Here is a 288,358-nt window from a genome sequence, read left to right on the forward strand (position 1 = left end):
AGAAAGGAATAAGAGTAATTGTGGTGGGCATCTGGATGGCTGGAAAGGTGGGAGAAGGGACTTTCACAGTATGTCCCACTCTTCCTCCTTCTCTCCCCTCACCCATCCCTGTTGTTCTCATTGCCAGTAATAGCTATTTTAAGAGGTACCATTCTTCTCCTTGACTATCAGTCCGTATCTCAGCACTGTGAATTCTACTTCACAGAAAATGTAGAGATCCTCTCCAGACACGTTCCTCAGTTATATGACCATCTTCTTATATATCACCTGCCTTGGCATTAGATTTTACTTTCCACCATTTTAAATAATAAGATCCCATTCTCTCTCTCTCTTTGGTAGTATTAAAATACCCTTATGTTTTCCTATCCTTAAAAAACCTGTCTGTACCCTAGAATTCTTTGCTGCCATTTCCCCCCTTTTCCCCTTTATAGCTAAGTTTCTTCATAGCTAAGTTTCTTCATAGCTAAGTTTCTTCAAGAGTTTTCCATATTTTCTCTCTCTATTTCATCATTAACAATTTACTCCCTACGTCACTGGATTTTCTTCCCTCCACTCCTCTGAAATAGCGTTCCCTCAGCTCACTGAAGACCTCCTTTGTAAATAAGCCTGATGAACATATTTTCTGTCTTTATCTTATTTGACCTCGGCCCAACATATTGTCACTGATTACTTCTCCCTTTCCAAATGTTTTCTTTTATGGCTTCCATAAAGCCTTCTTCCTTTCCCTCCCCCTTGCCTGAGTAGGGAGCTTAGCCTAGTTGTTCTCATAGAAAGCTATACCTGCTTCTGTTATGTGATCACCTGTGAACACGAACAGGAATATCTTCTCCATTAAACTGTGGTATCCTGAAGGCAGGAAGTGTGTCATTTTGGTCTTTGATCTCAGTGCCTAGGTCAGCGTATTAATCAATAAATATTTGCTTACTGAATTTTGAATGAGTGAGAAATTTTTCTTCTATAACATCAGTTTTAATATTAACTATGGCAGGAACTGTTCGTTGCCTCTAATATCTGTTTCCCCGTGTTCAGCTGAAAAACTGCATTTCCCAGCCTCCTTGGCATGACCATGTGGCCATATTCAGGGTAATGAGATGGAGGTAGAAATCTCTAGAGTACTTACAGAAGGCTCTTTAGAAGGGACGTGCACCCCTTCTCTGCTTATTGTTTCCTCTAATGTGAAGTGAATGGCTGTAACTTTATCAGCCCTCTTATGACCCTGAGAATGGAGGGCAAAGCAGCAGAAGAAAAGGAGCCTGGCGCCCTGATATATTTTATAGGGTAACCCCGCCAGCCTTGTACCAAATACCGCTGGACTTTTTTTTTTTTTTTTTTTGTACGCGGGCCTCTCACCATTGTGGCCTCTCCCGTTGTGGAGCGCAGGCTCAGCGGCCATGGCTCACTGGCCCAGCCGCTCCGCGGCATGTGGGATCTTCCCGGACCGGGGCACGAACCCATGTCCCCTGCATCGGCAGGCGGACTCTCAACCGCTGCGCCCCCAGGGAAGCCCTGGACTTTTAAAATGTAAATTAATGGACCCTTAAGCTGTTCAGTCCATTCTAGACGGCTCTCTGGTATTAGCAGCAGAACTTAATCCTAACCTACACACATCCTAGAATAAAAATTCTTAACAAAGTTTAGCACACCTCAGTGATGGAGAGTTGGAGCCTTTGGTTCCTTAATTCACTCACTGCACAGGGAAATGGGGGACAGATGGCAGTTTGAATTTGGGTAATACACAGAGACCAGACGATCACTGTCATGTTTGATGCCCATCGATTAATGGATTTATCTAGAGCAATGGGCTCCTGTAGGGAAAAAAGTGAGAGTTTATCAGACTAAGATACGTGATTATTCAGTAGACAGTTTTTGAGGGGGTAAGTGACTGGATTAAATCGACACTAGATTATTCAAAAGTGTGATTGGATTAAATAAGCCAGTTAATTCAGCCCAAGCAGTTATCTTCTTTTAAATAACTTTAAAATTGCAAGTTGATCATTCTAAGACAAAATGGAAATTTGGTCACAAAACAGGACATTTCAACACCATAGGATCATGTCACCCAGGAGCAGTCCAGGAATTGCCTTCATTCTAAGTATGGGAGCTAAAAGTAACATTTGGAAGAAGGACTGTGGATCTAAAAGGCATGGACCACAACAGGTAGAGATGCAGGCTGGGTGGTAACTAATATTTTAGTGTCTTAGAAAGGCATGCAGTTGATTTATTCTTAGCAGGGCTCAAAAGATTTAGTGGACATAATCTTAAAATACATTTTCAAATAATTTGAATACCTGAAGTATGTGAGAGAGTCCAGACTCCTGCATTTACACTGGAAAGTTTGATAAGCCGGAGTTTTTCCCATATAGGCACGCAATTGATTTAACTATAGGCTTGACCCATGGAATTCCCTTGTCAACTGACAGCCATGAGAAAACCCACTCTTGCCGTGGAGTCCTCCTGAAAATAGAGCAGACGCTTCTTGCCCTTTCTCACAGGCCTCTTGGCTGCAGGGAAACAAGAATGCCCTTTGTCAAGGCATACCCAGGAGGAGCATTTTGGAGCTTAGTTTTCTCATGGTGTATTCAAATAAAAGGAATGATGATAATTCAATTTGAAATATGTCCAAGTGTTTCTAGTATCATCCCTGTGCTGTGGTATGTTTCTGAAGCAAATAAGATAATAAGGGATCAAATATGGAGAGTCAGCTAAATGTCTAATATTCTAAAAATAAGACAGATTGTAGATATTTGCCATGGCTTTCTTTTACCCCTCCTTTTCTGAAATAAAATGTTTGATAACCTGATCTCCTGAATCAAAGAAACATACAAACAGAAATGATTACCAGACCATGTCTGTGACCACATCGTGTCTGTGACCACAACGTACCTCAATATATAAAGGAACCATTTCTTCAGTAGTCCTGCAGCTTAACTAACTTCCTTCTGAACACAGTGAATGAGTCATGAGTCCAAGAAGACTTAGCTGGAGAAAGGGTACCCGGGTGCCATCCACACAGACTAAGCCTACAGGGCCCTGCATTGCCGCCTATAAAGGATACTTGGTGCCCTGAAATTATCCCATCCAGGAGCCTCAGTGGGAGGCAGCACCTCTTCAGAATATGACCTAGCAATTTGCTGCTGCGCTTGGCCTTGATCCAACGTGTTACTGTAGTTGCAGGCAGCACCTACTAGGCACTCAGTTAAGATGAAATATTGAGGAGTATGTGAAGCTGTTTTCACTTTTTCCAACTTATATACACTTTACCCACCAACTAATGTCTCCATAACCATTATAGGTTTAAGGCTAACGGCTGAAAACTATCTTTAAACGAACACATGCAGTGTTTTAAATTTTGCTGAATGTGATTTTCACGCTATTCACATAACCAAGAAGGTTAAGTCAGACGCCTAGGATCAAATCCTAGATCTGCCATTTACTAGCTGTGTGATCAGGGAAAGTTACTTCACCTAGCTGTGCTTATTTGTCTTATGTAATAAAGGGGGATGATAGCAGCAAGTACTCAATAAAGCTGATTATATATAGTGGAAGGCATCAAATATATAGGATGGAAATTCAGTTGCTATATACATGGAAAGAATTCCAATGTTACAATTAACGTCTGTGTGTGAATGAATCTGGAGATTTGGAATTAGTCTAATTCAGTCTTGCACAACCATATAGAACTCTCTAGGTAAAATGTCTTTAACTGGATCACATCAAATAGTCTGATAATTCATTTGGCCTGCTGCAATGACATTATAGATGTGATTATAAAATTGCAGGATGAACTGAAAAAAAAAAAAGCACAAACTGCTATGCTAAATTTACATATCAAAAGAACTGTTGACTTTCAAAGCTGTCCCCTTGTGAGACATTTCTAAAACTTATTCTAATGCTACTCTGAGATTGCTGAAAATATTCTTGGTTCTTCTGTTTGGGAAGACAGTTTATAGGCTACAGGCAAGAAGTAATCAAACCTATTTTAATTTTCCATCACATCTGACACTGATTGTAACTATCCCCCAAAATCCTATTTAGTCTAAAAGAATTGTTAACACTAATAGAAATCCAAAGAATAACTGGCCCTGAAAGCAATAAATGAATGTATTCCCCATTCATCCATAAATATTTACTTCAATGCACTACAAAAGATGCTTTTACAATATCAATCACACTGGCTTTAGTAAAATATTTTAAGTGATTGCTTTGATAGGAATGTGTGTAAATTCCTGCCTACATTTGATTAAATAAAAGCTATTCAAATTAGTTTATAGACACACGCCAAACTTGAAAGGATCCACAAGGATGCCTGCTGAGGAGACCACGAGAAAATCATGGTAAATGTACTACTTTTTTAATAGAAGTGAAGTTTTAAATGTTGGTGATGTAGACATTATTTAAATTTATTATGATTTAGTGTTATGTTTAAGATTCTCTGCTTAGTTTCCTTGGGCTGCCATAAAAAATACCACAAACTGGCTTAAAACAACAGAAATTCATTGTCTCACAGTTCTGGAGGTTAGAAGATCAAAATCAGGGTGTTGGCAGGGCCACGCTCTTGCTGAAGGTGTCAGTGAAGGATCCTTCTTTGCTTCTTCCTAACTTCTGGTTTCCAGTAATCCTTGACATTCCTTGGCTTGTAAATACATCACTGCAATCTCTGACTCCATTGCCATATGGCATTCTTCCTGTGTGTCTGTGTCCAACTTCCATCCCCCTCTTATAAGGACACCAGTCATATCCAATTAAAGGTCACCCTACTCCAGTATGACCTCATCTTAACTTGATCACATCTGCAAAGATGCTGTTTCCAAGTAAGGTCACTTTCACAGATACCATGGGTTAGAACTTCAACATTACTTATGGGCGGAACACAATTCAAGTCTTAATACCTTATGTGTCAGTTTAGCTAGGCCATAGTCCCCAGTTATTCAAACACATAGACATTGCTGTGAAGATTTTTTTTTGGTGTGATTAAAGTCTATAATCAGTTTGCTTTACGTAAGGAAGATTATCCTAGATAATCTGAGCGCTTCTGATCCAACCATTTGCAAGGCCTTAAAAGAAGAACTGATGTTTCCCTGAAGAAGACAGTCTACCTGTGGACTACAGTCTCAGCTCCTGCCCCAGAGTTTCTAGCCTGCCCTTCCTGATGACCTGCCCTGCAGATTTCTGACTTGCCTATCCAGCCCTCACAATCACGTAAGCCAATTCACTGCAAGAAATCTCTTAACATATGTATATACATATATAGTACTGGTTCTTTCTCTGGTGGAACTCTGACTGATACAATACCTAAAGGAGTATACACTTCTTGAAATCAATATTTCATCATTCAGAAATCATTTACTGAACACCCACACGACAGCCTGCAGAATGGTACAGGGGTTAAGTGTGTGGACTCCGGTGTTAGGCTGCCTGGGCTCAAAGCCTGGCTCCACTGCTTACTGGTTTTGTCACTTTTGGCAAAGGAACATAACTTCCCCATGCCTCAGTTTCCTTATCGGTATGAGAGTGTGTGATAATAGTATCACTCGATAGAGTAACTAACGCTTGTTAATACTCAAAGCAGTTGGTACCAGTTAATACTTAGTACCATCGGTATCCTGGAGCTGACTTGTACTGGCTCAGGAAAGCCAATTGTGATCATTTCTCTATTCCATATTCACTTTCAAGAACTTTGGCAGCTTGAACTATGCTGTGGAGGGAATATTTACACTATGGAAATCGACAAACACTGCAGTTCAGGGCTTTTTTTTTTTCTTTCCAGAGCTAGATTACCAGCATAATACATGCTTAAACTAATGTCTGCTAGTCCTTGGTAAATAGTAATGATTATAATAGGTAAAGTGCAATATGAAAAAAAGAGGATACTGCTGGTCCATTATGGTCCCTTTGTACAAAACAAACAGACCAACAAAAAACATCCCTCTTCCACAAATTTCACTGACACTTGCTAGGAAGTCATGATATTAAATTAAATCTATAGTGTGAATGGTGACACCTAGAGTTACATCATGCATAGCTTAGATAACTAACTACACTCAGTATTCCTGCAAGAAACTACACCCAGTGACAATTTCATTTTTCTATTATTTTTTTTTAATAAATTTATTTATTTATTTTTGGCTGTGTTGCATCTTTGTTGCTGTGCACGGGCTCTCTAGTTGCGGCAAGTGGAGGCTATTCTTTGTTGCGGTGCGCGGGTTTCTCATTGCGGTGGCCTCTCGTTGCGGAGCACAGGCTCTAGGTGCGTGGGCTTCAGTAGTTGTGGCACGTGGGCTCAGTAGTTGTGCCTCGTGGGCTCTAGAGCACAGGCTCAGTAGTTGTGGTGCACGGGCTTAGTTGCTCCGCGGCATGTAGGATCTTCCTGGACCGGAGCTCGAACCCATGTACCCTGCATCGGCAGGCGGATTCTCAACCACTGCGCCACCAGGGAAGCCCCCTCTGTTATTGTTTTAAAGGTAATTTTTCTCAGTAAATATGTGAGTGGTCCCCCTATTTTCATTTTAACCTCAAATGAGCTTTAATTCTTGTGAAGAAATTACTTGAAAATAAAGATATTTCTCAAATAAAAGAAAATATTTTCTATTCCAGGACATTTTGAAACATTTTTTTCAGAGGAGAAAAGAACCTCAGCAAGAGCATCAGAAAGAGAAATAACCAGTTACTGGGAAGAGCAATGCTGAAGGGAAGGGATGGGGGCACATATTTACAGAATATCTTGACTAAAGCTGGATAATACACAAGGACAGCCAAACAAAACACAACGACAACAAGGACTTCCACATGAAAGGGCCCTTAGAAACTTGTGAGAGCTAAATCTTTCTTGCTAGCGCCCAAGTTTGCATTAAGATGCCCTGCAGTTCAGCCCTTGGCCCGAGCTGGCCGATCCACGCAGCCAGCAATTCTTCACAGGCCCAGGGTGGCCGTCCTTGCGAGGCACCGTGAAGATAGCCTCCCTGGCACATTCTTGGTGCATCCAAAGGGTCTGCTGCTTCCCAAGTCTTGAAGATGTGAAATGAAACCCCAAGGGCTACATTAACAAGGGCCCAAAACACAAGCAACCCCAGCCAGCAAAGCATCCTGGATTCCCATGAGAAACTCTCGGGATCTAGTTCATGTGAGTCACATGAGTCTGCAAACAGGAGGCCACAAGAGTTTAAAAATACTGTGACTGAAAAAAATAAAATAAAAATAAAAATACTGCGACGGTTGGAGATTTCCGTGGCCATATTTAGTTCATAGGTCTCGCAGTGGTAGGAAAGAACTGGAAAGAGACAAAGGCAGATGGAGGGAGAGAAAGAAGGCAAGGGGTGCTGCCCGCATTAGGAATCAGGATGCAATACTGCACCACCTTCCTGCCCCCCTCTTCCCTTCACCCCTCACCCCTCACGCCCCACCCGCAAGTCTCCGTTGAGCGCTTGTTTTCTCTCCAAGGAAGCTGCCCCCCAGCGTACTCCTCCGCCATCCCTGGACATCTGCTAGGCTTGTCTATTTTCTGCTACAGAAAATAGAGGACAGGAAGGAAGAGTTTGTTTCCTGTAAATAGAGGGAGAGAAAATTACAGCTATTATTGTTTTGACAACGGAAGCCCTCCCTGAAGCTTGTACCACGGTTCATTCTTGACAGGCATCGGGTCTGAGTTGCCGGCTCTCGGCAGAAATTCCTCTCAAGGGGTCCCCGGGGAAAGCTGAAAGCCTTGATGGCTTTGCATGAGATGTCTAATGGCCTAAAGATGTAATTCTGGGCAATCTTGATATCGGGCTGTGGCAATGGAATGCAGCCTGTGTTTTGATGCATGTTTTGAGGCAAACCTCTGCTACCCCAAATGAGCGTGCTGGAGCTTGACACACACACACCAGTTCGTGCAAAACACATACCCCAGGGTTGAAAACACCTTGATAACACAAATTATTTATCTTTTAATTATCTCCCCTTGCTCCCTGCTCTCCCAAACTTCATTTCTTTTGAAGATTCCTGGGCTTTTTAAACTACAGACACATACATATTCAGTGGAAAGGTATAAAATTATCAACTACATACCGGGTGTCCCAGCTTCTACTTTCCACGTTTGATGTGTCCACATGTTCTTGTGAATATATTTGACCGTGATCCTCAGACATAAATTTGTTATTTTCAGATGTTTTAAAGTCACCTTTTACCTGATCAGTGTTTGAAATCTAAAAAGAAAAGAGGAAGGAATTAACCAGAACTCAGGCTGGGAGCCAGGGGAAAATCTAATACTATGTGCATTTACTAAGAAGAATGAGATTTGTTACTCAAAGGGAGAGATTTCTCCTCTTGGTAGGAGAAATAAACTTAATTTTGATAGCTGAAGCAGGATTCATATTTTTGTCAAATATATTAAAGAAGGGTTGTTTAGAATTTTTTTTTTTTTTTGGTGAACGTGTAACAGTAACAGAACACCCTATGCAGAATTAAATTGATGGGATCATTTTTACTCTTGGCCGTCTTGACAGTACACCCTTTGTTTGTCCTCTTTCACTGGCTGCTCCTTTTAGCATTCTTTCCTAGTCCCTTGTCCTCAACTCCACCCTGAATGTCCCAAGGCTCAATCTTGGTCTCTCTTCACTGTTCTTTCTAGGCTTATGGCTTTCATAGTATCTATATGCTGATGGTTTTCCAATTTGTGACTCCAGACGTCACCTGTCACTGGGATTCCAGATTCTTAGAAGCCACAGCCTACCTGATACATCCAGTTGACCATCTAACATATATCTCAAATTTGACATGCTTAAAACAGAGCTCTTGCTTTCCCCATCTCCAAACCTGCTCTTACTCAGCATCCCCTATCTCAATAATTGCTACCACCATTCACCTCGTTGCTCAATAAATCATCCCTGAGTCTTCTTTTCCCTTTATCTCCTATATCCAATCTGACAGTAATTTTTCTTATTTCTGCTTCCAGCTGACATCCTCTATTTGTCTGTCTTCCTCCAACCCCATGGCTGCTCTCCCAGTCCAAGCCACCTGGCATACTGCAGTAGCCCCTGTCTGATAGCTGTACTTAGACACTTGGACACCTAAAATCCTTCACACACAGCAGCCAGAGTGATCTTTTGGATATGTAATAAGGGCAAATCCTTTCTCTGCTTAAAGCACTTTAGTACCTTCTCATTGTACTTTGAATATCATTCAAACACCTTACCCTGACCTGCAGAATCCTGCCCCTGGAGATCTCTTCTACAGAACCTTATCCCCTTCACTTTTGCATTCTACCATCTTTCTACTCTCTAGAGCCTTCCTTCCACCACTAGAACCTCTGCTGGAAATGTTCTTCCCTTGGACTTTCATACGATGGGCTCCTTCTTGACACTCAGATCTAAGTCTAGATGTCACCTTCTCAGAGAGGTCTAATGCCTCACCCACTATTTCTATCATTGAGCTTATCACCTCCTGGTGGCTCCTTGTTCATTTATTTGTGCATTATTTCCTCCTCCAACTATATCGTAAGCTCATGTGAGCAGAGGTCTTGTCTTCATGTCCAGTGATATAGCTCACTTACCAAGAAGAGTGCCTGGCATACCCTGATGCTCGATAACTGTTGAATGAATGAGAGAATCAATAAACATACTCTCAGGGGCCCTGATCTGTTCTATGATATCAGGAAAGACTTGCCTGAAAGAGTGTTGTTTGAGCAGAATCCTGAATGATGAGTGGTAATTAACAGGAAGAATTTGGGGAGGAGACAGAAGAAATAACAGGTGTAGAGACCTGGAGTTGGGAGGAACACGGAGCATTTGTTACAGCATAAGAAGGGACCCTGTTCAGCGTGCAAGGACAGAGGAGAGCAGTGTGAACTCAGACTGAGAGAGGTATGCAGAGCTTCTAGACCAAGTTAAGGATTCCCAGCTTTACTATGAAAGCTTTGGGAACCACTGTGCATTTTAGCAGGTAGATGCCATCTTAAGATTTGCCTTCTAAAAAGATCCCTTTGCCTGCAGTGTAAAGAAGAGGCTGAGGTGTGGGCAGTGTGGCTCTTATCCTTCCTGCCATTAGGATGTTGCTGCAGTAATCTAGAGGAAAGATCATGGGAGCATGGTCTAAACAAGTGGTGGAGGATAATGAGAAATTGGGACGATTCCAGAGACAATAAGGAGGTAACATAAATGGTGGTGTTCAATTCAGTAAAGGTAGAGTGATGGAAGGTGGGGAAAGATTGTGACATTAGGCCTGAAGCTCAGGTTTTTGACTTGCGTGCCTACTTGTATGGATGGTGGCACTGCTTATGGAGAAAGAGAGTATGAAAGAGAATTAAAGTGGCAAAAAATATCAAAAGTTTGGTTTTCTGTATGTTGAGTCTGAATGCCTTTAAGATATCTAAGAGGAGATGTGGAAGTAGACAGTTGGAATTAGGAGTAGGAAGCTCAGGGACTCCCCTGGCAGTCCAGAAGTTAAGACTTGACGCTTCCACTACAAGGGACGTGGGTTCAGTCCCAGGTCTAGGACTAAGATCCCAGGTTGGGGAACTAAGATTCCCACATACCGGACTTCCCTGGTAGCACAGTGGTTGGCAATCGCCTGCCAATGCAGGGGAATGGGTTCAAGCCCTGATCCAGGAAGATCCCACATGCCACGGAGCAGCTAAGCCTGTGCGCCATAACTACTGAGCCTGCGCTCTAGAGCCCGTGAGCCACAACTACTGAAGCCCACGTGCCTAGAGCCCGTGCTCTGCAACAAGGGAAGCCACCGAAATGAGAATCCCTCACACCACAATGCAGAGTAGCCTCCTCTTATTGCAACTAGAGAAAGCCCACGCAGCAACGAAGACCCAATGCAGCCAAAAATAAATAAATTAATTAATTAAATAAATACATTTATTTTATTTATTTTTAACAATGCAGAGTAGCCTCCGCTCATTGCAACTAGAGAAAGCCCACGCAGCAATGAAGACCCAATGCAGCCAAAAATAAATAAATAAAATACATTTATTTTATTTATTTTTTTATTTATTTGCGGTACGTGGGCCTCTCACTGTTGTGGCCTCTCCCATTGCGGGGCACAGGCTCCGGACGCGCAGGCTTAGCGGCCATGGCTCATGGGACTAGCCGCTCCGCGGCATGTGGGATCTTCCCAGACCAGGACACTAACCCGTGTCCCCTGTATCGGCAGGCGGACTCTCAACCACTGCGCCACCAGGGAAGCCGTACAAGGTGGTTCTTGACATCAAAGTGTTCATAGGCTATAACCAGTGTTCTGCAATTTACACCTCCTGCTCACCATATTTCTTTTGGCTCCTTACTCCTTTATTTTACTTTTTGGCCGCACCTCACAGCATGTCAGATCTTTCTCTTTTTTTTAATAAATGTATTTAAGGGCTTCCCTGGTGGCGCAGTGGTTGAGAGTCCGCCTGCCGATGCGGGGGACACGGGTTCGTGCCCCGGTCTGGGAGGATCCCACATGCCACGGAGCGGCTGGGCCCGTGAGCCGCGGCCGCTGAGCCTGCGCGTCCGGAGCCCGTGCTCCGCAACGGGAGAGGCCACAACAGTGAGAGGCCCGCGTACCGCAAAAAAAAAAACAAAAAAAACCCACCTTGTATTATTTATACTTGCCATAGAATCTAACACACAAATATAAGCTAACGTGACCATTGCAAGTAGTAAGTAGGTATGAAGGCAAATTGTACAGATTATGTTAAAGAAGCAAAATAAATGTCCATTTGGAAAGCTTTTTTATTTAAGCCTTAGTAAAAAAAAAAAAAAAAACAGGAAAGAGGAAAATCGTGGATTTTAAATTTACTGTGAACATTCACAACACTTTTCTGTCAGAATTTCAAACTGGTTAAAAGTTACCCCGTTAAAAACTCCTCAAATGACTTCTTCCTTTATGGGCAAGTTTATTGGGATTCCAAAACTAGATTAGTCATGGAATAAATATATCCTAAAGAAAGATTTTTATTATAATTATATCACAACTGTTTTCTGAGTTGAAGAATGATAAAGCAGTATGTTTTCCTTACTTCCAAAGCAGAGCACAAAGTAGCAGTTGCCCACCTTGCAATTCTGACTCATCTTTCATTTTATTCCAGACAGGACGGCCTGACATGAATTGATTGGAGTAGGAATGGCTGAGTTTATTGTGTTTAAGTTTGAATTGTTTTAAGTGAGACATAACACGAGTATGAAAATGTGTCAGAAGATGCATAACATGAAGTGCCATAAGTGTGAGGATGTCCATTTCCTAGAAGTAAACTATACTAGTTTCCTAGGGTTTTCATAACAAAATACCACGAACTGGCGATTTAAAACAACAGAAATTTGTCTCACAATTCTGGACACTAGAAGTCTGAAATTAAGGTGTTGGCAGGGCCATGATTCCTCCAAATCCTCTAGGGCAGGATCTTTCCTTGCCTCTTGTAGCCCCAGGCATTCCTTGGCTTGTGGCAACCTAACTCCATTGTCTGCCTCTGTGTCTGTATGTCTCTGTGTCTTCATGATATTTTCCTCCCTAGGTCTCTGTTTTCTCTTTTTATAAGGACACTAGTCATATTGGATTAGGGCCCACTCAATTCGAGTATGACCTCATCTTAACTCTACATCTGCAAAGACCCTACAGTATTTCCAAATAAGTGCCCATTCACAAACATTGAGAGTTAAGACTTCAACATATCTTTTTTTTTGGTGGAGACACAATTCAACCCACAGCCTGAACTATCAGAGCTAATGAAAATGCACACGTGAATGTGCAAGTGAGGGCTCAGTGTAAGAGTGTGTGTGTTTTTGTGTGAGTGTGCATTCATGTCGTAAAGAACTATGACCAAGTAACCAGTTCGTCGATCTCTATCCTGATTCCTAGTTCTTGCTTTCAGTGGTTACTTGGAGGGCTTTTATGCTGTGCCAGGACTCCATTCTCAATGAGTAATGGATCATTTCCGGGCTCTCACTCCCACTTTTAATGAATACCCACACTAATTAACTGACAGTAACATGTAGCTGCTCTTGGGTGCATGAATCTCTCACTGAGGTCATAACGGCTGTTGGTAACGTAAGTTATTACTTCGTAAGGCACACTCTGGGACTCGGCGTGAAGACCATTTTTGCAAGTGCCAAGGCAGCGTAAGGCAGGCCTTTAAGGTAATATGTTCCATAGCTCCTGGGCCTTGGTATAATGATGCATCCAAGACACAGTGGTTCCTCTGGAATGCTGTAAAGATTTCCAACCACAGTACCATCTGTGGGGAGGGACAGAGGACTATTGTTTGAACGAGGATTCCTGCTTATATCCTGAAATCAGAGACAGCAAGAGAACCCCCTAAATTATCAGAACACAGTGTATTATTCGTGTTATTTGTATTATCAGCCTTAGAATTGTTCTGGGAGTGAGAAAATTGCATCTCAGGAAGAAACAACACCAGACAAGCAATATCAAGGATGTCTGATTAGGAGAACGGCAGGCACCCCAACCCTTGTGTGCCCTGCAGTGAGGTCACTCGGGCAGCCTGCTTCAGGACCCAACTCTGTACTCCCCGTGAACTCTACCAAATTAGCTTTACACGAGGAAGCGGCCTTGCTTCTCTAGAGGATCAAAGTAGCTGGACCCAGTCCCAATGTTCTGTAGATAACCAGGTCACAGGATACGTTTGTGCCCTGTTCTGCTCCTAGCACACCATGCTGCAGATTCCTCTGTATTTTCCAGTTTACACCCACAGAGTGAACTTGGGTTCACACGCTTCCTTCTATTATCTGCACTAACCTGGTGCCCTGAGACCATTTACGTACCCTCCACCCTTGTTACGGTGCCTCTGGAACCGTGTAACATTTTTTTCTCATGTATGGGGCTACTGTTCCCACCAAGTCCTTTTATCCTCTGTAACAGTAACAGCACCTCCTTGTAACACTTAAAATGCTTGTCTCCCAAGGGCAGCCTGACAAGGGAAAATATGTAAATATGATTTTCAAAATGACATCTGAATAGTGAAAAATCATAAGACTATGCAACCAAAGTAATAAAAACGACTGTGAAAAGATGTATTAACAAAATGAACAAAGAATGGAAGAGAATAAGTTAGAGCAAATTTTAGCTGTTAAGCCTGTGGCTTTTACTGGTCCATATTCCATGTTTAGATTCATTCTCCTTTTTCTGATGCTCAATTCTCATATACCAAGATCACTCTCTACATCCATCCTTATATGCAAATACACAGTAAATGTGACCATAAAGTTTTTTTGTTTTTTTTTTTTTGCGGTACGCAAGCATGTGGGATCTTCCTGGACCGGGACACGAACCCGTGTCCCCTGCATCGGCAGGCGGACGCTCAATCACTGCGCCACCAGGGAAGCCCCATAAAGTTTTGAGACTGACTTTTTTTTAAATGTCAGAACTTAAATAGCCAAATTATTATTTTCCTTAATCCTGGGAAACATGGTTATTCCAATGCAACTGTATTTACCTAAAAGCCTGTGAAACTGTCCTTTTAGAAACAACTTTGAATTTAGTTTCTGAAAACTAAAAACAGAAAGCATACTCATTACTTTGCGTTCACATCTGAAATATGTCCTCAAACTGTTTAATTATCTTGAATACTTATCATATTCAGAGAGTTAGTTCCAAACATCTTGTCTTTAACCTAGCCTCTTTGAATGAACATTTGCTATGATATTTTTAACTTTGTTAGATACTTTTAATAACAATACATTCATTATAATAAGTCAAAGATATGTATAAGGAAAAATAATAATCTCCATCCTCTCCCACTAATATCACCCTCATGAATGAATAGAATATGGTACATCCATATTAAAGAAAATAAACAGCTATATGCATTAATCTGAAGGGATTCCAAAGATATATCTTAAATAAAAAAGAAAGAGAAGGATACAGTATACAATATGTTTTTATTTTAAATTTTGTCTATAAATGTATAGATCTATAGCATGGATGCACCATATTTTACTCAAACTTTGCCCTATAGATGGGCAGTCAGGATATTTGCAGTTTGCCTCCACTACAAGCAATGTTCCAGAGGACTTTCTTAATCATAAGCCTTTATGCATAGGTACCTTTATATAGGCAGAAGAGATCCCCTAAGGTGGAATTTCTGGGTCAAAATGCATACATCACTTTTTTTGTTACTCCTAGGAAGAGGAAAAAAATACATAGAACTGGTAAAGTATAACTACATTTAATTAATAGAAAAATTAAAAGTCCAATCTGTGTTTCTCTATACTCATGAACAGAGAAAACTATCTAGATTATTGTTCAGTGTTTGGGGAGCACACGTTCATATGACACAACAAATACATCACAGTCACGGGCAGCTGTGCTTATTAAGGTGGTCACTTCAATTATGTCTCACTCTTCAAGTGTCTAAAGCCAAGTTTCAAAATGAAAATGCCAGTAATACAAGCATAAAAGAAAAAAATCTCCAGCTATACTATTAGATATAACCTAACAAAAAGTACCCAGATATGAATTTGGTCATCCTGTTTTATGACCACAAAGTATACAATAATCCAAGTCTAACATATTATTAAATCATTGTAAACTCTGCCTGAAAAAAGCAACCATTTCACCCATTTGTGACTTTCTCTAGTTAATAAATACGCACTATAGCAATGTCTGTGTTTCATCGCTGAGTCATTCTTCTAGCCCTATCACCTTCCTAATGTCATCACAGTGACTTGTCGGTACATAAGATGCACACTGATGAAAAATGCTGCTTGCCAGTTTGCAAAGAGTAACTGGTACAAAGACCATCAAATAGTGTGTCTACTAATAGCCATGAAGTGTTTTCTTCCATCTGTAATTATAATTTAGTGCCTTCAACTGTTCAGGAGAGAGGGAATACTCTTCATACTTTATAAAATAATGAGAACTGAGGTCACTGAGAACAGGAGAAAAGTTCTAGTATGTCCCATAAAGTATATATATTTCATTTGATATATACTTATTGAGTGCCTCCTCTATGCCAGCAATAGTCTAAGGTATAAGGGATATAGAAATGGAGAAACTAGTCACTGGCTCCAAAGAGGCAAGAGACAAACCGGTAGCCACAGTTCTAGCACAGTCTGAGAGGAGCTATGATGGAGATGTGTACAAGTTGCACTGGAAACCCAGAGATGGGTCACCTACAGTACCAAAGATTCTCTAAAATACTGTAGAGTCACCACATTTGGCAAAGAAGCCCATAGAGCTGAATGTTTAGTTTGCTAAATAGTACTGTGATCGAGTCAAGTGGCAAGAGAATCGGGCAATAAATGATATAATAGCAAGTCAAAAATCTGCAAGGTTACATTTAAACCCTTCATTTTGAAAAATCTAAATACAGACTCACATATATTTATGGTGGAACCCTACAAGATGCTCATGTTGGGGAGAGGAACAAACAAACTTTCTAAATTGTGAAATCAATTTATCAAATAAAATTCTTATTTGGCCACATCCACGTAATAATACACCACGGTATCCTGAGGTTTGACTCTATTTCTACAAGCTTAATAAACAAAAGTCATTGCAAATAAAAATCTTATCTTTTTATTGAAATTTTACTGACAGGGATAGACTTCCATGTGCCACAGCAATTACAGCTTAATTCAGCTTCATAGATGAGCTATAAAACAAATTTTTTTTTAAATCCTAAAGAATCTATAAAATAAAAGAATCCCAAGAAATGTTTTAAAAATTGATGATGTGTTAGCTTTAAGAACACCTGCATAGTCCACTTAAATGGAAATAGTAAATGATGTGAGTGTAAAGAAGCACTCATAAAAAAAGTTTCCATCAGCGTTTACTTTTAATCTAAACACAATAATCCATAAAAGCACAATTTTAACCCTTGAGCTTTTCTTTTGAAAAAAATCCAGTTTTCTCTGTTCCTCCCTACTCCCCAGAGCAGAGGGGTATTTTCTGATATATATATCATTTGTTTGTATAACATAAAATATTCGTAAGTAGTTTGTGTAAGTGAAATATTGTGTATCTTCACTTAGTGTTTTCCTGCAAAGGAATAACAAATAAGGTCTTAATTGTTTTTTAATGTACTTTTGCAAGGACTTCAAGATACCTTCACTTAGTACTCATCTACATATGAGTAAATGGCCCCTTCCTTCCTTCCCTCCTTCCTTCCTTCCTCTCTTCCTTCAACAGTATTGAGCAATAACAATTACATGTTTATCATGGTGCTATCTATACAGATTCCAAAAGTAGACTTAACAATTACATCACAACTGTTTTATTAAAGGGTTTCACAGAGCAGTGTGGTGTTAGATTGCAAATATACATGATTAAATTTAGAAAATTGAACACCTCTGATTCAGTATCATTTCGTAACTTCATTAGTAGGATGAATGATTGAATACAAGCCTAGTTATCAATACCTAGGGGCCAAAACTTTTCTACTGTGCCTTGGGAAATATGTTCTAAATTCTGAGTGATCATGGAAAATTGGAAATGTGGTCAGATGGAAACCGATCAAAATCAATGAGAAAAATCGCATGCTAATTTAAAAGTAGGAAAATACACAAATAAAATTATTGAGAATGACTTTTTATGTGAAGAACAATAGAAAAATATTCGCCAGTCTTGGACTCAGAGTGACTGCAATATGACTGTTGCAACAATTTGCAAAAATCATTTCTCAGAGCAAGCATAATAGCCTGTAGGAGCCCAAAGGTTAATTCTTGCCCAACATGCACATGTAGAATTACCAAAGTATACTACTCAGTTGGGATACACCTATTGAAAGAAACACTGGTGCTTATAGAAAATTCACAGATAAGTCTTATTTGTGATATTAAGATTATTAGATCTCTTGGGAAAGACTGTCCAGTGGCCCCTGAGGATATTTACAGCATGATCCCAAACCACCATTCCCCACTTCCATTGAAGATGGACACAAGGGACACACAGGTGAGGAAAGCACACGGGTGAAGGAAACACAAGAAATGAAAGCTGTCTCCCTGCCTTGGGATCATATCAGATTCTCATCTTTCTGAAATGTTTGAGGTGTGGACCTCCCTAGAAATAGGGAGGAGCAAAATCCAAAACCCCGACTTTAAAGAGCTAATTAATATGCAGGTAGCTTCTCAGGAGCTGCAAAAACAGCTATATTTCTCTTTCGACTAGAATATACCTGTATATATGAATTATTTACATGCAACATAAAGGCTTATAAAGTATGTGAAGGAGAACTTTAAATTTTATTTAATCACTTGTTTTATAGCCTACATCACATCAGAAAGGATTGTAAATAGCTTACAAGGATTCTGGGAAGATGGCAGTGGTGAAGGCATGGTATTTAAATATCCTTGAATCCCCTTATAAAGAACAGAGCAACTATGATACCAGAACCCAAAAACCCATGGGCAACATGTGAAGCAAACTAAGTGACAAAGTATCCTCCACAAACCTCAAAATATGAGAAGCCAGAGCACCCACAGCTACAAGATCTGTGTGTGGTCATCCTTAGCACAGGAGGAAGCAGAGGGAAGCCAGCAGGCATCTGGCAGCCCTGAGAATAGAAGAGGCCCAGCAAGCTCAAACTGGGGCCCCACAGCCAACTGGGAGAGTGGTTAGGCTGGAGGGTTTCATCAAAGCTCCCTCCCGAGACAAAGCCCTGCAATGAGAAGAAATTGCTGGGATAGAATTCAATTTGGCCAGTCAGGAGCAACAGGAGCAAAGGAAAGGGAAGGTCCAGATAAATGCCATGACAGCAACAGAAGCAGTGAGCGTGAGAGTCATCAAACTAGAAAAGATATCCAAAACTACCACCAGCACTCTAAATAATAGAAAACTCATTTCCCTCGAGAATTAGCAACAGGGAAACATTAGAGAATCCCATACAAAGTGGTGAAATGAGAGAGAGAGAGAAAGACAGGGGAGCAAAACAACATCTCTACAAGCAATAAATATGTGTCAAAAAGATATGACCACAAAAACATGTATAACCTAATATTTAGAAAACACCTACATGAAGAAAATGATAGAAGATATAAAGAATAACAAATTGGAATTGGGAAAAACTCAAAAACGAAATGATCGGAGGAAAGAAAATTTGAAAAGAAAGGTGACAGGACTTATGAAAGAATTAGAAGTAAAAGAAAAATGATATGATTTAAAGACTAAACTAGAAGGGATGCAAGAGCAAGTAAACATAACAGATACCTTTCAGGAGTTAGGTGACTCAACAAACTAGAAATAGAAGGGAATTTCCTCAGCCCAATCTGGGCATCTATGAAAAACTCACAGCTAATACCATATTTAATGGTGAAAGGCTGAATGGTTTTCCTCTAAAATGAGAAACAAGACAAGGATATCTGCTCTCACCACTTCCATTCAACATTGTAGTAGAGGGGCTAGCCAGGACACTCAGACAAGAAAATGAACTAAAAGGCATCCAGATTGTAAATAAAGTAAAACTATCTTTATTGCTGCTGACATGATCAGCAGCGTGATACAGAAAATCTTAAGGAATCCACTTAAAAACCATTAGAACTAATAAACAATTAGAGCAAGTTTGCAAGATACAAATCAATATGCAAAAATCAATTATATTTCTATACACTTGCAATGGACTATTTGAAAATGAGATTAAGAAAACAACTCCATTTACAATAACATTAAAAGAATAATATTCTCGGGAAAAATTTAACAAAAAAGTCCAAATTGTATACTCTGAGAACTACAAAACACTGATCAAAGAAATGAAGAACATGTAAATCAAAACCCCGGCTGGCTTCTTTGCAGGTTGACAAGCTGATTCAAAAATCCTTAAGGGGGAATTCCTGGCAGTTCAATGATTAGTGCGCTTCCACAGCAGGGGGCACAAGTTCCCTCCCTGGAAGATACTGTAAGCTGCATGGGGCAAACAAAAAACAAAACAAAACAAAAAAATCCATAAGGAAATTCAATGAGCCCAAAGTGGACTAAATAAATAAATAAATATTGAATAAAGAACAAATATGGGGGGCTACCCTGGTGGTACAGTAATTAAGAATCCGCCTGCCAGTGCAGGGGATATGGGTTCGGTCCCTGGTCCGGGAAGATCCCACATGCCGCGGAGCAACTAAGCCCGTGAGCCACAAATACTGAGCCCGCATGCCACAATTACTGAAGCCCATGCGCCTAAAGCCCATGCTCCGCAACAAGAGAAGCCACCGCAACGAGAAGCCCACGCACGGCAACAAAAAGTAGCCCCCGCTCACCGCAATGAGAGAAAGCTCACAGGCAGCAACGAAGACCCAACACAGCCAAAAATAAATAAATTTATTTTAAAAAAACAGCTGGAATATAAAAGAACAAATATGGGAGCCTTCCTGCTTTCAAAGCTTAATAGAAAATTACATTAAACCTGACAGTGTGGTGATGGCATAAGAATAGATATAGAATCATAATAATATCAGTCAATAAAATAGAATAAAGAATCCAGAAATAAACACACTCAGAGTCAATTTAAGATCTTCACTCAAGATCTTCAATAAGGTACCAAGTCAATTCAATGGGGGAAAGAATAGGCTTTTCAAAAAATGATGCTGGGACAACTGGATATTTACATTATAAAAAAATGAAGTTGGACTGCTACCTTTCCTAATATACAAAATCTATAATTCAAGAAAGCTTTCCTGAGAAAAAGAAATTTGAAAATATATTGAATCACCAACGCTGATAATTACTATTGATTTAAAGAAAAATGTTTGAATGGAGTTTACCGATAATGAAGAGGATGAAAGTGGATGAGATTTGGAAGGAATACTCAAGGGCCTCCCTGGAAATTAGTACTATTCTATATGCAAAGCTTGGTCATGGAGATACAGATGTTGGTATCATTGTTCATCTTTATACCCCTCACATACACTGGAGGTATTCTATTCCGAGTATGTTCACTATTTACTGAAAGCAATTAAATTGACTACTACCAAAAGAGAGCATCTAATGAGTGCCTAATAAAGAACATAGACAAAGTAGGGGAGAATTATCCTACAATGAGGGTATGAGCTTTTAAGTTGAATAATATACAACGATGTTATCTAAAGTACTTTACATTCATTAATTAATTTGATCCCCTGAACAATCCTATGAGATGCACACTATTATTTTCCCCATTTGGCAGATAAGAATAGTGAAGTACAAAGTAACTTATCTAAAGTTTACAAAGTGAGATGGTAAATAAGAGGGAATTTGAATCCAGGCAGCCTAGCATGAGAGTTCATGCCCTTCATTTGCAATGCTTCACTCTCTGGGTAGTGGTGATGGTGGTGAAGCTGGTGGTGGTGGTGGTGGAGGTGGTGGAAGTGGTGGAGGTGAAGGTGGTGGTGGAGGTGGTGGTGGTGGTGGAGGTGAAGGTGGAGGTGGTGGTGGTGATGAGGTGGTGGAGGAGGAGGTGGTGGAGGTGGAGGTGGTGGAGAGAGGTGGTGGAGGAGGTGGTCGTTGTGGAAGCAGCGGTGGTGTTGGTGTTAGAAAGTTTGGCGTCATGCCAGCTATTCACAAGGACAGTCGGGAGAAGTGCAGACAATTTTTGTTATTAGTCTTATTGTTAATTTGTGGCCAGATTTGGAAATGCCTTGAATGCCATGCAGAAGTGGGGGTCTTTATCCTTTAATCAGTGGCAGGTATTGATCATTTTTCAGCAAGCCATTTATAAGCTGAAAGTCATATTTAAAAAATGATAATAATAAACTGGGCTGGAAAGTTGATGAAAGAACTAAATGAAGGCAGAAAATCTATTTGCAGACTTTGGGGGAGGGAGGAATACCTGAATTTAAAAGAGATGACTTTGAGCCAGGAGCCAGAATCCTCAAATACTTTTTATTTTTTTACTTTTTGGCCATGCCCTGAGGCATGTGGGATCTTAATTCCCCAACCAGGAACCGAACCTGCAGCCCCTGTATTGGAAGCGCAGAGTCTTAACCACTCGACCGCCAAGGAAATTCCTCAAATACTATTTTTGACCACAATGCTGAGCAGTTCCTGAGGGAAACTGTGTACAGAGGACCAGGCCCAGCAAAAGCATTTCTTTAATACTACGGAGTCTTGACTCCTAACGAATGACATCTCTTGCTTGAAGCCAGATGGACGGATTGTGTGGAGAACTCTGTCTAATTGGAGGCAGGACTAGAACGTAGACCAAAAGATGCCAAGAAGTCTCAGAATTCTTAAGCCTCCTCAGCCTACCCTTGTCATGATGATTGCAGTGAGAGGAGTCTAAGAGGGGCAGCTCAGAGAGGTGAGAGCAAGCATCTGCAAGTGCAAGAGGGCCCAGAGCATCTCTTGAAACAGGCTTAACACATGCCCTCCTGCTACAATTTCATCCCTGGCAACCAGGTCATGCTACCCATTATAGACAGAAGTTAGGGAGAGAAGGGCTTCCAGCCGCACCTGCAATAGTCAAAGCATAGGTGATCTAAATGCTGATTATGGTGGTGGATATGGGAGCAGAAAAGGACTTGATAAGAGATCACACTGACTGAAAGAATGGAACCATCAAAAATAACAGTTTTGAGCCAAAATAATGTGACAAGAGAACTATGGGGACCAGAAAGAGATGCTTGCTCTGAGTAGACAATTATTCCTCCCTTTTTTTTAATGCATCACAGTATAGCAAAGCTCACCAAACTTAAATGAAATTTCAAATTCCTGCTGCACCATCTTGAAGTCTTCAACAAAGGCTAGTAATTCAATATGCAAGTTTCTCTAAAGGTTTATGTCTTTTTTAATTTGGAGAGATTTTTTAAAGGGAGTGTACATATAAGATACTCATACTTATTATGAGGTAGGACAGAAAGTGATTTCTTAATAAAAAATAATAGTTTCTATTTCTTGAGTACTGATTTTGTTCCAAGCATTATGCTAAGTGCTTTATACACACTACAGCAATAATGCTCACAATAGCACTGCAAAGGCTATTGTTCTCATTTTGCTGATGAGGAAATTTAGGCACTGAGAAGTTAAAAATGTTAAGAAATTCGTCCCAAGACACGTGGCTAGGAAATGGCCAATTCATGCTGCAAACCTAGATCTGACTTCAACATGTCTTATCTAGAGTTACAAAATGGTGTTCATATTGCCTCTGATTTCATTTTTCTAGTATCTATCAAACCTACAAGTTTTGCTCAGGTGGTCACTACAAAATTAAAAGGTGTTCTTTTAACTAGCTCGCAACTCACTGGTTATTTAACTAAATTACTGATCAGTCAGTTTAGTCAATACTCTTAATTCTTTCTTTATTAAAGCATGAAATCGACCATGTGCCAAGCTCATCAATCTGCTGGAGAAACTGAAAATAGAGACTTTCCTTCCATGTCCTCTGTTTATCATCCATGGAGAGACACACTTTGAGAAATAAGGTACAGCATTCCAAAACGATGCAGAACATCACTACACAGCATACCAATTAGACCCTTATTGTAGTACAGAATTCTATTCTGGAGTCACCAATTTGAGTCCAGTTTGGAGAAAGGCTACACCTAGTATGCAAAATGACAGCAATGATTGGGATGATAATCTAATGTAAACCCTACCACCAATTCTTGCGAAGAGACTAAGGCAGTAACTTTTTTTTCTCATCTATATTTAAAATTTGTTTCTTTTTACCTTTTGACCCCCTTCATCCATTTCTCTCATCCTCCACCCCCCAACCTCTTGACAACCACCAATCTGTTCTTTGTATCTATGAGTAATAACTTTTAAAAAAAATTAAAACTATAGTAAGTCAACAATACTTCAATTAAAAAATAAACGTTTTAAAGGATGAATAAAAGAATACATGTAAAAAATTAAACTTCAATTGATACAAACCAAAGACAATAACTGAAATAACTTTTGAGAATCAATCCAACAGAATAGCTATTTTTCATTGCATTATTCAGGTACTTCCTTTCCCAAATAGTTATTTGGTCCTGAAAAACCCAAGTAATTAATTATCTCCTTTGCTTTAGCAGCAAAGATCTAGAATGATAAAAATATTTCAGACTGAAATTTTAGAAAGTAAAGTTAGAAGGGAAAAGTCACACATCTGAGTTACCTCAGCCTGCACGGGAACATTAATTCAGTAAATCCTCAAGTACAGGAGAGGTTGCTGACCGCCTTCTCCACTGCCGCGAGCACAGAGGGGCAAGGCAGCACCGTGCCTGGCATTGTAGCAGCTGCACAAACAATTCATAACAACAAGGTCCCTCCCAAACAGGAACAATGCAGGAAAAGGTAACCCTCTTGGTGAGAGTTGTCTCTTGCTCAAAGTCGTTAAAAACCAAGTATAGTTTAGATCTAGGGATGACATTTCTTGGAATATTCCTCAAAGGGAGCCGGTTGTGCTCCCAGCCATGCTTTGGGCCCAAAGCTACTATTTCCTCATGAAAATTTGCCACTTTTATTGGTCGCTGCCACCCACGCCATGCTCTATGATCTCAAGAAATGAAACTCACTTCCCTAAATCAATCACCAAAAGGGATTTTAGACCTAAGTGATGCTAAACTTAGAGAAAGGGAGAAAAAAAGGATAGTGACTCCTTAACAACCTTCAATATTTTTCTCTCCAGTTTTATCTTAAAATCACATCTTTTCTATATTGGGGATGAATGTAGAACCCTTGGTAAGCCGTTTCATGAACGCTCAGGCTTCTGGCATTGAAAACAGAGTTAAAGTGATGAGGTAAAGGCCTTGCTTGGGAATGCAATGACTTAGAGGTAAGCTCAACAGCTCACATCTGCTGAATCTCAACCCAAATAATACTTTAAAATTTTGTCTCATCTTAAGTCACCAGGAGAATGTTTCTTGTGATATTGCTCCATTTAATAGGGGATCTATCATTATTCAGAAGCATCAGGGACTTAAGCTCACATCTCACTGTAATAAGTTCCAATGCAGCCCTCAAATCAGTCACACAGAGAAATACACTGTGTATTGAAATACAACCATTTTCTGCATGTTCAGTAGAACACAGAAGCTATTTTGTTTCACAAGTATAACATGATGATTTTTATGGGGGAAGTGAAGAATAATTTATCCAGTGGGGGAGGAATGTAATTAGCTTGAATAGAGAGGATTGGAATTGGGCCAGAACAATAGCCAAGTTACTGAAAAAAATATCCCAGTTCGGACACCAAAAATTAAACCGGTGTCCCCCTGTAGAAGCTTGCATTCTCGTGGTTGTATTATCTCTCTCTCAAAGTAGAAAATACGTAATAAGGTACTAAAGGACTACATCAGAAATAACATTTGCAGGGGATCCACTGCATGCTAGACACGGTGCTAAACGTTCTTAGTCTTCATGATTCCTCTGTGCCAGTCTGCACAGGCAAGCTCCCTCCACACCCCCAAAAATGGCTGTCCCTTGGCCCCCTCTTCAGCCTACAAGTGACCCCCAGTGGCGCAATGCTCTTTCAGAAAAACAGACCTGGAAAGAAAGAGGCCTGAGCAGATTGAAAATAGGCTGCGGCTGTGAAGCAGGAAATTCCAAGGTCCCTGGCACCCGGATGATGGCTTAATAGGCAGCATGGGTGCATAGAACACAAGCTCCAGGGGAATGTGTCGCTTGAACTGCACACTCCTCAATGTGACGCCCAGAGGCAAGAACAGGGATTTCCAAAATGTGGAACCTGGTGCGGATCCCCATGTCCCTTTCCACCTCCTGCCTTGGTCTAAGGCTAGTGCTACCAACCTGGGTCTAACTCAAAGCTTATGCTCTGAACCACTAGGCAAACAGTTTCATAGAACACAACTGGGTTCAAAAGTTGCTACCTGAAGGAGTGATTACATGAGACCGGGGACCTGTCCTCTTGAAGTTTAGTAGAAAAAGACTTGTATTTTATCTATGGAACAAAATTGAAAAGATGTTGGGCTAAAGGAGCAAAAGAGCTCTGATCATCACCAGTTTTCATTCCTGTGACATTTGGTTAGACTTGCCTTGAGGTGCCCTGATGGCTTAGCTGTCAGGAAAGTCACTGGTTTCCCAGAGCATGGGCTCCAGCCTGGGGCCTCGCCACCACAGCTCAGGACTCAACGTTCTACCCGTCTCAAACAGCCCAGAGGCAGTACTGGGTTATGTTGCTTAACCTGTTGTCTACTTTTCGGGGTGGATCAAGAAGAAAATAAAGGAACTGAAAGTCTGTCTAATCAGCATCAAAAACTATCTCAGCAGGGCCTCCTGGTAACAGGTTAAGGTGTTGTTCATTTGTATTGTGTTCAAATAAAATAACCCCTAAGTGTAAGGGAAGTAGAAATTTAGATTCTTTATTAGCCTTTCTACAACACAAGAAAAGGGATTTTTTCTTTTTTGTTGAAGTATAGTTGATGTACAATGTTGTATTAGTTTCAGGTGTACAGCAAAGTGATTCAGATATATATATATATACATATATATATATGTATTCTTTTTCAGATTCCTTTCCCATACAGGTTATTACAAAATATTGAGGACAGTTCCCTGTGCCATACAGTAGGTCCTTGTTGTTTACCTATTTTATATATAGTAGTGTGTATATGTTACTCCCAAATTCCTAATTTATCCCTCCCCCACACTGAAAAAAGAATTTAAAAAAAATAATGTTTTCTTTTATGATTACAAAAAAATGACATGCTTTTGGGGAAGAATTTTAAAATGTGGAAATGTACAATGAAAAGTCAATCATAATCCCACCAAGACAATGACCATTAGTATTTTATTGTACTTTCACATTCTAAAATCATTACCAGTTACTTAATTACAGCTTATCTTTTCATCTAACATTTAAATAAGCATTCTCCCATATTACTAAGAGTCTTTGGATACATTAGTTTATTAGCTATGTTGTATCCCATTGTGTAGATTTACTTAGGGTTAACAATTTACTTAATTAACTCATTGTTCCCATGTTGTTTTAGGGCTTTGTTTTTCCTGTTGTTTGTTTTTGCTTTTATTTTCATTTTGATGAATACTATTGTATTTATTTCCTTATTTTGCCTTTAATATAATGTTATGTGTGAATCTATAGAATATATAAATACATAAAATATATTTGAGGAAGTAGGGTAACTGGGTCAAAGGGGCAGACTATTATTAAGGTTCTGCTAAATTGCTTTCTAAAACCAGGGATCCAGTTTAAACACCAGATTCTTATTCCACCTCTCCCATCAGCATGGAGCACAACAATTTGTTTGAATATCTGACGACTGATAAGTAAGCATGGCATCTCATTATTGTAATCTGTATTTATAAGGAAGACAATTTAAATGAATGGAATTATGCCACTTTTACCATTAAAATGTATTAAAAGATCATTTTATCTGATTATCAAAAATATTTCCTGACTTCCAATCAATGATAAAGTCATAAAAAAAATCTCTGAATTTACTTTGTTCTTAAACATTTTATTTTATTTATTGCTATTCTTAAAATCAGAGTTGTAAATGTCCTTGGCACCTGGTCTACAGAAAGGGCAGACTTTGGGGTGCATGTCAAAAAACTTAAATGAGTTAATATGATTCCATTTTATTCCTGAAAACTCTAGTCTATTCCCCCCAAATTCAACTTCTTAAGAATCATAGTGGCCTCTAGCACTAGATGGAATTATTGCTTCTTATCTTTGAAGCTTATTATGAACTTTCATTTTTATTATACTTCCCATTCTCCAAAGTATTGCATGCCATGTGATTATTTTTCAAAACTCAAACATAATTTTTTGGTGGCGTCAATGAGGATTATGCCTTACCATTCAAGCTAACTGTATTTAAAAACAAGCACACAAAAAAGCACAAGGAAACAGGTATGAGGATTACCAGCTTGAAGGGAGACTCACTTGCTAGAAAAGCATCCACACACTAACTTCAGCAGGATGTGGGACTTTTGCCACTGACTTTTTTCTATTCATGGTCTCACTTGTGAACAGCAGAAGCGAATGGAGCTGGTTGGTGGTCTGCACTTGTCCAGTCAATGCTGGGAAACTGTCAGGATTACAATGCTCCTTTGTTGGCTGGCTTGGCAGCGATGCCAAGAGCTGAATGGGCCACAGAGACTGAACTAGTTATGACGACTGCTGGGTCCTCCCAAATGACCAGAGGGCCTCCCCACCTCATTGCCCAGCCACCCTGAGATGACTGCATGGACGTGGAGATGCCCCAATTCCTCCTACCAATATGCTGCACCAAGTTGGCCAGTGGAGAATGCTGACTTCCTGATGACCAATCTAATTCAGTAGGGGTACCAAGCTCACTGGAAACTCGCAAAAAGAACGCAGATAAACGAGATAGAAAGTAAATCCTGAAACTGCTATGCTGTAATGATGTGCTAATCTCTCCCACTGAAATTGCACAGGGATTTTTGGAGATGGAGAGTAAAGGATTAAAAAATAAACTCAGAAGAAAACAGAAAAAGAAGCTCCCCTATGATGATATTCATGGGAAAAAATCTGATCTGACCAATTTAGGTCATAAGGATTTTTATGTTTGTTTTTGACAAATCACATGTCCCAGAGCCCCAGTTTTCAGATTTAGATGCAGCCCCCAATAACAGAGAGAAGGAAACTGAAGATTATGAAGCGGGTAGGACAAAAAGATTACTAAACAAAAGATGAGTTGTTTTCTAACAGCTTTGTGCTAACCCAGACACCCTGGTTTTGTTTAAGAAGTCCACTGCCTTTGAAAATACACAGGGTCTTTTCAATAGCAAAAGATCAAATGATGGGGGCTTCCCTGGTGGCGCAGTGGTTGAGAGTCCGCCTGTCGATGCAGGGGACGCGGGTTCGTGCCGCGGTCTGGGAGGATCCCACATGCAGCGGAGCGGCTGGGCCCGTGAGCCATGGCCACTGAGCCTGCGCGTCCGGAGCCTGTGCTCCGCAATGGGAGAGGCCACAACAGTGAGAGGCCAGCGTGCCGCAAAAAAAAAAAAAAAAATATAAAAAGATGTTAATCAGGCAGTGAGTCCTAACCCTTTAAGGCAGCTGTTGTCTCTTTACATTATAAACATCCCGGCTATACAAGCTGGAACAATTTTTATCTTAGCCTGTCTTTTCTTCTTCTTCCTCTCTCTTTAAATTTTAGGTTTCGCCAATCTTTCTTCTACCTCCTTTCTAACCCCCATCAAGGAACAGTTTGTTGTGCCTTAGAATGAAGGAAGACAAGAAGATGGGGCAGTGAGTACACCCATCTCCACATTTTCAACTCCATGTCCTCCACACTTCTGAGCTGGTCATTGTAGACTACGTTCTAGTAGAAAAGCCGCATCCACAGGGCACTGCATATAGCTCAGGGTTCTGTCTGCTTCTGCTCAGCTACTGGTTTGGCCTGATGGGTTCACTTCCACAGTTATGGATATATTTACAGATATGATCAGCAGCTTTTTTTTTTTTTTTTTGGATACAATCTTTGCTTCAGAAAGATAATAATCATATTTTGAATTCTGTAGCATGTTTAGCTGAAAGAAGAATTGATTGGGGTAGAGAGAAGGATGTATGACAGTTGTCTTCAGATATTTGACCTACCACCCTGTTGACATAGGATTGGACTTCTTTAGGAATACAGAACCATCACAGCAGTGATTCTTCAGGGGGAGTGGTGGTAGTGAATAGAGACAGTTAAGGTTGTCTTCAGTTTACATCTCTGCTGAGATGCTAATGCATCTGCAGTAGAATGCCATTGTTATCCTGAGAGTTGGACCTATTTCTTAGGAGGGTTAGGATGGAAAAAATTGAGATGGATCAAACTGGACTATAAATTTTGCCAAATCAGTTGAACTATATGTAATTCTCTTATCTTTTTACTCCTAAAGCCCAACAGGGCCTGACACGTGGCAGATGCTCAAAAATGCTTTTCAAAGTATTATTTTGTTGATGAATTAAAACAAAACTTCAGGGAAGCAAATTTCACCTTAATATAAGTGGAATGATCTAATAAGAAGCACTGTCCAAGGTGGGCTATGACAGACAGTGAGCTCTCCATCTTTGGAGGAATTCAGACATAAACTGTGGATACTGTTATGTAAGCTGGGGGGTTGACCCGGTTTATGAGGCGAAAACAGTGGCAGCCCATTAGCCCCTGGCCAAGGAAAAGCTCCAACACTTTCTACTTCATGACCATGAACAGATTCATCTTTCGAAGGGTATTAAAAGATGCATCCTGTAATATCATCAGTTTAAGACAGGAACCAAATCCTTGTGCTCTGCTTTCTGGGAGTTTTGTTCAGTTTGAGCCACAGTTTATTAAATCCTAGGTTTTTAATTTCTATTCATGATACTAAAGTTTTTTTTTTTTTTTTTACTAAGAATAATACTTGTACCTTTGAAACTCTCCGTGGACATGGTCTTCTTCACTAGAGCACCATTTGAATGCTGATACATATTAGTCTAGAGCTGTGGTTGATAGGTCCTAAAAACCCAGTTCCTTCTTCCTACAGAACCAAAGGCTTCTAAACCCATCTCTTTGTCACACTAATTTGGAACCCAAATTTCCAAATTAACTTAAGAATGGCCCACAAGAGAATTTCAACGCTTCTTGAAACATTGGATGTTTTTTAAGATTTTCCCTTCCCTTCTCCTATTCTTCCTTTTCCTCCTCCTTCCTCTTCTTTTTCTTCTCCTCCTTCTTCTTTTAATTGTGAATGAAGTTTATCATCTCAGGAAATGTGGTACCTTGATAATCTCTTTGATATCCATGCATCCCACATTGATTTACACTGAACAACTGTGGTCCATTAAAAAGACTTAATAAAGTGGAAGCCTCACGCCCAACCATAAGATTTGCTGTGATGATCTTTTGGTGAAGAGCGCCACCTCTCAAAGAGCAAACCAAGGTGGCCTTTCTGTGGGCCAGAGTCGGAGGAACCGTCCGCCAGAAGAGTGAATCAGGGATCGCTCGCATTTTCTCCTTGCACAGCATTCAATTACCTTTTGGGCCAACAATGGTAAAGTACCTGTGATTGTACCTCGTGACTGTTTTAGCAAGAGTGTCTCTGGGCTCTAAAATTATTATTCACCGTCTATGAATTCACTTTTAGAAGACAGTAATTCTTAATCTATTTCTCAGTCTGCACCATTCTTTAAAATCTTGGATTTTCTACTGAATAAAACAAGTCTCCAGACTTTATTCAGATTAAGAATTCTTTCTTAGCATTTTAGCTATCTCACAGGTCTTCTAGGCTTCTCTTGTTACAGGTGCAGAAGGTGAGGTCTGGAGTAGACCAGTGATGGCATATACCTCCCCTGTTGACCCCACACCTGTTGACTACTACCCTCAGGCCCTCCCCTTTGGGCCACATTCCCCTGTCTTGGGTTCCCAGAATTTTGCAGTTTAGAGGGTAACTGGAAAGACTGGGACTGTATCGAAACTAATTGTGATATCTTAGGTCATATGCATTTTATCTTTATAACTTTATCATGTTCTGTTTGTGCTAATAAAGTACAAATCTCTCTATTCACAGCACATAAAAAACCACAGATGTTGATTCTAAATTGAATTATATTAGTCACTGCCTATGCCTCTAAAATCATTCATGTAAAATTTTTGAAAAAAGCATTTTAGGTTCTTCTTCCTTTCTCAGGAGTTTTAAGTGATTTAAAATATATACCTGCATGTATTATTTGATGTTAATACAGCTTTTCCTAAATAGCATGCTTGACGTTTAACAGAGATTTTTGGAGCTAGCGTATTCTGAGTGCCAATGGAGGGAAATTTACCTTATAATATATGATTTACTATAGAGGGGTGTTGCTACTGCAGAAGAAAGGCAAGGAGCAAAGGATGAGAACTTTGGGTTCAAGTCCAGTGTCTGACACTTAGCAGCTCTGTGAATTAACCCCAAAAAAACTCTCCTGGTGGAGGCATGTGTGTTGCTCGCAGGGACGGGGGGTGGAGGGGAAGGAGTGGTAGGAAAATCTCTGCTGCCTTTCTCATTGAATTGTTGTTAGCATCAAGGTCAATAATATAGTTGAACGTTCTTTGAAACTTATAAATCAAAGTTAGGGGCTTCCCTGGTGGCGCAGTGGTTGAGAGTCCGCCTGCCGATGCAGGGGACACGGGTTCGTGCCCCGGTCCGGGAGGATCCCACATGCCGCGGAGCGGTTGGGCCCGTGAGCCATGGCCGCTGAGCCTGCGCGTCCGGAGCCTGTGCTCCGCAACGGGAGAGGCCACAACAGTGAGAGGCCCGCGTACCGCAAAAAAAAAAAAAAGTTAAGTTAGTATTATAATGGCCAGAGCATTTGCTTGCTGCCATGTAGCATGTGAAGTGGAAGTCATATGTTTAAAGGTTAAAATCTGGGCTCTGATCTGCCAATTTGGATGGAATCCTAACTTCACTACTTCCTAGCTGTGTGCCCTCTGGTGAGTTACTAAACCTGCCTAAGCCCGACATCCTGAGGGAATGTAAATTGGTGCTGCCACTATGGAGAACAGTATGGAGGTTCCTTAAAAAACTAAACATAGAGCTACCATATGATCCTGCAATCCCACTCCTAGGCTTATTATCTGGAGAAAATTTTAATTCGAAAAGGCAGGGAATTCCCTCGCAGTCCCGTGGTTAGGACCAGGCACTTTCACTGCGGAGGGCCCAGGTTCAATCCCTGAAAAGATACATGCACCATAATGTTCATAGCAGCACTACTTACAACAGCCAAGACATGCAAGCAACCTAGATGTCCACGGACAGAGGAATGGATAAAGAAGATGTGAGATATATATATATAATGGAATATTACTCAGCCATAAAAAAGAAGGAAATAATGCCATCTGCAGCAACATGGATGGACCTAGAGATTACCATACTAAGTGAAGTAAGTCAGAAAGAGAAAGACAAATATTATATGATATAATTTATATGTGAAATATAAAATATGCACAAAGGAACTTATTTACAAAACAGAAACAGACTCAGACATAGAAAACAAACTTATGGTTACTAAAGGGGAAAGGGGGTGGGGGAGGGATAAGTTAGGAGTTTGGGATTAGCAGATACACACACACTATATATAAAATAGATAAACAACAAGGTCCTACTGTATAGCACAGGGAACTACATTCAATATCCTGTAATAAAACATAATGGAAAAAAATATGAAAAAGAATATATATATATATATATATATATATAAAACTGAATCACTTTGCTGTACACCTGAAACTAACACACTTTATTGTAAATCAACTACACTTCAATAAAAAATAAATAAAAGATAGAGCACAGTGATGCATGCCAGGCACCAAGTGGGATGTCCAGCCCACAGCAAATAAACATTCGTTTGTTTTAGCACTATGAGATTCCTGGTTTTTTCTTTTCATACAGTTCTGTGGGATAAATAATCTGGGAGAGTTGAGCCTTTTAGCCCTTAAAATATTTTACTTAGGTCTCCCTCCCCTATGACTAGAGCTCTGAGACATCGCCTCAAAGGACACAGAGCAAATGAAAGTGTCATGAAACAAAATTATGAACAGAAGCATTCATAAGTCTGAGGGATAAATCCAAGAATATCTGCTTTTTATCCTGCCCCCCCTATTCTCGTCTTCAGAACTATGTCCCTTACAAAAAATTTCAACTCCAAGAGAAGAGTCGATTTCAGGATGTCTTCTTGACTCTGTTCCTAGTAAGCGTCCCCAGTAATCTTAGACCCTTTATAAACCTTATGAACTTATAAATAAGTCATTATTTTAAAAAATTACGTTATAAATAACTTGGTTCATTTACCCTATTTCTTCTTTTAGGTTATGAACTTCGTGAAGCCTAGCCTCTTCCTGTTTTTCTCACTGTACCCGATGTTTAAGTTCCATGAATGGTCCAAAGATCATTAATGCCTTAACGTTACAAGCACTTGGACTCACGTTGTGCTTCTATCACCTACTTGTTGGGTATCCTTGGGAAAGTTGCTTCAATTCTCTGAACCTTGGTTTCTTTGCTCATAAAATGAAGGCAACCTTGCAGAGTCCTCATGAATCTTGGTAGTAATACCTGGAAAGCCCTTAACACATAATAAGACTTCAATAAAAGGTCACAATCAATGTTTCTCTCCTTTAAGTTGTCTGATATGATTATTATCACCATGGTGGCCACCATTTCTATGCCTATCATTGGCCCAGATTCCCAAGAACTAAAGGAAAACTGAAGAAAGGATATAGAAAAAGCCAGAGAAGCATGATGAGAGCAGAAAGAGTTTGCTAAAACCAAATCAGCAAACACAGGACAATAGATGTATTCCACCATCCAAAGGTGATGGTGGCTTCATCATGCTGATAAAAGAGAACACTGGTGAGACAGTGCCACTTAGTGGTGGTCTCTTAATATTACATGCAGCGACCTCGTAAGCGGTGGGGAAATATTAATAATTGCCAAAGGGGCCTCCCGTTTATTCCTCTTGTCTCTTTTGAGAAGGTGGGGATGTACCGCTTGTGCATTCCTCTCTCTCACCCATCCTGAGTTGGGCTGTGCACAGCGCTGTGCTCACAGACCTGCTCAGCAGCACTTTGTTGTTTGCTTGTTACTTCTACATTAATAGTTAGAGCCTCTCTGGGCTTATAAATTAGCTCATTAGCAACAAGTCAACATATTAATCAATCACAAAGTAACAAAGGATGATGAGATTCTTGACATTTGCAAGTTAAGCTGTGGTCTTGATCACCATTTCCCCATCTGCAAGGAAGGAAGGAAATACTTTTTTTTTTATAAGTTTATCCAAATTAAGTTCATAAAATTATGAACGTTTAAGGAAGAATGTTTTCTCTATCATGATAGTGCGTCCTGCAGTTACTTACTCAAAATTATAATCTTTTAAACACAATGATGTTAAGTGAGGAGTTTTACAATGCTCTACAGACATTCAGTCCCAAGTCCCTGGGAAAGAGAAAATAAGCAGATTCGATTAACTTTATATTATTTATTCACTTGTTCATAGTAGGATCTATGAAGACAAACTAACTCCACCGATAAAAGAAAACTCCAATAGCCCAAGTATAAAGCAGCATACCCTTCAACTGTAAGGAAATCTTTTTTAAAGTTTAGAATTTTAGAATTAGCAGGCAATTTAAAAATTAGAAGGTTCAGCTCCTTCTTTTACAGATGACTCTGTTTATCTAACTCACATATTTTGTGATTTTGTCTTTTACCCTTGACTGCTGTGTTAGGATTTGTCACAGAGCAGTCTGGTTCTATTAACAAGTCAGGCTGTAAAACACCTTCTACAATGTGTCATTTATTTGGAGAGAGCGGGCCTGGGAGACAATTAGAAACAGCTGAAGGCATATACACGCCCATTGCTGCTCCGGTTTTAAAGGCAGTTTAAAAGCTCAGATGAAGAGAGAATAGGCAGAAACAGAAAGTTAGAGCAGGACAGATGTTGCTGCTGCTGTCTCTCTGGCCCTAGACGGGCCCTGGCCTCAGAGACAGGAAGGACCATCCCGGCAGTTTGATATGCCTCCTCCCCCAACACCCTGCCACCCAGCCTCACGTGGGCATGGAAGAAGAGGGGAACACATGTGTCCCAATCCTGAATGCCCTTGCTTTATAGAAATGCCATGGCTTTTGGACCAATGGCATCTCTTCTGGTAGAAGTTGGAAGACATCTCCCAGATTTTGTTCATTAAATTAACATTTTTGAGCTCCTGACTTGGGCTATTCTACAAATCTCACAACGATTTTCAGGCCTTCGGGCAAGGTGATTCCATCCCTGAAGGGCATCTCCTTTTTACACCTCCACCACCACCATCACCATCTTCTTGTCACCACATCTAGGGGAATGTCATGCTAGGTTCCGAGGATAAAAGATGGATCAGACAGAGTGTCTACCCCCCAGGAGCCTTTCTGTCTAGTATCACCATCAGGACAAAACTGCCTGGGAAATATTCCCTGAGCTCAGAAATGTACTTCCAAAAAGTTAAAGAATTCTTCTGTGGCTTCGTGGTTTGCCATTTGATTTTCGCACCTTCTGAGGTCAAGTCCTACTTTGAAATGGCAGGGGCAACCACCAGAAAAGAAACTTGACCTAATTTATAAGCTCAAAAATTACCATTTCAATTAAGTTGAACCAAAGACACATGCAGAACCTGATTTGTCCCTAGAGAAAGCTTGAGATGCACTTTACCTAGAAGAACCTTTCTGTTCCATATCCCCTTCCAAGCTCTGAAATATGATTCCTTGGCAATATAGCCACTTCAGTATTTACATAATGATGGCATATTCTGACACAGCCTCTCTCTCTGTGTGTGAAATGATCTCCCCACACAGGAGAACTTGATGGCTGCCAGGATTCCCCCACTGCCATTCTAGAAAGTCCTAGGAGGCTGTATGGATACTAGAAAATACATGAGCCATGGTGCTATAAAGCTTTAGTCCTGACACAGCAACTTAATAGGTGTACAATCTTGGGCAAATTATTTAACCTTTCTGAGCCTGTTTCCTCACCTACAGAAAGCAGATAACGATACTCTGAAGGATGGTACAAATTTGAATAATATGGCAGAACTCCTAGTGAAGTGTCTGGCACAAATGAGGTGTTCTTTAAAGAAAGGTATTACCACTGCCATCTAAATACTCCCTGTACTCACTTTCTGATACCCTCTCACAACGCCATGCAAGACCACCTGACTGTCCTGTGCTTTTAGTGAGGCCAAACCCTTCAGTTTTAGTATCTGTCCTTGTATCTAATTGCTTTCCTAGAGTCAATGTTCGTTGCCACCACTTGTAATATTCACCACTTGCTGCCTTTGTTGTTTGCTGTTCCCTCGCTTGTTTTCTTCCCTCTTCCATCAAACTTCCTCTATACTTCCTGGCCTGAGTGTTGCTGTGGTTTGCCTTTTATGACTCTTAAAAGGCACTGAAGTATCTCTATTCTTTCTGAACATTAAACCAAGAGACCATTAAGTGCCATCTTGGACCCAATCCAATCAGGTTTCGGTTCAATGGCTTAAAGCTGGATGCTCTGGTTGTTTTTCTTCTTTTTCCTGTTAGACACACTTTAAAAATTCCCCACGCCCCCCCTTTAATCCTCTGGGTTCCATGCCACTCCAGATGTATAAGATTACTAGAATTTTGGCCTCTGGGATAACTGAGGTGTTGCTACAAAACATATAGGTTTACTCTTTAACAGTTAGGAATGTGCTAGAACAATAGCATTTCTTTTAGTTAGAAGTTAAAAAAAAAATTCCAAATCGTTGAAAGCTGCATATTATCAGAATTGTTTTTCTGGCTTTCTTTTAATATAATTTATTCTCTATATTACTTAACTTGACTGCTGTTTTATAGGAGTAACTATTTTTCTTTATTTAACAGGAAAATGCTACTGCTGAGTACGTACGATAGTATCATTTCTTTTTCTGTGTGCGGAGAAGACACACCTGAAAGGTCTAAGACACCTGGTCTAAGACACCTGAAAGGTCACCGTGTAACAGCTCCCAAAACAGTGGCTGGCATCAAGGACCTCTGTGAAATTCACCTGGAACCCTGCTCTATTCCTGATGATGCATGCTGATGGACAGGGGCAAACTGTAACTTCAGTCACTCTAGAGGGATAATAGTTCCAGTCTGTTCCATCTGATAAGGATGGAGTGATAGAGCAGCTGAAGGTTCTTGTACAATTATGAAACCCTTTAGTCACTGAAGGTGGGCATCAGTGGAGATTTGGGGGCTTGCCACAAAACTGGTGTAAGGGATTATTAACTCAGATAATAATTTAAAACAAAAAACAAAACAGTAATGTTGTCTTTATACATGCAGAACCCCTCCACTCTGTAATCCAGATGTGTCCAGGGGTGACTCTAACACACCCATTAGTGGCAATTAGCTTGGAGCCAAACCGTTCTTGCTCAGCTTAAGGTTGCCTGTCAAGAAGGCACATCTTTCTTGGCAATGTCTCTGACACCCTCAGCCACCACAGACAGGGTGCACTCTACAGCTGCTCATCTGAGCAGAAAGCCCTCCCTTACCTCTGCCGTTAATGGCTGGTTTTATGGGGGACTGGTGCCCACTCTGACTTTTCTGCTGCACTGCAATACTGCACCACCGGCAAGAAAAGTGGCAAAAGAGAACAAAGCCCAATCTCTTTGAGCAAATATTCCTTTTGTAATATTCCCCCACTCCTAGACTTACCATCCTGCATTTTTCTTCGGGGAGCTGAATTGCTCTGCTTAACCTAGTAACATAACTGATCAAAGCCTTCCTCGAATTCCCCTCATCTTTCCAGAGTCTCTGTGGCCAACCTCCAGAGCCTTTCTACACTACTTTAAAAAGGGGTTACATGTGAAAATTGTGTCTATTTTATTTCCTCACTCATTTTAATATAAATGTAACATCCATTTTCACCAATTATAATTCATCAACAATACAAGGAGTTTAATTCTAAGCATTTTCATTTCGGACCTATAGACTACAGCTTCTTAACTGCAACATTAGTGATATTTGTGCCGGATAATTCTTTGTTGTGGCAGGTCGTCGTGTGCTTTGTGGGAATTTATTAGCAGCCCTGACATCTGCCTTTTAGATGCACACTGCCCTGCTTTGTGACAACCAGACATGTCTCCAAACATTGCCACATGTTCCTTTGGGGCAAAGTCACCCCAAGATTGAGGGTCGCTGATATAAACCAACTATTAACCTTTTTGTCAGTGAAGATATAGCAGGCAGAAGCATCATTTCTTCCTTGGGTGTCTAAAGGAAAAAAAAGAAAAGAAAGTAGGTTTTGGTCAGACATGGTCTCTGTTCTTTCATCAGTTCCTAAAAGCATTTTTATAAATGTTTTCTGGGCAAAGTTTCTCAGATCAATCCATTGCTATCTGTTCTCTTGCTCAATGCTTTACCTGAATGACAGTATACGAAATCTATTTTATACACAGGATCTCATTTAATTTCCACAGTGATAAGATGTGGTACTCACAGCCAGTTAGCTGGCAAGCAGCAGGGTGTCATGGAAAGGAAGATTTGGAGGAAGACAGGCCAGAGCTTCAATTCTGGCAGCCCTGTGCACTGGTTATGAAAACTTAGAATAGATACATGAATTATGTGTAACTGAATCACTTTGCTGTACACCTGAAACTATCACAACATTGTTAATCAACTATACTCCAATATAAAATAAAAAGTTAAAAAAAAAAAAAAGAAAGAAAAGTCAGGCCAGTTCTTCAGCTTCTGTGCCACTCAGTTTTCTCTTGGAAATGTGCGATTACTATCTTGGAGAAATGTTGGGTGAATTAAAATGAGGAGAGATGTGTGACAATATATCTCACTTAGAGGAGGCTTAAGCAGTGATAGCTTTTTGTGTTAGAACACCAAGACCAGAGCTTTGTGGACTACCCCACAGCTGCATACTGAAGCGGCTTTCTCAATAGCAGCAGATTTTGCCCCCATTCTGGTCACAGGCCTCCTTAGGGACCTGATAAATAGAAAAGCCCTCAAATGCAACACAATTTCAGGAGATTTCCATATTCCCCAGAAGTGTATATTAAACCCAAGGGATGAATCCCTCTAATGAGAGCCTTCTGATTTCACCTTTTCTTCTAGTTGACTCAGTAAGTGATCCAAATTGTTTTCCTTGCCCAATGCTTTAAATTGGCACCCGCTTCTAGGGAAACAAATGGGTTCCAAGTCCCCTGATGTTAGTGGTTGGCCAACAAGGCTTTGAAATAAGCCATTGGTCTGGTAGAGTGCAAACAGGCTTGCCAATTTCCGAGCAACAGACATTTAGCATCAGAGAGAAGTAAACCTTTGACGTGTTAAACCCCTCAGATACAGAGGTTGCGTATTACTACAACATAACCCAGTCTAGACTTCACTTCCTATTTCAGTGAGAAAATAGAGGCAATCAGAAGAGAGCTCCACAATCTCCCACAACCACAACTGCCGTTAATTAGTCACCATATATTCTCCCTTCCTCATGTTTTATGGATGAATGCTCCATATTCCTAAGACCAATCTTTCATCTTGTACCCTAGATTGTATCCTCTTCTATCTACTCAAGGCCGTCATTCCAGTATTTCTCTCCTTTGTCTCCTACAATACGTCATTAATTTTCCCTCTCTACTAGATCACCTCCATCAGTAAACAAAAATACTGTAACATCTCCTGTCTTAAAAAGAAATCTTTCCTCCAGTAGCCCCACTCATTTTAAATGAGTAGCATTTCTCACTCCTGTTCTCTCTGGAACATCTCCAGGTAGGGTTCTGCTTGCCCCAGCAGACCAAAGCTGCTCTTGTCAAGGTCAGTAGTGACAATGAATTTGCTAAATCCAGTAGTCAAATCTGTCTTTATCTGATATAATGTTGACTTAATTGATCACATTCCTTCCTTCTTTAAGTATTTTCTTCATCTGGCCTCCAGGACACAACCACCTCTTAATCCTCTACCTACTTCACTGGCCACTTCTTTCTGGTCTCCCAAACTCTAAACGTTGGTTTGCCTGAGAGCTGAGGCTTCAGACATCTTTTCTTCATCCACACTTTTCCACCAGGTGGTCTCATCCAGTTGCTTGGTTTTACAAACCATCTTATGTGCTGATGACACAAAGTTGTCACCCTTCCCCTGACCTCCCGATTTATCTCTCTACTAGGATCTCTAATAGGTATCTCAACATGTCCTAAACTAAACTTCTGATTCCTACCCTTCCCCACAACCTACTCTTCTTGCAGTTTCCTCTGGCTCAATACATAGCAACTCCATTCTTTCAGTTGGTCAGGCCAAGATTCGTGGAGTCATCATTGACTCCTCTCTTTCTCTCATACCCCATGTCCAATCTGTCACAAATCCTGTTAGTCCTACCTTTAAATTGTACCCCAAATTTAACATCTCACCACCTCCACTACTAGAATCCTGGATTAAACCAAAATCATCTCCCCAAAGAATTACTTCAATAGACTCCTAACTGGTTTTCCAACTTCCTTCCTCCCTATACAGTCTATTCTCCATGTTACCCTCTCTCATTGAGTCCTTCAGTATGCATGTCACTAAGTGCCTTTAAAAACTGGTACCATCGGTTTTTGATAGACTTAGGACAGATAGTTGAGACAGGCCTTGACCAACTTTTGGGGATTCTTCAGCACTTGAGGTGTCAGGGGGTTGTGATTTCAACATGGAATTGTATTCACTCCCTAGCCATTTATACTAACCTCTAAAGTTCTCTAGCTGTGGCTAGCCTCCAATCCTTGCAGTACTTTTGTCACTCCTAACTAATGTCTCCCTTCCAAAGCATCTTCCTTGTGCCTCTGTTAAAATGTTTATAGATTGCTCGCCTTCAAGTAGGGTTCCTTATCTCTCCCTCTAGTCAGAGGTTGAATTGCTAAAAGGCAAGATTTTGGTGCATTATGGCATAACCTTCCTCCACCTCCTCGGCACCCCAACCCCTCTGTCCCTCCCCAAGGAACGGCAATCCCTTTAAAAGTTTGATGGAGCTCAGTTGAGCGGAGTTTAGCAAACAAGTAACGCATACCTAGATGCTCCAAGTACAGTGCTCTTGGATGGTGCAATGCCCAGCTGCAGCCACTACGGCCAGGAAGGTGGAAGACTGGACAGACAGTCGGAGAAAACCAGGGTGAGGAAATGGAGGAGTAAGGAGAGGAGGAGAGGGAAGGAGGGGTAGGGAGGAAGAAGGGGAGGAGCTTCAGTGGGAGGGGCTTCGGGGGGAGGAGCTTCGAGCGGCGGCCGCGCTGCTGGCTCAGACCTGTCGGGATCGGTGGCCGCATGGCTGCGCCTATCTCGGGCCGCGGGGCCCGGGACCTGCTGCAGTTCCTGCGGCTGGTGGGGCAGCTCAAGGTGAGCGGGCGCCGGGAGGGCCGCCGGGGGCCGGGGTCGCGGCTGCGCGGAGAGAGGCCGGGGCCGGCCGCGGGGCGACGAGGCTCCTGCTCCCCACCTGGCCCGAGGCCAGCCCCCTTCCTCAGTTCTCCCGGCCTCTTGGGGTCGACAGAGGAAACCCCTCCGGATGGATGCGGTCGTGCGTCCGGACCGTGGTGGGAGGAAGCAAGTGGCGGAGACTGCGTGGCGGGGCTGCTAGGGCCGACCCCAGGCCGGGAGGAGTCCGAGACGCGCTGTTTCCTGTGTCGGCCTGGCGCTCCGATGGGGCCGGCCCAGGCGGCCTTTCGAGAGGTTTCTGGAGGGGATCCGGCGCGGTGATGTGCTGGTCCCTCTGCCCGCGTCTGCCCCGAGTACTTTTGGGGCTCACGACCCCACAACCGGCCAAGTGGGAAGATCAGAACCCATTGGTCCTGCAGGGTTTAAGTGGAGTGCTTAAAATCTGTCTCACAATTACTTATAGAAATAACAAGACTTTTTTTTTTTTTTTTAACGGAGGATTTTATGTAGCACACACTGGAGTTACATCCCAGGGGTCCTCCTCCTGCCGGTCCACCCCTGGCCACACGTTTTGCAGAATTTCTCCAAGTTCAAAGCAGATTATCTGTTTCATGCCATTGTTTCTACAGTTCATAAAATTCTTTAGAAATGTGAACTCCCGAGTCTCACAGGATCACATCATGATCTGAGTAAAAGGAAGAGTCATGACTGGTGGGTAGCATGAAGCAGTTAGAAATGCCTTATCCTTTCTGCTTCAGAATTTGGAAGTCTGTCGCTTGTTCACGACGCTCTCACCACAGTGTTTTCTACTTGTGTCTAATGAGTTGTTTGAAGTAAAACTTAACAACTCTTATAGTTAGGAAAGATACTTTACAGTTTTGTTCTTATGTTTTAAGGACTTGTATATGATCTGTACATCAGTAAATCGGTAACACGGAGTAACTTGACTTTTGGACTTATGTATTGTATACTTGTGAATTATTCCTCCCTCCCTCTCTCTTTCTCATTCTCTGCCCTCACTGGTTTATTTGATTCCAGAAGTTGATCATTTAGGTTAGTTAAGCGTTTTTTAATATGTACTGAAACCATGACCCAGCTTCTGTGCCCTGTTCCCTGGACTTCTCTTGAAGAGCACCGTAGATAAAATACTTATTTTTATCAATTGTTTTCTGTTCATTTTTATCAGAGAGTCCCGCGTACTGGCTGGGTATACAGAAATGTCCAGAAGCCAGAGAGCGTATCAGATCACATGTATAGGATGGCAATTATGGCTCTGGTGACCAAAGATGAACATCTTAACAAAGACCGGTAAGCTGTGAACTTTGGTGCCGGTTAGGGTCTGTGGGTATGCACGACTCTTCATGACTGAGGCCTGTGTCAAATTCTTGTAGCTTAGTGTATATGTCAAGAAAAATTACTTGAGGCAAACCATACAGATTCAGGATGTGGGAAGGGGCACTATATGCTGATCACTTCAGTTGTTGTAAACTGTACTCTGGGTTTTCTCCTGGCAAGTGAAAGAGGCTGCCTTGGTCTCAAGGAAACTTAAGTGTGATGTGAGGGTTTCCAGGGCCTTGAAGGTAAAGTGTCTTTTGTCTAAAATTGTATCCATACACTGTGTGTACCTTCATTTCACCCCTTTTCTGAATAGTAGCACTTATTTGTGAAGTGACTTTTTGAAATTGTATGTGCAGCAAAGAGCTGAGAAAGATATCCTCTCTCCCTTCAGTCAACCAACAAGTGTTTAAAATGCTTTTTGAGGGACTTCCCTGATGGTCCAGTGGGTAAGACTCCACGCCCAATGCAAGGGCCCTGAGTTTGATACCTGGGTGGGGAACTAGATCCGTCATGAATGCCGCAACTAAGACTTGACTCAGCCAAAATAAATAAATAAAATAAAAAATAAAATGCTTTTTGAGCGCAGGACAAACTTTCCTAGCAATACAGTATAAGATAGTAAATAAAACCCAGATGAATTACACAGGCCCAGAGTGGCTTCCATACAGAGCACAAAATAAATTAAGTTAGAAAATTTAACCGAAGAGATCACCTGTTCTTGGGCGGTCTTAATGGAGGATACAGAATCGGAGCTGACCTCTAAGGTGCTGATTAGGTGGAGAAGTAGAAGACAGCACATAAAGAGAAGGGCAGAGAAACCAAATCTCTGATGGTAGGAAAGTAAAGGTATATTTTGGAATTGATAAGTAAATCAAATTGATTGAAACAAAGGTCCATTAGGGAGTCTCCGGAGGCCTATTACTCTGTAGATGGTGTAGAATTTAGGAGATTTTTAGCAGATAGTATGAGATGAGCACGGTGTCAAATGGAGAGGCTCGTAAGGACAGTCTGAGATTTGAACTAGATGAGAGAGCAACTGCAGGCAGGGACACCTGTGAGGAGGCTGTGAGGCCTTCTGCCTTGGTGATGGTGGGAACATAAAACAGGCTGGCCCTCTGGGGCATTTATCTCATGAACTGCCTTTATTATTTTGATGATGATCATCATTATCACTAATAATTATAATCGTTTGTTGAATAATGAACATGTTTCAGGAACATAAATTATCTAATTTAGTTTTCATACCAAAGTTAGGAAGTATTATTACCCCTTTTTACGGATGTTAAAAATGAAGGCTGGGGCTTCCCTGGTGGCGCGGTGGTTGCGAGTCCGCCTGCCCATGCAGGGGACATGGGTTCGTGCCGCGGTCTGGGAAGATCCCACATGCCGCGGAGTGGCTGGGCCCGTGAGCCATGGCCGCTGAGCCTGCACCTGCGGAGCCTGTGCTCCGCAACGGGAGAGGCCGCGGCAGTGAGAGGCCCGCGTACCGCAAAAAAAAAAAAAAAAAAAAAAAAATGAAGGCTGCAAAACTCAGCATTTAAAGAAATTAAGTACCTTGGCAAAGGTCACACAGCTATTAGATGTTGATTGCTGGATGCAAACTCAGATCTGTCCAACTGTACTCATTTCTCTAGAAAGGGCATCATTTTGACATCTGACTAGTACATTGGGGAAATGATAGTTTTTGAATTTTGTATCGGTAAGTAAATGCTCTAACTAGATCACCTCCTGGCTTTTTAATCTAAAGTTAGCAAGCTTTTAAAGTGACATTTGAGAAACCAGCTATTTTTTTTTTAATTCATGCTAACAATTTCCCCTGTATTCTCATGTATTGTGCTGAATATTAACTAACTGTTTTGACTCAGAACTGTTGCAGGCTGGCAGAATATAATTACTTTAGGAAATACTGCATTAAAATAACATACTCTGTGAGGCTGGAGAAAGAAAACTATATTATGTAACTTCAAAGTAGTATAGAGAAGGAATCTGTAGTGAATATAATTCTGTGTAATTATTCACCATTTCTTGCCTGGTCAGATGTGTACGCCTAGCCCTGGTTCATGATATGGCAGAATGCATCGTTGGGGACATAGCACCAGCAGATAACATCCCCAAAGAAGAAAAACATAGGCGAGAAGAGGTCAGTGTTGACTGTTGACTCCACAAAAGACCCCCAGAAAAACCCACTGCTGAAACAAAGCTAAGTTTATTAGACCTATTGCAGTAAGGGAGAGTACCTCCTTGACGGAGTTTTAGTAGTGTCTCAGAAAGGAGGGTGAAGGGAGGGTATTTATAGAGTTTTAGGGCCTGGGCTGGAGGATGTTTGGATGCATCTTACAAGAGGAGCTGCTGTCTTACAAGATGGGATTGCATAGAGTTTAGGACATAATAACTTTGGGGTGGTAGGGCTGGTGAGCCAAGGTCTTAACAAGCGTCTTGAAGGGTCAGCTGTTAGTGCTTACTCTATTTTGGGTGGTTTACAATCTTACCTTCCAGAAGTAAGGATCTCTTGGAATAAGCAGTGAATTGGTTTTGCTTATTCTAAGCCTTGTTTAACACAGAGACAGGGCATTTTGTTGGTTTCAGTTCTCATGGAGGGGCATAGAGGGCACCTGAACACAGAGTACAGATAGTACGGCTTTCAGTAGGACAATGGAAATAGCTGGAACTTGAAGGAATTCTCCATGCTAGTTTAAGCTCTTTGGAGAGAAGTTCTATAAAGCCCAAGAATAATCATTATTATAATTAGTATTTAGTAAATTTTAACTTAGTCCTTTGATTTAGTGGTTAAAAGTAAAGAAAAAAATTTTGTATTAGTAAAAAATGAATAACATCAATAAAACATTGTCTGCTGATTTGGACTCTAAACCAGAGTCCAGGGACAAAGAGGAAGACATATTTGAAACAGAGACTGGAAAATCCAGGAAGGTTTTTTTTTTAAATGCTGAATGGCTGGTTTTTTTTAAAAATGCTGAATGGCTGGTTCCCAATTCAGGGTTTATTGCAAGCTGCTTTTATTGTAGGCCAGAGAGATTGAGTCAACAGATCCTTCATCAAGGTGGTTTAACAGGGAAAGTGGGCTTAAATAGCTGTTCTCGGAGCTGGCGGAGGCTAGAGCTCAGTAGCCAACAGCATTTTTGCCCCTCTAGAGGCAAGAAGATCTATGAGGAATCTCAGTTTAGGAGTTCCAACACACCCTAAATTATGGTAGTAAGGGGAATAGTGTAAGGAATGTGTTCTTAGTGTAAATACAGGTCCAGAACACACGAGCATCATGACAGTCTGTGAAAACGGAGGCGCTAAGGAACTGTTTCCCTGTAGGAGTCTAGACTGTCCTGAATAAAGAACTCCTAGGTTGACTGGCAGGATTAACACAAAAAGAAAACAATTAGCTCAAGATGCTGAGTTGTGGAGAGGAGTTAGCCCCAAACCAGAGGATGTTGGGTATTGACATATGACATAGAGAAAAAGGAGGAGGAAAAGACTCCTCAATTATATAGCACGTTTCAGGATGTACAATAGTTTCATTCAAGGGTAAATGTATATACCTTGTGGAGGAGAAATCACATACTGAAGTACCAGAGGGTGATCAGAGACCCTTAAAGTGACGCAAAGGAAGAAGAGAGTGTTCCCGTATAGGCACGCAAGGAATGTGAGGTTCATTCCACAGAGGAGCGAGTCAGAACCTTCTGAAGAAAAAACATTCAGTAGGAAGGATCTCCAACCACTGGGGACAGAGAAAACCCACCTCTGTCCTGACAGAAGCTGAGTCCTGGCTAGTGACACCCCCCGGAGCGGGGCATAGAGGGGACTTGACACTCAGTGCTGCTGCTTCCTGGACGCCGTATGCAGGCAATGATGAAAAGCCTGCCCAGCCTCATTAAACCTCCTGGCTGCTGCCCACTCCATCTGATTTACAGGAGAATAAATATCATCAGAAGGGACAGGGGAAACATCTTAAAGAACCCCAAGTTCTTGGACGGGAAACCAAAGGCTTGGGGGGTGCGCTGATACTCCATTGCCTCTTCCTCTGCTAGTTAGGATTTGGGACAGAGAAAAAGATCTGGGAGGTGAACAGTTCTTTATGCAGATGGTGTTCATGAATAAGATGTGGATGTCTGAGCCATAACTTAAGATAATTAAATGAGGGTTTCTTGGCTCCTTGAGGTGGAATGCACATACTGAAAACCAGGAAGTATCATTTGCCCAGAGGCTAGCCAACGGCATCAGAAAGGCTTTAAACCAAAGTAGGAATGGGAGGAAAAATACTTGATAAAATTGGAAGGCTGATTGTCTTGGAGGAGAGTAGGTATTAAGATGAAAGGGAGAATGAAGGTGTAGAAGAGAAAATTCAGGGGGGCCAAAAGTAATACTTGTAGTCTGACTCCCCTCCTAAACAGGATAAAATAAACTTCATATTATAACCCTAGTTGGTAAATGATGCCTGGTAGGGATCATTAAGAAGTAGTGGGATGAAGCTTGACTCTGGAATATAGCAATAGCAGGTTATATTCCTTTGCAAAGGGAAAACTTATTAAAACAGAAGGCAGAGTTATGATATATATGTACCTGAGAGTTAAAGTTGCTGAAGAACTAGAGGTTAAAAGGGGAAGAACAAAACTTTATTATGGGAGTAAACATGGCAAGATGGAGAAAGTGAAAAATACAGTGAACATTTTACAGAGTGCTTTTCCTGTGCCAGATAATGAGCACTTTATATATATATTAACTATTTAATCCTCGCAGCAATCCTTTCAGGTGGGTACCACTATTAACCCCATTTTACAGATGAGAAACCTGAAGGACAAAGAAGTAACTTGCACAGGGTTCCACGGCTAGTAAATGGCAAGCAGGGTTTCAAACCCCATCTGAATCTACAGTTTGTCATTAACTGTTGCACTCTTCAGCCCCACCAAAGATGTGTGAGTGATGAATACTGCTTTCTGGGTGCTTGTCACGAAACTGACAGACATTTGCTGAAAGCTTCACTCAGCTCAGAACTGTAGGCAGATTCTTGACATGCTTTGCTAACAGGAAGAAGCTAGGGAGATTATCACTCTAAATCTGTGTGAACAAGACAAAACTCAGTTTAGAAGTGGGAGTGGCAGGGCTCACCATCAGCCAGGGAAAGTCTGACATCTTCAGCCATTTGTCCTGGACTTTAATGAAGTCGATTTCAGTGGCTCATTTGAAAAGGTAGGCATGATTCTGTGGCATATGAGGCCAAACAAGGAATAACAACTAAGAGGTCTCAAAATGCAATTCTGATTGTATAATGACAGATGATATCAATGAGTTTAGGTCCAGAAAATCATTGCTTAATTTCAGGAAGAGAGCAAAAACATATTTGTTTGCTATGTATTGTTTTTTAAAAGACATGGTGATTTTAGTCACCAGGAAGCTTATTAATAAGTCAGTAATCATATGTGATTTTCAAAAAGCCAACTCAGCCTTGGGCTGCATTTATAGAAATAGAGCATTTGGCATGATGGAAGCTTTGGTTCCATTGTGTTTCGGGGTCAGACCACATATCAATCACCGTATTCAGTGCTGGGTGCATCGCTCTGAAGGAAATAAAGTTATCCCTTGTCACAGCAGGACTTTTATGTTTATATTCTAAAAGTTTAGATTTTGATATGTCTCTGTACCTATATGTTATTCAGTTCATTCTTTTCAAACAAAAGCAATGGGCAAACTTATGTTTCTAGAATGGTGTAGAGAAAAGCGATCTATTTATAAAGACACTATTAATTTTTGAAAGTGCAAAGTATTTTCTCAAATATTTTGCTGAGATTTATGCAAAAGAAACAAGGGAGAACGCAGGTGCAAAATACTCTAAATTTCATACCACTAAGCCTGCTGTAATGGTACAAACCATTCAAGATGGTGATGTTAGTTACAAGAGCAGATTGTTGACACTGGCCAATATGGTTTGCTCTGGAAGTGGTTGTATTCTATAACATTTTTTTCTCCCGGTAATAAATAATTATATATACAAATTTTTATTTTTATTGCTTTTTCCCATCTCACCATTTGATTTTATGTGAGACCTTTGCCAAAAGTGGTTCTTACAACCATATTCTTTTCAAAGAGCCTAAGCTCTAGTTAGAAGAACTGGACCAGATTAAGAGGCATAGGATGAGGATAGTGAAGGAATTGGAAGCCATTTGAGAGTAGATTGCAGACCTCATGCCCCCAAAATGTGATATTTTAGAATTTTGGAGCAACATAGAAATGAAGGAAGAGATGGGAATGAGAGGGGCTCCTGGGACTTGGAGACTAGAAATACATACTGAACACCCTCCATGCTCTCACTCCCTCATTTCTGCTTTTCTGTGGATTTTGGCTCTCCAGGCTCTACTCGGGGCTTCTGTCTCCCAGCCTGTGCTGGACAACTCATGCAGATGGCCCCTGAGTGGCTGGTTTGAGTTACATGGCCATCCCTTGGACCAATCACTGGTTGCAGAGATTCTGGCCCAGCCGGGCCACTGCCCACCTGTTTGACACTGTGTTTTTATGAGGGAGGGAGGAAGGCAGAAGAGCTGGGGCTATAGGCATGGTGGAAGGACTACAGGGACAATTTTCAGCTTGATGTAAGAAAGTACTTTCTACCAATGCTGCCTAAAGCCCATTTGGGTAACCTCTTGAGGTGCTAGGTTCCCACCACTGGACATGTTTATGGAGGGAGACTAAGAAGTGCCCAGTGATGCTGCTGGATGGTTTGGCTCATTACCCTTTAACATCTCTTTTCAGTCTGTGAGTCTGTGAGCCTATGAAATGCTGCTTGTAGTTTCATTTATGTTAATAACAATATCTGCCCATTTGTGTAGTGCTTTACATTTTGCAATAAAAACATTTTAACAATAAAAAATGAACATAATGTATACAAAAAATTTCTTTGAGATTTGTAATTCACTGATACTTTCCTATTCTCCCCACACTCAGGTTTGTTTTGAACTCTAGTATGCTTATGGTTGAAATTCATGTGGGCATCTTCAATTCATCCACAAGATGTAAAATCCATAAAACTCTTAGAGGAAAACACAGGCAGAACACTCTATGAAATAAATTACAGCAAGATCCTTTTTGACCCACCTCCTAGAGTAATGGAAATAAAAACAAAAATAAGCAAATGGGACCTAATGAAACTTAAAAGCTTTTGCACAGCAAAGGAAACCATAAACAAGACAAAAAGACAACCCTCAGAATGGGAGAAACTGTTTTCAGATGAAGCAACTGACAAAGGATTAATCTCCAAAATATACAAGCAGCTCATGGAGCTCGATATCATAAAAAACAACACAATCCAAAAATGGGTAGAAGACCTAAATAGACATTTCTCCAAAGAAGATATACAGATTGCCAACAAACACATGAAAGGATGCTCAACATCACTAATGATTAGAGAAATGCAAATCAAAACCACAATGAGGTATCACCTCACACTGGTCAGAATGACCATCATCACAAAATCTACAAACAATAAATGCTGGAGAGGGTGTGGAGAAAAGGGAACCCTCTTGCACTGTTGGTGGGAATGTAAATTGATACAGCCACTATGGAGAACAGTATGGAGATTCCTTAAAAAACTAAAAACAGAACTACCATATGACCCAGCAATCCCACTACTGGGCATATACCCTGAGAAAACCATAATTCAAAAGCAGTCATGTATCACAATGTTCACTGCAGCACTATTTACAATAGCCAGGACATGCAAGCAACCTAAGTGTCCATCGACAGATGAATGGATAAAGAAGATGTGGTACATATATACAATGGAATATTACTCAGCCATAAAAAGAAACGAATTTGAGTTATTTGTAGTAAGGTGGATGGACCTAGAGTCTGTCATACAGAGTAAAGTAAGTCAGAAAGAGAAAAATACCATATGGTAACACATATACATGGAATCTAAAAAACAAAAAATGTTCTGACGAACTTAGGAGCAGGACGGGAATAAAGATGCAGATGTAGAGAATGGACTTGAGGACACGGGGAGGGGGAAGGGTAAGCTGGGACGAAGTGAGAGAGTGGCATGGACATATATACACTACCAAATGTAAAATAGATACCTAGTGAGAAGCAGCCACATAGCACAGGGAGATCAGCTCGGTGCTTTATGACCACCTAGAGGAGTGGGATAGGGAGAGTGGGAGGGAGATGCAAGAGGGAGGAGATATGGGGATATATGTATATGTATAGCTGATTCACTTTGTTATACAGCAGAAACTAACACAACATTGTAAAGCAATTGTACTCCAATAAAGATGTTAAAAAAAAAAAAAAAGATGGAAGCTCCTTGGCCTTGCTACTGATATTTCTGTAATCATTTCACACCCTCCTCATTGTCCTTATTTGTGTCTGGTGTGCTGTAGGCCACAAAATAAGTGCTCGTGAATAAATACATATGAACAAATACATTTATTTAATGTACACAACTGCCCTCCTTGTAAGCCTAAATATTGTCCAATATTCTGCTGCCCCTTTGGGAGTTATTTGTAAGAGTTTGAGTCCATTATTTGGCATTTGTAGATGAGTTGTTAAATAAATGTGAATATGATTAAAGTAATGATTTGGTATTTCAGGAAGCTATGAAGCAGCTAACCCAGCTCCTCCCAGAGGATCTCAGAAAAGAGCTCTATGAACTTTGGGAAGTAAGTATATCTGATGGGTCGCTTTTTATTGTAACTGAATTTATATGGCTCATCAGTGTTTTATTTGACTTAGACTATCTCAATAAGCTGTCTCCAACTTGTTGCTTTTTCGGTCGTGTCAGTTTCTCACCTCCCAGCTGCTGCAGGAACTTCTCAGGACTAATAGTAGTTTTTCTTCCCATTTCCCTTGTCACCGTAAAGCCTGGTATGGATACTGACTCACAGCCCCTGGATTTCCTGATGCATGGCTCTCATCCTCCACCCTGTCAACCTCACACCCCCCCACCCCCGTCTCTGGTCCTTGAAAGGAATGTAGGCTTTGTGGTAGTTCAGAACTGGGTTCCCACCTCACTCACCACTTCCTGGCTCAGTGACCTTGGACTCCTTCCCCTCCCTGAGTCAGTTGTCCATCTCTGAAACCATTAAGGGGTGTTAGGGCTGTGTGAGGTCAAGGCCAGGTGCTGCCATGGAGCCCAGCGCAGAACGTGGGCTCTGTGGGTGCTCAGTCCCTCCCTGGTGCTGTTTTCCAGCAGTGAAGGGAAAACGACAAACAAACCCTGCCTACTGCAGTTTCTCACTCCCCTCCAGCCCCACTGACCCTCCCTTGCTTGAGCCTCTAGCCCCACCCCTTACGCTTGGGTAGCCCTGCCTCTCACTCTCACTTTTCACGTTTCCTTCAAAGCCCTGCTCCCTCCTCCTGTCTTCTGAACCTGACCTTCCACCTTTTCTTTCACCCCCTAAAACTCATACGTACCTCCAAATAAGACCTTATTTGGAACTAGGATTCTTACAGAGGTAATCAAGTTAAAATGAGGTCATTTGGGTGGGGCGCTTTTCCAATATGACTGGTGTCCTTATAGAAAGGGGAGTTTGGATGTAGAGACACACATATTGGAAGAATACCATGTGAGCATGAAGAAGGCCATCTGTAAGCCAAGGACAGAGGCCTGGAGCAGTTCCTTCCCTCACAGCCCTCAGAAGGAACCAACCCTGCAAATACCTTGATTTCCAATTCCCAGCCTCCAGAACTGGGAGTTAATAAATTTCTGTTGCTTAAGCCACCCGGTTTGTGGTACTTTTTACAGCAGCCTTAGAAAACTAATTCTCTCTCTCTTTCTTCCTCTTTCCCTGATTCTGTGCAGTGGCTACTTTATTATATTCTTCATTATTTTTTAATTATCTCTATATTCTCTCTGTTTGGCTCTTTACTGTATCTGTTAGAGTTTTGTACAGTTATAGCTGAAAGAAAGCCTGTTTCCAACTCCCTTATTTTATAGATAAGAAGACTGGAGACTAAAGAGTTTTGCCTTCCCCAAGGTCTCTTAGCCAGCTGGTGACAAAGCAAGGCCACAAGCCTGCCTCCTAACTCAGCATTTTCTTTATGTCATTACGCTGTATGTTAATTAATTGAACAAGCATTTATAGTTCTTATGTATTCATGATACTATGTCAGTTACTTACTATTAATTGTAAGAGACCCTGGGTTTCCAGGGGCTGCTGTAACAAATTACCACGAACTCGGATGGCTTAAAACAACAATGTATTGTCTCACAGTTTTGGAGGCCAGAAGTCCAAATCAAGGTGCTGGCAGGGCCATGCTCCCTGAAGGCTCTGGGAGAGGATCCTTCCTTGCCTCTCCCTAGCTTCTGGTGAATGCGTCTTCCAGCTTTGACATCCTTGCCTTCTGAATACTTTGTTCGAGTCTCTGCCTCCTTAGGTGATGTTCTTCCTGTGTCTGTATCTGTGCCCAGATTTCCCTCCCGTAAGGATGTCGGTCATTGGGTTGAGGTCCATCCTAATCCATTATGACTTTATCTTAATTTGATTACATCTGCAAAGACTCTATGTCCAAATAAGGTTACATTCGTGCATTACAGGTAGACATGATTTTGTGGGAACGCTATTCAACAGAGAACACAGACTCTCATATTAACTTATGCATGTTTTAGATTCATGTACATTGGCTTCAATACCAGATTTCCAAGGTTCAAGTTACTGGCTCCTCTGTTTACCAGCTATTTGATCTTGGGCAACTTACTGAACCTGTCTGTGTCTCAATTTCCTCATCTATAAAATGGTACTAATAGTAGTATACCTATTTTACAGGGTTGCGTGGCAATCAAATGAATATATGTAAAGCAGTTAGAATATTGCCTGACACATAGTACACTCTGTTTTTCTGTCTCCAGTCCATATGTTCTGATTTTGATTTAAGAAAACAGGGTCATTCTGTACCCAGGGAACTGAGTACTGGTTACATAGAAAATGGCAGTTGATCGATTTCTGAAACGTTAATCACTGCTATTCACAACTGTAAATAGCTATCAGCCCACAGGGTCGCATCTAGTTAAAGCAATTAGATATCCTCGATTATAATTTATCTTTTACCATAGAAGTGTGAAGTCAAATTTTAGTAAGTCAAGGGAAAACATTTTCATTTTTTTCCTCGAAGTATCACGGAAAGATATCCTCCCTACCACCTGCATTTTGCTTTAAGGAAATAACCCTTGGAATCCCGAGGCAAAGCAAGAGGTGCTCCCTGCCATATGCTGAATGCCTGGCACACTCACCTGCCCTTGGATTGTTTCCCAACATACAGCTGAAGATACTGTTGTTTTAACAAGTACCCCTTAAAAAAGCCTCTCTCTGTTCTATCCTTTGAAGTACAAGTGCAGTATTTTGGTGGGGAGTTTGATATACAGCAACATGAGGGTCCTGGGTCCCAGAGGGAGAGTCATGAGGAGGTGGGAAAGTGGAACACATAAAAGACAAACTTTATATATGTCAGTACTTCATGTAGTGCCAATCTTTCCCCAAGGGAGAGGGAGGTAACCTTTGATCTTCCTCTCCTTTCCTCTCTTTCTCTTTCCTTCGGTCCTCCATGTTGAGAACCTGGAACTTGTATCTCTTTCCTGCTTGAAATCCTCATCCTTCTGTTGTTCTGAAAACCCCAATCAGAGCTGCATCTAATAAAAACCAAGAAATCTTCAGTGATTCACATCACATCACCCTGCTGAGAAAGCATGACAGGTTCATTATCTGAACACATCTAGGGTGGAATTACAAATGAGAACTTGGCAGGGAAATCAGTTGGGAATACTTTGGTCTTAATAGAAGAATGGTTCTGTATAGTATTAATTGGGACGGTGGTTTTGTGACATGTGTCATGCACTATGAAGCAGACTGCCTCTTATTTCTGGTCTGCACTGAGGAGGGAGGGAACAAAGGGAAGAGGAGAGGTAAAAAGGCCACACCCCGTCCACTACCTTCACCGCCTCCCTGCCACCAACACATGCACATACCCATGGCATGAAGAGTTCTCAGACCCTGGCTGTATCCTCAAGAGTCATAACCCGGTGGGACTTGATTAACTCCTCCCTATTTGGAAAGCAGGGACAGAGATTTTCATTGTAGAGTGGTAACCGAAATTAAATGAGAAAGCTAGAAATTCATTTCAAAGGGAAAAGGAAACGCGACATTAAATGGAGAGGGAAATAATTTGAGAAGCATAAGATGAAATATTGGCTTGAAGTTGAAAAGACCTGCTCTACTCAGGTGGATTAAAGAATAATGATCTTGAAGATAAGTTACTAAACAGGAAGGAAAATGCTTGGAAGTGTCCATGTGAACACATGAGGCCTCGCAGGCATCGGGTGGAATAGATGGAGCTGTGAGCACCGCCTTCCCACATACAGCGCCTCTGTTAAGCTGTGGAATTGCAGGTGACTAGTCTCTGTGATGGGTTTGTATGCAGTGGAGAAATGTGGCCAGTGCAGAATGTGCGTTTAGCTGTGACTCTGATTTCAGGTACCAGAATGAGAATTTTCCTGGAATAACCTATCATGCAGCCCTAATCATGTGGCTTTAATTGTCCCTTTACTTAGGAATATGAGACCCAATCTAGTGCAGAAGCTAAATTTGTGAAGCAGCTGGACCAATGTGAAATGATTCTTCAGGCATCAGAATATGAAGACCTTGAGAACAAACCTGGGAGACTGCAGGACTTCTACAATTCCACAGCAGGTGCGCACTGCTGCTTTCAATAAGCATCACTTTGGTTCGGCTTAATTTACTCCTAGTGTATAAAATGTTAGTCGTAACATTATATTATATGTCCACTGTTGTCACCCTCCTCTGGCACTTGCGTACGGAGCATCTAAGAAGCAAATGGTGGGGTTTATGGTATGAGGTGACCTAGTACACAAGAGCATTGCCGCCCTGGAGTCTGAGCACCAGGTTCACGTCACACATACTAGCTGTGTGCTTCCAGGCAGTCTCCTGACCTCTCTGAAAAATGGAAATCATAATACCCTACTTAAGACATAGGCTGGTTTTGAGATTCAAGAGAGATAATGTATGTCAAATGCATTATAATATGTAAGTGCTTTACAGATGTCAGGTCATGTTAAGGTGGAGGTAGAAATAGAGACTTAAAAAGAGAAAACTCCAAACAGCTGAAGTCACCGTCGTCATTATAGCTCTTCAGAGCACAGGCCTAAAGTCAAACTGCATGGGTTTGAATCCTGGTTCTGCCACATACAATTTACGTAACTTCCAGTAAATTAATACTTAACCTAGCTCTGGGCCTTTGTTTCCTTATTGTTAACTTGAGGATAATTACAAAATCTACTTTATAGGGTTATTTGAGGATATATGTGAAGTGCTTAGAAAATGGCTGGCAATAAGCCTTAGCTATCTTCATTTTTTTTTTTTTTTTTTGCGGTACGCGGGCCTCTCACTGTTGTGGCCTCTCCCGTTGCGGAGCACAGGCTCCGTCCGGACGCGCAGGCTCAGTAGCCATGGCTCACGGGCCCAGCCGCTCCGCGGCATGTGGGATCTTCCCGGACCGGGGCACGAACCTGCGTCCCCTGCGTCGGCAGGCGGACTCCCAACCACTGCGCCACCAGGGAAGCCCGCTATCTTCATTTTGATTCAGCTTCTAGAGTGAGGCACCAGGTGCACTGACCGCTGGTGTTCATGTTGCTCCCTGGAGTAGAACTCCATCTGTCTTCCCTGGGAGTTCTTCAGGCTCAGCTCAGCCTCCATCTCCCCTGAGAATACTGTTAGCGATGATTTTGGGGGGACCTCTCTGGACCCTTTTGTGACCTCATCAAGTAGAGGAAAGTCCCAGCTCCAAAATATGCTCCAAACTATGATTTGCTTTGTAATGAAGTTGATGTGATTTTCCTTCTCTCTTTTCCAGCCCCACTACCTCTGCCCTAGACAAGGCCCTCATTATTTCTGTATTGAACTGTTGTTATAACCACCTAATTTAATCTGCTAGGCTCATGAGTTCATCCTGCATGTCTCAGTGCTTTCCTCCTTTGTAGATATAGGTATCATCACCTCTTTGTTTTTTAAACGTTTGTGGCTTTCCTCTTCCTTAAAAATAAAATCTTGACAATTTTTAAGTCATCTGAACAGCTCTGCAGGCTAAGGCCACTCAGCTGTCTGGTTTCCTCTCCTAATCTTCCCTGTCACAGCTGAGCGTTCCCTTCTTTTTGCTCAATCTCCCCTTGGCCTGCAGCTTGCCTTAGCGTTGTCACAGTCTGACTTGCATCCTCTGTAATGATGTTCCTCGTTGGGTTTCTTTCCAAAACCCCACTTGCCCACCCCACCCTATCGTAAGCTGTTTGAGGGCTGAGACCAACCAGCTTTGTCTTATCTGTCCTTGATATAGGTGATGCTCAAAATGTTTGACTTTGGTTCAGTGGAATAATGTTGTAAACCAGGTGTCAGCCAACTATAGCCCGTGGGCCAAACTGGCTGCTGCTTGTTTCTATCAATAAAGCTTTACTGAAACAGCCACGCTCTTTCTTTCTCTGTTGTCTATACTGTTTTCATGCTACAGCAGCAGAGATGAGTAGTTGGCAGCAAAGACCAAATAGTTCACAAAACCTAAAATATTTACTATCTGACTCTTTACACGAAAAAAGGTTTGACCAATGATTGGGTTACTAGATAGCATATTTCCCCAATAAGGTAATAAAATATGTCATGTTTATGTTGTTCTTTGCATTTTAATACTATTATCTTCTGTTTTGGTACATTCACAATGAAAAACAGAAAATGAAACATGAGAATACTAGTACAATCAAAAACTATGGGAGCTGGAAGGTCATCTGGTTTAAACTCCACATTATATTGTGGAAGAAACTTGAGCCTGGAAAGAGGGTGATGTGCGCACAGCTGATGAGATTACAATTCACTGCACTTTCCACTGTGGTGCACTATTTCTAGTAAAAAATTAGTAAACTTAAACAGTGTAAATGATGTAAGAAATGGTTTCTTCCTATTTCTTGCCCTGGTTTGGACCAGGGTAGTAATGGTAGAAAAAGTAAGAAGTCAGATTCTGGATATATTTTGAGTATAGAGTCGACAGGATTTGTGTATGGGGTGTTTATAAGAGGAGTCTGAGGATTTTGGACTTTCCACTAGACAGGAAAGATGGGGGGAAGAATAGGTTTGGAGGAAGAAAATCAGGGGTCCCAGAAGCCAAGGGAAGAAAGTGTTTCAAGAGGGCAGGAGTAGCCGTCGGATTTAGCAACATGGAGCTGATCGGTGTCCTTGGTAAAAGCAGTTTTGGTGGAATGACGTTAAGTCTGACAGCACGACTTTTACACCGTGGGGCAGAGGATGGCCTGGAAGCAACGAGGAGTGTGGAGGACAAGCCCTGGCCTGGTGGTAGGAGCTGCATGAGACGGAAGACAGCCACGGGTGGAGGGGCTGCAGAGAAAGCTGTATCCTCAGGACGAGTAGGTGTCAGTTAGGGCAAGAAAGTGAAGGGGACGTTCAGAGAAGAGATTGAGCATAGCGAATCAATGGAATAGAGTTAACTGTGGAATGAAGAGCAAGCAACAAAAGGCACTGGCAAGAGAAGACAGTCAGGGAAGAAGGGACGGTGGGTTTAACCACCCCCCAGCCCACCGCGTGCTAGCCACCACCCACCTAAGATAGCTCGGAGCTTGGTTGCTGCCCAGGGCAGAAACCCAGAGGGGCCAAGGAGCCAGGAAGATAGCACAGACTAGCTGGTTTCATTGTAGATGTTTGCACTCTTGTTTGCATCCTGGGACAGCCCAGACCCCCTGGTCTTCCTATCAGTCTTTTTATATGTAGGTGCATTGTTCCCCACAACTAATTGCAGATGCAGAATGGACAGCAATTGTTCTCAGTTCTCTGGACTCCATCCTCCCTGAGTTTCCCTGGAGTTCCTGGTCGGGGTACTCAGAGGCTGCCTGGTGAGGTTTTCCCCAGGTCTGCCTGAGCTGTAGTTCTTTGCCTGATTCTCATCCTTACGCTTGATAGCATCTGGGGTGACTAGCGTAAGCTCCGAGTGGTTGCCTTTGGCCTCTCTCCAGGACCTGGAATCTTACTCTGCGTTGGAGTCAAGTATGGGTCAGATCACAGAATCGGGCTCCTGACAAGCCCTAGGATCCAGCTGGAGAAACTGATGTATTCACTTGTCATTATCTTTTTCCCTATCTTCTTGCATTGCAGGAAAATTCAGTCACCCTGAGATAGCCCAGCTTGTTTCTGAACTTGAGGCAGAAAGAAACGCTAACATAGCTGCCGCCGCCAGTGAGCCACACTCGTGAGATGCACTCCTGTAACAAACATTTTATTTTTCTGTTTCATGGTATTGTGTTTTGCCACTGTTGGTCTGTTGATTCCCCAGATGTGAGTCTATTTTCAATTGCCTGGACTCCAGCAAGAAACGTGATAAAATTTGGACAGTAAAAGAAGCGACAGAACAGGGTGTGGTCCTGAAAATGCCATGGATGAAGACTTGGAGGGTGGGGGGCTTTTTATGAACTGAATAAATAAAATTTTAAAACCTTAAACTTTGGAATATTTATTACTGATTTTAAGTCATCTTATTCTGAGTTAATAACCTAACTCCCTGAAGGCCAGATTCGTTGAACAATAGAAAATTTAATTATGATTGCTTTTAAGAAGATTCTTCAGCTGGCTTAGTGATAAGGATCCAGGAAAGACAAAAGTATCATAATGCATTCTCCCATCAGATGAAATGTTGCTTTATTCAGATTCTGCAGCCAGATTTTTAATTCACTATGATCTGCTTTAGGCCCCTGATCATAGACTTGTAAACCTGGTAACTGGTTCTGCCCCCGCCCCCGTCAATCCTTTCTGTCATTTGGGGATATAAATCTGGGCATGCGATCTCAAATGGCATTTCTCCTCCTCTGTTTTCCCCTGGCTGATTTATATTCTTCAGACCTTGATTATAAGATATTTATCACCAGATGAGAAATATATGAGTTATTACTGGGTCACGGGACCTTATGGAGCGAACACATCAGACCCGACTTCTTCCCCTCATTTCCCTAGCATAGGGTAAGTAATCTGCCTGCTTGCCTTTACATGTTGCACAGCCACTGAATGGTGAGGAAAGGAAGGCTATCCATGCAAACCTGCTCAGTAGTTTGGTGGGAGCGTGATGCCTGTCCCTTTAATTCAAATGTCAGTTTCCATTTGAAGAAGGCCTAAAAAGGCTGGCATGGTGAGGCTCCTAGGCACCGTTTCTTTGGAAACTCTTGGCAGTATCCATGGATACCCAATCTGCCGGAAGCAAGGTGCGTGATCTCTTTAGGAGCAACACAAGCGTGTACACAGAGCTGATCTGCACTGAAAAGAGCAGTGCTGCTCTGCACTGAAATGCTGCTGCATCACAGCAACAGTATGTAAAAGGCAGTAAATAGTTGAAAGTCAGCGAAGTCTGGTTATTCATTGGAGATACGGTTTAGAAGAAAACAACTATATCTATCAGTGTTTTGGAGTTTTTTTCTCCTGGCATGAAAACGTGCACACAAAATAACCCTTGATAAAGTTCAAATATTTGTAACTGGAAGATTTTCTGTGGCCCTGGAGTTTTATTTGGGTCGTTTGCCTGTTGTAATTTTCATAAATCCACACAGAGACTCTCGAAGTCTTTACTGGGGTCAGACTTAATACTGGTCTCAGTCATTATCTCAGTTTTCCATTTACCTACCAAATGAGGGTTCACACTTAGTCCTAAACCTTCCTTATTGGGCTAATATATTTAAAAACAGAAAATGTAATGGTGTTATAAATAAAATATCCTTTAATAAGGACAAAATGAAGATCAGTAAAAGAAGATAGCTATTGCATTCACCAGCCGATGTCTACAAATAGTTAAGCATTATCAATCTAATGTTTTTTTCTTCTTAGGTACCTGTGCTACTTGTCTGGAATTGGTCTTCTGAATAACAAACCCTAGAACTATGTTGCCGAGTAAATAATTATTCTTGGGTTGAACTGTTGGTTGGCAGACCGGCTCCCCTACGCGGAGGGCAAGGAGAGACTGCAGAAGAGGCAGCCACTCCAGCTTAGTAGGTGGCCAGTTCATAAGCAAGGCAACTTACGTATGCAGCTTGTCTGGGGCGGCCTCAAGACAAGATCTCTGCACTCGCCTGTCAGAATCTTGAATTTATATAGAAGCTTTAACTGGCTTCAGTCAGTCATGTGTACCGTCCAGATGGTCTCAACCATTACCGTCACAAGGCAGCTTCCTGAAACAGCTCCTAGTGTGGGAATGGTAGGTGGAACACACATTACACGCACAGGGATGGGGGTGAGTAGCCTCCGATTGCCTGGGCCCAGCTCTCTGGTCAGCTGGTGGTCACATCCTCCTGATGACCTCCAACATGAACTCAACAAAAACAATTCCTTGTAACCTCTTGGTAATGAGGAAGAGACTACCCCGCACTCAAAAAGAGGAGCAGCTGGAAGGGTTGGTCTGCAGGGGGCACCTCAGGCTAGTTCTCCCTGCCTGGTCCCTGGGGCTGATCCGGGTCGGGTGGAGGTGGGGGTGGTTCTATCTCCAAAACAGTTCCTTGTTTTCCCATTGTCTGTGGGCTACCATTTCCCAAATTACAACAGACACGAGCAGCTCCTGAGTAAGTAAGCAGTGAGAAGATGAGACCTACCAACCAAAAACTGATTTAATTATTCTACTCACACATCTCATGACAAAATGAAAAAAGAGATGTCATGGCCATTATATCGCTCCCAGATGAGAGGGAATAATTTTAATTAAAAACAAACTTTTCAATTAATAGAGGTGATGGGAATATAGTTTTTAAAAAACTGATGAAATTAGAATTTTTGAAGAATGGTTTAAAATAAACAGCTAGGGACTTTCCTGGTGGTCTAGTGGTTAAGACTCCATGCTCCCAATGCAGGGGACCTGGGTTCGATCCCTGGTCAGGGAACTAGATTCTGCATGCTGCAACTAAGACCTGGTGCAGCCAAAAAAATTAAAATAAATAAAATAAACAGATAAAATATATTTTATTTTATTTTAGCTTTGAGGCATTAACACTAATTTTCTTGATTATTTTTCTACCTAATTTTAATACTGTGTTTTCAGATTGTAGGGTTGAGACTACTGTGTGCAGAAATGGGTTGGTGAATGAAAATACGTTTATAGCAACATAACTGCATTTTCTAATACAATGCAGGGTGCTGAATGCAATCAAAACAACGGCAGTGAGTTTACAAAAGGTGACCAGGCAACTGCAGATTGGTCACAGAGAGACCGAGGACACGCTGTAGCAGGGGGTGAGCAACACAGTCACAAGCCAGTTTGGCTTCAACCAGCAGGCTGGAAGGATAAATTAGGGAGAATGCCAACGCTCCTACTGGCAGGGCTCCTTTGTCCACTCTGCTTCAAGTTTATAGCCCCACACCTATTGCTCCTGAGATTTCAGGCCTCAGAGATTATGTGGCCCTGAACCAGTTCGATTTTCAGTTAGGTGTATGGATTGTCCTGCTGCATTAACTTCAATGGAAGTTTTTAGGTTGGTCTTACTTCACTGTTTACATATATCCACTTCTGTTTAATAATAAGTTAAAAAATGAACAATGGGGCTTCCCTGCTGGTGCAGTGGTTGAGAGTCCGCCTGCCGATGCAGGGGACGCGGGTTCGTGCCCCGGTCCGGGAAGATCCCACATGCCGCGGAGCGGCTGGGCCCGTGAGCCACGGCCGCTGAGCCTGCGCGTCCGGAGCCTGTGCTCCACAACGGGAGAGGCCACAGCAGTGAGAGGCCCGCACAACGCAAAAAAAACCAAACCAAACCAAAACACAATGAACATACTATCTCTCTATATTATGTATATTATATGTATTATATATTATTTATATATAATATAGTTATATATATTGCTATCTATATTATGTATATTATATGTATTATATATCATTTATATATAATATATAGTTATATATATTGCTTATTTAAATTGTGAATTTTTAGTTGGTAGGTCTATTCTACACTCTACAGTGTACATTTAAAAAACGTAGCTATAGGATGCTACTAACAACAAATGCTACCTTCTACCTAATAACAAATGTATGTTCCCATTTAGAAGAAAAAAGAAGCATATGATGTGGAAGGTAAACAGTACTGCAGAAATCTGATTGTACTGATTGATGCTTTTTTCATTCTTGTGAGCAATTTGCAAACTGGAAACCGTTGCAGAGCCCTGCTTCTCCCATTTTCTAGCAATTCCCTTTTCAGCTATCTCTTGCCTACTTAACTCAGTAGTTACCAAGTTAACTACTACTCTAGGTAGATTAGAGAGAATTTTATAATTGTAGATTGTTTCAGCATCCTAAGGTAGTTGAGGTTATAATTACTTACATATCCTCTCTCATATTTTCCAAATTAGCAGAAGTTGATTTAAAATAGCATCTGCAGAATTATACCTACCACCTTTCAAGGTCATCAGCAGAACTGAAACGTAAAGAAATTAAGAATTCAAAGTCGTCATTAAAATCAATTATTTTAATTGCTTAAATAAACATAAAGAATTAAAGTAGGCGAGGGAGATTGGAAGCAGTTTGATGAAATTCTCAGCGTCATCCCAATCACTGCTAGAGACGGTCAGAAAGAGCCCCATCCTGTGGACAGAACTGAAAGGCGGCACTGAGCCTTCAAAGACATGCACTTTGTACAGGAGTCCAAGCAAAAATCAAAGCAAATAATTAATAGCTACATGTTTGGAAAATATGTTGAATTACACAAAAAACAAGGGTCGTGACCAACTGTGTACCTGCTGCAGCCGACATTTTAAAAGATGACAATCTATGAATACTAAAGTGTGATGGTCACGTGGTCCATCATCAACACAAATTCAAGTGGAAATCATTTAATTAAACTTTCAGGAGAAGCCATTTGAAGAACAAGGTCAAGGCCTGGGTCTTCCAGTGGGATTCTGGTCTTCATATCCGGTTGCGCGCGGGCAGGGCAGGGTCCCTGGAGGCGGCTGCGGGCGCGGGCGGGGCCCTAGCACTGCAGCTCCTCCTCCTCGGCCCGCCGGGGGCCGCCGGCCGAGCTCTGCGCGCTGGCTTGGGCCGTGGAGCTCAGCACCTCCTCAAAGCTGCCTCCGCCGTGGTTCGTCCCGCCTACTTTCGTCTGAAACGGGTTGAGACGCGCACATGCAGTTATTTCGTTATTTCTGTAATTTTAAAAATAAGATCGATTGCTTTCAAGTTCATAAATATACTTGTCTTCTTGAAAGGGGATGCAAAGGATGTAGAGAAGTTAGTTTCCTTTAGCAGGGGGCTAGGATATCATTCATATTTGGGTCCTGCGACTGGACTCGAAACTGTAATTTGTACAGATTTAGCGACTCTCTCTTTGTCTCTTCTACATCTAAAATTCTCAGTCCCTTCAGGGGCATATGCAGATCTGTGGATTTGCACCATCTACTCACTCACCCAGAGAACCGAGTTAATCAAATGGAATGGGATATTAGATAAATTCCCCCAATTTCACAAATGTGTGAATGCCTTTTAGTGACTCCAGCTTGAGTTTTCCATTTGGGATTTAGCAAGGCAATCTGGATTTCCGAAAAATGTCTCTTGAAAAGCAGAGTGGCTCAATGGAACATGATTTCTGGTTTCTAATACTTTGAGAGTTGGAGATGAATCATGGCTTAAGCACTGCTCCTCTCATATCTTTCCAGGCAGTTGTCTTTATAGGAGGAATATACCTTAAAATGCAAAGTTATGATGCTTTACGAAGCTCTCTTTTTGTGTACTTGTTATTGGCTAATAAGAATATAGTCAGGGGCTTCCCTGGTGGCGCAGTGGTTGAGAATCTGCCTGCCAATGCAGGGAACACGGGTTCGAGCCCTGGTCTGGGAAGATCCCACATACCGCAGAGCAACTGGGCCTGTGAGCCGCAATTACTGAGCCTGCGCGTCTGGAGCCTGTGCTCCGCAGAGAACAAGAGAGGCAGCGATAGTGAGAGGCCCGCGCACCGCGATGAAGAGTGGCCCCTGCTTGCCACAACTAGAGAAAGCCCTCGCACAGAAATGAAGACCCAACACAGCCATAAATAAATAAATAAATATTTTTAAAAATTAAAAAAAAAAAAGAATATAGTCAGGAAGAAATCAATTTATAATAAAGAAATATGGTTAAGTATTTTGAAAAATTCCTTATTATAAGGTCTCTCAAAAGAATATTTAATGGTCCAAAATGCTTAATGCAAGTCTTGTTAATGGCCACATCGGCCTTCCTTTAACCATTAACAATATGGAAAAATACTTTGAGGAAAAGAAAGGTATAGAAGATGTTGCTCTTCCCAAAATGCTGTCTACACCTCACTGTCACGTATGATCACTCACAAGGACATAAACCACACTGGGAAATGTACCTGCCAATTGCCTGGCCTGCCCTTTTAAAACCTTAACCAGGATTTAAAAGCAGTTCAGTCATCGCAAATCACACACGAACTTTTCTCCCATTGTCACTAAAATCCCTCTGCCTCTGTAAATTCAGTTACTAAGTTGAATTTTTCCACTCTGCTTGGGATTGGAAAACTCATTCTGGAAAGTGACAGATTATAAATATTTTAGGCTTAGGAACCACATCGTCTCTGTCACAAATACTCAAATCAGCCATTGTAGAAAGCAGCCAAGATAATACATAAGTGAATGAGCATGGCTGTGTTCCATACAGGCTGTATGAATGGACACTGAAATGTGAATTCCGTGTAATTTAATTTTCAAATCACAAAATATTGTTCTTCCTTTGATTTTTTTTAACCATTAAAAAAAAAGTGAAAACCATTCTTAGCATACAGACGGCTCAAAAATAGGCAACCAGCTGAATCTGGCCCATAAACCTTAGTTTGCAGACCTCAGGGACAGAGCACTGATTCCTCCTCCACTCTGTGTTACCTTAGCACTGGAAAGAAGCAGGGGGTTGGTTTCAACTATCTGATTGTTCACTATGGTTATTTCTTTTCCGAGAGAGGCAAGGTTAATTCAATGTAATTAACTCTACTAATAGTTCCCGTCTTCCGCCTTCCTCTTTAGTCGCATTCTCTTTAGCAAGAGAAGTCACACACAGTGTTGAAATCAGGTGAATACCAATTACTGATGTTTTCTTCTGGACTTTGTTTTGTTCTTCCCTTCTAGTTCTTGATTTCTTAAATCAAAATAGAAAAATAAAGAGGGAGGAAACCACTTGGAAATAAAGCACTTTGGCCAAGAAAGGAGTGGACTAAAGGGGTTTCCTAACCATGCGGGTTTTAACTACACACTACAATACTTGAGCCAAGGACCTCCTTAAGCAGAGATGTGAACAATAAGCTTCTCCCGGACCCTTCCCTTCAAAATGTTTTTTCATCCAAGAAGTTGTCACTGTGTCCCCAACACTATAACTGCTCTTTGCAAAAAAATTTTATTTGAATTACTGAACTGGGCTTCCTGATCTTTCTTAATAAAAGTATCCGGTTGAAAGGACACAAAGAAACAGTAAGTATATCTTACCTTTTTTTATGGTTTTAATTCAGGCCATACAATGTGCTCACCAAAAAGTAGGGGCACTAAAAATATGTTCTGCTTGACATGGGTGCAGAACGGTCAGAGGGGATGTAGTTGCCCATGATTCACTGGAACATAGTAGAACATTCCAAATATGGTTTCATAGGAGCTGATTCTGGGTCTGTTTTCTGTTTGCTTGTTTTAGATGAAATAGAAATTGTGCTTATTGAGTGTACAGGTGACACCAGCCAAGATGTCAAGTAATACATTGATGTATTACAAGGATGTAGGCAGAAAGGACTAAATTTTATATGATTTTGATGAACTGGCAAGTTTTTCATGGGAAATCAAACTATCTACACAATTGGGTATAAAATAAGAACGATCCATTGCGTGCAAATGCCAGATGGTGTGATAGATTGTGTGCAAAGATGGCAGGAACGGACGTCGCTTCACAGCAGAACATTACTCCTAATAGAACACAAATATGAACACGATTCCCTCTAAGTGGTGTTTGAAAAATCAGGCTTAAAGCAAGATGTGTGAGTGGAAATACAGCATATAGACCTGCAAGGAATTTCACTCATCTGTACTGATTCATGAGTCATTCCCTCAGCAGGAAATAACCTCAGGATTGAAAAGTTACAGAAGTTTTGGAGAAGATTCAGAACACAAAAGAAAACTATGCAGAAAATAAACTATACACAGAAGGGTTAAATATCTATTGTTTAGTCTGGAGGGAAAAAAAGGAATGAGAAGTTTGTAATTATTGAGGAAGTGGGAGGTCTGACACACAGCATGACTATTAGCTATTCTCTTGTTGCCTGTGTGGGCAGAGAAAGAGAAACTAGGTGGTGGGTGGGCCGTGAGTCTTGTTAGACCCATGGACAATCATGCAGACATAGAATCTGCTTTCAGGAGGTCTTGACACAGGCTAGTATCCAGTTGGCTGAGTTAGTTTTGTGCATGTCTGAGGAAGGCGGCAGGCTCTGTACCTTCCATCCAGATGCGGTGAGAAAAGTGAGAGGCTGACAGTGTGGATCAGACACTTATCTCATATATGAACTGTGAGCTAACCAGAGTTTCCTGAAAGCAAATGAAAACAGGTTGTTCTTTATTCTTCTTTTGCTTCTTCATACCTCCTTCTTCTAAAGAAAACCTAAAAAGCACAACTTCTCCTATGTCAGAACCTGACAACAGAATCCATCCTTCTTGGATTGTCTTAAGGCTGAGAACCAAATGTTGAGAAATTAACTCCTGGGGTTTTTGGAATCTTTTGTTTTGAAACTAGATATTCTGGCATGAGAAACGTCTGTGACACTGCAGGTCTCTACCCATAAAAAGTTTTTCCTACAAACAGCGGCAATTTAATGGCTCCCCTGGGTCCCTAAATAAATGATAATGTTGACAGGCAGAGCAGTAAAACTGCACAACTAGAGACTGCTGGTAAATGAAATCAATGAAAGCATGGTAAATGTTGAGTAATAATTTCATTCTTGAGCCTTAAACACCTAATCACAGATCTGGAAAAGAGAAGACTATGTGAAAGCCTCTTCTAAGGGGAAAGACCCTCCAGGTCAAAATCAATAAGAGCATCTAAGACCTCGACTAAGGAATAACTTATACCCTCACAGACTCTCATCTGGCAGCACATGTGAGCGTCGTATGATTCAGAAGCAGCTGGGTAATCAGCACGAGCCTATATGTGCTTTTGATCTGATTAAAGATCACACATATTCTTAATTTTCCTAGTAATAGGGAAATATAGAAATGGATTGTATGTAAAATAGTGATAATGGTATCAAGATGTAATTAAGTTTAGGTGGTATCTTTAAAAAATCTTAGTAGTATCAATGACTTTTCGTGTTTTAAACGTTCTATACAGTTAGGACTAGACTGATTTTACTTTTGCTCTTTTATCCTCTGTACGTTAACTTATCTATGCTCAAACAATAAATTCAATGATTTTTTTTTTTTAGCACCTACTATAGAACAGGTATACTTTCAGTTTATACCCAGGGAACAAATGCACTATTACAAAATAATGCATTTTGTGATTCAGCTTTATTTTCCCTCCATGATAACCACACTGTGCTGTGCTCAGTACGTGAGTGGAGCAGGCAAGTGGTGTTGAGGGGCGGTGGATGGCAGGATAGCGCAAGGAACCAAGTTCATTTCTACTGGTCCGTGTCCAAACCAGAGGAGCTCTGAGCTGTTACTGAACTTTCACTTACACTCTAATTTCAGAGTTCACAGATCCTTTGTCCTATCCACAGTCACCTATCACATATCTGCTTCCTGGGGGATAGCATTAAGAGTTCTAACCAGTGAACAGATCAACACAAATCCCAGTTCGCTTTCATGAACAGTTCACTTCTGAATGATTTATTTATATAAACAACTTGGTATGGCTACAGTAACACTATTCAATATTGGTTTTCTTTATAGATTTATATGTGAAGAAAAGTGACTCTGTGCACTGCTGCCTTCAAATGCTGGTAGCCCCGCCTTTGGAGCCAATGGCAGCAATGCCTAAGCTGTCCTGATTCAACGAACCCAGCGACACAAAATTCACTTCATCTGTACCTTAAGGCTTGTGACAGTTGTCTCAACCCTCTCCTCAAATGATTTGAAAGTAGGAGAATTCCTAAAATAACAAAAAAAGAGAGGTCAGCTCCGAAGACCTAGCTGTCTTAGCAATCGTGCTGCGCTGCCTGTTTTCTGCTCTTACTTGCAAACATCACCTCTGCACCAGAGTCAGTTGCTGATTTGCCACCTACACCAACCATGTTTTCAAATTTATTTCACTTCTGCTAGGTTAGATCCAGAAACCATAACCCGACATGGAATTTTTCTAAGTAAAATAGATAACTATAGAATAAATAATATAGCATTTGGCAAGGATACAACTGTAATAATTCCATGGTGCACCGTACATCATTTCCAACGAGTCAAAGGAGTGATAGCTTAATTTTTCATTTACTAATTAATTGTTTCTATCGTAACACTCCTTTTCCCAGCTCAGTTATTTTATAACCAATAGAAAGTCTATCTGAAGAACGTCACATTCGAGTTTTCCCACTTGGAATTTTAAAAGTCATTTATTTTAGTGAATGTGACACAAGACAGAAATAGCTAAAGGGAAAAAAAGGTTCAGATGTTTTCAAACTTTAAAGTTTTAAAACTAAGCATTTTCTCAACATCCAGGAAGCAGTGTTTCTGAAAGTCAGTGCGCCCATTATTTTAGGCTGAAATATACTCACTACTTGTTTAATGCTTGATCAAAATCGTGCTATTGGCACGTGTTATATTTCCTCCCAAAGAAGATACACTTACTTGTTCTTACCAGACAGAACCTTTGCTGTCTATCGACAATTTATTTGTGACTCATTCACTGTGTTAAATTATCTACATACCATCTTGTAACTTTAAGATTTAGATCTTTATTTGGTGCTTTTTGGTTTCCTATACTGGATTTGGCCACATGACATTATGACTTAATGACATCATTACCATTAAAAATGATATCACCAAGTCCAACTAAGGAAACAGGAACTGAATTAAAAATGTGTCTTAAATCTTGTGTTCATGTTGGCTTTCAGCAACAACAACTGCCATCATTTTCAGGTAAAAAATTCAACTGAACGTTACTATACTTGATAAGCCACTTGCTATTCTCTCTTGAGTGCAGAAGAAATAAAATAAGAGGAATGGCCTAAAGAAACTTCATAAGGGCGGATGGTTATAAAATACGGGCTTCATTGTATGGTGTGGGCTGCAGCATGGCTCCAATATTATCAAGAGGAAACTAATGTAGAGGATATGTTTTCGAATGAATTTGGCTTCATTAGGGATTGTCTCCCAAGACTCTGATGCTCCGGATGGTCACAAATGCATTTGCATCCAGGCTGTATGAAGTAACAGTGGTGAGTTCAGAGGGCCCAAGCATGGCATCACACCTTGTATATGACTCAAACATGAGTTGAATTCCTGTGAGGAATCCTCCACCGTACCTGTCTCACGATGAAATATTAGTGAAATTACATAAGAAGGATTCAGAAGTGTACACTTATTAGCACTTTACTTCCAATGCATGTTTTATTTGGCCAAGCTGGTCACATGACTAACTACCTGTCATCCATCAGTCGCACAGGACCACAGTGGGCAGACAGTTCAGCCTAATGGTTCATGGTTTATGTTAGTTGAGCAAAACCTTTTTTTTTTTTTTTTTTTAAGTTAATTTCAGGCAAGCTCACAAGGAATACATTTGACCCATAAGTCACTAGATGGATTCCTGGTTTCATATTTTTATGAATTCCTGATTCATATTTTTTTTTCAAGGCTTTTTTGGACACCCAGACTTAAAATTTAACAAGTAAAGAAGCTCAGAGCTGCAGGCTGCACTGCTCAATTCTGGTGCTCTTATTCTAGGGGCAGCAAGTCATTCAAATATGAACTAAGCCATCTTGAATCTATGCTCTCTACTTACCACCAAATTAGGGAAATCAAATGCTGTGGTTAAACTTCCAAAGTAACCACATAACCCCAGTGTAGAAGAGACATCATCAGCTATATAAAACAGACATTCCTCTAATCAAATTACACTAGAGTGCATGCTGGGGAATATGGAGAAACTATTTATTCAGATTTAATCATGTCATATACAACTACAAACTTGTAGCACTGCAAATGACCCTGGAAAGAATTTGTCTTTAGTGGGCTCAAACTATTTAGAGTAACTGAACTCCCTCTAGAATGTATTCACACCACAGTATATAATATAAAGCAGGAAGAAGAGGCACAGTTCTGACTGAAGTGAGCGAGGGTCCCAGAGACTAGATCCCCTCCCATGGAGCCCCAACCAGGGCAGCGTAAGGAAGCACTAGGGCTCCTGGAAGCACCAAGGGAAGAGCAGTAAAGCTGGTTCTAGCCTCTTATTTTTAAACATGATGAAAATGCTGTCACTGAGGTGACCTTCCCAAGGCTGCCAAGTTCACCCCTCAGGTCACACAAATCAAGAGTGTCTGGACTTAACCCAGTGTGTCTGGTCAATAGCCCAAGCCCATGACACCTACAATACTTGTACAGGATTGTCAGCCTTTTTTCCTGAGGACCCTCAGAAAAGAGCATAAGATAGGTCATGGCATTTCCCTTTATATAAAGAAGGAAAAAACCCACAATGTATCAATAAAGTTAACACTTCATGCACATTATACACTGATATTATGTAAAATAATTTACACAGATTACCTCATAGCAGGCATACTTATGGAATGGCGAATGGAGTAGCTTCAGGGCAAAAGCAGATTAAAGGGAAAAAAAAAAGAAAGAAAAAAAGATAGCACAATATAAGTACATGAGAAACTCCCTATTCACAGTTTCAAAACAGCAATTTCAACTATCTGAAGTGTTCCCTGCACACCCCACCAAGATGAGATTTGTTTTTGTTGGGTAGGATGGGCCACAGTCACTTCCAAAGGAATAAGGAGACCAGGTGGTCCATGGCTACATATTATTTCACTTCCTGTAGGTTCCCTGTAGGCCAGGGAGGAGAGGAGGAGACTGTCTGGTTTGCCCTAGGTCAGCCCAACAGCTGGTGGACATGCTCACCTGGTCCAGCTCCCTTCTCCTGTTCAGGAAGACAGTAAGGGGCAAGGGGCAGTGCCTACCTAGCACATAGAGCCAGGCAGCTAAAAGCTAATCATTCCATTGTAGAGAAGCACTCCAGAGGACTGTGTGTAGTTAACATGAGTCAATCAAGGAAACACATGCCAGGTAAACGCAATTCACACAGTCCAACATGGTGGCAGGGCTTCTGCATCCATCCCAGGACATCTGGTACAAAGATCAACTTTTCTGAGAACTCTTAAGATCATCAACCTTCTCACCCTGTTGATCCTACAGCGGCTAACTCGTCTTCCCGCTGATCGACTGCCTGTTATTTCTATGTGAGTTCCACTCGGAAATCAGGCTGCAGGAAGGGAGCAAGCAAAATGGGGTCCATTTTCCTAGGCTAGCATGCCCTCATCCAATTTCCACCACAGTCCCGGCCTTCTCTTCTCCCAGGAAGCTAACAGGTAGGGGATCAGACTCATCACCTTCCCCAACAATATCCACTGAGGTCATCAGTAGGGGCGGCACTTTACTAGAACTCAGAAAGAAAAGGACAAAGAAGTGCAGGGGATACTTACGGTCTTACCCTAGACACTCCATTTAGAAATCATAGGCAAATATTTCCTCATAAGTTACATTAAAAAAAGAATTACTAAAAGAACTTCATCAGCGTTATAAATTATTCATCTCTTTAAATACAGGTAGTTTTCTTAATAAAAAAAATTTTTTTAAGGCATGTAATAAGATTCTACCTAAAAGGAGGCTTAATTCAGAGACGTGGGACTGACAGTTGCACACTTGCTAACATTTGAGCTCTTCCAGTGGCCTTTCTCCTCTTCACCTTCAGAAGGTACAGAGAGTTGAAGGTAAATCATCTGCCTAAGTAACAGTTACTAGGAATTCAGAAAAAGACAACAATCTAGAGGAAAAACTTCTGTTTCTCGACCTCACTTTCTGAAAGTTTCGTAAACATACGCAACTCGCAATTGCCACTTTCCTCTTCTTTGAATCTAAGGACCTCTGCCAGTGTAAGAAGGCATGATGCAGAAGGAGATTCCTGAGGGATGTCTCAGCAAGTGAAAGTCGTGTAAATGATTCAGAAGTGAGATACACAGGGGCTGAAATAGATTCAAATATATTAGGCGCCCTATACTCTGTAACTCTCCCTGGTTGTGAACACTCTCAGCAACAGAGACCTGGTCTTTGGCTGAAGCGCACCCACAGTGGGGCTCCGGGGAGGAAGGGAACTGCTAGGGAGCCGGCAGGGCCCTGGGGGCAGCGCTTACCCGATGGAGTGAGACCTGCAGCCGGAGCAGCACAGGAGAGAAGAGCAGGAGCAGGGTTAGCACATCAGGATGCAAGGAGCCGGCCTCACTGCCCACTGTCCCCTCTTTGAAGAGCCCCAAGGAAAAGACGAGGGGACCCCATTTGTTACTCTTTTAGAGTACACTGACTTTTTAATGTCTTCACAATTACTTTACCAACCTACCGTATGTGTGCTTCTCACTATTTTTCTCATGGACATATAGAGGTGGCTGGATTCTCTAATAAAGTCACACGCCTCCTCCAAAGATTTCCACTCCACTAGATCACACGCAGTTTGAACAAATTCACCGAGAAGTCCCAAGAAGATGGCAACATTATTAATATAAAAGTGATTCTAATAGCTTGCATTTCTTCAGAGTTACTTTCATAAATGTGACCTTATTTTAACTTCAGAGAAAACAGTCTAGTTAGGTAGCTATTAACCACGTTACCTGACAGGTGGAGAAGAAGCCAGAGCAATTCCGTGACCAGGCTCAGGGGCCTTCACTTAGTGGCCGTCAGGAGAAAATGAGAACCTTAGCTCAGGAAATCTTATTTATTTTTATAAAACATCTAAATTAAATCCTAACATAGCGCTTTTCATCCAGTTATTAAAAGGCCCAAATTCTAGGTTTTCAAAACCTGTAAGCATTAACTTTTAATTATTTTAAAGAAAAACTGAGAGGGGATTCCCTGGAGGTCCAGTGGTTAGGACTCTGAGCTCTTACTGCCAAGGGCCCGAGTTCGATCCCTGTTCGGGGAACTAGGATCCCGTAAGCCTCGCGGTACAGCCAACAACAACAGCAACAACCAAAAAAACCCACAAAACTGAGAGGTACTGTTTTTCTTCTCAGGTATCTGAATTCTTCTGTCAATCTTTTTGAAGAAGTTCAGAAATTTGTTCCCAGAATTCACAAAAGAATTTTATGGTATAACCAACAAAATATAAAATAATATGATACTTTCAAACTGAAAAGGGGTTCAAAGTCAAATGCCTGTGATAAAATTTTAAAATTTCCCCACTATCATTTTATAAATTGGCAAATTAATTTGAACGAAAAATTTAAAACTTACTAATTGTTCTCTTTTGAGAATCGTTATTATATTAAACTTAAATACTTTTCAAATATGACTTTTACGTATATTACTTGTTCTAGTATAAAAGTAACAATTCTTTGTAAAACTTTTTGCTTTCACAGAGTTATCCTCATTTATTTCAAATGTTAGATATTATAGTTTGAGAAAAATATAGGCCTGAAAATATAGGTCTACAAAATATTACAGGCCCATATCTGAATGTGGACTACATTTCCCAATATTTTTAGCCACAGTTTGTAATGGAAGTTTTGTATCCTCTACACAGAGCAATAATTAATGAAAAGTTTGGAACTCCTGGGAAACAGGTTATCCATTATGCTAAAACAAAGCCACATTGAAACAGGAGGAAAGGCAGTCAACACAACCTTGATATTATGTCCAGCTCTTGTAGGAACATGAGTATGTCAACATGCTGCACGTGTGAAACACAGTCCTCGTTCTCTACAACTTATGAAACACACTGCACTCCTGTTCATGGACTCTCCCAATTTCAATCCTGTGGGGTCACCTTGTAACTGAGAGAGTCACTTAGTAAAGGTAAAAACTGGCATTTATTGAGTGCTTAATACATGGCAGGCTCTCTTTTGCTACTTGTATAATAAACTGAAGATGTTGTTACTTATATCCCCATTTATAACTGGGAACAGCCACAGATTCCTAGACGCCACCCAAGACCTACTGAGGTGCAACCTTGGAGAGAGAGGTGGAATCTGGGAATATGCATTTGTCAAGCTTCAGAGGTGTCCCTAAGGTCTGCTACCGTTAGAGAAACACTATTCTAGTCGGCAGTATTATGCCACTGAATCCCAGTGTTCAAGTGAAAGGTTTCAACTAAGTATGTGGAGAACAAACTTTATAAACATGACAAAATATATTTTCTTGGATATAACTGGTGATAAGGTCTTTCCTGTTTTAAGGAGTTATTATTAGTTTAGATAAATGTTTTAATGCCACTGAAATGACTGCAAATTTTTATATAATAAAGTTAGGGTTAATTCATAATCCAGAGTATTTACCGTTCAACACACACTGCCTCTGAAGAATTTTAACTGCTTTTTGTTATTGCTTTATTAGCAAAAATGAAGATAAAGCAATGTACTCAGATTCATGCACATGTACTTACTTAACTCTAGCCTCATGAATGCCAAGTTGTTAAGATGATGCATGAATTTTGGGCACAATCCAGTAATTTTTGACGTCAAAAAATAACTTAAACACAAAGATATAAATATTTGCCTCTAGGTATCAAAGCTGCAGGGTAACAAAGAAAGCAATAGTTTAAGAATCCAGTAAAATAATACACACATATTTTTTAAAAAGAAGAAATATAAAATGTACTTGAGAAGTTTTTAAAAAGTGAATTTGATTTCTAGAGAGAAAAGTGACACTGATTTATACAGAAAAATCTCCTAAGCATATCAGCCAAATTCAAAATAAACTATGATAGGTATTTAAAGAAGCAAAAAAAATGAGAGTAACAACTCTATGTAAGATAACTTCCTAGTACATAATATGAAAAATAAAAATGGTCAATACTACATTGTTTTCCTGGTGCCTATAGTGAGGTCACTTGGTTCTCGGTTCAAAATCTCGATATTCACCCTAATTTTATATAACAAATACTGAAAATAACCAAAATGAGCAAAGGGACTGGTTTAAAAATTTTGCTACAGCTATGCACTGGAAGATAATACAGCCATTAAAAATGAAGATGTAAGGACTTCCCTGGTGGTGCACTGGTTTGGAGTCCACCTGCCAATGCAGGAGACATGGGTTCGATCCCTGCTCCGGGAGGATCCCATGTGCCGTGGAGCAACTGGGCCCATGAGCCACAACTACTGAGCCTTTGAGCCTCGGGCCCGTGCTCTGCAGCAGGAGAGGCCACCACAATGAGAAGCCTGCACACCGCAACGAGAAGTGGCCCTTGCTCTCCGCAACTAGAGAATGCCTGTGTGCAGTAACAAAGACCCGATGCAGACAAAAATAAATAAATAATTTTTAAAAAAATGAAGATGCAATAAACATTTATTAACATATTCACAATATATTGCTAAAGTAAAGAAAGAATACTACCAGGAGCATACACTATATGGTACCTTTTTAGAATAAAAGAATAAATATCTATGCATTTAGCATAGAAAAAATACATGTACTAGTTGGATATATACAAAAATGTAACCAAGAATAGTTTATCAGAGAATATTCCACTGAAGGCATATTTTAACTTATTGTTTAAATTACAGTGATTAAAATTCAGTGTGTGCTGCATTCTTTTGAAATCTCTCCTTATTACTGGTGATTAAAGGCACCCCCCTCTATCTTCTATTTCTACTAGGTCGGGTCCTAGTGGAAAGGGCATCTCTGGGACCAGGCCCACTAACCTGACCTTCAGGCAGAAAATGTCCCAATATAAAAATGTATCTCAGTCACCAATACTATCAGCCACATAAAATTTTAATCCAACTTAAAAAAAAAGAATGTGTTAGGAAGACCTGTTGGATATATATATATATAAAATGCTCCCCTTCTCTCAGAAAGCCAAAGGCTTAGCCCCATTCCCGTGGTTCTTTCCCACAGTACCTCATGTCTCCAAACTTCTTGCTGATGGCCGTCCCAACGTTGCTGAAAGCTGCAGTTGCCTTCTGCCCTGCGTGACTCAGAGTTTCATGTGTTTTCTTGTAGCTAGAAATAAAACAGAGAAAGATAATATCATGATTTCCCATAAAACATTCATCATACTTCTCTCTCCTGACTTTGAAAATTCTCTTTCCAAGCCAGATTTAGGAAGATGATCCACAGAAGTAATTGTTTCTATTCATTGTTTGGGGAGGATGGGTTGGTGGCCGCTCATCAGAGGGAAACTCAGACCATTAAATCTGAATTCAGGAAAAATATCCATATATAAGTCCAGATCTGAATGTGCAGATCTTTAATCACAAATAGTGGAACTGCTCTGAGAGTAGAGAATTATTCTTAAAGAGATGTATTAACTCTATGAAGTGACGATGAAAGCTCTAGCCATCAATGGTAACATGAATTAGAAAATGTATATTTCAAAGGGAAATTTAAGCTTTTACTGCTTATGTGGGTAAAAGTAACCATAAAATGGCAAAATAGAACTAGTTACTTAATTTTCAAATACTCAGAGCTGGGAATAAGAAGGGCGCATAATCTTAATATAGTTACTTTTTTAAAACAGTTTTAGGAATATAGTACTGCAATGATCTGTTCACAAACCTATGTCCCCACAAGGCTGACTCCCTGAGGGCAAGGAAGCCATTCATCTTTGTGTCCCCAGTATGTGGCAGAGGGATACAGGGGAAACTTAATAAATATTAGAGGAATGAATCAATGATCACAGAGGAAGCTCCTCTGTAGCTCTGAACTAGGAGTCATGACAGTAAGAACAATGCAGTGTGATGGATTATAGAGAGAGAATGGACGGACCTGACAGGAGGTTATAAGTGACAAATGGAACAAGACGAATAAATTGGTTTAAGGTTTTGAGCATAGTGACAGGAAAGGCGGTGGTGTATCCACTGGGCTAGGAAATTTCTAAGTGTTAACTAATAAAGTAGAAAACAAAAGGCACCTAACCTGAGGGGATAAAAAGAAATCAGCCGAAAGTTTTATACACCATTTCACAGTATATGTAAGTCAAGTCATTACGCTATACAGCTTAAACTTATACACTGCTGTATGTATTATATTTAATTTAATATATCTCAATAAAACGGAAACAAACCAAACCAAAAAGTGTTCAACTGACTTTTAAAAAATAAACGAGTTCTTTTTTTTTTAACATCTTTATTGGAGTATAATTGCTTTACAATGGTGTGTTAGTTTCTGCTTTATAACAAAGAGAATCAGCTCTACATATACATATATCCCCATATCTCCTCCCTCTTGTGTCTCCTTCCCACCCTCCCTATCCCACCCCTCTAGGTGGTCACAAAGCACCGAGCTGATCTCCCTGTGCTATGCGGCTGCTATGTGGCTGCTTCCCACTAAACTATAAACTAATTCTTATAATGCACATACCATCTTCTTCCCATATATGTTGCTCCCAGGTAAGTTCCCCCAAAGCTCCTTGCTTAGCCTAGAACACTTGCATGCATATGGTACATCTAAGAAGACTATGTCCTCTGACATTCATTGTGTAGGAACTTCCGTTATCCCTCCCACCCTTCCACTTCCCACAAATCATCCGGCCCTAAATATACTATCAGACTCTACACAAATGCTTTAAAACATGCTCCTTGGTCTTCCTTGGGACTGAAATCACTTTATTAACATGGTATTCTATTATTCTTTTTTTGTTAGCAGGAAGGAATGAGTCTGATATTATCAGCACCGTATGTTATTTATTTACACAATGCCTGTTTTTCAGGAAGTGTAAAAATCAAGTATTATCTAGATGATATAACCAAACCAAATATTCATTTACTAAACAGACATTTTCTAGGGAATAGGGAAAGACTGACAGGAAAAAGAGTCAAAGCAGAATTTGGTGAACGGGAGGTAATTTGTCTCTGGGGAGAGGTATGTGATTAGGGGAGGTGGACCCCGGACGGCTCTGGGTCAAGCAGCAAATGAGAAGTGGGAAAATGAAAGAAAGGAACAGCTTTTAGAACGTTTGCTTAATTTTGTTCGCTGCCAAGTTACAAAAATATCAGTTATTCAAATTACAACTTTCTTTTTACATTTTACTATAGGATGTTAGGTTTTAATTATGGCGGGAGAATATTTTTGATCATGTGAAATCATGGAATTGCAGGCAGATTACACATAAAATAAAATATTAATCTCTAACTTCTTATTAGTGATAAGGCAGTTAATATAGCACTAAATGTGGACCAGAAATAAAAACCTCAATCATTATTACAAGAATTCAGGAGATGTGATCTTGAAATGGCACATGCTGAGAATTCTTCAGAAGAAACATGCTACTAAACAGGTTCCCAAAGCAGTGTCCTGATGGTTGGATTAACTAGGCGTAGAGATAGACTTTAAAACAAAGATTTAAAGGTAGTAGTTTTAGCCTTAAAAACAAAAGGATTTATTTACAAATAAACAAAGAAAAATGTGGAATTGCTATTCCAGTTATATTTTTAGGATGCTGACAAAGTTTTCACAAAGTAGTAACCCGGCCATGAAATCAGATCTGTAGAGGGAACTCCCTGACGGTCCAGTGGCTACGATTCTGTGCTTTCACTGCCGAGGGCGCGGGTTCGATCCCTGGTTGGGGAACTAAGTTCCCACAAGCTGCACAGCATGGCCCAAAAAACCCCCAAAAATCAGATCTATGGAAAATGGGCTGTAAAACATGAAATCCATACATGATGGAAGTGAGGAAGACACTATATTATACACAGATGAAACACGGTCTTGCACCATGGACTGGAATTTAGAATTAGGCTCAGTTCTAATTAGCAAGGAAAATGTTTCCCTATGCAAAAGTTTCTCAGGCATATTGGTGAGGAAATAATCCATTAAATAACCCAAAGAGGAGACTTTGTATCTTCTCTTCCCTTCTATTCCTTTCACACTCCATAGTCAACCCATCAAGAGACCCTGCTAGTTCAGCCCTCCAAATAGATCTCGAATCTGTCTACTGTCTCACCACCTCTACTCGTCTCTGCCTTAGTTCAATTCACCATCATCACTCACCTGGGGTCTTGGCCAAGTGAGTGTCAGAGGAACAGACTTGGGTTCTGGGGGGAAATGGGCACAGAAGAGGGAATCAAGGAAGGCCAAGGGAAGACAGTCAATCGGGTATCCACTCAGTACTGCATCTGTAAGGCCTGAAAGGTGACTCAAGGGAAAAGTAAAAAAGTACTCTGTCACACTGTGGTCTTTGCATGAGGTTGGGACTGGGTACCAGTTAGAGAATTCCTTCTTGCGTTGGTCCTGCATTTCTTTCAGGAATTTCTTGCAATTAAAGCAAATATTTAATTTACTTGTAAACTTTCCACGTAGTTTAACTTTTATATATTTGAGAATGCTTTGAATTTTGAGGTAAGAAGTGACTTTTGAACACTTTGTGTGTGTGTGTGTGTGTGTGTGTGTGTGACATTCTAAATTTAATGGCTTCATTTAAAAATAGCTGGTCAGGGAGAAGTACAGTTAGCCCGCCGCGTCTGTGGGTTCTGCATCTGCGCCTTCAACCAACCACAGATGGAAAACGTTCAGGAAAAAAATTCCAGGAAGTTCTAAAAAGCAAAACTTGAATCTGCCATCAGTGGGTAACTATTTCCATAGCATTTACACTGTATTTACAACTATTTACACTGCATTAGGTAGTATAAGTAATCTAGAGATGATTTCATGTGTATGGGAGGATGCATATAGGTCATGCAAATACTACACCATTTTATATAAGGGACTCGAGCATGCATGGATTTTGGTATCTTCATGGGTCCTGGGACAAAACCCCCGCAGATACCTAGGGGTGACTCTACATATAGTAAGCAATAAGTGTTAGCACATTATGTTTTAAAAACGCTTCTGTATCAAAATGTGAGACAGGTGTTTACAGGCATCTGACTACTTTAGTGAGGTATTAGGGGCATTTAAGCCCTCACCATGAAAAATGCATCTCTATATCTATGTGAAATTTCAAAGTTAAAATTCAAACATATGGATAGCTCAATGGAGTGTCAAAGATTTTAGGGACTGTTAACTCTATTTCTGGGAATTATAAAATGTTAAATCTGAAAGGCACTAGAGCCCGATCCCTTAAGACTACTTGATGAAACTAGATGAAGACTAGGTGATGAAACTGAGGCCCAGAAGAACTGAGTGACTCTTTAATGACAGAGGTAGGGTTAGAGTAGGCAGTGTGCCTGCCTTCCATCAGAGTGTCTTGTTGCCTAGGAGATGACAAGGGTGAATTAGATCAACTCCAGTGTTTGTGGAGAGAAATAATAATACTATATTTCGAGAAATTTTAAAATGCACATTTTCTACCCACACTTTTAGGCCTCTTCCCCTAGGCTAACCACTACATTTCTTGAAAACAATTAGTAGTCCTTATATACATTACTTAGAGACCAATAATTGAGGACAAGAGATTTCTAGGGGTTAGGCAATGAGAGAGGGTTATACATGGGGAAGTGAGCTCCACGAACAAAATAACTAGGGAATCCATGAGAAATAGGTCAGCAGGCTCAGAGCATTTAAAAGCTCCAAGGAGTACCACACACATTACAGCCTAAGTGAAGGGTCCCTCTGGAGTTATGCACTGCACAGACCCTGTACCTTATGGTGCATCCCAATTGGGCTTGATCTTAAAACTGAATAAGTAATATACATCCTCATCCACAGGCTAGGAGCCTGTGTCTTGAAACAATGCTCTTCTGTCAGGCCACAGATAACCCCCAAGGAAGTCGGGGTATTTGCATTTTACTCCCTTTATTGTGCCATGAAATTCTGTACATAGTTTGTACTACTAATACTGAAAACTGTTTTTTCAACTCTATCACATAAAATTATGTTCAACAGTATTCAAATAATGAAAAACAATTTAAATACTAACATTCTGATTGACTTGACAACCTTATAATTTAAATGGAAGTGGTATTTAGCATTTTACATTACTAGCATCTCTTATTTTAAGCTAAAGATAAATTATACCATTGCTGAGTTCCATAATTGATAGAGCGGACAACTAACACATTTTCCTTAAATAAAAATCAAGTGTTAAGATATCCTCAGGGACTTCCCTGGTGGCACAGTGGTTAAGAATCCGCCTGACAATGCAGGGGACACGGGCTCGAGCCCTGGTCTGGGAAGATCCCACATGCCACAGAGCAACTAAGCACATGTGCCACAACTACTGGGCCTGCGCCCTAGAGCCTGCAAGCCACAACTACTGAGCCTGTGTGCCACAACTACTGAAGCCCGTGCTCCTAGAGCCCGTGCTCCGCAGCAAGAGAAGTCACTGCAATGAGAAGCCCGTGCACCGCAACGAAGAGTAGACCCCACTCGCCACAACTATAGAAAGCCTGCGCGCAACTACGGAGACCCAACGCAGCCATAAATAAACAAACAAACAAATAAATAAATAAATAAATTTACTGAAAAGAAAAAAGATATCCTCAGGTTGCTGTCAATTGTGCACTGGGAGGCAAGAAAATTGGGAGTATTTGCTTCAAGAAGTCTGTGTTGGGTGCCTCTCCTCAGGGTTCCCATAATCCCCTCTGCACAGCTCTTTGCAAACATCCTCCCAATGTGCTGCAGTCACGGTTTTTAAACCTCTCTCTGGGATTTGCCTGAACTTCCTGAGGGCAGAACCACGTCTTTTTCATCATCACTGTATCCCCAGTGCCTGAATCAAGTACAGCAAGAGTCAAGTGAGTCTCCTCTGGATTCTGGAGGCTGGGATGCCCCAGCCTCAGCTACAGATGCAGAGTCAGGACTTGGCAGTGCGAAGTTTCTAACTCTGGAGAAGAGCCACAGCGACCTTAAGGTGAGTGAGGGCAATTCTGCCTTGCGTGCTCTAAAGCAATCCAGCTAACAGTAGCTTTGGAGGAACCTGCACTTCCCAACAAGGCTCGAATATGGTCCAGTGTTGAACCTTTCTTTGGCACAAGTTTAACTGTGATACGCAAATGGCAGCTCACATTTATTAAGCACTTTGTATGCGTTAACCTATTGAAGATGCATTTTGTTTGCTTGTTTGGAGTACAAGTAATCTTCCTCTTTTCTAATGAAAGTCAACAGAAAAATAGGCTTTACTTTTCAGAGATTCAGTTTGGCTGGAATGGATAGCTTCCCCCTTCCCAGCTTTACTGAGGTATAACTGACGAAACAAAATTGTGAGATATTGGATTTGATATACATATACACTGTGAAAGGACTCTTTTCCTTCTAGTAAATTAACAAATCCATCACCTCACATACGTGTGTGTGTGTGTGTGTGTGTGTGTAGATGAGAACATTTAAGTTCTACTCTCTTAGCAATTTCAATTATACAATACAGTGTTACCAACTATAGTCATGATATTATACATTAGATCCTCAGACCTTATTCATCTTATAACTGAAAGTATGTATTCTTACCAACCTCTCCCTATTTCACCCATACGCCCACCTTTGGCAACCATCCTTGAACTCTGTTTCCAAGAGTTTGACGTTTATTTAGATTCCACATATAAGTAATACCATGCAGTATCTGTCCTTCTCTGACTTACTTCACTTAGCATAATGCCCTCAAGGTCCATCCATGTTGTCGCAAACAGCAGGATATCTTTCTTTCTCATGGCTGAATAATATTCCATTGCATTCGTGTGTGTGTGTGTGTGTGTGTGTGTGTGTGTGTGTGTGTGTGAGTGTGTGTGTGTGCGCGCGCACGCATATCTTTAAGGAATGGGTAGCATTTAACTGCTAGAACAGGTGAGCTGTTTGGCCAGCACACCAACAAGGGGCTCTTCAGTACTGTGGGGTAAGGTTCTCTGCAAGCCAAATAAAAGGCATTCTGTTGACTTTCCACGCAGATTCCTCTTCATGTCTTACAGATTTGAAAGTCAGTGTTAATAATCAAAAGGAGAAAGCGTGTCATCTTCTAACATGTTCTGACTTAAAGCATTTTTCTACACACGGGTCGAAGAAAAAAATTTAAATTCAATAGTCTTCTTACAAGAAGATATCTTATAGCCCAAATCTGTTTTCTATTATGGAATTTAAAAGAGAGCATTACTTGAACAGTTGCATATGTGGCATTTCACCAAAGACACAAAAACTAGGCTTCGTTTCTTCCAAAGCTTCCCTAAACACACTATCAAAACATAGATTTGCCACTTGAATCTAGAAAAGCAGAACCTACTTCCTGCCTTGTGTGATACGATGAAAGCCAAAAGGTAAGAAGAATGAACGACCATGTGAGAGATGCGCTACGTGGTCTTTTAAAATTAGGTCTTTAATCTTCACTGGCGCTTCTGAACCCAATGGTGGCACAACAGGCTCCTCATAAAAAGAGATGATAATCTTTACTGACCATAATAAGCTGGAAGTCTTAGAAGCACAAAGCAAAGAGTAAATAAATCATAAATTGAGCTTCAATTTTCAAGCACTGTGCTTTTTTTTTTTTTAATGCTGAATGTTAGTTTTACTCCTCTGTATATAGGATGAAGTTATTAAGTTTTCTGAAAAGATGGAATGGTTTAAATTCCATTCCACAACCTTCTCCCCTTTGTAGACCTGCCATTTGTTCTATGATACAACTCAGTGTTTATTGGTGGGCAATTTCACAGGTTAGCAAAGGCTGAACACTCACTAAAATGCAGCATATCAGTTTTAACAGCCCACCACGACATCAAGCTTACAAATTCCTTTTCCTTCTGTTTCCAGAAGAGATTCAATTTCTCCTCCAGTGGTCTCCCCACCTCTTCACCCCAAAGCCGCCCACCTCCCCCATGCTTCCTTGAAGTCTAAAAACATTAAAAAGCTTCAAAGGATGAGGGTGGGGGGAATTTTTTGTGAGTGTTCTTAGATTCTCCAAAATCAAGGCAAATAAAAAACTATGACAAAAACAGCAGCAAAGACAAACCCAGGGACACAGATAGCCTCTTGACCTACTACTGTATGGTTATCTTTCTATAAAGGAGATAACTTCAGTCTGCGGTGTAGTTATTCCTACTCATCTGGTCCTATTCCAATTTGAATCCTACCACAGACTAAAATATGCCAAGATCTTTCATTAACATATCACAGATTTTCTTTTCATTATAAATCAAACTAAATAGGTCATGATTGCTTAATCAGTATGCAAAGTATTGCCTCTGGGATACCTGCAATACTCTGACAGCTGAGATTCTTTTTGGTGCTTTGAAATCTAATTCTATCCAATCTAACCTTACCCCAGTTCATCATTCCCCCACATCAAAATTTCATTGTATGAGGTACAGATATTGTTCTAGAATGGGTATCATGGACACTAATAGCAGGGATTTAAATATTCAAGGGAAAAATAGATTCTGCTTTTCTGTCTGCCCCCCCTCCCCCCAACATATGATTAAGACTTTTCCCTTTCCCTCAGCAGCCAAGATGCTCTCCTGAAATTATGCTGCTGATAGACTCATGCCTCCCTCTTAAGAAAGAGATTTATTCTTCTTTACAAAGGAAAGTTCACATCATTCCTAAAGGTTAGTAAGTCCACGATCATCTGTATTTATTAACTAATCTCTGAGGAAATCTCATCTAGGTCTGCAGCTTTCAATGCATCAATATGTAGATGACTCTCAAATGTCCATTTCCATCCCTGACTTTTCCTCCGAGTTGCCCTCTCAATATATCAACTTGTTTATCTACTGGACATCTCAGACTGCGCACAGCCAAAGCAGAATTCTTGGGTGTCCTCACCAGACCTGTTTCCTAGAAGAGCAAACAGGCCTACAAAGTATCAGACACTGTTCTGCGCTCATTGAATCCTCACTACCTATGATAGGTACTAATACGATCTCATTTCGTGGAGGCAGGGGACCTAGATTTCAAACCAGGCAATTGGTTGGAGTCCGCAGCCCACCAGCTTAACCACAATGCTAAATCCCCACTGCTGTAACCAGTCTCGGTATTCACCCAGTAGCCCAAGTCAGAGACCTAATGTCACATTTGATCCCTCTATTTCCCTCAATCCCCCACATCCAAACCACTGGGAAGTCCCATTGGGTCGACCTCCAGATCCTGTCCCCTCTCTGCTCATGACTCTCCATCACGACAACCTGGGCCACTGCAACAGACTTATAAATGATTTTCTGGTTTCCATTCCTGCCTCTTCACAATCAATATTACACAAACCAACCAGAACGTTCTTTTTAAAAGGTGAATTAGAACAAGTCTCTTCCTGCTGCAAATTCTCCAACGGCATCCAAAGCTCTTGGAATAAAATCCTCACTCCTCGCCTTGGCCTGGGAGGCCCCAGAGGCTCTGACCTCAAGCTCCTCTCACTACACTCCAGACACAGCCCTTTCCTCTGCTTCCTGAAACCTGTAAAGCTAGGTCTTGCCTCAGTGTCCTTGTGGCAATTTTTTCCTCAGCCTAAAAGCTCTTCCCCAGATCCTCACAAGGTCATATCTTTCTGTCATTCAGGTCTCAGCTCAAAGAAACCTCCCAGGACAGGATTTCCCTGTCAGGGACCCATCAAAGCAGCTTCCGCCCTCTCCGGCAAGTCACTCTCTAGTACCTCAACCTATGCTGTCTTCATCATAGCGCCCCGACAGATCCTCATTTGTTTGCTGCTTGTTTCATGCCCTTTTCCCTTTCAACATTCATAGAGATTAGGAACTTTGTCCATCTTGTTGAATCCTGTATCCTGAGGGCTTAGATTAGCCCCTGGGTAATAATGCCTAATAGCAGACACTCACTAACACTTGTTGGGTAAACAAACTGTCAGGACCCCCCCTAACAGCTTTCTATTGCTTGTGGATAAAGAATAACTCTGTTATAAACAGATGCCACAAGCCCCGGCCCCTTCTCCCCACCATCTCAACAAGCCTAAGTAATTGGATGGATTTTCCTTAGGAGAAGGAGCCTTCTCTGCCAGCCTCAACCAGGCTGTGCCTGTGCGTCCCCCAGGACGTCCCTCCTGCCCGCCGTGGCCGGATTAAACTCCAAATCATCCTCCAGAGTTCTGCTTAAACATCTTACTCAAAAAAGCTTCCCTGAGACCCCAGGCAAGGTTCCATCCCCTGCTTTACGTCCCCTACAATACCCTGGATTTGCCGTTACAACCCTGTCACACTTAGCTTTTAACCGGTTACTTGTAAAAACTTGTAAAATAAACAAAAACAAAACTGTTTTCCTGACCACGACTTTAAACTCGATAACCCCAGGGAATAACTCTGTTCTACTCATTCAACAAAAAGCTTGATACTAAGTGTACTGCCTGACTATAAAACCAATTGGTTTTTTCAAACGTGGGAAAACAAGAAACTATATATTCTCCAGTGTGCAAAGAGGCTACAAGCCTTCCTTGAACTTGCCTGCTCTAATTCCATGTCTCAGGAAACCATGACCCATTCCCCTCACTCCCCCCGCCGCCTGCCCTGGCAGACCCAGAACAAACTGGCCACATCCTCTGCTCAGATATTCGCTGCTCCCTCCCTCCTCTCAGCAACAGAAGAGCCAGAATTGCCCTCCCTCCATTGGGTTCTCTTATCCTTGCAGTGTGGTCAGGGAGCCCAAGCAGAAAGATCCTGCCTGGTTCTGACACCCCAGAAGGAAGTTCAGATCAAGTGACAAGAAAGCCCAGACCTGGATTAAATACAGAGGCCACCAGACCCAGGGAATTAGAGATGGCTCGGCCTCACCCTATCAGGGCCATTAATTGGTATAGGCCACCAAAGTGCAAAGACAAAAAGCAAAACTACTGACAGATAAGCTCATTTAGTTTAGTGCCTAAAATCCAGCTATCCTGAATTTTCAAGAGATTGTTCATATGGTGTTGGCGAGAGATATATATATATATATTTTTTTTCTTTTGTGGTACGCGGGCCTCTCACTGCTGTGGTCTCTCCCGTTGCGGAGCACAGGCTCCGGACGCGCAGGCCCAGCGGCCACGGCTCACGGGCCCAGCCACTCCGCGGCATGTGGGATCTTCCCAGACCGGGGCACGAACCCGTGTCCCCTGCATCGGAAGGCGGACTCTCAACCACTGCGCCACCAGGGAAGCCCGATATATATTTTTTAAATTGATAAACATCAGTGTGTAGTTTCTTATCTTCTTCCAAATCATCAGGTTGGGGAAGGTTGGTTAACCTCTGGAGAGACACTGATGGGCTCCCTGGCTCCATCCTGCCCTACTCTGGACTGTGTCCTTACCCTTTCTGGATGAGCCCACGGGGTGCACATGCACAGATGCAGATAGAATTGCTAGGCTTTTAGAGCTGGAGAGAACATTCCCCTTTACATGGACACTAAGGGAACCACAGTGTGGAGACGTCAGGCTCCTCTTAGATCTAACTCCTCATGCAAAGGGTATCTTCGCTAAGGTCTTAGATCTTAGTTCTCAGTAACCAGCAGGCAAAGTTGGCCCCCAGCCAAACTGAAATAATTGCTCTCTATCATGGGTACCTTTTCTTACTACCAGGCCCCTCTACACCTGGGAGAAAAGTACCAGCAAAGAGAAAAATTGTTTCCCACTTAGATACTAGCAATGTAATATCTTTACCTTCCAAGGAGGAATACTAGGGAAGAAAATGCATAACACAAAGACAAAAATTTCTTGATGGTGGAATCTGGGGTCAAGGGATAGGAAGCTTCTGTGGTTTCTCCATCGGCCCCCAGCTCCCAACACACAAAAGGAAGCACAATCGCATTATGATGCGGGCACCTTCTTCGCTTTGGCACAAGACCCCCTGGCAAGCAAAATATTTTAAATCATTAGAGAAGTACCACAATAGTTAAATATTTCACATAATTTAAAAAGTAACGCCATGAAAGCATGATTGTAGAATACCCAAACCTATTCTGTACCTTGCCTAACATCAGACAGGAAGATAATGGCAAAGCTGAAAAACATTTCTGTTGGTCTAAGTAAGAAAAACTTGCTTCTCCTGTGTTTCTCCTTTACTCTCACATTACTATCAGACTCACAATACTTCTGACATCAGCTATGGGGGCGTTTTCACACACCAAGCAATTCTGTGACACCAGCTGGGCGTCCTACAATTTAACTCAATTCTGACACTATCTACCTGGAGATCGAGTCAGATCCCACAGGTTAAGGGCTCAGCCCCACAAGACTGCCCCCCACTCACCTCACTCCAGATGCCAATCGCAAGTCCAGATTATCACCAGTGCTTCTGACCAGTGGGCTATAAATCAGAGGTTCCCACAACCTCCTCCTTGAGTTCAATTAATTTGCTAGAGTGCCTCACAGAACTCAGGAAAACAGGTTTCTTACTGGGTTACCGATTTATTGTAAAAATGATATGATAAAAGATACAGATGTACAACCAGATGGAAGAGGCATGTGGGGATGGGTACCGAGCTTCCATTCTCTCTCCTGGCACGCCACCCTCCCGGCACCTCCATGTGTTCAGCAACCCTAAAGCTCTCCAAACCCCATATTTTTGAGATTTCTATGGAAGCTTCATCATGTAGGCATGATAGATCACTTCCAGCTCCTTTTCCCTCTCTAGAGAACGGGGGTGTGGGACTGACAGTTCCAAGCTTCTAATAATGGCTTGGTCTTTCTGGTGACCAGCCCTCATCCAGGAGTCCACCAAAAGTCACCTCATTAGAACCAAGGATACTGCTATCACCCAGGAAATTCCAAGGGATCTAGGAACTCTGTGTCAGGAACAAGGGTCAAAATGCAAATGTTAGAACAAAAGATGCTCCTGGTGTAGGAAATTATAAGGGTTTTGGGAGCTCTGTGCGAGAAACCAGGGGCAGAAACCAATATATTCTATTATTTCATGAGGCCTTAACCCAGTTCTAACATTCCCTAGAGTAGTGGGGATAAAAGCACACCCCCAAACATGAGAGGTACAAACTTTTCTTTTCATGTAAATGGACAAAAAGTCTGTACAGTTTTTAAAGCTGTCAACCATTTTTGATAGTAACTCAAAATATGCACTGAATGCCAAGTATTCTGAGGATTTAGAATTTTATGAAAAAACATAAGGAAAAAGTACATATTTAACAAATGTTAAAATATATATATATATATATATATAAAATGAAGAGAAAGAACTTTAAACTGTACAACTCCATAAAAGTAGTCTAAGTGAAAACAGAGTGTTGGTGAACAAAGTTTTATTTCATGAAGCTACTTTATAGAGTCTGCATCATGCAACATATTAATGATTGTTCATATTTCCTTATTTTACTTCTGGAGGAAATATTTTTCCCTAGCCACCAGTATGAAATCAGCCTCATGGGGAAAAAAACTGAAGAGGCAAGACAGCAGGCTGAGTGAATTTTTTTTAAGAAAAACATATACTTACGCCGTAGTGGTCTGCACGTCATGCCAGCTTCTGCTGAAGTTCTGTTTTAATTCATTCATCAAGTTCATGCCGAGTTTTTGTTTTATCTCAACCAGACGCCTTTCTTTCGCTGATAAAACTTGTCGTAATGTTGTAATTTCGTCTTCTAGCTACAGGTAGGAGGGAAAATGGTGGGGAAAGAGGTCAGACCAGCTGAAACACACACGGGTGCCCTCGGTGCTCCAAAGCAGCCTCTGCGCCCTCTTGTTTACATAGCCCGGTGCATGGCCTTAGCAAACACATCCTGTAGAGAAGACCGTCTAATATTTAAAAATGAAAGTAGATTTTTTTAGCTTTAATAATTCTAAAAGAAATCACTACTCCTTGTAAAAAATTCACTCATACAGGGGCTTCCCTGGTGGCGCAGTGGTTTAGAGTCCGCCTGCCGATGCAGGGGACACGGGTTCGTGCCCCGGTCCGGGAAGATCCCACATGCCACGGAGCACCTGGGCCCGTGAGCCGTGGCCACTGGGCCTGCGCGTCCAGAGCCTGTGCTCCGCAACGGGAGAGGCCGCAACAGTGAGAAGCCCACGTACTGCAAAAAAAAAAAAAAATTCACTCATACAGCAAAATGTAAAGAAAATAAAAATCATGTGTAATCTACTAGGAAACAGCCACTGCTTAATTTTTTTGGTTTCTCATCATCCAAACGTTTTTCTAAAATTATACATAGATATAATTTTTGAAAAGACTGTTTTTGTAGTCTATGCCTAACAAGTTCTTTTAAAGTGTTATTAGTCAGTGTTGTTTATTTTTTGCCATCCACACCTAGCATATGTTGTGGTTTGCCAAGGTGGTGCCTCAGGAGAGAATGAACAAGGGAGGAGAGGATGTATGCAAGGGAGTGATTTGTATTGATTTTTCTTTTTAACAATCTTAATTGACATGTAGTTAACATACAATAAACTGTACACACATAAAGCGTCCAATCTGTAAGTTTTGATATATGTATACTCCTTTGAAGTCATCGCCTTAATCAACATAGTAAAGAAATCATCACCTCCAAAAGTTTTCTGGTTCTTCTTTGTAATCCCTCCCTCCCTTTTCTCTTCCCTCACCCAGGCAGTCACTGATCTTTCACTGGAGTTTAGTTTGTGTTTTCTGGAATTTAATATAAATTGAACTACACAGTATGAACTCATTCTTGCCTGACTTTGTTCACTCAATATAATAATTTGAAATCATTTGATTCATCCATGTTGCTGCATCATCAATGGCTTTTCCTTTTTTCTGTAGAGTAGTACTCCATTGTATGGATATACCACAGTTTGTTTTCTATTCAACTACTGAAGGATATTTGGATTTGGCTAATGCAACTAAAGCTACTATTAACATTCATGTAGAAGTCTTTGTACTGATGTATCTCCTGTTTCCCCTGTGTTAGCAGAACAGTAAATCTCTCCAGCATCATAAAATTGCTCTTGGACACTATGGAAAAGAGTATGGAGATTCTTTTAAAAATTAAAAATAGAACTCTCATATGATCCAGGAATTCCACTTCTGAGGATTTATCCAAAGAAAATAAAAACACTAGCTCAGAAAAGATACATGTACCCCCCACATGTTCATTGCAGCATTATTAACAATAGCTAAGATATGGAAATAACCTAAGTGTCCATTGATAGATAAATGGATAAAGAAGATATTTTACATACACACACATACACACACACACACACACACATACAGAAATATTATTCAGCCATTTTAAAACGAAGGAAATCTTGCCATTTAAAACATGAATGGACCTTGAAGGCAATATGCTAAGTAAAAGAAGTCAGACAGAGAAAGACAAATACCATATGACTGTATGATCTCATTTATATGTGGAATCTTAAAAAAACCACCAACCCCACAGATAAAGAGAATAGACTGGTGGTTGCCAGAGGCAAGGGAGGGGGGTGGGTGAAATGGGTGAAGGGGATCAAAAGGTATAAACTTCCTGTTATAAAATAAATAAGTCATGAAAAACTTGCTCTTGCAAATCTAATTTCTAACAAAGGAGTTCTGTAAAATACCCAGATTTTAGAGAGCATTGCTATATTTTGTGAAAATAATTTTGAACCTCCTCAAAGTCTTTGATTCCAGTTATCATACTTTATTCTATTGTCACACTCTGTAACATATTGCCCTGGTAATATTGCTTAAATTTACATCTTGGTTTTCTGAAAAGTATAAATATTTGTGACTTTCTTTGTGAAGCCAGAAGAGAATCAATAGTACTCCCTTAGTATCCCACATGCACAGAGGTAAAAAAAAAAAAAGTGCCTGACACTTTACGAGATTATTTTTTTTTTAATGGAGATCTGTGTCTCATTTACATTCTAAGTGTCACTCTACTTCTGACCACAAGGAGCATCACTAACCCTGTCAGTCATCTTGCAAATGTGTTCCTTGGGTCACCAGAGACGTAGCTGCTAAAAAACACATCTCAACAATGACAGTTACCTTTGCAAAAATTTAGTCCTTTTTATTAGAGCAAGGAAGATTTTACCGCAATGGTGAACAGACAAAAACAGCATTGTAAACCTCCATATTCACAAAAAATCACTTAAGCAAAACAGGTAGAAATACTGAATCAAGCATCTTAAATAATCTAGTAGAAAAGAACAATATCTTGGAGCTTTTAATATCAGCAAAATGTCCTAGTAATCTAACATTATCCATTTTTTTTATGCTTATGGAACATTTCTTGTATGTTCTTGGAAATCTTTCTGAAATGAATTTCACCTTCCATAAACATGTTATAATCAATAGCACCCCGTCTTTTCTTGATGAGCAAGAGTCTTCAGTATGCAGACATATACTCATTACTGCAAAAGGAGTGTACGTAGGGACCACCAAGGGGGATTATGTTTTTAGTCTTTCCATTAAATGAGAACATACTGTCATTTATTTTAATTTTTTTTGGTCGTACGCGGGGCTCTCACTGTTGTGGCCTCTCCCGTTGCGGAGCACAGGCTCTGGACGCGCAGGTCCAGCGGCCATGGCTCATGGGCCCAGCCGCTCCGTGGCATATGGGATCTTCCCAGACCGGGGCACGAACCCATGTCCCCTGCATCGGCAGGCGGACTCTCAACCACTGCGCCACCAGGGAAGCCCAGACACTGTCATTTTAAAGTCAAACCCTTCTATCCTTTTGTTCTCATGTTATATTCCACTTTTTCATCTTTGTCAATGTGTTCTTCTGCATTTAGTTTGCTGCCTAGGATTTCTCAAGGTTGTATCTCTATCTCTCTTACCATAGAAAATACGTGGGCTTCATTTCAGCCTTTTATTCTGTATTAGAAAGACCTTTCTGGCTTTCTTTCAGTTTGGGTGACTGAAATGACTAGGAATCTGGTTTTGTACATATATCAGGTATTACTGTAGTTTCCAACTTGTAACAAAATTAATGGGAAGTTTTTTAACTTGCAAAAAGAAATTAAAGATGTAGAGAAGAAGAAAGAGGTTTAAACAACTTGGTATTCTCAATCTTATATCTATGGAACCCCAGAAATTTATTCAAAACTATGGGGGACAGTAAGATATTTTTAGTTATTTGGGGGTGGGAGGAGTGGGTAAAGTATTCACAATTTTCTAATGAAATCCACAATCCCAAAAAGTGATAGAAACATTGAAGTGACCAATTTACCAAACAACATCCTAAAGAAAGATAAAATTCCACACCTAATAATTTAAAAATCGAAGCATACATTAAAAGGCATTTGTAGAGAAAAAACTTCTAATGATGGAAACATGAACTCAGTTACTCTGTTGGGTCTATTGTCAGGTTCTATAATGAAAGTCTCACCATTTCAATAAAATGTAAGGCTCACACTTCTTAAAGCTTTCATTTATTTATCAGTGATCTAAATATATGCCAAAATATCTATGAAGCAAAACCCAGAGGGTGAAAAAACAGATAATCTTAAATTACATTAACATGCCAGACTGAAAATGGCCAATCTCATCTCTCTCAGCAGAGCAGAGAGCCCTGACACAGCAGAAAGGCCTTTAATCACAAATGGTTTAAATGACAATCCTGGTGAGATTCATTCACTTATTTGACTAATGAGAATTTTTGGCCTAGTTACACCAGTAGTTCTCAATTTCAGTTTATATAAAAGTCACTCAGAGAGCACATTTAAAATACAGATTCCAGAAGTAGGCCCCTTTTAATGCCCTAAGATTCTGATATCTCAAATTTGGTGAGGCCAGCCTACATATATTTTTTAACAAGCACCCCCAGTTATTCTGATGCAGGTAGTATGCAAATTCTACATTGTAAGTACCTCTGTAGCCATATCAAATTCGTTTTGGAATGAGCTGGAGTGCAGGTAAATCATCAATTAAAGTATTTAAGATATCCTTTCCCCTTTAATTTTAAATTAATCATATCTTCACTAGAAACTGATAGTCTGGTTCTTTGGTTTCTTGACCCCTTAGAAGATCTTTTTTTTTTTTTTTTTGCGGTACGCGGGCCTCTCACTGCTGTGGCCTCTCCCGTTGCGGAGCACATGCTCTGGATGCGCAGGCCCAGCGGCCATGGCTCACGGGCCCAGCCGCTCCGCGGCATGTGGGATCTTCCCGGACCGGGGCACGAACCCGCGTCCCCTGCATCGGCAGGCGGACTCCCAACCACCGTGCCACCAGGGAAGCCCAGAAGATCTTCTTATAGGATAAATATTTATGCACAAGATTAGATATTTCAACTTGATTACTCAGATATGAATGAATAGGAATGAAAGTGTTGGTGAGGATGTGGAGAAATTGAAACCCTTGTTCATTGCTGGTGGGAATGAAAAATGGTTCAGCCACTGTGGAAAACAGTCTCTCAGTTTCTCAAAAAGTTAAACATGGAATTACCACATGACACAGCACTCCTGCTCCTAGGCATATTCTCCAAAGAATTGAGAACAGGTACTCAAATAAATACATGTATATGCATGCTCAAAACAGCACTACTCACAATAGCCAAAAGGTGAAAACAACCCAAATATTCATCAAAGGACGAATGGATAAACAAATTGCAGTATATACATAAAATGGAATATTATTCAGTGGTAAAAATGAATGAAGTACTGATATAAGCTACAACACAGGTGAACCTCAAAAACACTAGGCTAAGTGAAATAAAGCCAGCCACTAAAGGTCACATACTGTATGATTCCATTTACATGAAATATCTAATCCATAGAGACAGAATGCAGGCTGATGGCTGCAGAGAAGAAAGAGAAATGGGAAGCAACTGCTTAGTGGGTATGGGGTTCCCTTTTGGGACAATTAAAATGTTTTGGGGCTGGACAGAGGTGGTAGTTACACAACACTGTAAGTTTCTAAATGCCATTGAATGGTTCAATTTAAAATAATTTTATGTTATGCCAATTTATTTCAATAAAAAAATGAAAAAAATTATAAATTAAGTAATGAGTTAGGTTCAATATGAAATTTATACTAGAAGATTGAAAACTTACTTTTCTATTTAATCTGCTATATTACATAAAATATCTAACTTAAATCCAGAAAAAGAAATACTTTTATAAACTATTAAGTATCAGTATGATGTTTAGGAGTAAGAGCATTTGGTCTCTTGTACGCACTGCTTCAAGTCCTGCCACTTCTCCTGGTTTACTCCTGCCTTGGCTAAGAACATGGAAGAATTCAAATTCAAATTCAAATAATATCTGGGAGGGTGTGACAGGCCATGGGGTGCCCAGACATTTGGTCAAACATTATTCTGGGTGTGTCTGTGAGGGTTAGTCTGCATGAGATTAACAATTGAATTGGCAGACTGAGTAAAGCAGGTTGCTCTCCCCAAGTGGGTGGGCCTCATCTAATCAGTTGAAGACCTATATAGAACAAAAAGGCTGACCCTCCCTTGAGTAAAAAGGAACTCTATCTGCCTGTCTGCTTTTGAGATGGGCCACTGTTTTGTCTTGTTGTTTTTTTGTTTTTTCCTGCCTTCAGATTCAAACTGTAACATTGCCTCTTCCTAGGCCTTCAGACTGGAGCTACACAATCAGCTAAGTCCTTATAATAAATCTCTTTCTATATACATATATATATATCCTATTGGTTCTGCTTCTCTGCAGAACCCTGATTAACACAGAGGGGTGTTACAATAAGACAGTATTGGTTGTGAAGACTTTAGTTGTTCACTAGCTCAGTCCAGAAAAAATGAAAGTCTTGAAGGAAAAAAACTGAGAGAGGAAGGAAGAGCTTAGGGCACTTCTTTGGAAAGGCTAAGAGACGGGTGGCTTGAGGGCACTGTGTGCTTTTCTTGGGGAACGACACACTGAGCAACAGCCACTGTCTATTTGATGATGCTGTCTGGTATTTTTCCTACTCCTATTAATGCCCATTTTTCTTGAGTCATTTTATCTAGGGGACACTGGCAGTACTTGATTGTTATATAATCATAAATTTATGGTTCTAACGCTAACACTTCATCCTTTTCAAAAGGCAAGCCACATTACAGAATACTGAGCATCAAATGCAGCTTAGCGAAATGAAAGTGGGAGTGGGATGTTAGTAGCACAGAAATATTGAGCAAGTTTATCTAAAAAGGGAGAATGGAAAAAACAACCCACAGAATAGATGCATAAAAACCTCAGAAAAGATGTTAGGAGCAGCTGGTAATAAGACTAATGAGAACAAATATCTGAAACAAAATAATATTTCTTTATATATTGACAAGATTTGTAAAAAAAAAAAAAAATTCTCCTTCCAGTATTGACAAATATAAATGTTTGTTGGTGCTATGATTCAAGTTAATTATAAATCTTAATTGTGCACCTTCTGCGCACAAACTACTGCACCAGATCAGAAGTGATATTGGCCCCGCATTGAAGGAACTTTTAAAAACACACTTATTGCGTTAACATAATAATAAACTCGAGACTGAACTGTGTTAACGACAGATTCCTCTTTTAAGATGCAGACCTCGGCTAAGATGTAGCCCCTTGGACAACACTGGCTTATTTTATGTCTCTCCCCACAAGGACAGGTCTTCTGCCAGCACTTGGTCAGCACAACAGTGCGCTGGCTGTGCGGCTGAATGGGGTTACAGGCTCGCCGGAAGTCTAAGGGCGCCCTCATGAGAATACAGACCACAAAACAGTGCAGGGTAAAGCCCTGGGGCGGGGATCCAGCACAGTCAGCAAACAGAAGGAGAATCTGAGGAAACGAGGGAGAGGAGTGTACAGAAGAGGAGAGCGGGTGCCTGGAACACCCCAAGACCCCTCTAAGCAAAGCAATCAGACATAAGAAGTCCTCCTACACGAAGCTCTTGCTTTGGATCACGGCCACAACTGACTGCCTGATGCAAAAGCAGTCTAACAGGCTGACGTGTGAGGTGTCCTGTTACCCAAGTGCCTAACAGACCCAGTAGGATCTTCCCTCAAACAGAGAGGGGTTGCTTATGACCAGGGGCCCCAGAGGAATATCTGTGGAGAATTGAGGCAGAGAAGCTGAGCTGTCTGCACGACGTCTCAGTTCCTCATAGGGCCAGCCGTGGGACTGCTGAGATGTCCTTGATGCAATTAAACCCTAGCATTTACGGTAATCTGAATGCATGTGTGATATGAAAGAACCTAATTTGTGGTGTGTGTGTGTGCGCACATATGCTGTGAAAGGGCAGAGAAAGTGGATTTAAGAGAATAATGAGCAGAAAGCAGAGGTGACATAGATGGAGGGAGAAGAAATGGAAATGTGAAGAGGAAAAATAGGAAAGATCCCCTCCTTTGCTTTTTGCTGGGCCTGAGGCAAACAGCTGTGCCCAGTGCCCCTGGAGGTTACACTGCTACCTTTGGCAAGACATGGTGCTTCTCCACCCGAGGAATCCAGAAATAAGAGACAGGAAGCATGGAGGCTAATGCATCCTAAAGGATGAAAACATCAATCCTGGTAACGTGAAAAAGTAACAGGGAGTCTGGTGTTATTTTCAGAAGTCAGGCTCAAAAAGTCTTAGGAATGAGACACACTGGAGGGTCATTAATGTGAACAAATGAGACAAGAATGTGTGAAAACACTGGTTTTTTTATATTCATGGGGGCATCCATTGAGAACCAAGGCTTACTGTTTCTTGATTATAAACAGAATACTTGCTCATTGTTGAAAGTTTAGAAAATACAGCATGCAGGCACACAAAAAACACAGATGTATGTACGTGTGTGTGTGTGTGTATATATATATCCCAGTAATCCCAGAACTGAGAAAAATCAAGTCATTTTATAAAAGTTGGTCTGTTACAGAGGTTGTGTATGAACTTAAACTTGGATGATAACAGTGAAGGAGTTAAATTTCAGTTTAGAATCAGTTAGCTGATGACAGTCTGCAGAATATAACTTTTGTCAACACAATTGACAGGAACAAGTCATAATCCAGGATTCCAGGCCCTAAGAAAACGTGGAGCTCAGATATTCTCTGTTTAGGTTGACTTTGGTCCGTGCACTCTGGCAGGTGTAGCCAATCTGAAATAAACGAGGTGGCTCTGGATCAGTGGCCACAGACAGGTCCAGCTAAAGAACGAGGATATTTGATCTGAGGCACTGTCCTTACTAACATAATTTCTGCTGTACTAGAAGAACAAGCTGCTCCTTCATTTTATCATGAGGTTATTCTAGGGTGTGTCTTACGAAAGTACCTGAAATGTCTTTAGTATTATTATGAGCTGTCATAAACACACACTATCAGAACCTTAGAGCTTGGAGAGTCTGGGGTGGACACAGCGGGGTGAAGCTTAATTTAAAGCTGTGTCTCCAGCCTGTAGAAGAGGCCAGAGGAAGAAGACAAGCCTTGATTCCAGCTGGACCAGGAGCTTCCTACTCTCTGGGCCAGGGATTCAAATGGGGAGGAATGCTGGCCTCTTCCCCTCTTGCCTTACTGCTTCTTCTACTTGAGAAGCTCCCTTCTCCTGCCCTTTCCTCCTACGATGTAAACGCTCCCTAGCAAAGTATTTAAGAGGTAGCAAAGTGTATGTAGTGGGTGCTACGAACAAATGGCTTGAACAAAGAGTTGTCTTCACGACAAGCCAGGCACCCTCCTCATCTCTAGGTCCAGATGCCCATGGCAACTACACAAGCTCTAATGAAGCCTAAAGCCATCATAGCTTCCCTCTCCACCACCGGAGCTTTATTCTTCTGAAAAAGAGCACATCAACTTAACAAATTCAGTTGTTTCTATGAATGAAGTTTTCATTATAAACATAAATCCTTTCACAGTATTTGTTGAGCTAAGCTGCTGACCTCAAACAACAACTGCTCTTCAAAGGCAGCTTGCGCCTGTACCAAGGTCTTGAAGGAATTCCATAAGGTTTGTAAGTGATTCATTGTCCCCATAGCATTGTGAGACTAAAAAGAGTAAGAGGTGCATATTTACAACTAATTATCGTTGCTCAAGCAGCATAACCGTTTGTTTTCCCATGGCCACCAATGGATAATGGACAATTAGCATCACAAAAATACCTCAGAAAAATGAATCATCTTACAATATATCACTTATTAAATCTTATTAAATGGAAGACAACATAATTGTAATATGCAACTTATATCAACTAACAATAATTCTCAGGATTTGGAGATAGACGTAGCAACAATAAGAAGATTACTAAACATACCTGAACTAGTTCTGCCTTTAATTCTTCTTTTTCCTCCTCAGAGAGCATGCTAGGGAAGTCAGCACTGGCTACTGTGTCTTCATCTCTTCCTTGCAGTGGTTCAGTCTCCAACAAACCTTTAGGCAAGATTGGCAAAACATAATGCAAGTTAAAAAATGAATTTAGGGCTTCCCTGGTGGCGCAGTGGTTGAGAGTCTGCCTGCCGATGCAGGAGACACGGGTTCGTGCCCCTGTCCGGGAAGATCCCACATGCCGCGGAGCGGCTGGGCCCGTGAGCCATGGCCGCTGAGCCTGTGCGTCCGGAGCCTGTGCTCCGCAATGGGAGAGGCCACAACAGTGAGAGGCCCGCGTACCGCAAAAAAAAAAAAAAAGAATTTAGCCAAATTCTACTTCCATGGTCTGAAGAACTAGATACTCTGACTGACCCTCCCACTGAAAAATAACTAAAAATTCCAGAAGAAAATAATCCTTCTAAATGTGTCATGAGCTGCCAAGAAAGTAAAGAATACTAAGAATCCCAAAAACTAAGTGAAAGTGGGAAGTTGAGATGTAAACAAAACAAGTCATCATTAATTCTACATTTACCACCCAGATGAATCCCAGCCTCAGTTTTTACTGTCCCATGGGATGCAGGGGGCAGAGGACAAAGCCCAGGGCCATGGAGGGAGAGAAGGTTATGGTGAGACCCTCCTGCCCACAGGGCTACACCCCGAGAGTAAGGTGACCGGGAAGTAAATACCTTCACTCCCCACAGGCATCTGCAAGGCAAATTGCCTGCCTTGACACTCAGCATGAAATGGACAGGACAAAAGGGCTTCCCCTGAGAATTCACAACCTCCCAGGTGGTCCAAAAGAACCTCGAGATAAGAGTATTAAAACTTTTTTCCACTTTGATGTGGAAATATGCAGATATGGAACCTGGAGCAGCTGCAGCCGTGAGGAAGTATTGTGGCCACACTGACTGTCAGAGGGAGGTGGGAAGTGCCTGGACAACGCAAATGCATGTGTCCTCTGTAAACAGGCGCACATATATATGGAAGTTTTATTTATGACATGAATTATGACAGAGCTGGCATTTATACAACTCTGGAAAAAGGGAGGTCTTTTAATAAATTGTCCTGGAACAAACAGTTTTCCGTATTGTAAAAATAAAATCGGACACCTTCACACCATTAACAGAGATTAAATTATAAATATTTTAGAAGACAATATGGGACTTTATATTTATGAACCTCTGGGTAGGAAGGGATTTCTTGAGACACAAAAAATGGGCAAATCATGAAAGAAAGGATGGATAAGATTAAGAATGAGCTATCACTTCACACCTGTCGGAATGGCTATTGTCAAAAAGACCACAAATAACAAATGCTGGTGAGGAGAAAAGGGAACACCTGTGCACTCTTGGTGGGAATGCAAATTGGTGCAGCCGTTATGGAAATAGTAAGGAGGTCCCTCAGAAAACCAAAAATAGAACTACTATATGATCCATCAAGTTCACTTCTGGGTGTTTATCCAAAGAAAACAAAAACACTGACTTGAAAGATATATACACCCCAATGTTCATGGAAGCATAATTTACAATAACAAAGATCTGGAAGCAACCTAAGTGTCCATCAACAGATGAATGGATAAAGAAGACACGGCACATATATATATATATATATATATATATACACACACACACACACACACACACGCAATGGAACATTAGTCATATAAAAGAATGAAATTCTGCTATTTGCAAAAATGTGGAGGGACCTAGAGGGTATTATGTTTAGTGAAATAAGTCAGACAGAGAAAGACAAATACTGTTTGTTATAACTTATATGTGGAACATAAAAAAATAAAACAAATAAAGCAGAAACAGCTCACAGATATAGAAAACAAACTAGTCATTACCAGTGGGAAGAAGGATGGAGGAGGGAGAAGGTAGGGGTAGAGGATTAAAAGAGACAAACTACTATATAAAATAAATGAGATACAAGGATATACTGTACAGCACAGGGAATATAGGCAATATTTTTAGAATAACTTTAAATGCAGTATAATCTATCAAAATACTGAATCACTATATTGTACATCTGAAACTAATATAATATTGTAAATCAATTCTTAATCAAAAAATAAGAATGGGTATTCCCTGGTGGTGCAGTGGTTGAGAGTCCGCCTGCCGATGCAGGGGACGCGGGTTCGTGTCCCGGTCCGGGAAGATCCCACGTGCCGCGGAGCGGCTGGGCCCGTGAGCCATGGCCGCTGAGCCTGCGCATCCGGAGCCTGTGCTCCGCAACGGGAGAGGCCACAACAGTGAGAGGCCCATGTACCGCAAAAAAAAAAAAAAAAAAAAAAGAATGTTTCTTCATCAAAAACACTAACTGTATGGAAAATAAAAAGACAAGCCACTAATGGAAGAAGATATCTCCCAGATGTAGAACTAGCAAAATTAGTTCCCAGAATAAACAGAATTCCTACCAACCCACATAAACAATGGAAACAACCCAATAGAAACATGGGCCAAAAAACCCAAACAGATTCATTACAGGGAGAAATCACAAGTGGTTAATAAATCCCGAATAACATGCTCAACTTCATTGATATTCCGGGAAATACAAATTAAAACATTTCATACCCACTGGATTAGCAAAAAGTTAAAAGTTTGATGATATTAATAAAAGTTGATGACTATGTAGAGGATGGAAACTCTGATACACTGCTTGCAAAAATATAAACAGATACAAATAACTTGAAAAAAATGTATCATTATCTAGTAAAGTTGAACATTCACACACCCTACAATCCAGCATTCCACACCTATGGATATACCCAAGACACTCATACATGAGTACCTGAGGGCATTAATAAGAACTTTCATGGTAGCAGAAAACTGTAAATCAGCAAATGTCTATCAACAGGAGAACATGAAAGCACACCGTGGTCATTTACACCAAGACAACTCGACCCTAGTGAAATGAGTCAACTACAGCCATGCACGCCACATGGGTGAAACTCAGAAACAAGATGCTGAGTGAAAAACACAAGTTGCAGAAGAATAATAAAGTATAATTGCACTTATATGAAGTCCCCAAACACACAAACTAAATAAAATACTGTTTAGGAATAAAAGTAAAAAGACAAGCAAGGCTATGGTAAAAAATTCAGGACCATGGCTTTCTCTGAGGAGTGGGAGAGACCAGTTTCAATGCTAAGTATTTCTTTTTCATAAGTAATACCTGTTCGTTGTAAAAGATAATAAAATAAAATGACCCATTAGTCATTAAAATTACTATTAATCACACTACCCAGAAATAATGATCATTTTGCCCATCCTTTCTGGTATTTCTTCTATGCATTTGTTTACATTTTCTTGTATATATTTATATGCATTTACTGTTGTGAATTTAATTTACTTTTTCAATAGGATAACATGATATCCTTCATGTCTAAAACCACATATCTACCTTGATTTATTTTTATGGTTGTACAGTATTTTGTCTCACGTATGACTGATAAATTATCCTGTTTATTGGGGAGCTGCAGTGAACATCTCCTTGCCAAGTCATTAGGCAAAATCTTGATGATTTCCTACACACTGGGTTACAGAGGCAAAGGCCATGGACATTTTTAAACCTTCTGCCTAGTTATCCCCCAGAAAGGTGGTGCCAGTTTTATGCAAACATCAGCTACCTAGGAGAGTATCTCTAGATTCTTGGTACAAGAATGTTAAGTAGGTCATTTAAAAGGTTTTAAACACTGTCATTTATTTTTGCTGGTAAATATTTATGTTTACATGTGGCCAATATATTTTTAGTCAGTGTTCTAGGATAACTGTCTAAATCAGGAATCAGCAGTAATTCCAAGCACAGTTTTAAGAGATGCGCCCAGAAGGTAAGCTGCCCGCCTGCACTGGGGGCTGGGGAAGAGCCATAGGAGGAACCTGTAAGACACTCTGGTCTTCTCCCCAACTCAGCCTGGCCCAGGAACTTAGCAGATACTGCTCAAACTTAGCCAGAACCTAAATTCTCCATCTTCTCCTTTCTTGACAGTATGAGAGGACATGTACCAGGGAACAGACAACAGTTCCAGGCACTTTGATGACTTTTCAAGACATCAAACGTCTTTAGTATATTCCTATATTCTAGGAAGATTCGAAATCCATTTTAATTGCTAATATGTGAATTGGGAAACCTCTAGCAAGTTTAGGGAAGGACAGACCTCCCCTTATCCAGCAGGTAGCTTCTACTCTTCAGGGGGAAGGTATATAAATCTTATAAAGTGAGATATTTCCTGCACTGGCTTCAGCTCTGATCTGTCACACATGCCTCTCCTCAGAGACATCATGAATCTCCAAGTTTCTCTCCCAGAAAGCAGCCATTCAGGAAATCTGCCTAGAGCCCAGAAGCTGCTAGTTAGGTCAGGTCTAATTAGATCAGCTACCTTCCTTACTCTTGTCTTTGAAATAAATGTCAGTTCCCCATCATTTTTTTGACTCACTGCGTTAGGGAAGCAGCAATCACTCATGAGGTCAAAGGATAATTCCAGAATCAAGGAGTAGGGGGAAAAAGGAGTTCGATTTTAAAAAGTGATTAAACAGTGAAAGAGTCAAAATCAGAAAGAAAAAAAAAGCAAATAGGAAGAGATACCAAGTGACAGATGATAATGTGAGAAGGGCAGTAAAATGAGTATAAAACAACCTAGTTACTATGGAAGAAGATATTAGAGAAGATTAAAAACATATTTTTAATAAAAGCAATAATTAGTGGGCAAAACTGTTCAAGAAGCAGAGTTTTTAGCAGGTACCAATACATTATGAATTTTGTTCTCTTTTCCAAATGTGCAGAACTACGCCGCCTTTATCTGGCATAGAAGAAAGAGCATTACAACAGGAGGTAGGACACTTGGAATTCTGCCTACCTGTGGGCTTGCCACTAACCAGCAGAGGACACTTGACCTCAATTATCTCATCTGTAAAATGAGTACCTTACAGGATTGTTGTTAAGATTAAATGATGTTAAATCAGATAAGATATGTGAAAATGTTTAAATTTCCATACAGACCTCAGCAACATATTGGTGAAATTTGGGGGTGACAGTTTTTAAAAGTATTAATGTGCTATGTTCTCTTTTGTGTTTTAGCCTCCCCAAGATATAGTATTTTCCTAGCTGGTCTAAGGCATCCATCTGTCTGAGGTAGAGAAAGGAGCAAAAGAAACACAAAGATTAATATTTAGATTTTTGGCATCTGAAATTGGATTTGCCAGGAAGACAACAGTTTTGCAAAATAGGCAATATTCTCAGGAGGGGATGTTCTCCACATCTTTATTTCCCTCTTTGTACATCAGAAGCCAAGGCCAGGACATCCAGGCCAGGAAGTTCCCCTTAGGTACACAGTGCATGAGGATTTACCAAGGATGTACGTACCTCCTGCTCTGTGCCCCGGAGCAGGCGGGAAGAGGGAAGGGAGAAAGAAGGAGAGGAGCTGTGAGGTGTGTATGTCCAATCTTTCCCTTTGGGCTTTGGCCCAGAAAGATTTATAGATGAACCTGCTGGAGGTTCTGTTTGCTTCTCCAGACCCACCCTCTATCCTCTTCCACTCTGCTCTGTGCCTGGGAGACTGGCCTAAGGGTTACATCAACATGGTTCCGTCACCCTTCTGCTTCCTTTCTGCATTAGCCATCAGAGCTCCAGCGGGACCCTGCAGGACAGAAAGGGGCAGGGACTGCCTCTCTCCCTGCCAGGCTGCACTGTGCAGTTTTATTTTTCCACCACCAAAGACCACAGCTTCTATTCAGTAGTTTTCTTCTACAGCTCAGCTCTCGTCAAGTTCCTAGAACCCCGCCCTGTCCTCCAGCCTAGGGATTGTAATGACTTCCTGCTGCTATCGCTCTGAGGAGCTTCAACATCCCCTGTTGGTTTCCCTTAATTCTTCCTATCTTTCTAATAGTCCCTTCATTAAACTCTTGAGTCAGACACCCCTTTGAGCACGTCATCCATTTACTTCTTTCCTGGTCCCTGACTGATATAGGAAGCCTGCCCCACTCTGATTTGGAGGGCAGTGGTCGCTCCAGAGAAAAATATCTTTCAGGCTGTCTTGCACCAACATGGACCACGTCCCTATCAACAGGTGCTGGGCAGTTGGGCATCTTGGCCCTTGGTGTTTAGTTCCCCAATTCACTCTTCTGCAGTCAGTTAACCACGCATGGGATCCAGAACTCCCCTTAGCACTTAGAGAGAAACTTGCTGCCTTGGCAAAGGGTTGGTGCCCCTGCAGCAGGAGCGGAGGTTACTGGCCCTGACCAGAGGTCTGGGTGGAGGGGGTGGAGAAATCAGCCATCAAGAGCCAAAGTGAAGCTGAATCAGCTTGGAAAGGTTACTGGGCCCAGACGCAGGTAAGGAAGACAGGATCATAAGTGATATCTGCAGAAAACGTCAGCACTGGAAGACTTCATGGTCCCAGTGGCCCAAAGAGCCAGAGAAGAAGCCAAGGCACTACATGGGCCCTTCCTGCTTACCTATATCAGACATCCCCTTAGCTGGGACAAGGAAAAGAGGAGCTGAAAAAGGAGAATTCTGAGCTAGAGGGTAATTTTACTAAGGAATTAAGTACTATTTAAAGGGGCTTTAAAAATGATTGTATTGGAATGGACTAAAGCAATTTTTTCTTCCCCACTATCCAAAGCACAAGGGTAGTAGAGGTACAGGTATAGGTCAGGTATGGAGCGCAAGTATGTGCACCAAGGTGTGGTGTGAATAAATCTTGCAAACCTGCTGTGGGGTATTTTGCACTTCAAGATGCCCATTTTACTTTCATTAGTACATGCAACAAAATATACAGACCTGTCTTAATAAAAGTAACAAATATTCACAGGAATGACTCTACCGCAGGAATTGTGCTTCTGCATTGGCCAGGTGACATCCTGGTCTTTAAATACTCGTCAAATGCTACCATCCGCCTGCTTTCACTATACCTACAATGACCCAGTGATGACTCATTTAAGTCCCACATATGGGACTGAATGACACAACAAACTGAACCAGATCCAACTGAGAAGTCACTGTGGGCCAGTCTCAGCCTTTGCTAATGGGGACCTTCACTCATGGGACCTGGGTTCAGAGTCTGGCTCAGCTACAAGTTGCTGTGTTCTAACTTAGGTTAGTCTGAGTCCTAAGCCTATGCCTTTACCTGGCTTACAACCATCTGAAGAATAGTAAACAAAATGCTGCTGAGTACAAGTCAAGAATGAACTTTGGATGAAAGTGCCTCCCCTCCAACCTTGAAATGAAATCACCTGTTGGCATCAGCATACTTGAATGCATCCGGTCAAGCGCTCCCCTGGGTTAGGCTGTGGCTTCACGCACATGACTGAAACAGTACAGATAGCTATGAGGTAAAATGATTATGAACTGTGATTTCAGATGAGTGACCATACCCTGAATTGTTGGCAAATATATAAAAGTTCCAGAATTTCTTTTAAATAACAAAAGAATCTTGCATGTTTGTGTGCATGCACCATATTCAGGAATTAAGAAATAAATCCAGCGAAGGAAGTGCATATTTTCAAAAAGAATACAAAGTTATCCTAGGACTTAATAAAAAAAAAAGATAGACCTGGATAGGCCTAGAGTCTGTCATACAGAGTGAAGTAAGTCAGAAAGAGAAAGACAAATACCGTATGCTAACACATATATATGGAATTTAAGAAAAAAAAATGTCATGAAGAACCTAGGGGTAAGACAGGAATAAAGACACAGACCTACTAGAGAATGGACCTGAGGATATGGGGAGGGGGAAGGGTAAGCTGTGACAAAGCAAGAGAGAGGCATGGACATACATACACTACCAAACGTAAGGTAGATAGCTAGTGGGAAGCAGCCGCATAGCACAGGGAGATCAGCTCCGTGCTTTGTGACTGCCTGGAGGGGTGGGATAGGGAGGGCAGGAGGAAGGGAGACGCAAGAGGGAAGAGATATGGGAACATATGTATATATATAACTGATTCATTTTGTTGTAAAGCAGAAGCTAACACACCATTGTAAAGCAATTATACTCTAATAAAGATGTTAAAAAATTTTTTAAAAGAATTCAATAAAATAGCTTAAATGAAAATTCACCATGCTTTAAACAATAAATTTACAACTGTAATATTTATTACTTAATTATATTTTCTTCATGATGTTTGGTAAAAATAGCTTCAGGCATTCTTTTAACATAAAACTTCAAAATATCTCCATTTATTCCCTAGGGAAAGGCTATTGAGCTAATCTCATTATTGTTGGATTTATGATTATCTCTGAGTATACACACAAAAAGCAAATACATGTTAATCTGAGTAGAAATTAAAGCTATAAAACAAATTAGTTTATTAGAATCCCTTCTGCACATTTACTAAATCTTCCACACAAAAAAACAAAATATTATTTCTTATGCACCTCCCTTCTGGAACTGCTGTTCATTCATTTACCAGAAACTCGTATCTAGCCTATTGTTGAATCACATGTAGAGCAGATAGGGCTTTGAATGCTTTTCCTTGTTTTGCCCTGTAGTTTTGGCAGAGGGCTCAAATGCTAAGAACAATATAATGAAAGCTTTAAACTCCCACATCCTAAAAGCAAGGCTGGAACCCTAATGTAGGACACGCCAGTGGGATAACCTATCACCAGCCTTTGAGAGAGGGGGTGACACATAAACCCCAGCTGCCACCTATGGCAGTCTGTAGCTTTAATATATGCAGGGTCTCCCACTGTTGAGCACCGGGAAGAGTCCACCGTGGGCTTTCATCTCCCAAACCCTCTCATATAGGAGTTGCTCAACTAATATTTGCTGAGTTAATCCCCTAGAATAGAAAATCAAGCTATCAACTCTTCTTTTTTTTTTTTTTTTTTTTTGCGGTACGCGGGCCTCTCACTGTTGTGGCCTCTCCCGTTGCGGAGCACAGGCTCCGGACGCGCAGGCTCAGCGGCCATGGCTCACGGGCCCAGCCGCTCCGCGGCATGTGGGATCTTCCCGGACCGGGGCACGAACCCCTGTCCCCTGCATCGGCAGGTGGACTCTCAACCACTGCGCCACCAGGGAAGCCCCAACTCTTCTTTTTTTAAAAACACTGAAGTATTGTTGATTTACAATGTTGTGTAAAGTGATTCAACTATACACATATATGTCTATATATTCTTTTCCATATTCTTTTCCATTATGGCTTATTATAGGGTATTGAATATAGTTCCCTGTGCAATACAGTAGGATCTTGCGGTTTATCTATTTTATATATAGTAGTTTGTATCTGCTAATCTCAAACTCCTAATTTATCCCTCCCCCAATCCCTTTCCCCTTTGGTAACCACAGGCTTGTTTTCTATGTCTTACCAAGTCTTCCTGATGCCCTTTGCATATCTTTTCATCATCTATCATATCTGTCTATCCTTCTGAATTTTCATTGCTATGACACAGTACTGCTTGCTGTGCATACTGCTTGCTGTGATTTAGGGCTTTTGTCACTACACACTCAAAATTATTTAAATCTCAGCTAAATTTTACCTCCTTGCTTGTAGTCTCTTTCTCCACCACCCAATCTACACAACACTCAAATTAATATTCTGAACACATAACCTTCATCATGTTAAAACCCAGCTGCAAAAACATTACATGGATGGAATGGAATTGCTTCTAGCCTGAATTTGAAAATTCTTACACTAGCATTCAAAACCTTCCACGGCTGGCTACAAGTGGTGATTCCAACTAGCCTGCCTATGATTCTCCCGCCAAGGCCTCAAAACCCACCAGGCTGTCATATGCAGTGTTCCTCACTCGTGTTCTATTCATTCTTATGTTTTTGTGCCACTCCATCTCTCTCGAAAGCCTCTCTCCCCTTCCTCTTCAGTTTCTCTTCTAAGAATCCTACCAAGTTGCCAACAACACTAGAATAACAAGTTAACATGTCGTGTGTCTTAAATTGATCTAAAATGGCTCTTTTGCTTTCTCTATGTATTACGATGTACATTACTCTATATATTATGATATACATTATTCTATATATTACTACTAACTATTATATAGAGTAAAAGCTACACTACAACTTGCATTTTATAAATTGCATTAATACACATAATACTATATATTACTATAATTATAGTTAAACAAGTTTATGAAGAAAATATTTCAGGCACTGTCCTGTAAAATTTTATTATCCTTCTTAAAATATGAAGAACACATGAGTCACCACTACTAATAGCATTATTTTCTAAAGCTTTGGTGTCATTTAATAATGTAGCTAAAAAAGACCATCTCTGTAATGCTCAGCCTGAGAGTGTACTTATCAGTTGAATAAGGACTTTATGCTTTTTACTAAGTATTTTATCTAAAGATGCTTCTGAGGTTGTAGACGACTAAATTAAATTCTTATACTCCATCTTTGCCCTTTTTTTAAAATATGTTGTTTAGGTAATAATCCACATAGTCAGATGCTGGTTAAAATAGACTCTACTCTCTAAAGAAAAATTTGTGACTGACCAAAGCCTAACGTTGGCTGAAGAGGGAAGTGACATGCTATCACAGATAGAGATAAACAAATATATGGAAATATTTCCTTCCATTTCTCATTTACCCATATGTACAAGGTAACTGTCTTCTGACTGTAAGAGGAAACATACCTTTGATATAAAATTTTTAGGTGCATTGTGTATTGATGAGGTTACCAAAATTCAATAGGATACTAAAGTTAGCAGAAAGTATATGGCACGCAAGAGTTAAATAAGTACTGCATAGCCCTGAAGGGCAGGCCATCTTCAAGGAGCTCAAATCAATCAGGGATGCACATAAACCTAAATTATCATTTCTGTGACTAAGGTCTGATCAGGACTCTTACCTACCGTCAGGGATAAGAATCCCAGACAGTCTGAACTGGCCCCATTTACCCAAGGCTTCCCTGGGCTCATGCCCAACCCACGCCTTTAGGGTGCTTCTGAAGGTACTGAGAGCTGTGGAAATTTGAGGGATGGAGAGGTCCTGCTCCCCTATGGCTACAGTGGTGCTGCCCAGGCCCATGGGAGTGGCTTGCTTTGTGGCATCATTTTACTGGGCTAACTACAGAAAATGTCCTTGCATTAAGACACGGCTTCAATTATTGTGAAAGATCAGCTGGCCATTCAGGCTGGGATCCCCAGGTTGGCTGCATCTTTGAGAGATGTCATATTCTGTAGTCTGTTAAGTCCAGATATTTTATTTCACATTGTGGTAATCAGCCTCTTAGATGATAGTTTCCACTAACAAATCTTCTGGGAGATTGATTTGCCAAGAAGACCAAATTTCTTTCGGGAAATTCTGTGCTCTCCACTTTCTCAGAACAAAATCTACTAGAGAAACCAAATGAACAGCAAAAGATTATCTGGTAAGCATTGGGAAGAATAAAAAGAGTTTGATGACTTCAAGATATTTATCACTTATGCTATATTTTAACCACACAATTCATTGTCTTTCTCCTCCTTCAGATTATGAGGTACTTTATACACTCTTAATACAAGGTTCTCCATAAATATCAATATTTGTGGACTAATTTAATTAGCTCTCATGACCTTACATATGTACTATTCAAATGTCTATAAATTAAACCTGATATTCAGTCAGGGGAGACTCTGTCTTTTTGCAGTGTTGAAGACAAAATGATCAAGACTTACAACCATTAAACTCTTAGAGGAAAACATAGGCAGAACACTCTATGACATAAATCACAGCAAGATCCGTTTTGACCCACCTCCTAGAGAAATGGAAATAAAAACAAAAATAAACAAATGGGACCTAATGAAACTTCAAAGCTTTTGCACAGCAAAGGAAACCATAAACAAGACCAAAAGACAACCCTCAGAATAGGAGAAAATATTTGCAAATGAAGCAACTGACAAAGGATTAATCTCCAAAATTTATAAGCAGCTCATGCAGCTCAATAACAAAAAAACAAATAACCCAATCCAAAACTTGGCAGAAGACCTAAATAGACATTTCTCTAAAGAAGATATACAGACTGCCAACAAACACATGAAAGAATGCTCAACTTCATTAATCATTAGAGAAATTCAAATCAAAACTACAATGAGATATCATCTCACACCAGTCAGAATGGCCATCATCAAAAAATCTAGAAACAATAATACTCCAATAAAGATGTAAGAAAAAAAAAAGACTTACAACCAACGCAGTGGCCATTGACAGAAGTATTAAATAACGCAGCAGAGAAGTAACAATCAGTACACATCAATGTATCAGCTGTCCTGGCACCATCACTACATTTTTGTTACTGCATCTAGTCCCTTCAAGAACTACATTAAGCCAGAGGCTAGCTTTCATTCTATCAATGTTCTGCCTGAGTTTATACCTTTATATTCCCCAATAAAACAATTCTGTTTCTACTTCCTTGAAAGAGATACAAGTAATTAAAGGGAGAAAGTTTAAGAGGAACTAGGATCCTCAAGACATGATGGGTGCCCCTAGAATATTAACTCCATTTGGTAACAGAAAACACCTACAGCAGGATCTTACCCAACATCCCGACAAGTTGAAAATTGACATATACCTATCTGTGGGACTATCTGTGGTAGAAAGGTGTCCCTTCATGTCACCCAGGACATGGTCGTGTTACACTGTCCAACTTCTGTGTTAATTTAGGTTGTTTAGAAAATATCAATAAAAGAAAACTTTAGTTAACTGTGAATACTGTAGAAAAAAATTTCTTTAAATGTTTAAAAGTGGGTCAAGGGAACAAGTGTAGAAAACACTGGGTTTTCTTTAATGAAAGTCAGAAACAGAGAAGCTTAAGTTCCTTACAGTTGATGTGGTAGATGTGTTCCTCCGGGGGCTGCTTCTGAAATTCACTCATGTGAGGCCAATGTGAATCACAACCAAAGAGTGAGCCACTCAGACCTGAGTTTTTATTCCTCACCTGAGGTCACATGGCCTTATCCACACCAATGGCTTCTGTTGGTTACAAGCATTTCAAGTGACCACACTCAAAGCCATGGGAAAAAACCACGAAGTCAATTTTCAATTAAAAGATGTGACACGAGGCAGGCCTGGATGGGGAGGCTGCAGGACGGGGAGAGGGGACAGAGCCTGGAGCCATGCCCCACGCTCCCAGCTGGGACATCAAGGCTGTCCACGGGGCCCGGTCCGCCGTGCAGGCTGTGCAGCGGGGCCGCAGTAGGCTGTCCAGGTGGGTGCGAGGGGCAGGAAAGCATCCCTGGCAGGTTTGTAGCAGCCCACCCAGACGGACCCCTTTTGAGGACGGCAGCTTAGCTTGCACTGAGGACTGTTAAAGCATTTCATTGAGTGCTTGCTATGTGCCGAGCCTGGTTCTTGGCACCAAACGGACTGTGCCAGCCATGCAGCAAGGGGAGCGGGGGAGCAAATGGACGGTTTCCTGAGCGACAGGGACCTTGATGACGGCCGCTACCTGCCCAGGCCCAGGCCGTCCACAGGTGGATATGGCTATCCCTTGTACGGCAACCCACAAGGCAACAGGATAGCAAAAATCCTGTCTCCTATGGTGTGCGGGGTGGTGGTGACCCTGGTGGGGGCAACGGCCAGCTATTTCCAGTACAACAGGAGGAGGAATTGTTTCAGGACAAATGAACCAGAAAACATCTGAGGCCTTGAAGATCCACCCATTGCTTTGAGAAAAGCTCCACCCAGACAAGATCCGCCTTCATCGATCCCGTGCAAAGTTCCTTTCCTTCTTGGCTTAAGCAGCTGCCCTGAAGGGTTTTCTCTTCTGTCTGCAATAGACATGCTACCTAACCAAGAATTCCTAATTCCTCAGACACCTCAATCATGATAAGGTAGACAGCTGGACCTTGGGTTGTAAAAAGATTGCTTGATCTGTTGGTTCCATCGTGAATCCGGACAGAGATTCCAGCTCTGGAATGAGCTCTGAAACTACCTCCGGGTGTGACCTCAGGCCATGGCCATGGTCACAAAGCACAGGGGCAGCAGAATGACACCGGGGTCTTGGGCGGGAATGCCATCGGCTTCTAAAAGATGGAGACAGACTGCTGTTTGGGTTTCCAAGAAGCTGGTAAGAAGCTCAACTGATGCTGCAAGTTCCCTACGTCAGGAATCCAGACCCGCTCATCACCGCCCGTGAATCGGGAATGAGTGATTTCTGACACTAACAGCAGAATTTGAACATTATTTCAGCTCACAAAAGTATTGTCATCTGCAGAGGATGAGGCTGGATTTGGGAAATTTAAGTGCAAGATTGTTGATGTGGAAACCGTCTCGGGGAAGTGATCATGGGGTGCTTTTTCCTGTGACACAGTAGTTTCTACATTTTTTTGTAGAACGTGGGGTAGAAATAGAGATTTGCAGATGTTGAGGCTTTTCGTATTATTTTTGGTCTTTGATCCTCTGTGGGTACCAGTTCTTAAGGCGACGGCAATGCTTTCCTTGGTTTATACTTTTCTTTTTACTGGACTAGATAATCTTCTATCTTCAAACATCTAAAAAGTATACTACATTTTAGTAAAACTTTAGGGGAGAGGAAAAAGGATGGTTTGGGCAGATGAGTATAGTTTGATTCAACTGAGATTAATGCTGATAGAATTTGAGAGTTTAAATATTAGAACCAAAGAGGAAACCAGTCACTAGAATCTGGATCTCATAAAGAGGACACATTAAAATTCCAAATATGCATGTTTTGTGCTCACCCTTAAGGATTGAGAGCTAGGTCTCCAAAGAGAAGTTGAAAGCACAAAGCATTTGAAAGAGCTTCCCCAAAATGGAAAAGAACTTAAAACTAAAGGTCCTGATTAGATGTGTCAGAATTGCATGACTTCTGTCCTGGATTTACAAAGATTTGAGCCATTTGAAGACAGCCTGCATTTCCTATTTTAATATGAATGTCCTAAGCCTCTTCCCAAATCTTGTTGAGCTTCCCCATAAGTGAGGATGCCCACTACACATTTCCCATATATGATTTTTAGTGGAGAGTTTAATTTAACTCTTGTTAAAAAGTGCGTGTATGTACACACACAGATGTACATAAATGGAACTTAAGCATTTTTAAGGTAACTCCATCCATTTTCCGTAACTGTCATGGGCAACTTTTCGTCATTTAAAATACATGTAAGAGAATAAATAAATAAAATACGTGACATATTTATCATGAATCTTCTTGGCTTCTCCAATTGCCTACGTTTCAAGTATAAGATTAAGGCACTTGGAATATTCTTCCCATTCCAAACCATCATTTGCTATTCTAGAAAGGCACAGTTTGACACACACAAAATAGATGCACAGTGGATAAATCTGCAACTCAGACCAAAACAATCCAAAAGCAGAGTGATAAAAACGCAGCAGCCGCGAAGTTGTGAATAAAAAACCAAACAAATAGTTATGGAAAAACAAAAAATAACTAATCTTCCTGATGGACAGACTCTAGGAACTTCCTTCTCTGAATAAACTCGTACATTGATGTGGAAAAATAAAACTATTGCAAGAATGTGTATAGACAAACCAAAAATAGGTAGATCATTTAACTTTTAAATAATCCTTTTTTTGTATCCCCATCCTCATTTCACACCCCCCAGCCCTATATATACATATTCAACTTTACCTCTCATGAAACTTGGAAAAGGAAACCAAACCTGACAAAAGATAAATCCGCGGAATTTAACACCCAGCCTTAGATTTTTGCCTTGAACAAGAAGGAAGACAGTCTCACTTATATTACAAGAAAAGCCCAAGGTAATAAACTATCCTGTATTCAAACTCATCAACAAAAATTAACACTCATTTAAAAAAAAGAAAGAATCCCTTCTCCTTTTCTCTCTACTTCTCCCCTCTTTCTTCTTACACCATCAGAAATAGACTCGAGAATTAGATTTTCCATTTATTTATTTGGTGAGTCATCTTGAGATAACTGAGCTACAGTCAAGGGACCTGGGACCAGTTTCTCATTTCCTCCAACCCCTGAGGGAGTGAGACAGACACAAGCTTACATATGGTCAGCTTCACTGGACAGGCTACACTCCCATCCTCGGTCATTCCTTGAATGCTCATGGGTCTTTGTAAAGGTCTGGGTCATTCTTCAGGGCAAGTTCAAGCAAAAAAAGTAAAACCATTCCCTTTACAATAGAAGACATCTTCTAGGGACTCAAGCAGAACAAAATATAACCCCCCCCCCCCGCCACCGCATATTTACAGAAAGGGGTAAATAGTAAGAAAGACCTCCATAGAACCAAGGTTTTTTTTTTTTAATAAGCTTTTAAGAGTTCTTTAGTCCTTATACAACATTATGGCTATGGTGAGAGCTAAAGAATAATGCCAGGATGCAGCCTATTGGTACCACAGCCAGACTTGAAGGCCTGATCATTTAAAAAGCATTGGCCAGAGTTATAGGCAGCCTTCCCTTTACTGTTAACAACCAGTTCAGTAGCATTCACATTTCCCCAGTTTTGCTTATCAAATCTTTAGCATTTCAAATTGCTGCTACTGACAATGTCCAGGAGAAAATCTTCTTCTCCTGAAATCTCAGTAGGAAAATAAATGCTAAAAGAGATGGAAAGATGTGTTTCTGCATCATGAAATGTTTAGCAGAAATAAAGTATGCAAGAACTAGGAAAGTTTAAGGCAAGTCATACACAAGAAAATACAATGGCTAAATAATATATGAAAAGACAACCTTACTAGTAGAAGGAAAATGCAAATTAAAATTGCAAAGTGGTATGATTTTTCGTCTAAGAGATTAGCAAAAATTCGAACGCTGGAGGACAGCCTGTGTTGGCAAGGTTGTAGAGAAACCGGTCCTCCACCACATCACTGGCTTCCGGACTCTGACAGCTGATTGGGAGAGCCTCTGACCCTGCCATCCCACTCTTGAGAATCAATCTTACAGAAAAAAACGAGAAGATGTAAGAAAATAGGTATAAGTATTTACTGCAGCATTGTTGGTAGCGGCAGAAAACTAAAAAAACCTGGCTACCCATCAGTAGGGGAACACCTGAAAGAAGTACAGGATACCCATACTGCGTTATTAAAAATAAGGAACCGGATTGACATTCCAGGAGGAATGTTCACTGTATGTTGTTAAATGTGTAAAGCAACCTGCTACATCATGTTCACCCATGACCCATTTGGGGACAGCAATAAAAACTGTTGGGGAAGGCAGTCTCAGGCATGCAGTCTTTGGACCCCCATTTGGCTGAATGAGAAATGGGCCTTGTGCCTGGAACACTTCCTTACTAAGAGATAAAGAGCCCACATAGCCTGTGCTGGGCTTATCACCTCGTGAGGGAATCTCTTTCCCTATCTCAGGCTCAGTGGGTGCTCTTTTGCTCTGCTTAAGCATGTGTGTCCATGGCCTTCAAGTGCACCCCACCTTTCAGTATTTCAGACTCCACAGGGGTGCAGTTGGGATCATTCCTCTCTATTGCTGATGGTGGTAGAAAGGAGAGGGGTGAGTAAGGTCAACTGCCCCAGCCAGCTGCTGGGTGAGGGAGGGGACCTGCTAGCCATGAAGGACCTAGGCACAATACTGAAGCTCACCTTGCTCTCTTTCCTATACAAGTAAAGCACTGCTCCATCTAGAGCCTGACCGCGTTGTTGTATTTTCCTTGGCAACTCCAATATCAAGATACAATGGACAGGAGTGTTTAGAGTCCTAGCATTGGTGCACAGTGTTCTGCTCCCGTGGGATTAATAACCAGCACACAGTACTCTGCCCAACAAAAGTACCTTTTACATGTGGACATGAATGTCTGTGTGTTTGGAAGAACACTGAGGAAGGTGAGAAAAGATACACACCAAATCATTAATGCTGTTCACTTCAAAAGGGTGAGATTGGATACGGAAAAGATTAACTCTGTTTTACATAGCTCTGTATTACCTGGCTGGTTACAGTAAGCGTGTGCAAGGGACAATGTTTGTGGTCCCCAAATTCACATGTTGAAATCATAATACCCAATGTTATGATATTAGGAGGTGGGGGGTCTTTGAGAAGTGATTAGGTCATGAGGGTTGAGCCCTCATGAATGGGATTAGTGCTCAGAGAGATCTCTCCCCACTTCCACCACGTGAGGACATAGCAAAAGATGGCCATCTATGAACCGGGAAGTGGGCTCCCACCAGACACAGGATCTGCTGGCACCTTGATCTTGGACTTCCTAGCCTCCAGAACTGTGATAAATAAATTTCTATTGTTTAAGCCACCCAGTCTATGGTATTTTTGTTATGGCATCCCGAACGGACCAACATAGCATGTAACTGTTAAAATTTTTCAAAATTTGTAATTTCAAATTTATGTATAAGTAAAACTTAAAAGGATTACAAAAGTATAAATATAGATATAAGATACTACCTATCCTAGTCAATTCAGGTAAGAAAGATAATACTTAAATCTTGGCTACTAATTTTTAAAATATCCAGAAAATGGGTTCAGGAGTCCCATGGTTGCAAATATGTCTCACAATTGTTATAGTAAGGAAGTCCTTTCTAATGTCTAACTCAAATTATTCTCACTACCATCAAAGCAAATGCCTCATTTCCATTCAGGTCAACCAACATTCATTTATTTACTATTTATTATCTTTTGTCAGTGGAATTTGTGAAAAAATACACAATATCACTGACGTGGTATTTTTAACAATATTAACTGGCATGCTCAGCAAACTCTCTTAAAGACAAATATCGAAGACTAACAACAATAAAAAGGGTGAAATATGTTAAATGCCAAAAGATGGAGGACTATTTATACGCTCTGGTAAATCCATAAAAAGGAACATTTTGCATCATAAAAAAATCATTTTCCAGAAAAACAATTAATAATAACATTAAAAGTTAAAAATACCATGTTAATTTTAAAACATATAAAACCATAGTTTTAAATTTTATATCAAATATTAAAGTGCATAGGGCTTCCCTGGTGGCGCAGTGGTTGAGAGTCCGCCTGCCGATGTAGGGGACACGGGTTCGTGCCCCGGTCCAGGAAGATCCCACATGCCGCGGAGTGGCTGGGCCCGTGAGCCGTGGCCGCTGAGCCTGTGCATCCAGAGCCTGTGCTCCGCAACGGGAGAGGCCACAACAGTGAGAGGCCCGTGTACCGCAAAAAAAAAAAAAAAACAAAAAAAACAAAAAAAACTGCATATATTTTCTATGCATAGAAAAAGACTATATGAAGGAAATCCACAAAAATCTTAAAAATGAATATTACTGGGAAGTGGATTTACAGGTGATTTTTTTTCATTTACTTCCACTTTCCTGTATTCTTCAAATTTTCTAAAATAAATATATATTAAGAAGAAAGTACAGATCTTTCTAGTTGGGTTCCTCAGGGTCCCTACATCATTCCTATCCTGGTCTGTAACATCACAGTAGAGCCTTTGATGTCTCTTTACCGGATTCAGAATAAAATATAACCCTCGAAGCAGAGCATCGAGACTGAGTAGAGCCCCTCTATGCTGGGCCCTTCAGCCTTTCTCCATCAGGCAGCCTACTTTACAGCTGTACCAGCTCACCAGTCATTCTCAGAGCCCTGGGCAATCTCTGCTCCCATTCCTCTACTCACGCTACTCTTTGGCAAGTCATGCCCTTCCCTACCATCTTCATGTGTCCAACACTGCTTCGTCCTCTAAGCCCAGGTCAAATGGTGCCTACACTGTGAAAGCTTTTCTCTGAATTAACTGCTTCCTCATGTATGTGTCTTATCTGTTCTCACTGGTTCCATTCCGGCACTCATCACATTGAATTTAGGGCTTATTAGTCCTTACCCATGAACTCTTCAAGAATAGAGACACTGTCATAATCATGTCTGAATCTCCAGCACTTAGCATCGTTGTGGCATATAACAGGAGAATTATTGGAACCTCCAGCCAAAAATCACCAGGAAAACAGAAAAAACAAGAAGGATCACTGGATCAAGGAGACCTTTCTGAGCAAGAGAGTCACAGAGTCTTACAAATTGCAATCAAAAATCAAAATCAAGGACCATTTTTAAAAAGCCATACGTGGGAAGATAGATTTTTTACATATGTAAGAACAAATACGTAGAACGAATAGATGAGTCTTTTCAATTGTGTCAATGTTATCATCAAAGAACAGTATATATACAGTATATGTATAAACCATTAAATAACTCATTCACTTTACAGTCTTGGTATCAGTGGGAGACAATGCACACTTCTAAATCATGAATGGTGGTTTTTATTTCAAATACAGAGTGGGCGAAGGAACATGCATGAAGAAATCCTAACTTACACAAACTGAGCGAAATGGACCCAGGCAAAGGAGGTCTGGCTTTTCGAAGGTGGCTGAGGAGACAGTGCCTTTGGAGACAGCCAGGGAGGTACAGGGAGAGCATACAGTTCCAGAGCCTCCGCCCTCCCTGTCTCTCAGACAGTGCTAACATGCCCACCGCAATCAGAAGTCTTCAGAAGCCGGTCGACTGTCCCACACTCGCAGACACACAAGCCTTTGCTCACTCTGGGGATAAATGACTATTGAGGAACATTTAAAAATTAGGTCACACTGAATTATTGAGAAACTGTGTTTATCATTTGTCTCTATTTTGTGAAAACATTTCTGATATTTTCAATGCACATTTTTTCAAAGAAAATACGTATTTAAATCTGTGGCTAGTACAATTCTGTACACATGTCATCAATTTTCAACACATTTTTAACAGATGACTAAATCTAGAACTATTTTTTTAAAAAAGATCAAAGAATTTATTAATGGAACTTATGGCATGCTAAACGTAGAAGCAGGAAGAATCCTGGTCCTCTTTTAAAATCCTTCCCAGTCGGTGGCAAACAAAACTTAAAAACCAGTCTTCAAGTAAGATAACTGAAAGAAGGTTTTAAATAATAATCATGGCTTTAAAATGTATGTTCTTTTAGAAAGGTGCCACCGCAGAAGTTCAACACAGACTACGAAACATGGCAGTGACTGCAGGCTCACCTACGTATCCCAGGCAACCCAACCCAGGCAGGCAGGTGGTAATCACCCAATAAGGAGACATCATCTAATGATGCAACAACGTGGAAACACAAGGCAACTGGAGCTTTACATAGTGCCCTATGATTCTAAAGCATTCTTGTGCAGTAAGTCATTTAAAAATTTTCATCAACATCTGATATTTTGTGATACAAGTGCTCAATTCTAGCACATTTTCTTGTATATTAAGGCAAGCTGAACTTGATATCCTTTTCCTTTAGAGTTTCATTTGAATTGAAGTGTCTAAACACAGAATTTAACACTTGACCTTTTCTTGGTTTTCTGTGTCATGCAAACATCAGTAATTATTTAGTAAATCATACAAATCTAGCAAAACATTTTTTAGGCTGTATGATTGTTAAAAATTAAAATCAATAAAATCCAGCCTTAGATCCTTCAATCCACAATCAAGAAACCAGCTGAATAGATAGGACTGCTTATTTAAATTAAAACAAACAAACAAACAAAATACCTTTACTTTTGTTTTCTTTCACCACAATCAGATTTAGTTTCATAGCATTGTCTAGATTTTATAGGCTGTTTCTTTAAGTGCCAGAAGAGGTCAGTATTGTTATGTTATCATGTATGTTCTTTTTCTTAAGGATGAAGGAAAATGAGCCAACCTTGCCCTTTTTTGCTATGACTTTTCAGTCAGATGTGTTTCTCTACCCCAGCACTATTTGACATTTGGGGCCAGAGGATTCTTTGTTGTGGAAGACCGTCCTGTGCATTGTAGGATGTTCAGTAATTTACAGGGTTCCTGCCAGACAGATACCAGTAGTACCCTTCCCCCAGCTGGGACTATCAAACTCTCTCCAGACATTGCCCCGTGTCTGCAGGGCAAAACCACACCCAGTTGAGAACCATTAAGGAAGCCCTCCTGGGGCACAGAGGCAGCCCCACATCCACAGTTACGGCTGCTGGGAAGGAGCTGACACTTGTGTTCTTCACGTGTCAGGCCCTGGGTCAAGGGGTTCGATGCTCATTAATTCATATGGTTAGGCATCCCTACCCCTAATTTATAGATGAGAAAATCGATGCTCACAGAGAGAAAACGGTCGAGCCAGGTTCCCCTGCTTTTTCTGTGTTCAGGCAACTTTTCATCTCAGCGTGTCCCTAGGCCTCCCAGCTCCGGAAGCTGCTCGCGTGTTTGCAAATAGATTTCCCTTACTCCATGCATCCAAACGTGTGTAGAGGGGTAGGATGGCGGCAGCCACTGCAAGTGAGTAGAAATGTAAAATAAAGAAGAATTTTGTGATTTTTTTTCCATCTCCAGTGAATAACTGAAAAATCGCTTGACCTGGCCACTACAGGTTTCAAACACTACACAAGATGCCTTCAAAGACAACAGACACAGAAGACTCAAATTGCCTTAAAGGGTTTAAAGTACTGTAAGAGCCTCCCAGTGGCTGAGAGCCTTTGCGGCTGCCTCTGCTGTAATTGGGATCCACTGGAAACTAACCGCAGATATTCTGTCCCTAAAGGTGGACAGACCTTGAGCTCCTCCATTCAGGGAGCAAAGCAGAGTTCAAGATCAAATGAAGATGGCGCTGAGGGCCAGGGTCTCAGCTTGAAGCCCTGGGCACAGTCCTACTTCCTGGTAGTGCTCTGACAGTGCTGACCTTCCCAGATCCTGACCCTTGCTTATTTAACTGGAGCCACGGGCTCACTCAGAGGGCCCTGGGCTACCTGATCCCTCGGCCAGCCTCACGCTGACCCAGAGCTGCAGAGGCGCTGGCCAGCCTCACCCATGTGGACACCAGCAGTGACTGTTACTAACCACACTTGGTTGTGACATCCCCTACCTCTCTCTTTTCTTTTTTTCTGGAGACACTAGTGCCTCTACTGTCTCAGGTAAATGACACCCAAATGCCTCTTTGAAAATTGGGTGGTGCAACCCCTCACCTCTGAGGTTTAGCGGGCTTCATTCAATTCCCTTTGGGTTCTTCCACGTCACCAATTACGTACACTTTCGTTTACTTAGTTTCTGCCACCCATCTGAATCCTGAGCACTAAGATGAAAGGAAAAGTAACTTGGCAAGTTTTTAATAATCTTTTGGGGTACAGCTTAGTTAAGAGTAATCACTGGAAAAGCAATCTTGTTTCTGAAGTGTGGTCTAACTTTAAGAAAGTGTTAAATTATATATTATTTTAGAAATAACTAGTTTGCACATCTGATTAGAACATCATATTTTACTTTGGGTAGAAAATAGCTTTTGCTTAAAAAAATTCATCCAACTATTCTGCCTCTTACAGGCCTGAATCGTACACTTGACCCTCAAAAAAGTCTTTACTTTAGGGTCTCGCAGGACGAAAGAGGGAAGTGCCTCCTGATTTGGGGGACAAACATTTCACTAAAATACTCTACGGTAGAAAAGGAACTCAAAAGAGACATGAAAATGAGAATGCAGAAAAATAAGAAAAGTTACATTTCCTGCATTTCTGAGCACGTGAGCTTGATTCATACCACTCAATACTGAACTGGATCAAGGGGCAGATATGTACTGTTTAGAACTATTTAATTAGAGATTATGAAGAGAACAGACCTACCAAGAAGGAAAAATAAAATGGTTCAAGGATTTAGAAGGTCAAAGTGATAGCATATAAACAGAGATTGTAGTCTAGAAAAGTGACATCTCTAGAGACTGTTCAAAAGGAAAAGGACAGCAGCTCTTCTTTTCAGCAAGCAATAAGAAAGATGAAATAAAATTTCAGCAAGCAAGATTATGAGTCTATGTTTGGAATATTTTCAGATTATAAATTAAATGTAGTTCCTCATGATCTAGAAAAGGTTGGGAAAATCCTTTCTGGAGCTCCTTAGTGGGAGATTCACCACACGAATGTTCTGATTAAAAGCACAGACATGCCCAGATATCTCTGAGGAACAGTTTCAAGGTTGTTGTTTTTATTTCCCTGCCTAATGATTTAGGAATATGACTACACTTTTGCTACTAAGGGGGAGGAATCCTGATGCTGGGTCTGCCACTCACTGGGTAAGTGGCTCCGGGCAGGAACCTTCCTCACTCTCGCCTCTGTGCCCCATGTGTAAAATGAGGGGCACAGCATGTCACAGTCATAAATCTGTTTAGATACCATGGTGATGAGGGAGGTGGAGAGTCTAAGAATAAAGTCTGATATCAAATACACAAATATGAGGAAAAAGAAAAAGTTCTATTTCCACTGAAACTTGTTTTACAATTTTAATGGAATCTGATAAATACCAAAGTACATATTATGGATAAAATAAACATTTATTTCAAATACGTTACTCAGTGTCATGTATTTTATATAAGCTAATAAAAAATAACCATTTAACATGTAGTATATTTCTTAAAAATAATTTGGTGATTGTTGGTCTTGCATTGAGACAGAAGGCCGGATGATAATTATATTTCCTTTATTTGTAGGGCGACATACCCAAACTCATTTCAACACTCAAACTATAATTAAGCTCTTAACATTACTGAAACGGTAATTAAAACTTTGGAACTGCCCCAGATGTTTCTTTGGCTAATGTAAGTTCGTGTTTAATCTTCTTATTATCTCTCTGTGACAGTCACGAGGATTAAGGATATGAGATGAGGTCTTAAAATAAAATGTAGAAAGTCTTATAAACAACCACAACTTTGGAAGCTGTGGAAAGCTTATCTTTCCTTGTTTTCCTGAGCTTTTGATGATTCATACATTTAGAGCTAAATTTAAGGGCATCACTCCAGGTCAACTGAATTGGAATCTTTGCAGTCAACTTGGCACATCTGTGTTTTTTTAAGCCCCACAGGTGACACTGGTGTGCAGCCAGTGTTGAGAACCACTGATTTTAAATAATATAATATGATGTAAGTGGTGCCACTGTGAAACCAGCCCTGGTCTAGTTCTTAGATAAAGCCTCTGCTCTCATGAAGCTTAAGAGACGCTTGATGAGCAGATAAGCAACAACTCTCGTGGCTGTGGCAGTGCTCTGGTACAACAGGGCACCGTGACAGAGCAACTGGAAGCAGGGTTTCTGTCTCAACACATGACCGACAATGATTTGAGAAGTCAAAGGAAGCCTCGCTAAGATGGGTCAGGTGTGCTGACCCCAAGAATGGGCTGAAGTTTAAAACTCCCAAAAGGAAAGAGAGCTCCAGGGAGAGATAACAGCTAGTTCAAAAGCCCTAAGGTTAAAATCTCTGCTTGGAACATCAAAGAATCAAAATATGCAAGTGATGATTAGAGCAACTGGAGATGACAATGCTGATTTGCCCAGTATTATCAGGGAATGTCACATCAGTTCCTTATCCACAGATCTAAAGTTTACTTAATGTTAAAGCATTTTAAACTACTCATTTTATATAAAATCTTTCTCTCATTAAAGTGTGATACAAAAAATGCATGACATGCTTCTTACCCTCAAAGAACAGAGTCTTAGTGTACTCAGCTAACTATAAATTAAGAATGTATTAAACACTTTAGCCAAGGTCTAAACAATGTATTATTAGCATAAATAAGAAATGTTTAATGCAAAAACTAATCCTGAAGGTCTTCACAGAGATAATGTTGTTTGATTTTGGTCTTACAAAATAGGAGAATTTTGACAGGTAGAGATGGGGAGGGAGATCTTGTAGGAAGAGCACTGGCAAAGTATAAGAACCAAAAAAGTTCAGGTATAGTACAAGAATGAAGAGTTGCTTAACTATCTGAAGTTAGGCTTTTAGGGGAAGGAGTTAAGGAATGTACCAAAAAGCATGTTTGGTCTAGATCACAGAGGATCCTGAATTGGAAAAAAGATGGAAAGGAGACTGGAGGCAGGAGAGGAAAAGAAAAGCACAGGTTGAGCAGAGGAGTGATAGGATGTGCTTAAGGAAGAAAACACGACTTTCCTGATGCTATGATGTGCTCATGGACGACCTCAGGGGCTGCTGAATTATGAATGGCCCTTTCATCCTTAAACAGAAAACCCAGAAATGCTGAGCTTCCAGATCTATCCCTGTTTCTTCCAGACTTTTCCCTGTTGTGAACTGCCACTTCTAATTGATTGCAAACTAGACGTTGCCAAGGGAAACAAAAAAGTCGCACTCAATATTAATCATTAATTGAGTAAATAAGCTTGAATTCCAAAGGTGGTCCTAGTCAGCTCTTAGGGACTAAAAGGCATGGAGCCTTAGTATTCGTTTTCTGGGTTTTTGGGGGCGGTTTTTTAGATTTTTTTTTTTTTTTTCACGTGGACCATCTTTAAAGCCTTTATTGAATTTGTTACAACATTGCTTCTGTTTTATGTTTTGGTTCCTTGGCCGTAGGCATGTGGGATATTAGCTCCCCGACCAGGGATCAAACCCGCACCCCCTGCGTTGGAAGGTGAAGTCTTAACCACTGGACCGCCAGGAAAGTCTCTGTATTCATTTTTTCATTCTTTTACTTTTCAGAAGACTTTTCCACAGAATTTTCTGGCTGTCTAAATCTTGACGATCTAAAAGAATGGATCTATAAATAGAACTGTCAGTATTATCCTCAAGAAAAAAAGCCCTTTGGGTTGTGAGATCCTTGAAGGCCTGGGCGTGGCCTTCAACCCCACCAACTCCCCAGCTCAGTCTTGCAAGTCTCCAAGGAGAACTGCCCCGCAATGAACATATCACAGCTTTGCACCCTTACTAAGGCTGATGCTGGAATTGGGAGAGGAGGAAGCGCAAACCTGGAGTCCAACACATACACATCAATATCTATACCTAGGTATATAGATTCATATATAAAATATATGTGCATATATATTTTCTCATATATGTATGTATTTTTCATGTATATGTTTTGCATATGTATGTTTTCCATGTGTATATGCACTTTATATACATGTTTCCTGCTTTTGATATCCATACAATTCTCATATCCAGAGAGGCTGTTTTCCAGCCTGCCTTAGCACTCTGCTGCTGTGTGCGCCCCCTGAAGCTATGCTGTCACAGAGAGAACGCCTCACACTGAAAGTCACAGAAAAATTGCTTGCGGATTTGTCAGCCCACTGGTTCTCAGCTATTTTCCATCACGGTGCCCCTAAGGGCTGTAGCACAGCCCTCAGGAACAGTACTCAGTGTGGCACTGAGTGGCAATGGTGAGGACAGGCACTCCCCTATTCTGTCTACCCAGGAAAGTACATCAGAATAGGAAAAAGGAGGGGAGCAGAGAGGAGGGAGGAGGGACATGGGAAGGGAGAATATAAACACAAGCAGCTTGAAAACAAATTCACTAAGTCCTTCTGCCCTACCTCACTGGGGACAGGTCGTAGCCCCCGTCTCCACCCTCTATACTGAGAATCGCAATATAATTTAAGAATGTCTCTTTTGGAATAAGATGGGCCTGAATCTAGTCTTGGCAACACAATTATTAGCTGAGCAATCCTGGCTATCTCACTTAGCCTCTCTAAGCTTCACTTTCCTCATCTGTAAAATACAGAAAATAATAGTAACTACCTCAAAAAGTTGTCTGGAAGATTAAATGAGATTAAGTTATGTAAACTCTTGGGTACAATGTTTAACACATAAGGGTAATGAATAGATGTTAGCAATGATTATTATAAACAATCAGCCAGGGAGAGCTGAACTGCTCCGTCAGTGCCCTTATAATTAAATGCTTGCCAGGGAAGACATGGATGCTAATAAAATCTTTCAAGAAGTCAGGTGGGACACTTGTGACAGAACCAGCTCTCACTGGAGTGGCCACACATGGGCATGACTTTATCAGTAAGGTATGTGTGCGGGTCCAGTGCAGAGCACGGGAGAGGCGAGCCCCACAGGGGTCAGTGCAGACTCGGGCCCACCACCAGAGCAGACCACTGTGGCAAAGCCCTTGGCTGGTGTTTGGAACCACGGCTAATATTCTCTTTTCTCTCCGAGTTCTTATTAACTCTAAGAAAAGTGGACTTAAACCTAGTTGGTAAGTTAACCAAGGGGAGAAAAATCAATGCTTACTTCCTTAGAACTGAAGATGGGCAGACAGCAGGAAGACTCCCTTATGAGGTGCTGCTGTACTAAAAAAACAAAACAAAACCAACCCAACCCCTTCTTCTTTCCCATGAGGTGCTAGCAGCACATCCCCTGGTGGCCAGGTGATGTCATAGCAGGTGTTTTTCCATTATGGGGATAAAGTCTGCATAAGTCACATCTGCATGTCTATTTCTCCTCCCCTTAGCAGATTACATTTCAAGTTACTAGCATGTACATTTTGGGATCCTGCTGAGGCACTTGCAGATAAGGAAAATAAGGATTTTCCTTTTTTCTCAAAATTTGTATTGCTATGGATTAACCCAAACGAACTTCATGATGCTGGTCCTGAAACCCTTGGCATTAAAGGCAGGTGTCAACATGGCCGGGTGATAGTCACATGCCTGGAGCTAAAATGTCTGGTGTCCTGAGTGCCACCCCAGTTCATCAGGAGAACACCAATTTCCACCTGGAGTCAAAGTCATCCTCAACCCCCCTACCCCCCACTATTCTGCAACAGAGGCCCTGAGGGAATAATGATGAGAGGACAGGTTTCTCCAACAACATGATCAGGAGAGCTTGATGGCTGTGTAGTAGCTATTTCAGGTCCTTCATTCATAATTCTGTTCAAATCTTTTATGATTCTAGTTTGTACCTTGAATAGCAAGTTCCATATGTTATTATACCGTGTGAATATTGGTTCTTTTTTATTTTTCTTGAACTTACCTTTTAAAAAATAGTAATAGTTCATAATGACAAGGTATGTAGGTGTCCAGTGAGCAGAAGGAGAGAGAAAAGTCAAGTAACAGAAGGCCAGTGAGGACTTCGATGTCCCACAGTTGTTCATTTCTTCCTTTGCTCTGAGCTCTCTCTCTCCTCAGACGTTAGGGAGACAGACACACTCAGAGAATGTTTGGCTTTATACTTAGGATATCTGCACCCTGTTTTTCTATTTTGACAAACTACATGTAAGAATAGCCAGCCAAATGGGAAACACTGCTGTTCTTGGGCATCTACAATGCTGCACCATGATATTTGATAGTGGGTAGGTTCCTCTACACTGTTTCAGTAAGAAGAAAGAATATTATTCACCCAGTTTTGAACGCATCACTATCCCTTCACCATTTCCTTCTGAAATTAAAGAAAAATAATTAAGTCCATATTTTGATGGAACCTGGAAGAGGACATTCAGTCTCTCTCTTCTTCATTTAGGAATGCTTCATTTAGGAATGGTTTGGAAATTCTTTTCTTTCCATTTGAGCATATAATTTTAAAGCCTAAGTGGAAAAGATAATCTAAGAATGTTTAGGGCAGAGGTGAAATCAACTGAGATGCCTTCTATTTACACCAGGACAACCCACCTTCTTATGACAGACCCAACCGCTGGAGAAAAATCATTACCTAAGGCATCTACCACAGCAGGAAAAAAAGTATTTGCTCCCATTTTAAGCTAATTCTCTAAAAGTATCACAATGCTTTGCCTAAGACTGAAAACTATCTTAGGGAACCTGCTCCCTGAATGTCTTCTACATAAGCTGGCCTTACTGGCATATACTCAATAAAGCAAAGCAAGCCTAGGTCTGGATTTGACCTCACTGAGTCACTGCCTTGACAGCCCAGTGGAAATCTTCTGACCGTGGAATGCCATGCACGCAGCTTGATAGGAATCTTCTAATGCAGTATTTTTTTCAAACTGTAGGTCACTACCCCATTTAGTGGATCACTAAGTCAACTTAATGGGCTGTGACTAGCATTTTTTAAATGAAATAAAACAAAGTAGCCTAGTAATATGACAGATGTATTAGTTTTATTCCTTTTATCTGTTTGATGATTTCTGTTTAAAGTCCTTTGTTTTCTATATATTTCTATATTTTTCTTCTTTGTTTTTATAATTTGTTCTTTTTAAAAAATCTATTTTACTTAAATATAGTTGATTTACAATGTTGTATTAGTTTCTGCCATACAGCAAAGTGAATCAGCTATACATATACATATATCTCCTCGTTTATGGACTTCCTTCCCATTTAGGTCACCACAGAGCACTGAGTAGAGTTCCCTGTGCTATACAGTAGGTTCCCATTAGTTATCTATTTTATACATAGTATCAATAGCGTATATATGTCAATCCCAATCTCCCAATTCATCCCACCCCTCCCCGCTTGGTACCCATAAGTTTTCTCTACATCTGTCTTTATTTCAGCTTTGCAAATAAGATCATCTATACCATTTTTTTAGATTCCACATATATGCATTAATATGTGATATTTGTTTTTCTCTTTCTCACTTACTTCACTCTGTTTGACAGTCTCTAGGTTCATTCACATCTCTACAAATGACCCAATTTTGTTCCTTTTTATGGCTGACTAATATTCCATTGTATATATGTACCACATCTTCTTTATCCATTCCCCTGTTATGGACATTTAGGTTGCTTCCGTGTCCTGGCTATTGTAAATAGTGCTGCAATGAACATTGGGGTGCATGTGTCTTTTTGAATTACGGTTTTCTCTGCATATATGCCCACTAGTGGAATTGCTGGGTCATATGGTAGTTCGATTATTTATTTTTTTTGAGGAAACTCCATACTGTTCTCCATAGTGGTTGTATCAATTTACATTCTCACCAACAGTGCAAAAGGGTTCCCTTTTCTCCACACCCTCTCCAGCATTTATTGTTTGTAGATTTTGTGATGATGGCCATTCTGACTGGTGTGAGGTGACACCTCACTGTAGTTTTGATTTACATTTCTCTAATAATCAGTGATGTTGAGCATCTTTTCATGTGCCTCTTGGCCATCTGTTTGTCTTCTTTGGAGAAAAGTCTATTTAGGTCTTCCACCCATTTTTTGATCGGTTTGTTTTTTTGATATTGAGCTGCATGAGCTGTTTGTATATTTTGGAGATTAATCCTTTGTCAGTTGCTTCATTTGCAAATATTTTCTCCTGTCTGTCATGTTAGTAAATAAAATGGGATAAATTTGCCTCAAGAGAAAAATTTCTCCAAAGAGATCATAAAGCACAACCCAACTACACCTGCTTAAAACTATCTAAAAACTATGTGAGTTGGAGGAGGTCAAAGATAAAAGTATGCGAAATGGTATACCAGATGGAGGTAAATAGTGAAAAGAAACAAAAACAAAATAAAAACAGACAGCTGAAAATAATAATAATAGAAGGCAAGATTATAGTCAAGGTAAAAACCACTCATGAGATAAAGAGGAGCATTTCATAAAGAAAACCATCACAGGTGGATGCCTAACCAAATCACCCCAAGATCAAATACTAAACATGCACAGTAGAGGTAATACCAGCATTTGCAGGGGATGGATCCAGGCCATTTCCTGGGGCTACTGGTTGTGACATCATGGAGCATATAGTCCCCCATTGTCCCCTTCCAGGAAATCTGTTGACACTCTATACCCAAGGCTCTTGTTGGAATATTTCAGTTGTCTTATATTTTCTGGCTGCTGTAGTGAAAGTGTGAGAAGAAATCACTTCACAGTGCCTTGGCTTCCAGGCTCTTGCTGTGAGGACCTGTGACATCTGAGATGGCCTAGAAATTACTGACAAACATCCATTGGCCTTCCTTGAGCAGAATATTTTGGACTTTCTTCCTTATGATTTTCCCATATTATTTCCTTTCTTTTTGAATGAATTGCTGTGTTTAATTCCGGTTTTTCCTCTATTACTTTGAGAGCTATGTCCTCTAGTTTTGTTCTATTATTGATTACTAGAGGATTTTGACACTCATACTTAAAAATATATACTTAAAAGTCCAAAGTTTAACAATATTTCTACACTCTCCTTAAAAATTATAAAATGCTGAACATAATCCCTCTTCCTTTTATGTATTTATAAAAGCTCCAATTTTTAGTTGTCTTTTTAAACCTAAATGTTCCATTTTTCTAAACAGTCAATTTTCATTTGGATTTCCTTATCTATACTGATTTATTTTTCAGAATGATTTCTTATATCTTCTCCTCCTCCTCCTTCTTCCTCTTCTTCTTCTCCTTCTTATACTTCCTTTAGAAGTAACTTTAATGATGACTTATTGGCACTAAAATCATTTTTTTCCACTAAAATATTTGCTGTGGGTACATTTCTGGGTTTTCAATATTCTCTGCTGCATTCTGGCCTCCGTTGCTTATAAGATGCCCGCCATCCAGTGGTTAAGAATCTGCCTGCCAATGCAGGGGACACGGGTTTGAGCCCTGGTCCAGGAAGATCCCACATGACACAGAGCAACTAAGCCCGCGTGCCACAACTACTGAAGCTCATGCGCCTAGAGCCCGTGCTCTGCAACAAGAGAAGCCACCGCAATGAGAAGCAGGCGCACCGCAATGAAGAGTAGCCCCTGCTCGCCACAACTAGAGAAAGCCCACACACAACAATTTAGACCCAATGCAGACCCAAAAACTAAATAAATAATTAAATAAATTAAAAAAAAAAAAAAGATGCCCGCCATCAATTTTTCTCTTTGTAGTTAATCTGTGTTCTCTTTATGGATACTTTTAAGATGTTTGCTTTACCTTTATTGTTCTCTGCGGTATACCTCGGAGAATTGTGGTTTAGTTCCAGACCACCTAAGTAAGGCGAGTGTCACAATAAAGTGAGTAATAAAAATTTTTTGGTTTCCCAGGGCATATAAAAGTTATGTTTATACTATAGTATAGTCTATTAAGTGTGCAATAATAGCATTATGTCTAAAAATATCACACTTACTACAGGAAGAAGATCCACTGAAGGATAAAAACCTGTCCTTCCACTTAGATAACAAGTTGACAGAGGAGAGAGTCACTGTAAAGTTTCCACTGGAGTCACTAGTGTTCTCTGCTATGGTAACTTGTCTGAAACCTACCCAGCTGTGAAGGCTTTGGCGGAATGTACAATACGCTTGGATAACTATGGGTATCTTATTCAGCAGGTGATGCCATAAAACCTGGCCACCTTCTCAACAGAAACTTCCCAAACAAGATCTCTATTAGTTATTCTTAAAGGTGAAATGCTCCCTTACTCCTCCTTCCGAATCCCAGCTAAAAACCTTTATGCCTTAACACCGTAAAAATCCTCAGTAGGGCTTCCCTGGTGGCGCAGTGGTTGAGAGTCCGCCTGCCGATGCAGGGGACACGGGTTCGTGCCCCGGTCCGGGAAGATCCAGAGGTATAAAAATAAAAGTTCATCTGACAGTTTCTGGATTTGAGATAACACAAGACTTTGTTTATTCCCTGGCAATGTGTGTATGCATGTGTGTGTGTACATGTACAAATATCTAATTACACATGCACATGCACTTTTTTTTGCCACTGTTTGAGAAAGACAGCATCATATTAATATACTCCTCTGTCTCTCGCTATTCTTATTTAACAATTCACAATGAATATACATGCTAAATGGTATAGCTATAGCTAATTGTTTTAAGGGACTGGTGACTATTCCATGGTAAGCAAATACTATATGTATTCAAGCATTGCCCCTTTGATGGACACTTATTTACTTCACTTTTTTCTGGATGGGGAAGGGCCTACTATAATCAGTGTGGCAATGAGTATCACTGCGTGTATTATTACACAAGGTAGTTTTAGTTCCAAAAAATTTCAAGAGAAGAATTTAAATTTTAATAGATGTTGCCTGATTGTTTTCCAAAAAGACTGAAGCAATTCACATTTCAACCAGCAGCATATGAAAGTATTCCTTTCCTCCATCCTTCTCAGTTACTGGAGTTATCACACTTTTAACTTTTTACCTATCCAAAGTATATAACACAATATCATATCATTACTCAAATCTGCATTTGTATATTTAAGCATCTTTTCATATGCTGTCAGCCAACTGCATTTGCTTTTTTGTAAACTGTCCATTCAAATAATTTGCCTATTTTCTACTGATATATCAAAGCATTAGATTTTTTTATACTTTATTGATATTAATCCATTAACTGCTATATGTGATGAAATTTTTTCTCCCACCTATTATTTGCTGATGGAATTTGATAATACTTTTTTGTGATGTAAATACTTTAAAATTTTATGTAGAATAAAATGTTTATTATTTTTCTTTTCTGTGTTTCCTTTCTTAGTAAAAACAATCTCCCCAGTCATTACATGGTACATAGCCATGTCACTTTTCTTTGAATATTTGCATTTTTTTACAGTAAAGATTTTAATCTATGTACAATTAATTTTTTAAGGCATAGAATAAGAGTCTGACTTTATTTTTTTCAAATAGTCAATTGTACTAGGACTTTGTTATTAAATATTTTCCACTAAATTGCATATATTAAATTCCAGAATATTCTAAGATCCATTCTGGACTCCATTTTGTGGTACTTATCTATGTTGGCAATTCCATGCTGTTTAGAGTGACTTTAGGGTATATATTAATAGTACATAAGGTGGGACTTCCCTGGTGGTGCAGTGGTTAAGAATCCACCTGCCATTGCAGGGGACATGGGTTCGATCCCTCGTCGGGGAAGATCCCACATGCCACGGAGCAACTAAGCCCATGCACCACAACTACTAAGCCTGCGCTCTAGATCCCGCAAGCCACAACTACCGAGCCCACACGCCACAACTACCGAAACCTTCACGCCTAGAGCCCGTGCTCCACAACAAGAGAAGCCACCGCAATGACAGTGTGCACCGTAACAGAGTAGCCCCCGCTCGCCGCGACGAGAGAAAGCCCGTGTGCAGCAACGACCCAACGCAGCCAAAAGAAAATAAATAAATAAATAAAATAAAGTAGTAATATTTTTTAAAAGTCCATAAGGCAACTCCCTCCCACACTTAGCTGTCATTATCATAATGCCTTGTCTAATCTCACATATTTTTTCTTTATAGCGACTCTTAAGAGCATTTGTCCAATTCCAAAATATCTTATCTATACTGGAACTTTAAATGGACTTATATGAAATACAGTTAGTAATTAATCTATTAAAGTTTTCAATTCTCCTTGGAGTAATTTTGGTAGTTCATATTTTGCTATACTTCCTCTGGTTCAGGGGTCAGCAAACTACGGCTTGCAGGCCAAATCTGGCCCATTGTCCATTTTTGTAAATAAAGTTGTATTGGATCACAGCCATGCCCATTTGTTTTTATAATGTTTGTAGCTCCTTTTGTGCTACTGTGAAAGAATAGAGTAGTTGTGACAGAGACCATATGACCTACAAAACCTAAAATATTTACTATATGTCCCTTTATAGAAAAAGTTCACAGGCAAAAACCAACATAAATGAACAAAGCAAAACAAACATGTAGATACAGAGTAGTGATTACCAGAAGGGAAGAGGGAGGGAGATGGTGAAATGGGTAAAGGGGGTCAACTGTATGGTGATGGATAGAAACTAAATTTTCGTGGTGAGCACACTGTAGTGTATACAGAAGTAGAAATACAATGTTGTACACGTGAAACTTATATAATGTTATAAACCAAGGTAACCTCAATAAAAGAAAAGGAAGAAAAAAGTTTGCAGATCCCTGCTCTAGGTTTAAAATTTAGTTTCCAAAAAGTTATATGTGGTATTCTTCAGCTTCTAAAATTTCTTCAATATTTTAGTTTTGTTTCTTTTTTTACTTCTAACTTTGCTCTCTTTTTCTCTGGAAATAGGCTCTCAAGGGGTGTGTATCTTTCCAAATATTAACTTTTGATTTACCCTTTCTACTATTTTTGTTGTTGCTGTTTTCATTCCTGTTTCCATCTTTTAAAATTCTCTCTTCTTTTAGTGTGTTTTTTCTAGTTTCTTAAGTATTAACTTTTATTATTTGTGGTTACTTTGTATCTCATAGATTTTGGAGTGTTTTCCTCTTCATTGTTTTCTAGACAGTTCAGAATTCATTTTGATTTTTTCTCTGGCCAAGTATGTTTATTTCCAAATTTAGGGTTATATTTTAATATTTATTTCTAATTTTGTTGGACAATAAAAAATGTGGTCTGTTATACACTAACAACAGAATGTCAGAAAGAGAAATTAAGGAAACAATCCCATTTACCATTGCATAAAAAGATTAAAATACCTAGGAATAAACCTACCTAAAGAGGCAAAAGACCTGTACTCTGAAAACTGTAAGCTGCTGATGAAAGAAACTGAGTATGACACAAACTGATAGAAAGATATACCGTGTTCTTGGATTGGAAGAATCAATATTGGTAAAATGACTTACTACCCAAGGCAATCTGCAGATTCAACACAATCTCTAACAAATTACCAATGGCATTTTTTACAGAACTAAAACAAAAACACTTTAAATCTGTATGGAAACACAAAAGACCCTGAATAGTCAAAACAATCTTGAGAAAGAAGAATGGAGCTGGAGGGATCATACTCCCTGACTTCACACTATACTACAAAGCTGCAGTAATCAAAACAGTATGGTACTGGCACAAAAACAGACATATAGATCAATGGAACAGGATAGAAAGCCCCAAATAAACCAATGAACCTATGGTCAATTAATCTATGACAAAGGGGGCAAGAGTATTCAGTGGAGAAAACACTGTCTCTTCAATAAGAGGTGCTGGGAAAACTGAACAGCTACATGTAAAAGAATGAAATCAGAACATTCTCTAACACCATATACAAAAATAAACTCAAAATGGATTAGAGACCTAAATGTAAGACCATATACTATAAAACTCTTAGAGGAAAACATAGGCAGAACACCCTTTGACATAAGTCGCAGCAATGTTTTATTGGATCCACCTCCTAGAGTAATGAAAATAAAAACATAAATAAACAAATGGGACCTAATTAAACTTAAAAGCTTTTGCACAGCAAAGGAAACCATAAACAAAAAGACAACCTTTGGAAAGGGAGAAAATATCTGCAAATGATGCTACAGACAAGGGATTAAGTTCCAAAATAAACAAACAGCTCATACGGCTTAATATCAAAAGAAACACAAACAACCCAATAAAAAATGGACAGAAGACCTAAACAGCCATTTCTCCAAAGAAGACATACAGATGACCAACAGGCACACTTTTCATGTGTACCTGTTTCAATTATTAGAGAAATGCAAATCAAAACTAAAATGAGGTATCACCTCACACCTGTCAGAATGGCCATCATTAAAAAGTCTACAAATAATAAATTCTGGAGAGGGTGTGGAGAAAAAGGAACCCTCCTACACTGTTGTGGAAATGTAAATTGGTGCAGCCACTATGGAGAACAGTATGGAGTTCCTTAAAAACTAAAAATAGAGTTACCATATGATCCTGCAATCCCAGTTCCTGGGTGTGTATCCACAGAAAACTCTAATTCGAAAAGATATATGCACCCCAATGTCCACAGCATTATTTACAATAGCCAAGACATGGAAGCAACCTAAATGTCCATTGACAGATGAATGGATAAAGAAGATGTAGTGTGTATATATACAGTGGAATATTACTCAGCCATCAAAAAGAATGAAATAATGCCATGTGCAGAAACATGGATGGACCTAGAAATTATCATAATAAGTGAAGTCAGACAAATATCATATGATATCACTTATATGTGGAATCTAAAAAAATGACATAAATGAACTTATTTACAAAACAGAAATAGACTCACAGACAGAAAATAAACTTATGGTTATGAAGGAGGATGGGGGGATAAATTAGGAGTTTGGGATTAACATATACACACAATGATATATAAAATAGATAAACGACAAGCACAGGGAACTATATTCAATATTTTATAATAATCTATAACGGAAAAAAATCTGAAATAGAATATATAACTGAATCACTTTGCTGTACACCTTCAACTAACACAACATTGTTAATTAACTAAACTTCAAAAAAGTAAAAAAAAAAAAAATCCCATTCCACATAAGCTAAAAAGGTAAGGTTACTGTCAGAGCATGTAATAAATTCCTCATTTTCAACATAAAAAAAGTATGTGGTCTGTAAAAGCTGTTCTGAAATTTTTAAGCTCTTTTTTGGGCCAAGTACTTCACTAACCTTCCCCAAGAGAGTTAGGGAAAGAACATGAAGTTCTATAGAAAGTTCCATAATATATCCTATTAAGTCAACTTAATTGAATCACCCAAGGCCCTTTTGTCTTTACCTATTATCTACTATCTCCTCATTAAAATACATCACTATAAAACTGAATTATTAAACAGTTATCCATGCAATTGTGATAGCTTTTGATTATGCATTTCTAGTTGCTATGCCATTATGAAGATTATGATATCACAAAGTGTGACTCTTTTTATTGTTTTGTGCTTTCCTTCCAATACAAATATTGTTCCTCATGCTTTTATTTTATTTGCTCTTTGCCTTGTATATTTTTGCCTATCCCCTTCCTCCCTCAACCTTAAAAAATATTGCTTAAGTATATTTCTTGTAGCAACTTTTCTCCATGTTTTTATTTTTATTGCAACAGTCTCTTCATTTAGATCTTTTACACTGTAATGTAACAATGGTATACTAGATTTTTTTAATTTTATAGTTACGATTTAGTTTGTTTTCTCCTCTTTTTTTCTTTGTTATTTTGCTGGCTTGGTAGACTTTCTGTTCATTCCTTTTTCTCTTGTTAATTTGAAATTTCCACTACTCTTCTCAATTCTATAAGTTGTTGCCTTTCCTTCACAAACAGTGGTACTAAAATCTTCTGAAAACGAAGTGCCTAATACTAGTAATCAGACAAAATCGAATGTTGGCTATCTTATACAAAGCCAACTATTGCTTCCTTGCAGATCCATTAATCCTACATCACTTCCTCCTTTGTCCCTGTAAGGCGAGAGCTTGCATTCTTCTCTCTGTGGATATGCCCGCCTCTACTGCAAAGTCCCAGAAGCTGGCCTCCTTGGATGACGCCGGAGGGCCTCATGTGACTTTGGTTTGGTCAGCCAGAGGTTTTCCCAGGAGATCTGTGACAGCAGAGAGGTAGAAGACTCACTTCAGCCACTTCTGCTGTTCCTGCAGCCAAGCACAGTCTTGGAAGCATCGGTTTTCTGTGGCTGAGGTCCCAGTGTTTGCCCCCCACCAGCTTCATGACGTGAGCCATCCATTTTGCCGGTGCAGACAGGAGCAGGTGTAGCTCAGTTCTGGAGCCAATGGCAGGAACGGCAGCTTGGTGGCAGCAGGTGCCGATGGCAGTGGCTTCCTGATTCCAAATGCTTCTTAATAGTAGCTGTGGCAGTAGCAATATGGGGCCCCAGTTCTGGGAGTAGCTTTAAGAGTTGTTCCTGAAAGCTGAGTCTGGAGTCTACTCCTTTGGCCACTATGATTCTGTGGCCTTTTAACAGGGCTCTGTAACAAATTCCTTCCTGTTTAAAATGGATGGGTGCATTCTGTCCTCTGCCGTTGGACTCTAAATGACATGCCCCCTTCCTCCACAAAGGACTCCCAGATTTTACTGAGATAATAATTGAGTACATTTGGTTTAAGACGAAGTTTCCCTTTCAGTATGTCTCTTCTATGTCAAGACTCCTTATTTAGCTCATATTACACATTCCCAATCACTATCATGATTTATTTACATTTAATCAACATTTGAGTGTCAACCAAGTTGCCAGGGATTGGGCTCTGCAGGAAAAACAACTGCTAAAACTTGATCCCTGGCTCATATAGTCACCTTCACAAGTTTCACAGGTTTTATAAATATTTTCCAGTTTCATTCTCATACAATCCAGTGATGCTTTGTTCATTGTTTTCATTAAATGTCCTTCCCTTACGATCTTCCAGTGGAGTCATACAAAGAAATAACAACAACATCAACCCTTCTTCTGTTCAAGGCCCTTCAGTAGGCACTCTTCATCCATCTATGCTTCTTTCAAATACTTATATCCTATCACTCCTAAATACAAAACCTAGCTCCAAGCTCACCCCTCCAAGAAGTTCTCCTATATAGTTCTGACCCAGGCTGGCCACCTTGAACCTTCTGGATGCTTCAGTGTTGCATATGTATCTTCAATGCTGCTTTCATTCCCATTTTTCATTCCCATTTTCTTTTCATTTTTCTTTACTGTATAAGGATTGGCTCTATTGGAAATTCCTCAAAGAAGGGGAAGTTGTCTCTTTGGCTGTCCTCAGAGTTTATAACACAGTGACTGGCATGAAGTACTCAAAATAACATGCCTTGCATTCTTAATCCCCACCGTGTGTGTGTGTGTGTCTGTGTGTGTGTGTGTGTGTGTGTATTCCAATGTGGTATATAAACACACACACACACACACACACATACACACAGTAATTGTTTGAGTACTTGGTGTGCAAATTACTTAAACTCTCCAGGCCTCCATTTATTAATCTGCAAAATGAAGACGCTGTCACCTACTGCTTAGCTATATTTTGATGAACATGAAATGGGATCTTATATGGCAATGCTCTGAGCAGTGGTCCAGGGTCCAGAGGTGAGGAAATGGTAGGGATGATGATGTCTGACAGCCAAGCCAATGCTCATAACATCCTGACTCCCTCAGCTGTTCTCAGCCAAGTTAATTTAATGTCTTCTTCTTTCCATGTACTCCAAAAGCAAAGGCTCCTTTAAGAAGCTGCACCCAGAGCCTGGAATGTCATCATCCATCCAAATGGCAGGTTCCCTCCCTTTCTACCTTCAACCACCTCTCAGAACCACCCCCTCGGCAGGCAATCCTCTCCTGACTGCCTATACAGAGGCAGCCACTGCTCTCCACCTCACAGATCTAAAAGCGTAACTCCTACACTTTGCTCACGACCTCAGTTCATGAATCCTGAAAAACAACTTGTGCTTAGATAGCTAATGGGAAGCAGCCACATAGCACAGGGAGATCAGCTCGGTGCTTTGTAACCACCTAGAGGGGTGGAATAGGGAGGGTGGGAGCGAGACACAAGAGGGAGGAGATATGGGGATATATGTATATGTATAGCTGATTCACTTTGCTATAAGGCAGAAACTAACACACCAGTATAAAGCAATTATACTCCAATAAAGATGTTAAAAAAAATAAAACTAGAAAAAAAAAATGACACAGCGCTGTGCGTTTGTTCAGGGTTTACACACTTCCCCTGTGCCTCTGTGTGCTTTGCACATCTGCCTTAGATGCTGTTTAAACTGCTTTGTACGAGGTCCAGCCAAGTAACACACATTTACAGCTATTGGCTTAATAAAGTCCTCCCAGCATTGACTCGGCACCTATGCCTATCTGCCTTCCTAGGGACTCTTGGTCATTATATGCTTAACTGGTTTCTAGAAAGTACAGGTGCAGAGGAGCATAGCAGTGCCTCCGTAAAGTCAGAAGTATCCTAGAGTTAGCCTTGCCCATAAGAACTGCCCCGAAGGGGTGATCTAGGCAAGAGCCACCAGGAGAGCGGCAGTCCAAACTCAACATTCCGAATGAAAGCCAACTGCCCCAGAATCTCTGTAATGTCCTAGAGACTCCTCAGACCCTGAAATCAGTGCACCACCTAATAACAACTCACTCCAGCTCTCCTTTGACAAACTGAGAGAAGAGAGAAATTGTTCAGAGATCTATGGCTCATACCACATCAACGGAAACAGATCAAGCCTGGAGGCTCACAGTTATCTGTGCTGACACATTTTAGCATCCCTCCTAGTTCATCACTGTATCCCAGAATCTATACATTACTCAGCGCCCAGAAGATGCTCAGGAAATGCTTGTCAGTAAACAAATGTTATCATATGCCTCTATCTAGTTCTGTCCTCAGTGCTAGTGGAAAACACCCAAATCCTATAACTATTCTTAGTCTGATATTTAAATCCCATGATGTGGTTAAATCTCAGTTTGGTTTCCTCTCTCTTTTTTTTTCTCTAGAAAATAGCATGTACATAATCAGGTAAAATAGCTGGTCTGCCTCGACACTATCGCTGAAGTCCCCAATGGTTAGCTCTTTTAGTACTGTGGCCAATATGTTTCTTGAGTCTCTTAGATAGGTCTGTTATGTAGTTCTCTTGTTTATTCCTAAGTCCTCCTGAAGGTCTTATATTACAGCCTCTTAGTCTTCCTGAATTTTGGTCTTGGCATTGCTACTTATGCTAATCATTTAGATCACGTATTATCAGGTTTGTTACCTCACTGCTACAAATTAATCACTCCAGTATATAAATCAATCAATTAATTTGACATCATATTCACTGCTTGGTTCACTGCCATCAGATTCTTTACCCTTTCTAAATCTTAAAGAGAATAACAAACAGTGGGCTTGAACCCAACTTCTAAGATTACTTTAAGCCATCATTGTTTCCCCTCTTCTGGTTCTACCTTTGTAACCTGCACAAGTGCAACACCAGGCAGCCTCCTTCGCACTACCAGAAAGTACTGTGAATGTCACAATTAGATGTACTGAATAGCATTCAGCAAGCATAAAGGGCTATGGTAATAGCAAGTCATTTGGCTGCCATTCTGTGGGCCACCAGAGCTGGAAACTGGTGGGATTCTGTTTCTTTATTTAAAAGAACTCTGAGCAAGTAAATAGAAAACATTTTTGATACCTGAATGTATCATTAGAAAAAACAGGAAACAGTGTTTTATATCGATGTTAAACAGTCCCACTCATGTTTTCAATTATAAGTTGAATTCTACAGAATAGGGTAATTCACACTCTCCTTTATATTCTCTGATAAAGAAAAGTTGAATACATAACACATACATATGCTGAATTTATTTATTTACTTAAAAATTATGTATCACATTTAATTTGAAAATTCCAATTTGTCGGTAATGTCACGACCTTCAAAGTTAAAGTGAAATTTTGCTCAATTTAGAAAAGTTCTAAACCATGCTTGGCACTAACTGGCCGATTAACCATAGCAGATGGTAGGCGACTCTGGGAAAAGACTCACTTTCAAATGTCTATCTTTGAAATCTTAATAATACAAGCCTGCTTTTCTTTTCCTTCCTTCCCTCCCTTTCACCTTCACTCCATAACAGAGTCGAATTGGCTTACGACATCATATATGATGAAATAATAATTACACAAAAATAAAACAGGACTTGTGCAGCAGTTATGAAAAGACAGAGAAGAAACTGAGACATCTGATGATTCACCAAGACTCAGCAGAATAATTATTCACACGATAGAGCGTCAACAGAAGAACAGCAATAACCAGAGCTATGGATTAGAGGTAATGAAAAGGTAGGATCAGGATGGTATCGGAGTTCTGCCTGGTGGTGGATTCAGGTGCATTCAGACACCAGGTAGAAAGTGACTTTCCTTGTTGAAATGGCTATCAAACACTCTCCCTTAACCAGATTGCCTCTAAGAAGCTGCTCCCCAGAGCAACACAGCCCTCTTAAAAACCATTTCCGAATTTTTCTTAGAATGCTCAAACAATGCTATCATGCACGAGAGCAGAAAAGACTCACTTCAAATAAGAGCTGCCTTCTCAGCATTTCTGTCCAAAAAAAGATCGCTGGCATTGAGTAAGTAAATTGAAGGACTAGAAAAAAGAAGTTAGGACCACTGAAAAGAAAGAAATGAAAGATCATTCTGCTACATTGAAGCTATCCTGTGGAAAAAAACTTGTGCCTTCGATATATACCAGACACAATAAAATTATCAGCATTGTGAAAACAAAACAATAGTACAACTTGCATTATCCTAAAGCCTAAATAGAAAGGGAAAAAGACGATCTGCTTGTGAAGTGCTTTGAGGGATTTACAGAATAAACATTCAACCACAAATACCACGGAAAATTAGCATTCCTGTAGTGGTTCTTAGTTAACAAAGGTCTTTGAGGCTTGTGGGGATTATTATAATTCTTATTCGCACTTCAGGGAGTCCAGCCGCTGAGCAATTGCCTTCAACCCAGAGGCTGAGTGGGACTACCCTGTCTTTCTTTGAGCAGCTCTATACTTACTGCCTTTAGCAACAGGGTCTACTTGGGTAATCCACTGTCTTCTAAGGGTCTACTTGGGTTCTACAGAACACAGTGATAAACGAGAAACGGAAGAGATCTAAGGCACAGCGTTTTTCCTCTTGAAGTTCACTGTTGCCTGGAGAGTTAAAGTTGATCAGGCAAGCGACTGGGGAAGTTATGTCCAAATTGCAGGAGAGAACCATGAAGGACGGCTGGAATGCAGTCAGGTACGTCTGTTAAGATTGAGCGGTCTGAAGAAGATGAAGGATTTCAGAGGGACATCAAAGGTCTTTAAGGTTGGGCGAAAAGAATGTTTGTATTTTGTAAGAGACAAAGAAATAACGAAATCCAATCAAGGGATGTGGGGGCTACAGGTTGCCCTTTAGAAGTCACGGAGTTGTGGACACAGCAATTATAAGTTCAGAATATTCACCAGGGTCACCAGTGGGAATGCAGGCAGCGTCCCAACCCAAATCTCTTCTCCTTGTGCAACTTCAAGTGTACTCAGGAAGCCACGTCTCTCTTCTGGAAAGTAAGCTCAGTTAAAGGCTCTGTGCACAGCATCAATCCCAGAGAGAGGCAGAATCATCTATAACCATCACTCCACCCACCGCCTTCAGCACTTTACTGTTCTCTTTAGCACTGACCAACAACTAGTGTACTACATCTTCAGTTAATTTATATTGTTTACTATTTGCCTCTTCCCTAGAATATGAACTTCCTGAGGGCAGAAATTTTCATTTTGTTTGCTTGTGTTTTTCTGGAGTCTAGAACAATGTCTTGGCACATAGATTTTTTTTTTATTTATTCACTTATTTTTTAGATTTCTTTTTTTATTGAGGTAAAATGGTTTATAACATTATATTAGTTTCAGGTGTAAATATTTTGGATAATTATTGCACAAAGAAATGAATGAATGAAAAAATGAATAAAACCAAAGCCACAGAACTGGGGTACTTGTGGGAAGACATCTGAGTATTTGGTATTTTATATTATGTTTGAGAGAATTTCATCTATTGAGAGACGATCAGGTTTATAATTACAATTTTAAGTGTTTAATTAGGAAATTGATTTAAATGTGATTTTTAAGTGGAAATCTTACTAAGTTTGTAAGTAATATTAGAACATTTAAGAGAATTTTAGATTTACTATATTTACATATTTAATTTTTAGATTTACAAGATTTAAGTAATTGGGAAGGATGTCAACTAGAAAACTGAAGTACTCAAATATGAAATTGACTATATGAGCTAAATTTGTATGTCATACTATTTGACTGTCATACTATTCAAAGTTCCTTTAAGAGTAATTATTAGCATTTGCTAATTTTATAAATAGAATAAGATCTGCAAGCTGAACTTAAGAGTGTAAGTTTTCTGAATCTGACTGTCATGAATAAAATGTTAATGTTTGAATGAAAAAAATAAACCTCCACATAGTCTTTTCAAAAAGACACAGGAACAAATCACCACAATGTGCTGCAGAAGGTGGAAGGCTGCACGTGACAGGATCACAGGGCTGCGAGGCAGGAAGGAAACCCGTGTTCTGTTCTAGTGTCTCCACTCATAAGAAACTAGCCTGGGTCAACGCCCCCATCCCCCCTCCAGATCTCTTGGAGTGTTTTCATCCACAAAACGAGGAGACTGTATGAGATCATTTATTAGTCCCTCCCAACTCTAAATTATGATGCTGTTCCTTAAGGACATAAAACAGATTCCAAATGCCATGGAAGTTGACAGAAGAGGGGGATTACCTCCAGGGAGAAGATCAGAAGTTCATTAGTAGCTGGATGGGATCTGACAAGTTGAAATGAGAGGAACCAGCATTCCAGGCGGACAAAACCACCTGAGCCAAGGGTCTAACATGGGGAAGTAGAAAGTGGGCTTGGAAAACGAAGGGACAGGAAAACGTCCAATGATGAGCAAGCCATCCAGTGCGGCCAAGAGAGCACTTCACCAGTGTGTTACATCTCATAGCTCAAAAAGCTAATGTGTTAGTAGCAGCCTTTACTGTATCTGCTAGGACGCCAGAGATATTTTCATAGCACAATGATAGTATTTACACAGGACCTAAACAAACACTTGATTATCAAAATTATTACATCTATTTGTATTAAGATTAGATTTGGGAAGGAGGATATGCTTTTACATTACACAGTTATTTCTTGGGAGCTTGTTTTAAAATGACCGTATACTGTACTACTTTATTAGGATAAAAGGCTCATCGTGATTCCAGTATTCATTTTACAGACTTCATCTTGAGTTCTATGAAACGGTTCTATGATCTGATATTTCTGTAAGAGATTTCCCCTTTAAATTCTCAGCAAAGCTAAAAGTACTCTCCAGTGAAAGGTCAGTGAAAATGGGAGAAAAATGGACTCATATTCATCAATATTTCAAACCCTCACAGGTTATCAGCAAAGACTTGGGGGAGGTGGCACATTCAGGGAAGGAAATGAGTGTTTTTCAAGTCCAGTAACTTCTTGCAACATGCAGAATAGTGGACATAAGGATATGGACATATTTTCTCATAAATCTCTACAAAATAGAAAGCAGAGCAGGTCACATGCACGTTACAGAAGAAAATGTTACCAAATTATTGTAGCTTTTATTTCTATAAATGAGACTTTCATTTGTCCAGTTAAAATAGTTTGAACAGGTTTGCTGATCCGAGGTTTTCAACTGCACTGAAAATCAGCTGCTCAGGTAAAGCATCCCCACGGGACTGGGCTGCAGTCTCTCCTTCTCGTCCCTCCTCTGCCCTGTTGGACCCTCCGCCCCAGGACAGTCAGAAAAACCTGGGCACCGAAAGCACACGGTTCATTTGCACATCTCATACTGAAGACTATTAAGTATTTGCTCAACATTTGCTTAATGGAGATTGGGAGAAACTGAATATCTATTTCTTTGTTTGGAAAATATACATCAGGTGTCCAATGACCTCTTCTCTTTTGAGCTGTTTCACGAACAAAACTCTATGAAAAAAATGTGAAATTCTATATGGAATAAAGATATCACAGGGGAAACTAAGAGGTGATGATAGCATTTCCTGGGAAAGCACCATTAGACGCATCTCTTGTCCTAAGTTTCTCTCCTCAGCCTCCAGGCATCTCTTCTTCTCTCCTGCTCTATTTCTTTTTCTCCTGCTAAGGCTCACTCTTTGTGGGTCCTTCCCTCCCTGCTTCCCATATTTCTCCCTTACCCTCTCCACAGCCCTCTCACCCTCGTTTTCTTAAGAGGAGCAACTTAGTTCTGCCCCAGCTTCTATTTTTATGTCGACATTCCCCAACACCTAAGCTTAATATCTTCTTCAACATTTCAATCTTGGAAACATTCTGTGACAATGAAAGAATACTGAGAATTCTTACTATCACTCTAGCACTTCTTTAATTTGGAGAGCTTTTATGAGAAGTTATAATAAAAAATTTTTAAAACTATTCACTTCTTATAAAAGTTGAAATGTTCATCCCCTATTACACCCTGCCGGGGTTATATAAGACATTATCCACTCAGTTCTTTTCATTCATTCATTCACCGTTTCCTCCACAAATATTTACAGAGTGCTTTCCACGGGCCAGACATTGTTCTGGACACTGGGGATATGGTAATAAAGGAGACAAAGCCCCTGCCCTCAAGGAGTTTAAATGATAGTTGGGAGAAAATGAAGACAAATAGTTATGCATAATATAACATGCCATAGTGCTGTGAAGAAAAAGAAGGTAAAGGGGATAGATGGTGATGGGGCTTTACGTATTTATATTTATACAAAAATAGTTTTCATTTGTGCATTATGTATTTTTTTGAAACATCTGAAATAGCAAGAGCAGAAATCTGCATTTGTCATTAGGAGCTTTACAGCATATTCAGAAATCTCAAGCATGCTGCTCAGCAACAGAAACCGGGATCTTCCAAGGCCCCGCCATCCAGAATACACACCTTGCTCCACAGGCTCCGCATTCCTTCAGCAAGGCTGCACTGTAGTAATCAACATCCAAGCCACGAGACCAGCAACAAGATCGGCTAACTGAAAAGACAAGCACTGCCAGCACTCCCCACCGCCCCGATGATCTATTAAATTATTAGGAGAGAAGCAATGGAAAGGAAGCAAGAAATTTAACCTGTTCGTCCTCAAAACACGTCCAAACGATGAACATTGCTTTGTTATGCCTGCATATCTCTAAGCTTTTACCCAAGTAAAGAAAGAAGGACCCAAAGAGCAATCATTTAAAATATCCTCTTGGGACTTCCCTGGGGGCGCAGTGGTTGACAGTCCGCCTGCCAATACGGGGGACACGAGTTCGAGCCCTGGTCCGGGAAGATCCCACAGGCTGCGGAGCAACTAAGCCCATGAGCCACAACTACTGAGCCCGTGAGCCACAACTGCTGAGCCCGTGTGCCACAACTACTGAAGCCCGCGCACCTAGAGCCCGTGCTCCACAAGAGAAGCCACCACGAGAAGCCCGCGCACCACAATGAAGAGTAGCCCCGGCTCACTGCAACTAGAGAAAGCCCGCACCAGCAACAAAGACCCAATGCAGCCAAAGATAAATAAATAAATTTATAAAAATAAAAATTAAATAAAACATCCTCTTGTTAGCAAAATTGCAGTGTGCTTTAGTAGGTAAAATTTATACTTCAGAAAAGAACTTTGCATGCTGGCCAGATGTCCAAATTCCATCAACTTATATACTTATTTCTATCTTCAACCTACTCATCTTTCCTTAGCTCCAGAGAGCTATATTTAATCGTGTGGTAGGTGGTGTACCACATCCAAAGAATTTTCTGATAAAAGAATGCATTAAACATAGTAACTTGACACCTAACTGCTTCAATAAAAATAGGGTGGTAAGCTCACAAAGAAATGACATTTATTTAATAAATAAATCTCACCTTTCCTTTAATTACCATAACAGTACCCAAGCACCATCCCAAGTGCTTCACGGGCATCATCTCCCTCAGTCATCACCAAACCCACTGGGTGGCCACAACTCTCACCGTTTTGCAGATGACCAAACTGAGACTTGCTTAAGTTAAAGGTCACACAACCAAAAAATGACTGAACTGGGACACGAATCCAAATCTCTGTGACAACATCTGTGCTCTCCACCACTAGGTTAGAGTTCCTTTATCTGACAGAACCTTTATCTTTCTTCTATTTCTTCCTCCTGACTTCTCCCCACATGACCGCACTCATCTTCTCAGCCTGGAGAAACAGCTTATGTGGGTGTACAGTCAATCTCTAAATGAGAAGTACCAGTATCCAGACTAAAATATTAGGAATTACGTTAGGAAATGAAAATACCTAACTTGATTGCAAACTTTCCATATAGAAATGCAAGCAAGCATAGTTCCATTATGGTTGTTTTATATATATAGGAACAGCAGCTTTATATATATAAACATACACACACATTTATTCGTGTACATAGATACATAGATACATACACAACTTTTTTATTTTTAGAAAGCAACACGGATAAAAGAACTTGAATGACCCTTTCAAGAACGAGCTAGTCAGTACCTCAAAGGACATCCGATCCAACCCCTCAGGTAAGAGGTGAGCAAACAGACCTGAGAGGTGAGTCATAATGATCTCAAAGCCGAGACCAGACACAAGTCTCCGGGCTCCCAGGCCAGTGCCCTCTCTCTACATCAGATTGCCTCCCAAAAGGGTTTGATCAAGAGACAGATGACAGAAACAACAGAAAGCATCTACCCAGGGAAAAATGTAGATTTATATTGGGGAAAGCAGCCAGGGCTCTCTATAGATATCCTTTGGACCATGTGCCTGACTCAAAGTGGAGAGTCCTTTGGGGCAAATGACTGAGCTGGCACAGCCTGGTAATTAGGGGAAGGGAGAGAGGAAAATGGGGCACAGACCAGTGGGGAAGCTGGACTCTCTCTGCCTCCTGGATTCCTTCTGTGAGCACGTGATCACACCTACAAACTGACCGCACAGTCACCAGTCTGCCACAGAAAAAGAAGAGGCCTGCTGATAGAAAGTAAGGGTTACATTTCATGGTGATACTGGTAGATGGACTCTGGTCTTGCAAGAATGGCAAACCCTGGGTCAGTTTGTTCTTTTTATGGGGGAAGTCGCAGGGAATGGAACACATTTTTTCATTTATTTAACTACTATGCTTCAAACTATTTTCTTCACATTTATTTTTTACCATTCATGCAATTATCCAATACTGAACTGAGTCAGTAGAAAGAGCCAGTTGATTTCAGTGGAGCACTAACAAGGAACCAGTAGACTCTCACAAAAGATTGTAGCTTGCTTCATTCATTTAACAAATATTGATTGAACCCCTATTATGTGTAAGCTCCAGGTACTGGAGATTGAGCACTGACGAACACAGTAAAATATTTTGGCCTCAGTGAACTTACTTTTAGGAGGCGTAGGAAAAGCCAAGGGAAAAAAAATACATTAGGTAAAATAGACAGTATGTGAGAGGGGAATAGCGGCTAAAAAGAGAAATGGAAAGCAGGTTAGGGAAATATCAGTAAGTGTCTCTGTGTGCCTGAGTGGTGAGGGTGTAGGGTGAAGTGTCATGTAAAGAGGCCACGACGACATGATCATCACTAACCTTTGCGGGGCCCACAGCAAGAGCGCAGAGGAGGCACACAGCCTGTCCTCTCTTCCCACAGACACCCTGCACCATGTTAGCTACCAACTGCCACATGGCATGTTACCATGAAGTTAGCTGCTTCAAATGACATACTTCTATTATCTCTGAGCTTCTGTGGGTCAGAAACCTGGGCACAGCTTGGCTGGGTCCTCTTTCAGGGTATCACAGGGCAGTAAGCTGTAACCCAGTGCACTCTCTTTTTTTCTTTTAATTAATTAATTAATTTATTTATTTTTGGTTGCTGCACGCGGGCTTTCTCTAGTTGCAGTGAGCGGGGGCTACTCTTCGTTGTGGTGCACGGGCTTCTCATTGCGGTGGCCTCTCTTGTTGCGGAGCACAGGCCCTAGGTGTGTGGGCTTCAGTAGTTGTGGCGCGCGGGCTCAGTAGCTGTGCCTCGTGAGCTCTAGAGCACAGGCTCAGTAGTTGTGGCGCACGGGCCTAGTTGCTCCACGGCATGTGGGATCTTCCCGGATCAGGGCTCGAACCCGTGTCCCCTGCACTGGCAGGCGGATTCTTAACCACTGTGCCACCAGGGAAGCCCAGTGCTCTCATCTAGAGGTTTGACTGGGGAGAATCCACTTCAAGTCTCACTTAGGTTGTTGGCAGAATAATTTCCTGGCATCTACAGAGCAGAAGGCCTTAGGTTTTTGCTGCCTTCCTCAGGTCCTAGAAAACACCCACAGTTTCTAGAAGCTGCCCAAAGTTCCTGGTCACGTGAGCTTGTCTAACACAGCTGCTTCCTTCATCAACCCACCAGGAGAGTCTCAACTCCAGTCTGCTAAGACAGAGTATTATTAAAGTAACATAATCAAAGGATAATATCCCACCATGTCTGTCACATGCTGTTAGAAGCGAGTCACAGGTCCTGCCCGAAATCTCGGTGGAAAGACCATACAGGGGTATGAAAACTGGAAATCATTCATCACCTGGGGTCACCTAGAGGTCTGTCCATCACAAGCACAAACAGGGGCACGTGCATGGGGAAACCTAGCTCAGTGAGTTTATATCGGAACTCTCAAACAATGTGCATCAGAATCACTGGGAGGGCATTTTAAAACACAGATGGCTCGCCTCCAAAGTCTCTGGTTCAGTAGGTCGAGAGCGGGGCTTAAGAATTTGCACTTCTAACAAGTTCCCAGGTGAAGTCCATGATGCTGGTCAAGGGATCACATTGACAACCAGCACCCTAGCCTGTATGTCCAAGCGACTCCCACTGCCAACTCCACATTGACAACCAGCACCCTAGCCTGTATGTCCAAGCGACTCCCACTGCCAACTCCACATTGACAACCAGCACCCTAGCCTGTATGTCCAAGCGACTCCCACTGCCAACTCCAAGAGCAGCCTGCCCGTCATCTCTCAGGATGAAGAATGTTCACACTGGCAGCATGGTCTACTCTTGGAAGGCACAGGCAAGCCTGGTAACACACTGAGGGCTGTTTGGGCAGAGAATTCTGGAGTCCCAGGTACCCAGAGCTCGGTCTAGAAGAAGAGGCACAGGTTCTAGGCGGGTCTATAGACTACTCATTCCAGACAAGGCTCACACAGAAGGCTAAAATGGGGTCCTCTAAAGTTAATGGCTCAGGAAAGGTGTCAAGAATTGTGAAGTGTTGGATTTTGCCCCACTTGCAAGCAAACAAATTAGCCTGCCAGTTTCATAGATGTTGGCAGAAGATACAAGACTCCTGGGTCACAGAAGAAAGAAAATGTATTACTCACAACAATAGCAGTAGCCATAGCAACAACGTTGCACCAGTTCCCCAAGCCCTAATTCCACAAGGGTGACGTGCTGAGGGCCAGTGGTGCCTGATTACACAGTGGGATGTGTTTCCGAGAGTAGCACCGAGATTAGGATGCTCCGATTTTATACAGGGGCTGCTAGCAAATCTGCACGACGTGGGGTCCAGAGGGAGTTCTGATCTTTATTATCTTGGACGGTAAATCTACCTGCCCCTAAGGGAGACAGTCTCTGTCTTCCAAGGCTGCCTGCTATGCAAAACATCCTTGAAAAGAGAGTCAAGGGAAAATTAGCTGTGAATGCCTTTGCTCACAAGACCAGTTGCGCAGAAACTTGAGAGACCGACAGAGAACTGTCTCCTGACAACAGGGGCCCAGTTGCCAGGACTAAGGGTAACACTGAAGGTACTGTGGGAGAGTTAGGGAAGGTAGCTGAGGGAGAGTTTCTGAGGCAGAAGGCTCAGAAGGCTCAGCTGAAAGGCTCTGAAGAGGCAGCAAAGGGAACTCCAAAGGAGAGCATTAGGAGATAAGGTCGGGGAAACAACGAGGAGGAAGGGGAATCACGCAGCACCCTTGTGGCCACAGTAAGGACCCTCCTCTTTATTCTTAGTGAAAGGAGGAGTTCCTGCAGAGTTCTGCAGGGAGGAATGGCATGATACTACCTGTTTTGAGACGATCACTCTCGTTACTATGCTGGGAATAGACTGAAGACAGGCCAGGGCCCAAGCAGGGAGACCAGCTAGGAAAATCCTGCAGGAACTCAGGTGAGAAATAGTGGTGGCCTGGACCAAGGTCAGCAGAGAGGGTGGGAAGCTGTTCCACTCTCAATATATTGTGAAAGTAGAGCTGGCATGACAGACTGGAAATGGGATATGGATATGATGGGGGGGAACCCCAAAACAAAAACCTTTCCTGGGATAGGTTTTGGGCTTCCATGTTTGAAATGGAGTTGCCATTAGCTGAGATGGCAATAACTTTGGGAGATACTGGGAGACTAGGGTTATTTCAGAGGAAGAAGATCAGAAATTCAATGTTAGACATGTTAAGTTCAAGATTTTAGACATTCATGCAGACGTAGTAAGTGAGTAGGCTGAAGGTGAGAGGCCAGGTCCAGGCTGGGAAAATAAATTTGGGAGTTGCTGGTTTGTTGGCGTATGGATTGAATTTAAAAGCACAAGTCACGAGGAGCTCACCAAGAGAGCGAGTGCAGATAGAAGGCAAAGGAAACTGAGGGGGGGCTTGCAAAGAAGGAGGGGGGCAAAGTGCTTGGCATCCTGGAAACCAAGAGAACAAAATGCTCCAGGGAGGAGGGAATGAGTAACTGCGCCAAGAGATGCTGGTAGGTCAACTAAGATGGGGACGGTCGGAGGACTGACCACTGGATTTTTTTTTTTTAAAGAGAAAGAGCTAATTTTCTCTTTCCTCAAAGAGAACCCAAATTCAAAGCAATTACATGGGACCATTATAACTCCACCATATATAACAGGTCCCATTACATTAATCCAAAATATCTATTTTCCCTCAGCCTTGAGGAAGGAATAAGAAGAAAGGACAAAATTCTGAGGAAGGCAACTCTGCAGAGGCAGGCACAGGGCGTCACGGGGAAGAGGGCCAAGCAAAACACTGGCATCAAGTTCTTTTTTTCCTGAGGTCAGATCTCCACAGGAGGTAGTTTTTGTACTTACATGTTGTGAATTCCTGGGTCATTGCAAACAAGCATATTTAACTGTAAGTACACAACATGTGGGATGACACTAAATATAAATGGGTTTTTTCTCTACAGTAGCAAAAGTCATAAAAAGTTATATTTGTATCTAATTGTAAGATTTGGGATAGTAGATTATAAAATGTTAGTGCTAATACCACTATTATTTGTCCAGTTCTCTTAATGAGGGAAGTCAGCAACCCCATAACATACCTAATCAAAGAACTTAAGTTAATGTGGTGTGGGCAATATTGTGATTCCAATTCTTTTCAAATGTATACCTGAATCTCTTTTCAGATGCGTGTTTTACCGCTGTTTTTTTACAGTTACTCAACCGACCTCCCTTTTTCTTCCAAAAGAGATTTGCTTTTCAAATGTATTGGATTTTTTATTTGTAAGTACAAGGGCCTTTCTCCCTTGTGGAGGCCAAAACCCTTGCTCGAAAGGAGGGGCCTGGGTCTCAGGCCTTCTGCATGCAAGAGAATCTGTAAAGCATATGCGTTGAGCACTGCCATGAAGCGACCACCTGCCTTCTGGCTGGTGGATACACTCCCCTTACGTCTTCACGTGCAGATTTTATCAAAATAACAAGATCATATTTCAAAAAATTTCTGCATGTGTGTTCCTGTCTCTATACATTGTATCTATGCATCTTATCTCATCTGTATACATTCTCTGTCACAGGGAAAAAAACGCAAAGTCCTAATCCTCCTTCTTTCAGGGACAGTGTCATTGAGAGTGGACTATGGGAACCTGATGGAACATCTCATAATGACTGCAACCATGCCTGGCACACAGTAGGCCCACAATAGATATTTTCCTTGTCAGTAATGTCCTTCATGGAATGAGGAAAATAGAAATAGGTGAGTGCTTATAAGAACCTTCCAATCACTTGAAATAAATTTTGCAGGAAGAATGAAGATCTCGAAATTTCCAGATGGAGACCTGGGGTATCAAAAGAGGAATAACGAGGCCAAAGACTTCAATTTCCTCCTGGCCTAACTCTTGTCCTAACTCTTAAGTAAGGGAACCATCTTTCCATGATGTCTTCATGTAGAAATGAATCCATTTTGAAATCCCGAATGTTGGAAATACTTATAAACAATTTTCTTTTCTACTCTCATTATTGCTACTCTCAGCTCATTCATGTGCAGGGGGGAAAATCAGTGAAAAACAAACAAACAAATATCCAACAGCCAGAGACTCTGAAACTGAGAAATCTGAAGAGATCCCTTCTCACCGCCCCCAATCCCTAGTTACCTTTTTCTTTTGAATGAATCAGTTCTGTTTCCAGGATACTTGACAAGGTGCTCTTGTTATTGATTGACAAAAGAGGTGTCTAATTATAAGAAAATTGCATTTTGCAATTTCCAAGGGCTTGGAGGATTCTATGTTTTAGATACACAGCAGGGAAAATGTAATTTGCGTAAGGTGCAAATAACCATGGATAAGTCTGGAGATGAGGTGTAACATATACACACATTTTCAGTGTGTGGTACATCATTTGGCTATAGCACAAATAGTCAAGTGTCAGATTTTTGTCTTTTGAGAAAGAAGCAATATGGTGGTGAAGAAGGGGTACTCTTGGAGATTTGTGGTTTTATTCTGGGAATTTCACACCCTCTGCATCAAAATGTAGCACTTATAAACGACTCACACTGTGAGAAACTATTTAAAATTCATCTTTCCTTGAGGACCCAAAGCTTTCATTTAGCCAACTCAAATTCATTAAAATGTCCTACTGCCTTCCCTGGTGCATTAATAGTGATTCTTAATTTAATGTATAGATTTTAAATAAATTACACTTCATTTCTAAAATATTCAATGAAAAGTAGAATGACAGGCTGGAAAATCCACAGATTGGGGTCATCTTAACTGCATCCTAACTCCATAAGTTTAAAAGGTGGCTTCAAAGTGTTGCTGGGGACCTTCCAAAACTGCAGTAGTGAAGAACGTCCACATACATGGAGAGCAAGCCAGGCTGATGACTGGGACTGCCACCCTCTTTTCTTCAATTGCCATTTTTAAAAATTAATTTTTATTGGAGTATAGTTGATTTACAATGTTGTGTCAGTTTCTGCTGTACAGCAAAGTGAATCAGTTATACATATACATATATCCACTCTTTTTTAGATTCTTTTCCTATATAGGTCATTACAGAGTATTAAGAAGAGTTTCCTGTGCATATATTATACAATAGGTCCTTATTAGTTATCTATCTTATATATAGCAGTGTGTATATGTCAATCCCAATCTCCCAGCTTATCCTTTCCCCCTCTTTCCCCCTCGGTAACCATAAGTTTGTTTCAATTGCCATCTTAGACCACAAAAATTTAACACAGAGATTGCTACAGTAGCTTAAGGACAAACCCTCTGACGATTCAATTTTTTCCACCAGGTACCTTCTTAAAGTAGGTATTGTGCTAACATGCTGGGAGACGGTTAAATCAAAACATATCAGGGTAAACAAGTAATTATAATACTCATGAGACTATAAAAATCTTTCTTTTTTGGGCATTCCTTGAGATGAGTCTTTTTAGCGGGCCATCTAGAGTGTACAGACCCTACTTTGTGGAGACAAGCAGGTAGATCCTATGCCTTTTATTTATTTTAAAGTCCTGAGATTACGAGATATAGATGAACACGAAGTGGAATAACATATTTGAACCATTCCACCTTTGAAATGGCTTTTCCTTGCAGCTGCTGATAAAATTCCGTACTGGTTCTAAGAATCACATGGCCTGTGATTTTACAGAATTTCCCATCTTGAAAACAGAACTAAAACAGCAAGCTGTTGCTACATAAGCACCCCTACCCCAACTTGCCATAATACGGGGCTTATTCTTGCAGACCTCAGCTATTCTGGGTCATATGCCCAGACCTAGACGCTGCCCATATATGCAATGGACAGTATGGTTAAATTCTACCCTTTTAAAACCCCCTTGACCATACTCTATTATTTTTAACTTTGCACACTGACCACTTATACACACCAACTTAAGGAGATGGTATAGAATATTAATAAAATCCCAAAGTGTGGAGTCAAACTCTCTGATTCCAACTCTGGGCTCCAACACATCCAAGATCTATGAATTAAAGGAAGTTGTGCAACTACTCTGTCATTTAGTTTCTTCATCTGTAAAACGAAAATAGCATTACCTTCCTCTTGACTTTGTTGTATTCAGTAATAACATGATTTTTTTAAGTGCATAATAGCATGGCATCTGGCACTTTAAAAAAATACAGTATTATTGTTTTTATCACCCTCATTGTGAATTAGTTCTAATTAGTACTTTAATACTCAAAAAGTCCCAATGAGATGGAAATATATCATGTAGTTAGTTCTATGTGCCATTACCCATAGGAATGACTCTTCTTGGTTGCCCTCCCTGGAAAGATGACCCATGTCAATCAAACACATCTTTGCTTCCCGTTGGCATATACTGACCATCACATACTGAGAAATGGTGTAGTATAGTGGTGGAGCTCACACTCTGGACTCAGATGGACTTGCAATTGAATTCTGCCTGCCTCACTGAATTTTTCTGGCCTTCAGTTTTCCCTGTCTATAAAATGAATTAAAAGTAATAGTATCTATCCCATGGTGTCATTAAAAGATTCAATAAGATAATGCAGGTAAAGTTCTTTGCTACTAAAAACATCAGCAAATGTTTATAGAGTACTTACAAAGTGTCAGGTACCGTTTTAAGCACTTTGCATATATTAACTCGTTAAATCCTCATTACAATCCTATGAGATAGCTGTTATTGTTTTCCTCACTTTATGTATGGGGAAACCAAGGCCCAGAGAGATCAAATACATTTTTCAGGGTCATGTTAATGATAAGTGACCATGGTAGGATCAAAATACAAGCAGTTTGACTTGATTCTGGAATCTTAACCACTATCCCCTGCTACCTCTCAATAGTAAGTGCTTATTGAATATTTGCTATTACTATAGTAATCAATAAATATTTGTTGAAATATTTATTTGACAAATCATTATTTGTCAACGTATCAATACTTATTTATTATTTACTTAGCTCCCTAAGTACCAAATCTTATGACTGGCCAGAAAAATGGACTCTTTTGCTTATAAGTTTTTTGAAGCAACTTCTCAGATTCTGCCTACCAAGAGTATCAAGAAAACAAGGTGTATATTAGGGAATGCAATTCAAAATAGGTTCCAATATACTATAATATCTATGATTTGTGGTTCCAATATACTATAATATCTATGATTTATTATGACTCCATTTTATAAGAATTTTAATTGCAACAATAGTACATGATTTGTTGCAAATGATTGACTTTATCTTATATAAACATCATTAATTACTTTAAAACTTTTATTTAGAGGGAAAATAAAACAATAGAAGGTAGCTCTGAAGACACTAAGAATACTCTTCATAATATTTTCAAAAGTCATTAATCAAAATGTGTAATACCTAGCTTCCACAGTTTGAGGTTTATGATTATATGGCCTGAAATGTGGAAAACAGATTTTTTTTCCTTGGGTATCTGATCCCTACAATATAAGAGACTTGACCTGTTGCTATTTATGAGAGAAGGGATTATTTTACTGCTTTGTAAAAAAAAAAAAAAAATGCCTTGTTTACAAAGCAAGAATTTGCTTTCATGGAATATTAATAAAAAGGTTATAACTGTATTCATTTTTCTAGAGCTCATTCCTTGCTTCATTTTCTTTTCTTATCCTGGCTTGTTTTCTTTCATCTGTTTCTAATTTACATTACCTTGCTGTAATGTAATTTACATTACCTTGTTTCATATATCTGTATAAACTGCCCTGAGCTCTTCCTGGAACAAAATGAGTGCAAATAAATGTCCTTTGAGCAAAGTAGAAAGTAAGGTAAATATGACCTTTTCACTTTAATGGAATCTGCAAACAGGATTAATCTGATGTTTATTACTTTATGTCATTCATGGACTTATGAGAATCCTGAGCAGAATGTCTGAATATAAAAAATAGTTACTGTAATTTGGCTGAATAATGGCACCCAAAGATATCAGGTCCCAATCACTGGAACCTCTGAATGTTACCTTATATGGGCAAAGGGTCTTTGCAGATGTGATGAAGTTAAGGATCTTGGGATGGGGAGATTATCTTGGATTACCCAGGGGAGCTCTATATGAAATCACAAGCATTCTTAAAAGAGAGACAGAGGGAGATCTGACAGACAGAAGAGAAGGCAATATGACCACAAAGGCAGAGACTGGAAAGATGCAGCCAAAGAATACCAACAGCCACCAGTAGCTGGAAGAGGTAAGGAAAACTTATTCCTTAGAGCATCCAGAGGGATCGAAGCCTTGCTGACATCTTAATTTTGGTCCAGTGATAGTGACTTTGGACTTCTAGCCTCCAAACTGTGAGAGAAAACATTTCTGTTGTTTTAAGCCACTAAGTTTGCAGTAATTTGTTACAGCAATTATAGGACACTAATACAATTATTAATCTGAATACATACAAGTGTGAAGTGAAATTTTGCCTTTTAACGTTAAAGACAATGGGAAAGACAGAAAGTTATTTCCTAGAGTAATAAAATATTGAAAGGTAGTTCAAAAAGATCAGGAACTTTAAAGTACTGCCATATGTTTCAGGAAAATGCTACATTCCTAAATAAATTCTCTAATATATCATTTTTATGAAAGCAAATTCTCTACTACCAGGAAAACAACTGGCAACATTGGCCTCCTGTGGGCCTCTCATTGCATACTGTTCTCCAGGCCCTCTTCGTGGAATGGCTCTGCTCCTAACCCCACTTCTGTGTTTTACCTTCTACCAAAGTCAAAGAACGTATCTGCAGCATTTCACTTAGGGAAACGTTTCTAGGACCCGCTGCTGCATTTACGGAGTGATGTGTGCAAATCATATCCATAGCATTTGTGGTGGGGGGCGTGGTCCCCTGCAAAGTACATGGGGATATCTTATCAGCAGCTGACCACTTAACCTCACTCAGTTTTGCTTTTCTCTAGACCAAGAGGCAGAAAGAGAAGCCATCCCCACTCTAGATAATTCTAAAATAAACGGTGTTGAAGATAGAAACTTGCATTTAGGAAATCACAGGACTCTCTTAGAATCTAAGAGGCAATTCATTTAGCCAGAGTAACGTGCAAAGGGGCAAGAAGATCTTGAACTTGATGTTACAAGAAATTTACATCTTTGACCTGTTTCCTTTCTGGAGAACGGGAAGGGCAACACTACCTAGCTCATGAGACTGCTGTGAAGAAGAAATGAGTCAACACATGTAAAGCACAAAGAGCAGAAACAGGGACACAGTGAACAAACTCTGCTGGTTTGATTATCACCTACTAGGCCAGATTTTTCAGGCTCTTGCTACACTGTAGCCCTCTTCTTATCGTTAAGATGCTTGCAATTTTACATTTTACTTATCAAATAACTATCAAATTAATGTCCATCTCTTCCTCTACTGTAAATTTCATGAAGCAGAGATCAAGGCCATGTTTGTTCCTCCTAGCACAGTGCTTGGCCAAGGAAAGCACTGGAATATTTGTTAAGTATATTTCTCAAGTAAGGCAAACGAATAACACTAGTGGGTCCAATCTGTAGTCTCAGTAACCTGATGAATGTTTCCTATCTGCTGTGCCAGAGTAACAGATTCTGTTACTCACTCACTGAGAGTAACCTCACTGAGTAACAGATTCACCTGGGAAGATTTCAAATATATCCATGCCCAGGCCCCAGAGATTCCAATTTGATTGGTCTGGAATCTGCCAGGGCCTGTATTTAAGACTGCAAATAATTCTAATCTGCAAAGCAGGTTGGAAAGCTCCAGCCTTGTTTCCACCTGCTTCAGCTTAGGAGTGAAAGCCTCCAACCTGACCTCTGCTTTTGAATTTGACCAACAACCCTTGGTTGAATTCTCCTTTCCTATTTAGAGAGTGCGGGAAAAAATACTGGAATTGGCAGCTTTACGCACAGGATCTTGGCTGATGGTAAGAACGAGGATGGTTTGTACTGTTCAGACCATCGTAATCCTGGCAGCAAACCTGCTGGGTGGCTCCAGGCCCAAGTATCTGCCAAGTCGCTCACATGCAAGACGCTTAGGCCTCTAAAGGGCGAGCACATAGGGTCATGAACCTCTTCTTCCTTTTTTTTTTTTTTAAACGGGTTTTTAATTTATTTTAAAAAGCCTTCACAGAATTTCCCGCAGTGTGTTAGAAAGGTGGTGGTGATTGTTTTAAAGGCTGAACTCTGCCCCCCCCCCATCCCTTCTTGGCGTTGCTCCCAAGACAGACTCCAGAGTCAGTGTCCTTCCTACCAGTCTCCTGTTCCACCTCCGCCCCCCTCTGTTTCTTTCCACCGACCATTTACTTCCACTCTTGTACGATTCCTTCAGGATTCCCTAACCCTCGTCCGCGTGTGACCCCAAGACACCAGGCTGCCCTTGGTGAAGCTGTCTCGGGCTCCTCGAGCGGGCGACCCCAGGAGCTGGGAGCGTGGCGGCCAGACCGTGGCCGGCGGCCCTGCGCGCCTGGGGAGGCAGAAGTCGCTCCCGACCGTGGGAAACAGGGACACCCGTGTCGAGCTGCTGAAGATCAGCGGGCGGTAACGCTCTCCCGGCCTTGGAAGGCAGGTCCAGGCCCTGCAAACCCCTCGCGTAGCCGGGAGAGCCGGGTCCCGCGGAACCACCGCCGCGGCGCGCGCCGCGGTCAGCCCGGGACTTGGGAGCTGCGGGACGCTAGCCCTCCGCTCAGGGCAGGAGGCGTAGCGCTCCCCGCTACACCCCGCGGGGAAAAGGGAAAGAAACGCGGACTCCGGTCCCTGCCCAACAGGTTCTCTGGGCGCTCACGAGGCTCGGGAAGCGTGTGGGCGACGGGCTGGGAAAGGAGTAGGGCATTCCGCTGGCGCATTTCCTGCGGAGGGTCCTCTGCACTTAATGCGTCCTTCACTGGTCCCCAGCCCCACAGCAAGTCCTGAGTTTGGGGAGCAGGAATTGCCCCGCAAGCGCGGGTAGGAGCGGAGTTGCGGGCATGTGGTGCGGTCACCCACCAGCTCGGTCCGGAAGCAAAGTTAGGTGACGCAGGGAAAGGGCCTTTACGTTCCCCAGGGCCTGACCCTCAGGTCGGCGACCACTCACCTCGTGCCTGCGCCTCCATGGTGGCCGGCTTCGGACTGAGCGCGGCGGGGGCGCCCGGCGCTTGGAGGAGAAGCAGCAGCGGTGCCCGAGCTCGGAACGCAGCTGGCACAGCCGTTCGCGTCCTCTTCCTGCAAGCTTGTAGCGAGCGCAGCGCTGAAAGGGCGGGGACCGCGGAGCGGCCTCAGCTGCCCGCTTCTGGTTACCTCCGCCCCTTCCAGTCCACCTGGCCCAGGCCTCGCGGGGAGGGAGCCTACCGCTGGGCGCCACCTGCCGGCCGCTCCGCGCATCGGGCGGACGGCGCCCGCTCCGGGCTCTGGGCGCGTGATCCGCCCTATGAAGGCTTGAGGTCGGCTGTGCCTTCACTGTTTTGTGTATTTGGGGTTTTTTTAGTGAATACATTTATTGATACCCATTTTATATAGTTCAATGAAATAATCCACAAATTTAAAAGCATTTTTCTTTTGGATATCACCATGGTCCGTGTAAATACTTAACTGTCAGAATCGTCTGCAAGTAGCACTCCAAGTCACGGGTTTAAGTTTACAGACCTGAATATACATATTTCATTAAACGGTGGCACTTATGTACTCAAGTGACCCAGTGGCTTTGGAATTTATGACTACTGGGCATGTGGGATAAAAATAATGTGTACGTTTAAATCAAGGGAAGGGTATCAATCATCAACAAAAAGAAAAATTATGAATTAATATCCTAGGTGAAGAAAGTTCCACAGTTGACACTTGGTGTCAGAATACTGGAGATGAACTTTTGTGTGTGTGTGTGTTTTGTTTTTGTTTTTATGGGACAGTTTATTGTGGATGATGTTGCTAGGCCAATGGCAAGATCCATGGGCTGCAGCACAGTGGGCCAATGCCCCGGGGAGAGGAAGGAGGGTGGATATACAGTAAGGAATCATTGCTCCTGGTAGAAATACAGTGCTAGGTTCCTCTGACATTCTGGACCCCAAATTTTTGTCAACTGATCAGTATATAACTGTTTTATGTGTGTTTCTGTTTAACGATACATCACTTAATACATGCTGTTAACTCATTAACATTGAGCTCCCCGGTCAACAGCCCTATTAAGCTTATTTAACTCAGGAAACCTGAATGAAACTTCTTAAGCTTATTCAATGTATGCATTTCTCCCTAAGGCACAGACTGCCATCTGGCACTTAGGATACCTGACAGCACTTCAGCACTAGGCTTGGGGATCATTTTAAATAGCAAAATCACCCTCCATAACACACAAAAATAGCCTGTTTATAGTCTGTGAGAAGGGCACTTGTTTCTAATCTGAGTGCTGAAACAAGAAGGTGGAGCTTAGCCTTTTTAGACCTTTGCTGGGAGGTGTGCACATGTCTACCCAAGTTTTTCAGGCCTCTACCCATGTCCGGGAGGGACCATGAAAGCACTTTATTGATTCTGGTGTCACAAATAAATTTTTGTGGGGAGGCAAATTCACAGATATGGAATCTGCAAATACAAAGCATCAACTGTGGATATATTTTCTAATCTGAAACCCATGGGTTGTATCTGTAAGTTGATGAAGCAGTCATATTTTCAGAGAAAAGACTAGAAACTCACAGTTCTATTCTTGGCCTGGCCTGGCAATGTGACTAGAAAGCATGGCAGGGACTAAGAAATATCACCTGTCTCACCTCCTCAGGTCCTTAGCTGTCACAGATCTTCCCCTTTTCTTCCCATCTATACCATCCTCATCTGCAAAATACAATGTAGTATTTACTTACATTTGGTCTTGAATGATTTGCTGTATTACTCAGTCTTTTTTCTCTCTTAGATGGTAAAGTCTGTCAGGGTCCAGTGTGGGTCTTATATTGAGCCTCTCATATTTCCTGCCAAAGAGCCTTATACAAATTCATAGCTAAAAAAAGATTTATTGAATAAACAATTAACTAACTAGTAGGTTCTATAGTTACTCTCAGAATATAGTCTAATAAACATTAATAGAATCTTACATTTTTGCTTGAAAGAAGGAATACTCATGATTGCCTGGCACATGTATAAACATATTAGTGTTTTTTGTTATGTTGAAGATGTCCTTGATTTGTAATCAGTGCCATTAAAATTCCTCTATAGGGCTTCCCTGGTGGCGCAGTGGTTAAGAATCCGCCTGCCAATGCAGGGGACATGGGTTCAAGCCCTAGTCCGGGAAGATCCCACATGTCGCGTAGCAACTAAGCCCGTGAGCCACAACTACTGAGCCTGCGCTCTAGACCCCATGAGCCACAGCTACTGAGCCCGCGTGCTGCAACTACTGAAGCCCACGTGCCCTAGAGCCCGTGCACCGCAACGAAGAGTAGCCCCTGCTCTCCACAGCTAGAGAAAGCCCGAGCGCAGCAACAAAGACCCAATGCAGCCAAAAATAAATAAAGTTATATTAAAAAAATTCCTCTATATATCACCAGGCATAGGTGAGCTATAGAGGAATGGTTTTTGGTGATAGTGACCACAGATGCACCAAGTGATGAATCAGAATTGGTGATTAAATCACTTTTTAGAGTCTGTTCCGTCGTTCTGGTCCTCTCTACGCTGGAGATTAAACACCAGGTTACAGCTGACTCTTAGCTGTTAGGAGGAGCTAAAAAATAGTTAACGATGTTCTAGCTTGAGTCATCTAAACTTCTTCTAAACTCTGACTTATTTTTCTGATTTATAAAATTTTAAGGTCTGCCCTCTTAAACTCTTGTATCATTGTTCATAATAATGAAATATCGATATTGATTCAGAAACAGCTACTGAATATCTTCTATGTGTCAAGGACTGGGCTAGATGCTGAGCATACAGGTAGAGCCGTGATCCTTTTTACCCGGGGAGTTTATGGTCTCGTGAGAAGGAGGGGTAAAGAGATGCTTTATAAAGCGGTGCCATATAATAAGTCTGTACCAGAGTTAAGTCGAGTATGCATGTGAGAAATGAGGGAGGTCTCCTAACTCAGGGGAGGAGATAAAGGAAGGTTTCTTTGAGGATGCTTGCCTCACCTGAGTCTTGCAGGATGAAGGAATTAACCAGGTTCGCGGTGTTATTCCCCACATGATGGTTTAGGCAAAGAAGACTGTGCTATGTCCTTCTTTTTCCTTGCCACTTAGGATGATGAATTTCCTTCACATCTTTAAAGCTTAGGAAAACAACCATCTTCACCCTCTTGTTCTTTGTTCCTGTAGATACTCCACACGGAAAACAACGGGAGGGTGTTTGGTTAAGTCAATGAAAACCTGGTTCGCTCCTCCAGAATTGACCTTTCTACAGAGGTGGGGGTGCAGTGGAAATCTTAAGTGTCCAAAGGGAAGGTGTACCCAGTAGTCTTGCCTAAACGAGCCCTGGTTACTTATAACCAAGATTTTTTTTTAAAAAAGTAGTAATTTTCTAAGGTCTTAATACAGAGTTTCTTAACCTCAGCACTGTTGCTATTTTTCACTTGCTAATGTTTTCTTGTGCTATAGGATGGATAGGAGCATCCCTGGCCTTTGTTCACTACATGCCAGTAGCAACTCCTCAGTTGTGACATCAAAAATGTCTCCAGACGTTGCCAAATGTCCCCTGGAGGGCCAAGTTGCCCCCTGGTGAGAACCATGACTTTAACTCTTTCCTGAAGGTCATTATGAATAGAATCATATGAATAGAAATGCTTACCGTGTGTAATACAGGGAGGCCCACAGTATACAGAGCCCTCTGCACCTAGCCACGGAGGGATCCTTACCCAACATTTCCGCACACAGCTGCTCTGGAACTTTCCTGTCGTATTCTTCCCCTATCATCATCACTCCTCATCTGCAGACGCCTTATCCGAAAAAGGACTAAGAGGGGCTTTACCTCGTTCCTAAAGAGAGAGGGGAAGAGAAGGAGAAGGCAGAATGATCCCTGTGGTTTTTCTCTGTAACTCTGTATGAGGAAAGTGCTAGAAGTTCGTTCTCTTTTTTTTTTTTTTTGCAGTATGCGGGCCTCTCACTGTTGTGGCCTCTCCCATTGCGGAGAACAGGCTCCGGACGTACAGGCTCAGCGGCCATGGCTCACGGGCCCAGCCGCTCCGCGGCATGTGGGATCTTCCTGGACCGGGGCACGAACCCGTGTCCCCTGCATCGGCAGGCGGACTCTCAACTGCGCCACCAGGGAAGCCCTCGTTCTCTTTTTTGAGGTTGAACGTGTTCATATAAGTTCTGCCCAACTACACACTTGACCTTACAGTGACAGTGTTCTTAGCCCAATCTCTTTTCCTGGGAGACGGGTAACAAGGAGGATGGGGAAGACATTACTTATATGGGCCCTCAGGTTGGTTCAAAGGTGCAATTTCTTTACAAAAGGCTCCAAGATGGCTTGTTGCTGATTAGATAGCTCTTGTGGTTAGTGGCTGTGTTTCCAGTGGCCGCCTTAGCCAGGGTTTGACCTCTAGATAAATGGATATGACCACACCATTCTCGTAAAACAAAAGCGGAAAAGCAAGTATCGGCCCTGCTTTTTCAAACACAATGTACACTTCTGGCTTTGTTGTTTACAAGTGACATTGAAAAATTAGAGAAAGGTTAAGTAGAACATCACAGAGATTATTGATAAGGTCTTACAGGAGCCAGGAGGCTCGTTCATTTTGTTAACAGAAATCTGGGTGATATCTTAATGACAGCCCACGTCTATCATCCACGGCCACGGGATAGACCGCAGACAATGCCACAAATGGCAAAGGATTGTTTATCATTAAAACTGCAGTAGGTCAATAAGAACATGTCAACGTAACCTGTGTTACACCAGCTTATGTCAAATTCAAGGACCTGGGCTGGTAGGTAGGCTTGTCTCAGTTTAAGACTCAATCAGAAAATCAGCTCTGCTAGGGTTGTGAATGAGTGAATAGTATTAACTTTTCATTTTGCAAACTATAAAATGGAATAAAGCCATTTAAATTTGATTTGAAATGCTGTATGTTGCCCAGTGTATATATAATATACACTGTATAGTGCCAACATATTTGTGGAAGAAGAAAAAATAAACCCCAAATTAGTAATTATTAAAAAGAATCATTTTGGAGTTGAAAAATTCTTAAAGCACTATAAACTTCAATTGATCAAATATTCTAATGATAATATTTAAACTTTTGAATAAAAATGAGCATATATGAATTGCTCAGAGGAAAACATTTTCATGAGCTCTCTCTCAGAAGTTTTTGTTTTTTGGTAGTAAGACATCCTCATGAGTGAGGAGAAATCTGTTTCTCCAGGGAACTTTCCTATGATAAGCTGATGAAGCAAATTGTACAGGAAAAATTAGCAAGTCAAATATATCTCATATAGTATTAACTCATAATTAACTTTGGAATTAACTGCATTTTACATTCACTAATTTCAACCAAACACATGGTTTATGTAAAAAAAATCTGTAAATTTTCTTTTTTTGTTCATATATACAGAGTTGTTCTCAGTTAATTTCAAAACTTAAAAAATCTATTATGAAAATCTGTGAAATGGTTTTACCAAGACTAAACAAAACATTTTTTGAAGTTTATTTTTAAAATGGAAAAAAATCCAAGAGTTTTTAGTAGTTCTTTTAAGGTTCTGATTAGGAAGTCTGAAAATTTTCAATTTATACATCACCTTATATAGGTGTATAAGGTATATAATTTTCACCTTATACATCAAAAGTAATTCCACAGAAATTAAAATATCAAATATTTCTAAGCCATAGAAAAGCTAAAAGAAAATATAACTGAGTATTTATTAGGTTTTGCAGTTTGAGGAGTACTTTCAAAGTTTAGATATGATAGAAAGGGGAAAAACGAACATATTTGGCTTCAAAAACTAAAACTTCTATCCATCAAAAATAATCAAAATTAGTAATATGGAAAATAACTTACAACACCAACAATAGGAAAAGGGAGTGGAGTACTGTAGCTGGCTTGTACTGACTTGTGAGATTGTCGAATCTTCAGGAAATAGGAAAGGATGTTATTCAGGAAAAAAGAAAATGAATCTAGATGTAAGGTCAGAAATGCAGAATGGAATGGAAAACGAATGGTGACTGTAAGGGGTAAAGCATAAACACAATAAAAAAAAATGCTCAAGTTTAGAATAACATGGAATTTAAAGATATTGCACAATTGTGTATATATACGTGTTATATATATGTGTTATATATACGTGTTATATATACGTGTTATATATACGTGTTATATATACGTGTTATATATACGTGTTATATATACGTGTTATATATATATATACACGCAGAGAAAAAAATATTCACAAAAATGTATTTGTGGAAAATGATTATCATAAATTTGCAAAAACCCAAAAGATCTGAGTGAATTATTAAATAAGTTGATTTCTTTACTTAGAAAACATTAAACGTCCTTTAAAGTTATGATTCCAAAGAGTGGATGATAAAACAAAAAATATGTGGTACTATGAAAAAGAATATGTTATAAGGTTCACTAAAAATATCAAGGTATAAATTATACAGAAAAATACATTTCAACCATGTTTAAAGGCAGGGGACCTATGCTTTTAAAAGACTGAAGGAAATACGACATGTTGATAATAGTTGTTTGAGTTATGGGACTGAGAATGATTTGATTTCTGAGTTTTTCCAGTTGTGCTTTAATGAACACATATTACTTTTCCATTGAATAAAATAAATATTTAAAATTTAAAAATTATGTTAAGGAAAGGAACACATTTTTGTCGGACTAAATACATAATATAATTTATGTATCCATCTTCCCCTCAAATTTTTTGAGTCATTTCCTTTTTTTGCTATCATAAACCAGGGCTATTATGCACATTGTTGTAAATATATTCAGGTGTAATTGTGCAACATTTTTGTTAAAGTGTATATCTAGGAGTGGAATTGCTGGCTTGAATGGTATCAAATATTCAATTTTATGATATAATTATAAATTATTTTTAAAATTGTTTCCATTTTGTCTCATACTCTCTTAGTATATAAGAATTCTTCTTGCTCTGTACCCTTGCCAACATGTAAAAATCCTTTGTAAATTTTTAGGTTATACAATGAAATGGGCTAATGTGATCAATATTAATCTTTATAATTATCTGCACAAACTTCATCAATATATGTTTTTCTTTATGAACTTTTTACTTAAATAGAATGTTTCTTAAGTGTTGCCAATCTAGTGTGTGTAAAATTGTATTTCATTGCAGTCTTCATATGCATTTCCTACAATGACAAGATTAAGTATATTTTCATATGATTATTTACCATTCTGTTTCCTCTTTTGTAATACACATGTTCTTTTCTTTTGCCCACTTCTCTATTGGGTTGTTTTGCATTACATGGTTAACATTTGGGAGCTCTATACACATTCTACATACTAGTCTTTTGTCAGTTACACATATTGCAAACATTTTCTCCCACTTTGTAGCTTCTCTTCTCACTTGTTTTCTATATTTTTTAATTGATTGGCATTCTAATTTTAATATGGTGAACTGTTCTATTTTCACTTACTTTTTGTGCTTTTCTGTTTAGTAAGAGAGAGCATTTATTGCTCTGGAATCATAAATATATTCTCCCTATATTTTCTTCTAAAGGTCTTAATATTTTGTCTTTCACATTTAAATAAAATATTCTTTCAATTTAAGTGAATTAAATTTTGCTTATAGCGTGAAGAAAGAATCCAAGTGCATTTTCCTCCATACCATTCCAGGTCAATTATTAGTACATCTTTTTTTTTTTTTCCCAACAAATTTGCAATGCCAACTCTGTCATATATGACATTCCCATACATATGTGGTTTAATTTCTGGAATATCTATTCCATTCCACTGATCAGTTTATCTATCCCTAGGCCAATATTACAGAATCTTAATTAATGATATTTGATACTAAATTGTAAATCTGCTCAGGAACATCTTCTAGCTTGTACTTCTTCAAATGTGTCTCGGCTACACATAGCTCTTTATTCTTTCACAGACATTTCAGAATTAGCAAGACAAATTCTACAAAAACTGCTACTAGAATTTTGATCAAAGTATCATAGAACCTATAGATAAATTTTTAAAAATTTGAATCTCCCATCCATGATCAGAGTAACTAATTCCATTCATTTACGTCTCCTTTAATATCTTTCAATTAAGTTTTATCGTATTCTTAATACAATAAACACCTTGAACTTCTTTTGTTACATTCATTCCTAGGTTCCTTGTATTTTTTGTTGAGTCTAAACTTTGTGAAGACTATTCTTGCATTTGACTCCCCATTTTTTTGTAGTTACAAGACCTTTTTTCTTATTCCTTTCTGAATGGAAATAAGAATCTGCATATGCCTCCAAGGTATCTTACTTCCCCAGATATCTGCTCATAAGTCACCCCTGTCCTCATATCTCCCTTACTATTTTTTAGCCTCTTCTCTTCATTTAAAAAGTGTATTTAAAGTTTTCAATAATTTAAGAATATGTACGTTTTTATCTAGTGGGGTGGTATCAGGATCTCTGGTCTATCATATTATGAGAATTAGAGATTTGAGGTTTTCATCTGCCAAATGTAAATTTACTAATGCAAGGTTTTCTCATTCCTAGTTTTCCTTACTTTCTAATCTTCGAAGGAGCAATAGACTTCACATGTAAGTATTATCCTGTTGATCTATGATGATCTTATGTATGGGCAGAGTGGACAGGCAACCACTTGGAGCTGTCAATACAGCCTTTTGCCAAAAATTACTCCTGACTCTTGATGATTGACATTCTCTCACTAGGCAGTTTTCTAGATAACTTGAAGGCAGTTGTTAAAAAGTAAATGTGTTCTGACAAATGGTTAATATACTAATTTATGATCATATATATGGATACCTTAAAAGAGAATTAGGGACCTGTGCTTGATAAGTGTTGACTGGGAAAAGTGAAGATAGAGTGCCACCTCTAGGTGACCATCCGGTCGGAATCTCTAGAAAATAGAAGTTAGGAAGGCTGGTCAGCAAGACCAGCCACACAGAAATGGTGGGTTAGTTCTGGGAATAAGTTGTAGATAAGGTTGGATAAATCAGTGGAACTCAAGGAGAATCTGAGATGCCAAATGGTTCATACTATTAGAGGTCATGTTCTAATTTTCATTTTGAAAAATGAAACCCAAAGTAATAATATTGATTTAAGTTAATATTAACAATTTAATTTTAGACTGTGCCACAATGATAAAATAATCTCTTGCACACACATAAAGTCTCTTTGAAGAGAGGTATTTTCATTCACCGTACAGACAAAGCTGAGTCTTGGGTTGTTTAACTGGCTTAGATCAGACAGCTAACAACTGTGGAGCTGAACTATGAACCCAGATTAAATTCCTCAACCTGTGTTCTTAACACAGATGTCAGACTGCCTCCAGTTTCTAATTTTTTTTCCCTCCATTCCTGGGAACAGTTAAAAAAATTACAACCACAATTCATTCTGTAATAAGATTAGGGAATATTCAGTGAAAATATAGGTTAAAAAAAATTTTAATCGATTAAATTCTCCTGAAATAAATGTTGCATAATATCAATGGAAGAATTTGAAAAAAGAAAATAATTATGTTGACTTTCTCTTAAAAACATTGACTTACCTCTAGACCAGGATGCTTCGCTTTCTGCATATCCAACGATATCTGTTACCCAATCACCTGTCTTTTTCAGAAGAGGAAGAAAAGGGCTGCTCTATTTATGAGCTGGGTCAACAGTTTAAAACACTCACTAGAAAAATGAAGAAAATTAACACAATCTGACAAGCTGAAGGAACTCTCAAGCAATGTGACATTTCAAACCAGTTCAGTAAGGAAAATGTGTAATTATTCACCATAACTGTCAAATGAGTAGAGCAGCTGCTTTAAATGCTAGTTAATAAAATCAATTTGACAGCAAACAGGATCCATCAAACTGCTTGAATAATTCAATATCCTCTGGAAAAAAGATTTTCCTCCCTTTTTACTTCTCTTAAATATTCAAGAAGTTTTGCTTTCTACTTATGAGATTTAAAAAAAAATTCCACCTCTCTTTATCTCCTGCCCACTTTTGCCAAAGTACTACCCTGTACTAACATACATATGTTCACAGTCTGGTTTTGATAACTCATAATGATAAGAGTCACAATTGATTTCTATTTCATAAGCTAAAGTGTTCCACCTACATCTGTCATTTTCAATAAAAGCAGCAAGAAACTTTTGAAGTACACAATATAATTATTCAAATAAAAAGGAAGTAATTTTTTCTATAATTTGTTACTGCTGAGCATTTATCATACCTCTTATTCTATCATCATGATTATTTTCTGTTACTCAGATTTGCCTGCCATTGTACTAATTTCTTGGCATGGGATATTTCTCTATTTTTCTAAGAATTCTCTCCTTCTGTCAGTTCTTTATGTCTCTTAGGTTTTGTCATTCCTTCCAATAAGCTCCATTACTTTAATTAATGTCTCTTTTTTTTAAGGCATAAATTACTGCTTTCAAATTTGTACTGCCCTAAAATTATTTTTAGCTATTATAGTTTAAAATTCATGACATATGCAGTGATCATGTTACATTTTCTACATGTACTATGGGCGATTCAGCCATAATCTAACTCATTTGGCAGCCTCTAGTATTTTTTTTCTTTCAAGTCAGCCACCATGCTGTTACTAATGATTCTTCTAATCATGTTATCACTGCCTTTATAAAAAAAAGAACTCTCCATAACCCAAGGGCATTTCTTACTTGCGTTGTCTCACAAGTAAGACAACATTTAAAAAAATAAACTACTCCAAGATCAAACATGTTAGGAAATCTGCATATTATAATGTCCTCTTAGAGTTTTACAATGCTGTGACAACCTCTGCAATAACAAAATACTGTGTAATTTGATTTAACTCAGCTTTTCGCAAACTCGGCACCACATACACACACATAAACACTTCTGAGGGGTGGTGAGGAGAAGTATTTACTAAAATCTCATGGAACTCAATTCTTGGGAAAACGATGACTCTACAGGAAAGGAGTCCACAGTCTTCCCCACGACCCAGGAGGCCTTCCCTGATGTGGCCACGTCCACCTCTCTCCCTGTACCGGCCAATTACTCACTTGTACTCCGGGGTCCGGCTATTTGTAACCGCTTGAAGTTTCCACCATGAGGCAAGTGCTTCCACAGCCCTCTGCATTTACATGTACTTGAATCTCTGTTGGGAAAATCCTTTGTCCTCTTGTCCATCAAACTAATGTCTCATAATTCTTTGATTCAATTTTTAAAAATTGCTTCCTCTTTCAAAAACTCTCCTAACCCTTCATATAATGAAATCTATTGATATAAAATAATGTTTCTCAAGTGCTGTATGAGGTATAATTCTGGTTGGTACCCAAAGTACAGTTTTCTGTATTAACAGTTATGTATCTAACAAATGTTAAAAACATACTGGTTTAACATTTATCATAATGATAGAAAACTGGTTTTGGAAATATATTGATTTTCCCTTAAGAAATAAGTCAAGTTAAATAAAAATATTAAGTAAGTAACAGCTCTTTTGGGTTGACAAAATAGTATGTAAATGATAGTTTGAGGAAATACTGATCTTGGTTAGCTTAACACTACTAACTGATTCAAAATTGCAGTGCCCAATAGGAACACCAGAGGGCTCCAAATCATAAGCACTTTAAAACATAAGCATGTAAAAGACCTTATTTCAGTGGCAACAAATCCAATGATGATAATAGCTATCATTTCTTGATTATCTATTTTGTTTTAAGCATTTTGCTAGGCAATTTACATACATAAACTGATTTATTCCTCACGATATCCCTTGAAATGAGCTATTATTATCTCCATTTTCTAGGTGAGGTTATTTCTGATAGTAACAATGTTTTGTTTCGATTTGATCTTTTGAATGTAACATTGTTCCATGCACTGTGCAGAGGTTTTGATATAGGTCATCTTAGTTCTAATTTTCAAGAACCCTGTGAGTTAGGTTATATTGCATTCCTTGTTTACAGATGAAGAAACTGAGGCTTAGTGATTAATTAAAATGCCCAAAATTACAAGGTAAGGCAGTTTTTGGTGAGACACGTCTGTCTGAAACTAAAGCTTCTGATTTCATGCAGTCAAACAGCTTCTCAAGCATTTCACAGCACATCTTTCTCTTCGTGTGCATTAAATACATAACGTTTAGCATATTCATTACATCACTCCTATAACAGTGTGGTATTAGGTTAAAGTGTTAAAAGCAATCATCACACAAGGTATAACAATGTTGATACAAGTGTTGGATGTTTATTACAATATTCTTATGTATATTTATCAGCAAAAATAAAGAAGCAAGGAAACGAGCAACTTAAGTAAATTCACCATTGTATACTAAATGTATTTCATGATTTAATAAAGTGACACGTATCAAGGTAAGAATAAATCCTAACCTAAAGTCATTGTTGGCTACGTGACTCTGGGTTATTTTAGAAATGCAAGGGTTATACACCTTTGTACCAGTACCAAGAGAGTTATCTATTAAAAGAGAGATAGAGACCCAAAGAGAGATTCCAGGGTAATCACTATAATGATTATGGCTTTAATAACCATGTCTTGGTTCAACAAATATTTATGCTGCTGACAGCGTTTCACCAGCAGCTGAAATGCTGAACACTCACCAGAGTGTTCCCCACAAGAAGCTTCTATTTTAAAGTTTATACTAAAGTGGAAGCCTCATGAAAGAAATTTAAATTGTGAAATTTCAAATGCGATAGTAAGGACTTGCCTGGTTAAGAATCCACCTGCCAATGCAGGGGACACGGGTTCGAGCCCTGGTCTGCGAAGATCCCCCATGCTGCTGAGCAACTAAGCCCACGTGCCACGACTACTGAGCCTGCATTTTAGAGCCCACAAGCCACAACTATTGAGCCCGTGAGCCACAACTACTGAGCCCGTGTGCCACAACTACTGAAGCCCGTGTGCCCTAGAGCCCATGCTCTGCAACAAGAGAAGCCACCACAATGAGAAGTCTGCGCACAGCAATGAAGGGTAACCCCTGCTCACTGCAACTAGAGAAAGCCCGCACGCAGCAACGAAGACCCAATGCAGCCAAAAATACATAAATAAATAAATTTTTTTTTAAGTGCAGTAGTAGTCCTACATTAGAATATTTACTTTAGTAATAAATCACCTGGGATAAATGTCAATAGAATAGCCCTGGTCCCTGACAGCAAAGATAATCACAGAATTGAAGCATTGGCTTTTGCAGAAGTTTTCCCCTTTTGTATGTTCTGGCCCTCTGAACAAATACTTCTCTGTGACAAGCTTTGTTATCTTTGGTCACCAGATTGTCCTCTAAATTGGTTGAAGCTTGTGGATCCTAAGTTATAAGTAAGATCTTTCAAACCACAAGAAGTTATAAGGAATATGATGAGTTCAATAGTTTGAATTTAGGCCTCAAATGGCTGTGTTTGAATTTTAAAGCACTCTTGTTTTTTAAGGGGCTTTGAAAGGATTGGAGGACTACTCGTGTTACGTGACCCTGTTCTTGAATGTCTGATAAATTTCATGCATATGCTGGTCAGGTCGTAACAGATTGTCATATGGCTACTATCTCAGCTAGAGGTCTTTTCTTTCTTACGCATTTAATCTGTGGGTTGGTAGGTGGTGGCCTTAACATTTTGCTCATGCTTTCAAGTTTAGTCCTTCACAGAAAGGCTCCTATGATAGCTTCTATTTTGGAATCAAGATAGTACTATTTTTAAATTTAATTGATTTTTATTATTTCACCAAAATACAATTTACAGATAAGTTAAACCTTTGTCATGTGTGTCTCTGTATAGGCACCCACACATATATATGGTTACATACACGTAGTAGTCATGTGCTGGCAAACCAGCTCTCTGCCCCACTCCCACCAAACAAACAAACAAAAATGCTCTGGTGTGTAGAGACTGCCAATTTCTGTAGTGTAAACACTCACATCTTTGCTGATTTGAAACTACTAACTTGCTGTTACTGAACATAGCGTCTGGAAGAGATGAACATAATTGATTCTTGAAATCTGATGGAAGCCAGCGTCAAGACATGCGTGCGTGCGCACGTGTGTGTGTGTATCAGAGGCTAATGTGATTAGCCTAACAAACTGTCTTATTTCTCTTCTTTGTTGGTATATTTATCCCTACAACGCTGCATTGCTACCGCTTATGCTCTCACGTCTCCTCAGCCCGGGCTTTTACTTTGGCTGCACAGAGGCAATCAGTTGCTGGCAAAGGTAACCTGGCAGCACCTTCCTCAGATTTCCATCTTGGGAGCTCTCTGCCTCTACTTCACTGGATGCCCTGTGCAGACTTCTGAGCCCTTGAAATTCATGTACATGGAAGTATGAAGGAGTTATTGTTCCACGGAGCAACCCTCAACTAATGGGCATCAGAGCAGGTGGATAAACTTGTCCTCTTCTGTCTTTGGGGTAGGCAATTCTGAGAAACAGATTACATGGCTATTCTCAGGGACCTCGAGGATTGATTGAGGTACAGTTCCCACAGAGAAAACTGTGCCTTGATAATGCATCCTTAGATAAGCCTACGGTCCTTTCCTGTTTCATTCTCCCAGCTGTTCACTTGGGTTCACTGTTTCTTGGGTTCACATCCCAAATTAAATTATTACCTTCAAGCAAGATCTTGGGCTCTGCTTTTTTGGAGGGCACAGCCTGAGACTCTAGGCTTATTGCTAAGGTTATATGATGAGAGTGAACTGATGAAATGTAATCACCACCAGCAACAACGAATAGGTGTTTTTTTGTCTACAAAAATTTTTGTCTACAAAACACTTAATTTGCTTTCTCCTTAGTTTAACTTCAAATTAAGATCATTTGGCTTAGACTGTAACTTCTAATAAAGAAAAAGACAGTTATGTGATAAAACCCAAATGGCGTTATAAAAAGGAGAAAATACTTGCAATACAATGGTTTACAAAATTGCCTTGGGCTTCTTCTATTTAAGGTTTATATGTCAGCAAACTATCAAAGACAAAGAAATATACATTTACTCAGTAAACTATCTATTTCTCCTGCCCACATTCACAAACTATGAGTTCTTATAGTCATATACCAGAAGTAATATGTTTAAGAACACACAAAATTCTTATGCAGGGTTTAAAATGGTTATGGAAACCATTGTCATAATATAATAGCAAAACATGGTGACTATGCTGATTTTCACATCAGTAAGTAAAAAAATTAATAATGAACTCAGAAGGTAATTTTAACCCCTACACATCCTGTGTTATAAATTGGGTTATACTATTTTTGGCTTAGGTTTAAAACATTTAAGTATGGTAAGACAGCTCTTTTTGATTTATACATTTCTGTGTTTTCCTTCTCTTTCAAATAACCACAAATCAAAACTTAATAGGAGGCATTCTCATTCAAATAAAATGAAAGAAGAAACACTCTAAATATACAACATATCCAAAAGATAAGACATATATAAAACTCAAATTTTCTTTAAATCTTTAATAGAAAGTACCCAAATACATAACCAGATGAGTAATACTATATTTTACCTAAGTTACTTATTTAGAAACAAATAATTTTAATTTTTCCCAATTTTAAAACATAGAACTTAAACACAAAAGAAAGACGTGTATATAATCAGAATTTAGAAAATACAAAAAAGACTATTAAAAGAAAACCAAAAATCTTATTTGAGTGTAAGAACATTTCATTTTCTTTTCTTCCTTTTTATTTTGGTGTGTGTATGTAATTAAAAATTTTAAAAACCATTTCATTGATGTACAATTGACATTAAACTTTTATATTTAAATTTAAAATGTACAATTGAATGAGTTCCCACATGTGTATAAATCATTACCACAATCAAGTTAATGAACATTTTCAAAAAAGTTTTCTTGTGTCCAATTGTAATCTATCCTCCAATCTCTTTCTTCTCTCTGTCTAGGAGTCCAAGTGCACATGCATGAGAACTTCTGATATTGTCCCACAGATTCTTAAGATTTTTTCATTTTTCTTCAATCTTTTCCTTTCTGTTCTTCAGATAGAATAATTTTTACTGATCTAGCTTCAAGTTTACTGACTCTTTACTCTGCTATCTCCATTATACTTTTGAACTCATCCAGGGAATTTTTCCAGATATTGCATTTTTCAAGTTTAAAAAATTTCATTTCTTTTTTTTTTTTTTTTTTTGTGGTACGCGGGCCTCTCACTGTTGTGGCCTCTCCCATTGCGGAGCACAGGCTCCAGACACGCAGGCTCAGCGGCCATGGCTCAACGGGCCCAGCCGCTCTGTGGCGCGTGGGATCTTCCCGGACCGGGGCACGAACCCGTGCCCCCTGCATCGGCAGGCGGACTCTCAACCACTGCGCCACCAGGGAAGCCCTCATTTGATTCTTTTTAAAATAGTTTCTATTTCTCTGCTGAGCTTTCCTCTTTTCATTCATTTCTCCTTCTCCACTCTCTCCCCTCCACAACTCCCCTCCTGCCCTATCTTCTTTCTGTGGTTCTGAAGGCAGGTAAAGGTAGCAGAGGGTTCTACTGGAACTTTAGCAGCGGTGTCCTCTACAATCATGCCTTTGGAGCAAAACATTAGAGGTAAACAACAGAGACCATCCCACCATGGGGGTTGCTTCTCCACGTTTGATTTTTGACCACAACCTGCCTGTTCTTGTTTATTTCAACCTTTTCTGGTACATGTTTTTTTTGTTGTACTCACAGGAAAGGGTCAGCTATAGGGAGTTTATACCACCATAGCAGAACAAATGCTCCCTAGAAACATTTATTTTTGTTTTATAAAACAAATTTTAGATGAAATAAAAGCAAAGAGCTAGACTTTTATAATAAAAAATGGTTACCTGTAGTTTTAAACACATTTGCTCAGCCCCAAAGACATTTGGGGGATAAAGACTTGGAGCCTTTCTTGGCTTATTTAATAGTAATAATACCAAGTTAACATAGTTGAAATAAGTTTCAGATGGTTATTGTGCTGTACTTGATACTTCCTGGTTCTGCTCCTGAACCCATGCCTAATGAATTAGATTATTGCAATTTTCCAGGCCTTTATTAATTCATTTGTAGAGAAAATAAGCAACAAGAATAGTGCTCTTAAAGGCTCTTAGCAAAGATATGAGAGATGTTTGACGCTGTTTCCTAATGACCTGGTAACTGTTTAGCAATGATGTGTAAAGTGTTCCAATACAAACCTCTTACTCCCTCCAGGCTTTAAAAAATGATTCAGCTTTCTCTTCACAATTACTCTTAGTCTAACACTGAGCAAAGTTTGAATACATAGTCATGGAAGATAAAAACTGTGGGATCATGCAATCCTGTTTTTTATGCTTTTCATTTAACAAAACACCATCAGCATTTAGTCATGTTGTAGATATTGCTCGTCATTCTGAAGCAACTCCAAGAATAATGGAATGATTCTGAGTGCCTCTGGTGGTTACAGGAAATGTTGCAGTGATGTGTGTGGTGTTTAGCTCACAGATTTCCTCCTCAGAGGACCAAATGGTTCCAGCAATGAGCTAGCAACATGACTCCAAAAGTTCTTTGAGCAGCCTTTATTCATGCTGCTTGGGACTGGGCTTATGGCCTCCTGGAGTTAATTGCAGCTGCCAGTCTTTCCTGCAGGGCCAGCTGCTTTTTATGGTCAGAGGAGATAAACAGAGGCTCAATAGGAGATCTATTTCTGGATGTTGAAAGGGCCTCTGTGCTGCTGGTTGCAGGGGTGTGTGTGTGTGTGTGGGGGGAATCATCCAACCTCCCTCATGGAATGCCTGGATGATTTCTCGGGCTGTCCTCATGCAGGCACTTCCTGTACCCAATTTAAATAGTAGATCGGCTAAGAGAAACAAGTATTAAAGCATCTTACAGTATGCAATGATGTCTAACTTGGCAAGCCAATATGTTAATTCAAGGTTGAATTAATGACCAGGGTAAGAAGCTTACTAATTTGGGGTCACTATTACAACCCAGCAATTGTTAAGGACATTCTCTGGGTCAAGTGTGATTTGCTTGAGGGAAGGGAGAAGGGAGATTCCATTCGTTGAACACTACTTCGAACCTCCTGCATGAACAGTATCCACAGTATGTTTATTCCCATTGTGCAGTTGTTAAAGCAAATTTAACTTTATACAATTGTGAAAGAGGTTTTTAACTGCCGTAGTTTAACTTTATTACATATTACTGTTCATATAATGTGTGTGTTAGCGATCTGGTCCCCCCACATTCAAGGAAGGGAACTTGGCTACAGAAAGATGGAACACCTCCTCCAAGGCCAGGCACCCATGAGCAGGCAGTAGAAACCAGGCCTTTGGACTCAAGTCATGCGCTTTTCATTACCCCAGACCACCTTATTCATGTGATGTAAGTTTCTTGGTTAAGAATGCAAGTCAACTGGAAGTTTAGACCTCTTTGTGAACTTCTAGTTGCAAAATAAATGAGTCACAGGTACGAAATGCACAGTGTGGCACGTATAGTCAATAACTGTGGGATATCTTTGTTAACATATGGTAACTAGACTTACTATGGTGGTCACTTTGAAATGTATAGAAGTATGGAATTACTATGTTGAGTAACAGGAACTAACATAGTGTTCTAGGCCAATTATACTTCAAAAACAAACAAACAAACTCATAGAAAAAGAGATCAGATTTGTGGTCAACCAGAGGCCGGGGGTGGGGGGGAGGGGGGATTGGATGAAGTCAGTCAAAAGGTACAGACTTCCAGTTATAAGATAAATAAGAACTAGGGATGTCATGTACAATATGATAAATATAATTAACACTGCTGCATGTTATATATGAAAGTTGTTAAAAACTAAATCTTAAAGTTCTCATCACAAAGAAAAATCATTTTTTCTATTTTTAAAAATTTTGTATCTATATGAGATGATGGATGTTCACTAAACTTATTGTGATAATCATTTCCTGATGTACTGATACGTGAATCAAAACATTATGGGGGCTTCCCTGGTGGCGCAGTGATTGAGAGTCCGCCTGCCGATGCAGGGGACATGGGTTCGTGCCCCGGTCCGGGAAGATCCCACATGCCGCGGAGCGGCTGGGCCCGTGAGCCATGGTCGCTGAGCCTGCACGTCCGGAGCCTGTGCTCCGCAGCGGGAGAGGCTACAACAGTGAGAGGCCCGCGTACCGCAAAAAAAACACAAAAAAACAAAAAAAACCCCATTATGCTGTACACCTTGAACCTTTGCCTAGCACTGTCTCCACTAGACCAGTGTTGGAGCCTGGCCTTCTCCTAAATGCATATACGCTATATTTCTTATAACATAGGAGAAGCTCAATACATGTTTACCAAAAAACTAATTAACTGAATAAAAAATATCAAATAGATTTGCAAGAAATGATTAAATCAAAGAGAAAATAATTGGCAATATTCTGTGTGCTTGCAGACATGCTGTCTCATTTGATGGGAGCCTCAACTCTCTATGTGTGATTATTCCCTATTTCCCAATGTTCCTTTGTAAAAAATTGCAGATGTTGAAAGACTGCTTGGGTAACTTGCCTTGGATTCCCTGGTTAATAAGAGGAGACGGAGAAGGAGATCCACTGCTGTGGTTCAAATCTCAGCTCTGTCCCTGACAGGCTGTATGACGGGGCAAGTTATTTAGACTCAGTCAATGCTAACAAATAATGTAACAGTGGTAATTCTAATGTTTGGGGGGAACCAGGACACGCTAATGTAGAGGAAAGAAAATTGCCTTTGGGGCTGAAATCAGATGGGGTTTGCAACTGTCTTGACTTCACTTCTTCGGCTCCTTTTTCCTAATCTAGCTTCTTAAATGTCCCTTTCTTTCCTCTTTCCTTTCCCTTCTCCCTTTCATCCCGTTCTCCTTCTGTTCCTTTTCTTTTGGGTAACGTTTTTAATGAGATGTAGAAACTTTATCAGCCAGGTTTATGAGAAGTGATCTGGCAAATGGAAGCTGCGATCAGAACACTGCAGGCAACTGTCTTCTAGCCTCCCCATAAAATGAGTCTAATTTAATTTAAAAATTCACCTCTTCAATTAAAAAAACAAACAAAACAACTTTCTTCCTTTAAACATGCAGGCATGGGACGTGTTGCTGGCGCACAGACGTCGCAGCCTCGCTGTCCCTCCCCTTGTGCTCGCGGAGGGAGACTCGCTTCTCCCAGAACCCCTGTCCAGAGGAGCGGGCAACAGCTGAGGTGGCCGGGGGGAGGGAGGCGGCGAGCAGCGTCCGGGCCGCAAGCGCCCCACCCGTGTCCCCGCCAGACGCCCGGAGGCAAGGCGGTCACCGCCCGCAGCCAGTCCGACTGCCTCGCTCAGGGCAGCCGGCGGCCTCGTGCGGGGCTTGCTGGGGACCAAGATGCTCGTGGGCACTGGCTCCGCCTCCCCCGAAGGAAGGCTTTTGCAATCCCTGGATCCCAGGACTGTAGTGGTCCTTGGGGCGCCTCCCACTGGACCAGGTGTACCTGGTCCCGGCCTGCGCTGGGAGAGGATGCGCGGAGCGGGTCTCTGGGTGTAAGCTCCTGTCCGGAGACGCCCACTCTGCTTTGGACAAAGGCAACCCCAATTTGTTTTTGTTGCGGATTGGGGAGAAGGATGTTGAAACTGTGAAATGGTATTTCCCTCTCCCTTCCCTTCCCTTCCCCTTTCGTCCTTCCCTTCCTTCCTGCCCTCTCTTTTCTTTTCTCTTTCCTTCTCTTCTCTCTCCCTCCCTTCTTTCCTTTCTTCCTCTCCTTCTTTCTTCCCAAAAGATATCAGAATTTTCCCAGGGGAAGGAACTACCTACTTGCAGGCAGCAGCCTAGAGTTTGAATGAAGGCGTTGCTGCATGACTTCAAACAGATCACTGAACTTTTGGTATTTTTAGTTTTGTTTCATTTGTAAAACTTATAAAATGGGGATAATATAACACCACAGGGTGGCTGTAAGGATTACATAAGAATACATGTGAACATACTGGATGAACAGAGATCCTGTATGAACACATAACAGGTTCATGTCAAGCATTATCCATTAAAATAATTTGCCTTTTGGCAAAACACGATGTCTAGGAATGATACCAAGCTAGCATATTCCAGTACTTATGAGTGATATCAATGAATCATATTGTATGGGCCAATGTGTCCATAATGAAACAGTCACTAACAATAATAAGCGCTAACGTTTATTGAAAGCTTGTTAAGAGCAAGGCACTATTTTAAGTGCTTTACGTGTTTTTAAAACTCAGTTAACCTTCACAGCTCACTTGGAGGCATGTGCTGCCCTCCCCAGTACAGAAAACTGAGCCACAGAGAGGTTAAGTGACTTGGCCAAGGTTACACACCCTGCAAGAGGCAGAGTTGGGGTTTGAATACAGCAGCCTAGCCACCCAGCTGTGGTCTTAACTTCTTTGCAAACCTACCTCAATTGCGATCTGAGGATTAAAACCTGGCCTATTGTAAGTTTCATTTCTAATAATCTAGTTATTTTATATTAAATTCCTAATAGCACCTTGTCTAACACCCGTATGAAGTGATACAATATTTTTTTATCATCCCTTCCTAGTCAATAACCCACACCCCTAAAGTAACTAGTGTTGTGGCTTCTGTCACCATCGATTAGTTTTATCATCATATAAATACATCCCCTTTTGTGTCTGGCTTCATTTGCTCAACAGGTCTGTGAGATTCAACCATATTTTTGTGCACTGCTCTGTAGATTTTTAAGAATTATTTTTTCATTGTTGTTGCTCTGTAGTATTCCATGGTATAAATCTACCCCAGTATACTTATCCACTTTACTCTTGATGGGAATCCTTATACACGTCCTTTGGTCAACAAATGCCCTTGTTTCCCTGATTATAGATCTAGGGAAAGAATTGCTAGGTTAAAGAGAAGGCATATATATTTAGCTCTAATGGTTTACTGGTTTCTACTTTCCCCACTCCAGTCCAGCCTCCTCTGTCTAAAGAGCAATCACCACCCTAAGCCAAATTCCTCATTTCACAGTATTTGCTTCTTCATCACACCCCATGCAGAATGATCGTCACTGTTCTGCGCGCTTTCCTCAAAACATGCCACAGCAACACAACACAATCCACCTTCCAAAACACACACTCATCAATTTCTATGCATTCCTGCTTCTCCGTTCTTAGAATCTAGTGCAGAAATGACTTCGATAACTTTCCAAATTTACTTATGTACATGTAACTTTGGCACTGCCAAATTTTATCTTTTAATTTCTTTAAATTCCAAATCTATTGGACAAAAACCCCGAGTCTTCTCTTTTAAAAACTTTTATTAGGCATTGCTAGATGACGCTGCACGATGTCTTGCACACATCATGCGAGTAAACAGCACTCCACAGGAATCCATACAACAGTTCATACAGTGACAATCAAAGTAGTTGATTCCCATTATAGTTTGCATCCAAGTAGAGTGAATGTCATTACACCCCTCCATGATCTGATCTCACAATTAAGATTACCCTTCCATTCTAAAACAATCAACCAAAAACAATAAAAAAAAAAAAAATAGAAGCCCAACCACAACAAAAAGCCATAGGGATGTTACTGAAAGCCTAAAATCGGACTCCAAAATTTCACAAAGTATCAATCTTTTGAAAGACTAGCCCCTAAATTTTAGGGTAGCCCCTAAAATTTGTGTGATCTGACACTTGGGTTGCTTTTACCGCCAGCAGCAAGTGAGATTGTATTTACGAAGAAGGATCATTACACTGATATATATCCACTGAAAATTCTTGAGGTAATAGATTTTTAAATCTCATTGCTTAAAAAAAAAAAAAAACCTGTTAATTTCCATGTCCTGTCCAGCAGGACATATCTGTTGGCAGGAAGATTCTTTTCCTCTTTTTTTCTTTGTCAAATATTTACACATATTTGCATATACAACCTGTGTCTTTGTCTTTTCTAAGCACATGATTTATTTTAATTATTCACTATACATTCATCAGGAAACGTTGAATTGCATACTATAGTACATAAAGAATACAACAAAACCAGCTTTTTGTATAACACAAAAGGCAAGGACCAAGAAGAGCAAGGTAATATACTGTACAAAATGTCTCGATGTCGATAAAGCCCACTGTGAGTTAATAACTCTACGTAAATAGCAAACACCATCATTCTTCAGCATCTGTGTGGAAGCAGATTACAGATGAAATATTACCAAAGACAACTGGTAGTGAACTGGTCGAATTCCTGAAGTAGCATATAATTTCTTTTATTTTTAATGCTTTTTGTAAAGTAATTTTGCCCTAATTGGAGCTATAGATAAAGACTGATAACCATTTCAATTCCTGTTTTAAACTTTAATAATCAGCCTTCTTTTTGGTGGTTAAAAAAAAATACATTTCAATTATAATGGCTTCAATTTATGGTGTTTAAGATCCTTTTTAAAATACTTTAGCTTAAAAATGAGCAATGAATTTAAGAAAAATATATTGGCTAACCTGTTGTTCTAGAGATGATACAGTGAATGAAAGTAGCAAATGCAGCCTATATATATATATTCCTAGAGATACACTGTCTCATCAGCACTTTAAATAGGACAAAAGAACACTCACAAAAAATATATGGCTCTTTAGATAAGAAATAAAGTCAAGTGAAAAAAATAAGGCACTAAGAACATATATAAATGTTTTATATTCTCATCACACAAAGCACCGTATGGAAGGTTAAAGGGACTATACATTAGTGCTATTGGAAAATGGTAATAAGCCCAGTTTCCCTGACTTTTATTCACTAATTTCTTGTTTTCTTATAAGTGATTAATGTATAAACACTAAAATGGTGGGGGGAAATTATATATTCTGCTAAAAGCACAATTCATGGAACCAACAGCATGAAATAATCATTTGGAGATAAGAAGCAGATTGCTCTAAAAATGTAAGAAATTAAGGTCTTAAATACTCCTGATTTTTCAACATTTTCATCACAAAAGAATTTGTTTCCTTTCCAGCTTTCTTTTAGGAATTTCTACAAAAGAGTATTAATATTTTCTATTTTCTTATTTTATTTCTACATGCCTCTTTCTTAAAATATATTCATAATGGTTTCCTCCACGTAGTTTTATGAATACCAAAGTTAACAGTATAACTAATGAAATGTAGACAAAGTTAAAAAGTAAAATTATATACTTTCAATATCATTGAAAATGTAAAGAAAATCTCTTTTCGACCAGGCTCATATATAAATATGAAAAGTAGTATGACATTATTTGGAAAATGGCTACAAGTTTTACAGAAAATGAAAAACGTATAATGTAATGAAGCTATGGACAAGATCTAGTACAAACTACTAGTGAAAGTCATTCATCTTAAAATTAAGAAATTCCTCTCATTTGCTATTGTTTGTGAGGATGTAATTATTGATAAAATGGGATATATTCTGGTAATTCAAACAGGAGGTAACAATTATTCTTTAGAACTGCAATTTCTAAATATACAGTAATGACAGCGTAAACACCCAAATGTTTTTCTTTTTAGCACTTTACATTCTTTGAGTAAAAGGAGAATGTGAATACAGTAATTTAATAGGCCCACAATTTTGCAATATATATATACATATAAATAAATTTGTTTCATGAATATATCTTATAACCAATTTTGTTTACAATAGAAACAAAACAACTAACTGATGTGGCTTCTTAATAAATAATGTGTTGTTATGTTATGTTAAAATGTGTTAACATAACAACATTTTTATGCCACTGTTTTTGTGTTCCTTCTACACAGAACTATTTCTGTTCTCTCGGAATTTACTACTTATTAAATTAATAATTTCATAAGCAACATATATATATCATATATATATACCAATTAGTGTTCTAGGTTTCATACAAAATATAAGGTTGGTTCACCTTTTTCAAGACCATCTACAGAATTTAAATTATGATGAAAATGATCAAATAACAAAATTAAGCTGTTGCTGCGTGGAATTAAAAAAATAGGTCTTATGCAGACGTAGAGAATGGACATGAGGACGTGGGGAGGGGGAAGGGTAAGCTGGAACGAAGTGAGAAAGTGGCATGGACATATATACACTACCACATGTAAAACAGATACCTAGTAGGAAGCAGGGGCATAGCACAGGGAAATCAGCTCGGTGCTTTGTGACCACCTAGAGGGGTGGGATAGGGAGGGTGGGAGGGAGACGCAAGAGGGAGGAGGTATGGTGATATATGTATATGTATATGTATAGCTGATTCACCTTGTTATAAAGCAGAAACTAACACACCATTGTAAAGCAATTATACTGCAATAAAGATGTTAAAAAAATAGGTCTTAGAGAAAGGGTTTGTAATCAGTTGATAAAGTCATACTTTATCTAGAATTTTCTTTATAAAGGAACATAAAGCATGGTAATTTTGTTTAAACTGAAAAAAATTCAGATATTTCCATCAAATATTTAGACAGTATTTACTCCAGGGAAACAATAAAGTTATATTTGGACATAGAGGAAGTAATATGTTAATGAAAAAATATTATTTTTAAGAACTTGACTGGATTATTGACATGATTTTTCTAGCTGGGGCATGAGGTGAACACCTAACTTTACAGGGAACTGATGACCGATGTGGTCTGCCAGCTACAAGGAAAAATCTGAAGTAACATCATCTCAGCAATTTGAGGGGATTTTTAACACCCAAGTTTGACTATGCCTTGAATTTTTCCATATCATGTAATAAACCTATGCTAAATATATCTTGAGTGTGGCTTATGTCTAAATCATATCAATGAAAAAGTTGAACATTTGCAAATGATGCATGGTTTCTCTAGAATGGGGCTGATATTAGTTACATGTAATACCATCCACTTTAGATTATCAGGAAGTCTAGTAACATTCCCAGAACTAAGAATCCACAGTCAAGTACAAATCCAACAATATATTATAAATCCAGCCCTAAGTCCAAGCTGTGGTACTTTTTGTTGAAACAAAGACCCCCAAACCACACATCTGGTCATTTTGGATGAATCAAGGATGATCTGGGGTCAGACTGGATCAATGTCCACACGTGCTTTCTGTCCAACTAATAGGCAAACACAATATTGACCTTATAATAATCACGAAACAATTTCTGAAGCCTGGTTTCAGCGTATTTCTATGCTCTCTGATTCAAATAACGTCTCATTCATTTTACTTCTTGTCAGAGGGCTGGGCAGTGTTCTCCAACTCCTATCAGGAAGAGGGACGTGTTCCAAGTATTCCTGAGATGTTTTAACTTACAGATAAAAGAAGCCAAGGTATATTATGTTTACTACCAGGGCCTAATCCTGGAGTCCTTTCAGTTTGAATTTCATTTGAGTCAAAAAAGTTAATGGTGAGAGAATTTATCCTACACTTCGTCAAGATGGGAAGGGGACTGCAGAGGGAAAAAGCAAGATACCAGGAAATCTAAAAAGAAAACAGAAACTTGATGTTGAAGCATGTGAGTATCACTTCACAAGCAGGGAAGAAAGTCATTTAATATGATGGAACAGAGTGACAAAAATGTGGGATAGACCTGAAAAACAAAAAAAATTTTTCTATGCTAGTAAGTCTGTGTAATCTAAGTAATACAGTAAGTAAATATACCTAATGAAATTTCTTTTATAAGCTAAAAGGAAGTGGCCAAAAAAAAAAGGCAGTAGTAATTTTTTATGTTTTCTTTTAAATTTATTGCCTTTTAAGTCCATATTGTTATTCTCAAAATAGTCACTTCTTTAGTCAAAAAAGAATATAGTTTATAATATGCATAATTACATGCTGCTAAAATTGGCACTATGTATGAGAAAATGTAAGGTATGTGACATATGAAGACTTCAGCTAATGCCCCAAATAGACAATTACAAGTCTCACACTTCTGTGACTCTCTGCTTCTTGGATTTCGATAAAATGACTACAGTCCAGCCTCAGAACAGTGATGTACAATAAAAGCCCCACTCAACAGTTGGCTATGAAATGAGTATTAGTTCCATCCTCTAAACCAGAGTTACAAAGGAATGCCTTTCTCTTATAAAGGTTTGCATTGAAAAGGTAGCATTTCACAATCTTGAATACTCCCCAAATTTGGAACTCTGATTTTGTTCAGACCATAGTTTAATGCCTCTATAAAATTATTTCAGTTTTATTAAAGTAATAATTATAGATATTCATATTAAACTGGGACTTGCAACTTATTTTCCAGAGGAGGAAAATGTCATAATTAAAACACAATGATTGGAAAAACAAAATATGCTCAAACTGGCTGTTGATGGTAGTTTTGATTTACTATGTTACTAATCAGTGGAATTTCTTTTATAGATTTCATGAAAAATAAAAATGCTCCTAAAACTTTCAGTAGAAACTAACTTAATATTTTAAACAAACACCAACTAGGTTATTAGGTAACATGCATTAATTACTTGCTACGTTTGAGCTCCTGATACCAATTTCTAGGATTACTATAATTTCAGAAACTTGGCTACATCTTTTCCAGGTATGTTTTACTTGTTTTAAATTTTCAGCTTGATTCCACCCACCCCCCTCCCTGCCCGCCCCCCCTCCCCGCCAAATTTAAAGAGGTGATATATATTTGCTAATACTGTTATTCTACTATCTCCATCAAAATACTGCAATTAGTTTCCTCAACTCTGTCAAATTGCTTAAATGGCACAAGTATTTTAAAGTGCATTATTGGATCTTAAGGCTATATTTATACTAAGCATTAACACAAAGCAATAAAGTTGACCACAGGAAAGATTACTTTCAATAGTTGGGATAGATTTCAGCCACAAATATGAAAGGTTAAGCATACAATCCAATGGGAAGACTCACATTAAGGCATATATGCAGCCTGCATATAAAATTCAAATATAAAATGGCATTTGCCATGAATTTTTATTTTGGTACTTAATGAAGTATACCAATGGATATTATTTAGGTCACTAACTTTTTATAATTATGAATTTAACAGAGCTCATAAAAGTCTAGTGTTAAAAACAACTGCGTTGTTTAACAAGGGAGAAAGCAGATCCATTTGGTGGCACGTGTACTCAATTTGACAAAGGTCTGGAAGGAATGCTAGTGCTTTGCACGTGCCTGAGTGAGTTTTTAACCCACTCCTTTCTCTCCTCCTCTTTTCTAGTGTAGAGGAGCTGGTTAGAATCTCAAAGGAGTGTAGAAAAATGAGGTTGCATTGTTTGGGGACTGGAAGAGTATTTTGAAGGTCCTTTAGGGGATCCATGGGCCATGTATTTGGGTGATAGGATTGAAAGATAAAGACTACCTGTGGCCTTGGGACTCAAGAGATGGTGGGTGACACAAGACAGGGAATTTCCTGACAGGCACCACTGAATCCTGATATCACAGCAAGGAAAGCACAATTAAAGGTACCAGGTTGTAACCCGACCAGTGTTTAATTTATCTTTGATTGTTTTCCAGTCTGTTCTACCTTTAGGATACAATAGCACTTATCAGAAAATCAAGGTTGGTGGCAACAGAATGTTGTTTGTGCCAAAAGGTTTGACCCCTCTTTTCTTAACTTCACATACAGAAGTTCTTAGGGAAATGCTGGGATTCATTGTAAAATAAAGGTTTCATGTTATTCCAAGTTTATGAGCAACCCAACAAACCACCAAACCTCACATACAGTCAAAATTATTTTTCTGTGGAGAATGTGGTCATTCATAATTACCAACATGTTGCTTCCTAGTTTTCACAAAGGCATAATTAAGTTCCTCTGTGGAGCAACATGCATGAACATGGAGGGTGTTTTTAAAAACGTGACAAACATGATCACTTTGGCTATTTCATGTAAATCCCTCAAGTTTTAAAACTAGGCAATCCAAATGTCAACGCATCTTTCTCACATTATCTTATAGACATCTCATTGCATTTTATTTTTATTGGAATAAGATGAATTTTCTTTTGTAAGTGTTGGCAAGATATTTATTTGGCTAATCAAGCATGGGGGGGGAATTATCCTGCAAAAGATGCTTTTCTTTAAAAAGTATGCACTTTTACACAAGTCTTTCTCCAAGAAAAGGGCCTTAAGTATATTATCTCTATGATCTCATTCATTGAAAGTGCATTAAAATTTTATTACTAATATAAAAACCGAATTTAAAAACTTATGAAAATGTTCACACAGTGACAAAAATATATGTGAAGGATCTTCACTAATGCTTTGTAATAAAGAAGTGAAAACAAACTTGATGTTCATTCAATAGGAGACTGATTAAATAAAGTATAGCCCCACAATGGAATATGTAGTAATTGACAGAAGAATGAGATACATCTATTTAAACTCTTATGGAAAGATGTCTACCAATTCATAGTAAAATGAAAAATAGTCACAGGACAGTAAGCATATTATTATTCTATTTATACAAAATGAATACACACACAGATACACACACACACACGCATACTTATTTGTATATTTATAGATAGTATCTGGAAAGACACATACCAAATTATTAACAGTGGTTACCCCTAGAAAATAAGGGGTGGGGAAAAGCAGAGGAAGTTGTATTTTATAATTCAATATACTTTGATTTTTTTAAAAGGAGCATATATTAAATTTACAATGAAAACATATCAAAAAATGACAAGCCTTGGATAAAAAGATATTCATCTTACATGCATGCTGCTTTTGTTAAAGTCGTTTTTAGAATTTACCCCAAAAGGTGCGATTGTTTTACCTTCAAGTTAGCACTAACATATAAATGATCTTGTATTTTTCTTCTCCCTTTTTAAGATCTTAACGATACTTAGCAAAAAAAATTCACAAATAACTATTTTAAGTCACTAGCAGGGAAAGGCCTGATATATACCAACTTTGAAAGCGAAAAATGCGTATGTTAATTTTTTTAATCTATGCAATAGAAAAATGAAAATCCCGTGCAGCACTGTGCACACTATCGCGAGTGCTGACGAAAGAGCCTCCACTGAGAACAAACGCCGCTCTGTAAGTGGAAAACTGGAACATTTCCAAATAATACAAAAATATCTCCAAAAGATAAATTATTCAAAGAAAGGAATAAAAATCCCTGAGTAGGCCAAAGACAACAGATACAATAACCTAGGAAAATAGATTATCCAGGACCAGAGAGTATATTATTTAGCTAGATGGTATATGTGTATTCATATACAGCTATGTATATGTCTAAGTATATATACATACACATATCATACATAAACACATCCACTAGATTTAGAATTAATCATATTCACACATTGTCAAACGAACACCCAAGTCTAGGAAAGGACAATTTACATAAATTAAGCACTTTTATAACAGAATTACACGGATTTAGGGCTAGAAATTCCCATTCTCTCAGTTTTAATACTAGAGCAAGTAGAATAGGCACTCAATAAATATTTGTTGGATGGATAGATGGTTGGATGAATGGAAAGATGAATTTGTGAAACTAGATTCTTCTTGTATCATGTTATGCTTTAGAAATATGCTATTCCAGGCCATAAATGGCACACCCTCCTCTAACTGGAAATAGACTAGTCCAAAGTATAGCTTTTCTGAGCGTTACTCAGAAAAGAATGGAAGTGCTGGCTTGTTATCCATGAAAGCAAACTTCACTATTACAGACTTTCCAGATCAAATAAGAATGATAAATGTTCTTATACTCTGGAGCCCAACAAGACAAACTATCCATGTTAATGCATGTTTTATCACATAATCTATTTCAATTCAGAAAAGGTTATTGAAGAATAAATGCTACATCTACGCCAATAGCTAATGTTAAGGATCTGGAGACAAGTGGAAACTTTAAGCTTCTTAGAGGTCTTGAATTCCCTTCTGCTGATGAACATTCGTGATGAAAACAAAAAAAAACACAGTTTAGTTACTTGTCCTTTTCTTATTTTTAAAGATTTCTCAGCTTGGTAAAACATCCTGAAAATATTTTTTCATTTTTTTTGTTTCCTTGTCCAAAAGCGATTAATATTTTAGATAAACCCATGAACACAAAATGTTTTGTTTTAAATCACCCCTCCATAAGAAGACACCAACACATTATTATGCATTTGAGCAATAAACATAAGAAAAATCCTTCAAAAACAGTATTTGTTTTTATGAAAAACTTGAGGAGTAAAAGAGAGAGAGAGAGGGAAAGGAGAGGTGAGAGGGTGGGGTTTTAAATAATATCATATGCTTAACCTAAAGCATAATTATTGTAATCACAAGTTGGTTAAAAAATTAGCAGAATAGGGATATGTTTAAAGGCCTCAGCAGTTCTCTCTACAGCACACTTATTTAAATTAATTATAGAGCGAAGCAAGTATGCCAACATATAAGAAATCTGAAAAAGAAGACAGAACATTCAGGTCTTGAGAATTTCCTAGAAGCAGCCTATTAGTTTTATCAGTTTATAAAGTTTGATAATCCTTGAGGTGACACTGCACAAATTTCTGTGTGTGTGTGTGTGTGTATGTGGGAGAGAGAGAGAGAGAGAGAGAGAGAGAGAAATAGAAATGGTCAACATCAAAATAGCCTGTTGTGTACGTTGACTTTAATTCAGTACATTACCAAATTATGCCCACAAAGGAACAATCATTTTTAAATATGTCTATGAAAATGTGGAAAAATAGTGTAGGCATGGAACTTGACAAGTACAAGGTATTGGACCTAGTTTTAATACAGATATGTATATACACACACATTCACACCCCTACACATATACACTTCAGTAACTATGATTCTTCTCATTCTTTTAGTTTCATTAGTTCCCTTTTGGGCATTGAGATTTTTAACAATTATAGCATCTGAAGGATGAAGGAATTATACTGCTTGGGTCACGGATGAAAATTGGTGCATATGGTGAGCCTTCATCTTCTGAAAAGTGGCCTTGCTTGTTGGTACAGGTGGGACCTTCAGTTATTCACACCAAGTCTCAGAAGAGGGCATGGAGGGAGATTCAGGTACAAAGACAGTCCAAGCAATGCTCAGGAGATGCATGCTCAGACAGTTCTGAGGATAACTGGTTCTAATTAAAATACTTTCTTCCAAGAACCATTAAGAAAATCAGAGTTATGATATAGATGTTTATAGTCTATGAAAGTGACCATTTTGTAAAAGCAGCAATCTGTATAAGGAAAGGACAGGATACCATGTCGGGAATGCACCGGAGCTAGAGGCATTGTGGCCTGCACAGAACACAGGAGAAGAGATGGCAAAAGGGTCCTCTTGGCAGTTTTCAAGAAGTGACCCTCAGACAGGTGTATAATTCTGTGTAGCTCCTACCCGGACCAGCGTAGTCAGATGAAATCATCTGCATTTACCAGTGCATTCCTGTCCGTGATCGTTTTCTCTGTTTTTTACAAAGGCAATAGATAGGAAATACAAATAAACCTGGGGATTAAAAAAAAAAAAAGATTAAAGCTAATTAAGAGGACAGGCTTTTAGTATCATAGATTTGAAAATTTTCTATTTTCAAATTTTTATTTTGCAAGCTATTTATAAATAATCATTATTTAGTAATACATGAAAATGAAAAGAGGGAAGACACCTATGCTATGAAATGTACTTAGTTCTTTAAGATTTCATTCTTTATTATTTTTCTTCAGCTCCTTCTCCCCCTTTTAATGAAGTCTGTGACACCAGTTTGGATATGAATGTTTTTTATCAAAATATCAAAACTTAAATCTTCTTTATTATCCCTAGTCATATCACTTGCACACTGATATTCATGCTTCGGTTTCAGGCCATACAGCATGTTACTTAAGAAAATGGGCAGTGGAGCAAATGTCAGCTTTGATTCCCAGTTCTACCACTTGTGAGGTCCTAGTAAAGCCTTAATTTCCTCAACTGTAAAATGCAGATAATAATAGTATTTACTTCATAAAGCCTCATTCACTGTAAGAACTTAAATGTTAGTTACCTTATAATTCTATCTGTCCTGCACATGCAAATTACTTGCTAAACAGAACTTTACATATAAAAATTTATTTAGGAAAAAAGAGAAATCCCATCTACTATGTGGAACAATCATCAAAGCAGCCTTTAGCTCTAGTGTTTAATTTTAAATCCTCTACAGCAGTGGTTCTCAAAGTGTGATCCTTGGACCGCCTGCATCAGCATCACCTAACTTTTTAGAACTAGGCCCCTACACTGAATCAGAAACTGTGAGTAGGAACCAGGAACCTGTTTTTTAACCAACCTTCAAGGTTCTTATAAAGCACTCCAGAGTCTGAGAACCATTGCTCGAAAATACATATTTTAATATACTTGTATGAATAAAACTATATTTATCACTGATACATTTTCTATTTGTTAGTGCTCAAGTATATGCTGGGTACGTGTTCCTATCCACATCAAAAGCATCTTTTTGACCCAGGGAACCCTTTTACTAGAACTAACCGAAGACCCAAAGGTGTAACAGAGCCTCTTTTCTTCAATGTTCCAACCTGAACTCAGAATTGGAAGATCTGGGTCCTCGTCTACTGGAATCTTTTGCTAAGATACTAGTTACATTAACTTTTGTATTAAAAGGGGACTAATAATGCTTTATAAGAAACATGAATCAAAGTGTTCATGGACTGAGAAAGTGTCACACAAATACACCCTGTACGAAACACACTCCTCTGAATCTATAAATCATGTGCTGATTGCTTATTTCGAGCAAGCATGGAACAGGTACCATCTACACTTAATACTGACTCACTATTACATTTACACTCATATTCTCTCTGTGGCACTCAGAGAATTCTCATCTCAGATACATTAAGTATTTCTTACCGATTACAACTGCTATGGCCCCTAGTGCTAATCCCAAGACCAGAATTAGAGGTGCAATGAATAATTTTCCAGCTGGAAAACAAAAGGCAAACCATTTAGAGAGTCTTAAACTAAAACTAAAAACAATTTCAGCAATGCTTTTTAATATCACAATGTATGTTATTTTTTAAGGAGTCATTAAAATTAAGGCAATATTTCTCTAAGGAAATGTATCAGGTGTAGAACAAATACACATATGTAAGTTCAGTAACTTCACTCAAGTCCTGGGCACACGTGTCATACATCGCATAAATCATCCTTTACAAGCAAGAAAATTCCAAAGCTACTGGTTCACTTTATTCCACCAGGACCATTCATCTTTGTGTTTTTCCTTTAGATCTCTTCCATTTAAAATTTTTAAAATTCTGAAAGATTAAGAAAGGAGTGACATTCTGAGCTGGCAGGAGAAAATCTAATTAGGTCACAAAATGGAGAGCTAGTAGGTGCTACAGAGGGCTGTGCCCAAGTCCACATCTGAAAATGTGATTTATTTATTTCCTGGGTCCAAAATAAACTAACTATATGAACACCTAATACAGTGAATTACAAATGGGATGTTTCAATACCATTGTTAGAAAAAATTCCCAATAAACGTACAATATACTGAAGGTTTTTCAAATGAATCATTTTAACAAACGTAGAAAGGAAGCACTTATAAGGATGCCAAATGGCATCAACCAGCACTTTTTTTTCTAAATGAATAACTGAGCAGTGATTACAATAAACTCTAGTTATAGCACAGAGTTCACAACTGCAATCCTACTAGCGTTAAAAGGCACAAGCACAAAAATAGAGGCTAGTAGTTAATATCTTGTCATTACATAGTAATCTTGATCTTAAGACATGTGACAGCAATAGCTGTACAACCCAAACACAACAAGAGAAGAGGAAGGCATGGAGGGACTTTGCAGTAGACTCCCTTAGCTGTTGAAAATAAAGCAGCAACACCATTCTATAAATAAGGACAGTAATTTGGAACCAATTACGTTAAAAAACAGAAACATAATGCAGCCATGTGTTGGAAATTTGTCAGAAAAATATTAACTTCTTTATTCTTAAGAAAGGGGCTTTGGAACCACAGAAAAAACATAGATTAAAAAATACAGTTTTTAATATCTAATTTTGAAAAAACTGTCATTCAATTGACACAATGTCTAACCATGGGGTTTACTTACATTTTTCACCAATGACAGAATCAATCAAGTAATACTAAATCGCATTGAACAATTACATTTTGTACATTCTTAAAGCTACACTTGAGTTTATACTATATTGATTTGTATATTGTAAAAGAATCTGGGTTTTTTTCCTACACATGTAGCTCAGTGTGCTCATTCATGTTTCCTTTTTAAGTAATTATCAATATATTTTCATAATAGTGATGAAACATGACTGCAAAGTAACAGCACTATTTTTTTTTATTTTCAAATATCACAGAACTCAAATAACCAGATATGTGCTCTCTCTCTTTGGGAAGTAATAAACTTATTACAATCATGCAATCAATGTTCAGTACATGTTAAGTCTACCTTTGAAACTGTCTTGAGGACATTTAAGCACAGATTCTCTAATTCCTAGATCAATAATAATTCTTTTAAAATACCATTCTCAATAGCTGAAATAGTATTCTATTATATCCATATATTCTAGCTTATTTAAATATTCTAGTATTTATTTTTTGTTCCCTTTTCTGCTATTTTAAATTATACTTGCAAATAAACCATTGTCAACCTAGATGTTTTATCATGTTTTAAAATATCCTTCACATTATTATCAAATTTCTTTGTAAAAGAATTGCACAAAATTTCCAGTTCATTCAATAGAGTATGGATGTCCAGCATAGAGTATTAACTCGACAAAATATTTGCTAATCAATATCCAGAAAAAAATGTCATTTTTTACATTTCTTTGACTACTAATAACACTGAATCTTTTAAAACATGTTTATTGGCTATCTGTATTTCTTCAATTCTGGTTCCAGACTTCTTTTCTTTTTGAAAAATGTGATATTTATTTTTGGAGGGGGGGCTTCCATTGCTTTTGTTCATATAAATTATTTGCCAACTAGAAATCAGTTAAGTACCTGTATGTTCTTTATTATTATATGTTTTAATGTAATATTTTCAATATTTGTATGGAATTATATGAGAACAAAGCATTCTTTCTGTCACTTTTATTCCCAACACCATTCACTGAATAACCTACCTACTCCCTACCAGGGAGATACCTGCATGTCAGAGGCTGCTAATTACCCTAAAATCGCTGTTCTCCCTTATTCTCTAGAGGCAGAACCTCTGATCTGTGGCTGGGCAGATGGTCACATGACCATCCTTGTTTTCCAACCTCCAGCTGTGAGAGGAGGGCAGGCCCTTTCTCTGTCTCTGTCCAAGGACATCTGCAGGCTGTGGTCCCAAACTGAGGAGCAAACTGGGTTCCATCATGCAAGGATGGAGGGCAGGAGGGCTTTGCTGTCATCCATCTACTCTCTTCCATGGCAGGGAGAACGTAACCTTGGGACTTACAGAGTAACACCTTTTCCTGCCTTTTGTAGGGATGAGATGTTTGAAATTAAATTGCTCTTTTTATTTAAAAACATCACTTATAAAATCATTCTGTCTGATTTTGTAAAATGTAATGGGTAACATGAATTATTGTATTTTTTCCTTGTTTGTCCACAGGAAAAAAGTCCACATTTCCCTGCTATACTTGGAGTGATGGTCCAACAGCAGTTCGAGGCGGCTGTGCTGGAGGTGCAAAAGTATGTGTAGGAGGGAGAGCTTATCATAGCGCCAGCCGCTCCCTCCTTTGTCAGGTTCATCCTGACACACACGAGTACACACACATACACAGAAAAGAAAATGGGCCCAAAAGAAAACCATTTATAGAAAGCTGACCATAAAATTAAAAATAAAAACAGAGAAGACTGTACAAAGAAAATATTTCCCTGCTGACAATGTTTATGGGCTGTCCATTCTACAGGCTGTTAAATATCTTGACTCTACTTTACGACCTGGAAAGAGAATTCTAGTGGCATCTAGGCAAATGGTGAAAGGACTCAAAGAGAATGCACCCAAAATATTATTGAACAAATAGGGCAGGAAATGACTTTCCTTATTTAAGAATGACTAAACAGAAAAACGAAAAGGAAAAAAAAAAGCACGGTCAAATCAAAGATTATTTAAAACAAAAATGAAAGGAAACACTTTGCCACAAAATGGCATTGAAGTAGGAAAGGAAAGGACTACCAGTGCAGGAAATGTAAGGATTTTGGTTTTTAGGTTGCTTTCTGTATGTACAGACTTACAAATAGGTTACCGCTCAAAACTTAATTTTGCAGTTAGTTTTCTCATGGTAATACTGTTATAAATAGTGGTTAGATTCCCTAGCTATCCCTCTAAAGTCTGTTTAACTAGTAAGTATATATTGGTTATATAAATATAATATATACCGTTATAAGCAACTAAACAGAAAAGCACTGAAAATCATTAAAACCAATCTTGACTATATTGAATGCTGTTGGTTGTGGGAAATTATGTTTCATTAAAGCTCAGTAAGGGTGTTTTTATAGATATCACATAAGATTTTAGAAAATGATGGCACTGGTTTCCCCATGATAAAATGAAATTTAAAATATATGTTCTATTGTTTACCTGACAGAAGTATATTATTACCATCAGCTTTGTTCTGATTAGCCTGACATGATTCTAGCGAGGACAGCGGTTTACAACAGTAATGAAGTGATGGAGGGCTAAAGAGTGATATAAAGATAGTCTCACGAAGTAACCAGGCACAAGTAAGTAGAAAGCAAGAAACGTAGACAATGTTAAAAAGTATTGTGTATACATGAGAAAGACTGCCAGAGAAAGAAATAATGGAGTTCTGCATGATGAAAAAGAAAGAAATCTCACAGTAGGTATATTCCAGAGGAGTAGGGAGCCATTGGAAGAACTATTAGGCCAGAAGAACACTGCATCACTCAAAGGTGGTGACACTAGGCCAGAGCAGGAATCCGTGTTTATCTTTGCATATTTGTGTATGAGACTGTGTGTTGTTGAGGATGAAGAAAGGGGTAAAAAATTCTAGTGGCATAAAAGCATTGCACTTGGATATTTAAACTTGGGTTTGTATGCAATGAGGGCATTTGATGCTCATTTAATTAACTGTTAGCTATTAATATTAACTACTAATACAACAGAAAATACATACAAATATATACAACGGCTTATCAACTATATAGGTACAATGGAACTCCATTACAAGACTCTGAAACATAAGGATTTTTAAAATTGCACTGTTTGCCTTCCATGGATGAATAGAGGATATGCCTAAGACCAATGCTAGGTACTGTCACTACAAAAGAAATGTGACATTGTCCCCTTTCATCAAGTGGCTTACAATAGGCTTTCAGAAGACTAATGACTTCATATTTCTGCAGTGTAATAAATTGTTTTTCGAACAAAATCTGCTTGCTCATGTAAGCAGTGCCCTGCTAACAAACAAGTTTTTTATTTTAAACTCAAAGGGAGAGAAAACATCTTCCTCCTATTTTGAGCTAAAGGCTCTACTAGAATACCTGGCAGGTGCTGAGATTTGTCATGGCTATTCTATTACATTCCTAAGTTCTATCGTCATCACTGCTTCCTTCCTGGGGAAGATTGTATAAGTCACGTCAGACACTCACCACAGACTGACCCTCGCACTAGTCTCCTTAGATGAGGTCTCTCTGGGAGGTAGCGGTATTTGCATCCAAATATACTGAGGTTTGATGTGTGGTCTCCAAAGAAACGGAGCTGGCGGTATCTCTCCCCACATCGATAACAAAAATTAGTGTTACATTGTGAACAGGTCATATGGTCACACCCTTCCGTTCTCTGGATATGGATCTGTACCAGCGAAAGAGGGAAAGAAAAAAAAGGTTACTAAATTTTTTATAAAGTAGAATCTGGCAAATGTATGGAACAACAGTTACTAGTTTCACCAAAATAAAAGCCTTACAAAGCATTCCTGAGGCTGTAAGTTTGCTTATTATCATGCTCTCCCAGGCCACCTTTGTATCAAACATTTTAAACATGTGTAAAGCTCAATAACATTTCAGGTGCTCAAGCTGTTGACTTATTTTGAATAATACAGATATAAACAAACACATCCCAAAGAAAACTCACTTATCTTTCCAGACATGCATCGAACTCAATGATTAGGAGGCAATTTAAAATGCTGTGAAGGTGAGAAATGCAAATCAAAACCACAAGGAGGTATCACCTCACACCGGTTAGAATGGGCATCATCAGAAAATGTACAAACAGCAAATGCTGTAGAGGGTGTGGAGAAAAGGGAACCCTCTTGCACTGTTGGTGGGAATGTAAATTCATACAGCCACTATGGAGAACAGTATGGAGGTTCCTTAAAAAACTAAAAATAGAATTACCATATGACCCAGCAATCCCACTACTGGGCATATACCCAGAGAAAACCATAATTCAAAAAGACACATGCACCCCAATGTTCATTGCAGCACTATTTACAACAGCCAGGTCATGGAAGCAACCTAAATGCCCATTGACAGACGAATGGATAAAGAACTTGTGGTACATATACAAAATGGAATATTACTCAGCTATAAAAAGGAACAAAATTGGGTCATTTGTAGAGACATGGATGGACCTAGAGACTGTCATACAGAGTGAAGTAAGTCAGAAAGAGAAAAACTAATATCATATATTAATGCATATATGTGGAATCTATAAAAAATGGTACAGGTGAACTGGTTTGCAAGGCAGAAATAGAGACACAGATGTAGAGAACAAATGTATGGACACCAAGGGGGGAAAGCGGGGGTGGGGGTGGTTGGTGGTGGTGGTCGCATGAATTGGGAGATTGGGATGGACATATATACACTAATATGTATAAAATAGATAACTAATAAGAACCTACTGTATAAAAAATTAATAAAATTCAAACTAAAAAAATGCTGTGAAGGTATGTTTTGTTGATGCTATGATCAGCAAGAATGAGGTGGCTTGGGGAATAAGAAGAGATGAAGAGGATTCCTTAAAGGAAAGGATTGTGTGAAATTTTTGTAAATAAATGTCAAGGAAAAGAAATCCTGTTGTGGAAGGAAATGATAGCAGGTGTAAGTGTATTTGCAGCACCATTTTAGTCTCCAGCTCTAATTTCATTTGCAAATGCTTGTACAGGACTGTGTATGCAATGCTACCTGTGCAACTAAGCACCTCCCTCTGTTGTTGCTGTCAAGTTACAGGTAAGTACGGAGGTTACTTCTTATCTCCCAAGCTACAATTTAGATGATATTACTTACATGAGAATAAAAATGTGATAATATACATACAGTGACTAAAACATTTTGGGGGCACATATTGAGTCAGATCAGTATAATATTGGTTCCATCTATCCCTTCCCCTTCACCCACCTAAAAATGTGAGAAACTAAATACCAGGGCAATGCAACTGACACTCCCTGATTGCCAGGTGATCTCCTTTCTCACTTCTTCAATTGGGTGATTCTTAGGCTGATGCTAGACTAGAGTACCTTCCTGGATAGGTGAGGGCTAGCTTGTGGTTAAGGGCATATAAGCATCTGTGGTCAAGGGTAACTACCAATCAATATTTGGTCAGTAGAAGCAAAATTTGTTTTTTCTGCTATTGGCCACCTCTTTTTTTTTTACCTCATCTTTTTCAATTACGTTGAATTCTTTTACCAGACAGTCCAGTGAGAGTCGACCCAGGTTTTGTTGGGCCTGAAGGTTATCTAACTCAGAGGCCCTCTTAAAGGAGAAGCATGTAAATTACAAATGCAAATTAGATACAAGGCCTAAGGAGACCTGAGCAGGTGAGGGTCTCTGCAGCTTGAGCTCTTTAGCTTCCTGGTAATTTCTCCCTTAGTCTCCCCATTGCACCTGTTTCTATGAATGATTCTGAAGAACAATTCCTATGACCACATCCATTTAGCACAGCAGATGGTATTAAGGAATGAGGTAGGCTAAGGCCCTACTGAACCTTTGAACTATTTCTCATGCTTTAAACTACCTGAGCACTAGGAGAGAACGTGTTCAGAGACAGCAGCTGAGCACCCAAAATAAAGGTTACTTAATCATATGCTCAACTTTTTGACTGTATACTGTAATTGCTCTTAATATGGAGGTAATTAAAGCTTAACAGATTTCCTGGCCACATAGCATAGTGTTGTATGTGACCTGTAAAGGGAAAAGGACTAATATTTGTTTAGAGCCTACTAAATGCCAAGCACTGTACCTAGCTTAGCGCCTTCAAGCCTCATGACCACACCATGAGACTGGCATGCTTATTCATAACCAGAGCTCAGAAAAGTAATCTGCTTGAATGAATGGAGAAAGTATTTTGATTCTTGTCTGTTTCTTTATTATGCTAAGCAGCCTCTTATTATAAACTTTAAGATAAAACCAGAGGGTCAATTGTATTCTTTGCTAACTGACAGAGTAGTCATGTCTGCCCTCCTGTACAAGGCATGTTCGAGTCTTTCTGCTTGTTTTAGCCGCTCTCTGGGTCAGTTCACATTCTTCTTTTAAAATAATGTCAAAAATTTTTCTGACAAGAAACTTGCTCTAATAAGTTAAACTTGTCACTGACAGTTCATTTGCCTCAAAATTTCACGTATCATTTTTACTGTCATTTTATATCTGCTTGTAATATTGTTTCATTGTGTTCTAAAATCTTTATGTGGTATACTTATTATTTCATTTAAATAGTGAAGACTGCAATTTTTAGCCTCTTTTAACAGTCTTTCCTCATTTCTAAAATAATATTTGAAACACAGCAGGCAACTAAAATACCATTAGTCCAAAAATATTTCTGCACAGGAAGTGATAAAATTCTAAGTTCTGACAATACTCTACAGGAACCTTGTACGTTGCAGGATTATATAGTTCTATAGATTAATTTGAATATTTTACTCATATAATAGCGATGATTTAATCATGAAAATGGTTTCATAATTTCCAACTATCAAGTACACAGTGCTTCCTTTAATACTATTGCAAATATATATTGATTATATATGAATATTTTATAACTTCATGCTAAATAGAAATGAACTGATATAATGCAAGTTAACTTGTAACAGAAGACATTACTTTTCACATTTGCGAAGAAGCAAGTTGTAATTTTGAACTCCTAACACCCAGAGGCTAATAAATTTCATATGATAAACGACTTCCCTGAATATATCTTTAAAGGTCACACTTTGACAATGCCATTTTTGTTTTTAAAACATAGAGCCTTAAAAAGTAGGTTTAAATTACATTTATGTTAAGTCCATTTTATTTCTCAGTGAAGCTTTATAAGTTATTTTATTATAGCTTCAAAACATTCATCAGTTTAGCTCTGCTAAAAAAACATACCAATCACCCAAGTGGCTGTAATTCAGCACCAAAATTCTGTTCTTGGGCTTCCCTGGTGGCGCAGTGGTTGAGAGTCCGCCTGCCGATGCAGGGGACATGGGTTCGTGCCCCGGTCCAGGAAGATCCCACATGCCGCGGAGCAGCTGCGCCCGTGAGCCACGGCCGCTGAGCCTGCGCGTCCGGAGCCTGTGCTCCGCAATGGGAGAGGCCACAACAGTGAGAGGCCCGCGTGCCGCAACAACAACAAAAAATTCTGTTCTTACTTAAGCAATGGAGACAGAGTAAGACAGATGAGATATGTCTAACCCATTAGATTAAACTGACTACCCATAAGCCACAAACATCATTTGATTTGTTATCACTAACAGGGTTTCTTCTCTCCATCTATACCGAATAAGGATGGCTGATACGTAAGGAGTTGAATATTTAAGCACTAAATGTCGCTTATATAGCTCTACATTTACAAGCCATGAGATAAAATGTTCAGGATATGCCAGATATTTCTTTAATGAGATTGATATTAAGTCCACATAGTAGTAGACAGAAATGACAGCACGGATCGTTTTTGGGCCTATGACATTCTTTGTAGTACATATCAACACCTGTAATAAGAGAGTACTCAATATATGTATCTGCCCTCTTCAAGTTGTTTACATTTAGTTTAATAAAATGCCCACAAATTATCTTAAAAAATAGAACTAGACCATTTAGGAGGAAGATGGTGGAAGAGTAAGACGCAAAGATCACCTTCCTCCCCACAGATACACCAGAAATACATCTACACGTGGAACAACTCCTACAGAACACCTACTGAACGCTGGCAGAACACCTAAGACGTCCCAAAAGGCAAGAAACCCCCCACGTACCTGGAGGCGATTAAGAGCGCTGCTTAAAGGAGCTCCAGAGACGGGCGCGAGCCACGGCTAAAAGCGCGGACCCCAGACACGGGCATGAGACGCTAAGGCTGCTGCTGCCGCCACCAAGAATCCTCTGTGTGAGCACAGGTCACTATCCACACACCCCTTCCAGGGGGCCTGTCCAGCCCGCCACTGCCAGGGTCCCAGGATCCAGGGACACCTCCCCCGGATCCAGGGACACCTCCCCCGGGAGAACGCACGGCGCGCCTCTGGCTGGTGCAATGTCACGCCGGCCTCTGCCGCCGCAGGCTCGCCCCGCACTCCATGCCCCTCCCTCCCCCCCGGCCTGAGTGAGCCAGAGCCCCCAAATCAGCGGCTCCTTTAACCCCATCCTGTCTCAGCTTAGAACAGACGCCCTGCGGCGACCTACACACAGAGGCGGGGCCAAATCCAAAGCTGAGCCCCTGGGAGCTGTGCGAACAAAGAAGAGAAAGGGAAATCTCTCCCAGCAGCCTCAGGATCAGCGGATTAAAGCTCCACAATCAACTTGATGTACCCTGCATCTGTGGAATACATGAATAGACAACGAATCATCCCAAATTGAGGAGGTGGACTTTGAGAGGAAAATTTATGATTTTTTCCCCTTTTCCTCTTTTTGTGAGTGTGTATGTGTATGCTTCTGTGTGAGATTTTGTCTGTATAGCTTTGCTTCCACCATTTGTCCTAGGGTTCTATCCGTCCGTTTTTTTTTGTTTTTTTCTTTTCCTTCTTTAAAAATTTTTTTTTCTTAATAATTATTTATTTTAATAACTATTTTATCTTAGTTTATTTTATTTTCTTATTTCTTTCTTTCCTTCCCTCCTTCCTTCCTCCCTCCCTCCTTCTTTCCCTCCTTCCTTCCTTCCTTCCTCCCTCCCTTCTTCCTTTCCTCCCTTCCTCCCTTCCTCTCTTTCTCTCTTTCTTTCTTCCATTTCTCCCTTTTATTCTGACCATGTGGATGACAGGCTCTTGGTGCTGCAGCCAGGAGTCAGTGCTGTGCCTCTGAGGTGGGAGAGCCAACTTCAGGACACTGGTCCACAAGAGACCTCCCAGCTCCACATAATATCAAATGGCGAAAATCTCCCAGAGATCTCCATCTCAACACCAGCACCCAGCTTCACTCAACGACCAGCAAGCTACAGTGCTGGACACCCTATGCCAAACAACTAACAAGACAGGAACACAACCCCACCCGTTAGCAGAGAGGCTGCCGAAAATCATAACAAGGCCACAAACACCCCAAAACACACCACCAGACGTGGACCTGCCCACCAGAAAGACAAGATCCAGCCTCATCCACCAGAACACAGGCACTAGTCCCCTCCACCAGGAAGCCTACACAACCCACTGAACCAACCTTAGCCACTGGGGACAGACACCAAAAACAACGGGAACTACGAACCTGCAGCCTGCAAAAAGGAGACCCCAAACACAGTAAGATAAGCAAAATGAGAAGACAGAAAAACACACAGCAGATGAAGGAGCAAGATAAAAACCCACCAGACCTAACAAATGAAGAGGAAATAGGCAGTCTACCTGAAAAAGAATTCAGAATAATGATAGTAAAGATGATCCAAAATCTTGGAAACAGAATAGACAAAATGCAAGAAACATTTAACAAGGACCTAGAAGAACTAAAGATGAAACTAAAGATGAAACAAGATGATTTGCATTAGAACTAAAGATGAAACAAGATGATTTGCATTAGAGAAATGCAAATCAATGATGAACAACACAATAAATGAAATTAAAAATACTCTAGATGGGATCAATAGCAGAATAACTGAGGCAGAAGAATGGATAAGTGACCTGGAAGATAAAATAGTGGAAATAACTACTGCAGAGCAGAATAAAGAAAAAGGAATGAAAAGAACTGAGGACAGTCTCAGAGACCTCTGGCACAACATTAAACGCACCAACATTCAAATTACAGGGGTTTCAGAAGAAGAAGAGAAAAAGAAAGGGACTGAGAAAATATTTGAAGAGCTTACAGTTGAAAACTTCCCTAATATGGGAAAGGAAATAGTTAATCAAGTCCAGGAAGCAGAGAGCCCCATACAGGATAAATACGCCAAGACACATATTAATCAAACTGTCAAAAGTTAAATACAAAGAAAACATATTAAAAGCAGCAAGGGAAAAACAACAAATAACACATGAACAGACCAATCACAAGCACTGAAATTGAAACTGTGATCAAAAATCTTCCAACAAACGAAAGCCCAGGACCAGATGGCTTCGCAGGCAAAATCTATCAAACATTTAGAGAAGAGCTAACCCTATCTTTCTCAAACTCTTCCAAAATATAGCAGAGGGAGGAACAAAAAAAAACAAGAAAAAAAACAAAAAAAAATGGAACTAGAATTCAGCTTTCTATTTTCATACAGATTCTGCTTAATTATAAGGTGGAAGAATAACAATAAATGAACTGCTAAATAGCCAACCTATTTTATAACTAAATCAATACACATCTGCCCACAAGTATTTATCTCCACTTTCACCAAGAATTGAAGTCTTATTTTATTCTTTATGCAGGAAATGATAACTAAATTAACTGTTATGTATTATTGTTCCCAACAAATAATTTACTCTATGTATAAAATCCTTTTAATATATGTATTTGCCTCAATGGCTTTGATATGGGGGGATTAATTAGAAGCAATAATTATGAGGAAAGTTTTAAAAAATCCCACGAGTAACTCTCAGTTCCTTACTTATCTCACTATACCAATTCTCCATAACACAGGGATTTTTAAAAACATCTTTATTGCAGTATAATTGCTTTACAACGTGTGTTAGTTTCTGCTGTATAACAAAGTGAATCATCTATACATATACATATATCCCCATATCCCTCCCTCTTGCATCTCCCTCTCACCCTCGCTATCCCACCCCTCTAGGTGGTCACAAAGCACTGAGCTGATCTCCCTGTGCTATGTGGCTGCTTCTCACTAGCTATTTTACATTTGGTAGTGTATATATGTCCATGCCACTTTCTCACTTCGTCCCAGCTTACCCTTCCCCCTCCCCGTGTCCTCAAGTCGGATTCTCTACGTCTTCATCTTTATTCCTTTCTTGCCCCTAGGTTCTTCAACACAGGGATATTTAAAAAGCAAACATCTACACAAAGTCTTCAAAGACCTCATTAAAAATATGAACCCAGAATTGTTGTCCAATTACAAAATACTTAATATATGGGGGTAAAAATGAAAGAATTCCAGAGATGCTAAGACTCCTCTGTTCCTTTTCTGGTGCCATGACTTAAGGAAGCACTTCATTAAGTGAATGCGCAAGTCAAGAAAAGACAGTGTTACCACATACAAAAAAGTTGTGAGAAATTTCAGCGAAAGGGCTGAAAAGCAATCAGTCCAATTTAGAACAGGAAGTCAGCTGGTTTCAAGAACATCTTCAAAAAATAACAATGGAATATACACCAAGCAACAGAATTCCTGAGGAGCTAAATATTAAATAACATGAGAAATAAAGTGGTATTTCTATTCCCAATAAGGAAGAAAGAAAAACAGTAAGGACTTTCAGGAAAAACAAAACAAAATAAAAGGCATATAAATTCCAAATATGAGGCGTAACAAACTACAGCATGATTAAGTAATTGACAGTGAGCAAAGATGCAAAAGGCATTTTTCCTAGAAGTTGTGATCTCATGGAAAAGGAAATATAATCTTTGCTCCATAATTATATGTTCTTGATTATGTAAATACCCAATTGGTTATCCCATGTTAGAATTATCCTTTAGAAATAAAAGAAGTATTAAATATTATATTAGAATAGAATGTGAATGTTATTAAATTTGACAATATAAAAACAAAGTTACAGCTTACAGAAAATGGGAAATAGAGAAGTGGAAAGAGTTGTAGGAGGGCTAGATCCTCGTATATCACCTAAAATTGTTAGACTATTGAACCAAGGTTACAGTATATTATTTAAAGGTAAAAGATAATCAAAAGAAGAGCTAAAATAATAATTATCAAAAATTAGAAGGAGAAGAAAGGGAAGGGATAGATAAGCAGAATGAATCCTCGTCTGTCATGTCAAACATGGTGGCCTCTATTATGGTAAACTATATTGCAAAAAATATATAAGATGATTTCAAAATCATTTGGTGTCTCCTGCTATGTTAGCTTTTTAAAGCCAATACTCTAATTGTCCTCCAACGTCCTGGTTTTCTTAGTTATAGGAAATTTCGTACATATTTCAGTCTTATGATTGATTTATGATGACAAATTCTTTGAAGAAGGGTGTAGAATACAGTCCGATTCTCATTCCTCATGGTAGAGTGTACTACAAATTTTCTTCCTTCTTCTTTACCGTACTTCCCTTAGCCCCACACCCCATGTTCTCAGAAATCTCCAGATGTCAGTTTTCCCCTCCTTCCCGTTCATCTTTACCCTTTCCCCTCTGTGACTGCACGACTTAGCCAGCTAATAGCTCAGGTGTCTCCCCATCCTAATAAATCCTTCCTTTAATTCCACATGACCTTCTAGCCTATGATTACTCCCACCCTTCCATTTTAACCAAGCTTCTTAAAAGAATATTTTCACTGCTTTGCTTACTCACCTCTCAATTCTTCCTCAGTTGACAGCAACCCCATGTTACTGCAGTCAAATGTTCTACTGCTGAGCTATATACCGACAACCCCATGTTACTGAAACATCCAGATCAACTGTCTTTCTCCAGGAAACATTCATTCATTCACTCAGTAAATATTTATTTGTCCATTGATAAAATCTGACATAGCGGGCTTCCCTGGTGGCGCAGTGGTTGAGAGTCTGCCTGCCGATGCATGCCATTAAGGAGATTTTAGTCTAAGCTGTAGATAGACATAATCAATTCTGCAAATAAATAGACACTCATAAGCTATGAAGGAAAAGGATAAGGTATGAAGAGAATACTTAAGAAGCTTGATCTGGTCTAAGGGTCAGAAGAAGCTCCTCTAAGGAAGTGTCAGTTGATCTGAGAAATGAAGAATAAGTTAAGTTCACCAGTTAAGAAGACTCGGAGGTAGGGAGGCCATTCCCAGCACAGCATATTCAAGGCACTGTATCCATGAAATGAGAAGCAAGCTGTACTTGCTTGAGTGAGTATTTCTCACTCTCTATTTTCAAACTCTTTAATTATATGTCTCTGCTCAAACCCTCTCCCAGTTGATAAGATCTGAAAGGGCCCAGATCATGTACATCTTGTTTGTTATTTTATTAAAGGGAGTTGCACTGATCCTGTCACATAGCATGTTCTCAATAAATATTAAAAGAACAAATGAGTATTATCCATGACCCTCTAATTGCCAAATCCAATGAACGTGTTTTTAATTCTTATCTTATTGTATCTCTCAGTGTCATTTAATCAGTTGACCACTACTTCCCTCTGACCTTCCATATACTCCTGCTTCAGTGACACCTTTTTTCCAGCGGCTCCTCTTACCTCTCTTAGGTTCCTATTTCTTCACTTATCTTTTTTTTTTTTAACATCTTTATTAGAGTATAATTGCTTTACAATGGTGTGTTAGTTTCTGCTTTATAACAAAGTGAATCAGTTATACATATACATATATTCCCATATCTCCTCCCTCTTGCATCTCCCTCCCACCCTCCCTATCCCACCCCTCTAGGTGGTCAGAAAGCACTGAGCTGATCTCCCTGTGCTATGCGGCTGCTTCCCACTAGCTACCTATTTTACATTTGGTAGTGTATATATGTCCACGCCACTCTCTCACCTCATCCCAGCTTACCCTTCCCCCTCCCCGTGTCCTCAAGTCCATTCTCTACGTCTGCGTCCTTATTCTTGTCCTGCCCCTAGGTTCTTCAGAAGCATTTTTTTTTATTCCATATATATGTGTTAGCATACGGTATTTGTTTTTCTCTCTCTGACTTACTTCACTCTGTATGACACACTCTAGGTCTGTCCACCTCACTACAAATAACTCAATTTCGTTTCTTCACTTACCTCTTAATCCCATCCATGAATCACCACTTTGCACATACCCTTTGGGTAATCTCTTCCATACTCAAATGGCTTCAACTTCCCTCCACTGGATCTCATTTCCTAATTTCCACTGCAGACCTGGCTCCTGAGCTGCAGAGTCATGTAGCAACTGGTTGGGGGTCATATGCACCTGTAATGCCTTATAGCCATTTCAAAGTCAAATAAGCAAAACCAAACTCATAACCATTCCAAGGCTCCCTAGCCCAACAACAAGAAAACTCCATCTACATGATTTTATCACAGTTTATGGTATCACCACCTATTTAGATACTCAAGCTAAATACCCTGTTGTTATCCTCTTCTCACGTCTCACCTCCAGCCACTGAACAAAATCAGACAGTTTTAGCCACAAGATATTTATCGAATACTTCTCTTCTCCAGCCTTTGAGCATTACCTTAGCTCATACAATCACCATTTCCTTCTAGATGTCTACAACCACCTTCACATAATCAACAGCAACCAACCTAAAATATAAATTGGTTACCACCATTCCCTTGTTTATAACTTTTCAGTCTGGAGGATGAAATCCAAGTTTCTTAACATTGCATGCAAAGCCCAGGCTTCTGTTTGTTTCTACAGCCCCACCTTTCACCACTTCCTTCTGTGAACCCTACTCTAAGGGAACCACAAAGTGCTTGTGGCTCTGGTACACAGCACTCATTTCCTGGCTCTGTGCCCTGTCCTTTAAGTGTAATACTCCCACTCCTGGATACCTTTCATCATGCCAAATCCGCCCAATAATCCTCAACAACCCAGCTCTCCCTGCTTTCCCCGAGATGAACGGAGATGTCCCCTCTACCATGAACTCTCTTATAATACTCTATGCAAAGCCCTGCTGAAGTGCAACAGTGTTTTATCATCTTCCGGGTAACCACTGCGTCTCCCCTTCTGTGGATTTCAAGAGAAAAAGGACCATGCTGTACAGAGCACATAATGGATTCTCACTAAAAGTACATATAAGGAGGAAAGAAAAATGACATTCATTCATTCAACCATTTTCTGTTTAGTGCTAAACAGTGCCCAGAACTGCTCTAAAGGCACAAGGTACCTCAAGGATCAAAACAGATCAATATCCCTGCTCTCATGATGCAAAATATATCCATTATTTTAAATAGTGATAAGCAATATGGAGCTATGGAAAAAAATAAAGCCTATCAGGAGCATATTACCTATTGAGGTAGGGGAAAGTGATTACTGAGAAGCTGAATTTTGCTCAAAGACATGAAGGGAGAGAGCTGGGTGTGTAGATATCTGGGGAAAGAATATTTCAAAGGGTAGAGCAGGCATGGACACCCTGAGAAGGAAACATGTCTCATGTTTTTTTTTTTTGCTGTACGCGAGCCTCTCACTGTTGTGGCCTCTCCCATTGCGGAGCACAGGCTCCGGACGCGCAGGCTCAGCGGCCGTGGCTCACGGGCCCAGCCGCTCCGCGGCATGTGGGATCCTCCCGGACCGGGGCACGAACCCGTGTCTCCTGCATCGGCAGGCGGACTCTCAACCACTGCGCCACCAGGGAAGCCCATGCCTCATGTTTTTGAAGCACAGCCAGGAGGGCAGTGTGGCTGGAGGAGGGTGAAGGAAGTACAAGATGAGGTCGGAGGAATAACGGGGTGCGGGCGTGAGCAGAGTGTGATGGGGCACATGGTCACTGTACGGACTAGCTTTTGCTTTGTGTGAGATGGGAGCCATGGAGGATTTTGAGCAGAGGGGTACGTAATCTGCCTTAGGTTTAGCAGTCTCATTCTGGCTGCTGGGCTGCTGGGTTAGGAACATTGTGAAGAGTAAGAATCCAGTCAGGAGGCTATTGCAAAAATCTCAGAGGGAGAAAGATGATGATGTCCTGTACCAGATTAGTGACAGCAAGGGTGCTGAGATGTTGTCAAATTCCACATATATTTCGATGGTACAATCTACAAAAGTTAATGACTGACTATGTGTGGGTGTGAGAGAAAGAGGTCAAATTCTTGACTTGAGCAGCTAGAAGGTTGCAGTTGCCATGTACTGAGACGGAGAAACTATGAGAAAGCCCATCTTGGGGACAGGAGAGTGCACTGTGCTGGAGAAGCTCACTAAGGCAAATGAAGACATTGCTTAGGAATTTGGATATAGACCTTTTCTCATAGTTCTCCAAACTTTGTTGATCTGCCTACTGATTGCTGCTACCAGCAAAACTTGTATCCTGTTTGGAGTTCTAAGTTGAGTTTGCTGCAGAAAGAAAAAGCAATTCTTAAAGCCTGAAATCAAATGAAAAGAAAAATAAATGAACCATCTTAGAAAGCTTTAGATCCTTTAGCAAAACTGGCCCCATAGGTATCCAAATGGAAAATGGGCAGATTTTTACTCAATTATTCCCTGTCTACACAGCTCATTGGCCTTCATTCCTCTCAGAAGCCCTCATCTCTAACAGGGGCTCTCCACAGGGTCTCTCAGGCCCCTGGAGAGGCTTCAGAATTTCTTTGGTAGGGGAATGTTCAGTTGTCACAAAGGTGACTGATACTGGCATCTTGGGCTGTTCTTCAATGTTTGGGACATCCCACACAGAAGAGATTTAGGTTCCACCCATACAATTTTCTGACACACTAGACATTCATATAGGTGAAAATCTGTTTATAAATATCTGAACATGTTACCTAATTTCATTTTATATATAAACGCAAATAATGTTTGTATGGTTTTACTAGATAATTTTTTAGTTACTGTATAACTACGGTGTAAACTGAGAAAGAATGATTGTATTCAGAATCTAACTTCATTTTATATATAAGCCCCAAAGACGTATGTATGATTTTTTTTTTTTTTTGCGGTACGCGGGCCTCTCACTGTTGTGGCCTCTCCCGTTGCGGAGCACAGGCTCCGGACGCGCAGGCTCAGCGGCCATGGCTCACGGGCCCAGCCGCTCCGCGGCATGCGGGATCCTCCTGGACCGGGGCACGAACCCGTGTCCCCTGCATTGGCAGGCGGACTCCCAACCACTCCGCCACCAGGGAAGCCCCTGTATGATTTTAATGTATCTTGAATTTTCTAGCAATAAAATTGTATACATTCATATGTACATATGCATACATATATAAGCATACATATATATACACACATACATATATACATATACACTAATTTTGTCCTCATTTTAAAATGTCAGATAAAAACGATAGCTATTGATAATATTTAGGCTTCACTTCATGGTTTCTTAAATCCAAATTTATGCATTTTAAATGGGTTCAAAAATCTGCTACTTTTTGTCTTTTAATGTCATGGTACCTGAACATTTACATGTTGAAATACATATTATTTCATTATATTTGCACTTATTTTTATTCTATATTACGAGGACAATGTATTGATTTTTAATGAAATGTTATACGTACTCACATTATACATTTAATCTCAGACAGTAAACAAATATTGAAGTTATTAGTCATAAAAATGGAGCATTGGATGAAATACAGTTTATATCCTATAAAACATTTGTCACCAAACAATCAGGCTCTTCTCACAACTAAGGTCTAGGTTTTGGCACTTCAAGAAAACAGTAGCAGTGATAACCGCTGCTTCAAATTTAGTGATTTCAAGCAATCTGGAGAGTTAAAGTGGGTAATTAGTGGTCAAGGAGAAGCTATTTTATTTTCTGCAACGGGCACTATTTAAAAGCAGTCACCAGCTGCTGAACATACTTTTGCAGCAATGTGTGAAGTGCTAGAGAATTGCAGGATTATCTATAAAATCCAACATTAATACCCTAAGTTCTTTCCTCAGTAACCATAGGCTCTATAGCTATAGCTCAGATATAAGAGCCCACAGACAGGGTTTGTGCTAATTTGATGTGAACAGGAGCAAATTAATCTTTTCTCTGAATCAATACATTTTTGCCAAAAGCATCCTATTACAGGATTTAAGAGAATAAAATATCTGAAAGGAAATATTTTGACAAGCAAATTCCTTAAATTCCAAATTCTCAACAAATTATGAATATAATGTACTTTCCCCTGCCTGCCTTTTGGTTCAGTTACTTAACCTCTCTTAAACTGTTTCTATATCTTTAAGTGGTGGTAATTACCCCTTTCTCACAACTTTCCTTTGAGATTTAAATGAGACAACAAATGGAACTCACATACTATTGAACCTATCGTTTTATTATTACTGTGAAACACCTTAAAGTTTTATCAAAAGGCATTTAATAGTTAAGATTTGGAGGGCACATTGGAACTTAGCATCTTAGTATCACATCTGAGGATCTGATGAGATAATATGCGTGTAAAACTGCAATGGAGAGTAATATGTAGTAAATATCAGTACATGTAGATAGTATTGCCATTATTATTACTGTGCTAACACTACAAAGAAAGACAGAGCGTTGTACAAAGGCATTTTTATGAATAAAATAAAGCTGGCATATTAGAACTCAGCACTCCCTGCTCATATCTTGGCATTTCTTAAAAAAAAAAAAAAAAAAAGTGACTGTCCTGCCTCCTAAAAATAGGATATATGTTGACCTTGGAATAAAATAAATGACTTAATTACCCTTAATTCATAAATCACATTACTTATATATTAGCCTATGAAAATGTATAACTTCCTAATTAATTATCCCTATTCAATGTTTTGTAAAATGTCCTAACTAGAGATATGTTATTACTTATATAAGAGAAAAATTAAAGTGGTCAGCTGCATGTCATCTAGTTGGCTATGACTATATTTGTACCACATTATATAAATGTTTACATAAGTATTTCTCTTATCTGACATTAAGGAAGAATGTAGTTTGGGGTAGGGATGTTTGAGGAATTCCCCTTCAATTTTCTAAATTATGAAAAGCTAACCATTTTGAGAAATATTAACACCAACTTTGCTTTAGTAAGCCCAGTATTCTTAGAAACATTGAACTTTTACCTGAGGAAGGAAAAAGAAAATGTAATAGTCAAATCCTTAGAGGTTGCAGAGGCAAACAGAGATGTGTAAGCAGCTCCACAAAGCTGTGATGTTAGAGTCCTTCTGTTCTCTTGTTAGGTTTTACTTATTTTTACTCATGAAGTATTTCCAACATTTAAGATTTAAAGATGACAGTGTAACAGACATGCATGGATTTACCACTGATATTTAATAATGTTAACATATTACAATATTTCTTTCAGAAATATTTTTGAAGAGATAAAATTTTCTTTTTATACTGCCTTTTTTATAAAATTGTTTCTTAACTTTAACTTCCTGCTGGCTTTAAACTGGCTCGCCTCAAATTATTGGGTAAAAGGGCCTGAAGGTGTGTCCAGCTCTGTTTTGAAAGTACGTACGTTAAAAAAATATACTCAGAGGGCAGAAATCTGGCCTTTGTCGAGTTCTGAATGTTAAAACCCCATTTTAAAAAACATTTTAAATAGAAAAACATGATATAGCTAAAAGATAAAACCTGGTTAACTAACACTAATTGCCTAGTATTAAACCTTTTGAGGAACAATCAGAAGATTGGATCATTAACCATTCTTACAGAGTTCTCATTTACATTCCTGAAGGTTCATGATTGTTTTTAGCTTTAATGATGCTTATTATAATATTAGACAATAATATTAGAGATTTCTAATTCTTCTAAAATCGTTCAGGCCTTTAGAATCATCCAGCTGGGGTTTGCTATGACCTAACACACATTTATTAATAAACTAAAATAAATAATAAAAAGACTTTCGGGGAGTTCCCTGATGGCCTACTGGTTAGGATTATGGGCTTTCACTGCTGTGGCCAAGGTTCAATCCCTGATTGGGGAACTGAGATCCTGCAAGCCGCACAGTGCTGCCAAATAAAAAAAAAAAGACTTTTTATAAAGTATGCGTTGAACAATAAAATTATAGGTGGTCGCCATTTTCTGGAAAAAAGGAAATGATAAAATAATTTCTTTGTTTTTTGCTTTTAATTTAGTTAGTGGGGTATTACTGTACCATTTAAAGAACTATCAATGTATACTTTGGAATAGTTTAAGTATTTCAGGCTTTCAAATGATAATATATATTTTTAAAAATTTGCACTTAATACTGTTTCCAAAATTTTTTATGAACAATTTAAATCTAAAGTATACAAATGAAATTGCTTACAACTGCTTACTTATTTGTTTTGTATTGTATAATCTCATGTTTGTTAATTTTTAGGTGTGCATCTCACTTTTCACTTTCTTTGACAATTTTTTTTCTTATTAACTCAGAGTTTAGTGTCTAATCTGTGTTATAAGACACAAGTCTCAAATGAATTTTTGCATAAAACTGAACAAATATTCTAATACCTCCAACAAAATTTAAATCTGCTATTTGCTTTAAATTTAATTTAAAATTATCATGAACTAGATTTAGTCTTGTGGTAACTATTTTCCAGAGAGACATTTTAAAATTAGCATATATTTCTGGTAGGTTAAGAATTTATACAAAATAGAAGACACATTTTTAAGATAAAAATTGGTGTCTCACAAGTGACTGAAGAATACTATGAATTAGGGAAGCAATGAGACTCAAAAAAAATGGCTAAGAAAAGTTGATCTTACTATGCTACTATTAATTTTTCATAAAAATGTCCTATAAATAAATGACTTCCATAAATGCTTGTATATTTTTACACTAGTATTAAAAAAAACACACTTATGAATAAGTATCTTGATTGTATATGGGAGAAAAAATGTTTTAATAGTCTGATTATCTGCCAAAATTCAATTATAAATAATAATTTTGATTTCTCAGCATAAGTCAAATCTCTTCATAATATTATACCATCTATTAAACTGATCTTTCCACTTGAGATAAAGATAAAAACTCATTACAGGATAAATAATAATTATAAGCTAATGAAAGAAAAGTTGGTTTATTTGGAATACTAATTGAAATAATGAATTGATTATCAAACCTTGTATGGATGGGAAAATTTTACAAAAGCATAATCATTTAACACTCACCAGTACAAGCACAGAAGTTTTTTTAAAAAATTAGCAGCTACAAGATTAGGGAGCTCAGAAAAGAGCTCTTATATAAATTTAACATATGTTTAGAGAAAAATTACAAATCAATGGGTAGGGGGACACATTTAGATTAGATGCTATTAATTTGGAAAAAATTAGTGTATGTATCCAATGCATAATAAACATCAAAATAAGTAATGGGTAGATCAAAGAGTTAAAATATTTAGAAATTAAATACTAAAAAGAAAGAAAGAAAATAGACCATTTATCAAGCTTCTGGATGATAGATAACTTTTTAGGCTTAGTAGTAAAATATTTATAAAAGATATATAAATATAAATATATTCACATATCATATATATGTATGTGTTTATGTGTTCTTTCTTTCCAAAAATAAAAAGAATGATATATTTGGTCAAACACAAATTTTTAAAAATTAAAAAAATGCACACACATAAACCAATTAAGTTTAAAAAAATTATCACTGATATAAAAGAAAGTAATAAAAGATAGGAAAGAATATGTCAGAAAAGGAATTAATATTTTCAAATAGAAAATAGAGAGCTCATATAGTTTGATAATAAAAAATATCCCCAACCTGACCTAAACAAGTGGGCAAAGGATATGAACAGATAATTCAAAAAGGGGCATTTCAAACTCACAAATACATGAATTCGTACTCAATCTAAAAGCAAACAAGACAATTCAAAATATAAGAACAAAATATTTTTAAAGTATTAAATATGCATTTAAAAATACTTGAACTGCTAATAAGAAATGATCATACAGAAATAGGTTCTCAGATTTTTCTGGTGGAATTATAAATTGTTTCAGTCTTTTTAGAAAGCAAATTGGCACTATGTACCAAATACTGAAAACACTGATATCCTTTAACCTAGTAATTCTGTCTTCAGGAATATATGCTTTTAAGGGTCCAAAATATGGAAAAATACATATTCAAGATGAATATCAATACACTATTTATAATATATAGATATTTTTAAAAAAACCCCGAACACCAACAAAGCCAGCTTTGGTAACTAACAGCAGAAGGATATTTAAGCAAATATTACTTAGTTAGTAAATGTTACGAAAAGTATTTAGTAACGTAAGAAAGGTTTGACGTGTTCAATGGAAAAATAAAGCATATCAAATTATCCCCATACTACGATTCTATTTTTTTTAAAGCTACTTAAATAGGGGAGAGACCGAGGAGACACTAATATGTTAACAGTGAGTATATTGGAGTGGCAGGATTCTGGTGAATTCTTTCCCTCTCTTTTCCAAATTTCTATCATATGTTATATGACCTCTATGAACAAAACAAACATTTAAAAATCAAAATAGGGCTTCCCTGGTGGCGCAGCGGTTGAGGGTCCGCCTGCCGATGCAGGGGACATGGGTTCGTGCCCCGGTCCGGGAAGATCCCACATGCCGCGGAGCGGCTGGGCCCGTGAGCCATGGCCGCTGAGCCTGCGCGTCCGGAGCCTGTGCTCCGCAACGGGAGAGGCCACAACAGTGAGAGGCCCGCGTACCGCAAAAAAATAAAATAAAATAAAAAATCAAAATCAAAATAATTATTAAAATTATGAATCAATCTAAGCAAATATACCTGTGCAGGGTACATAAATATACTTTGGTCACAACAAAATTTTAAACATATTTGATTATTGAAAATATATTCATAGGAAAATATATGATAATTCTTTTGTTCACCTGGAAGCACTGTGTGAAATTTTTTTCATAAATTCCTAGCATCTTCCTTTTTCATATTTATAAATTTTAAAAGATTATTTATAAAAATAAAGCCTTGGAATATAAAATATTAATACACTGAATAACATCTCCTTGTGGATTTCTAGTATTAGAGAGGCTTCATGGGCAAAAATATAATTTTATGGTCCAACAACAATGACAAAAAAATCACAATTAAGAAAGTGCAAAACTTTAAAGTCATATGCTTATAAAAGCCCTGAAACTATCTGTATTCAAAACGAGTCATAAAATACGACTTAAGCTGACATAAATTTTATGGAACCTGGATCTCACCAGCAAGTAGATTCTCCACTACAAGGTAGTCATGTAAACTCATTCCAGGGTTCTTTGGCTCCTTCCCCTTCAGCTATTTAAAAGGTAGTTCATTTTCAAACCCCAACCTTTTAGCTATTATTTCAAAAGAGAACCAGCATGTATGCATCCTCTTAGCTGTTTATCTATATTTGTAAAAACTGTGGGAGCTGTTAGTGCATTCAGTAAATTCCTTACAGCTGGGTGCTTTTTCTTTCAATACATCGTTCATTTAATGTTCATTGAGTTCATTTAATGTTAGATTGAGGGATTACAGTAACAAACGTATGTTTTTATGTATTACCTCAACTCATTCAGAAAATCCCTAACATATAATGCTGCAGTAGCCCTCATTTAGCACTCATTCTTAGAGCCAGGCCGACTGGTAATTGTTTCACAGCTTTCCAGAGGGATATAAAGTATACTTAAGAACAAAGTGTCAAGCAGAATGACTTAAACAGCGCTCCTGAATTCCTACTGGCCTTTATTTAGTTTGAAACTGAGCAGTACCTCTGAGTAAATTGGAAAGGCAACAGAAAGGGGGAAAGGCCTCATCTTCCCATTGTTCTTCAATGGGTAAAAAATAAAAATCTACGGAGCAATTGATGCAGTGATCTGAAGCAGCCTTACTAAAACACCACTGTAAAGCAATTATACTTCAATAAAGATGTTTAAAAAAAAATCAAAGGGATAATTGTAAATGAATTTGCCTTCTACACGGAAAACAAAGAAAGCTTTAACTCAAACATCTGTAGACGTCACTTTTAAGACAGCCGGGCCATCCAAACTATTTCAAAAATTTCTTCCAATTGCTAAGAACATAACATGTTCCAATTGCTAAGAACATAACATGTTCCAATTGCTAAGAACATAACATGTTATTTCAGGCAATGCTTTACTTACTATACATATAAACTAGTATGTGAATTTGATGTAGTGAATCTGTACATTATATTTATTCTCATTTATAGGCTTCAGAATATACTTCTACTACTTCAAGCTTCATTCACATGATTAATTTAAAAATTTTTCCTGATAATTCAAATTTCATTTATCTTGGTGCTAAGCATCCTGGAGGGAATTGCAAAATTATTCTTGAAAGAAAATTAGGCCTGGTTTAGACAAGATTATCAAAAATAAATTTGGCACAAAATGGAAACCACACATGGTGGAGTGTACATGTGCATTTACATACATATAATTTTCTAAAGTGAGCTTTAAAAAAAAAAAATTTCAAACTTCAACAGACCCCTATCCTATAAGAGTCAAATCCAAAGTTTTCTGGCTGGATTTACGTGCTGATTTGTCTATAGGAGATCATTCCCTGGCTGTCTGCATGGTTGACTTTCAACATCTAGGTCTCTGCTCAAATGTTTGCTAACTCCTGATTACTTGCATGAAAGTAAAATGGGATTCATAAAGTCCTGATTTTAGCTCTTAGCTTCTACGTCACCAGATTTACAAAAAGGGAAATGACCAGTTTAATGTAATCCTAAAGTGATAAGCAATGGCAGAGGGGAAAAATCCCAAAGGATTACAAGGATTCAGAGCCTACCTAATTGAGAAGTGATTATAGTCCATGTTGGCAAACTAGAAATAATACTTTGTATCATTTTCATATGAGCTTCTTCCTGTACACACATCTCCATTTTTAAATGGTAAATTAGAATTTTGAAGTTTAAGATCCATATTTATATGTAGCCTCCTTAAATTCTGAAATGTAATGTAAGAATATACATTGTTTATATATAAAAATCTTCATTTTAGTTATATAATATAATTACTCTTCTAAAATGAAACAGCAAATATTCTTTTTCTCCACCTCTGCATTAAGAAAGTTATACAGAGACTTCACTTCAATATTGTAAATAGTATCGTTCAGTGATAGCCAGATGCACGTGTTTGTTTCCTTCCCTCCCGAAGTTTGTCTCACCTTGCACTTCGGACACTTCTGGGCGTTCCTCTGCCCATGCTCAATTTCGCTGGCCCAGTGACGCAATAATTTGTCTCCTTTTTTGTACTCCTTGCAGTTAACACCTTCATGCCAAGGAGAGTGGCACTTAAAACACCAGACGAATTGGCAAGTGGGGCACTGGATCTGCATAAGGAAAAGTAATATTAAGTACTAGTAGGTATATTAAATTGTTTAAAAAGATAAGAATGGTGATGCTTAGGGAAATTAGCTAAAAGGCTATAATTGGTCCAAATTTAAAATACCTCCCCCTATACAAAACTGAAACTAGAATAAGATATGACTGTTCTGTTATTAAAGGAGGAAAGAATTGCTTTGGCATGGGTGATTTGACTGTTTGTAGACCACACTAGAATTAAACCCTTCGGATATTCTGGAAATCAATTTGGCCTTAAGAAAACCCCCTAGATTGAAGCACAGAGTAAAATCTGAAGGCTCACAATGCCCCAGATCCACACTCAGGCTTCTGCTCTTGAACTCGCCTGTCCCTTGAACCAATTTTCCAGGCATTTCCATCGCTCTTCTTACCAACAGCTTCATTCACTTTTATAAAATCAAAGCTCCACAGATGCTTCATCAAATGAAAAATGCACTGGCAAATAAACTACTATACCAGCATTTGCTGTGATAATGGATATCCATGGTTTGCTATTAATCTAAGGGAGGTTAATTATAAAAATAATATAAAGGATCTTATTAGAAATATATACATATGGTGGTCCTGTGGCCTGTACCTAGGAAACCATCAGAAGATGTCTTCGTAAGTTCACTATGTGGAGGTGTATGTGAAAAGTGCATGTATATGTTTTGAAAATATTTGTCTTCCACTTGACATGAAAGACACTTTATCTGACTTCCTGTATTTTGAATAACAGTGCGGCATCCCATTCTCTCACCATATTTCTGGTCCTCACTCTCTACAAACATATGAGCATAACTTGACTTTCCCAGTTCTGTCTGATTAAAGTGAGTTAATAAAATGTCTCACTATAAACAACTGACTATTCTCTGTGCTCCTGCAAATTACTTCACTGAGCATGACTGAATTTACTGACTACACTTTGAAGATTAGTTAGAATCTCTTTTGGTAAACTGTATACAATATCACTACTTTCTTTTTTGGAAAACCACTTTTTTGACAATGGTGGTTCCAATCTATAGATTAACTGAGTGGCAATTACAATCAGCTTTTATGTTTATACCTCAAAGCATGGCAGTATTCATCTATGTCAAGAATAGATAATGTTATTCCTAGGCAAATATGAGTAACAAAAATACTTTCTCTTTTACTTTATAGCAAAACAAAACAGTATTTTGTCATAAAATTCTAAAAATCTTCATGCTTATTTATTAAAATGCTGTTATATGGTAACGTTTATACGGCTGTATAACATGCATAATTTATCTTTATCAACAAAATAATGCCGTAAAGTCGATATGAACATCATAAGTTTACAGATGAGGAAACTAATGCTCACAGAGATTAAATAACTTGCCCAAAGAAACATAGCAAGTAAAGTTGTCTGACTTCAAGGCCAGCATCGTTTTCATTGTGCCAAAACAATTCCTCATACTAAACAGCATTCTTGCTTTGATGACTGAAAACCAAAGTGTAAAAGTCAAAGAAGGTCATGTGGTTAATCTATTCAGTAAATCAGAATTCTATATGATTATCAACATAAGGTGAATTTTGAAAATCCCTTTCAAGATTTTACTCCCATAAATTAGGAGACCCTGTTTTTTTTTTAAAGGATGATACTATTTAGTCATTTAAAATAGCCATTTTTGCCTTTTCTGATCATTAAAGTTAAAATAAGTTATTATTATTTTTTAATTCTTTATTTATTTTTGGCTGTGTTGGGTCTTCGTTTCTGTGCGAGGGCTTTCTCTAGTTGCGGCAAGCGGGGGCCCCTCTTCATCGCGATGCGCGGGCCTCTCACTATCGTGGCCTCTCTTGTTGTGGAGCACAGGCTCCAGACGCGCAGGCTCAGTAGTTGTGGCTCACGGGCCTAGTTGCTCCGCGGCATGTGGGATCTTCCCAGACCAGGGCTCGAACCTGTGTCCACTGCATCGGCAGGCGGACTCTCAACCACTGCGCCACCAGGGAAGCCCAAAATAAGTTATTTTTAAAGTAAGAAGAATGAGTCGAAATGGGTAAACTCCAGATAATAAAACAATGTAAAAAGATCACTTAAAACAATGAAGAATACATGTGAATATTACATGGGGGCCTACATGAATGTAATTTTTGAATGTAATGAATGAAACGAGGAAGTCGAAAAGACTCACTTTTCCTCCTGCTTCTGCCACTACGTCAGAAGGGCTGGAATATTTAATTCAGTTCTCTTCTATTAGACATTATACATAATTCTAAATTACTGAACTCTAGCACTGTTAAATTAAAAAAAAACAAACCTCTTTGGTTTTTAATCAGTCAGTCTTAGATTATACTTATGAAATGAATAGTAGAAGAATGACTGTAATGGGGGCTTTGAAACTGGGATTAACTCAAAGGATGTCAGACATTATAATGGTTCAAGGATCTCTGTGACCAAGTGCTGAACTATCTATGGATCTCTAATGAAGACAATTAGAAATGTAGGTTCTCCTAAGAATGATAAGGAATCTAATACTTAGTGTCCTTCCCAGGGACTCTGGCTCCCAACTTCACATAATAAACAACTAAGTTTCACTGCCGATCCTCACAGACAACACAGACTTGGTTGCAAACTATGAAAGGAGTTTTGCAGCAAGCTCTCAAGTGAAGATAAATAATTTAAATTCAGACTCGCCTGCTTACTGTCTCACTGAAAACATTAAAATAACTACTGCCTTGCTTTGGATTAAAATAATACAAGGACTAATCACCAATCCCAACCACCTTGTTATTCAAAGACTGTACCTGAATTGTTTAAATACTGACTTTTTGGTTTGAAGATGCCTTATTCATTCCAACCGTAACCATATTCAAAATTGTAGACATGAACACTGCATCTTCCTCCACATGAAATGCCATCTCACAGCCACAGCCCTCCCACACAGAGTGCCTGCCTCCTGAGTCATTATGTTCACACAGCGGTCACCACACTCTACGCTGGCTACTCAAAGTGTAGTTGGGGAAGCGGCAGCATCGGCAACACCTGGAAGCTTGTTGGAGACAAAGAATTCATGTCACGCCCCCGACCTACTGAACCAGAGCCTGCATTTTCGTCCCCATGTTAAAGTCTGAGAGCATTGCTCTGTATCACGTGACCCCACAGCACTGGCCACAACTGATTACACCAGGGATGAGTCCCCAGGCTAAAAGCAGGGATCTACTTGTGGGCAAGAAGCCTACGAGGTGGCTGGCAGGAGCTTTGGGCAGAGCATGTTCCTTGTTGAACAGAGATTAGCCAAGACAGATTTTCTCTCTTGAGGAATGAAAAAGGGATACACGTGCACTCTACCTTGGCTGCAGAGGCAAAGACAGAGAAAAGCTAAGTGAACACAGTGCAGATCACTGGAGAAGGGAACAGCAGTCATTTTCACTTCTAGTAACACAACAGAGGGGCTCTCATGTCCTCAGAGCTAGTGTCTGGTTCTCCACGAGGCCCACCTGGGTGGCAGCTGGGACTGCTTTCTTGCCCTTCCTACTACTTCCCGTGCAACCTCATAGTAAAACGCATTAAGTGAGGGGGCTTGAAAGACAGCAAAGCTCTGCTTCTTGTAACTGGAGAAGGTCCAATGAACACAATCTGTCTATTGAAATCTTAACCAGATGAAATGCTACTTGCTCCAAGATGTCTTCCCTATTTCTCCCAACCAGATTCAGTATCTTGCAGAACTTACATTACACGTAGCTATCTAATCTCCCTAACAGCCTACAGGTTCACTGAGGGCAAAGGCTGCTTCTCATTCACTCTGTTTCCTGAGTTAAGTAACACAGAACTTGTGGCACACGGTAGGCACTCAGTAAGTTCTTTGTAAAATGAATTACTTTGCACAGAGCAAGTACTGCATATTGGCTAACATTACATAAATTCCAAGAAAACCCAACATGTCTAATTTATGACCAGTGGCTGAGATGGTATCATTGCTTCTTAGATTACCAAATGATGTTTACTAAATATTTTACCCACATAACATTTTACTGAACATCATGATTAATGTGCAAACTCTTCTACAAGAGGCAAGGCTACAAGTGTTTCAGAAATAAAGTTATCAGAGTTAGGAATCTTGACTAACTTGTTCTATAATCCATGAACAATAAAAGAACCTCATATTACATTTTTTTTACTTCTGAATTCCCTTAGTTTTTCTAGAATTCTGGGCTACAGTGACACTCAGATGACAAATTAAACCAACCCACTTGCCCGAAGCAAATGGTATTTTCTCTTGACAGTTCATCATGCCAATAAAGAAATAACCCACATAACAAAAACAGACTTCAAAACCAAAGAGCACCCCAAATAAGTCTTTTCTTGTCTAAATACTATACACTCCTATATTCATAATTATTTTAAATAAATCACAAAATCATTACTTATCAAACTCAAAATATTAGACAACATACTCGACAAAATCGAGTATGAATTAACTCGATTTTCCAAGAAGAATCTGCTTTATTAGAAATTCAGATTAAGACAAATACTCAAGAATGAAACATTCATCAAATCATTTGACCATTCAACAGATACTTATTGAGCACCTTCAAGTAACAGATACTGAGTGTACTGATTTTAGGCACATCGAAAAGAATGAAAATACTGTCCTCAAAAAAATTACTGAAGGCAGACAGATATAATAAACCGCAAGAGCTATAAAACCATGTAACAACTGCTAGAGTAGACGCTTGGACAAGAGGGTGCCATGAGAAATGTGCCTCAGGGAAGGCTAAAGAGTAGAAGTCAGAGAAAATACGGGCTTGGAAGATAAGTGGGATGTCACTGGGACAAGTGACAGGATAACACTTCAGGCAGAGTCCAGCCTGAGCCACCATCGAGGCCTGAGAGCACACGGTGCACTGGGGAAATAGTAAGTGCTCCAGTGGGGCCTGAACAGAGGTGTCACTTCAGCTGCGTCAACCCTGAGCCTTGTAGACGTGCCCAAAAACAGGGTCCAATTAGCCTTACATTAAGGTTCCTATACTCCTGATGTGTCTTTCAAAACACGCTGTGGTCCAGAAACTTCTTATACGAACCATATAGAACTTGTGGCTGTCTGACTAGTATGTCCTAAAGAAACTGATCAATATACATGTAAATAATCACGACATCTTGTAGTTATAAAAAGTTTTGTAACAACTTAAGGAGGTTTTCTTGAAGAGAAGAATATTGTGAGGAAGTGCTGGGTGTTACAGACAGGAGAAAAGAAGTCTCTTATGCGTGACTTCAAATATTTTCAAGGAAGCACGATCTGCTCCCTTATAAGATCAAATCCTAGAGCAAGAGTGGCAGTGGCGGAAGGTTCTCCAAGTGGGAAAGATGACTTGACTTCTTGCCTTGATTTTATTCCCTAAGATTTTACCTCCTACTTGGGAACCTCTCCCTGAATGTAGTGCCAATAACACATGGGCTTCATGAGGCACTGCTCCCTAAACATAGTCCAAAAGTGGTCAAGTGAGCCTTCCCTTAATTTCTCACAGCATAGCTTAAACTAAACTGGAAAATGAAAGGGAAACTTTCCTAAAGGTTGGGGACCAAATAAGGACAAGAATGCATAGTAACTCATGACAAGATAACCTAAATGGAGATAGTGTTTATTCATCTAAATAACTTTACCGACATCCCTCTTACGGTTTCCAGGCTCCTTTGACATGTGTAACACACTACTTATTGCACAATACATTCACTTCAATACTAGCTTCTATTTTCAACGGAGAGGCATGCTTTTCTAGGGCAGTATATAGGAACTTGGGAATGGGGGTTTTGTTCTTTGAAAAGAGTCCTTCCTCTCTTCCTAATTTGAGAATCACTGTTCCATACTAACCCATCTTGCTTGTATTGCCAGGAATCATCTTTAAGCATTTATAGACTCTTCCTCTAAACCTAGAGAGCAAGGCCCAGAGGAATATCTGAGTCTATTTCTTCCACCTCTTCATAGATGAATATAAAGTGTACTGGAAGATTCTGCTCTGATTTGCATAACCAAATTCACTAGCCAGAGCAGGATGGCATCATCCGGTTTTCAAAAGGACACCCTATTCTGAACACAACACAAAAGGCTAACATCTCACAGAGATACCCACGGAAAGAAGCAAGAGGGCTAAGTACAGAGTGTACGTGAGAAAATGGGAGTATTCTCTGTAGCCAATAGGTGAAGCAGGAGAAAGAGATCTCAGCCTGAATGTAACAATGAATCTTTCAAAATGGAAGGGAATGATTCTATAAGTAGCAAGTTCCCTAACAATGGAAGTGTTCAGTGTCTGAATGGTCACCTGGTGTAGGCATATAGACTAATGCATGGGGTTCCCTTACAGTTCTGAGATGGCAGATATGGAAAAGTAGAAATACAGAGTAAACTAGGTGAGAAATGCACAGTCCTAACATCTTCCAGATCCCTTTATAATGGGCGCAAGGCTTGGCTTACTTTTACCCACTATTCAGCAGGTTGTCAAAGAGAAATGATTCTTCACTTGTCTCTTGTGCTGAAGATACAAGGGATGATGTGATGAAGTGAAAAAGACAAACAGTTCTCAATCCCATGGCTGGTCAATTTATGGTAGCCATGAGCCTCTATTATTACAATTATTGTAGTTTTTTCTCTTTTAAGGTCAGATGAAGGCTAAAGTTTCAAATGAATTCCAATATTTGGCTTTTGTTGCTAGAAGTTCCAAGTACAAGTAAAGACTCTATAAAATATTACGGCTAACTTATGCATCAAGACAGGAAACAAAGAACAACTTTAGCAAAGCATCTCATTAGTAACTACAGGGAGAAACACATCCTAATAAAACTTAGTAGGCTTGCATCATAGCTGAGCGCTATACATTTGTTTAGTGGAAACATATATAACACACCCTTTGTTTAAGATGGCTTCTTTATTTTTTTTTTAATTTTTACTTTATATTGGAGTATAGTTGATTTACAATGTTGTGTTAGTTTCAGGTGTACAGCAAAGTGATTTAGTCATACATATGCATATATCTATTCTTTTTCAGATTCTTTTCCCACTTAGGTTATTACAGAATATTGAGTAGAGCTCCCTGTGCTATACGGTAGTAGTGTGTATATGTTAATCCCAACCTAATTTATCCCTCCCCCACAAAATGGCTTCTTTAAACTGGGCTAGAGGACTTTTATCTTTATCTCCCTCACAAATTTATGCTCGCAACAATCATTTAAGAAACTACACTTGTTTTCTATCGGCTCCTGACATCAATGATGCGTTACTGCCAAGAGAATTCAGTGTGTGTCGTAAGCTAAACTGATCTTGCCAGGCTGAGGCACAATCTGACTCCCAATGTGTAAACACTGTCAACCTGAAGTGATGGTGTCGAGGGAAAACAGAAGAGCAGAGCAGCATGCTAACTACACTTTCATGCGAAAGCTTTAAACACTTTTATAGATGGAAAAAATTCCTCAAATCATGTTTACAAGAAGGAAGCTTAGGCACATTTTATTCATTTATTTTTTATCTATTTCTATATAAATGAAAATTGCTCATTGGAAGTACAACTGAAGAGGTACAGCTGGGATTTGAATAAACAAAGGACAGGCAGGCCCCCAGAAGCAGAAACAGTGGGAAACCATTGCCATCCCTAGGGCCAAAGAGATAAGGGAAGAAAGAATTTTCTGGAGCCTAGTGAGAATTAGAAACATGGGGGGTGGGGGACTACCTAGGGGGAAGCCACAGTCATGAGGGACATAGCTACTGCCAGAGCTTTGGCACTGAATTAGGAAGGGAGTAAGGAAGTAATGCATCAACTATTCTCCTTTCCATCCTCCCTGCCAATGCCAACCCTTGGTTGAACCCAAACAGAGACTGAGATGGTAAGGGAGTCGGGGAAGCAGTCCAAAGAGGTATCTTTCTGGAGTTCAGGACAGGTCATCGAGGTTTGAATAACTGACAAAGGAAGAGGTAAGCTGGGTATTACTAGAATTCCAGCCTTTCACTTAAGCATATTTTAAAGTACACCAATTAGGAACAACAAACCCACTGACTTGATTATACTCTTAAAGACCTTAGAAAAGTTCTTTTCCGCCTGAGGAAATAATGTATTTGTGCAGTTTTATAATATAAACTGTGATTTCAACCCAGAAAATGTATGATTACAAGAGAGAAAAAGTAATGCATAATATACAAGGTAAGAACATGGAGTTTCCTCAGGACATTTTATTGGCTTTTTTCACCTTATGATGAGTCAAAGCACTGTTTTGTGAATTATCAAGGTTCTGCTTAATAGTTGTGGGAGAAGAGCGGGGATTATTATTAGTTTTGCCTCAAGGAAACCATAAAGAGGATTTTCTCCAACATGTTCCCTGTGTTGATTTATGCATGCCCTTCAACTTACTCCAAATCAATATGAAAAGGGGGATCGTTTCTTGGTCTACACTTGGAAATAAGAAGGAAACCCAGAACTGCCCCTACCTCAGTAGAACTCCTAGGAGTAAAATAAGTACATTTAAGTATCTGCAATCCTCTTCTCTCTCCCGTGAGAAACTGTAACTTTTCCCACCTCCCAAAACATATATTTCTAATTTCTGTGAATTCAGGGACCTCCTCCCCTCCTCAAATATTAATGCTTTCCATCAGATCACTCCTAGCGTTAGATCCATGCTTCTTGGATATCTCTTTGATGCCCCAAAGGGTCTTCAAAATTAACTTTATCCCACATTTCAAATGATTAGTTTTCTACTCCCCAAACCTGCTCCTCTTTCTCAAGACACAGTCTGTTTCACCCCCCTTTACTCTGACCATCCATCAGTCACCCCATCTTTTATTCCACCTCTATTCTTTTTGACTCCTCAGTCCCTTCCCTAATAACCCAGGGTTGTTCATTCTGCTGCCTTTGCCTGATAGTGATAATAAGCATAATAATTTCTAGCATGTGTTGAGCACTTAGGATATATCAGACATGGTGCTAAGCACTTTATATGTGTGAACTTGTTTAATCCTTATTACACTCTTATGACAGGTATTATTACTACCACCAGTAAAAGATGCAGAAACTGTACTCAGAGTTACAGAGCTAGCATACGGCAGGATGAGAATTTAAATTTGGTTTGAAGCCTGTGCTCTGACCCACCTTTTCTAGCATAGCAAATTCAACATTTCAAGGCTTAGTTTAATGTGTTTGCTCTTTACTGAAGCCTTCCCAATCTCTCCTGTCTTTTCTTCTCCTGTGCTCTCAGCATATTCCACCCACATTTATTATGCATTGGCCCATTTATTCGTTCCCTCAAGACATATATTTTGAGAGAATACTCTACCAAAGTGCTTGACACAGGTTATCAGCAGTAAGCAAGTCTGGACCTGGTCTCCTAGAGACCAGTGGGAGAGACTTTAAGCAAATAACCACACGAATACACCATAAAATCTTAGCTGATAATTGCCATGGAGAAAACCTTCAGGTGCTGGTGATGTGTCTGTCTCCAGGCATCACCTGAGGACCATTACAACCATAACTTCAACATTTTTAATTTCTCGATGCTAACTTGTTCTCTGTATTAACATTCATTTGGAGCTGCATTAATAAAGTGTAGGAACTGTTCAGGTTAGAAATTAGATTTCTAAATGGAAACAAATCAATCTTGTAGAAATGGAGTGGTAAAACTTTTTGGCTTCATGAGTTGCAGGGATGAGAAGGCAAATGTTATGAATGAAAAAGACTGGATTTGACCAAAGGCAAGGTTGTCTCAATGTAAATTTCTCAATTCGGGAATATGCTTGTACTATTTCACATAGTAAGAGTTTTATTGCATTCAGAACGTAACGAAAAGCTCTATTTACTAAATTTTTGCCAGAAGATGTTGAGTGAGGGATAAGTTTACCTAGAAGGTTAAACTGGCACCTAAAAGGTCTTGTTACTGCTTGTTGATATATTCTGCGTATCCCTCTTCCACCTGCAGTGTACAAAAAATTTACAAAAACCTACTCAAATGAAGTACCCAAACATGATATTTTACATCTCAAATGTCATATGTGATATACTCAAAGGTATTTCCTCCTATAAAATAGCTATAATATTTTCAAGCAATTTTAACCTTGTATGTTAAGTGCTTCTGAATTGACAGCAGAAACCGTAATAAATGCTCAAAGAATGACACCTCGGATCAGGACATTGTAACTCGACTCACAAAGAATAATACTGAAATATCCATTACAAGGGTTTTATTAATAGATACAATTTAGGCTCTAAGCAGTATTATGAAGAGAGTTTAAACTGCTCAGACATGTTACACATTAGCAGTAAACTTTTTTTCTATTTCTGTTGCCTTATGACTCAATTTATTTTCTTCAAGTAATTGAACTCACTGCTCTTAAAGTTACGACAAACTATACCAATTTGGAAGTGGGTTCTGTTATTGGGAAAACTGAATTTTAAAAAATATAGCAAACCTAAAAAATATCCATGGCTTAGCCCCAAAGAATGATGGTATTAGTCTCAGTTTAGGGCGCTACAGTGTAATCAGGAATATCACAGGGGCTTTGCTGGAGTATCCATGCCTGCGCTCCCTTTACTCATAATACCCAGACAGGCATGGGCATGTGAATCAGGTAGTTAATACTAATGTGAGAACCTGGAGTTTAAGGATGAAAATGCTACATAAACATTAAACTAAACATATAAACAGTAAAAATCATTGCTTCAGGAATTGTGTAGAACTATGCAGAATATAGAACAGGAGGATGGATAATTTCCCTCTTCCGTTATAGATCATCTTTTCTGTAAGAGTAAATAAGAGTCACAACAATAACCACCCCCAAATTCTGCAGTAGCTTTATTTTTCTTGAGAGCTGCTTAATAGTTTCACTTTAGGTTGAGATTTTTCATCCCTCACCTATTACCAACGATTTCAATTGCTTCATGATCAGTAACATCTAGTTTGTGCTGATTTCTGCTTCATTTACTGCAAAGGTTCCCAATTCTGCTACATATTAGAGTCACCTGGTGAGGTTCAGCTATTTGCAGGACAGTTGTTCTGGGGCGAGAGGGTTGTGGGCTGGAGACCAGACACTGGTGTGTCTAAAAGCTCGCCAGGTGATTCTAATGTACAGTTAGGGCTGTGAATCAAGGATTTGCTCCCACAGTTGTTGCCGTGGTTTCCATGCCTTCAGTCTTGCCCTCCTCTGACATCCTCTATATGCTGCCAGAATGATCTTCCTGCAATGCCCACAGAATTAAACTCAAGCCTGAGCACAGTGTAAAAGACTCAACATGATCTGCTCTTAAATACCTGACCAGCTGCCTCCCCGCTACTCTCTCTCCCTAGCTCTATCAAGCACTCATTTCCAACACGCCTGCCTCAGCCTCCAGCCTCCAGGTCTGACCTTGCTCTGAAATGCTCTCCACTGTTTATCTGCCTGGAGAACTGCATCTTCTCCATGAAGCCTTTCCTGACACGCTAGCCCCCCTCCTCGGTCAGTGTTCTCAAAGCACAAGTGTATTGGGTTTCACGTTTTTGTTTTTTGACTACTCATATTGAACTGTCATTTTAGAACATATGTCTCTCTCACCTTCATTAGACATTTTTATGAGCAAGGACTGTGTCACATTTGCCACTGTATCCCCAAAACTTAGCACGCTGCCTAGCATATACTGGCATTTTGTATTTGCTGAATAAATAGCATATTATACTATTTTCACTTATTATAGACAGAACCGGGGGAGGACTCACATTGGGTTCACTGAAAAATTTAAGCTTGTACTAAAATTTTTTAAAAGACTTAGTATTTATTTAATATTTAGTAATAGCAATGATAATTACTTTAAAGATTAGTCTTTCAATTAGTGAATTTTACACAGGTTAAAGCCAAAGAAGTTTAATTAAATCCTCAATAGTGCTCTAACGATGATAGTCATAGCATCCCCAAACCATACATTTTCAGAATCATAGCCATTGTATACCCACCTTGGACTCGATAAGGGAAGGAAGCCCACTTAATGCCTACCACAAGTTGGCCTAATTTGGCTGTTCCCACCATGTGCCATCTAACCCACAACTCTGGTGAACATGCTTACTTTGTATTTGCTTTCTGATCTGGAAGGAGTGGGAATATGTCCTTTTTTCTTGAAGGTTGTAAAGTGCTTGCACTGAGGACATGGCTTGGTGCTGGAATCAATACGGCCAAGTTCCAAGAAATACTTGTATTTGATGGAGTCTTCATGCGTTAAGTTATAGATAACCGTTGTTTCTTCCAAGAATTCAAAACATTCTGTGATAGGGCATTTGATTTCCACTTGGCCAAGTTGTACCTGTGTGAAAGAGCAAATGGGAGAGAAAAAAGGTGCCAGTTATTAAGCTTCTCTTCCTTTTTCTTTTTCTTTTTTCATACAGTACTGCTTATTTCATGATTACTGTAAAGGATTATCTGTCATTTTTCATGATTCCTAACATAATAAATGATAATCACTTTGGTACCTATATCAGGCAGTACCAAATAAATAATACTATATAATGTTTCCAAAATGATTGATAGTGTGTTTAAGCATTCTCTATCATTAAATATAATGATAATCAAATACGAGAACTTAAATGGGCCTAAGCCACAGGCTCACCTAGGAAGCAAATTTTCATTCCATCCTCTGGAAACTGCAGGATGAGATAGCATTCAGACAATGAGCCAACTAAAGGAACAGCTAGGATGAAAATGTGTTTCAGATTTTTCAACCTTACTACAAAGTTTCCTTACTACAACCTTACTCAGCAGTAAACCTAGGGCACATTTAACTACTTTAAAAAGACAAAAAAAGAGGATTTTGAAAGTACTTATATATACTACATCTAGTAGTTTAAAAATCACTGCTAGAGGGCTTCCCTGGTGGTGCAGTGGTTGGGAGTCCGCCTGCCGATGCAGGGGACACGGGTTCGTACCCCGATCCCGGAAGATCCCACATGCCGCAGAGCGGCTGGGCCCGTGAGCCATGGCCGCTGGGCCTGCGCGTCCGGAGCCTGTGCTCAGCGACGGGAGAGGCCACAACAGTGAGAGGCCCGCGTACCGCAAAAAAAAAAAACATTGCTAGAAAAACCCTCTATTTTCCCTGACTCTTCCAGGCAAAGAACATATAACTGTTCCCATGTCATCAGAATCATAGGAACAAGTAAGAAAACTAAACCAATCCTAATGCTTTAAAAAAATCCCTATGAGATCTGGCTACTACTGAGGTAATTTATAAAATGAATTTCTTCAAAGAACTACAGAGTTAGATTAGGAGAGAGGAGAAGGAATATACTGGAATGCTACATTTACCATTTATTTGGTAGGGGATTCTACAAATGGTTAGCATTAAAAATTACAGTATAAGATTCAAGTACAAAGTGTGGCCACAATTAAATTTTAAAAGATGAAGAAAATAAGCTACTTTGAAAGAAGGAGGACCTGGAATTGTTTTCCACAAGTAGTGAGCAAGAACTCTTTATATTCATAGCATCATAATCTCTTTTTGCTCATCTTAGGGTAGGTAGCAGAGGGAGGTAGTGAAAGCTCCAAAAGGCAAACAACACTAAACCATTCCTTTTTCACTTGGGTGAACCTGACATTCTGAGAAGGCAAAACACATTGACCTTAATGAGAAAAGCGCGCTATGAAAATGGAGGGAGGAATGAGGAAAAGCCACGTGATCCAGGGGAAGACAATCTCTGCAGTGAGCAATTAACAAAACCCCTAAATTCATAGTAACTTTTCTTTTAACTTTGCTGTGTATCTGGCACAGACTTGAGGAAAGGTAGTGAAGAAGCTACAGGCTGAAGGATGCCTGGGAACAATATATTTAATACTAGTAAAGAACATGAACCAGACGGATAATGAAATGAAAAAATCTGGCTTTGGGTAAACCATTTTATTAGTACTGACCTGCTGAAATATAAGTTGCTCTATCATCTTATGCTACAATTGTACAAAACATAGTCCAGAGAGGTCTTTCAAATATTAGCCCAAAGCAATTTTTTCTACTTTTTTTGATGAGTCTGCTTATAGTTACAATCAGATTTTATTTTTATACTTGTTACAGAGTTATTATAACCCAAATTATGTTTTGTAATAAATTATTTTCAGTTACGGCTGAAGGCAGAGGCTGTACAGATGAACTGGGCTCAGAGCAGGAGGGCAGAGCACACAGCCATGTCAGGAGTCTGAAGTAGACACCTAAGAAAAGAGAAAACTTCCGTTTTCAGCGTGTGAAAGACAATTTCTTTTCACTCCACATAGAAGGAGTCCACTTGGATCATCTCAAGGGACTCTCGCTTATTGAAGAGCTGCATACTTTGGGGAGTAAGAGCTGGAATGTTTTACTCCCAGGTTAATGTTTTAACCTGGCCTCCCTTGCCTCTAAGTTTATTTATTTTAAGTATATAAATAATAACAATGGAAGCAGTAATTTCACAACCACCCAGAGAGTCGGGTCGTATAGAAATGGACCGTGGTATAGGGACCAGAACCATCCAAGGCAACTCAAGGGAGAGAGTAATCTGGTCACTCTTCCTGCAGTGGGTGTTCATTACCACACCACACTGGGACACCTACCATCTAACGTCCAACCAAGTGCCTTTTCTTCTTCAGTGTCTCTTAAATCTGCCTGTAAGTCTATTCTATTTCCATAGCACACACAATTTCCTTATGCTTCACACCCTCTGCATCTTGCGTATTCCATACCTTCCCTTCTCTCTGAAAGCTCCAAAATCCCTACCCCACTACACTGAGCCAAATGATCTCATATTTTATTAAACAGACAGAAGCAATATGATCACATTCCTTTATCTTCCCACTACAAACTCTCCCAATCTATGTCTGTCTCCATCTTTTCTGTCTTCCCTCCTTTTTTTTGTATTCTTCCCGTTATTTTTTTTAAGGATCATGCAGCTTGATCTATTCTCTTCATCAGATTTTTTTACAGCTTTTAAAAAATTTTATTTATTTATTTATTTGGCTGCTTTGGATCTTGGTGGCAGCACTTGGGATCTTTGTTGCGGCCTGAGGGATCTTTAGTTGCAGCATGTGAACTCCTAGCTGCAGCATGTGGAATTTAGTTCCCTGACCAGGGATCAAACCCAGGCCCCCTGTATTAGGAGCGCGGAGTTTTAGCCACTGGACCACCACAGAAGTCCCAAGTCTTCCCTTTTTTTTAGCTTTTATGTTTTTCTTTCTTTGTTTTTAATTTTTATTTTATATTGGAATATAGTTGATTTACAATATTGTCTTAGTTTTAGGTGTACAGCAAAGTGATTTAGTCATACAGATACATATATCTATTCTTTTTCAGATTCTTTTCCCATATAGGTTATTACAGAGTATTCAGTGGAGTTCCCTGTGCTATACAGTAGGTCCTTGCTGATTATTTTGTATATAGTAGTGTGTATATGTTAATCCCAACCTCCTAGTTTATTTCTGTCTTCCCTCCTTTTACAGCATAAGGCCTGAATCTACTTCCAGGACAACTGCATGAGTCTCTTGAAGTGTTTGTTGAGAATTCAAATTTCCTGGCCCACCTACGGCTTATACAATTTGAATTATTGCTGGTAAGCTAATATTTGGCAGTTTGGAACAATTACTCATACAATCCTTTGAATTACTCATACTTCTTCATACTAACAATATCCCCTTTTTCATAATAAAATGCTACTCATGACCTATGCAATCTCTTGGCCTCTACATGTCTATCTTTTCCGAATAATCTCCTCAATTTCTGAATAACTTCCTCAAAAGATCACTAAAAACCAATAATCATGATTAAGCAAAGTGCATTCATTTATTTATTCAACAAGGTACATATTTCATCAATTCATAAGTATTTCAGTATGGGTCTAAAGAAAATAAGAAATCTTTAAAAAACATAATCACGATACCAAATATTTTCTAAAATGACAATAATTCTTTAATTTCAATTTAACAGTTTCAATAACATCATCTAACTTCTATTTATAGGATTTTATGTACTTAACATCCTTAAAACAAAGGTCTAAATTTCTGTTGCGGTCAATGCTAATACTACTATTTATATCACTGAAAAATATGCTCTCTAATTCTGAACAAAAACATGTCCATTCTTGTAAGACAAAATTACTTAATTCTAAAACAATCTCCAAGGGTGTTAGTAAGAGACACAATTATCCACTAGATAATTATCCACTACCTCAAGCTAGATGGCTAATTTGTCACTTGGGAGAACTCAAAAGTAATTTAATGCCACAGCCACAAGTGAGAGAAACCACTGGAAAAGTGACAGGTTAATTAACTCTTTCAAAAAACAAAAAAAGAGAGAAAATATAAACCTTGGATTCGAAGCTCAGTTTATCAAATGCATGGTTTATGAATTTGATCTTGGTTTTAAGTGTTGATCATGATAGTTTACAGTGTGCCTTGGCCTTTTGTTCACTTAATACCAAGGGATTTCAGATTTCCTCTATCATTAAAAAGGAACATATTAATATGGCAGAGAAGAGAATACCACAACAAAAGCAATAACAATAGTCATGAAATGTATGCAGCACCTCCTCCATGCCAGGCACTGTTAGAAGCACTTTCTGTGCATTAATTACTTTGTGGCAGAGAGGCACAGTCATTTTTAGGTTCTACATTTCTCCATAAGGCTGCTTTACTGATAAATATGCTTCTTTGTTTACTCAGCAGGTATTACAGAGCATTGTGCTAGACGCCTTTGATTTTTTTAAAAAACTAATGAAAACCATCAAGTCAAATATCCCAGAAGTTCTCTCAACCCCAAGCAAGAAAAATATAAAGAACATCCACTTAAGCACATCAAGTAAAAGTGCCAAGTACCAAATACAAAGGAAGTATATTAAAAGCAACAGAGGAAAAAGACATTCCCACATAGAACACTTCAGCCCCAGGTCCCTTGCTGGTAAATTCTACTGAGAATTTAAGGATGAAATAACACTGATATTACAAAACTACTCTTAGTGAATAGTGATAAAAAGGGGGGGAAAAAAAAGGGGGGAATCACTATTCAGGTTGTTTTATGAGGCCAGCATAATCATGATACCAAAACCTGATAAGGACATTTCAAGAAAGGAAAACTACTGACTAATCTCTTCATAAACACAAATGCAAAAATCCTAAACAAAACATTAACAAACCAATCTAGACAATACATGAAAAAGATAATATATCATAATCAAAGTGGGCTTATTCCAAGAATGCAAGATTGGTTTAACATTCAAAAATCAATTGCTATAACTCACACATTAATAAAATAAAGGAGAAACATTATATGATTATCTCAATAGAAAGAGGAAAGGTTATTTGATAAATTCAACATTCATGCATGTTAAAATCTTAGCAACTAGGATGAAAATTCCTTAATCTAATAACAAGTATATATAAGAAAATCTACAGTAAACCTAACACTCAATGGTGAAATATTGAAAGCTTTTTTCTTAAGACTGGAAATTGGGTGAGTACGCACTGCCACCATTACTAAACATTGACTAGAGCTAGCCAATGCAAGAAGAGAAAAAGAAAAATGAAAATAAAATAATTAGAAATGAAGATATAAAATCCCCCATTTTTTGCAGGTTGCATAATTATATATGCAGAAAATCCAACATAATCTACAGATAAACTATTAGGATAAATAAGTGAATTTAGAAAATTTGCTGAATAGGTCAATACACAAAAATCAAACTTACTTCCATACACTAGTAACAAGCAATTTCAAAATAATATTTAAGAAATAGTATCACTTATAACATATTAAAAACATCAAATATGAATAAATGCAACAAACAATGTTCAATACCCCTGTATAGAAATATCTGAAATATTTTTGGGAAAATGGAAAGAAGTAAATTAATGGAGAAATATATCAAGTTCTTGAACTGGAAGATTCATTAAAGATGTAAATATGGTCCTACAGATTCCAGGCCATCTTAATAAAATTCCCAGCAATTTTCTCTCTCTCTTTCTCACTCTCCCTCTTGCTCTCTCTCTCTCTTTTTCGAGGGGAATCATCTTCTAATTCAAAATTAGAAGATGATTCTAAAACTATATTAATTACAATAGTGTGATGCTGGCACAAGGATAGATAAGGATAGATATCAGAAAAATAGAACAGAACCACTTACATACGAACACTCGACGTTTCGAAATTATAGAGCAGTGGGGACAATGTTATTCTTCAATAAAGTGTGCTGGGTCACTTAAATATCTATTAAAAAAATATGTTTGATTCCTACCCCAAACCAGGTAGACTGTAGCTATAATTATAAAAGGTGAAACAATAAAACTTCTAAAGATGGTCAAGAAGAATATCTTCATGTCCTTAGGGAAGGGAAAGATTGCTTACACATGACACTAAAAAAACTCACCATTTAAAAAAAGTGATAAATTTGACTAAGTAAAATTTAAAACTTCTGTTCATCAACAGATACTGTTAAGAGAATGAAAATGCAAATGAGAATTGGAAAAGATACTTGCAATATGTAAAGAATAAGGTTTTGCTTATCCAGAATACATAAAGAGCCCTTCCAAATCAGTAAAAAAAAAGGCAGACAACCAACCCAACAGATAAATGGTCAAGAGGATGTTCAAGTGACCAATAAACATATGAAAATACGTTTAACTTCATGAGTTGTCAGGGAAATGAACATTAAAACCAAAATGACATGGAATTTTGAAGGAATTAATTAATTGAGCTCTCATAACTCTCAAAGATTCAGCAAAATAATGTTTAAATAGTTAAAACAATAACTATACAATTAGTACAGTATTAATTTTCTATTCAATCATGCCAAATGTATTTTTCTATAGACAGTCCTCCTTTATGTTACTTAAATTTCTTTCTTCTTTCCTCACTACCCAAACTTTCATGCTCCCTTATCCACTTAAGTAAAATTTTACCCAATAGGTGAATTGCACATTCAGATTTGGGAACTCAAGCAGTAAAAACTGTTTCTTAATATGTGGAAAGAATTATAAACTTAATCCAATTTTTCTCCTTGAAAAGCACACTGAGATATATTAGGTTTAAGCAAACAATTTTTAGGATTCTATAGCTTATCTTGATTCTTTAAGAAGATAACACCCAAATTCTAATCCATCCTCAAAGAATATTAATAAGGAGGGCTTTTTCAATGCAAATCACTGAGTAAGTATTTAGACTGAGAGAGAAATGCATAATGTGTGCTCAGATAAACAGAATGCGTACATATTCATTTAACTATAATCAATTTTACCTTTTGAAAGGTAGAAATTTTAGAACAGGCTAGATATTTGGATACACTAGAGAGGGAAATATTTCTAAAAGAAAAAAATTTGAGCTTACTCTGTTTAAATGTTGTCCACTCTTTTTTTCATCATTACACTCATTTAAATCAGATATTCCAATTTATTACAATCAGAAAATAAAGATACTACATAGGTAATTTATGAAAAGAACCCTGGAATGGAAATCAGATATAGGATTCTGGTGTTATTAATATTTATGTGGCTGCATGACCTTGAGTTCCAGGGACACACACAACCAAATCTCTTAGAGATGGACAGATTCACCTTTAGGATTCCCTACTGGCGCTAAAATTGTATAATTATAATATATGCTCTAACTTACAAAAAGTGTATGTAAGCTCTAAAGCTTTAGCTCTAGCTTAAAAAGCTGTAGAGGTTAATAGTTAAAAGAGTAGATTCCAGACTCAAATTGGCTCTGCTCCTTACTACTAGTTGGTAAATCTTTCTCTTGCCCAGCATCTGTATCTGTAAAAATCGGAATTTACCAATAGAATTTTGTTTAGAGGATGGTATGAGTTGACTTACATAAAATACCTGGAATAGTACCTGATAGGGATACTCAATAAAAGTTTGCTAATATTTACCTTTGTTGATATTCAGAAAGCAGTATTTCACAAAATTAATTTCAGAAATTAGAAACTCTTTTATGCTTATTTCTTATACAAGGAGAACATTTTAAATTCTGTAATCATCCGTAATTTATAATTCAGTACTCTCATTCATAATTCAGTGTTCTTCCTCCAAAAGCGTATATGTAAAGGAAGATAACTAAAAGTACAAATTACATGAATATACTGTAGAACTGAATGCTGAGATACAAAAGAAAAACAAATCATATACATTTACACCAAAGGTGTCCCCGTTTTAAAAATAAATTTAACCAAGAATGGAAATACAGATGCATAATTATGGAAATGTACATATATAGTTCACATTAACAGACATAAAATAGCTTTGGAAATATTTTAGTCAATCCAGTACCACAGATTAATAATCAGTATTACTCTAGTGGGAGAGGGAAACCTTACATTTTGTTTTACTCAGAGGTTTAATTTCAGTTAAAAGGGGCAAGTGAAAATTTCAGAGACTAGAAACAACTTTGGAAGCTTTAAAAAAATATATTACAAAGCTCACGAGACCTTTTGTAACTTCTCTCTCCCCCTCTTCATTGGTGTCTTTCCCTTGGCTTTCAAACTATGCTTAAATATCCTAAAAATGCCAAAAGCAAACAAAAGCAAAAGCCATTGGTGGTTTAGTTATGGAAAAGTATTTTGCCCTTCCACAAATCATATTAAATTCGTTTAACAAGTCTGAAAAGTGACATAAGAAAGCAAAATTTTGCAGATACAGGTGATTTTGAGGATTTACGAGTATTAGTGCCCAGTTAGAGCCACTGACTCAAGTGTGGGTATATTTAAGGTACTGGATTCAAGGAAAATTATTGCAAAACAGACATGTCAGCCCAGACATGGGTAATGTAGTAGCTCCTCCAGTTTTTTTCCCCTGTACACACCAAGGTAATTTTAATTCTCTCTTGGGTCTTGTAGCATGTTTACCCACTGTTCTTGGTAAGGGATTGTTAAATGCTTGAAGATAGCTGTCATGTCCCTTCAGTCTTTTTTCTCAGGAAAACATCCCACTTCTTTAACTATTCCTCACCTATTGTTTGAAGACTTTCCTTCTTCCTACGTTGTTGGTTTGTAAAAGTGTGATACCCAGAAACCAAAGCCATCATGCAGGTGTGGTCTGGCTACTGGGGAAACAGGATTATCCTCAACCACAGTAAACTGAAAGAAAGGAAAAGGAAAAGAAAAAAGTCCTCAGGAATTATAAGTTACCAAAATTAACCCAAGAAGAAGTAGAAAATGTGAATGGGCCAAGTATAATAGAAGACATGAGGGTATGTCTTCTTCTAGGAAGGCCATCTATTTCCTAGATTTTCACCTTTGTTGCAATTGAATATTCTCTCACTGAGAATATTCTTGATGAAAAATAATATTCTCTTTCTCTCTGTGGTTTTTATTTCTTTCCTTATCTTGTCTCTTTCTCATTTTCATTACTTTTACTTTGGTCCCTAAATCAGGCTCCCCAAACAATTAATCTTTTGTTTCTTAAAATAGTTAGCTTTGGGCTTGCTTATCTTTCATATTGCTTTTTTCTCTTTTAGTTTTCCTTTCTTTTGATTTTTACATTTAGTATTATGCTCTCCCTGCTTTTGTCTCATTTTGTTATTCTTTTCTAGTTTCTTACAATCACTTTGTTTTCTGCTTTCTCTTTAGTAATGAATACAGTTTTTGCTACGTTCCCAAAATTTTGGTATGAAATGTTCTCTCTTCATTATTTTCTAGGCAGTTTATTGTCTGTTTTTACTTCCTATTTAAGTGTTTCTTAATTTCTATGCAGTTAAAACTTTCTTTGGTAACTTTTTTTCTAAAATTTACTTGATTATGAATAGAGTAGGTAGACTGTATAAACTATTAATTTTGATGTATTAAGGTTCTTTTCTAGCCAATTACATAATCTTTTAAAAATGTTTTTTGGATATTAAAAATATTTAATCAAGAGAAGTAAGATTCTATATAGATTTCTATTAAATCACAGCTTTGATGATTCAAGTCAACTTCTCTATGGGCTCATTAATTTATCTACTCAATCTGATTCTGAAAGAGGAATACTGAAATTGCTTACTATAATTTTTTTCAAATTATCTTTGCACTTCTAGTTTTTATATTTTTGGTTTATATGTTTGACTGCAGTGTTTCTTGGTGCATACAGGCTTGTGACATATCTTCATAAATAGTCTTCTCTCTATCTGGTGTTTTTACATTTAAATTCTACCTCAACCTCATCAGAAATTAATACTACCACTTCCTCTTTTTATTGTCATTTTCCTCCTATGGCTCTGCTCATTTCTTCTCACCTAAACTTCATTTTAAATCACTTTGCTGGAAATGATTCTATGGATTAATTAAATACTCAAATATTTATTCAGTGTCTACCATGGACAAGGCACTCTACTAGCTACTGGGGGGAATTTAAAAATGAATAAACTACCTTCAAGCAATTTTCAGTTTATTAGGGGAGAGAGACTTGGGCATAAATAACCTCGGTTCAGGTGGAGAAGCACAAAGGAGAACTGGGTTTGACTGCTCATGGAAAAGAAGGTATTTTAGTTAAACTATGAAGAATGAAAAGGATCGCAATGAGTAGATTTGACTATGTCTTATTTCTTAAATAGAAAAAAAATGAAAAATAATATGAAATACATATCTGATAATGTTAGGTCAGAAAACATAATAAACATTGTATTTGTATATTATAAATATGTAAAAGCATATATGAAAAAACATAAACTGAGAGGGAAGAAGAAAGAATTATTAAAATGATTTTTCAGGTTGTGGAATTATTTTTTTCTTATTTAATGTTCTAGTATTGGTTTTTTTAAATAAATTTATTTATTTTTGGGGGGGCGTGTTGGGTCTTCGTTGCTGTGCGCGGGCTTTCTCTAGTTGCAGTGAACGGGGGCTACTCTTTGTTGCGGTGTGCGGGCTTCTCATTGTCGTGGCTTCTTTTGTTGCGGAGCATGGGCTCTAGGCGCGCAGTCTTCAGTAGTTGTGGCATGTGGGCTCAGTAGTTGTGGCACACAGGCTTAGTTGCTCTGCGGCATGTGGGATCTTCCGGGGCCAGGGCTCAAACCTGTGTTCCTTGCATTGGCAGGCAGATTCTTAACCACTGCGCCACCAGGGAAGCCCAATGTTCTAGTATTTTTGTTACAATTTTTATCATTCAGTAATTTTTTTTTGCATCAGTGTTTTCTGACTCTTAATAGGTGACAGATACAGTGGATAGCAACACCAGTAAACCAAAACTTTGCATTGGTCTTGAAAACAAGAGAGAATACTGAGAATTATGGGTCCAGGATTTTACTTATCAAAACTAAATTATGAACATTATTTAAGTTTGTTTCTGAACACACTTGGTGGTCTAAGTTTATAGCCTCTACCATTGCACTGATGGATTCTGGGCTCTGTCCTAACCCTCTGCAGGGTGCAGTGGAGAAAACAGACATTTCGTAAGTCAACTAAACCCTGTGGGAATCTCATCCCACACAGTCCTGCCATCATCACAGCTACTTCACAAAAAGCAACATTCCTTTCATGGAGCTCATGTCAAAATAGTTTGTTTTTTGCTTTTTTTAAAAAAAATAATATCCAGAAACCTTTCTTCTTGAAACTTGTTTAACAAATAGAACAACAAAATCACTCCTTACGATACTGCTTGTAAACCTGGAGGTAGTCCAAGTTTGACAAACTTTAAAAATACATGTTCTGTATTTTTATTCACAGCCATTTCAATATTTGGTGGTTTTTTTTTTCCCCTACAGGTTTTGGTCTTTCAATACTGGCAAGCATCAGTGCTTTCCTAGACTTTAACCCAAGTTAACATCATTTTTTAACTTAAAAAGAGCAATTTCAACAGAGCCTTTTCATGCCAAAAACAAAGTATCTTTGTGCACCATGCACCCAATTCTAGGAATAGTCTGTTCATTACCTGGAGTTTTTAGATTCGAGAAAGAAAAATATAATTCCATTCTTGGCTTCTATTCATTATTTCCAGATACAAAACACTGTTTAGTGTAGAGTGACCAAATTTTCCTTTCTGTCTCCCAGGAATAAAGTTAAAATGTATATGAATATGAAAAGAGAAAAAAATGTGTTTTTTTTTATAAAAAGTGTCTTCTCTTTTGATGTTTGAATTTTAATACCTCCAAAGTAGGGAGAAATCTTTGCCTAGGAATATAGAAATCTCTTTTAAAAATATGATTGAGCTAGAGAGGTATCCAAAAAGGCTAGCCTGGTGAATGAAAAGTTTTGTGGTTAGAGTGAAAAAGGGTTGGAATACCTGGTATACCCACTGTGTTAAATGTCTTGATTTACTGCACATACACTTGAGAAAACCCCATCCTGCTTCAACTGAGCTTCTTTTCTTTAGGAGACTACAGTACAATGATGAAAACCTCTTGACATTGCTGCTGGCCAACGAGGTAAATACTGCTCTTGCATTAGAACGGAGACTGCTCAAATGAGATTGTTTTCATTGAAATAACAAATCACTTAAGAAAATTAGCTAAGACAAAGTATAGAGGAAGATGGTAAAACAGAGACCACAACAGAAGACTGTGAGCTATATGGAAAGAGTAGAACACATCACCATATTCTAACAGAGAAAATAATCATAAGTAAAAATGAAATTCAAGTTGTTTTTAAAAACCCTTATACTTGGGCTTCCCTGGTGGCGCAGTGGTTGAGAGTCCGCCTGCCGATACAGGGGACGCGGGTTCATGCCCCGCGGAGCGGCTGGGCCCGTGAGCCATGGCCGCTGAGCCTGCGCGTCCGGAGCCTGTGCTCCACAACGGGAGAGGTCACAACAGTGAGAGGCCCACATACCGCAAAAAAAAAAAAAAAAAAAATAGGAAAAATTGTAAAGGGAGAATAATAATTTAAAGGTTTTTTATAAAGCACTTACGAATACTATATAAAAATATATATATACCAATACTGTTTTGTATTAGTACTATTTCCAGTTTTATTATATGTTCTTACCTCACTTTTATATTGAATTACAATAAATTTTGCCATTATATTCCAGAAGTTAAATCCTCTTAGAACTACTCAGAGTGTATATATATATATATGTATATCAGGGGATCCTAACCTGGGATCCTGAAATTATCTTTTACTATTACTATTACTTTACTATTACTCTTTGCATGTGAAAAAAATGCTACTGTATTATGCGTACATTGTGGTTCTTTTGTATTTGTTTTAATTTTTTTCATCCAGTAAGGGAGACAGATTTGGGCAGTTTAATCATTTACATACCCACCTGTTCTTCCATGAAATCAAGGGTCATCCAGGAAAGCAATGCGATTCTTAGAGAGTTTAGGGATTGCATACGGAAACCTGCCTACTAAAAAGACTCAACTGATAAACATCTAACTTTGATTCTTTTTTTTTTGTGAGAAAGGTTTTTAATATTTGTTTTAGTTTTGTCCTCTCAAAACAGGAATGCCCAGTGCCTTTTGTCATTCTTTCTACCACAGGAAAGTGGAGCTCTGATGACATGTTCGTGCTCTATAGTAAAGGCTTAAATTGTAAACCTTCCTGAAACTTCTGGTACTGTCACAGTGAACTGAATGATGGTGATGATGACAGCAGCAGCTAATATTTATTGAAGCTTTAATCCAAACCCAGTCACTGCCAGAGCCTGGACACATTGTCACTAAGCAAGCCCCTGCAGATGCCTCTCCAGACTTGGCAAAATTAGTCACCTGGAATAATAATGCCATGTCGCTAGAGGCCACCCAGAATTCTTAAATGCCTAATGAAAAGCAGTACATGCCTTTCGAAACATGATACTTGGATGAGCATAAGCAGTCTGTAGACAAGCAGATGGTCCAAAGCGCATCTGGGCTGTCATCATTGAGCAGCAGCCTTTCTCTGGGTCCCTCTAGGTCACTCCTTCTTTACCTATGAAACAGTTCTAATTTCCACCTCCTCCTCAAGTCCTCACCCCAACCTTTCCTTTCAGGTGACTGATACACACGCAATCAACAACCTCACTCCCACTTGACACGGTAAAATATAAGGTGTTCAGCTGAGAACCCCTTCAACTTTCTGTTCCCCATACATTCTCCTCCACCCTTCCTTCCTCTTTGGTGGAAAGCAAGACCTTCCAAGCTTCCCAAGATGAATATTTCTACCTGCCTTGTCAGGAATCTCAACTCTCTCTGGTAACTTCAGACAATCAAGCATATGATGTGCTCAAGTTTCTCCCATCAAAAAAGCAAAATGAAATAAAAACTCATTAGGACCCCTATATGCCTTAGTCTCTACATCTTAGTTTCCCTCCATTTTTCAGCCAGGCTAACTGAAAGATTATTTAATGTTCTTGTCTCTGTGTCCACATTTAAAAACCCACTACAATCTGTCTCACCCCTCCACTTTAAGTCACTCTCTACAAAATTACCAATGACCTTCTCCTTCCTAACTGCCCTCATGAATCCTTATCTTACTTGCCTCCTCTGCAGCACTGACCCTGCTGACCTCTGCTTCTTTCTTGACACCTAGGACATCACATTCTCTTGGTTCTCAGTACTTCCTTCTGTCCCTTTTGTGAATTCTTCCTATGTCTATCTCTTAAAACTTCCTGGGTTTCCAAGGCTCTGTTTATTACAGATTGTTCTCTGAGAGTTATTCCTTCACCCCTATGGTTTCAAGTCCACACATATGCAGAAGGCTTCCCCACGTAAACCTCCAGCCCAAATCTCTCTACTGAGCTTCTGATATCTACATGCAATTACTTGCTTGATGTCTTCAGTCACATACCTCAAACTCAGCCTAAAACCAAACTCATCACCTCCCCATCTCTCCCTGACAGCCCACTGTCCTTCATGTTCCTTATTCCTGTGAGTGGCACAGAAACCAGAAAACAAGGTATTCTCTCTCCTGACTTTTCTTTGCCTGTCTCTCCCTCAACCAATCAATCAACAAAATTCCATTTTATTCATACTTCAAAGAACCATTTATATCTTTTGATCTCCACTGCCACGAAGTTAGCCCAGGCTCTGGAGTACTCTTTCTAAAACACACATCTGGTCATGATACTCTACTAATTAAAATTTCAATGATGATAACTTTGTGCTTCAGGATTAAGTGAAAACCCCTTTGCATATGAAATAAAGATCCAATTAATGATTTGATGGCTTTTCTGGATTCCCTATTGCCATTGCCCCATCGCAAGCTATGCCCCAGTCATACACTAGTTTGCCTCTAGAACCTGCTGTTCCTTCTACCTGGGACATGATTCATGCACATGCGTCTTGCCTAAATTCTGCAGGTCTTAGCTTAGACGTCAAATCTGTAGCAGCCTGTGCTCATTCCTGTCATTTTATTTATCCCATTACAGACTGATTGCTTGTATTTTCCATTATCCTATAAATTTTTTTGAGGGCAGAAACTCTGCCTTGTTTATTCTTGCATTTCATATACCTCACTCACTACCTGGCACAGGGTAGGTGCTTAATGAATATTTGCTGAAATTCCAAAAGAGGTTAATATAACTAGTGTTGGTTTTCCAGGTAGTTTTCAGGTAATGGATCTGTAGCCACAGAAGGCTAAGGGTCAAGCAGGGAGCACAGATAGAGATGATAAAGGGGAGCACGGGGCCACTAGCCCAGGGGAGGCACTAATTATATGGGAGGAAATGTGATTTTATTTGTTTTGTCTAGTGTATAATGTAGGCTTGTAGGAAGAATAAGTAATGTGTTGTTCTGGATCATTCTAAGGGGTTCTGGGAGGGAGGGGGGTGACAGTCAAATTAGCCTTGATCAATAGCCCTAAGAAGATAAAAAGATCAGTTATAACTACCAGGGCAGAGAACTCACATGGGCTGGAAGCCCAGCCTTCCTTAAGGGGAAGAGACACATCCTTGACTGGACACAGGTTCACCTACTGTACCCAACATGTTAATGGAAAGAAAAAAGGCTGGGATGTAGGAAAGGAAACACTTCTGGGCCTCTCTAATGGTCAGCCCATCCTTCCTAGTCCAACTCCTCTAAAGTGTCCCTAGGCTGCTCCGATTACGGGGCACTGATTTTTTTTTTTTTTTTGCTTTTGTTTGTGTTTTAATGCACTAGCTGCCAACAGTGTTACTGGCTGACCAAAATTTCACTAGATCCTTACTATATATAATGGAACCATGTAAGTTTTGTTAACTGTTGAATAATATCATCATTTTGAGGAAGAATAGAAACATATTTTTTCTCCCTAAACGAAATAGGTCTGGTAGACCTATTTCTCACTTGCTAGAACTAACTGGAAATCAGATATCAATCATACTGGGGCCCTGGAGTGTAGGGAAGTGTTTGATAATAGTCTTGGGGTCTCTTGTGTTTGTGCATAAATGATTTTATAAAGGAAATGTGGAAAACAGAAAAAGGGGAAAAATTAGGTTTTGTCTTATCATCCAAATGTGAACAATATTAACAGCTTCATATATATCCTTCTAGAATGTACTGTGTTCTACAGGCACACTAAATTCAATTTGGCATCCTGCCTTTCCATATAACACAACATGAGCATTTTCCATGTTATTACCACTTATAATCATCATTTCAGAATGTTGTATAATATTTCAGAAAGTAGAGGACCCACAGTTAACCTGTGGAGACTCCTTCCAATTTTATGCTATTATAAATAATGTGGTGATGAATAACTTCATGCATGAAGCTTCTTCTGTATTTCAGATTATTTCCTTAGGATAGATTCCCAGAATTGGAATTATTGGGTCAAAGAACATGATTATTATTAAGACTCCTGACATATACTGCCAAACTGCTCTCCAAAAGCCGTATTTATTTACAGTCCGTGATAGTAACCATTTCACCACAACTTGCTCTGATTAGTACCATCATTAAAAAAACAAGCATGCAAAGTAAAACAACAAAAGAAAACCTCCGATACTTTTGCCTTTAATGTGATAAGCAAAAATGGCAATATTTTTCTTTTTATATGTGTGGTTTAAACATTTTTTTTTACTAATTGTAAGCTTTCGTATATACGTCAGTATATTTATTTGTTGTTTTCTCCTTTCCTGTGAATCTTCTAGCTATGTGCTGACTTGAAAGAGTTTGATGACCTGTACATACTATTCAGTATTCATGAAGATTATATAATACTCCATGTGAAGAAAGAATAGTTTCCAGCAAGATGAGCCAAAGCAACAAGCCTGTATCCAGAATCCAACCCTGAACAGATGTTTGCTTGGCAGCCTAGCTGCAATAATTAACATCAGAAAGCAGGGCAATTAAAAAAAAATACAACCAGATCTCACATCTATGAATCATGGTTCTGTAAATGTCCCAAACCATCTGGATGACTGGGCTCCAATGCTCCATTTTGAGAAAGACCTGAACGATAGTACTAAAGACAAGGGACCTCTGAATACCAAATGCTCATAGGATATTGTTTGTTGCCTCTTAAATCACTTCTCATTCCCTACCTTTTAATAACGGATATTGATGTAACTGTCTCAAGCCCTCTTTCCCTGGATTATATACTTCTCTTAGGCACATACCACATTTGATTTATCTTTATATCCTACGGAGCACCAGGACCCTGCCCTGCATACAGTAAGCACTTTGTATTTGTTTGTTGAAATAAATTGAAATAGAATAATCAAAGCCTTGGCAGATGTCTGACCCCAAGCCAGAGGGTGTCTCTTAATTGCACTGGTAGTTGTTTACCATTACGATAAACAGCTCTGTCTAAAGCCCCGCTGATGGTGGGAAGTCAGCACAGGAAAAGCACAGCAGTGCTGCGGTGAAAAGCAATGTAAAGACAGAACAGCCCTTGGCTTCTGAGGCAGGTGGAGCGCCTTCACAGCACGTATGGTGCTTGCCCAGGTTTGCTGTGTGGTTGGTTCTTCACAAAGCTGACTGAGCTAGGAGGCAATCAGTGACTTCAATTTCATGTGCAAAATGGAAATATACTATTATTTTAATATACATTATTTTAGCTAAGGATTATTCATTTTCCCAATAAACAGATGGTGACAGGCAATTCTCAAAGGGAAAGAGAGGATTGCCCACCTGAATTACCAACTTAGAGAGATTTTCATTTAAATTTCTCAGTATTATTTGATCGAATATTTTCAAAACATTTAAGTAACATCTCTCCCACATTTTAGGAAACATGCTAATTGCCTCCAATCCACATCATTTCTTTTGCAGTATTAAAATCTTCACTAAATCTGTTCTGGCAAAGAATTTACTAAAGCACTTTTTAAAAAAAGAATGCATGGCATAATCTGTCCCTCAAATTATTTCCTTCCAGCTTTCAATTAATGAAACATTTCAAGTCTCTGCCTCTCTCTCTCTCTCTCTCTCTCTCTGTCTCTCTCTCTCTCTCTCTCACACACACACACACACACACACACACACGCGCCTCTTACTTTTTTCTTCTTTTTTGCTTAACCACTTAAGAGAACAGGGGCATTATTTTACTTAATCATGATATAATCATCTCATCAGGAAACAGCATAGATAAAATATTCCTACCCAATACACATTCTATATTCATATTTCCCTAATTGTCCCCAAAATGTTCTTCATAGCTGATTTTTAAAAATCACTCAGGATCCAGTCAAGGATCATATAGTACATTTTGTTGTCATTTCTCTTTCATCTGTTTTAACCTTTTAGTTTTTTAAATAAAATAATTTGTTACTAACATTTTAAGAATTCAGGCGAGTTGTTTTGCAGAATGTCTCACAATCTGGAATTGTTTGCTATTTCCCCATAAACAAATATGACTTAAACATTTTGGGTGGTGTGTGCTTCCCATAGTGTCAGATCAAGAAGCTTGTACTTTCAGTTTTCTCCATTGTTGGCGGTGACAGTTTTGATCACTTGGTTATGGTGATGCCTGTGCCAGCTCTCTCTATTTTAAAAGTACTTTTCCCTTGTAATTAATCAATAATCTGATTGATACTTGACTATGGGACTATATGTTATTCCCCCAAAACACTTTACTCAGTAGTTTTACCACTGGGTATCAAAAACCACTGAGCATCATTGTCTCTAGGCCCTTTCAGTCATCAGACTTATTAAATATATATATAATTTTATACATGTATATATTATAAATTTAATGTATTTTAAATACATATATTATTAATTTTTTTCTTTATTTTAAATCAGCATTTCATACTGATGCTTCCACTTATAACCCAATGCTACAAGGGCTCTTTCTCACTTTCCCTCATTCCGTACTTATAACTCTCTTCTGCCATGGTTAGAAAACTGATATCAACATATTTATTTATTTGCTTTATCTTCCAGTACGTAAATAAGAATTTCCTAATTACCGTATCAACAAATTAACAATAAACCACTACAGAAAGATAAAGATTTGTCTGAAATTCTCTTTCTGCTCATAATATATCCTACTAAGCATACACTCAGAGTACTGTGTTTAAAGTTGCCTGAACTCATTCTTCTGTGTCTATGCAATTTGATAAATAGTTATACCCTTTGCTTCTGTTCATACTCTATCTTCAGGCTTACTTCTTTAAAAAATTTTTTTAAAGTTCTTTTTGATTGAATTTTATTTTTGATAAGTAGAACATTAACATGGTTCAAAAGTCAAAACTACATTGAAAGGCATACTCAGATTTTACTCCTACTCTAGCTTCCACCCCATTCCCACCCGCCTCTACAGGTAACCATTTCACTGTCTTGTGTATCCCTCCTATGCTTCTTTTTGCAAAAATAGGCAGATATATTCATATATTCACATTTTTTTTGTATTTTTCCCTAAAGCGTTTTCAGTCTAGTTGAAGAGATACAGCATTCCCAAGTAAAAAGTTAACTAAAGAATACAAGGCAGAATATTAGTGACAAAATAGTCCACAAAATACATGCACTAGTACTAAATGCTCTGGAGGTTTTCTTCAGTACATCTCTAAGAGGTATTCAGAGACAGGTTTTAATAACCTGTTTATTCATGCACAGGATTAAAAAAGCTATAAACATCCAGAGCTTTGCATTGCCAAACACATAATACAGTAAGAATAACATTTTCAAAATTAGCTAAAGCAAGTTGTAGTCATTATTTGCACTCATTCTTGACCATCAAGTGAGCATTCACAATCTGTCACATACATGACAAGAAGGAATAGTTATCATTATACAAAAGACAGCGGAAATCATGAAAGTCCACCTTAGAATTTTTAAACATTTAGCAATAGAAGTCGATATACGCTACAAGCTTTTTATTTTTTCTATTTTAAAATAGAATACACAAGCTAATTCTTCACTTTAAAACAGCAAACTTAAAGAGTTCTCATAAATGACTCTAACTGGCCTTAGAAGTAAAAACTTTATTAGTGATAGGACCTTTGGCTAGAAATTGATTAAATATCCAGACATGATCATTTCTGGTTTTAAAGGTTAATTAGGTAACTATTCAGTTAAGTGCTATTCAGATGTAATCTGCTTTCCCATAGCTTATCAAAAACTTAATGGATTAGAGAGGCAAATACATCTGTATTAAAGTAGTATTAATAATACCCAACATGGACAATACTATTGTACCAAGCACTATACCAAATGCTTTGTATGCATCATTCTGTTCTCTCTTTATAACATTCATATAAGGTTATTTTTATTGTTATAATCATCATCATCATCTCCATTTTGCAAATGAGGAAACTAAGGCTTCTCAAAAGTTAAGTAGCTTTCCCAGGGTCACAGAGCGATACAATACTGTCTATGCAACTGAAAAATTAGAGTTAGGGAAGTCACCTATATGTGATTGTTCACTCTATTTTTATCAATATCATACTTGCCTGTTATTTTAAAAAATCAAATGATTCTTACAAGGTAGGTAATAACAACAGAAACCCAACTCTGACCCCTATTCTGAGAGGGAAACAGTTTTTAACATAACTGTTTCTTTTGTTACCTTTTTGTTTCTAGAGAATATGCTTATGCTCCTAATATTCGAAGATTAGAATTTAGAACTCTCCTACTTTTCTCATCATTTTACTTATTTCCCTCCTCTCTGTAGTTATAACACACGTTTTTGTTAATTAAAAATTCATTTTAAAATATTGTGACTAGGTAAGTGATATTTACTATTTACTAGTGAGCCTAATATTATATTACAATGTCATTTCATTTCTCACATAACTCTTTCTTCTTTCTTTCTTTTTTTTTTTTTTTTTTTTTTTGTAGTACGCGGGCCTCTCACTGTTGTGGCCTCTCCCGTTGCGGAGCACAGGCTCCGGACGCGGAGGCTCAGCGGCCATGGCTCACGGGCCCAGCCGCTCCATGGCATGTGGGATCTTCCCGGACCGGGGCACGAACCCATGTCCCCTGCATCGACAGGCGGACTCTCAACCACTGCACCACCAGGGAAGCCCTCTCACATAACTCTTAACATTTCTAGGGCTTATAATTTTTATTTTTATTTTTTAGCTTTTTATATCCCTATTACTAATATTTCTTAAAACTCTGCAACTGAATTACAAACCTCTCTTGAAGATTATTTTGCACATAATCAGATGAACTAGTTCATCAAATTCCATTTCTTCTTTCTCAGAGCACACTTTCTGGAGCCCTCTGTCCTGCTCCAATATGGACTGTTGCTAAGCCTAATACTTTTGCCTTCTGTTGGAGCCCATAGCTTCCTGGAGTTCATGTTAACCACTATCTTGCCTCATTTCTCCTGTTTTGCTGAAGAACATCTCCATGGAGGAGGAGTCATGCAATCCACATTTCAGAGTGACAGAGTAAGAAGCTGATGGGGACATCTGTGAGCCAGCCTCACCGGCTGACTGCACTCCTAAAATCAGGTGGCAAGCTGGCCTTTTTGCTGGGAAATCACCAAGTACCAGTAACCTTAGGTATTTTCCCTGGAGCTATACACATTCTCCAGGGAAGAATCCTCTGGCTTTATGCCTGGAAGCATATGTCCAGTAGCCAGTGACAGAGCCTGTGGCCAAACCGGGTGTTGGGGATTTGTTGCCCTTTGGTGGACTTGCCCACAGATCCCTACTGTCAGTGCAGAGCCTCTATCTCATCACACTGGGCCTGCAGCATCCCTGCTAGAAATCTTATTACTCTGGGAGAGGGGCAATCACCTTGCTGTGTAAGGTTCAGAAAGGTGAGGGGGGTGGAGTTCCTACTCTTCATTCAGATTTTCAACTAATCCTGCTACCTTCAGCCCCACAATACACCACCATCTTAAAAATATTCTGAGGTTTCCTGTTCCAAAGACTTTCTGAGATTCACTGGTGCAGACTAACCTCTTTCCTTTTTTTAGTCATCCAAGTTTCAACTAGCTCTAAGTCAGTTATCCCTCCATCCATTTTCTCCTTCTGAAAATGGGTCTGGATTTCTGGTCCACTGTTGTCTTCTCCCTAGTTCTCATTGTCCTTCTGAGTTGAAATCCAAGTTTTGTGAATGCTAATGTGTTTGGAAAGCCTTCAACTAAAACAAACAAGATGTTATGTTTTCAATGAAAATTCTTCTACTCAAGGAGATTTGTCCTTGAAATAAGACAATGAGCTCATTCTGTTTTATCAAAATGAGGTATGAATTAGACCAAGTTTTGGGAAAAAAGGGTAAATAATTCTAATTTTTAACACAATACCAGTGACCCCTGCATTTCCAGCAAGTCACTTGATCTTATGAAAATAAAGATAATTGTAACTGTCCTCAAGTGTAAAATGGAAGGCTTGAGTAAGAAATTATTAAAAATGCTGTACAAAATACAGATATATGCAGTAGCATTTTTCGGTTCTGTTCTTCATTAATTGATGCTAATGCCAAAGAAAGGAGCCAATTTACCATGCTTCTATAAAGAATATAAAGCTTTTCTTTAATACTTACAAGTTACTCTATCACAAACTCTTGAATAGCCAGCATTAGAAATGACTAGTGGTTACACTTATAAAAACTCTAATTCTACTGTGTACTATTAGAAGATTGCGTGTAAACGTATGTTTAAAAGCATCAGAAAATCTGATTAAAAGAAATAAGTGGTAACCTCTTTTGTAAAGTGAATAAATGCTTCTCTGTATCACTGGCTTTGTAATTCTACATGTTTTATCTTAACCTTTTACCACTGAATGTGTTAATCTATTTATAATGCTTTGCTTGTGCCAAAATAACCACTGAATACGATTTGAATAGAAAGATTAATGTGACTGATGCCCACACTGTAAAAATACACACTCAGTTAAAATTTAATAGTAACTTCCCCAAAAGTCAATGACATTCATATATACATAACTAAGGAAAGAATTTAATCCCTATTTCAATCATAGGATTATATACACTTGAGCTTAAAGGTCTACAAAACACATGATCGTAGTATCAAGTAGAGGGAAATGTGTACACACCCTAAAACAACATTACTTACCCAGAAATCTTTTTACTCCATGTAGGTTATTTTTATCATTTTATGCCTCCATGTACATGTTTTCTATACCTTATAGCTTATGGTAAGACATACAAATAAAATAAAGCTGCAAAATAAAGGCAAAAGAACCCCTGTCTATGCTCCGCAATGGGAGAGGCCACAACAGTGAGAGGCCCGCGTACCGCAAAAAAAAAAAAAAAAAAAAGAACCCCTGTCTAATCTTGCTCAGGACAACTCCAATTAATCCCGAAATTTAACTCCGTGTTTCCCAGTGCAAAGACAAATGTGAAAAGCAGTGGGGTGAACGTCTGTTACTGTTCAGTAAAGAAAAGCATACCAACTCACTGAGAGAAACATTTTTTTCTTCATGAAATTCTAAGAAAACCTGTATGACTCTTCATATAAAACACTGAATACCATGAAAGGCAGAGTCAACAAAGATATTTTTTGAAAGATGTTTTCACATGGCCATGTCTTTTTTTCTCTTTATCTGTATTCACAGCTAAGACTTATTTCAGTAAAAGAGAAAATAAACAAAGGGAAAAGGCACATGGAGTGAAGTCCAGAGGAAAACAGGTGCAAGTTTCCAAAAATGCTCTCGCAGTGGAGTCACACAGAGGGCAAGTAATTTTGCCAGCAACAGACAATGCATGTGAAGTCTCACAGTCCATTAGAGATTCAGGGCCCAAGGTTTTACTGGGGACTGCTCATGTTAGCTGCCTCTGCCTAGCACAAACCCAAATTCCAGACTCCCAGAAGATAGGCAGGTTTTCAGGATAAATTGTACTCTGTGCACAGTTTAGGGACAGAGACCCAACCTTACCATTTGGGCAACATTTTACTTCAGTGTAGGAAAATGTTTCCCACTCAAGTTCCCATATGTCAGCCAAGGGTCCAACTTGCAAGTCGGACTTTCCAAGGATGGTGGGCTCAAGCCTGCTATGTTAACTCCTTTCTGCACAGATTCCATGAAAATGAGGCACTAATGACCCACTAAACTGACCTACAACCTATTAATGAGTCAAGTGAGTTTGAAAACGCAGTTTTAATATTTCCCATCTTAAACAAAGAAACAAAAAATCCCTTTCTTGACACCCCATTCCCCGAAACCTTACAATTTTTTTCTTTGCTTTCCTTCACTGTAAAATTTTAAAAACCTAGAAAAGTAAAAGAATAATGAATGAAACATATTCCTGTCATCTAGTAATAATAATTAAGATGTTGTATTTGCTTAGACTTTCATTTATGTGTGTGTATATGATTTATTTAGTTATCTATTTATTTATTTAAAGAAAAAAATAGTACAAATACTGAAGTCGCCTTTAACTAGCCCCATTTTCTTATTTCTTCTCCCAGTAGCATCAACAGTCATTAGATGGGCAGGCGTCCTTCTAGTCCCGTTTACACTATTAGGTAAAAGTGTTTTATTTGCCTATATAGTCAACATGCATTGTTCTATATTGTGCCTTTTTCCACTCAGCATTTTTTGAGACCTACTTATGTTGGTAGATAAAGATTTAATTTTTTGGCTGAAATGCTATATATAATGTTTTATCATATGATATGTCATATTTTATTAATCCAATATGTTTTTAGCAGACTCAAGGTTGTTTCCAAAGTTAGTTCTTAGAAATAGTATAGCAGTGAAAATGCCTGTACATGTTAATATATCTGTGAATGAGTATCTTCAGAATTAAAATTCTTGGGTCTTGGAGGAACTATGTCTCTTTTTACATTACTATTTTTTTAAGATAATGTGAAAATACGGAAAATACAAAAAAATGATATATAGTAGTATCTATAATTTTATAGTATTCATATTTATAACTCTATATGCATATATATTTTAAATAAAATACAGATCATACTATACACACTATTATGACTTGTTTTTACACTTATTATATCATAATAATATTTCCTAAAATATTTTAAAGTGTCTGCATATATGGGTGTCCCATTATTTAACCAACATCTACGATTCAGCATTTAGAGTTTTCCACGCTTTCTCTATTACATAATATAGTGATGAATATCCTAGTGATAAGTATTGGTGTGTGTGTGCATTTCTGACTGTTTTCTTACAAAAAATCATAAAATTCCTGACTTTAAAAGTATGAATTTTGAGGTCCTGGAACCAAGATGGTGGAAGGACGTACTCTCATTCCCTCTTGCGAGAACACCAGAATCACAATTGGCTGCTGGACAATCATTGACAGGAAGACACTGGAACTCACCAAAAAAGACACCCCACATCCAAAGACAAAGGAGAAGCCACAATGAGACGGTACGAGGGGCGCAATCACAGCAAAATCAAATCCCATAACTGCTGGGTGGGTGACTCACAGACTGGAGAACACTTATACCACAGAAGTCCACCCACTGGAGTGATGGTCCTGAGCCCCACGTCAGCCTTCCCAAGCTGGGGGTCCAGCAACTGGAGGAGGAATTCCTAGAGAATCAGACTTTGAAGGCTAGTGGGATTTGATTTCAGGACTTCGACAGAACTGGGGAAAAAAGAGACTCCACTCTTGGAGGGCACACACAAAGTAGTGTGCCCATCAGGACCCAGGGGAAGGAGCAGTGATACCAGGGGAGACTGAACCAGACCTACCTGCTAGTGTTGGAGGGTCCCCTGCAGAGGCGGGCGGTGGCTGTGGCTCACCGTAGGGATGAGGACACTGGCAGCAGAAGTTCTGGGAAATACTCCTTGGCGTGAGCCCTCCCAGAGTCCGCCATTAGCCCCACCAAAGAGCCCAGGTAGGCTCCAGTGTTGGGTTGCCGAAGGACAAACAACCAACAGGGAGGGAACCCAGCCCCACCCATCAGCAGTCAAGGGGATTATAGTTTTACTCAGCTCTGCCCACCAGAGCAACAGTCAGCTATACCCACCACCAGTCCCTCTCATCAGGAAACATGCACAAGCCTCTTAGACAGCCTCATCCACCAGAAGGCAGACAGGAGAACCAAGAAGAACTACAATCCTGCAGCCTGTGGAACAAAAACCACATTCACAGAAAGAAAGACAAGATGAAAAGGCAGAGGGCTATGTACCAGATGAAGGAACAAGATAAAACCCAGGAAAAACAACTAAATGAAGTGGACATAGGCAACCTTCCAGAAAAAGAATTCAGAATAATGATAGTGAAGATGATCCAGGACCTCAGAAAAAGAATGGAGGCAAAGATCGAGAAAATGCAAGAAATGTTTAACAAAGACCTAGAAGAATTAAAAAACAAACAAACAGAGATGAACAATACAATAACTGAAATGAAAACACTACAAGGAATCAATAGCAGAATAATTTAGGCAGAAGAACGGATAAGTGACCTGGAAGACAGAATGGTGGACTTCACTGCGGAGGAACAGAATAAAGAAAAAAGAATGAAAAGAAATGAAGACAGCCTAAGAGACCTCTGGGACAACATGAAACACAACAACATTCGTATTACAGGGGTCCCAGAAGAAGAAGAGAGAGAGAAAGGACCTGGGAAAATATTTGAAGAAATTATAGTCGAAAACTTCCCTAACATGGGAAAGGAAATAGCCACCCAAGTCCAGAAAGCGCAGAGAGTCCCATACAGGATAACCCAAGAAGAAACACACCGAGACACATAGTAATCAAACTGGCAATAATTAAAGACAAAGAAAAATTATTAAAGCAGCAAGGGAAAGGCAACTGCTAACAGCTATAAAAGAGGAAATTGACAGTAACACAATAGTGGGAGACTTTAACACCTCACTTATACCAATCGACAGATCATCCAAAATGAAAATAAATGAGGAAACAGAAGCTTTAAATGACACAATAGACCAGATAGATTTAATTGATATTTATAGGACATTGCATCCAAAAACAGCAGATTACACTTTCTTCTCAAGTGTGCATGGAACATTCTCCAGGATAGATCACACCTTGGGTCACAAATCAAGCCACAGTAATTTTAAGAAAACTGAAATCACATCAAGCATCTTTTCTGACCACAACGCTATGAGATTAGAAATCAATTACAGAGAAAAATATGTAAAAAACACAAACACATGGAGGCTAAACAATACATTACTAAATAACCAAGAGATCACTGAAGAAATCAAAGAGGAAATCAAAAATTACCTCGAGACAAATGACAATGAAAACATGACAATCCAAAACCTATGGGATGCAGCAAAGGCAGTTCTAAGAAGGAAGTTTATAGCTATACAAGCCCACCTCAAAAAACAGGAAATATCTCAAATAAATAATCTAACCTTACACCTAAATGAACTAGAGAAAGAAGAATAAACAAAACCCAAAGTTAGCAGGAGGAAAGAAATCATAAAGATCAGAGCAGAATAAATGAAATAGAAACAAACAATAACAAAGATCAATAAAACTAAAAGCTGGTTCTTTGAGAAGATAAACAAAATTGATAAACCATTAGCCAGATTCATCAAGAAAAAGAGGGAGAGGACTCAAATCAATAAAATTAGAAATGAAAAAGGACAAGTTACAACAGACACCACAGAAATACAAAGCATCCTAAGAGACTACTACAACTTAACTCTATGCTAATAAAATGGACAACCTGGAAGAAATGGCCAAATTCTTAGAAAGGTATATAACCTTCCAAGACTGAACCAGGAAGAAATAGAAAATATGAACAGACCAATCACAAGTAATGAAATTGAAACTGTGATTAAAAATCTTCCGACAAAAGTCCAGGACCACATGGCTTCAAAGGTGAATTCCATCAAACATTTACAGAACAGCTAACACCCATCCTTCTCAAACTCTTCCAAAAAATTTCAGAGGAAGGAACACTCCCAAACTCATTCTATGAGGCCACCAACACACTGATACCAAAACTAGACAAAGATACTATGAAAAAAGAAAATTACAGACCAATATCACTGATGAATATAGAGAAATTAAGGGAACACTCCCAGTTACCACTGCAAGAAAAAGAATAAAATAGCTAGGAATAAACCTACCGAGGGAGACAAAAGACCTGTGTGCAGACAACTATAAGCACTGATGAAAGAAATTAAAGATGATACAAACAGATGGAGAGATATACCATGTTCTTGGATTCGAAGAATCAATATTGTGAAAATGACTATACTAATTAGGGGAAAACACAGGAAGAACACTCTTTGACATAAATCACAGCAAGACCTTTTTTGATCTACCTCCTAGGGTAATGGAAATAAAAACAAAAATAAACAAATGGGAACTAATGAAACTTCAAAGCTTTTGCACAGCAAAGGAAACCACAAACAAGATGAAAAGGCAACCCTCAGAATGGGAGAACATACTTGCAAATGAGTCAATGGACAAAGGATAAATCTCCAGAATATATAAACAGCTTATGCAGCTCAATATTAAAAAACAAACAACCCAGTCCAAAAATGGGCATAAGACCTAAATAGACATTTCTCCAAAGAAGACATACAGATGGCCAAGAAGCACATGAAAAGCTGCTCTACATCACTAATTATTAGAGAAATGCAAATCAAAACTACAATGAGGTATCACCTCACACTAGTTAGAATGGGTATCATCAGAAAATCTACAAACAACAAATTCTGGAGAGGGTGTGGAGAAAAGGGAACCCTCTTGCACTGTTGGTGGGAATGTAAATTGATACAGCCACTATGGAGAACAGTATGGAGGTTCCTTAAAAAACTAAAAATAGAATTACCATATGATCCAGCAATCCCACTACTGGGCATATACCCAGAGAAAACCATAATTCAAAAAGACACATGCACCCCAATGTTCAATGCAGCACTATTTACAATAGCCAGGTCATGGAAGCAACCTAGATGCCCATGACAGATGAATGGATAAAGAAGACGTGGTACATGTATACAATGGAATATTTCTCAGCCATAAAAAGGAACAAAATTCGGTCATTTGTAGAGACGTGGATGGATCTAGAGACTGTCAGAGTGAAGTAAGTCAGAAAGAGAAAAACAAATATCGTATGTTAACATATATATGTGGAACCTAGAAAAATGGTACAGATCAACAGGTTTGCAGGGCAGAAATTGAGACACAGATGTGGAGAACAAATGTATGGACACCAAGGGGGGAAAGCAGCCAGGGGTGGGGATGGTAGTGTGATGAATTGGGAGATTGGGATTGACATGTATACACTGATATGTATAAAATTGATGACTGATAAGGACCTGCTGTATAAAAAAATAAATAAAATTTAAAAATAAGTATGAATTTTGTATAACATCTCATACATCTAGTATATGGCTATTTTAAAAATCAACACTAATTGTATGAAGAGATTTTTTACAAGGACATAAAGTAATGCAGTCCAGGTTTGTATCTTTCTGAAGATGTGACTTCAGACAGGACACTTAATGTGTCCCTTTGTTTCCTTTTCTGGAATATCAACATATTTTGCTGACCTTCTAATAACTAGCTAGCATACACATTGATATCAAGAAAACTGCTATGTGGCCGCTAAGTGTTAGGTGAAAGTCTGTAAATTTGAACACGAGGATTTAAATGGTAATTTTGGTGGCTTTCTGTGAGAATAAAAACACACTACTAATAAACATATATAGTTGCAGGGCCAGTTCATCTCAGGACACAGGTGGCCTAAACAATATCATGAGCAGGGTCATGATTATATGATTCATCAGGAAGCAGCTCTGAATTTGCTCAAAAGTTCAATCAAGCAAATGACTAAGTTCCCATCAATACTATACTATAACATACGTCAACAGATGACCTTAACCTGAAATAGTATTAGTTTTTAATTAAAAAGTAATTTCCCTTCATTACAAAAATGGATTCTTCAGAAAACTGTACCCTAGGTAAATGAAAGATTCATTGGAGGAATGAAGTCTTTATTACTGTCCATCAGAATGCCAAGCATCTAACCAACATGAAAAGCTTAGTTTTGGTGTGTTTGATTTTTGAACTGTTTCTGACAATAATTGACTGAAAGATTAAGTTATCTTTCAAGACTAATTATTCTACCTATAGTTGGATGATGGAATCTGTGTAGAGAAGAATTCATATCCTATTTCCATCATCAGAAAGGATACTGTTCAATTAATGGCTATATCAAATAATTTAATCCTAATATTAACTAGTGAAAAAGTAGAGCTTTATAGCAATTATAATTTTATTTTTCTATCTGTTCCTTAGTTTCATCAACTGTACATACCTCACAGAGTTTTTCCAAGGATTCTGTGAGCTAATCCATGCAAGGCATTTCGAGTAGAGCCTGGAATGCAGTATAAACTCAGCTAAGTGTTAGTGATTATCATCATTATTCAAAATCTTTTCCTATCTACTCTACAGCGGTATTTTGTTAAAAGCACAGAAGAGATTCCAATCTATTCTGGGATCACCTAGTTTAGTCAGGGCAATCCATTTTGCCCAAAGCCAGGGAATATGTTACAAATGTACTACCTGGGGCTGTCTACCTAAACAGCACCCTCTGGAGTTGTGTAACACATTAGCCTTGAATTTGGTCCAGAGACAGTTCCTATTTAGAAAATAACAAGATGATGAGTAAAAAGGGTTGGCTGACTTAGTATAACTTGCATATGTAGCTTGGAGGGCATTATATTTCTAGGATTTATACTAACATTTCACAAATGAATTTTCTATCTTACAGCAACAAATAATAACTGCTTTTACTTCTTAGTGCTGTTTTATGTCATTTATCTTATAAACATTATCCAGTAGGTAAATAACAGCCAAGTAGTGATTTGAACCTTGACCTGCTAGGTGAAAAATATTGTGCTCTCTTCCAGTTGCCACTCAGTGAGATGACACACGGAATTATTAAAATACAATGAGTATACATGGAGTATTCTTGTTATGTCCTTTCTTTCAGAATCCATACACTTCTCTTTTACTGTATTATTTAATATGAATTAGATATGGTAGATGGATAAGAACTGTGCAATGAATAAATTGGCATTAAACATAGCCAAAGCTTTTAGAATTTTTTTTTTTTTTTAGCACAAATATACTCTGGCCTCAGCACTTTTGTGCCTGCTCACCCTTCTCCCTGGAGAAGAGTGAGGTCTCCTCCTCTGGGTGTTCACATGCCTCATTCCCCTGCTTCACTCAGGGCTCTTCTGAACCATCCCATCATGCACAAAGCCTTCCAAAAACAGCACATGAGCTCACACGTGCACCCGCGCACACACACACACACACACACACACACACACACACACACATTACCTACATCTACCTATCTACCTTTCCTCTTACCTTGGTTCTGTTCTTCTGGCAATAACCATTATCACCACTGTCCTGCTATGTATATTTATTTATTATCTGTTGCTTCCTATGAGAATGTAAGCTCCAAAATCCGCTATATCCCTAGAACCATGACCAGTCTATGTTATATATAGTAGGTGCTCAGTAATATAATAATGCTGAATCAGTGAAAACATCAAAATTAAATATCAGTTTTTTCAAATATTTTTCTTTTTTTCCCCAATGGGCTTTTAAGAATAATTTTTAAAAATGGTAACTTTCAGGAAACAAACATTTAATATTCTATATCTGAAAAACCACCATGACAAATGAATGTGTTGTTCAAAGATATTTTACTCAAAGCTCTGAAAAGATACTTTCAACTTGAGGTATGAAATAGGCATTTAAAAAGGACATGGAATACAATCATCAAAATATAATGAACATTGAATAAGAAATTCAATGATCAGAGATTAGACAATAAAGCCAAAAATCAAATTAAACTAAATCATTATTTCTAATTTATTCAAATATCAATGACACAAGCACATTACAAAAGTCAAATATAACTTGAAATCCCACAGGCTGTCTGCTACCATAATTTTGCTAAGCAGCACTAAAGGAAAACAAGGGACAAATTCTTGGAAAATTTCAAATAGAAAAAATTTCTGTAAAACACAAAACTAATGCTTTCTAAGAATATAAAAAACTTGAGTTATAAATCTACCTTTATCAATAAAGCTCATGTTAAATTACAGTAATTATCAAAATATATTTTAAATGGAAGCCCAAAAGCAGTATATACAATTGTGAACCATTAGGCAAAATGGATATATGCAGTGTTAATACAATTAATATATGAAAACACACTGCAGAGATGATGGAGTACATTTAAAATGTTATATTCATTATAGATACCTTATATTTATCAGTGAATGTTAAGTTACAAAAATTTCCCAAATTCTGTCAGGTGAGCTATTCAAACTTAAAAGTCCTCAATCTGTTCTGTTTACCAGGATACGTCTTTATAATGCTTTCTATTTTAGTATTATATATATTTAAATATATTTTAAATATTTAGAAACATCTAGAATGCCTAATTCCTTTCTATTCTTTGGAAATTTCTTATTGCTTCTTTTTAAGGATGCTTTAAAGAACTAGATGTCAAACTACCTTTATCTCTTTTGTTTAATCAAGGCCTTTAATCAAATTCAATATCTATTTGTTCAATAAGTGTTCTTTTAAAAGGAGAAAGTGGCTTGATTTAAAACTGACCTCTGGCCAGCACCTCCTGATGTGACCCTTTCAGCTCCCACTAAAATGCATATGAAGACAAAGGAAAAAGACAAGAACCCAGTAGCAAAAACTAGGGCTGGCAGTTAACACCCTACCAGGAAGAATTTCTTTAAACACCAGGGTTGAGAAAGGAGATACAGAGGAGGAGGAGTAAAGAAAAAACAAAACGCAAGGACAAATAGAGAACTAAGTGGAAAATACCATGAAAGAAATAATATTCGTTCCGATTAAACGCTCATTTTTAAATTAAAAGTGACTTTTTCATAACCTAACATTTCCTTGTTCTCTCATGTAAAACTTTTGGATCTAATTCAATGGAAGACGCATTCACACTAATGAATGTTGGCAGATGCTTTAAGACATTACCTAACCAAGTGATTTTTGAGTAATTACATGAAGAAAATTGTTAACAAGGCTAAGATAATCAGATCAAGAAACTGAAAATCATAGACAATGGCATCTGACAGACACAGTAGATACTCAATAAACAGTGGCTATTATTACCTGTATCATTGAAGGTGACAGCCCATTTAACACTCAGGATTTGCTTTTAGTCTTTAGCAGTAGTCTACTGTCCCTGAAGATTAAAGTTTTTCTGGAGCAAAACCTAGGCAAACTTTAAAAGAAGAAAAGTTTGTCTTATGTGTTCTGCCTCCTTCCCTTTTATCTTCCCCTTGTCATTTCTTGAATTCTTGGTTCCCTTTTATCACCACCATAAGTATACCTTCAAAGTTATTGCTTTCCAGAGTGATTTAAGTCTAAAGAGCCTGTGCTAATGTGTCTGAGATGCCAGTAGCTTAGTGTGTTAACCTTGCCAGGTTTTTACTGAATTTCACCTGTCTTTTTGGAGACACATCTTAATTGAAATCATGAATCTAACAGCAAAACTTTAGGTTCCATGGCAGACCAGGGAGGGGCAGACGTCAGAGCTGGCAGATCTTAGATCATTTCTCAGATCTCTTTTCTGCTGCACCCAAACATAGCAGGCTAGGGAGACTACTAAAGGCACTTGGACCCCAGAGTCTCTGGCTTAACTGGGATGTCATGGGGTGGCAGGAGCAAAGAAGCAAAATGTACTCTTTCTGTAAATTTTGCCTAAGATATTAAATAGTTGGGGTAAAGAGCCAGTATATATTTAAATAAAAGCCATTGCTGTTTTCCTTAAATTCTAAAAGGTACACTATTTTTTACACAGCAAACTTTTTATTGAGTTAAAAAAAAAAACCTCAATTGAAGCATTTTTGAACATTTCCTAGAGATTCAATGTGAAATAGTTTGTGCCAGAAGAATAGAAATTGGTACAGGCATTCAAATCTGCAAAATGCAATTCTCCCTTGAGCTACTTTGTGAACTGCTTATTTAGAGGGCAGTTATAGTAATGTAGACATTTAATTAAATATTAAATATCAAATCGGTTCATACATTAGACTTCATTAGCACACTCCAACAAGGAAGCTCAACTGAAACTAAAGTTAAACATATACGATTACTAATAAACCAAGAATAATATAAACAAAAACTTGGTAAATCATTATGTTCTGGCAGTTCCTATCTTAAGAGAAAATAATTTCTAGTCATACTAGTAGCTTTGTGCCTGTTACTTAAACACCATCCTCATTCATTTAGAGCAAACACTCAAGAATAATAATTTAAGAAAATGCTTTTCATTTCAATTATGTGAAATGTATGAGATGCAAAGAAGACAGTACACCCGGAGGGCAACTGCTGTCCTTTCTTCTTTTCTCTGTGAAAGCCACACCTATCAGTCTGAAAAACTGTCTGACCCTTAGATTGCGTAAAAAAAAAAAAAATTGCTAAGCTGTTTTTGCATCAGCAAACAGAGGTGGAGGAAGACAAGCATGAACCAAAAAAGCTATTTACTGAAACTAGTCTAAAATAACTGGAGCAATAGAGAAATCTGATCATTTTTAAAGATTCTATAACAAGGGTAAGATCAACTGGAAATAAAATTGCAAGGATATAAACAGTTTTTTCAGAAATTTCTCCCAATAAATATGCATGGAGAGACTGCAGCTTGTAGCAGTTTATGTCTACTAGTTAGGAAAACAAAGGCTTTTATATTTGTCTATATCTTTCAGGGGAATAACACAACAGAAATGATAGAAAAAAAGGGAAGGAGGGAGGAAGGGAGGGGATGGAAGAAAGGAAGGAAGGAGGAAGAGAGAGAGAGGAGAAATAAAAGAGAGTAAGAAAAGAGAGAGAAAGACAGTCAATATCAAATTATTATGCCAGGAGAATAGTCAGCTGCCATGAACCGAAGTCCTGTGGCATCATGATGCATTATTACATGGATATAGCTCTCCATGGCATATATTCATATTCATTCTCTCTCTCTCTCTCTCTCTCTCTCTCTCTCTCCCTCCCTCTCTCTCTGTCTCTTGCCTCCTTATTCTTTCTAGAAAGACATGGCATCATTTGAAAGACAATCACCTCTGCTTCTAAGAAAGTGAAAAAAATTTACTGTCCAGGTGCCATGTCTGTGAGAGGGCTTGACAGGAGATGTTTTGAAGAAATCACAAGGGCTCCTGCAGCACAATTAAATGTGCCCTTTGTCTACATAACCTACCTTTATCCCTTTCTTGGACTGGCTTGTGAGGGTGGATGAGAAGAGAAAAAAAACTAGTTATGCAAGAGCCTTGATTTTCATCCTATGCCTTTACCCAAGTTCTGGCAACAGACCCATGAATACAAATAGAGAAAAAAAATGGTTCAAGGTCAAAGAACATATACTCTTATATGTACATTTTGGACACCTCTGCTCAGGGAAGCCCACTCTACCTACTTTTTTATTCTCTGTGAACTAATTATATAAAATTACATGCAATGTGGTATAAAAGTACATATAATAAGGTATCATTTTCAACCATTAAATCAAGTAAAAACATTTTAATTGATAGCAGTGAATGTTAATATCAGTATGAAGAAACTAATAGTCTCATGTATTGCTAACGGCATAGTAAATTATAAACCATTTTTGCAAATAATTTAGTGACTTCCATTCAATATGATGAACTCAGCTGATATGAAAAATTTATCATACACAAACACATAAAAAATACTGAATGAAATGAAATATTTTTGCTATCTAATTAAGCTTGAAACCAAGAGAGGGAAGTCACCAGGATCCAGAGAAAGAGGGGTCTCCAAGGAAGGGGCCAGATACAGATTATAGCTGAGGGCAATCAAGGGAGGGGAAAGGATCCAATCACAAGGAGATCTTGATCTGAGCTAAATGCACAAGGCCACAGAGGGCTGCTCCATTTGCAGGACTAAACAATACCCCACAAAAGGTAAGAGGGGAAGCCATCAGCCTTGATGGATGGTAGAAAGAGAATCATTCCAAAAAGTTGGAAACCAAGGCTTAAACTGTGCTCAGGATGGGGATGTCCAGACTCATAGCACTCTGTGATTCGTGGACCCCGAGCAAAAACTGGATATGATGACTGGTCTGGGATTAGGTAATGCTTAGCTTCTTTGTAAGTATGGCTCTCCAACCTGGATCACAAGGCATGTTTGTGGAACACAATCCCAGTAAGGATGCATGTAACCATAAGAAAGTGCAAGGTTAAGAACAAGGAAACATACATGCACGAAGCAACAGTCACCACAAATGAGATTTCTGCAGCCCAAGCAATGGACACAGCTGAATACATGAAAAAAGACTTTAAGGTAAGTAGGTTTAAAACCTTCAAATTGAGTAAGGGAAGAGTAGAAACTATTAGGCAAGGATAAGGTTGCTGCAGGAAAAAAAAAAGTAAAAGAGGTCAAAATGAAGTAGACAGAAATTCTAGATGAAAAGCACAATCATTGAAATAACTCAACCAACAAGTTGATTTCTAGGCTCAACAGAGTTGAAGACAAAATTAAAGAATTAGATGATAGGTCTCAGAAAATTATCTAGAATTTAGTTTTATATATATGTTGAATATACATATATTCAATATATGTATATATTCAATAATTGGATTTATCGAACAAAATAATTGTAACATACACTGATAAGACTATGAAGTTCTTATAAATCCATTTAGTGGAATAGCATGCTTTCTTTAAAATTAATTACAAAGTCTGTGGAGCAAATTGGTAAATCCATAAAAAAGAAATCTAAGTGAAAGAAAGGATAGTAACTTCTATGCAATAATTATGAGTATATAACATATATAGAAATATATATAGCAATACAACATCGTACTAGTGACTGTGCTAGGGAAGTGAGGTTATATACTTTAATCTCTTCTATAGCCCTGTAGTTAGGAGTTGAGTATTACTAATCACCTGTATTAGATAAGTCCTCTAAAATTTCTCAACTCCCAACATCACAGTTATAATGTAAATTGTGGAATCTAGAGAAAAAAGTTCAGGCCTCTTTTCTCTTCATTAAATACGACTTAACATCTCCAACAAAAGGGGTACTCTACTTCTATGCCCCATTCTTCATTCACACTTTAAATGACACTGTTATGGGAAAATGGCCTCTATAAAGAAGCAGGAGCTCTCTGGGAAGTGTGCTCAGACCTCTGGTCCTTTGCAGGAACGGCCAGAGATGATGCAGACTTTGACAGCTCTTTCCTGGACCTGGCAGAGTGCCTCAAAAAATATCTGTTGAATCAATAGACCATTATTGAGTCCTTAGAAATGGACGCATTTTCTTACTGACTTTTCAAGGCTGTAGGACAGAGTATAAATCTTCTTTACCTGCAGTTTAAATACTACTCCTAGAAAGTGTGATATAAATCAAGCCTGAATTTGCTACATAAATAACAATTTCCCATAATTCCTAATTGTGCTCCAATGCCTTATGCTCTAGACAAACGCATATTTAATTAATTAGCAATCTATACTTGAAAGCTTTCTACTGCACACAGTTCAAGGAGAATAGCATAAATTCGTATTTCTAGAATATACCATGATACATGAATTTCTCGCATTACATCCTAAAAATTCTTAAAGATTAAATGTCCCTTCAAGATTGCAAAGATTTGGATTTAAGAAAAAAATTCTTTCAAAAGATTTTCAAAGGAAGCTTTGAAGGTCTGTTATTGGAAGCTTAGGCAATGACCGCTTGATGACTGAAAATCCTATCCACATATCTGCTTTTATCAAGAAAGATTTTCCTGCAAAGATCAAGTTTCTCATTCTGTTGCCTGCAAAACAGAAAGTCTTTCTGCTTTCTCATCACCTTTAAGAAGTTTCACCTTATACCCTTATGTTATGCAAGATCTATCTGTCTTTAAATTGCAGAGTCAACATTCTTGCATGGAATTTTTTATCCTTTGATGTCTCAATATGCTGATATTTCAATGTCAGAAAGTTTCAGATACTTCCCTGAATGACCTGAGGCACCAGGTTTGAGGCTGAGTTTACAAAATCAATCCTTTCCATTGCGGCTATAAATCCTACATACAAGCCCTTAGAAAATACCTTTTATTTTTCTTCCTTTTGTCAACTACTGAAAAAAACCTGAATATTCATGTGACTATAGAGTAGTGAGATCACTGTAGTATATACAGAAGTCAAAATATAATACTGTACACATAATCATAACAAAATTTTATTTAAAAAAACAAACAGGGAAAGTCTGAAAAACTGTCACAGCCAAGAGGAGCCGAGACATGATGACTAAATGTAAGGTGGGTAACCTGGATGGCATCCTGGAAGAGAAAAAGGACATTAGGGAAAAACTAAGGAAATCTGAATAAGGTATGTACTTTGGTAAATAACAATGTATCAGTATCGGTTCCTGTGACAAATGCACCATACTAATGTAAGATGTTAATAATAGGGGGTACTGGGTATGGGTTATACAGAAACCGTACTATCTTTGTAATAATTCTGTAAATCTACAACTGTCCTAAAATAAAAGCTTATTTTAAAAAATAAAAGAGACTAACTTTCACAGGTACAAGTCAGAATTAACATTTCAAAATGAGTGTGGCTCTTGTCCTTTGTGTACATAGTTTGCATTTATAATTTTACCTTTCCCTTTACACAAAAGGCTTGTAATCAACACAACAGAGGATCATAAAAAAGATTCAGACCCTCACAGAACCTCACTAAGAGCTTTATTCTTCTTCTACCGATGCTGTCATGGCTCAGAACACTTCTGTACCTGCCTTTGGGGACAATTTCCTAGCCAGGCAAGAAAGTCATTCTCATTATCTTGAATCTGCCAGGCATTTATTCTCCCCAGGGCTAGGGCCTTGACTGCACTGCTTATCTCCCCTCAACTTCCACCCCCATACCTCTTGCCTGTGATTCACCAGCCACAGGAAAACTATCCTATCTGGATGCTGGTGGGTGTGGTTTGAGGGTGAAGGCAGAGGAAAAGGCTAGGACGCAGGCTAGAATTGCAGTGTGATGACAGCCATTCCTACACCAGCAGCCTCCCACTCTTAGGCACACAACTGGACTTTAGTAACAGGGTTAAGATAGGATGCAGACCGTAAGTCAAAAGAGAAATACTATCATTGGTATATCTTGTTTCTTTTAATAATTGGTTTTAGATCTTATTTATACATTTCTCTAAAACTTTCCTACTGGATTTTTTCTAAAACTACCTCTGAGAAAGGTAACCTTATTTGATTGCTGAATTCTAAAGAAAAAAATTTTAATTCACCATTAAAGAAAAAAGATCAGAAGCAATTTTAAAACATGCATTTCACGTGCAGAGTTTTGCAGGGCTTGATGTCATTTGGCTGCTGGACAATGAAACTAAACATAGATGTTGGGATCAGTTAGTTCTAAGTTCCCATCACAGGCCTTCCCTAACTTCTCTGACTGAACCTCAATTTCTTCCTCCCAAACCATTTACCTCACAAGGAGATTTCAGGACTAAAAGGACAGCATAAGTGAAGGGGCACAGTGTGAGATCTGACGACAGCTACTCACAAACACTCAATAAACATTTAGCTTTTCCTTTACTACAATTACCTTTCATAACGATGATGATGACGTTGCTGTCTACCAATCCTCGAGTGTTCATTATGTACTAGCTACTGTATCTCCATTATAACATGAGGACCAGGAGACTTGGGGAAGTTAAATACCTTTTCCAAGGTCACAAGTCCACAAGCAGCAGTGCTGGGAGTTTACCCCATATCTGCCTTAATCCGGAGCCAGTCCTGTTTGCCACTACGATGCTTACTCCCTCTTCTTAACAGTTGCTGTCGAAACATGTAGGCTCTCCATTCTGCTTCTTACTGACCCCGCCTTGAATACACACCTATCATATGTAACAATGTATTTTAGTTTAAGAGAATAAATCCTGGATTGCCAATCACAGCTATGTATGCCACATTTTGGTAACAAATACAGAAAAATATTAAAATAAGAGGAAATGATGAAAAATGAGAAATCTGTTTCATTCCACTCAATTCATTCTAGACTAAACACCAATGCTAATTGCTAAATCATATGATCTCAACACTGCAAGTCAAGACTTTAAACATCACCTACCCTACCCATATATCTGATTCTCAGCCACCTTTACCTGTCTAACCACATGTGCATATGTGTGTGTGTGTGTATAAAATGACAGGAAGCTCACTAGTAAGGCAGGCCACTCAGTCTTTGGCCACCGCTGTTACTAAATCACTCTTTCCAATATACGACCAATTTTTTTCACTTTCTCCTTATCCTACAGTAAGGTTCCCAGACTCTATGGCATACTGGTTGCTCTTATTCATCTGACATATCTGCCTTATACCATGACTCTAGAACTATAACAATATAACGAGTAGCCTCTTCTGACCAACAGAGTCCTCAAAACTCCTCTACATATAATAGAACAAAATAGATTCTACAATATACATCAAAGTACTTAGTTACAAAATAACATAATAGGGAAGATTCTACTATAATGAGGGATATGAAGCCTCATAAGCCAACACAAAAGTCACATGGACACTGGCAGAAAGTAGAGAAGAGGAGGGAGACTGCCAACAGGAAAGCGTAGGGCCAGGGTTAAAATGACAACAGAAAGCAACAAAGGAAAATAGGGGGCAGCAGTAGGTAGGAGTCAATAACAGGGTCAAAAGAAATAATAACTTTAGGGATGAAAGTCAGGGAAGGGATCCAGATTGGAAGTAAATGAGGAAATGCAACCAAAACAAAGCACAGAGAAGCAAGCAATTCTTCTAAGTCCCATAGGGAGGTGAGGAGTGGCCAGGAGAGCATTTAAATATTGAGATGGAGGCAAAAGTAGGACAGTAATTCAAAGCGACCTGGGCCAGTTAGAAACCTCATCACCTCCAGTGAAGAGGAGGATTAGAAGACTTAAGGTCATCGATTACTTAATCCACAAATGAGCACATTGTTGCAGTGCCTGGAAAGTGGCAGCTAAATTCCTCAGCAGCCAAGCAAGCTTCCTCACACTCAATAGTGACAGACCAGATAGAAAGACACTTCATTTAGAAGCTAACAACTAGACAAAGATGTTCCAATTGGGATAATCAAAGTAGGCCACTGTAAGGATTGTTATTCTTTTCAGTATTTTACTCTCTGACCATACCAAAATAATTCAACCCTTAGAAGTTTGGAGTTTATAAAAACTTGTCTTAGAAGTTTGGAGTTTATAAAAACTTGTCATTAAAGATCCTATTACATATTTAGAATACAAAAGCACTTAAAATATACCTGCACAAATCATTTTAGTATGCCCTGCCTAGCTGGAAACACGGGAATTCTAGAGGTCGGCTTCAGAATACTCCCTCATCTGTCAGAGATAATTGATGGCAGTAACATTTGTTCTTCAGCTGCTGTGCATTTTTTCACTTATCGTTGCTTTGAATCACACCACTGAGGATTAAAAGATAATCACTTCGTTTCCCTCTCTCAGCACAAATAATAAGGAATCCATGCAGTGATGCATGGAGGATTCCGTTACAATGTATTCCTATCACACAAGGAAGAAATCCTATGCTTCATTCAAAATTGTAAAATTAAAGGAGAAAACCAAGACAAGTGTGTGAATTCTGGACTAGTAAGTAAATAATCCCTAAATTTAATGACTGTGATTCAATTTTTAACTGCACATTTTAACACTAAGAAAGTGTACTTATAATTAGGAAGAAACTAACTTATTTCAATTTATTTTTATTGTCATATTTAATTACTAGTTGAAAATGTATTAGTACATCTTTATCATAAGATACTAACAGGTGGTAACATTAATATGGGATTCTGTGTACCTCAGCTGTCACTAGATCCTTCATTCTATAGTTCTTAAATTAAGTCCAACAAGCTTAAAAGCACAGTTCTATTTATTGCTGACCTCAAAGGCATAGCCTCTAAAAATAAATGGTAGCAAGAATGGAGTACAGTAGAAGAATAAACATACAGGAAGACCAATAACAAGAAAAAAACACAGTGAGAATACTAGAAAATGTATTTAAAATTTCACATCAATACTAGACTCAGCATTCCCTAACAGAACTCTAATCTTCAGAATACTTTTGCCTTTATTTTCCTCATGAGAAAGAGCTCATAAATAAGCAGTAGGTGCATATTAATTAATAAGGAAACCAAAGGACAATTTAAAAATTAATATTCTGCAAAATGCCAAATCAATAAGTAAAAGGTAATCTCTGAGTTGATGATTGAAAATGTGAGACTCTATATTCCAAGGTCTTTTTGGAATTTTTAAATTATGTGTAACTGAAGTATAGTTCTCATACATCATACTTTTATACATATGAAACGCCTTATAACATTAAAAGTAAAAGGAAGAACAAAAAATGCTTAGCAAAAGCATGTTACCGTTTAAGTTTACCCTATTTTTAGAAAATCTTTTTACATAGTAATCCGTTCAGGACTCTCTCTTCCCATTAGTGGAGCACGTTGCTGGACTACAAAGCCTGATTCAAACTAGAATATGAAAAACTTCCTCAAAATGTATTGGGTCACAAAATTATTTCCATTCCCTTTAAAACATGCAGATACTCCCATACTTCAGTCAATATACTTAGATAAAAATATATTCTAGAGTGTCTATTTCTCTAATGAATACAAATCTGAAATGCACCAGGTTTTCCTAGAATATTTGATTAACATGAGGACCAAAATTTTCTTAGGAAATCAAGACAGAATAATATTTAAGGGTAAAAGAATCAATAGTTGTGCTTTTCAAAAAATAAGAAAAGGTTTTCTTTACAGCATTTACATTCATATAAAATGACAGCGAACAAATTGTAACTGTTGTCTGATACCTCTAATACCCACCCCTTGCATTTATACATTATGTGTTATATATAACACCTCATATATTATAACATTATGTGTTAGTGTTTCTGAAACTGGAATCCAATACACAGTGATCATCACTATACTCAGAGTTTTTTTAAAACCCGGTTTTAAAGACAAAACTCCTTTTTGAGTGATTATCCATGTCTTACACCATTTAATAGAATATGTCTAGCTTCTAGATTCTTAAATAAATTAAAACACTGCTTTAAGATCAAGATAATGGTACAACATGGCAAGGTTTTGTACTACCAATTGCCAAGGGCTAAAGGGAAAGGAACAGAGATGTTAATGTAGAAAGTAAATATTAAATGATGAAACCCCATTATATAACCAGGGTTTCTCAGTAGTCTGAATGGAGAAAGGCTTGAGAGAATTGAGTCATCACATGACCAATGGCAGACTAACAAGGATAACATTCATCTACACTGATTTAGTTTCAGGAAAAAAAAAATATTCATTGCATTAAACTGATCTTGTAAATTTGTAGTCAAGTTACTGGTTGTGTAACTGTGTTGGGACCTATGTTAAAATTTGTTTCTGTTTTATAGCTGTAGAACTGCATGAGGGGAATACGTATAAAGCATGTGGAAAGTATAACTGCGTGTTTATGTATATTATAATGTTAAGTCAACAGCAGGGAGTCCATGACAATTTTCTCCTTTAAAGGTGGTCTGAGTATTTCTCAATTTTAAGAAGTACTGCTGCATACTTTCCTAAGCAGTCTTTATCATTTCATCTGATCCTCAGAGCGGCCCTGCAGGGCTTATCTCAACATTTTCAAGATGTGGCAAATGCGGCACAGTTGGCTTACCTGGCCTGCCTGCAGTTGTACTTTCGGCTTTGGCTAAGTACAGTGCTTTTTCCATAACACCACAAACATATCAGTGAGTGTGAACTACAATTTTAAACCTTGGGAGAAAAAAAAAAAGTTTGTATTTGCTATTTTTCTAAGAGAAATGGCAGAGATGAAAGAAGAGATACACTTATAGGTATTCACAAGGCAGAAAGCATCCAGTGAAACCGAAGAAGAGCTCTGCTGGGCCTGTCAGCTGAGGAAGCAATGAATCCCTGCCAGCTCCAAGCACCAACTTCTCTGTGCACCTGCGGTTAGCCACTGATATCACGAGCAGGCTAAAAATGGAATGGCGTTTCTACAAGAGGAAATTTAAAATAAAATATCCCAAGACCAACCACTCTCAGGACTCGACTAGGAGACTCAGAACCAGAGCTAATAGGAGCCAGCAGGCCCTGCTTGCCCTCATTGTCCTATGCGCTGTGGTTTCTCCTTGTTCATTCATCAGAGGATCCAAGTCACCCTGAAACCGGAAGGCGTGTTTGATGTCAAATTCTGCTATACACCAACTGCAGGTTCTAGACCATAGGTAAAGGTGTAAGAAGACATGTTTACACTTGAAAACAAAAAGTGGCAGCAAAAAGCACTTTTGAAGGACTCAATTCAACACCTACTTATTTAGTGCCTACTATATGCAAGGCATTGTTCTTCACCAAAATGAGAATATAGATTCCTTGTCAACTACAAGTTTATAATCTCATAGGCGCTTATAATCTTATGTTGACAAATAATTACTATAAATTTGATAAGGGCTATGACCAATATAAACATAATATGTATGGAAAATGGTATTTAGAGAATTTAGAATTTTGAGATGTTGGGCAAACTGAAGATTTAGGTAAGCTTATGGATTTACATTAGCATTTAGGAAACCTCCAGTCACATGAGTCTTCACTCCCCCTTGTCTATACCCCATGGCAGTTCTTTTCCTCAGCTCCTTTCCCCTGTTTCAGACTGAGGAAGAAAAGGCAGATGTAAGTGACACATAAGGTGTCATCCACAGAGTGGGATAACAAAGGTGCAAAGGGGAAAGTGACGTGCGAAAAAATGAGGTAATAGTCAGAGATGACCAAGATTTGAGGCTAAGCAACTAGGAGGATAGAGATAACAGTAACTGAGAAAGGAACATAGGAAGATGAAGTGGTGAATGTTCTGGAGAAAACATAAAAACTTTCTTTTTGGAAATATTTAATTTGAGGTATGTCAGAAGCAATGTCTCTTAGGAGATGCCCCCAGCTCACAATCAGAAAAGGGACTCTGGAGCCTGTAAGAGAGATCAGGGTTAAACACAGAAATTCTGGAGTCACTCCTGCATAAGGGCAGCTGAAGGGATGGGAACAATGAGGTCAAAGGAGTACATACAGGGTGGAAAACAAGTGTGAAGGCAGATCATGGAGAAATACCCTAACTGAGAAGACAGGGTCCAGAGACGCCATCAAGGGCGAGACAGCAATAAAGCTAAAGGTAGAGAGAATGGAAAGACAGCAGGGAGAGCAGTGTTCAGGGCTGTAGAGGGTGAACAGATAGAAGGCAGAGCATTACCTTGAAAACAATGTCAGGGTTTCTCATGTGCACTGGCTCCCTTCAAGGTCCTAGGAATGTACTCACAGGGTCACGTTTTTGCAGAAATAAGATATTTCAACTGCAACTGGTTAACACCACTTTCTCCTTCCACTCTGACCTCTCCCCATCACTGGGTCAGCTATTGTTATTGCAGCCATGAGTGAACATTTTTCAGATCTGAGAATTTGAGCTGGTGATATAAGAAGTGAGAGTTTGGGGGGATATGTCAATGAGATTTACTGTCACTTTTGAGTATAGTTAACTAATTGGTAGGGCCCCAGGGTAGGAACAACTTCCAGGAATGTCTTACTTCCTCCTGAAATGACTCACCTGGATCATGACATAAGGTACAAGGATTGTATCACACAGCGTCATGTCCTACAGAGCTCAGGGTGGGAAATACGCATGCCATGCAAGAGAAAACAGGTTTGAAATGTAGGGAGGCAGACATTTATCTGTGGAAAACTCCTTCTCATCATCAAACACAAAGCATTTAAACAGGGATTTTATTCGCTATGCTTAGGTCAAAACAGAAGTTCTCTTCAATCAGTTTAACAATTAAAGACACATCATACTTTTTTTTATAGAAATATGACATAGAATTTATCAGCATGCCTTTGTCTATAGGACACAAATTTGTAGGAGTGCTACAGGCAAGTTGGTATGAGAGACATGTTTCACGCATCCAAACTATCAATACTAAAAACATATTACAGATGTATGAAGCAGTTAACACCATATTATATTTTAAAATTGTGTGCCTTTGTAGTGTTTTTCAGCTTTCTAAATTTGTAATTTGTTTTGATTTTTCTAACCATTTTCTTTTGCACCTAATTTTATATCCACAATTTATGGTTCTTCGTCTTAAAGACTACACCCACATGGCATAAGCTTCAGAGTCCAAAAACCTAGGTCTACCCCTGATTACAGATCTTACTTTCAAGACAGCTGTATCAGTAGAATGGTGGGGGCAGAACTCAGATTGCAATGGATTAAAGAGATTTAAAACTCTTCATGAAAAGAACATCATAAAAATAACAAAAGGAAAACCATGAACTGGGGAAAGATATTGGCAACACTCATAACTAACAAAGGATTAGTACTGTGAGTATAAAACTATAACTCCCATGAATCAATAAGGAAGAGACAAGTAACCCAAGAGACAAAGAGAAAAAATGTGCTAGACCTGAAAAGGCACTTCAAAGAAAACATGAATGAACCATAATGTAAAAAAAAAAAATGTTCAACCTCATGCACACATTAAATTACGAGATTTTTTTTCATACCCACCAGATTGGTCAAACACTTAAAGTACTACAAAGTGCTCTTGAGGTTATGGAGCAACAAGGACTTTCATCAGTTGTGAGATCAAGTATAAACTGGCACAATGACTTTGGAAAACAATTTGGCAATACGAAGCCAAGCTAAAGGTGCACATTCTTATGAAGCATCATACCTTCCTGGATATAAACCCTGGAGAAATTCCAGTATCTGTGTGTTGTAATAGAAACAGTAAACAACAACATCAGAAACAATTCAAATGTTTATCAATAGTATAATGTCTGAGTAAATTGGGGTTTATTCATACAATGAACTACAAAACAGCAATAAGAATGAGCAAATTGCTGTCATGCACTTCAATATGGATGAATCTCAGGAATTTAACTTTGAATTTAAAAAGCATGGCATAAAAGAATATACAACAGGGGCTTCCCTGGCAGCGCAGTGGTTGAGAGTCTGCCTGCCAATGCAGGGGACACGGGTTCGAGCCCTGGTCTGGGAGGATCCCACATGCCTTGGAGCAACTGGGCCCGTGAGCCACAACTACTGAGCCTGCGTGTCTGGAGCCTGTGCTCCGCAACAAGAGAGGCCGCGATAGTGAGAGGCCCGCGCACCGCGATGAAGAGTGGCCCCCGCTTGCCGCAACTGGAGAAAGCCCTCACACAGAAACGAAGACCCAACACAGCCATAAATAAATAATAAAAAAATAAATTAATTAAAAATTGCAACCTCCCTTTAAAAGAAAAGAATATACAACATATGTTTTCATTTATATAAAGGTGAAATTAGGCAAAAATAATCAATACTGTTTAGGGATACATATATTTGTGGTGAAAATATATTAATAAATGATTCAATAAAATCTGAGATATTAATTATCTCTCAAGGAAAGAGCACAGGAATGTTTTGGATGGGTATCACGAGGCAATAAAACAATATTAACTTAAAAAATTGTGTCAAGAAGATAAAGGTATAAATAACAAGTCCCAAACATCTCCCTATTCAGGGTTCTAAATACCATCAAGAATTAGCAGTAATCTTGTTTCAATTCTTTCTTAATGGATATATAAGTTTTCCATAGGTAATATTTGAGTACCTAGCATCACGGTTTTGCATAACACTAGCAGCCGGGATTTACAAATGATATTTTATACACCTATACCATCAGAAATTCTTGTACTATATCCTTGACTATCTCAGTGCTCTCTCGGACAGTGAGCTCCAAATCCCTGAGGCTGTCAATAGTCAGCCACAGAGCTATAAAATTCAGAGTCAAGTAGAAGATGTAAATTTTCAAGTATAATTCTTACTCCTAAAAAGATGAAAGCATACTTAGAAATATAACGCCACACAACTGCCTACTGTAGCACTGTGAGCACTGAAGGAAACACAGGGCAGCTCAGGATGCATTAGTTTCAAAATACATTCAAAAAGTTGGTTGTAGAAATGTTTGTTACCTACTTAAAGTCATGCTAGTAACTATCTTCTTTCTCCAAATTGGAAGCAGCAATTGCAACTGAGGGAGGTTTGAAGTCAGAAGTCTGGGTAATCTTGGTTATTTCACTTACAAGCTTGTGAACTATGGCACTTATGAGGCAACTGGAAATTTTAACACTGACTAGATACATGGTGATATTAAGAAATTATTGTTAATTGTTTAGGTGCAAGAATATATTCTGGTTATGTTTAAAAGAAAGTCTTTATAGAGATACATACTGAGGTATTAGAAGACGAAATTATGTCAGGAATTTGCTTCAAAATAATAAAGAGAAGGGAAATTAATGAGAATAAAGATGGAACAAAATTGGTCACAGGTCACTATTGGTAGTTCCGTGATGGGCAGGAGGGGATTACACTACTCTGTCCATTATTTTATGTTTGAATTTTTCCATAATAAAAAGATGCATACACATATTTATAACACACACATATCCCTTACATACTTTTTTCTCTAGGCTAACACTTAAAAATTACCATTTCTTCTAGCCTCACTTTTTCCTCCTCCTCCCGTGATGATCCCCTCCCCTTCTCCAACCTTTACATTCAAGGAGAGCAATTCATTTTCTAAAATGTAAAACACTGTTGCTTCAATGACTCCTCACTGCCTGCAGGATAAAGGCCCAAATTCCCTGCCCTTGATTACAGATGCAGCGCTTTGTGACTGAGTCCTCCTCACGGATCAATTGTGTCTTCTGCTTCTACTAAAGTCACTTCGATTCAATGGAAGAGCTGTTTTTGCAGTCGTGGTTCTCTCAGGCCTGGAAACTCTTCAGTAGCCCCTTCCACATCTGGCTAATTCCTTCTTACCTTCAGATCTCACCTGAAGCCTGACTGGGTTCTTAATAAAACCCTTCCTAACAAATAGCCTACCTATCCCTCCTGTGTGCTGTCCCAGCACCTGCACCCACCTCTAATGTAGCAACTACTACACTGCAAGACAAGGGCTTTTACTTATATGCCTGTCTAGTCTGTAATTCCTTGACTTAAAAACATGGTATGTTTGCTTTGCATCCCCAGGACCTGGAATAGTACGTGTAGTATCTAGAAAGCACTCAGTGAATATTTGTGCAATTAGGGAATAATCTTATTCTCTATTTCCTTAGCCTTTTCATCAAAAAAAAAGGAGAGCTAAGCAAACGGTGGTCAAGATGGGCTAAGGATAATAGTTTTAATAATAACAATAGAAAGGTGGGAGAGAAGAAGAGCTAATATGTATTAGTGCTTACTACCTGCCAGTTATTGTTCTAAGCATTCTATTTATATTAATTCATTTAATCAGAAAACCCAAGCCTCTTGTTAAAAATTCGGATTCCTGGGACCATCCCAGAATTAGTGAATCAGAATTTCTTAGGGCTGGACTCAGGAATCTATTTTTAATAGGTGCCTCATACATTTCTGATGTTAAGTCAGCTTTAGGAATAACTAGCAGTACAGAGCCAAAGAAAGTTCATATGATAGCATGTACACTTTTCATTTTGAAGTTCACTGTTACATAATATTTATTATTCCATGATATTCTATAAATTTGTGAATAATCCTAGTGCAGGCAGAGTCAATGACATTGGTTTCTCAGCCTGTAAAATGGACAAATATTCTGTTAAATTGGAGAATTTAAGAGGCTTCACAGCAGTGTCTTTTTCTGATCTCTAATTATGACATCATCAAGGAAACAAATTGTTTTAGGTAAGTGATGGCTGGTCGTTTAGCAAGTAAGGATAAGATTAATAAACTTCCAATTGCTTTAAAGTTAGAATTTGACAACAAATTATATTATAACAAAGAATAATATCCTGCTGAATAATTTACAAAGACTTGGAATAGAAATCCCCAGTGTTTTATCATTCAAAAGTTAATTTCCAACTTCCTAAAACCAAATACAAATTCTGAACAAAAACAAAAAACATGCCAATTTCAACAAGAAAATTCTTCTCTCCTCCTACTATTCTAAACGTTCATTATTTTGCTCTAGGAATCAGCAAACTGGCCATTACTTTACATCTACACACCATTAGAAATACAAAGCAGCACAAAGCATCCTATGGCAAGTACATTCCTAAAATGAATATTCTACAGCTTCTCAGTTTCTTGCTTGTTCCTGCTTGACTATGTATTACTTATGAAGCTTTCATCTGAGAATAGGGAACACATTTTAATATATGTAACTGTCTGTGAGACCAGTATTTAAGATACCAGCTCGTTTTATTTAGGAAACATCCTAATTACAAAAGTACACCTTTGTGATAATAATAAGTGTTCTACTAAAATAATATTAAAAGGAAGTATTTCTTCACATGTAGAGGGTACTCTCTAGCCTTACTACTGAATATGTGATGTCCCACACCAGCAGCACTGGCGTTCCCTTGCAGTTTGGTAGAAATGCAGAACTTGAGCCCCATCCCAGACCTAATGAATCAGAATCTGCAATGTTAACAAGATGCCCTGGGCCTTGAAAGCATTGTTTTATAGTTTTCATAAATCATTTGAGTCCCCTGAGTTCCATCTCAACTCTGGATTAACAACCTGTGTGGCCTTGGAGGAACCCACCTGACTCTGAGCTGTGCTGTCCAATAGAGCTTTCCGTGAACCTTCTGTGATGATGGAAATGTTCTATCCCTGGGCTGTCAAACACAGTAGCCACTGGTCACACGAGCACTTGAAATGTTGCTATTGAGACTGAGGAACTGAATCTTCAATTTTATTTAATTTTCAATTTATATTTAAATAGTTCCATGTAGCTATTAGTACAAATCTAGAAAGTACCGATAGTATAAAATCCCTTCCAGCTCTAACTTCTTACAAACTTGATCCAGAAAAATGATTTACAAAATCATATTCAGGACTGTATTTAAAACAAATATCTGCTGAGTTCCTACTATGTGTCAAGCACTCAGGCTTCATTAATGAACAAATGGAACAAAATCCTTGTCCTCATGGCTTACAAACTTGCAGGGAGAGAAAGACAATAAAATAAATACAATAAATAAAATGTAACATTATTAGAAGATAATAAGGCTATGGGAAATAGAGGAGAAAAGAAAGGATGAAGAATGGTGGTGCAGGGATGAGAGCTGGTAGCATTTCATGAGGTGCTTGCACAGAGGAGGCCACCAGGAGAAGCTGACATTGGAGCACAGCCTGGAAGCAGACAGGAGTTAAACATGTAAATATCAGGAGGAAGAATGCACCCAGAGAGAGTAAGAAGCTACTGCAAAGGTCACAATGTGAGTAAGGGCCTGATGTGAATGAGAAACGGTAAAGAGTCTCCGGAAGCTGGATCTGAGTGAGCCATGGCAGAAGTAATGGGAGATGGATCAGAGAGGAAACAGCAGGGAGGAGAGGGTCATGGGTTATTATGCAGGGGCTTCAGGCCACTATAAGTCTTTTAACGTTTATTCTGAGGAGCCACTATAGAAGAGTAATGTGTCAGATCACAGTTTTTAAAACGATCTCTCTGGCTTCATTCTTGAGATCATTCCACAAAGGCTCCAGGGCAGAAGCAGGAGGAATAGTTAGGCTTTTATTGCTGGATTCCTGGTCAGAAATGATAGTGGCTTGGTTCACAGCAGTATCAGGAGAAATGATGAGAAATGGCTGGATTCTGGATATATTTTAAAGGTAGAACTAACAATAGTGCATGAAAATTAAGAATGTAGTATGATAGAAAGAGAAAGTCAAAGTTGTTTCCAAAGTTTTTGTCTAAACAACTGGAAAAATGGAATGGCCATCAACTGAGATGGGAAAAACTATGGGTGGAACACATTTAGAGGGAAATATAAAGAGTGGAGTATTTGACATGCCTATTATACATCCAAGTAGAGAAGTATTACTTAGAAGGATAAACCAGTCTGGATTTCAATGGAACAGCCAGAGCAGGTGATATAAATTAGAGAATCCATGGTATGTAGAGACTATTTGCTAGAAATTGAATAAGATGACAAGAGCAGTGAAGATAAACAGAGAAGAGAAGAGGACCAAGGCCGTTGAGAGTTAAAACAAAAGAAGTAACTCAAAAAAGGAGGAATTAAGAAAGAATCATACAAGAAATATCCAGAGTAGAAAGGAAAAAAATCAAGAGACTATGGTGTCCTTGAAGTGAAGAAAGTGTTTCAAAAGGGAGTGATCGATTATGTCAAATACTGTTAAGAAATTAAGTAATGTGAGAGTGAAAAGATTACCGTTAGATTAAGCAACATCAAGGCCAATGGTGACCTTTACAAGAGCAGTTATAATGAAGAGGTAGAGGGAAAGCTTGACTGAAGTGTGTTCAAGAGACAATGAAAAGAAAGGAAATAAGAAATGGGGAATATAGACAACTTTTGCAAAGAACTGGACTGTAAGGAGAGTGGAGGAAAGGAATGCTAGCTACAATGGAAAATGGGGCCATATGAGGGTTTTTGTATTTATTTTGTTGTTGTTTTTAAAGAAAAGAGCAATAACAGAGAGTTTGTATGCTGATGAGAAAGATCCAGGAAAGGGAAAAATCAATGATGTGGGACAGTGCTCAGCAAACTATTTGACACGTGGGCCAAATCTGGCCCATTGACTATTTTTACAGCCCATGAGCTGAGTGATTTCTACATTTCTAAATGTTTGAAAAGAAAAATCCAAAGAAGAATAATATTTCATGAAGTAAGAAAATCACTTCAAATTCAAATTTCATTGTCTACAAATAAAGCTTTATTGGAACACAGTCATGCTCATCATTTACGCATTGTGTATGACTGCTTTTGCTCATTATGGCTGAGTTGAGTTGTTGTGATAAGGGATTATATGTGACATTTTCATTGATTCCCACTGTTGCACAGAGCTCGATGAATCACAATGATAGTTACTGTTATAACTTAACAGTATTTCAAGTGTCATATATATCGCCATACCGTGCACTTTATTTTCTTATTACGAACGCAAAAGGAGATAAAATGAACTTGGAATGTCATGCTTTGAAGGCACAGTGCAGTGTGGATTATTTTGCTATTGAATTAGATGGCAAAGCATTTTGTTATGTAGTAACATGATAGCTATGCTAAAAGAATACAGTATATGTCAACATTACCAGCCTATACACTTATCACAATACTCCCAACTCATAGGAAAGCAATAGTCAGTCAAATTAGAAGATTTAAAACAGAATATCCCATTACAGCAGAATTTCTTCACAAATGTAAAAAGTAAAATGAGGCTGCAACAAAACTTAATTTTGCAAATGGCATATTTGTTAGACAAGCAAAGAAAGCTGTTTACCAATTGCATATTAATTAAATTACATTATACTGCAGTTGCCAAAGATATGTTTCTAGAGAGAATAAGCTTATTTAAGACTAAGCCTTTTGGTAAGAACACTGCTCCAAAGAGTTGAAGAAATTGGAAGCAACATCAATAGTCAATTAATTTAAAAACAAGGCAAATGATTTCAAGTCATTTTCCTTAGCTCTTTACATGTCAATAAATGTACAGATACTAATTAATTGCTGTTATTTTTTGAGGAGTCAATGCTATTTGAAGTGATAGGCAAAGTAGCCTCGTATGAATAGTCTGCATGAAATAAACGACAGGCAAGAATATTTTTAAAGACGTTGAGAAAACGTAAATTCAGTATAACCTGAAGTGGAATATGTTAAGATATATTACAATGGATTTGTGGTAAAAATATATGTAGAATAGAAAAAGGTTTAGTTTGTCAAATTAACAAAGCTAGTGAAAATTTAATGTGTTTAAAGGTTAGGATTACTCACTGTTTTATTCATTAACAGGTACTTTACGAAAAATATTCAAATCTATCATGTTATTGAACGAGTAGTGTTAACAGTGGAATTAATTTGCTTTCATGAAGTGAATTATGATTAGCTCTGTGCATTTTGTCAGGAATAGAAGTTACCTTACCACACAGTACACAGTAGTGTGATGGGCTAGTAGTGGTAAAATTTAATTGCAATTTTTTTAGCTCAGATCAGTTTGAAATTTTTCTGAATGACAAGAACCACCTTTAACCAACCTTTGGAAATTAGATTTTGCTGAAAACCTTATGTTTATTAATGAATTCAACCTAAGATCACAGACAAGACAGCACTTGTATTCAAGAGTTATACTACAGTAAAATCATTTTGA

At 39.0% G+C, this 288,358-nt stretch overlaps 3 protein-coding genes across 6 annotated transcripts in view; 1 reads left to right on the forward strand and 2 right to left on the reverse strand.

Annotated features, from left to right (window-relative positions):
• The first annotated feature begins 41,532 nt into the window (after positions 1 to 41,532).
• Positions 41,533 to 59,509, forward strand: HDDC2 (HD domain containing 2). Its single transcript, XM_024759062.1, has 6 exons — positions 41,533 to 41,637; positions 42,860 to 42,981; positions 45,049 to 45,151; positions 51,600 to 51,668; positions 55,553 to 55,691; positions 59,166 to 59,509. Exons 1-6 carry the CDS (start codon positions 41,566 to 41,568, stop codon positions 59,261 to 59,263), a joined length of 603 nt encoding a protein of 200 aa, XP_024614830.1. The 5' UTR covers positions 41,533 to 41,565; the 3' UTR covers positions 59,264 to 59,509.
• A 3,969-nt stretch (positions 59,510 to 63,478) lies between these two features.
• Positions 63,479 to 162,125, reverse strand: TPD52L1 (TPD52 like 1). Of its 4 annotated transcripts, XM_024759144.1 has the most exons (7): positions 161,983 to 162,125; positions 100,092 to 100,207; positions 90,455 to 90,603; positions 77,085 to 77,186; positions 71,739 to 71,777; positions 69,075 to 69,135; positions 63,479 to 64,126 (listed from the first exon to the last, which is right to left on the reverse strand). In XM_024759144.1, the coding sequence occupies exons 1-7, from the start codon at positions 161,999 to 162,001 to the stop codon at positions 63,998 to 64,000; spliced, it is 615 nt and encodes a 204-aa protein (XP_024614912.1). In that variant the 5' UTR covers positions 162,002 to 162,125; the 3' UTR covers positions 63,479 to 63,997. The 4 variants fall into 4 exon arrangements, with proteins under 4 accessions (XP_024614912.1, XP_024614913.1, XP_024614915.1 ...); XM_024759145.1 differs by lacking the exon at positions 71,739 to 71,777; XM_024759147.1 differs by lacking the exons at positions 69,075 to 69,135; positions 71,739 to 71,777.
• Positions 162,126 to 193,367: 31,242 nt separating this feature from the next.
• Positions 193,368 to 288,358, reverse strand: part of RNF217 (ring finger protein 217) — a 193,937-nt gene continuing 98,946 nt past the window's right edge. Inside the window, 5 exon segments of the mRNA XM_024759018.1 lie at positions 193,368 to 194,223; positions 195,610 to 195,681; positions 200,330 to 200,531; positions 221,863 to 222,027; positions 234,065 to 234,298. Of these exon segments, the coding sequence (XP_024614786.1) occupies positions 194,150 to 194,223; positions 195,610 to 195,681; positions 200,330 to 200,531; positions 221,863 to 222,027; positions 234,065 to 234,298 (747 nt within the window). The 3' untranslated portion in view covers positions 193,368 to 194,149.

This window comes from Neophocaena asiaeorientalis, unplaced genomic scaffold (assembly GCF_003031525.2).
Source record: "Neophocaena asiaeorientalis asiaeorientalis breed wild unplaced genomic scaffold, Neophocaena_asiaeorientalis_V1.1 scaffold5, whole genome shotgun sequence".
In the NCBI taxonomy this organism is placed as follows: Eukaryota; Metazoa; Chordata; class Mammalia; order Artiodactyla; family Phocoenidae; genus Neophocaena; species Neophocaena asiaeorientalis.

What these genes read in the sequence shown, in the direction of transcription:
- HDDC2 (XM_024759062.1), top strand. Translation starts at nt 41,566, where the DNA reads ATGGCTGCGCCTATCTCGGGCCGCGGGGCCCGGGACCTGCTGCAGTTC. An exon ending in GGCTGGTGGGGCAGCTCAAG is followed by an intron (nt 41,638 to 42,859) that starts GTGAGCGGGCGC and finishes CATTTTTATCAG; the next exon opens with AGAGTCCCGCGTACTGGCTG. An exon ending in AAAAACATAGGCGAGAAGAG is followed by an intron (nt 45,152 to 51,599) that starts GTCAGTGTTGAC and finishes TTGGTATTTCAG; the next exon opens with GAAGCTATGAAGCAGCTAAC.
- TPD52L1 (XM_024759144.1), bottom strand. An exon ending in TAAAGGCAGAACTAGTTCAG is followed by an intron (nt 90,604 to 100,091) that starts GTATGTTTAGTA and finishes TCCTACCTGTAG; the next exon opens with CTAGAAGACGAAATTACAAC. An exon ending in GACGTGCAGACCACTACGGC is followed by an intron (nt 77,187 to 90,454) that starts GTAAGTATATGT and finishes TTTTATTTCTAG; the next exon opens with CTACAAGAAAACACATGAAA.